Below are 250,060 nucleotides of genomic sequence, written 5' to 3' on the forward strand. Positions count from 1 at the left end.
CAAACGTACCATGTAAAAATATGAATTACAGAAACAATGGCCATCATATATGGCTCATTTCTGGAGCCTCTATCCTACTACATTGAACGGGGGCAATAATGAGCTACATTACAATACAGACATTTGAGTTTTGAGCAAAATCATTCACCATTTTTGCAGCAACATTCATGGTAGGAAGACACAAACTCTGGAGTGAAATACAGATTTTGTATTCAAAAGCCAAGTGCTCTCTGATAAACCCAATCCTTTAGCCTCCATTTTCTCATTCATAAATTGGGGAAAATTTATTATAGTGAGAGATTGCCCTAAACTGCAAATTATACTCTCTTCACTTCTCCAGCCAATTTTCAGGCCACGTTTGAGATCCCTTTCTATTGTTTTCTTTCCTTCTCTTACTGGTATATCATAATGCATGACACATCACATACACGCACACACATACACACACCCAACAGGCATTCTTCTTCCCTTTCCCTTCACCTTTAACTGAATATGTTCTTTCATCCATTTTCTCTTCACCAGGTGTTATGTCCTGACTTTCAGTTAGTGGCTTCTCTTGTTTGGGTTGCTTATCACCGGGCTGCTGGAACTATGGGTGTGTGTGTGCAAATGAAAAGTTTTGTTACTAATACACGTCAACAATATAAATATACAAAATACAAAGATACATTTCATCATAAATAAATCTAAAGACATTTTTCCAATACTATTCAGTACTTTTTTATTTTTCTGGAGCAGAGAAAGTTGTACTGCAAGTCCATGCAAGGAGACGAGGTGGCTCATGCCCTAAAAAGCCTCGAGCTCCCAGCATACTTATTCTTAGTAAAGTTACTCTTCCCACAGAGAGGCTACTCCAGGAAAACAGTTACCCACAAGGACTTTGGAAGCTATTTTCATCTATGTCGGGATGGCTGTGTGCAATCTGTTAATAAGCATGAGATGGAAGTCATCAGTCAAATTCCCCAGGAATGTAACAGCATTCATCCAGGCAACACCAGAATATAGTCCTCCTGGATCAATGTTCCTTATCACATGGAAGACCTTTATCACTGTATCTATATTAGTTCAACAACATTTTCACAAAAACTAATTTCTACTAATAAAAATCATCAAATGTTAAAACACTTACAACCACAGGCCCAACTGCCCTGGGATAGCCTTGACCATCACCTCCTTCTTTAGGTCTGTATGTTGACTTTATTCTCCGACCCATACTTCCCGCTGAAAACAGAACATTGTCATTTGGAAAATGCACTTAAGAGGATAATTATATTTCAACACTTCCGTGGCCAAATGGTGATATATACTATTTTTGTAATATTGAACACATTTTCAAAATAAGTCTCAAGGTAATTTAATTGTGTGCGCTTTCCAATCACACCAGATCTGGCAACTTGCAAAAGCAACTCTATATGTCATGGCCAAGCTGAGAGAAAAATCACCTTAAAACACATGGTAGGGACTTCCCTGGTGGCACAGTGGTTGGGAGTCCGCCTGCCAATGCAGAGGACACGGGTTTGAGCCCTGGTCCGGGAAGATCCCACATGCCGCAGAGCAACTAAGACCATGTGCCACAACTCCTGAGCCTGCGCTCTAGGGCCCGCGAGCCACAACTACTGAAGCCCGCGCGCCTAAAGCCCGTGCTCCACAACAAGAGAAGCCACCGCAATGAGAAGCCCGCGCACTGCAACAATGAGTAGCGCCCGCTCGCCCAAACTAGAGAAAGCCTGGTGGTGCAATGAAGTCCCAAGGCAGCCAAAAAATAAATAAATAAATGTTACAAAAAAAACCCAAAAAACACATGGTAGGGCTTCCCTAGTGGCACAGTGGTTGAGGGTCCGCCTGCCGATGCAGGGGACGCAGGTTCGTGCCCCGGTCCGGAAGGATCGCACGTGCCGCGGAGCACATGGGCCCGTGAGCCATGGCCGCTGAGGCTGCGCGTCCAGAGCCTGTGCTCCACAGAGGGAGAGGGCATGGCGGTGAGAGGCCCGCACACCGCAAAATAAAAATTAAATGAAATAACCAAAATAACAGTAATATTTATGAAGAACAGTCAAATATACAATGAGAATAAAGGAAATGGGGTAGAAAGAAATGAAAGGGCATTGTTGCCAGTCATATTCTACAAACCTTTCATAGTGGCCTGAGTTATGTAAATGTTTTGCTTCAAAATACTATATATATCCAGGAGAAATAATGTCTGTCTCATGTTAATCTTAGAATAATTAACCTTTTGATTTTCCTAACCATACAAGTATGTGACCACCTTTTAAAAACCACTTTAAAAAAATCATACTAAACCAGCTACCTGTATGCCAGTATCCTGAACTATCCAGCTTTTATCAAACGTACCATGTAAAAATATGAATTACAGAAACAATGGCCATCATACATGACTCATTTCTGGAGCCTCTATCCTACTACATTGAACTGGGGCAATAATGAGCTACATTACAATACAGACATTTGAGTTTTGAGCAAAATCATTCACCTTTTTTACAGCAACGTTCATGGTAGGAAGACACAAACTCTGGAGTGAAATACAGATTTTGTATTCAAAAGCCAAGTGCTCTCTGATAAACCCAATCCTTTAGCCTCCATTTTCTCATTCATAAATTGGGGAAAATTTATTATAGTGAGAGATTGCCCTAAACTGCAAATTATACTCTCTTCACTTCTCCAGCCAATTTTCAGGCCACGTTTGAGATCCCTTTCTATTGTTTTCTTTCCTTCTCTTACTGGTATATCACATAATGCATGACACATCACATACACGCACACACATACACACACCCAACAGGCATTCTTCTTCCCTTTCCCTTCACCTTTAACTGAATATGCTCCTTCATCCATTTTCTCTTCACCAGGTGTTATGTCCTGACTTTCAGTTAGTGGCTTCTCTTGTTTGGGTTGCTTATCACCGGGCTGCTGGAACTATGGGTGTGTGTGTGCAAATGAAAATTTTTGTTACTAATACACGTCAACAATATAAATATACAAAATACAAAGATACATTTCATCATAAATAAATCTAAAGACATTTTTCCAATACTATTCAGTACTTTTTTATTTTTCTGGAGCAGAGAAAGTTGTACTGCAAGTCCATGCAAGGAGACGAGGTGGCTCATGCCCTAAAAAGCCTCGAGCTCCCAGCATACTTATTCTTAGTAAAGTTACTCTTCCCACAGAGAGGCTACTCCAGGAAAACAGTTACCCACAAGGACTTTGGAAGCTATTTTCATCTATGTCGGGATGGCTGTGTGCAATCTGTTAATAAGCATGAGAAGGGAGTCATCAGTCAAATTCCCCAGGAACGTAACAGCATTCATCCAGGCAACACCAGAATATAGTCCTCCTGGATCAAAGTTCCTTATCACATGGAAGACCTTTATCACTGTATCTATATTGGTTCAACAACATTTTCACAAAAACTAATTTCTACTAATAAAAATCATCAAATGTTAAAACACTTACAGCCACAGGCCCAACTGCACTGGGATAGCCTTGACCATCACCTCTTTCTTGAGGTCTGTATGTTGACTTTCTTCTCCAACCCATATTTCCCGCTGAAAACAGAACATTGTCATTTGGAAAATGCACTTAAGAGGATAATTATATTTCAACACTCCTGTGGCCAAATGGTGATGTGTACTATTTCTGTAATATTGAACACATTTTCAAAATACGTCTCAAGGTAGTGTAATTGTGTGTGCTTTCCAATCACACCAAATCTGGCAACTTGCAAAAGCAACTGTTTATGTCATGGCCACGCTGACAGAAAAATCACCTTAAAACACATGGTAGGGACTTCCCTGGTGGCACAGTGGTTGGGAGTCCGCCTGCCAATGCAGAGGACACGGGTTCGAGCCCTGGTACGGGAAGATCCCACATGCCGCAGAGCAACTAAGCCCACGTGCCACAACTCCTGAGCCTGCGCTCTAGGGCCGGCGAGCCACAACTACCGAAGCCCGCGCGCCTAGAGGCCGTGCTCCGCAACAAGAGAAGCCACTGTGATGAGAAGCCCGTGCACCGCAACGAAGAGTAGCCCCAACTCGCCACAACTATAGAAAGCTTGGCGGTGCAATGAAGACACAACGCAGCCAAAAATTAAATAAATAAATGGTAAAAAAAAAAAAAAAACACATGGTAGGGCTTCCCTAGTGGCGCAGTGGTTGAGGGTCCGCCTCCCGATGCAGGGGGATACGGGTTTGTGCCCTGGTCCGGAAGAATCGCACGGGCCGGGGAGCAGCTGGGCCCGTGAGCCATGGCCGCTGAGGCTGTGCATCCAGAGCCTGAGCTCCGCAGCGGCATAGGCCACGGCGGTGAGAGGTCCGCATACCGCAAAATAAAAATTAAATGAAATAACCAAAATAACAGTAATATTTATGAAGAACAGTCAAATATACAACGAGAATAAAGGAAATGGGGTAGAAAGAAATGAAAGGGCATTATTGCCAGTCATTTTCTACAAACCTTTAATAGTGGCCTGAGTTATGTAAATGTTTTGCTTCAAAATACTATATATATCCAGGAGAAATAATGTCTGTCTCATGTTAATCTTAGAATAATTAAACATTTGATTTTCCTAACCATAGAAGGATTTACCCACATTTAAAAACCACTTTAAAAATATCATACTAAACCAGCTACCTGTATGCCAGTATCCTGAACTATCCAGCTTTTATCAAATGGACCATGTAAAAATATGAATTACAGAAACAATGGCCATCATATATGGCTCATTTCTGGAGCCTCTATCCTACTACATTGAACGGGGGCAATAATGAGCTACATTACAGTACAGACATTTGAGTTTTGAGCAAAATCATTCACCTTTTTTGCAGCAACATTCATGGTAGGAAGACACAAACTCTGGAGTGAAATACAGATTTTGTATTCAAAAGCCAAGTGCTCTCTGATAAACCCAATCCTTTAGCCTCCATTTTCTCATTCATAAATTGGGGAAAATTTATTATAGTGAGAGATTGCCCTAAACTGCAAATTATACTCTCTTCACTTCTCCAGCCAATTTTCAGGCCACGTTTGAGATCCCTTTCTATTGTTTTCTTTCCTTCTCTTACTGGTATATCACATAATGCATGACACATCACATACACGCACACACATACACACACCCAACAGGCATTCTTCTTCCCTTTCCCTTCACCTTTAACTGAATATGTTCTTTCATCCATTTTCTCTTCACCAGGTGTTATGTCCTGACTTTCAGTTAGTGGATTCTCTTGTTTGGGTTGCTTATCACCGGGCTGCTGGAACTATGGGTGTGTGTGTACAAATGAAAAGTTTTGTTACTAATACAAGTCATCAATATAAATATACAAAATACAAAGATACATTTCATCATAAATAAATCTAAAGACATTTTTCCAATACTATTCAGTACTTTTTTTTTTTTCTGGAGCAGAGAAAGTTGTACTGCAAGTCCATGCAAGGAGACGAGGTGGCTCATGCCCTAAAAAGCCTCGAGCTCCCAGCATACTTATTCTTAGTAAAGTTACTCTTCCCACAGAGAGGCTACTCCAGGAAAACAGTTACCCACAAGGACTTTGGAAGCTATTTTCATCTATGTCGGGATGGCTGTGTGCAATCTGTTAATAAGCATGAGATGGAAGTCATCAGTCAAATTCCCCAGGAACGTAACAGCATTCATCCAGGCAACACCAGAATATAGTCCTCCTGGATCAATGTTCCTTATCACATGGAAGACCTTTATCACTGTATCTATATTAGTTCAACAACATTTTCACAAAAACTAATTTCTACTAATAAAAATCATCAAATGTTAAAACACTTACAACCGCAGGCCCAACTGCACTGGGATAGCCTTGACCATCACCTCTTTCTTGAGGTCTGTATGTTGACTTTCTTCTCCGACCCATATTTCCCGCTGAAAACAGAACATTGTCATTTGGAAAATGCACTTAAGAGGATAATTATATTTCAACACTTCCGTGGCCAAATGGTGATATATACTATTTTTGTAATATTGAACACATTTTCAAAATAAGTCTCAAGGTAGTGTAATTGTGTGTGCTTTCCAATCACACCAAATCTGGCAACTTGCAAAAGCAACTGTTTATGTCATGGCCACGCTGACAGAAAAATCACCTTAAAACACATGGTAGGGACTTCCCTGGTGGCACACTGGTTTGGAGTCCGCCTGCCAATGCAGAGGACACGGGTTCGAGCCCTGGTACGGGAAGATCCCACATGCCGCAGAGCAACTAAGCCCACGTGCCACAACTCCTGAGCCTGCGCTCTAGGGCCGGCGAGCCACAACTACCGAAGCCCGCGCGCCTAGAGGCCGTGTTCCGCAACAAGAGAAGCCACTGTGATGAGAAGCCCGTGCACCGCAACGAAGAGTAGCCCCAGCTCGCCGCAACTATAGAAAGCTTGGCGGTGCAATGAAGACACAACGCAGCCAAAAATTAAATAAATAAATGGTAAAAAAAAAAAAACACATGGTAGGGCTTCCCTAGTGGCGCAGTGGTTGAGGGTCCGCCTCCCGATGCAGGGGGATACGGGTTTGTGCCCTGGTCCGGAAGAATCGCACGGGCCGGGGAGCAGCTGGGCCCGTGAGCCATGGCCGCTGAGGCTGTGCATCCAGAGCCTGTGCTCCGCAGCGGCATAGGCCACGGCGGTGAGAGGTCCGCGTACCGCAAAATAAAAATTAAATGAAATAACCAAAATAACAGTAATATTTATGAAGAACAGTCAAATATACAACGAGAATAAAGGAAATGGGGTAGAAAGAAATGAAAGGGCATTATTGCCAGTCATTTTCTACAAACCTTTAATAGTGGCCTGAGTTATGTAAATGTTTTGCTTCAAAATACTATATATATCCAGGAGAAATAATGTCTGTCTCATGTTAATCTTAGAATAATTAAACATTTGATTTTCCTAACCATAGAAGGATTTACCCACATTTAAAAACCACTTTAAAAATATCATACTAAACCAGCTACCTGTATGCCAGTATCCTGAACTATCCAGCTTTTATCAAACGTACCATGTAAAAATATGAATTACAGAAACAATGGCCATCATATATGGCTCATTTCTGGAGCCTCTATCCTACTACATTGAACTGGGGCAATAATGAGCTACATTACAATACAGACATTTGAGTTTTGAGCAAAATCATTCACCTTTTTTACAGCAACGTTCATGGTAGGAAGACACAAACTCTGGAGTGAAATACAGATTTTGTATTCAAAAGCCAAGTGCTCTCTGATAAACCCAATCCTTTAGCCTCCATTTTCTCATTCATAAATTGGGGAAAATTTATTATAGTGAGAGATTGCCCTAAACTGCAAATTATACTCTCTTCACTTCTCCAGCCAATTTTCAGGCCACGTTTGAGATCCCTTTCTATTGTTTTCTTTCCTTCTCTTACTGGTATATCACATAATGCATGACACATCACATACACGCACACACATACACACACCCAACAGGCATTCTTCTTCCCTTTCCCTTCACCTTTAACTGAATATGCTCCTTCATCCATTTTCTCTTCACCAGGTGTTATGTCCTGACTTTCAGTTAGTGGCTTCTCTTGTTTGGGTTGCTTATCACCGGGCTGCTGGAACTATGGGTGTGTGTGTGCAAATGAAAAGTTTTGTTACTAATACACGTCAACAATATAAATATACAAAATACAAAGATACATTTCATCATAAATAAATCTAAAGACATTTTTCCAATACTATTCAGTACTTTTTTATTTTTCTGGAGCAGAGAAAGTTGTACTGCAAGTCCATGCAAGGAGACGAGGTGGCTCATGCCCTAAAAAGCCTCGAGCTCCCAGCATACTTATTCTTAGTAAAGTTACTCTTCCCACAGAGAGGCTACTCCAGGAAAACAGTTACCCACAAGGACTTTGGAAGCTATTTTTATCTATGTCGGGATGGCTGTGTGCAATCTGTTAATAAGCATGAGAAGGAAGTCATCAGTCAAATTCCCCAGGAATGTAACAGCATTCATCCAGGCAACACCAGAATATAGTCCTCCTGGATCAATGTTCCTTATCACATGGAAGACCTTTATCACTGTATCTATATTGGTTCAACAACATTTTCACAAAAACTAATTTCTACTAATAAAAATCATCAAATGTTAAAACACTTACAGCCACAGGCCCAACTGCACTGGGATAGCCTTGACCATCACCTCTTTCTTGAGGTCTGTATGTTGACTTTCTTCTCCGACCCATATTTCCCGCTGAAAACAGAACACTGTTATTTGGAAAATGCACTTAAGAGGATAATTATATTTCAACACTTCCGTGGCCAAATGGTGATATATACTATTTTTGTAATATTGAACACATTTTCAAAATAAGTCTCAAGGTAATTTAATTGTGTGCGCTTTCCAATCACACCAGATCTGGCAACTTGCAAAAGCAACTCTATATGTCATGGCCAAGCTGAGAGAAAAATCACCTTAAAACACATGGTAGGGACTTCCCTGGTGGCACAGTGGTTGGGAGTCCGCCTGCCAATGCAGAGGACACGGGTTTGAGCCCTGGTCCGGGAAGATCCCACATGCCGCAGAGCAACTAAGACCATGTGCCACAACTCCTGAGCCTGCGCTCTAGGGCCCGCGAGCCACAACTACTGAAGCCCGCGCGCCTAAAGCCCGTGCTCCACAACAAGAGAAGCCACCGCAATGAGAAGCCCGCGCACTGCAACAATGAGTAGCGCCCGCTCGCCCAAACTAGAGAAAGCCTGGTGGTGCAATGAAGTCCCAAGGCAGCCAAAAAATAAATAAATAAATGTTACAAAAAAAACCCAAAAAACACATGGTAGGGCTTCCCTAGTGGCGCAGTGGTTGAGGGTCCGCCTGCCGATGCAGGGGACGCAGGTTCGTGCCCCGGTCCGGAAGGATCGCACGTGCCGCGGAGCACATGGGACCGTGAGCCATGGCCGCTGAGGCTGCGCGTCCAGAGCCTGTGCTCCACAGAGGGAGAGGGCATGGCGGTGAGAGGCCCGCACACCGCGAAATAAAAATTAAATGAAATAACCAAAATAACAGTAATATTTATGAAGAACAGTCAAATATACAATGAGAATAAAGGAAATGGGGTAGAAAGAAATGAAAGGGCATTGTTGCCAGTCATATTCTACAAACCTTTAATAGTGGCCTGAGTTATGTAAATGTTTTGCTTCAAAATACTATATATATCCAGGAGAAATAATGTCTGTCTCATGTTGATCTTAGAATAATTAACCTTTTGATTTTCCTAACCATAGAAGTATGTGACCACCTTTTAAAAACCACTTTAAAAAAAAATCATACTAAACCAGCTACCTGTATGCCAGTATCCTGAACTATCCAGCTTTTATCAAACGTACCATGTAAAAATATGAATTACAGAAACAATGGCCATCATACATGACTCACTTCTGGAGCCTCTATCCTACTACATTGAACTGGGGCAATAATGAGCTACATTACAATACAGACATTTGAGTTTTGAGCAAAATCATTCACCTTTTTTACAGCAACGTTCATGGTAGGAAGACACAAACTCTGGAGTGAAATACAGATTTTGTATTCAAAACCAAGTGCTCTCTGATAAACCCAATCCTTTAGCCTCCATTTTCTCATTCATAAATTGGGGAAAATTTATTATAGTGAGAGATTGCCCTAAACTGCAAATTATACTCTCTTCACTTCTCCAGCCAATTTTCAGGCCACGTTTGAGATCCCTTTCTATTGTTTTCTTTCCTTCTCTTACTGGTATATCACATAATGCATGACACATCACATACACGCACACACATACACACACCCAACAGGCATTCTTCTTCCCTTTCCCTTCACCTTTAACTGAATATGCTCCTTCATCCATTTTCTCTTCACCAGGTGTTATGTCCTGACTTTCAGTTAGTGGCTTCTCTTGTTTGGGTTGCTTATCACCGGGCTGCTGGAACTATGGGTGTGTGTGTGCAAATGAAAAGTTTTGTTACTAATACACGTCAACAATATAAATATACAAAATACAAAGATACATTTCATCATAAATAAATCTAAAGACATTTTTCCAATACTATTCAGTACTTTTTTATTTTTCTGGAGCAGAGAAAGTTGTACTGCAAGTCCATGCAAGGAGACGAGGTGGCTCATGCCCTAAAAAGCCTCGAGCTCCCAGCATACTTATTCTTAGTAAAGTTACTCTTCCCACAGAGAGGCTACTCCAGGAAAACAGTTACCCACAAGGACTTTGGAAGCTATTTTTATCTATGTCGGGATGGCTGTGTGCAATCTGTTAATAAGCATGAGAAGGAAGTCATCAGTCAAATTCCCCAGGAATGTAACAGCATTCATCCAGGCAACACCAGAATATAGTCCTCCTGGATCAATGTTCCTTATCACATGGAAGACCTTTATCACTGTATCTATATTGGTTCAACAACATTTTCACAAAAACTAATTTCTACTAATAAAAATCATCAAATGTTAAAACACTTACAGCCACAGGCCCAACTGCACTGGGATAGCCTTGACCATCACCTCTTTCTTGAGGTCTGTATGTTGACTTTCTTCTCCAACCCATATTTCCCGCTGAAAACAGAACACTGTTATTTGGAAAATGCACTTAAGAGGATAATTATATTTCAACACTTCCGTGGCCAAATGGTGATATATACTATTTTTGTAATATTGAACACATTTTCAAAATAAGTCTCAAGGTAATTTAATTGTGTGCGCTTTCCAATCACACCAGATCTGGCAACTTGCAAAAGCAACTCTATATGTCATGGCCAAGCTGAGAGAAAAATCACCTTAAAACACATGGTAGGGACTTCCCTGGTGGCACAGTGGTTGGGAGTCCGCCTGCCAATGCAGAGGACACGGGTTTGAGCCCTGGTCCGGGAAGATCCCACATGCCGCAGAGCAACTAAGACCATGTGCCACAACTCCTGAGCCTGCGCTCTAGGGCCCGTGAGCCACAACTACTGAATCCCGCGCGCCTAAAGCCCGTGCTCCACAACAAGAGAAGCCACCGCAATGAGAAGCCCGCGCACTGCAACAATGAGTAGCGCCCGCTCGCCCAAACTAGAGAAAGCCTGGTGGTGCAATGAAGTCCCAAGGCAGCCAAAAAATAAATAAATAAATGTTACAAAAAAAACCCAAAAAACACATGGTAGGGCTTCCCTAGTGGCGCAGTGGTTGAGGGTCCGCCTGCCGATGCAGGGGACGCAGGTTCGTGCCCCGATCCGGAAGGATCGCACGTGCCGCGGAGCACATGGGCCCGTGAGCCATGGCCGCTGAGGCTGCGCGTCCAGAGCCTGTGCTCCACAGAGGGAGAGGGCATGGCGGTGAGAGGCCCGCACACCGCGAAATAAAAATTAAATGAAATAACCAAAATAACAGTAATATTTATGAAGAACAGTCAAATATACAATGAGAATAAAGGAAATGGGGTAGAAAGAAATGAAAGGGCATTGTTGCCAGTCATATTCTACAAACCTTTAATAGTGGCCTGAGTTATGTAAATGTTTTGCTTCAAAATACTATATATATCCAGGAGAAATAATGTCTGTCTCATGTTAATCTTAGAATAATTAACCTTTTGATTTTCCTAACCATACAAGTATGTGACCACCTTTTAAAAACCACTTTAAAAAAAAAATCATACTAAACCAGCTACCTGTATGCCAGTATCCTGAACTATCCAGCTTTTATCAAACGTACCATGTAAAAATATGAATTACAGAAACAATGGCCATCATACATGACTCACTTCTGGAGCCTCTATCCTACTACATTGAACTGGGGCAATAATGAGCTACATTACAATACAGACATTTGAGTTTTGAGCAAAATCATTCACCTTTTTTACAGCAACGTTCATGGTAGGAAGACACAAACTCTGGAGTGAAATACAGATTTTGTATTCAAAACCAAGTGCTCTCTGATAAACCCAATCCTTTAGCCTCCATTTTCTCATTCATAAATTGGGGAAAATTTATTATAGTGAGAGATTGCCCTAAACTGCAAATTATACTCTCTTCACTTCTCCAGCCAATTTTCAGGCCACGTTTGAGATCCCTTTCTATTGTTTTCTTTCCTTCTCTTACTGGCATATCATAATGCATGACACATCACATACACACACACACATACACACACCCAACAGGCATTCTTCTTCCCTTTCCCTTCACCTTTAACTGAATATGCTCCTTCATCCATTTTCTCTTCACCAGGTGTTATGTCCTGACTTTCAGTTAGTGGCTTCTCTTGTTTGGGTTGCTTATCACCGGGCTGCTGGAACTATGGGTGTGTGTGTGCAAATGAAAAGTTTTGTTACTAATACACGTCAACAATATAAATATACAAAATACAAAGATACATTTCATCATAAATAAATCTAAAGACATTTTTCCAATACTATTCAGTACTTTTTTATTTTTCTGGAGCAGAGAAAGTTGTACTGCAAGTCCATGCAAGGAGACGAGGTGGCTCATGCCCTAAAAAGCCTCGAGCTCCCAGCATACTTATTCTTAGTAAAGTTACTCTTCCCACAGAGAGGCTACTCCAGGAAAACAGTTACCCACAAGGACTTTGGAAGCTATTTTTATCTATGTCGGGATGGCTGTGTGCAATCTGTTAATAAGCATGAGAAGGAAGTCATCAGTCAAATTCCCCAGGAATGTAACAGCATTCATCCAGGCAACACCAGAATATAGTCCTCCTGGATCAATGTTCCTTATCACATGGAAGACCTTTATCACTGTATCTATATTGGTTCAACAACATTTTCACAAAAACTAATTTCTACTAATAAAAATCATCAAATGTTAAAACACTTACAGCCACAGGCCCAACTGCACTGGGATAGCCTTGACCATCACCTCTTTCTTGAGGTCTGTATGTTGACTTTCTTCTCCAACCCATATTTCCCGCTGAAAACAGAACACTGTTATTTGGAAAATGCACTTAAGAGGATAATTATATTTCAACACTTCCGTGGCCAAATGGTGATATATACTATTTTTGTAATATTGAACACATTTTCAAAATAAGTCTCAAGGTAATTTAATTGTGTGCGCTTTCCAATCACACCAGATCTGGCAACTTGCAAAAGCAACTCTATATGTCATGGCCAAGCTGAGAGAAAAATCACCTTAAAACACATGGTAGGGACTTCCCTGGTGGCACAGTGGTTGGGAGTCCGCCTGCCAATGCAGAGGACACGGGTTTGAGCCCTGGTCCGGGAAGATCCCACATGCCGCAGAGCAACTAAGACCATGTGCCACAACTCCTGAGCCTGCGCTCTAGGGCCCGCGAGCCACAACTACTGAAGCTCGCGCGCCTAAAGCCCGTGCTCCACAACAAGAGAAGCCACCGCAATGAGAAGCCCGCGCACTGCAAAAATGAGTAGCGCCCGCTCGCCCAAACTAGAGAAAGCCTGGTGGTGCAATGAAGTCCCAAGGCAGCCAAAAAATAAATAAATAAATGTTACAAAAAAAAACCAAAAAACACATGGTAGGGCTTCCCTAGTGGCGCAGTGGTTGAGGGTCCGCCTGCCGACGCAGGGGACGCAGGTTCGTGCCCCGGTCCGGAAGGATCGCACGTGCCGCGGAGCACATGGGCCCGTGAGCCATGGCCGCTGAGGCTGCGCGTCCAGAGCCTGTGCTCCACAGAGGGAGAGGGCATGGCGGTGAGAGGCCCGCACACCGCAAAATAAAAATTAAATGAAATAACCAAAATAACAGTAATATTTATGAAGAACAGTCAAATATACAATGAGAATAAAGGAAATGGGGTAGAAAGAAATGAAAGGGCATTGTTGCCAGTCATATTCTACAAACCTTTAATAGTGGCCTGAGTTATGTAAATGTTTTGCTTCAAAATACTATATATATCCAGGAGAAATAATGTCTGTCTCATGTTAATCTTAGAATAATTAACCTTTTGATTTTCCTAACCATACAAGTATGTGACCACCTTTTAAAAACCACTTTAAAAAAATCATACTAAACCAGCTACCTGTATGCCAGTATCCTGAACTATCCAGCTTTTATCAAACGTACCATGTAAAAATATGAATTACAGAAACAATGGCCATCATACATGACTCATTTCTGGAGCCTCTATCCTACTACATTGAACTGGGGCAATAATGAGCTACATTACAATACAGACATTTGAGTTTTGAGCAAAATCATTCACCTTTTTTACAGCAACGTTCATGGTAGGAAGACACAAACTCTGGAGTGAAATACAGATTTTGTATTCAAAAGCCAAGTGCTCTCTGATAAACCCAATCCTTTAGCCTCCATTTTCTCATTCATAAATTGGGGAAAATTTATTATAGTGAGAGATTGCCCTAAACTGCAAATTATACTCTCTTCACTTCTCCAGCCAATTTTCAGGCCACGTTTGAGATCCCTTTCTATTGTTTTCTTTCCTTCTCTTACTGGTATATCACATAATGCATGACACATCACATACACGCACACACATACACACACCCAACAGGCATTCTTCTTCCCTTTCCCTTCACCTTTAACTGAATATGCTCCTTCATCCATTTTCTCTTCACCAGGTGTTATGTCCTGACTTTCAGTTAGTGGCTTCTCTTGTTTGGGTTGCTTATCACCGGGCTGCTGGAACTATGGGTGTGTGTGTGCAAATGAAAATTTTTGTTACTAATACACGTCAACAATATAAATATACAAAATACAAAGATACATTTCATCATAAATAAATCTAAAGACATTTTTCCAATACTATTCAGTACTTTTTTATTTTTCTGGAGCAGAGAAAGTTGTACTGCAAGTCCATGCAAGGAGACGAGGTGGCTCATGCCCTAAAAAGCCTCGAGCTCCCAGCATACTTATTCTTAGTAAAGTTACTCTTCCCACAGAGAGGCTACTCCAGGAAAACAGTTACCCACAAGGACTTTGGAAGCTATTTTTATCTATGTCGGGATGGCTGTGTGCAATCTGTTAATAAGCATGAGAAGGAAGTCATCAGTCAAATTCCCCAGGAATGTAACAGCATTCATCCAGGCAACACCAGAATATAGTCCTCCTGGATCAATGTTCCTTATCACATGGAAGACCTTTATCACTGTATCTATATTGGTTCAACAACATTTTCACAAAAACTAATTTCTACTAATAAAAATCATCAAATGTTAAAACACTTACAGCCACAGGCCCAACTGCACTGGGATAGCCTTGACCATCACCTCTTTCTTGAGGTCTGTATGTTGACTTTCTTCTCCGACCCATATTTCCCGCTGAAAACAGAACACTGTTATTTGGAAAATGCACTTAAGAGGATAATTATATTTCAACACTTCCGTGGCCAAATGGTGATATATACTATTTTTGTAATATTGAACACATTTTCAAAATAAGTCTCAAGGTAATTTAATTGTGTGCGCTTTCCAATCACACCAGATCTGGCAACTTGCAAAAGCAACTCTATATGTCATAGCCAAGCTGAGAGAAAAATCACCTTAAAACACATGGTAGGGACTTCCCTGGTGGCACAGTGGTTGGGAGTCCGCCTGCCAATGCAGAGGACACGGGTTTGAGCCCTGGTCCGGGAAGATCCCACATGCCGCAGAGCAACTAAGACCATGTGCCACAACTCCTGAGCCTGCGCTCTAGGGCCCGCGAGCCACAACTACTGAAGCCCGCGCGCCTAAAGCCCGTGCTCCACAACAAGAGAAGCCACCGCAATGAGAAGCCCGCGCACTGCAACAATGAGTAGCGCCCGCTCGCCCAAACTAGAGAAAGCCTGGTGGTGCAATGATGTCCCAAGGCAGCCAAAAAATAAATAAATAAATGTTACAAAAAAAACCCCCAAAAAACACATGGTAGGGCTTCCCTAGTGGCGCAGTGGTTGAGGGTCCGCCTGCCGACGCAGGGGACGCAGGTTCGTGCCCCGGTCCGGAAGGATCGCACGTGCCGCGGAGCACATGGGCCCGTGAGCCATGGCCGCTGAGGCTGCGCGTCCAGAGCCTGTGCTCCACAGAGGGAGAGGGCATGGCGGTGAGAGGCCCGCACACCGCGAAATAAAAATTAAATGAAATAACCAAAATAACAGTAATATTTATGAAGAACAGTCAAATATACAATGAGAATAAAGGAAATGGGGTAGAAAGAAATGAAAGGGCATTGTTGCCAGTCATATTCTACAAACCTTTAATAGTGGCCTGAGTTATGTAAATGTTTTGCTTCAAAATACTATATATATCCAGGAGAAATAATGTCCGTCTCATGTTAATCTTAGAATAATTAACCTTTTGATTTTCCTAACCATAGAAGTATGTGACCACCTTTTAAAAACCACTTTAAAAAAAAAATCATACTAAACCAGCTACCTGTATGCCAGTATCCTGAACTATCCAGCTTTTATCAAACGTACCATGTAAAAATATGAATTACAGAAACAATGGCCATCATACATGACTCACTTCTGGAGCCTCTATCCTACTACATTGAACTGGGGCAATAATGAGCTACATTACAATACAGACATTTGAGTTTTGAGCAAAATCATTCACCTTTTTTACAGCAACGTTCATGGTAGGAAGACACAAACTCTGGAGTGAAATACAGATTTTGTATTCAAAACCAAGTGCTCTCTGATAAACCCAATCCTTTAGCCTCCATTTTCTCATTCATAAATTGGGGAAAATTTATTATAGTGAGAGATTGCCCTAAACTGCAAATTATACTCTCTTCACTTCTCCAGCCAATTTTCAGGCCACGTTTGAGATCCCTTTCTATTGTTTTCTTTCCTTCTCTTACTGGTATATCATAATGCATGACACATCACATACACACACCCAACAGGCATTCTTCTTCCCTTTCCCTTCACCTTTAACTGAATATGTTCTTTCATCCATTTTCTCTTCACCAGGTGTTATGTCCTGACTTTCAGTTAGTGGCTTCTCTTGTTTGGGTTGCTTATCACCGGGCTGCTGGAACTATGGGTGTGTGTGCGCAAATGAAAAGTTTTGTTACTAATACACGTCAACAATATAAATATACAAAATACAAAGATACATTTCATCATAAATAAATCTAAAGACATTTTTCCAATACTATTCAGTACTTTTTTATTTTTCTGGAGCAGAGAAAGTTGTACTGCAAGTCCATGCAAGGAGACGAGGTGGCTCATGCCCTAAAAAGCCTCGAGCTCCCAGCATACTTATTCTTAGTAAAGTTACTCTTCCCACAGAGAGGCTACTCCAGGAAAACAGTTACCCACAAGGACTTTGGAAGCTATTTTCATCTATGTCGGGATGGCTGTGTGCAATCTGTTAATAAGCATGAGAAGGGAGTCATCAGTCAAATTCCCCAGGAACGTAACAGCATTCATCCAGGCAACACCAGAATATAGTCCTCCTGGATCAAAGTTCCTTATCACATGGAAGACCTTTATCACTGTATCTATATTGGTTCAACAACATTTTCACAAAAACTAATTTCTACTAATAACAATCATCAAATGTTAAAACACTTACAACCACAGGCCCAACTGCCCTGGGATACCCTTGACCATCACCTCTTTCTTGAGGTCTGTATGTTGACTTTCTCCTCCAACCCATATTTCCCGCTGAAAACAGAACATTGTCATTTGGAAAATGCACTTTAGAGGATAATTATATTTCAACACTTCCGTGGCCAAATGGTGATGTATACTATTTTTGTAATATTGAACACATTTTCAAAATAAGTCTCAAGGTAATTTAATTGTGTGCGCTTTCCAATCACACCAGATCTGGTAACTTGCAAAAGCAACTGTTTATGTCATGGCCATGCTGAGAGAAAAATCACCTTAAAACACATGGTAGGGACTTCCCTGGTGGCACAGTGGTTGGGAGTCCGCCTGCCAATGCAGAGGACACGGGTTCGAGCCCTTGTCCGGGAAGATCCCACATGCCGCAGAGCAACTAAGCCCGTGTGCCACAACTCCTGAGCCTGCGCTCTAGGGCCCGCGAGCCACAGCTACTGAAGCCCACGCGCCTAAAGCCCGTGCTCTGCAACAAGAGAAGCCACCGCAATGAGAAGCCCGCGCACTGCAACGATGAGTAGCGCCCTCTCGCCCAAACTAGAGAAAGCCTGCTGGTGCAATGAAGACACAACGCAGCCAAAAAGTAAATAAATAAATGTTAAAACAAAACCCAAAAAACACATGGTAGGGCTTCCCTAGTGGCGCAGTGGTTGAGGGTCCGCCTGCCGATGCAGGGGGATACGGGTTTGTGACCTGGTCCGGAAGAATCGCACGGGCCAAGGAGCAGCTGGGCCCGTGAGCCATGGCCGCTGAGGCTGTGCGTCCAGAGCCTGTGCTCCGCAGCGGGAGAGGCCACGGTTGTGAGAGGCCCGTGTACCGCAAAAAAAATAAAATAAAATAACGAAAATAACAGTAAAATTTATGAAGAACAGTCAAATATACAATGAGAATAAAGGAAATGGGGTAGAAAAAAATGAAAGGGCATTGTTGCCAGTCATATTCTACAAACCTTTAATAGTGGCCTGAGTTATGTAAATGTTTTGCTTCAAAATACTATATATATCCAGGAGAAATAATGTCTGTCTCATGTTAATCTTAGAATAATTAACCTTTTGATTTTCCTAACCATAGAAGGATTTACCCACCTTTTAAAAACCACTTTAAAAATATCATACTAAACCAGCTACCTGTATGCCAGTATCCTGAACTATCCAGCTTTTATCAAACGTACCATGTAAAAATACGAATTACAGAAACAATGGCCATCATACATAACTCATTTCTGGAGCCCCTATCCTACTACATTGAACTGGGGCAATAATGAGCTACATTACAGTACAGACATTTGAGTTTTGAGCAAAATCATTCACCTTTTTTACAGCAACATTCATGGCAGGAAGACACAAACTCTGGAGTGAAATACCGATTTTGTATTCAAAAGCCAAGTGCTCTTTGATAAACCCAATCCTTTAGCCTCCATTTTCTCATTCATAAATTGGGGAAAATTTATTATAGTGAGAGATTGCCCTAAACTGCAAATTATACTCTCTTCACTTCTCCAGCCAATTTTCATGCCACGTTTGAGATCCCTTTCTATTGTTTTCTTTCCTTCTCTTACTGGTGTATCGCAACGAAGAGTAGCGCCCGCTCGCCGCAACTAGAGAAAGCCTGGTGGGGCAATGAAGTCCCTACGCAGCCAAAAAATCAATAAATAAATGTTAAAAAAACAAAAACAAAAAAAAACACATGGTAGGGCTTCCCTAGTGGCGCAGTGGTTGAGTGTCCGCCTGCCGATGCAGGGGACATGGGTTCGTGCCCCAGTCCCGGAGGATGCCACGTGCCGTGGAGTGCCTGGGCCCGTGAGCCACGGCCGCTGAGGCTGCGCATCCAGAGCCTGTGCTCCACAGCGGGAGAGGCCACGGCGGTGAGAGTCCCGCGTACCGCAAAAAAAAATACTAAAATTAAAAAATAAGCACATGGTAAAAGACGAGAACACATTTCTGATGCGTTTTGGACTCACCCCTTGATTCACCATTATGGAGACATTTAGTGAAATACTACTGGAAATTTAAAACTTTAGGGACTATTGCTTTCATCATTCTCTCGTTTATCAAGCCCTTCCCCCACCCCAATAAAATTCTATTGGAACACAAAGCCACGCTCACTCGTTCACATATTGTCTACGGCTATTTTTGCACTTGCAGAGTTGAGCGGCTGCAGTAAAGACTCTTATGTGGCACTCTCCTTCCTTGGCACTACAAATCTCGGGATGCAGTTACCACCCCACAGCGGTCCTAGGTTTTCTAGGCGTTTCCTTTACCTCCCGCCCCACTCCCAAGCCCCGGGCCCCACTGCCGACTCCGGATTCTGTGCTCTGTCTGCTGTTCCCGGGCCTCCAGGACCCAGATACCGCAAATAACGCCGCCATGACTCGCTCTACCTTCATCCGACCCCCCTGGCCTCCACCACCCACCGCCCTCCCTTTCCTGCCACCAGGACGAGTGCTATGGCGGCCATGACACCTGTGGCAAGAAGGACAACGACCTCGAGGGCCTTCCTCCTCAGAGGCCACAGATCGCCCGCCTCACCCGCCCGAAGCCCGCTGGCTCCCCCTCACACGCACACACACTTAAGCTCCAGGCAGGACAGATCTGTGGACCTACCTGGTGAGTTTCACCAGGCAGAAAGAACCGAGACATTAAGACGCAACCTTCAACAACTACGCACGCAAACTGCACAAGGGCCGACGGGAAGGCGCGCAGCCCTGGGCACGCGCACTGCGTCTCACATGCGCCACGTGGGCTGGTTTCCCCACCCCTCCACGGGACCCCACAGAGAACTCCCGGATCTGTACTCGTCTGCAGTTCCGGTCCCTCCAGGGTTCAGATACCTCAAGTAACGCCCCCAAGCCTCTCCCAACTTTCAACTTCCCCTCTCCCCTTTGTGGCCCACCGTTTTCCATTATCCCAGCCCCCACTATGACAAGGGCTGTGGTGGTTGCCTGTGAAATGAGTAGAATGCCTGCTAAAACCGAAATGACAATATACTCCATAGGATTTGCATAAGACCAGGCTTCAGAACCTAATATTCAAAATGTCCAGCATATGATTCAAAATTACTCAGAATACTCAAAACACTAAAAATAGAACTACTGTATGACCCAGCAATTCCACTCCTGGGTATATATCCAAAAGAAACAAAAACACTAACTGGAAAAGATACATGCACACCAGTGTTCATAGCAGCATTGTGTGCAATTGCCAAGACATGGAAGTAACCAAAGTGTCCCCCAACAGATGAATGGATAAAGAAGATGTGAGACATATATACAGTGGAATACTGCTTAGCCATAAAAAAGAATGCAGCAACATGGATGGACTTGGAGAGCATCATGCTAAGTGAAATAAGTCAGACAGAGAAAAATACTGTATGGTATCGCTCATATGTGGAATCTAAAAAATGCAACGAACTAGTGAATACGACAAAAACGGAGCAGACTCACAGATACAGAGAACAAACTAGTGGTTACCAGTGGGGGGAGGGGGCAAAATAGGGGTGGAAGAGTGGGAGGTACAAACTATAGGGTGCAAGATAGGCTCAAGAATGTATTGTAGGGGCTTCCCTGGTGGTGCGTTCGTTGAGAGTCCGCCTGCCGATGCAGGGGACACGGGTTCGTGCCTCGGTCCGGGAAGATCCCACATGCCGCGGAGCGGCTGGGCCCGTGAGCCATGGCCGCTGAGCCTGCGCGTCCAGAGCCTGTACTCCGCAACGGGAGAGGCCACAACAGTGAGAGGCCTGTGTAACGCAAAAAAAAAAAAAAAAAAAAAAAAAAAAAAAAGAATGTATTGTACAACACAGGGAATATGACCAATATTTTGTAATAATTGTAAATGGAAAATAACCTTTAAAATTGTATTAAAACTTTTAAGTGAAAAAATTGCTCAAAATATGAAAAAACAGGAAAATCTGAGCTCACATGGGAAAGACAATCAATAGACACCAATGCAGAAAAGACTAAGATGCCAGGATTATCTGGCAATGTCTTTAAAGCAGCTATTGTTAAAAAAAAAAATACTTAAGCAAATGAGTCATGAACACTTCTGAAATAAACGTAAAGACAGGAAGTCTTGGCAAAGAGAGAGAGAGAGAGGGAATATTTCAAGAAACAAATGGAAATTTTAGAAGTGAAAAGTATGATAACCAAATAAAAATCTCCCTGCATGGATTCAATAGCAGAATGGGGATGAGAAAATAGTGAACTTGAAGATAGATCAATAGAAATTAGTCAAGCTGAACAACTCAGAGAAAAGGAGATCGAAAAAAAACAAACAGACCTGTGGGAAAATACTAAAACATCTATAATTTTTATACAAAACATATATAATTTTTCCTTCAGAAAACCAGAAGTGAAAGAGTTATAGAGATTAAAAATAAGAAGAAGAGGGCTTCCCTGGTGGCACAGTGGTTAAGAATCCTCCTGCCAATTCAGGGGACACGGGTTCGAGCCCTGGCCCAGGAAGATCCCACATGCCGCAGAGCAACTAAGCCCGTGCGTCACAACTATTGAGCCTGCGCGCCTAGAGCCTGTGAGCCCCAACTACTGAAGCCTGTGAGCCCAGAGCCCGTGCTCTGCAACAAGAGAAGCCACCACAATGAGAGGCCTGCACACTGCAACGAAGAGTAGCCCCCACTCGGCGCAACTAGAGAAAGCCCGCACGCAGCAACAAAGACCCAACGCAGCCAAAAATTAATTAATTAATTAATTAAAAATAAGAAGAAAGCTCAAGTGACTCTATTAATATCTGGCAAAGTAAACCACAGAACAAAGAAAATTACCAGGGATAATGAGATGTTACAAACTGATAAAAATTAACCAAGAATACATAATGATCTATAACGTATATGCAATTGTGTTGGGGGCCCCCAAGACCACCCCAGGTTTATTATTCGCAAAGAGGATTCGTAGCATTCAGCATATAGCTGTGCTCATCGCCAAGATTTGTTACAACTTAAGGATACTAAGCAAAATCAGCAAAGGGAAAATGCATAGGGTGACGTCCAGAGGAAAGCTGCAGAAGCTTCTAAGAGTCCTTTCCCAGTGGAGTCACACAATTCATTCCTCCAGCAACGAATTGTGACAACATGTGTGCAGTGTTGTCTACCAGGGCATCTCGTTAGATACTCAATGCTTTCTCCCTAAGATAGGGAATGAGGCAAGAATGTCCATTCTCCCGCTTGTTATCTAACATTGTATTGTAAGTCCTAGCCAGTTCAGTAAAGCAGGAAAAGGATATAAATGGCTTACAGATTGGGAAGGAAGAACTAAAACCATCCCAATGCTCAGGTGACATGATTATCTGCATAGAAAATCCCATGGAATTTATTTTTTAAATATTAGAGCTAGGACTTCCCTGGTGGCACAATGGTTAAGAATCCACCTGCCAATTCAGGGGACACGGGTTCGAGCCCTGGTCCAGGAAGATCCTACATGCTGAGAAGCAACTAAGCCCATGCACCACAACTACTGAGCCTGCACTCTAGAGCCCACATGCCACAACTGCTGAGCCCATGGGCCACAACTACTGAAGCCCACGCACCTAGAGCCTGTGCTCCACAACAAGAGAAGCCACCACAGTGAGAAACCCGCGCACCGCAATGAAGAGTAGCCCCTGCTCGCCACAACTGGGAAAGCCTGCGTGCAGCAACGAAGACCCAACACGGCCAAAAATAAATTAATTAACTAATTAAAAACATATTAGAACTAATAAGTAAATTTAGCAACATTGCAGAATATAAGTTCAACACACAACAATCAAGCTTATTTCTTTACACTAGCAATGGATAATCAAAACCAAAATTTAAAAACACACATGCAATACTATTTTACAACAGCTCCTCAAAAAATCTAACAAAACATGTACAGGATCTGTGGATGTTGAAAACTACAAGAAGCTGATGAAAGAAATGAAAGAAGACCTAAATAAATGAATATAGTGTTCATGGGTTGACAGATTCAATGTAAAGACATCAATTGTCCCCTAATTGATCTTTAGATTTAATGCAATTCCAATCAAAATCCCAGTAGGAATTTTTTTGTAAATACAGAATAATTGATTCTAAAATGTATGTGGAGGACATTCCCTGGTGGTCCAGTGGTTAGGACTCTGCTCTTTCACTGCTGAGGGCCCAGGTTCAATCCTTGATTGGGGAACTAAGATACTGCAAGCCAAGCAGGGCAGCCAAAAAAATTTTTTTAATTAAAAAAAATTAAAAATAAAGAATAAAATGTATGTGAAAAAACAAAGGAACTACAACTGTCAAAATAATTTCGAAAGGAGGAACAAAATTGGAGGACTAACATGGATTTTAAGAATTACTATAAAGCTACGATAATCAAGACAGTGTAGTATTGGCAAAGGGATAGATACACCTTTGTAAAATATCAATTGGTCATATTTGTGTGCGAAGGTGTGACTATGAAGGGAGAGCACAAGGGAGTTCTGTAGGGTGATGGGACAGTCACGTATCCTGAGTGTGGTGGTGGTTACATGAATCCACACATGGGTTAAAACTCACAGAACCCCCAAGGTCAATTTTACTGTATGATTGATTGATTGATGGCTGCGCTGGGTCTTCGTTGCTGTGTGCGGGCTTTCTCTAGTTGCCGCGAGCGGGGGCTACTCTTCGTTGCAGTGCGCGGGCTTCTCACTGTGGTGGCTTCTCTTGTTGCGGAGCATGGGCTCTGGAGTGCAGGCTCAGCAGTTCAGTTGCAGTGCACGGGCTTAGTTGCTCCGTGGCATGTGGGATCTTCCTGGACCAGGGCTCGAACCCGTGTCCCCTGCGTTGGCAGGCGGATTCTTAACCACTGTGCCACCAGGGAAGTCCCTGTATGATTATTTTTTAAATAAATTTTTAAATCTTTGTCAATCAAACAGGTGAGAATCCTTGCTTTCTTTAAGACTTTTAACACAGTTGTACGTATGCCTAAACAGTAGTTCTGTTTTCTTTTGTTCTACATATAAAGGGAATCCTAAGTTATGTCCTCTCGTATCTGACTTCTTTCACTTAACATTTTGTCTGTGTGGTTTAGTTCATTTCATCTCATAATTGTGTAGTATTCCATGGTATCCATATAACAATTTATTTATGCATTTCCTATTGATGTGTAATTGGCTTGTTTCCGGGTTTTTTACTATTAAACATAGTTTTACTACATGAACATCCCTGTATCTCTCCCAGGTTTACATGCATGTGCAAAAACTCTCACCACAGCTAGTATAAGATGGCAAAAAAGTAAATCAAACACTACCTAACCACCCAATAGGGAATGACTGAATACACTCTGGCTATAATAGATGATGGCACATCATCAAAATCACTTCAAAACCTGTGAGCCACTGTTTGGATAAGTTACACAAGTGCTCACCAGGGGCTGTTGTGATGATGACTCATGTCCCTGAGACTGCAGATGGGTCCCAGTAACATTTGGGGCAGGGAGCTCACTGAGCTCATCTTGGGGCTCCCGAGGGCAGAGATGAGGACCAATAGGAAGGAGCCTGTGACACAGGCTGCTGGCCGCCCCAGAGCACTCCGGAGAGCGCCTCAACGGGTCCTGGCCCAGGTTTCTGATCTCAGAGCTTCTGCGCCTGCCTGCCTGCCCCAAGCACTTCCAGGAAGGCAGCCCTGGTCCAGGCCTGGGGCGGCCACTTCAGTCCTGCCCCACCAGTTCTGACCCCCCTCCTCCTCCTCCTCCTGGGCAAATCTGCTCTCTCATCTCTACAGATCACCCTCCATTCATGAGCACCCCCTGCATGCTGGGAGTGTAATAGTGCCCGCTATGTAGGTGAGGAGACAGGCCCAGAGCAGATCAGCAGGCAGGTTGTGGGTTGTGGTCCTCACCCTGCAGCAGCGTATCCCCCCAAGCCGCACGGAGCTTTTCTGCTGCTTCTCACTCCAGGTCTGTGTCTCCGCAGACATGCTGCCCTGGTGCTCCACTCACCCCAGTCAGGGGTTCTAGACCAGCATTCAGGCCCAGGGAGGGGACTGGGTGGAGGCAGAGCTGGCAGCTGGCCAGGATCTGAATGGGGACTTGGGGGGGCCTATTCCTAAACCCCAGGCTCTGTTGGGGCTTCCCCCAGTGCCTTCTGCATCCGTGGCTGTGCCTTCCGGCTATAGCCAAACCTGCCCCAGGATCCAGGCTGCAGACAGTCTGTCTTGGCGGAAAGAAGCATATGATGCAAACTTTCAATGAGAAAAAGAAGATTAAAACGATGACAACTTCCCTTTAGCCCTGGAAATGAGCTTCTGGTCAGAGGCAGTAGAGCAGGAGCGGGAGGAAGGCATCTACAGAAGACCCTGAACTTAGACCAGGGTCCTCCAGGAGGAACAGGCAGAGCTGACCCTAGGTACCCCCAGCTGTCCACACACAGAGAGGGAGCCTCCGAGGGACACCCAGGCCTGGGGCTCACGCACGCAGAGGCCTGTGACCCTCTCAGGTGTGAATGTTAAAGCCTCTGTCGTTCCTCTGTCTTTTTTGAAGCCTTCCCAGACTTGGAGATGAGGCGCCCCTGCTGGCGAAGGCAGGTATCGCTGTAACGTGGACAGTGCGTGGCTGAGCTGTGCCTAGTGACACCAAGACCTCCCATGGGGCCAAGGCTTCAGTCAGGCTTCCATGAATGAAAGGAAGAGGCTGCTTTAACTTAGCAGGCTGCTCAGGTTTGGACCTGGGCTCACCCTGCACCACAGACATCCAGAACGGGAAGTGGGGAGGTTGTAGGATACGGTCCAGTAACAGCCAGGCTGAGGGCTGACAGCTCAGGACAGAGAGCAGAGGCCACTGTGAGATCAAGATACTGGGCCTCGTAATGAGGAGAAGGAGGGAGAGGAAGATCAGGAAGGCCTCTGCAAAGGACTGGGCTCAGGGCTGATGAAAACCTGGACACTCAGGGCCTCAGTTTGCCCACCTGTACACTGGTGATAAAAGTTGAATTTACATGGTGCAGTTGGTGTGAGAAAAGCACGGTTCATGTAAAATGATCAGCCCAGTGTCTGTCACAGAGTAACTGCGAGGTTAATGCTGATGGTATTGTTATGTTTATTATTACAAGAATCACTCAATCTTAATTAACTGTTGACATGCTCTTCTCCCCCGTGGGGTGGGCACCTTGCTCCCTTCAAGGGTAAGCCCCATCTGTCCACCTCTGTGGCTCCAGTATGGGAACACTGGCAGTCACCATAGTGGCCTGGTGAAGGAGGGGGAGTTTGATAGGCAGAATAATGGCCCCCAAATGATGTCCATGTCCTAAACCGCAGGACCTGGAATATGCCACCTTACCTTACGGTAACAGGGACTTTGCAGATATGATTAAATTTAAGCATTTTGGGCTTCCCTGGTGGCGCAGTGGTTGAGAGTCCGCCTGCCGATGCAGGAGACACGGGTTCGTGCCCCCGTCCGGGAAGATCCCACATGCTGCGGAGCGGCTGGGCCCGTGAGCCATGGCCGCTGAGCCTGCGCGTCCGGAGCCTGTGCTCCGCAACGGGAGAGGCCGCAGCAGTGAGAGGCCCGCGTACCGCAAAAAAAAAAAAAAAAAAAAAAAAAAAAAAAAAAATTTAAGCATTTTGACACGGGGAGATTGTCCTGGATTATCTGGTTGGGCCCAGTATAATCACGAGGGTCCTTGTAAGTGAAAGACGAAGGCAGGAAAGAAAGAGAGTGATTTGATGTGAGAAAAGACTCGACTGGCTATTGCTGGGCTTTAAAGATGGAAAAAAGGGGCCACCTCTAGACGGTGGAAGAGGCAAGGGAATGATTTCTCCCCGAGAGCCTCCAGAAGGCCCAGAAGGAACACAGCCCTGAGGACACCTTGTGAGACTTCTGAACTCCAGAACTGAAAGATAATACATTTGTGTTGTTTTAAGCCACTGAGTTTGGTGTAAATTTGTTACATCATTAATAGGAAACTACTAGATAGGGAAACACATGTCCTCCCCAGTCCCTTCCTTCCTCCCTCTCAGGCCCCCATTTCCATCAGAAATGCCCAGTCCTGTGGCCCCTACGAGATGGTGCCCCTGGGATGAGGTGGTGGCCCTGTCCCCTCGGTCAACCTCAGAAACAGGGGGAGAGTGAGGAGGGTACAGGTCCCCTGGGGAGGGTATATTAGGACCCAGTGCTTCTCAAGGGGACAGGCAGGGAAGGGGCCTGGGGTACAAAGGAGGCCCCCACATTGCCCATTATCCACCCACTACAATAATACACACACTTGAGGGTGGGGACAAGGTGTCGTGAGTGACAGTAATTGTGAGATCTAGAGGGGGGCTGATAACAACTGATGTTTACTTGCTCTACCAAGCACTTCCCTAGGTGAATGATGTATTATCTCATTTAACCTTCACCATGACCCTGTGAGGAGGGAAAGTTATTACCCCTGATGACAGAGAAGCAAAGGGAGGCACAGAGAGCTTGAGTAACTTGCCCATCACGTGACATGATGGAAATTTAGTCCTGGACTGTGTCATTCCAGAGCCCCTCCTCTTGCTCACCCTACTCCACTGACTGGATTACTAGATTAATCAAATGTTGTCATGGGGAATTCCCTGGCCGTCCAGTGGTTAGGAGTCAGCGCTTTCACTGCTGTGGCCCAGGTTCAATCCCTGGTCAGGGAACTAAGATCTTACAAGCGTGGTGCAGCCTAAAAAAAAAAACAAAAATGTGGTCATGAGTGAGGGCCATTACACATGTTTTCTCCAAAGCCCAGTGGGCATTAGCCCCCTTTTATGAATGAGGAACTGAAGCTAGGAGAGAATAGATGACTTGCCTAAGGTCACACAAGGAGGACTTGGGGTTCTGGCCTTTAAATGAGATTTGCCAGGCTCTAAAACCACATTTCCTCAGTTATTATGAGTGTGAATGAGGTCCAAGGGGAGATGGACTCCAACATCTGAGGACAAAATGGGCAGACCCTCTCCATCCCCTCAGAGACAGCTGTCCCCACACCACGGCTGGTGTCAGGAGATACAGAATAAACAATTCCCCCAAATATGACTTCCACAGACAGGGCTGAGGGAACCTCAGTAACTTCCAGGGCTGAAGGCAAGAGGACCCTGACCCCAGAGGAGGTTCTTTTTTGTTTTATTTATGTTTTAATTTTACACATTTATTATTTTTTAACGTCTTTATTGGAGTATAATTACTTTACAATGGTGTGTTAGTTTCTGCTGTATAACAAAGTGAATCGGCTATACATAATGCATATATCCCCATATCTCCTCCCTCTTGCGTCTCCCCCCCCACCCTCGCTATCCACCCCCTCTAGGCGGTCACAAAGCACCGAGCTGATCTCCCTGTGCCATGCGGCTGCTTCCCATTAGCTATCTATTTTACATTTGGTAGTATATATAAGTCCATGCCACTCTCTCACTTTGTCCCAGCTTAACCTCCCCCCTCCCCGTGTCAAGTGCATTCTCTACACCAGAGGAGGTTCTGAAGGAAGTAGTCTACACTTTGTGGTCTAGACAAGGAAATTGGGGTGGCTCAGACCCTGTATGGAGGAGTCCCAGAGTGTCACATTACTCCCCATTCTCACTGCATTTTTAGTTGTTTCTTTGGTATTTTTTTTAACCTGAGAAATGTACATCTTAATGAATATTAAGGAATTTCACATCCATGAGCAATCACCCAGATCAAGCAGTATACCATTATCCACATTCCAGAAGTCCCCTGGGTCCCTTCTCAATCATATTCCTCCCTCCGCCAGAAGTAAACACTATTATGACTTGGTCATTATCATTCCCTTGATTTTCTTTATAATTTTACCACTAGCAATGGATTCGTTTTGGCTGTTTTTGTACTTCGTGTAAATGGGTCATACAGTGTGTAATCATTTATGTTTGGCCTCTTTTGCTCGATGTCTTATCTGTGTGGTTCATCCAGACTGTTCCATGTATTCGTGGACCTTTAATTCTCATTGTACAATATTCCATTCTGTGAATATACAACTTATTTATATACTTCGTGTCACTTCTGGTTTTTCTATTTTTAGTTTTTAATATATTCTAGATTTGAGCCTTTCATCAGTTAAATGTGTTTCAATTATCCTCTCCCAATTTGTGTCCCAATTTGTGGTTTTCATTCTCTTTATGGTGTTTTTTGATCAATAGACATTCTTAATTTTAATGTAATTGAATGTTTTATAATTGTCATTTAGTGTTTTTCTGTCTTATTTAAGTAAAACTTTCCTATCTTCTATATTCTACTACTTTAAAGTCTTAAAACTCTTTGTGGGGGGGCTTCCCTGGTGGCGCAGTGGTTGAGAGTCCGCCTGCCGATGCAGGGGACACGGGTTCGTGCCCCATTCCGGGAAGATCCCATATGCTGCGGAGGGGCTAGGCCCATGAGCCATGGCCGCTGAGCCTGCGCGTCCGGAGCCTGTGTTCCACAATGGGAGAGGACACAACAGTGAGGGACCCGCGTACCAAAAAAAAAAAAACCTCTTTGGGGGACTTCCCTGGTGGTCCGGTGGTTAAGAATCCGTCTTGCAATGCAGGGGACGCAGGGGATCTCTGGTCAGGGAGCTGAGATCCCACATGCTGCAGGGCAACTGAGCCCACACGCCACAACTAGAGAGAAGCCTGTGCACCACAGTGAAAGATCCCTCGTGCCACAACTAAGACCCAATGCAGCCCCAAAATAAATAAATAAATAAATAAATATGAAATAAATAATTTTAATTTTAATAAATAAATATTTTGCCTTTCACATTTAGGTTTTCAATCCACCTAGTGTTATTTTTATTTGTGTTGTGAGGTAAGGATCCAATTTCATTTTTTTTCTATATGGATAACTGATTGTTCCGTTTATCAGAAGTCCAACCATTCCCCACTGGTTTCACAGTACCTCCTTGGCCACCTATTCTCTGTCTACGTTATGAATGGGTCTGTTTCTGAGACCACTGGTCTTTCACTATTTGTCTATTTGTCTACCCTTGCAGCAATATCACATCATCTTAATTGCTATACCTTTAAAATAAGTATGGGTGCCCTGGCTATTTGGCACTTCCACATAAATTTAAGAATTAACTTGTTAGGATACACACACGCAAATCTATTGAAATCATGATTGTATTTGTATTGAACCTATAAAACAGTTTAGAGGGAACTGACAGCTTTATGACATTGACTCTTCCGTTGGATGAACATGTATATCTACTTATTTAGTCTTTTTTTAATATAGATCTATCTATCTATCTATCTATCTATTTATTCATTCATTTATTTATGGCTGCGTTGGGTCTTCCGTTGCTGTGCACGGGCTTTTCTCTAGTTGCGGCGAGCGGGGGCTACTCTTCATGGCAGTGCGCAAACTTCTCACTGCGGTGGCTTCTCTTGTTGCGGAGCACAGGCTCTAGGCATGCAGGCTTCAGTAGTTGTGGCTTGTGGGCTCTAGAGAGCAGGCTCAGTAGTTGTGGCGCATGGGCTTAGTTGCTCCACAGCATGCGGGATCTTCCCAGACCAGGGCTCGAACGTGTGTCCCCTGCATTGGTGAGCAGATTCTTAACCACTGCACCACCAGGGAAGCCCTTATTTAGTCTTTTTAAATGTCTTTCGATAAGGTTTTATATTTTTCCCCAAAAAATATTGGCCTGTTTTGTTAATTTCTAAGTAGTTCACACATGGTATCTTTATTAAAATTTTCTGAGTTTGTTGTTAACATATAAGAGCAATAGATTTTTTAAAGGCATTTTTAAACATTTATTTATTTATTTATTTTTGGCTGCATTGGGTCTTCGTTGCTGTGCACAGGCTTTCTCTAGTTGCAGTGAGCGGGGGTGCCTCTTCATTGTGGTGTGCAGGCTTCTCATTGCGGTGGCTTCTCTTGTTGCGGAGCACAGGCTCTAGGCATGCAGCCTTCAGTAGTTGCGGTGCATGGGCTCAGTAGCTGTGGCTCGCGGGCTCTAGAGTGCAGGCTCAGTAGTTGTGGCCCGCGGGCTTATTTGCTCTGCGGCATATAGTATCTTCCCAGACCAGGGCTTGAACCTGTATCCCCTGCATTGGCAGGCGGATTCTTAACCACTGCACCACCAGGGAAGTCCCTAAAAGCAATAGATTTTTAAATATGGATTTTGTGTCAGAAATCTTCTTAAATTCTTAAAAATTCTAATAATTTATCCATGGACTATGTTGGATTTTCTAAATATATGGTGGTATCATCTACAAATAATGACAATTCTGTTCTTCATTTCCAATTTTTAAACATTTTCTTTCTCTTCCTTGCCTTACTGTGCCTGCTAGACCCTCCATTACAATGCTGAGCAGAAATGGTGATAGCAGGCATCCTTGCCACGTTCCAAATGTCAGAGCTCTTAACATTTCACTTCTGTCATTTACTGTAAATCTTTGTAGATATCCTTTAAGAAAATTGATTCAACTAATTTGCTAAGATTTTTAAAATCATGAATAGATGTCAAATTTTATCTAAACCTTTCTCTACATTTATTAAGATGATTGTAGTTTTTCTCCTTTAATCTGCTAATGAGGCAAATTATGCTGATTGAGTTCAAATGCTAAACCACATCACAGATTTACAATAAATCTAACTTGATCATATTATTCTTTTTTAATATATTGGATTTAGGCAGTGCTATAGACTGAATGTTTGTGTCCCCTCAAAATTCATATGTTGAAACCTAATCCCCAGTGTGATGGTATTAGGAGGTAGGGTTTTTGGGAGGTGACTAGGTCATGAGAGTGGAGCCCTCATGAATGGCATTAGTGTCCTTATAAAAGAGACCCTAGAGAGCAACCTTGCCCCTTCACTATGTGAGGACACAGCGAGAAGACAGTCGTCTAGGAACCAGGAAGTTGGTCCTCACCAGAGAGCAAATCTGCCGGCACCTTGATCTTAGACTTCCCAGCCTCCATAACTGTGAGAAGTAGATGTTTGTTGTTTATTAGCCGCCTAGTCTACACTATTTTGTTATAGTAGCCTGAACAGACTAAGACAGGCAGTTATCATGTAGCTTAAAATATTTACATCTATTTTCTTGAGATTGTTCTGTAATATTCTTTTCTTACTCATCAGGTTTTAGTATCAAGGTTATAGCAGCCCCATAAATGCTCCCTCTTTTTCTCCACTCTGGAATTGGTTTTATAAAATGGGAATTATTATTATCATAAATAATTATTATTATTCCTGGAGTATTTCACCAGTGAAGCCATCTGGAGACAGTTTTGGCAAGTTATATGTCTGTAGTGATTTGTCCATTTTATCTAATTTTCAACCCAATTGGCATAAAGTTGCTTTTTTGGACATTGAGCAAATTGTCACATCAGTGGAGGGCCACAGACACATGTCTGGACTTTGATATTTGACAAAGTCAGAATATCCTCATTGAAAGGTGAAATACGGGTGTGTTGAATTTGTTTTCACTAGCTGTTTTCCACTTCCAGACCTCTGCAATGCTATTCCTTCTTACTGGACTGCCCTCTCTTCCCCTTCATCACCTAGTGGATTCCTTCTTGCTTTGTGTGGTGTTTTTGGTGTTGTGGGTGAGGGTGGGGGGAGTTGGTTTGCTTGTTTGTGCACCACGCGGCTTGCAGGATCTTAGTTTCCCGACCAGGGATCTAACCCGGTCCCTGGCAGTGAAAGCACCAGATCCTAACCACTGGACCACCAGGGAATTCCCGCTTCTTGTTTTTTAAAATCCAGTTCAGGTACCACATCCTCCAAGAAGGCTTCCAGAGTTCCCACAGTGGCCTAAGCATCTGTCCTAGGGTCCCCACAGCTCACTGGATCCATCACTGCTAATGTACTAACCACAGTGTACTGAAATTCCTTCTCTGTGTCTGTCCCCCGCCACTAGACTGTGGGCTCCTTCCTCTGTGTCCTCAGAGCAGAGCAGACGTCAACACTTGTGGAACTAACGTGAGCTGTAACCACTGAATGACCAACTAAGTTCTCTAGCCATGTCTGTATATTTTCCCACATATGTTTGTTTGTTCTTTTATTTCATTCAATAGGTATTTATTGAGAACTTACTATGTGCCAGGTAGTGTTCTAGAAGAGTGGCCAGTGAGGAAAGAGGAAAAGTACAAGAGTGTGGTATCCTGGAAACCAAGTGAAGGAAGGATTTCAAGGTTGAGGAGATGGTTAACTGTGTCAAAGGCTGCCAATAGGTCAAGTAAGACGAGGTCTGAGACTTGACTGTTGATAGAACAATGTGAATATCATCAGTGACTTCAGCACTTTTGCTGAAGTGGTTGGGCAAAAAATCCAATCGTGGTTAAGGAAAAGCACTGGAGCCCTGGGGGAGAAGGACTGAAGAAAGCTGGTATAAAGTTTTGCTGTGAAGGGAAGCAAACAAATATATGGTGTTTTATTTTGCTATGCAGAGTTTTTTTTTTTTTTTTCCTTCTTTGCGGTACGCAGGCCTCTCACTGATGGGGCCTCTCCCGTTGCAGAGCACAGGCTCTGGACGCGCAGGCTCAGCGACCATGGCTCACGGGCCCAGCCGCTCCGCGGCATGTGGGATCTTCCCGGACTGGGGCACGAACCCGTGTCCCCTGCATCGACAGGCAGACTCTCAACCACTGCGCCACTAGGGAAGCCCCACTATGCAGAGTTTTTTATTTGCATGCAGTATATACATCTATCCTTTCTTTCAAAGCTTCTGGGTTTCCAGTTTTGAGTTAGAATGCAATGTCTGTGGACAGCAACTCTGAAATGAATTTTTCACAGCACATTAAGTCCTGTGTCCTTTCTGAGGCCTCCTCAATCTTGAGGGCAGAGGGCTCTCCCTGCTAGTGTCAAAGGCTGTGTTTTGGGGGTTTTTTTCCACTAACCTCAAAACCTTGTGGCTGATTCACAACAAATATCCCCTCAACCACAACTGACCACGTCATGCAGTCATGCATGTGACACCAAACACTCATGTGGCCACCATTCTTCCTCCCTCCCTGGCAGAATGTGAAAAAGACCAAAGGACCTGCCCCCAAAAGACCACCAGACCACATGGATTAGTACCATAAGATGAGGTGACACAGATCCTCAAGGACATATTGAAGCAGCAGCAGCAGGCAATGACCACATCCCACCCACCCCTACCCACTCCCCACCGTGGTCCTCCCACAGAACGTGACCACCCTGCACATTCAGACCCAAACAGGAGAACATTGCACAACAAGACACATCGTTTCTCATAGAGCTGTATTGTGGCATATAATAATAGGTACTCTATATAAATTAAATTAAAAATAAAGCTCCAGCAGGTTGCACAGGTTGGCTGTTAATAAATATATCTCTGGGTAATTGTGCCCCAAGACCAGCTCATGACCACTCTCCCTCATCCAGAGAATTATACAAAAATAAATACAGGCTTGGGGGGGGGGGGGGCGGGGTGGGAAGGGAGGACATGCCCAGTTCCATTCTGGAAGTTCTCACTCACACCATCCACCCATGCTGTTTCTCTCCACTGGTATCACCGCAGGGAGCCCCATGCTGACTGGAGAGCTAAGGGACAGGAAGGCCTCTCTCCAGTCAAGCATTCTCAGAAGCAAAGGACTCTTCACTGTACAGGCCACACATCCCATCTGAACCCTCTGGGGGGAGGGGCTGCCCCTCCCCAGAGAGGGGGAAGCCTGTTATTGCTGATCTCACAAGCAGCTCCTACGAGAACCAGGCCAGAGAGAGGCACAGCGCAAGCACCAGGAGGGACATACCACTGTTCAGAGCCACAGGGACCACCACCAGCCCAGCCAGGACTCCCAGAGTCTGGGTCAAGGGCCCCCAGAGCTGGGGAGGCAATACACACACTCTCTCTGCAGGGGCTGCTAGGGTAGGAGACCTCTTTGGGGGCTCAAGGCTTGGGCCTGAACCCTCTTCATCCTGGGAGCTCACATGGGGCCTGGCCAGGCTGGAAGGACAGACTTCAGCCCCCAAGGAACCAAGGAGGGGGAGATCTTGCCCCTGCAGGACTGGAGCAGCTGGCTCCTTGCCGGATATAGAAACCGATCTGTCTGCCAACTCAGTGGTAAACTCCATCTGGACTTCTGTCCCCCCCGGTGACCCAGTCACCCCAGCTATCACCCTATTCAAATGCAAAGAGTCAGAGTCCTTGCCCATCCCCTTCTCTGGAGCCCCAGTGAACTGACCCTCCATACTCAGAACCACAGGGCTGTTACATCCTGAGCCTTCTGCCCACGGGAGCCACACATCTCCCATAGTGGCTACCACAGGATGGGCCCCAGAGAGGATTTCCGGAGGCGATTCCTTGGGGGTGTCCCCTTCTGGGCTGGAGGGTATGATGGAGAGCCCCTCTTCCCCCTCCCCCTCCTCATCAGGGTCCTCGGTGTCCTTGATGAGCTCCACACCACGCCCCAGCCTGGCATAGTGCAGCGTGATCTCCTCAGCCAGGGCACTGTTCAGGGCCCGCTCGGGGCCAGGCCACTTCAAGATCAGGTCGCGGTCCGTGAGTATGCCCAGGGGATGGCTGGGAGATACCCCCCCATCTGTGGGGCCCTCCCCACCACCTCCTGTCCCACCAGCAGCCACGGCAGCCCGCAGGCGGCTCAGGTGGGACAGGTAGAGCTGCTCCAGCTCCTGGTCAATGGTGTCCTCGCCAAGCAGCTCCTCCAACCCACTCACGACCTCCAGACCCCCGGGGGGCTCATCCATGATAGCTCCCACTATGGGGTCCTTTCGGCCCCTTCCATTCTCTCTGGATACTTCCCACGTGGCCTCCACCTGTCGCTGGCTGGGTTCCAGGAGAGGCCCAGCTGCCCCCTCACTTGCATCGGGCCCTGAGGCCTGGTCCCTGGGAGAGCCACCCAGGCCACAGAGGGAGGAAGAGAGGGGAATCCTGATGGCCGGTGCCTGGGGGACCTCTGTGAAAGCCACACGTGGACTGCTTCTGGGAACATCACCTTCCTCTGGGGGTTTGCCAGCCACTGTAACTTCAGAAACCTGGAGCCATAGGGGGAGGGGGGAGGGAGGGGAGAGAAAGGGAAGGGAATGAAGAAGAGGAAGGGATGGGACAAGCAGAGACAGTGAAAACTGGTGAAAGCCCACATCCAGCCCCACAGGTGTTTCCAAGTGAAAACTCCGTAAAGAACTATAATTTTCTTAACTCCAAAGACTATGTCTACATTGAAATAACAAAATTAGGTGGAATAAAAGGGGGTTTCCTGTAGATCATAAAGCTGAGGAATTCAGTGGGCACCAATATCTGGTGAATGACTATCAGTAACTACTGTTGGTTGACCTCCAAAACATATCCAGAATATCCATATGAATTCATGTATTTTCTCTTTTAAAAGAAATTTACTTCCTAGCTCTGTCTTTTGACAAGGCCTAGAAACAATGACCAATCTAGTAGCAACAAGCACATCTAGCACCCAGATCTTGGTTCCTAAATACCATTCTCCCCTGAAAGGAATCAGGGCTTCTGAAATAAATGACTATTCCTAGGTTCGGGGCAGGGAAAGTACAAGATGACGCTGGGACATATTGACATACCAGAATGTGAGAAAGTGCTCGAAGAATGTTGGGGATGTATCAAAAGAACTCTAGAGCCAATGAAAATAAGCTCCCACTGGCCAGAGACAATTCAATTTAAGTGTCAAAATAAATAAATCGGTGCAATGGGTTGAAACTCATCAAATATGTTTAAAATTCATGAGTTATTAATGCCACCTCAAAACTTAAATCCCTTAATTGGTCACCTTTGGAGAAGTTCATTTCTTCTGAAGACTGGTAAATAAAAGGGAAGTTTTTAAGTATTTATCCAGCTTTTTCTATACAAACTATATACCCTCAGGGCTTATATGCTCAAGGTAGCCAAATAGTTGATGTGAGACAGTTTTTCTTTAGAGAAGAATTCCAGCTAATAAATAAAATGGAAATAGAATTAAGTAGAATCAATTTTATTTAAATTAATTTAATAATAACAGGTTATATTTAATAAAAGTAATAGTTAAATAAATTTAATACTAGATGAAATTAATTAAATAGAATAAATTAATAAAAGTGGAGTAGAAATGTGTTTCCACGTGGATGCAATCAGCCAAATCCAGACTGTGGGAAACTCTATAGGACAAACAAGGCTTCTTCAACAAACAAATTGCAAGAAAAGTGAGATAGATTTAAAAATCTAAAAAGACCCATCAACCAAATACAATGTATTGACCTTGTTTGGACCCTAAAACACTTATGAGACAAGGAAATTTGAACACTGGCCAAATATTTGATGATCCTAAGGAGTTATTGTTAATTTTCTGAGGGGTAATGTGGCATTGTGGGTTTTTTTTTAAGAGTGCTTAATTTTCTGAAATACAAACCAAAGTATTCAAGGATAACATAAAGTCTGGATTTTTTCCAAAATAATTCCATAGGGAAGGTGAGAGGAGGGGGTGGGGTATAGAAAAATGTAGGAATGGACGTGTTGAAATTTGTTGAAGCTGGGTGATGAGTATATGTGGGTTCATTATACTAGTTTCTTTACTTTTATTATTTATTTATTATTATTTTTTTTTTTTTGCCACTCGCATGGCATGTGGGATCTTAGTTCCCCGACCAGGGATCAAACCCATGCCCTATACAGTGGAAGCATGGAGTCTTAACCACTGGACTGCCAGGGAATTCCCGGTTTCTTTACTTTTATATGTTTGAAAACCTTTGTAATAAAAAGTTAAAACACACACACACACACACACACACACACACACTTACATCTCTAGAATCTCTCTATCTCCCCTGCCAGCACCAGCATCGCTCACCTGGACCACTGCAATGGCCTCCTCCTCAGGGTCCCCCAGCTGCCACCCTCAACCCTACAGTCTATTTTCCTCACAGCAGCCAGAGGAAGCCTGTTAAATCCTAAGTCAGATCATGGCCCTTCTCTGCTCAAGACCCTCCTGCGGCTCCCCTGTCATTCAGAGTAAAAGCCAGAGTTCTCTCCATGGCCCGTGAGGCCCCACGCGATCTGTGCCTCCACCTCTCCCACCTCACCTCCTGCCGCTCCCCCTCACTCCCTCTGCTCTGCTGCACGGCCTCCTCCTCGCTGTTCCTCACACATATTAGCCACGGCCCCGCCTTGGGGACTTTGCACTTGTCTGAGATGTTCTTCCCTTACCTTAGTTATCCACATGCCTCACTATTCCACCTTCTTCAGATCTTCTCTCAAATCTCACTGACCGCCACGGCCTTCCCTGGCCACCCAATCTGAAGTTGCAAACGTCTTCCCTCCCCCAACCTACCACACACACACACACACACACACACACACACACACACACACACACACACACACATACTCTCTGTCTCCTTATCCCTTTATTTCTTTTTTCCTTAGCACTCATCATCATCTAAAATACCATATATTTTAACTACTATTTTATTTTATCATGTCTCACTCCACTAAAATGTAAGTGAGCCCCATGAAGAGACAGTGTTTGGGTCATTACTGTATTACCAGTGTCCCTAACAGTCCTTGGCACAGAGCAAGCACTCAATAAATATTTGCTAAACTAATAAATGACATTTCTATAAGCCCAGGCGAATAACTGCATTCTACCCTTCTGCCACCAAGTTCTGATTTGGGGGGCCACCCCCCAACCTAGGGGAGACCCAGAGCAAGTCAGCCCTACCACCCAGCCTCCCGTCGGGCTGTCCATCCAGAGGCTTCCAGGCCTGCTTACCTGAAGTGTCATCTGGGGCCACGGACGGAGAGGCGTGGGGGCCACCAAGGGACCCACTGACTCCTGGACATCAGGACGCTCTGCTGGAAAGAAGAGGACAGCGTCGGGGCCAGGCAAGGGTATAGACAAGCCTGGTTTGGTTAAGAAAATATACTCTTCTAGCCAACTGGCAGATTTGCCTCTGAAGCTTTCTGTGACAGTCTAAGGCGGAAGGTGCCTCTTCATTTGTGGAGAAAGAAAAGGGGAGGAAGAAAGAAATGGTAAATATAAGCTAAAAGTCCCCAGCCTGCCAATTGCTTACCCACAGCAGGGGTATTATCGTCTGCACTCTTCATCCTCAGCTTCTCCTCGTTAGGCCTGTGGGGCGGAGGAGAGAATGCATGGATCTGATGCCCTGAAAGGCCGGTTCTGCCACCTACCGGCACCTTCTGAGCCTCTCTGCTGGCCCACCCTCACCTGACAGCTGCTGTTTTCTCTTCTGCTGCCTCTTTCTATCCTCTGGTCATAAAGTCCTACACACTCGCTGTAGAAAATTGACGAAATACAGGAAAGCGTAAGGAAGCAGGAGAAAAGTCACACATCAGCCAGAGGCAACCACCGTTACCATTTTGGAAAATTTCATTCCACACATTCTGTGAATCGTTTAGATTCTGCGGGCATAATTTTGCAGCTGGCTTTGTCCATTTAACAGTAAGAAGCAGCATTACATACGTTTGTAAACATTTGAAATGGCTGCTTACTACCCCTATCACATGGGCTGACCTTAATGTACATAGCCATTCCCTTCCTACTAGGCAGCTAGGTTGTTTCCTTCATCTTGCTCCCACAAAGCAGACTTTGGCAGACATCACTGGGCATAGCTTAATGAACATTTTGGATCATTTCTTTAGAGTATACTTCTGGCTGTGGAGGAAACCATCTTTTCCAAGAAAGGGCAAGCGAGGACTGTGGGGCACAGGAAACAGCAAAGGGAAGGAAAGAAGCAACTGGAGAACGGGAAGGAGGTGAGCAGAAAAGGCAGTAACCCGAGATCACAGAGGCCTAGGTCCCTCCACCAACCCTCCACCCATCGCCATATCAGCCTGGCAGGGCACTTAAACTCCCTGAACCTCACCCTCCTCACCTTAAAACGGAGCACAGGGGAGCCAGGATGTGTACACCAAGCACAGGGCAGTCGAGGGAAATGAGGACATCAAGCCAGACACCAGGGCCTGGCACAGAGCAGGGGCTGAATCAAGCATAGATATTTGTTGGTCTTTCTCCTCATTTGCCAGGCAAGTCAGACCCCAAGGTCTGAGTGGCGGAAACCAAGGGTATTTCAGCCAGTCCCTGCCAGGGGTGAGGGCATGAGGATCGTGGAGAAATCGCTGTTCTCATTCTCATCAATGAGTATCAACTGCTTACAAATTAAGGCAAATGAGGGAACCATTAACTAAAACACATGCGGAGACCTGAGAAGAGCTGAGGTAATAGCTCAAACCTTTTTTCTTCCTCAGAAGTAACAGGATGATGTTGACATTTCTGGAAGTGGTTGCAACTTTTTTGAAAACACTTAATCAGTTACCTTCACAATTACCTACAAAAACAGAATATCACTAGCTGACCTGAATATAGTGCTTACTATGGTACTTCGTAGCACAGCTTCACATATATTCATTTAATTCTCATGAGAACCCTATGAGATAGGTACTTTTACTCTTTTGAAGTAGGCAGTTTTATTATCCTCATCTTACAGATGGTGAAACAGAAGCCAAGTAAATGGCTCAAGGTCATGCAGCAAAGATGGAAACCCAGGTCATTCAGCTCCTAAGTCTGTGCTCTCAACCAACAAACTGCTGCTTCTTGGATGAGGGAGGCTGGGGTCTTACCACAGCCCCATCTCCAATCCTTTCCAGGGCAGATAGAAAGAGGCAGCAATAATGGACAAGATCCCCCCCTCCACCTTCATTCAAGCTTTGCTTTTGATCTGCTTTTTGCCCACACTCTCATTCCCAGTTTCCCTGCCTTCAGGGGACATGTGGCTAGGAGACCACCAGACACAGAAATGGCTGCAAGAACTGGCTTTTATTAACACCCTTGGGGAGGAAGCTTGAACCATGTACATAGATCTAGAGTCTGGAAGATCCGGAAGGGACCATCTGGTTTTCTCCACAGACTAGGGCTCACACATCACACCAGAGGAATTTGAGTCAGAAGACTACAGGGCATGAAGTAAGTGACTGCGTGGGAGCTGTCACCTACTTGGAGCAGGAGCCCAGCCATCAATTCCTGCACGTCATGGATGAGAAAGGGGGATTCGGAGCAAACTGGCTTGGATGGCGCTGCACCACTCCCCTTAGTAGGTCAAAAATCCAGGTCTTTGGATTTGTGGCCCAACACAATTTCTGCTGACTTCTTTTGCTGGTGTAGTCCTTCATTAGAGAAAATGTCATCTTCCTAGGGTCTTCTAAAGCAAGCATCCTCAAGACCAGCAAACAAACAGAGAGGCAGCCCTCCTCCCAGGGCAGGGCTAGGCAAGCCTTCCCCTGCCATCTGGCCCAGTGCAGGTGCATGACAACCAGGCTTCTAAAAGCCACTCCAGAGTCCTAGATGTACATGAGAGAGAAGAGAGGGGAGCTCAGGACGCAGCCAACAAGCAGGAAAAGAACTTCGTGGTCCATTTGAAGGAAAAAGAGAAAGAAAAACAAATACAAAACAAACCCTTCAGCCCCCAGAACATCTCTTCCAAAGCCGGGGAGGGTGAGAAGAGGGGGAACATCCAAAAATCACGTCAAGTAATTCAGCCAATCCCCAAATCCACGAAGTCAGCAGAAGTACACAGGTCACTCTCCCTACTTCCAAAGTCAGAGAGATGAAAGCAGGAGGCACAGCATCTATTGTTCACCTCCTCCACCGTGGGCCCTTTTCATTGATACACCAAGTCATTTGAAAACCCTCACATCTATCCTTCAAAGCAACACCCTTCCCTTTGCAGAAACTGTTCCCAAATGCAGAAACTGAGGCTCAAGAAACAGTACCTACACCCACTGACTACTAACTATACACCACACTGATAACATCCAAAGAGGGTTCCATTTTGAAGACAGTGTGTGAAACTATGGGCTTAAAAAAAAAAAAAGAACACTAAATATCCTTGAACTGTCTTTCACAGTAAATATTCGAAGGCAGCTATGACTTTAATCAAAAGGAGGATAGTGAAAGAAATGGAGTACAAATGTATACTGACTCACTAATCAGTAACAGAGAAGAGGGGTTCTTAGAAAAATGGGGAGGGAGATTAAGAACAAAACTGTACCTCCCGTATGCTTGCTAATTTTCGAGAAGGAAACTTGCTCTTTTGGCACCAACCCCACACACGCCACGTGGTATTGCCTCAAGGGCAGTGGGCAGTCACGAGCTGGAGCACAGACCGGGGGCATCTTGGGCACTCATCCTCTGGGTGCTCTCGCGAGAACTAGTCAAGACCGTGTAGTCTAGGATGGGCCGTGTCAGGCCTGCATGCCTGTCTCCTGGGCGTGAAAAGTCTTCCTGCCATCAGGAGACTCAATGGCCTCTGACCTCAGACGGCACCCAGGGAGACCAGGGGGTGAGATTTCAGAAAGAGGTGCTGTGGGCCCCCGCCTAGGCCAGCCAAGACAGAACAAAAAAGTCAATCGCCACAGTCAGAGAGTGAGTGAGCAAGTGAGGGCTGACAACCTCTGTGGAGAAGAGCAAAGCAGACTTTCAGAGCAGTCACATCACTGCCACCACCACCCAAGTCCTCTGAGAACACCCCCAACACTCGTGTTTTCAAAGAACCTGGCCAGCCCAAAGTGGGTCATGCACTGAAACCCAAAGGGAAACTCAGCAGACCCCAGCTCCCATGCTGTCAGCCTGAAGATAACGCTGACTCTCCGAGGGGACAGGTGGCTTCGGAAATCTGCCCGAGATACTTGGAATCCCAGTTACCCTGAGCCACCTGCTTTCTGAAAACAACAGGGTTTGAAGGAGGCTGTGAAAGCCACCAAGTTATGTGGGGTACTGCTCTGTCTTCCCCAGCTAGTCTGTGTCAGTGTCAGTTCTGGGACTTACGGACAATCCAGTAGGGCGGAGGGAGGAAGCTGAGCAGTTTGTTGTGCTATGAGCTTCTGCTACAGCAATGACTTCATTCATTTGGCCGTGACCCACGGTAAGAAATGCATTTTACATCATAACCCAGCACACACCCATATATACATCTCTCTGAAAACCAGTTGTTCTCTGAATGAGACAACACTTACCTTTACTACATGTTGTGATGCACTCATTACTTTCTATGCTATTTTTTTTAATGTTTGTTGGAATCCAGTAAGTTTACTTCACATCTTAATAAAGGGTCATGACATGTAGCTTTGACTAACCCCAGCTCTGCCACCTACCAGCTGTGTGACCTGGAGCAAGTTACTTAACCTCTCTGTGCCTCCGTTTCCTCATCTGTGAAGAGGGTATAATAGTAATACTTACCTCAGAGAGCTGTTAGGCAGATTGAGGAAATATTTGAAAGTCGCCTTTAAAGTGCTTAACAAACAGTACTCCACTCCAAATTCCCACTGAGAGAAACTGAGGCTCTGAAGAGGAAAGCAACTTGCCCAGCACTGCCCAGCTGGTAAGACACATCACCCAGCCCAGCACAGCAGTTGAGAAGTGGGGCACCAGAGCAGGAGCACCCAGCTCAGATTCTGGCTGTGCTGCTTTCATAACACGTGGCCTCAGGCCCACATCCTCGACCATGATGCCCTATCAGCTTTCCGTGGGATAAAAGAGGATCACTTTCACACTAAAATCCTCACTCCAGACAACTAAGATGACCCCTGGCCCATCCTGTTTCGACTTTGATTGTTCTGATTTCCCAACTGCCAACTCAGATAGCAAGTTGGGTCCCCATCCATTCGGCTACAGGTACACCTAAAAATCATTGAGGGCTTACTGTGCATCAGCCCAGGGACAGACTCTGGAGACACAACGGTGAGCAAACCCGACTAGGAAGCTTACAATTTAGCGTGCAGGAAGACATCAAAAAAAGATACTCACACTCATTCTTTCAACAAACATTTATTGAGCACCTGTTAAGTGCCAGGCACCGTGGCAGGCCCTGTGGGAATACAGTGGTGAACAAAAGCAGACCATGTCCCTACCCCTCACGGAGCTTACAGTCTAGCAGGGCAGAGAGGGTCATCCGATAATCCCCTAATGAAGGTCTAACTACAAATTGAGGTCAGGGCCTTCAGAAAAGGAAAGAATGCCCCAGAACAAGGGGCCTTGGCCCAGACTACAGGGTCAGAGAGGGCTTAAGATGCTTAGAAGGAAAATGAGCAATGGAGGGGTCAGGGAGTGAGGGGCTGCTGAGGACTCTATGGAGGAGGTGATGGAGTCAATCTCGAACAAGGGGAGTTTGAGGCATCTTTGGGACATCAGCCAAGTAGAGATACTGAGTTTGTATGTATGAGGTTGAAGGAAAGAGTAGGGAGAAAGAGAAGAACCAGAGAGTTCAGAGGAAAAGCAGCAGAGGGTGGCCCCAAGGCAAGGGAAGAAAGTGTTTTAAATAGAGGAGTGCCCAACCACTTCAAGAAGAACACCAAAAACCCACCTGTGGAATCTGGCAGATGCGGGGGCAGAAGTGAGTGGAGAAGACAAGTGCAGGCAACTCTTTAGAGGGGGGTCGACAGTGAAGGGGAGAAGGGTGATTGGCTGCTGGCCAGGAGCAGTGGGGACAGAGGTGGGGTCAAAGGACAGATTTCTAAGACAGCAGAGACACTGGCATGTATAAAGGCCAATAGAGAGGCTCAAGCGAGGAGGGCAGTGAAAAGCTGCCAGGAGAGAAAGGGTAACTGATAATGTCAGGTTTGGAGCAAGTGGCAGAAAAATGGAACCCAGAGCACAAATGGGGAGACTGGCCTGAGGGAGGAAAAGGGCCCCCCTCCTCCCCTGTAACACAAAGGAGGGAAATCAGTTTGCAGGCTTGGGGGCTACAAGTTGCGGGGAGTTCCATTCTTATGGTTTCTACTTGTTTTTTTGAAGCAGGAAGTCTGAAGGTAAAGAACATTTGAAAGAGTCACCTCAGGGACGAGACAAGAGTGGATCAGAATAAAACAGTTGGACTGCCAGGCAGGGTGGAAAATGACCCTGGATCTGTGGCAATGCTCATCTCCTCTGCTCTATGACATTCTCTAACAGGGCCTGCCTGCTTGGCTGCTCAGCTGCTATAAAAAGACCCGGGCCTGAGGTGGTTGGGATGGACAGGCTTCCAGGAGGAAGCACTCTTAGAACTGAAGGATCAAAATGAGACTGCCCACTGCAGTGGGCACCGGACCAACATTCCTGATGAGGGAAACAGCATGGACACAGGCCCTGAGGCAGGAAGGGGCAAAGCACCTTGGAAAGACCACAGTGACAGAAGCTCAGAAGGCAGAGGATGGCATGAAGTGAGACTAGCTGCCCTGGAGGCCAGACTGGGGGAGAGGTCATGGGGTGCTCAAAAGCCATGCTGCAGCTTTCTTGGTCTTTATTTTTAAGAGGAATAGGACACCTCCCAAGGGTGTTAAGCCAAGGCAGACCTGGAGGGCTCTCCTCCCCACACCAGCCCTGGGATTTTGGACTCTGGGAGCCTCAGTTTGCTCATCCAGAAAAGAGGGATCGAAGCCATCTACCTCACAGGGAATGTTGAAAGGATCAGATGAGACTGTACACGCAAATACTCCGCAGGGTCTCTGCCAGGTCTTGTACAACAAACCCTCCTCCATCCCTGCCCCTCCCACCCGGTTCCACCACCGGCCCTTTGACATCTTAGCGCCAGTCTGCACCTTTGGCCCTGTTTGAACCTAGCACTGTGCCCAGCACATGGTAGGCCCTCAATAAATGCTTGTTGATGGATCAGCTCTAAGCCTAAGGGTTATCAAAAGCCTGGGCCAGCAACTCGAGGAATGCAGCCATTTCAGTTTCTGAGCTGTATCCCGAGGGCTAGCACAGACTTCTCCCGTGTCCCCACGTGACGTGGCCGTGCTGGTGCACAGTGGACCTGCAGGCAACACCTCCTGAATGGGAAGCCCTCTACAACAGGGCTCGCGCAGGCTGAGGCTATCCCCTAAGATCCTCTACCACCTCCCAGAAGGGCTGGGTCGCAGGGAGCGGCTGTTCTCCAACAGCACTCCAAGTCACCGGCAGCACGCAGGTTTTAAAACAATAATAAGTTGAAATGTACTCGCCAAGAAAGCCACCGACCTACAAAGAAAATCTTATCGCTGATCTTGCAATGAGCACCGACCTCCCCTTTGCAAGAGCTGAGATCAAGATAAAGAAGCTATCAAAAAGCCATCTGCCCACTTAAAATAATATCACAAGTCATGTTAGGAACCACAGACCTGGGGCCAGATACCAAAACAATTGTCTGAACGGGCTGCTTCAATTTCTCCTTAAAACCACCCATGTATTTTAAAAGAAAAACACCCTCTCCACCCACCTTGGCCCTGCAAGCTTTTGATTTCTCTGTTCCCTTCCTTTCGCACTCTAAAATGACCAAACTCTGTTACCCAAACTGTCACGTCTTACAGACAAGGCTCCCACGACAGCCAGCTGGAATGACGACTCGGGGAAAGTGACAGAAATTAAGGCGAGGGGCACTGGAATGGCTGGATATCTTGATCTGGGTGATGGTTTCACAAGGGCATACATATGTAAAAATCTATTGAGCTTCACATTGAAGATCAATAAAGGAAAAAAACAAGCTAGAAGGACAGCAAGACATGCTAGGAACATGGGAACACCTGGAGCGAAATGCAGAATTTGCCCTGAAACCTATCATCAGGCCTTCAAGAGGAACAGTAGTTTTTTAAAAACGTCCCTACCGTCTCCTCGCTGGTCCTATCACTCACTAGCTGAGTGTACTTGAACAAGCTGGCTCACTTCTCTGAGCTACCTCAGTTTCCCCCTCTATTAAATGGGCATAACCATAGCACCTACACCACACAGCATGCACAGCGGGACTCAGGAGAGAACAAACTTGAAGCTGTCAACACAGAGATCAGTAAATGTTGGCCACTGTTAATCTTTCAAAGCTACCACCATGCTTCAGTTAACCTTGCCCATGCTTGCGGCATCCAATCCAAGCACACAACTTGACTGTCATTCCCCTTTAGCAGATGAGAAAACGGAGGCTCACAGATGAAGAAACTGAGGCAAGGCTACACAGCTGGTGATGGACAGAGCAGAGTTTGGGAGGGGAATCCAAGGAACTATCTGTGATTCCCTAAGCATTAATACTGACACCTATATGGCACTACTAAGAGCCAGGCTTGGTTCTGAGCGCTCTCAGTCATCTCCTGTGAAGTAGCTGCAATAATTCTCTCTGCTTTACAGATGAGAGTACTGAGGCACAGTGCGGTTAAATGAGTTGGCCAAGATCATAAGGCTAACAGACGACAGGACTGGGATTTGAACCCAGGCACTGATGTCAGAATCCACACTCTTACGCCTGTAAGGAAAGCCATGCTGCCTACCCTGCTCAGATAGTCTCAGGTTACTGTTACCAACACAGGTTGGTAAGTAGGTACTTGTCTGCTTGCTCACTTACCCAGGCACATCTGCCCATCAACCCCAAGCTAGACCTTTCTGAACCACTCACAGCCTAAGGCCCTTCAAGGATCACAAACATCTTGCTGCAGCCAGAGGCTTCTGATCAAGCATATACAAGGTCCAAACAGCATTTTCCCATTCCCATTTCCAGTCCTCCCAAGAACAGGGAAATGTATGCATTTCCCACATGTGCTTGGAGAATCTACTTATCCCAGGTTAGACTTAGGTGATTCCCTCCAAAATCAGGCCTAGCTGCTACTCTTGAAGAACTCATGGCTTGATAGGGAAAACCTAGGAGGATCTTGTATCAGGGGCTTCTGGGGTTAAGTGGTTCCTTCTCCCAAGCCCTGAATGGTCACAGGTGGTACAGCAAAAACAAAGGTAAAGAACTTCCAGTCCAGGCCCATCTGGTTCTGCCTCTGCCAGAGCCACTGCTTCCTGTGACAGCAGGGACTCAGCCCCTCAACTCCACAGGAGGTATCAGACTAAATTAGAGCAAAACAGTAAAGAGAGTGCACAGGCTTCAAGGTCAGACATGGCCAAACTGAAAAAGCCAAGAGCCATCACTTCCTCAACCAGTTTCTCCCTCTAGAACCCTGGCTTCCTGCTCCATCAAATGGGGATCAGATTCCCTGCCTCCCACTGGTAAGGACCTTGGTCCACACTACCATATCACTGCAGTTCTCTCTGCTCCAGCACACTACCCTTCGTTCACACCAGATTCAGTCCCACCTCAGGACCTTTGCACTTGCTGCTCTCTCTCCCTAGAACACCTCTGCTCCCATTATGTGTGCAAAACTATTCCTCTTTATCATTCAAGGCTCAGTTTACACAGTACCTCCTCAGAAAGTCCTCCTTGTTCCCTTTTCTACAAACTCTCTCCCTCCCCGTATCTGTGCATAACTCTTCTTATCAGCATCCAGGACTCACTTTCTCAAAGGCCTTCCCCTAACACCCCACCTAAAGCAGCTATTCCCTCCCAAACTGTCCCCTTACTCTATTTTGCTTTCCTCTCAGCAGCTAAACTTATTCGTCTGTATCTTATCCACCTGCTGGTTTTTTCAAACTGTCTCTCATAAAAACCTGTATGCTCCTTGAGGGCAGGTAAGATGTCTGTCTTGTTCAGGGCTTTACAGTGCAATTCAATAAATGAATGAAACCCCAGTAATTAAAACACAGCCTAGCACATGTTTGGTCTCCATTACTCTTTGACCGACTGACTGAATGCGCCCTCCTCCCTGTGCTGGAGGGCAGGCCTCAGGGGCTCCGGGGTCGGAATGCTTGTCCTCCATCCTAAACACAGCCCTGCGTTGGCGGAGGTGGCGCTGGCAGACATTACCTGCGCCTCACCGGCTTCATGCAGCTCTTCAGCTGCCTGGCCTCAGCCTCCACGGGACCCTGGCACTCGGGCTGTGGCTCCAGCTGCTGCAGCTGCTGCTGCTGGGGCAGCCCTTCGGCATCACTGGGTGTGGGAGCGGGTGCAATCCGGAGCAGGACTGTGTAGTTGCGGCCGTGGTTGTTGGCCCAGAAAGTGCCCTCGGGGGTCTCATAGCGCACCACGAAGTCCAGGCGCGCCCCATCGCCCGCACCCTCAGCAAAGGGCAGCTGGAAGGCAAAGCGGTCGGTGCGGCCGCCGTCGTCGGGCGAGGAGGCGGGCGCCTGGCCAGGGCCCAAGCCAAGGCCCAGATCCAGGATGGGATCTCCTGCTCCTGGTCCTCCCGCTCCTGCCCCCGGCGGGCTGCGCGGGACGTAGCGCGCTGGGTGGTCGCAGAAGGAAGCCCAGCCGTCGTGTGAGGCCCGCACGTGCACCGCCTTCTCAAAGGAGCGGTTGAGCACGCGGACCAACCCGCGCAGCACCGGCGGGCGCCCCCCAGGCACCCACACCCCGGCACCCCCGGGGACCGCTCCGGGAGGCGGCAGCAGTGCCTCCAGCTCCACCATGACGCGCCCCAAGCGCTCCAGACGGCCCGGCGCGGGCGGCAGCGAAAATGTGGGCACCAGGTAAAACCCCCCGCCAGCGGGAACGGGGCACAGCGGCGAGGGCTCGGGGCAAGCCTCCTCTTCCTCCTCCCCTTCATCCCCATCCTCGCCATCGTCGTCCTCGTCAGCCCCGCCGCTGACGCCATCTTGCCCGGCCGCCACCGCCATCTTGCCCGCCCCGGGCCCGCCCCACGGCCGGTAGCGGCGCAGCTGCGCCAGCGGCAGCCCCAGGGCCTCGTCGGCGAACAGCACCCTCCGCGGGGCCACCGCTGCCTCGACTGAGGTGCGGGGCTCGCCCGCGGCCGGCGAGGGGGGCGCGGGATGCCGCAGCGGGGGCTCCACAGGGGCCGTGCGCGCCATATCGGCGGCGGCACCGGCGGCGGCGGCACCGACGGCACCGGCAGCGGGACCGGCGGGGGCAGGGCCTGAAGGGGCGGGCAGCCAATGGGAAGGCCAGCGCCGGAGGGAGGGGGATACGACTCACGGGGGGGGGCCGTAGGCGCCGAGACGACAGGTATAGCGGAGAGCCAATGGGGAGCCGCGCACGCGTGACGTAGACGGTGACGCTAGTGCAGGGGGAGCACGCAGCCAATGGGGATACCCGAGAGTGGGCGGTGTAGGAGGCGGGATGATCGGGGATCAATGGGGATGCGTGAATGGTGGGGGGTGCGGGGTCCGGGATGAAGAGAGCAGAAGTAGGACAGCTAATGGGGAAGTGTGAGTGGGAGCGGCGTGGGAGCGGCGGGGAAAACAGAATGGCTACAGGCGATGGGGGCAGCAGGGAGCGAACGGAGAAGCCGGAACACTAGGAGATCCGTGGGTTGCGTAGGTAGTGGGACGGAAAGTAGAGACAGCGAACAGCCAATGGGGAGCCGCGCACCAGTGACGTAGAGAGGAGGGATGACGATAATGGCTGCAGCGAGCCAATGGAGAGTCTTGTGAGTGTGCACGACGCCTTCAAGGGGCGGTGCCAGGGCGGAACTAGCCAATACAGAGACCAAAAGGTGACCAAGAGGCGGTATGTGAGCGGCCTCGGAGGCGGGACTGGAGGGGAAGAGTCAATGGAGTGGGTGATGAAGGCGAGAGCGAGGAAGAGAGGTAGCAGATAGCCAATGGGGGAGTCAGAGTGAAGGCAGTTGCGACCTCAAGGGGCAGTGCAAGAACGGGATGAACCAATGCTGAAGCTAGAAAGTGTATCGGGACAGAAAGACCCGGAGGTGGGACGGGAAAGAGCAGAGCCAACGGGGATGTTGTAGCTGGTGTGAAGGAGGGGATGAACAGCCAATAAGGAGGCTAGAGGAGAGGAAGGGTCGTAGGCCGTCTGATCTGTAGAGTGGTCGGGCCTCTGAACCGTAGAGTGCAGGCAGCCCTTAGAAAGAGTATTCCTCTCATGGATGGAGTTACCTTCTCCTTAACCCTCCGTGACTCCCTATTGCCCCAGGGCTATGAATGCCCAGAGCCCCTGAAGACCTAGACTGCATCCTAGTGTGAGATCTGAGAAAGCAAAACGGACTCTCCTGTCGCAGTTAGTGGGTCTGCCCAACCCAGCGCCGAGCCTTTGCTTGAGCGGTGCCACCAGCCAAGAATGCCCCTGATCATCACCCTCGGTGTTCTCCAGGACTTGGCACCATTGTTGAATGAATGGCTAAATGAAAGATTGAGCTTTTGGGGAAGATTAGCTTTTTCTAACTCCAGCTCAGAAAACGCTGAGCGTGACTATGCAGCCAGGAGTTGGTCGGGCATGTTGGCAGATATTGACTAACGTAATCACAAATCAAAGCCCTGTCTTTCTTGCGGGACTCAAGCTCCACACCCCACAGTGGCCTCACCTCCCTTCTTTCTGTCCCCGGTCTCTGCTCCTACTGTTCCCTCTCCCAGGAGTGCTGCTCCTTCTTCCTCATCTAGTGGACTCCTTTCATTCCCCTTTCACTCTTCCTTTGAGATCCCGCCTTCCGTGGGAACAGAATTGTAGCTTGTGTCCACTGAACATGGCCATTCATACATTCCCCCTCCATCCTGGGAGGATTTTCTGAACACCTACTGTATGCAAGGTTCTGACTCACAGCATCCCTAGGAGGGAGGCAGTTCCCCCGGCGGGCTCCCCTCCTCAGGTCTCAGTGTCCAGGATGGGGTTATGGGCCAGGAACCAATCAGTATGTTTAGTTGCGAATAACAGGGAAAACCTCACAAAATAATATGGGCTTAAACAAGATAGAACTTTTTTTTCCTCACCTAAAAGTTCACGCTGTTAAGTAGTCCAGGGACTCCTTCCTGCCCACAGAGTTAGGGTGTTGTCTGTGTCCCGGTCTGGCCCCAAGACTCTCATCCTTCAACAAATCCTGTCAGCTCTCCATTCGATATATTTCCCGACTATACCCTCCCCCCACCCCCTCCACTGCCAGCGCCATTATCTGTCACCTGGACCATTGCAGTAGCCTCCTTCTCACTGATCCCTCTGCTTCCATCCTCACTCCTAAAGTCCTTTCTACACTCAGCAGCCAGAGGGATCCTGTTAAGTCCTAAGACAGTTCACATCTCTCCTCTTCTCTCAACCCTCCCATGGCCTCCTACTCACTCAGAGTAAAAGCCAAAGTCCTTACCATGGGCTACAAGGTCCTGCATGGTCTAACGGCCCCCCTAGTCCCCTCTCTTACCTCACCTCCTACCCCTCTTCCTCTCACTCACACCATTCTAACCACACTCTTACCTCCTTAGTAGACCTTGAGCAAATCGGACACACTCCCACCTCAGGACCTTTGCGCTGGCTGTTTCCTCTGGAATTACTCAGATATCTACATGGCTCCCTCCCTCGCCTCCTTCAAGTCTTTGTCAAAGGCCCACTTCTCTGGGGACTTTCACCAACCTCTCTCTTTAATCCTATCCACTCTCCCCCAGAAGCCTCCCATGTGAGAGGATATAGTCCAGTGCAGAGAGGAGGTGGGGACCTCTGCCCCTCTCTGCCCACCTGACCCCTCGGCCCTCATTCTGCAAGGGTCCTGGCTCTCAGCAGCAGCAGCAGCATCACCCGTCACTCAGCTCTCCTCCTTCTTTTCTGGCACTCCTCTCATGGAGCAAGTGACAGTAAGGGAGAGATGGTTTGGGGGGGGACCCTGAAAGAGAAAACCAGCCCCCTCTCTCAGGAGGGAACAGGTCCTGAGGCAGGGAATGGGGCCTTGGCTTCTAGAACTGACCTGGTTTATAGTTACATGGGACATGTAGGGAATGTTCAGAACCAAGTCCACAGGGAGCAAGGGGTCATTAATTAACCTCAGGGACATCCCTAAAGTTGGACTCCCTCCTGATGAGCACACTCCTCACCCCCTCTCTTGCTCCCAACCACATGCCGTATCTTTTAAGCCCCTGCTGTACGCAGGGTCCCTGCAGGCCTTCAACCTGAGACCTCACCCCACTTGGTGCCTCCCCTGCCTGCCCGGCACACACAGGCCATCTTTGGGTCTCAGACGTGTCCCACCAACTCAGAAGCCTCAACCAGTGAAAGTTTTGTTTTGAACTAATGGTAGGGAGGGTTGGGTTCTTTTTTTTTTTTTTTTTTTTTTTGTTGGCTGATTTTTTTAGGTGTTTTTTTTTTTTCTATTCACCTTTTTTTTTTTTCTTGTCTTCACAAAGCCAGGCCACCAGCCCCCCTCTGGGCTTTTCCAGAAAGGTGAGTCTGAGTTGAGGAAAGAGGTTCTCCTTCTTTTGAGGATTTGGGAGATGGGGGGAGGAAAAGAAGCAAAAGGGGTAAAGGGGTGGGTCTTGGCCAGTAGGTTTATACCATGTGAATAAAAATCTGTTTCCAATTTCTCTTTCCCAGGCCTGAAGCCAGTCTTGCAGACGGGTTGGAGTGGACATTGCATGACAGAACTCTGGGTCATGCAGGGCACTGGAGAGCCAAGGGCAGGGAGTCTCAGCCACGACCTGTCAGAAGAAGCCCCTGGGGGCTGGTCTCCCCTGTTGACCATTGGTTGGAGGGGGTGCCCGCTGAGGTGAGGAAATGCAGCCGCCAAATCTTGGACAACCTGAAACCTTCAAGCCCCCAGAAGAATCTCCAAATCTCAGAACCTCCCTGTCATTGCAGCCTAGAATTTAAAACCTGAGACCGTTGTGCTCAAGGAAACCTGGCGGTTTCAAAGCCCAGCACCAATGGAACGCAGGGCCCCTATCCTCCAGCTCTGTGATATTGGGCAAGTTGCCCGAATACTTCGTGCCTCCGTTTTCCCCATCTGTATAACGGCCATGATGACAAGATGGATCTCCAAGGGCTGTGGTGAGGATTGAACACGATAATTGTGAGAAGTGTTCGGTGCTGCATCTGGCACATGGGAAATCCGAGATAATTGTCAGCTACGGGGATGATGGTGGATATTTAGAATCCTAAATCCTTGGAAACTGGGACTTTTCGAAGTAGAAAATCGCAAAGGCTAAGGGCCTCAGAAGCATCAGGCCATGGTGTCCCTGACCGTGAGAAGGTTGGGGTCCGAACGAGCCTCTCTAGGCTTTGTGAGGATGGATTCATTAATACTGGGGCCTGGTTGGGACCTTCCCTCCGGGTCAGAGCTCTCAGGCCCTAAGATGTAATGAGGCAAGACTTTTCTCCCTTTCCTCACTCAGTTATGTTCAGTGGATTCTGGGAGCCAATGATTCTCAGACTCTTGGATTCTGTGAATTGCCGGGGGTAGGGAGGGACTCCCTGCTTCTTCCTCCATGAAGTAACTTCCATGCCTCTCACCCTCTGTGAGAAGATGGGTTGCAAGAGTATCCAGAGCTCCCCACCCCTGGGCAGTAAGACCGTGATGAGCGTATCAATTCCACTTAAGGGGAAACTGAGGCCTGGACCAGAGCAAGGCCTCTGGAAACGCAGCCCTATTCCATTTCTTTCCCTGATGTCTCCCATCCACATGTAGCATCTCAGTTCCTTTCTTCCTTTCCCCAGAGACCCTCAAATATCCCCTCACTCACAGAATGGCATCTCTCCCTGCCTGGGATGTCCCTGTGATTTGAGTTCTTTTCCCTTTTTTTCTAACTCTACACACTTTTGTTTTAAAAACTGTGGTTTCTCATGAGCCCTGTTATCTCATTGATACCTCTCACCTCTGTAGTGAGGGGAAGAAATCATATTTTCAGATGACTCGTAAAGGGCAAAGAAAAAACCCAAAATTTCAAAATTTCCGTTTAAGTCTCATAATCAAGAAGAGGAGAAACAGAGCGAGCGAGTGAGAGAGAGAGCGAGAGCAAAAACTATGAGAACCCCCCCCACCCCGTGATTATCAGCGTACACACTCATCGAAAAAAAAAATTGGATTATTAGAAGAGAGAGGTCTGTGGCTTCCACACCGTGGTTTTTCTTCTCGGTATAAAAGCAAAGTTGTTTTTGATATGTGACAGTTTCCCACAAGCCAGACTGATCCTTTTCTGTCAGTCCACTTCACCAAGGTGAGTGTCCCCACTCTCCCCCACCAGATGCGGGTCCAGCGGAAGAGACGACAGTGAGGTAGGCACTGGGTTGGAGGGTAGTCAGGGGCCCTCTGGGACCAGCAAGACACACGCAGCAGCTCCTGTGGTCCTGGTCAGGTAAGGTATTTTTTACAGTAATAATAGTAATAACAAACGCCAGAAGACTGATAGATCAAGTACTTAATCAGTGCTCAGGCAGAAGCAAAGATAAATAAATGGATTGATGTGTGGATGGGTAGGATTTTTTAAATATATCAACTGCCAGTCTTTATGAATCTCAGAGCTTTGAACAACTTGAAACACTGTCCAGGTGTAACTGGAAATTTCAGCGACGTCTCTGGCATAGTTGGCTCTTCTCTCTCGATATCTCCTGTCCCTCTCTGTCTCACTCTTTTCGTGTTTCTCTGCCCCTCTCTTTCTCTGTTTCCCTGGCACGCAGACTCTCCACCCCTCTGTCTTTCTCTGGTTCTGACCATCTCCCCTGTCGCTGTCTCCTCCATCTTGACCACACTCCATTTATCCCCTTTCCTCCGTCTCTCCCACCACCTTTCCTGCTCACTCGTCTTGCCTTCCCCCTGCCTGCCTCTCCCCCGCTACCCCCAGCCTCCCTCTCCCCCGCTACCCCCAGCCTCCAGCACAGAGCTTTGTACGGTTGGCGCTTAATAACAGTGTGTTGAATAATGTCGAGGAGGACATTTACATTTTACAAGAATGAGCATCAATTCTGTTTGCCCCGATCGAAAGAGGACTGTGGGCTGTCGGGTTGGGCTGAGCACTTAACTTGAACTTGCGCTTGCACCGCATGAGGAGACCCTCCAGGGGGGCACTTCACGCCATTTTCAACCATGGTTTAGCTGTGGGGTTCTACCCTCAGGACCTGGTGTTGTGGGGGGAGGGCCAGGACCCATGTCCAGGAACAGAGCAGGCCATTCAGGTCTGGGGTGACCTCGTCTCTGCAGGCTTAGCAAGTGCTCACCGAGTGTTAACTGTTAGTATTTTTTAACCAAATTAGAATCATGCTATCTAGCTATCTATTGCTTTTGTTTCTGCTTTGTTCAGTGAATAGGAGCATTTTGGTAGGTCACTGAAAAATGTTTCAACGTATGATCTTTCACAACTGTTCAGACTGTCCTCACATTGGTATGAACCACGACTGGTTCGACCAAGTGCTGATTTTGGGACATTCGGGTTGTTTCTAGTTCTTTCGCATCATCATCCCGGATTAGTTCCTCGGATTCCTACAAATCGAGTGGCTAGGGCAAAGCGTTTGTGCATTTTTAAGGTTTCTGACCCTCTCTGCAAATTGTTCTTCCAAAAGGTTGTCCTGTTTTAGGTTCCCTCTACTCAAGCTAACCGTGGGTGGGTATTATCATTTTTTAATCCCTTCTCAACATAACAGGTAAGAAAAATATCACCATGTTGTTGAAATTTGCATCTTTCGATAACTTATACTGTTCGTTGACCATATGTGCTTTTTCTTTTTTCAGTTGTCTGGTCAAGTCCTTAGTCCTAATAGGGTGTTCATCGTTTTTATTTATTGATTTGTCACAGCTCTTTGTATAAAAGGATATTAACCTTCCATCAGCCATACATATATAGCAAATATTTTCTCTCAATTCATCATTTACTGAAGTTGTTTTTCTATTTGTTTATGCTGTTTTGTGATGCTTATGATGTTCTTATATTGTCAACGAGGTTAGTTTTTTCTTCTGTGGTTACTGTCTCTGGTTTTGTGCTTAGAAAGTCCTTTCCCACTTGAAAATGAGATAAATGTTCACCTGTGTTGGCTTTTATTCTCTTTTATGGCTTCATTTTTTCCACTTACTGTAGAGGTTAAGAGTGTGGGTACTGGAGCCAGACTGTCTGGGACAAACCCAGCCTCAGCTCAAGCAGTTCGTGTGACTTTTAGCCAGGCATTTAACTTCTCGATACCTCCATTTCCTCATAGGTACTGTGATGGTTATAATAGTACCGACCTCAAAGGGTGGTTGTAAGGATTAACTCTCTCAACCTTGTTAGATGCTTAGCCTAGGGCCTGGCATACAGTAAACCCAAGGTCCATATAAGATTATTATTTATCTCTTTAATGGATCTGGAATTTATTTTAGGGTACATGATGAGGGTGACATTTCAAACTGGGCAGGAAGGGGTTGGTGGAAAAATGGACTGGTTAGTCATTAGCTTTATTTTCCCCTTAATTATCCCAGAACCATTTGTTAAACAATCTATTCTCCAGCGTCCCCTGGTTTGAAATGCCATGTTCATCACAAACTCCATTCCCTCTAGACATTGGTCTGTATTTGAGCTTTTCCTTTCTGTTCTGTTCCTCGGTGTCTGTTCTGGTGCCAGGGCCACAGCGCTTTGCTGATTGTTGCTCCGCAATACAGTATAGCGCCCGGCCGAAGGCCCTGGCATCTTGCCCTTTGTTATTCCTCGTTATTTTGGAATAACGAAGGACCAGCTCCTCCAGCCAGAGACCAACAACTGTTCTTATTTGGAGCATCTCTTTCTCTGTCTCTGTCTCTCTCTGTGTCTCTCTCTCTCTCTCTGTCTCTTTGTCTCTCCCCATCTCCCTGCGTTGTTTCTGTCTCTCTTGTTCTCTCTCTCTTTGACTTTCTGCTCCTATGGGTTCCTTCCCCCTCCTCACTGTCTCTCCTTCTCTCGGTGTCTCTCACTATCTCTCTTGTTCTCTTTGTTTCTCTCTCTGTGTGTCTATCTCTGTCCCACCTCATATCTCTCCCATCTCTCTCTGTAGCTCTTCTTCTCTGTGTCTCTCTGTTTGCCTATGTCTGTTTGTCTATCTCTGTTTCTGTCTCTCAGCCAGTCCCCTGGGTAGAACGGCAGTTATCGAATCAAAGCCCTGCAGACACCTAACAGCTCACTCAGACACAGAGCACAAGGCCCCTGGCCCTCATCCGCTCCACACCTCTCCCCTTCCCAGCGTACAGAGGGGCAAATTGAGGCTGGGAGATGGGCGGGAGGGCCTCTCTGAAGGCCTCACAGAGATGCAGTGGTAGAGTTGAGACCCAAGCTCAGATCTCAGGGCTCTCAGTGGGGCCCTGTGGGGCTCTGTGTCTCTCCCCCACCATGGGCCTCAGTTTACCCCTCAGCACCCATGACAGGGGCAGGGGGACCCTGGGCTGTCTCCCAGCTGCTGCCGTTCCCCCTTCTGCCCTCTCACAGGTTGGACCCTCATGGTCACAGTGTGGGGCTAGCCTCACGAGAGCTAGGCTGGGTGGGGTCCCAGGGCCCCATGGGTCAGGAGGCCTCATGGCCAGAGGGTGGTGATACTAGAGGGACATAAGTCAGTCGGTCTATCTGTGGGTCTGGCTGTGGACAGAGCTCAGCCGTGTCCCCAGAGTTGGCACAGGTCCCTGGGATCCTCTATCCCACGGCTCCTCCAGAGAGCCTGGTGGTAGACTCTACCGGCAAAGGCCAGGGCTCTGACTGCTCCCACCATGAGGTCCTAGCTGAAGGTCTGCCAGCCTCAATGTCCCCTTCCTTCCCTCCCCATCTCTGGCAGAATGGCTGTGAGTCTGGGAGCACTGTCCCAGAATGGACAGGGAGATGGTGGCCCTGCAGGGGTCCATGTACTGATCACCAACATTTTGTTAAGCATTTCATGTGAGTTAACTTTGGAAGATGGGTACAATTATTGTCCCGTTTTACGTATGAGCCCGAGGAGAGTTACAGCTAGTTAGTGTCAGAGCCTGGCTCCAGGCTGGGGGAAGCAGAGGGGACGATTCCGACCCTCCGACCTTCACAGAACTTAGGAGGGAGGCTGAGGGGAGGCTTGCTGCAATTCCAGGCCTGGCAGGCGGGAGGCACTATGAACTTCGGGAAGTTCCAGTGATTTTGGACACCAGGGACATAGGCCTTCACCTACTGAGGAGTTAGACCCATGGACCCCACAGAGTCTGTGGGTTTGAGATTCTGGGATCCTTTGAATCTAAGAAATGATGTTCTACGATTCTGAGGTTCTAGCATAGTACCATTTGAAGACCCTGAGGGTCCCAGTCTCTGTGGGGTCTGCATGGCGCTCCCCAAGCATCAAACCTTGGGCCTCTCCGTGGCCCAAAAAGGGCTGGGTCTACAGGGCCCAGGGCTTGTCATGGTGGCCAGACGGACGTCACTCACCACATCCGCCAGCACCCACATCACCCCACCTGGGCCAGGCCGGCTGCAGGACGGGACGGCCAATTCTCGGAACGAAACCCGTGGGGTAGGGTACCTGCCCCCTTCTCTTCCTCCTTGGTGCGATGAAGCCCAGCGCATCCGGCCGCCATGACGTCAATGGCGGAAATAGCTGGGGAAGTCGGGGGCTGTGACAACAGGGCCCAGATGCAGACCCCGATACGAAAACACAAACTGTGTCCCAGAAACATCCTCCATGTGGCTTCTGAGAAATAGTCAGAAAAGGATGCCCCAACAGACAGTGCAGGAAGCCGGCTGCCCAACCTGGCCCTCCAGGTACCCCACCACGAGACAGACCATATCCACGGCCCCTTTCTGAGAATGTATCTATGCTGCCCTGAGTCAGGTTGTTCCAGATGTGTCTGAGGAGGTGATTTCTTATAGGCTCTGGCCAAGGGTCCAGGCAGCTTGGGAAGTGACCACAGGCTAGCCGTGTGGGCCAGGCCAGAGTGGTGGAAAACATCCACTCATTGACCAAAATCAATATTGGTTCGCTCAGGTCTTCTGTGACAAAGTACCACAAACTAGGTGGCTTAAACAACAGAAATGTTTTGTCTCACAGTTCTGGAGGCCAGAAGTCCAAGATCAAGGTGTCAGCAGCGTTGGTTCCTTGTAGGGCTACGAGGGAGCAATCTGTTCTCTCTCCTAGCTTCGGATGGTTTGCTGGCACTCTGACATTCCTTGGCTTATACAAGCAACACTCTGATCTCCGCCTGCCTTCATGCACTCATCCATTCACTCACCTCTTCGGGGTCATCGACACTGTCTCTGGACCTTGTTCTGAGCCTCCGTAGACCCAGGCTCCTGATTCTCACCCAGTAATGTTCTAAGGCCCCGAGAGACTAAGGGTTTAAATACCTGGATTCACACCCCCACCTCCGTCAGCACCATAACTCTGGCAACCCCCATGAGCTGACAGCCAAGAAAGAAAGGAGCAACTGCCCCCTCAGAGCCCTTCTTCCGCTCCCCAGGGCTGCTCTCGGCAGCTGTGTGCCCAACCCAGTGCTATGGGGCGGGGTGGGGAGACACACACATACACGCACACACTTTCCGGAGAAAGAAGTAGAGATCTCAAGTCACCATGGGGCTGTGGGACACTGTACCTGGTTGTCCCCTTCAGTAAAATGGATGTTGGGCTTGGCAGTCCCTTCCAGCTCTGGCTTCCTCTCAGATTGGGCCTCTAGGATTCTGAGAAACCAAGGCCCTGCCCATCGGGGAGTGTAAGGTTCTGGAGCTATTCTGGAGGACTTTCTGGATAGGGCTTGGGGAGGGGAAGAGAGGAGGAGCGGGCATTCCAGGCAGGTCGAATAGCATGAGCAAAGGCTTGGAGGCAGGCCTGAAGAGCAGAGATTGGGATGAACTCTGGTGGGAGCCGAGTCGAGGAGCCCGCACAGGCCCTGGCTCAAGAGAACCTGTCTCTCTTCCTCTCTGGCACCTGCCCTGCCAGCTCCATGCAGGGTGGGAGCCCAGAGATGATCTCAGAGGGAGAGCTCCAGACCCCTGTACTCAGCTTCCACTTGGCCTTGCCACTTGCGTGTCTAACACCAGAGTCGTCGTGTCCCTCCACACCTGGATCACCGCCCCCAACCCTGCTCCCCCATCTCCCCCATCTCAGGTCATGTCAGCTCTGTCCTTCCAGCTGCTCAGCTAATACCCAGAAGTCACCTTGCCCCTCCCTCTCTCACCCTCCACATCCAAGCTGCCAGCAAATTCTCCTGACTCCACCTTCGAAACATTAACTCCAAACCCACCCACTTCTCACCATCTCCACTGCCTTCATCCTGGTCTGGACTGTTGCTTGCCTGGACTATTGCAGTAGCCTCCTCACTACTCCCCCTACTACTGCCCTCACCTTCCTAGAGTCTGCCCCCCTCACAGCAGCCAGAGGGATCTTTGGAGTCCATATGCCCCCCCTTGCACTCCCAGATATGCCCGTCACTGGGGTAACATAATGCTCCCAGGAGAAAATCAGAAAGCAGCCCCCATGGGATCAGCAAAGGTTGTGTGGCCTATACTGGGGTCAGGGAGGACAGGAGGGCTGAGGCTTAAAGAGCACCACTCAAGTGCTGAGACCTATCCTGGCTGAGGCCCCACAAACCACCCCAAATTCCCCACCACCCTCAGGGAGGACACCTCCCCACCAGGCCCCTGCCAGCGTGTACAGGCACACTGTGCGCTGGGTCCATGTACGTCTGCACATGGGGTGTGCTTGGAGACACAGGCACGCCAGTGCTCCTGACACCGAGTATGTGTGTGCACATGCGCACACACGTGGCCAGAGCTGGGACCCCTTTGGGACACACCCCAGCCAACGCCTGCTCTGACCAGAGTGGGTGTCCACGTGGTTCAGATGGTTGAGCATTTCACACACACCCCAGCACATTTGTAACTCCCTCCCCTTGTGTCCCCGCAGCCTGCCCTCGGAAAAGGACCCAATGCCCAACCCCAGGCCAGCCAAGCCCTTGGCCCCTTCCTTGGTACTCAGCCCATCCCCAGGAGCCTCGCCCAGCTGGAGGGCTGCACCCAAGGCCTCAGACCAGCTGGGAGCCAAGGGCCCGGGGACAACCTTCCAGGGCCGGGACCTCCGAGGTGGGGCTCACGCCTCCTCTTCCTCCTTGAACCCCATGCCACCATCGCAGCTGCAGGTGAGGCCTAGGGCCCAGGATGGGGCAGGCAGGGTGGGGTACCTGGGCCTATAGGTGCCGACCTTTACTGTGGCACTGGGCGGGGGGCCCAGCTGGGGCACAGGAAGTGGTTTTCTGGGTCCCAGGCACGTCTGTGACTTATGCAGATGTCACGGGGCCAAGAAAGTCCCCACTTAGCAGGTCTCAGAGATTCGAGGCTCTCCGCAACCTCCCAATCCCTGTCTCAGGATAGGAGACCCTATCGTGGTCCCACAGGCATAGCCATGTGTATCTCCATCCCCCTGTGACAGAGGGCTTGGGGCCCAGGGAGGTGAGGTGACAGGATGGAGGCCAGCTCTGCCACTTATTAGCTGTTTGATCTTGAAAAAGTCACCCAATCTCCGTGAGCCTCAGTTTCCACATATGTAAAATGGGGTTGGTCCTTCTGCCTAGTACGTGGGGTTGTGGTGAGGAGTATATGGGTTAGACGTGTAGAACAGTGAACATGAGGATGGCATCTCACCCGCCTGCCTTCCCCCAGCTGCCCACAGTGCCCCTCGTCATGGTGGCACCCTCTGGAGCACGGCTGGGTCCCTCGCCCCACTTGCAGGCACTCCTCCAGGACAGGCCACACTTTGTGCACCAGGTACCAACCCAGAACAGGCAGGGAGGAGGGAGCAGGCGGGAGAACTGGGGAGAGGACCTGGCTGAAATGGACACCATGTGCCCTTAGCTCTCAACGGTGGATGCCCATGCCCGGACCCCTGTGCTGCAGGTGCGCCCACTGGACAGCCCAGCTATGATCAGCCTCCCGCCACCCACTGCTGCTACGGGGGTCTTCTCCCTCAAGGCCCGGCCTGGCCTGCCACCTGGTAACACTGTACCCCACAGCTCCACAGAAGCCCAGAGCCCCCAATCCTTGAACATCAGTGGTGTGGGCTGCTGACTTGCGGCCCTCAGGAGGCCAGACGTGTCAGGTCTTATCGTCTTGGAAACTCCAACCTCTAAAAAATGTCAGGCTCAGAGCCTTAAAGACACAGAATGTCAAAATCACGGAACCACAGATCTTTGCAAAGTTAGTCGAAATGTCAGCGCAGTCTTTGAGCTGCTCCACCAGTAGCCTTGGAGATTAGGGACCACAGAGCCCCCTGGGAGTCTGGGCCTGCAAAGCTCAGGAGGGTGGGAAGCTCAAAATGAGAGGCTTTGTGGGCCGAGCTCCAGAGCCTGGCCCCCAGCCCCCAGAGGTGCCCTGTCCCCACCTGCAGGGATCAACGTGGCCAGCCTGGAATGGGTGTCCAGGGAGCCAGCTCTGCTCTGCACCTTCCCAAGCCCCGGTGTGCCCAGGAAGGACAGGTCAGTGTGCAGGGCTGGGAAGGACCCTTGCCCTGCCATCCCCTCCTCTGACACGCTTTGTCCCCCCAGCACCCTTTCAACCATGCCCCAGGGCAACTACTCACTGCTAGCAAATGGTGTCTGCAAGTGGCCCGGATGTGAGAAGGTCTTCGAGGAGCCAGAGGACTTCCTCAAGTGAGTGGGTCAGGCCCGTTCCGGTCCGGGGGGCCCCAGTTTGTGGGAGGAGGTCTGGGGTGCAGGTCTCAGCTCAGGCCTCATCCCGATAGGGGGTAACATGAAAGAGGCAAAAGCTGAGACTGCGGGTTCAGATCCTGGCTCCATCGCTCACTGGCTCTGTGACCTTGGGCAAGTTACTTAGTTTCTCGGGGCCTCCATTTCCTCATCTGTATAATGGGGGCATCATAACAGAGGTGTGTGCTATGATTTACCTCCATTTTACAGACAAAGAAACTGAGGCCAAAGAGGTTAAGTGTCTTGATCAAGATCACCCAGTTCCTGAGTGACAGCCAGCCTCCGGAATCCACACTCCTAACTGCTTTGCCCTGCTACACCCCCTCATGCCAACACACCAGCCTTTGATTGATTTTATTGATCCCCAAAGTCCCATATCCTCACAATGGCTATTGCCGCCTCCTCTCAGCCCCATCACACACACACTCTCTCTCTCCCCCCCCCTCACACACACACACACACACACACACATACACATACCTTTTCCAACCATACCCAACTATCAGTGGCAATTCAGTGCATCCCGCCCTCTTCACAAGCAGGCCTTCGCACAAGCTGTACTGTCCACCTGGAATGCCTTTCCCCCTCTCAGCTCACCACCCTTCCGTCATCATCTCCAGCACCCTGGCCATACAGTAGATGCCAAATAGCATGAGTTGAAGGAATGACAGGTGTGAAAGGAAGACTGAGGTAGAAAGAGGGGAGGGAGGCTGAGGCTCTGAGGAGAGACCTTCCTCCCAGAGGGTCTGAGCCCTCCCCATTAGGAATGTTGAGCCGAGAAGCCAGGCTCTCCATGGTCACCCGCATGGACTCTTTCCGCTACCCAGGCACTGCCAGGCAGACCATCTCCTGGATGAGAAGGGCAGGGCGCAGTGTCTCCTCCAGAGGGAGGTGGTGCAGTCTCTGGAGCAACAGGTGACATGGGGGGGGCAGGGGCAGGGGGACGGTGGGTGAACGGTACGTCCACCCTGTGCCAGGAGCCAAGCTCACCCAGGATGGGGGCTGGCATGAAGGAAGGAAGGGGGCAGGGCACTCCCAGGGAAGACCACAGCCTACGCAAAGATGTGGCAGAGAAAGATCAGGTTGAGGCCTCACTCTGTGCCTGTCCTCACAGCTGGTGCTGGAGAAGGAGAAGCTGGGTGCTATGCAAGCCCACCTGGCTGGGAAGATGGCCCCCACCAAGGCTCCATCCACGGTGAGCCACCCCAGGCCCACAGGTTGCACAGACTGCTGGGGAGCAGGGGAGGGGCCCTGCAGGGGCCAGGGTTCCTATCCTTGCACCCAGGCCCCGGGATCTCTGGGCCCCTGTCCCCAGCTCCAAACATGCCCAGACCTAGGAATCTCTCCCTTTCTACCTACAGACTCTCTGAACTTAAGATCCCAAATCATGATCTTGAGTTTGCAAAGCGACAGCAAATTGCCAAACACTGAAAGCAGACCGTGTGCCGCTGGCAAGACCAGCTATATAACTCACAGAGCCCAGTGCAAAATGAAATCGCGGGGCTCAGATTTCAAAATGATGACCGCAGAGCATTAAACAAAGTGCAGGGCCCCAGGACCCTCAGAGATCACACAGAAGCTGGCCCTGGGTGTCAGGCACTGTTTGTGAGCACTTTGGTGATGTTAACTTATTTAATCCCCATGATGCATTGTGAGGTAGGTATTACTATCATCCCCAATTCACAGATGAGGAAAATTGAGGCCAGGGAGGCTTAGGTGACTTTCCCAAGGTCGCAGTTGGGTAGCAGAGGAGCCCAATTCAACCCTAACTCGTGGCCCTGGCACTGGTGTGCTACACACACTAGTGTCCACACCCGCACTTTAATAAATATGTCTCGTGCTGCTTTGTAGGATTCTACATCAGAGTGGAATTGAGAAGAGGGTGCCCTTACTTTTAAAAACACTTATTTAAAAATAAAGTGGCAGGGCTTCCCTGGTGGTGCAGTGGTTAAGAGTCCGCCTGCCGATGCGGGGGACGCAGGTTCGTGCCCCGGTTCGGGAGGATCCCACATGCCGCGGAGCGGCTGGGCCCGTGAGCCATGGCCGCTGAGCCTGCGCGTCCGGAGCCTGTGCTCCACAACGGGAGAGACCACAACAGTGAGAGGCCCGCGTACCACAAAACAAACAAACAAACAAACAAAAACAACCCAAAGTGGCAAGTTTAAGCCTCTGGGTCACCAGCCTCTCCCTCTTCCCCCAGGCATCATCCGACAAGGGCTCCTGCTGTATCGTAGCCACTGGCACCCCGGGCACCACTGTCCCGGCCTGGCCGGGTCCCCAAGAGGCCCCTGAAGGCCTGTTTGCTGTGCGGAGGCACCTCTGGGGCAGCCATGCCAACAGCACGATCCCAGGTAAGCATGGTATGTGCCCTACGTGGTGCCCTCTGAGCCCCTCATCTCCCTGACTGGTACTGGGCGGGGGACTGCTCTTCCCCACCACTGCCACCCAGCCTTTGAAAACCGGCAACTGCTCGTAAAAGCTTCCTCTCTGGATTTCCATGGCCTCCAAGCCCCCATTGTGGTCTCAGATGTCTAGTCCTAGCCCTGTCTCCCCTGGGGATTAGGGCTCACTCACTCTGCGCTTCAGCTACTCCATTTGGTCATCAGAAGGGAGGGAGCTAGATTAGTAATTCCCAGGGACTCTCCCTCTCCCCACCAAGGAAAAGCAGGGTGACTCGCCCAAGCTCACCAATCCCCTACTACCCGCAAGGTCTGGGCTGTGGGCTTAACGGCGATTAGGGCCTTTGAGTGCCATCCTGACTCCGCCATTTAACCAGTTACATCCATTTCGTGTGGAAGTTACTTCACTTCTTTTAAACCTTGGGGAGAATAAGCCCCATTTTGGTGGGAGCGGTGCAAAGGCGAAATGATATCATTTATGTCAAGTGCTTAGCAAACAGTGACTGTGATCCTGGAAAGCGGTGTTCACGGTGGGATTTCAGGCAGGCAGACTCCGACAGCCGGTCGGTCGAGAGCAGAGGGTGGGAGAGGGAGCGAGGAGTTCCCAGACAGGGCCTGATCCCTCCGTACCTCTGACAGAGTTCTTCCACAACATGGACTACTTCAAGTTCCACAACATGCGGCCCCCTTTCACCTATGCCACCCTCATCCGCTGGGTAAGCAGAGTGCCGGGCTGAGGAGAAGGAATAGAGGGTGGGGTGGAGGACCTGCCTCTGTCTGAGCACCCCCAGGCGGGCTCCTGCCTGAACAAACCCACGCCTCAGATGTGATCCCCCATCTTCACCCCAGACCTGCCCCCAAACCAACACCTAAATTGCCATCCAATCCAGTGCAAGCTAAAAGCTGGCCTTCAACACACCCCCTTCCTGATGGCCACATGAACTCCAAACCTAACTGCCTCCTGGGCCTATAAATAGCCCCCAAACTAGCCTGAAGTCTTCCCCTTGCCCTACACCCACCCCAGGTACACCCTAACTCCTTCACCAGCCCAGACGTACCCCAGTCTTCCAACACATTCCCCCCTAGACCCCATCTCTAACCCCTTCCTTGTAACACCTGACCCGTCCCAACCCCTTCATCCTCATCCCCCTAATGCCTTCCCAGAGGCTTCACCAGAGCCTGCCCGGACCTTTATCCTAGGCCCACACCTAACCCTACACAATGCCACCCGTCCACCTACCTAGCCCCATCCCAACCCGGAGCCTCACCGCAGCCATGATCACCGACCCTTGACTCAATTCCATTCCTAAATCCAAGCAGATCAAATTCCCGGACCCTCAGCCTCACTCCACACCTAATCCGAGCCCTGACCCTTAACAACCACACACAATCAACCTCATTCTTGACCCCGAAACTAACCACATCCCTGACACATAAAATAACTACGTAGCTAGGCCCACCTCTGACTCCTGACCTAGTGCCACGCGTCATCCCACCGCTCGCCCCTCGACTCACCCCAGTTCATCCCCAGCCTGGCCTTTAACCAGCCACTTCCCTGACCTTTAACTCTGCCTGGTCCTTTAGCCCTTCCAAATCCTTAACTGGACCCCACTCTCTGGCCCTTACCCTTCCCAAACCCTGAAACCTCACTCTCACAGAGAACTCCAACTCTACCCCAGAAATTTAACTTAACTCTAGCCCTAACCCTGAAGCAGACCTCACTCCCAACCTCAGCCCTGATCCTCTAACCCCATCCCAGCCGTACCCTCACCCCACTTCTAACCCCGTCTCTGACCGGTCACCCCACACCATCTCCCTTCCTTCCCCCGTCCCCACAGTTCCACCCAGGTCTGAAGGCCCAAGGCGGGCCAGTGCCCCTCTCAGTCCGAACTTGGGGGAGCAGCCTCCCTTACCCCCACACCCCCTAACCTCCAGGCCATCCTGGAGGCTCCCGAGAAGCAGCGGACACTCAACGAGATCTATCACTGGTTCACACGCATGTTCGCCTTCTTCAGAAACCACCCTGCCACCTGGAAGGTGAGCACCTCCGGAGGTGGCAGTGGCTGGGAGGGCCTCAAATGCCACTGCGGTGCTGGGTCAAGTTCAGGAACGGGTGGGCCTGGGACTGGGCTTGTAGGCATGTTGAGAAAGGGCAGGAGGTCAATGTTTGGTGGGGACTGCTGGCCTCAGAGGATGACTGCCTGCCTGCTCCCCTCCCCAACGTCCCCGGCCCGGCTGGCTGGTCCTCTTTCCACAGAACGCCATCCGCCACAACCTGAGCCTGCACAAGTGCTTCGTGCGTGTGGAGAGCGAGAAGGGGGCCGTGTGGACCGTGGATGAGTTTGAGTTCCGCAAGAAGAGGAGCCAGAGGCCCAGCAGGTGTTCCAACCCCACACCCGGCTCCTGACCTCAAAGCCAAGGAAAGAAGGAAGGACAGGGGCCAAAACGGGGGAGTAGAAGTGGCTGGAGGCAGGGGTGACCGGCCCTGGACGTGCCTGCAGGGACCAAGGAGTAAGGTGTGCACCATCTTGCTGGCCAGGGACCCTGCTCCCCAGCTGACCGTCCCCCTGGATCACATGCTCTGCACCAAGGCTGCTCAGAGGGACCCCGGCCCCAACCCCACACCCCCGCCCCAGCCCCCTGTGACCGGCTCTCCAGCCAAACTGAGCCTTCACAACCGACCACACACACAGCCTGCCTCAGTCGCTCTCACAGATGACCTTAGGGCTGGAAAGGACACAGAGTCGCAATCCTGTCCCTTGGACTCAATACTAACCCCAAAACGCGAAGAGCCTGCCTCAGTACACTCACACCACCTCAAATCCGCAGTCACACAAACAGTCACACCCGAGCACAGTCCTGTCAACCCACATGCCCCAAAGCACACACCCGTAGCCAGCTTCCAGGCCCACAGGTGCAGTGTCACACGGGGCGTGCCCAGACACCCGCACAGAAGCAGCCTCGGTACCTTCCGGATCTCAGGTCCCAGAAAGCCACACAGACACATGCTGGTCACACACGGTATCACACAGCTCCCGACATAGACGCTCGGTCACACAGACTCTCTGAACTCACCTGCATGTCTCACGCATGCGCACCCACAAAGCACCCCTGTGGGCCTCCTGAGTCCCACGCAGACACCCAGGGCCATGCACACCGACTCACCAAATGTACCCAGTGTCTCACCTGCCACCCGCCCCCTCCCCCATCCTGAGCCCTGTGCCCTGTGCCCCCATCCATGCCTCAGCTTAGACTGCAGAAGAGCCCCTCATTTATTTGAGATCCAAGGCCCCAACCCCCAGTGCCCTCCGCAATAAACTGCAGCTGAGCTCCCACACTCTGGATGATCGCCCCAGATAAGGGTTGGGGTCAGGTGGGCAAGGGTCTGGGGCCAAGGCTACAGCAGGAGGAACTGGACCGCAAGCAGAGGGCATGGCCCAGGCCAGTGCTTGGCCAGTGCCCCCAGCACCCCAAATCCCTGCCTGAGGCCCGGGGGAGACCTCTGCTGGGGGCTGCTCAGGCCTCACGGACCCGGCCCAGGAGGCCAGCGTTCTCCTGGCGAAGGGCTCGGTAGTCCTCACGGATCTTCTCCAGGTTGCTCAGGGTCTTCTTGCCCATCTCCGTCTCAATCTAAGGCAATGCGAACCGCAGCCCTTCAGCGCGCAGGGCCGCTTTCCCAGCTCCTGCTCACCCGCCCCACCCCATCACAGCCACCCAGGGCCCCTCCCATGCTCCTCCCACCCCCTCCAATAGCAGCCTGCTCTGTCCCACCGCCAGGCCTTTGCACACGTCATCCGTCCACCTAAAGCATCCTTTGCTATGCGGCAGGATCGCCCAGCACATACTCGAGCTGAAGCCTCTGCCAACGGCCCCGGGAGGCAGGCGTGAGGACCCTCAGGGGGAAGGAGGGGGTCAGAGCAGGCCACTGGGCTGTTCTAGGTCACACACACAGCGCCTAAGGGGCAGGGCTGAGACTCCAGCCACAAGCTGTGTCTGGTTCCACAGCCTCTCTTGGCATAAACCGAGGAGCTGTCCCCGGGCCTGCCTTGGTTAGCCCTCCCAGCCCCAGGCCTCACCTGCTCCTCAAGGTCTCGAACCTCCCGCATGATTGTGCCCGTGTCCTCGATGGTCTGGATGAGCTGGCTGCAGTTCTGGGGACAGCAGGAGCAGAAGGCTTGCACCCCAACTTGGCCCCACCCCAGCCAGCCCCCAGGCACGCTTCTCCCCTCACCTCATGCAAGGCAGCTAGATACTTGTAGGCCTTCCGAACAGCATCGTCCTTTTTGGCATCCTGATCAGACAGAGGAGATCCTGAAGGTGTCGGTGGGCTGTTCCCGCCTCACCCCGCCCCTACCCCACCCCCCACCTCCAGGCCCCCACAAGGCCACCCTCTCCCCACTCCCTGACTTCATCTCCCCCAGGGCAAAGCCAGGCCCGAGCATCAGTGTACCTACGAGGCTCACACAGGGCCCAGGCCCGCCCCACCCCCACACCCAGCCCGGCCTGCCCCACACCTTGAACACAAGCTCATCGGTCACCGCAAACGTCCGGTCCAGCTTCCCAGACAGGGAGTTGATTTCCTTCTGAAGCTCCTTCGTGTCAGACAAGATCTGGCAAAGACCAGGGTAGCCGTGAGCCCGTCTGGGGCGGGCAGCCAGCCAGCTGAGGGCATTCACGTTTATGCTGTCCCATCCAGACAGGGTCAGGGGTGGCTGAAGTGGACTGTGTGGGGCTCTTCTGTGTCTGGGTATGGCCAGATAGCTCTGACTTTCAGAGGGTGTGAGGTCCCCGTGTAGCCCTGCAACACACATCCGCCCCTTTGGCGTATCTACCCATATGACCCACCCTCCCGGCCACGATGGCGTACCTTAGTGATCTCTTCCTTCTGCTTCCGGATGTTGCCCACGATCTCCAGGATGCGCTGGGTATAGGCCAGCCGAGACACGTCTCTGGGCAGGGTCTCGAGCTCTGACATCTAGACAGATACAGCAGGTGCTCCCTTAGCACCCACACCTCCCCGGCTCTGAGTGGCCCAGGGCCCCCACACAGGCCTTACCAGCTGCTTATAGACGTCCGCCTTCCGGCGGGCCTCTTCAGCAGCTGCCCGAACACTCTGGTGCAGTTCCTGGATCTCTGCCAGCCGTCGAGAAGATTCCAGCTGCCAGGACCCCACGGATAGAGGGCAGTGAGGCAGAGTGCAGGGCTAGCCCCCTAGGGAGGGACCGAACCCACCCCACCCACGGCCCCGGACCCCACCACCTACCTCTCTGCAGTCCTGGAGCTTTCGGAGGTGGCGGTACTCAGCAAGGAGCGGAACACGGTGCTTTTCCCACTGACCTGCCAAGTGGATGACCCGCTGGGCACTGCTCTCTACCACGAGCTGGGGGTGGTGGCAGGGGGACTACATGTCACACAGGCTGGGCCCATCCAACTCCGACCCTCCCAGCCCAGCCTCAGCGCCAGCCCCACCTGCAGCTTGGCAAGGTTGGCAGCCCCGTCGGGCAGCAGCTCCACCGCCCGGCTCTTCAGGCGCAGGGCCTGCTCATGCTCCGCTGTGCTGAGCTTGCTCTGCCGACACTCGGTCTCCACCTGGCACCCAGGATTCCCACTCCCAGTCAGTGGGGGAGCCCCACGCACACCACAACCTCCCAGCCCCCACTGAGCCTGGAGAGCCCTGGCCTAGCCCAAGGCCCTCAGATGACAACACATCCCTCTAGGGGCCCTATGGGCCCCTTGGACCCCTCCTGATAGCAACGGAGACCTATAAGCAGTGACAGGCACCCACAGGCCCCTCTGACCCCTCCACCTCCAGGACCCCTGATGAGCCCCACAAGCCCCTACAGAGGCCCACGGACACTTACAGCCCTCCCGATTCTCACAGACACCAAGGCACCTCTAACCCCTGCAGGTCCAACACCACCCCTACATCGCCCTCTCATTCCCACTGATTCTCCTGAACCCTCAAGAGGCCCACAGGTCCCCAGTGTCTCCCATGAACCCTTCTGACAAGTGCAGACCTCTACAGAGTACCCCCTCAAGTCCCTCTAAGCCGTGTAGGCCGGACTTGTGACCTGACCCCAGTGGGCAGCCCCTCTCCCACACCCACCTGCACAAGGCTGATTCCCAGGGTCTTCATGTTGGCTTCAACCTCTTCAATGTTGCGATTCACTCCCTCCAGCTGCTCCCGAAGAGACTCCAGCTCCTGCTCCTGAGCTGCCCACGTGTCCTGGGAGGCACAGGCAGTCGGGGTGGGGGTGTCAGGCCCAGTAGACAGCCAAGGACCCAAGACACCTCCCCCGCCCCACCATTGCTCTGCTCACCTGTTCAGGCCGCCGGGAGGTGGCCGGCACATCTGACACCTGGGCTGCCTGGGCCTCGGGCTCCTGGGGAGCGAGAAAGGAGCATCCTGGCGGTCGAGGAAAGCCCTGCCCCTCACAGCCCAGCCTCAACACCCCCCAAAAGCACCCTCCCAGCACCATACCCAGGAACAGTACCACTGTACCACTGACGGCTGTCAGAATGTGTGTGAGGATCAATGCGCTCTCTGTGACCTTAGACTGGAGTGTTTGCTCATAAAGAAACCTCCCTGACCCTGACACAGCTCTTGCCCATCTTCCCATGAGAAGGATGAGGGCCCCTCTGGATGACCATCCAATGAGAGAAGATATGTCCAGAGGAAACTGCCCAGGAAAAGCTGGGGTTCACAAAGAGCAGCCCTACACGATTACATAGTTCCCACCCCTCTACCCTTTTTCCACGGAAGTTCCCAAGAAGCCAGGGGATTGTTCTGGGTGCCCACCACCGTGGGGAGAGGGCAGGCCAGGTGGGAACACGTGTCCCTGTATGGATAAAATGTGGTGTGTGGGGCTTCCCTGGTGGCGCAGTGGTTGAGAGTCCGCCTGCCGATGCAGGGGATACGGGTTCGTGCCCCGGTCTGGGAGGATCCCACATGCCGCGGAGAGGCTGGGCCCGTGAGCCGTGGCCGCTGGGCCTGTGCGTCCGGAGCCTGTGCTCCGCAATGGGGGAGGCCACAACAGTGAGAGGCCCGCGTACAGCAAAAAAAAAAAAATGTGGTGTGTGTACATAAAGCAATACCACCTTGGCCCCATCGGCATGCCCCAGGCCCACTCAGGCCCACGCACCAGATGGAAGGTGAACTTCTCTGAATGTGTGAAGCGGGAGCCCTTGGGAGCACCAGTCCTGGCGCCAGCATCCCAGGCCTGCAGCAGCTCTCCCAGGTCTCGGGCTTGTTGGGGGGGCCCTGGCCGGACCCAGGTCTGGCGCAGATGCTCGGCCAGGTGCTTCTGCAGCCGCTGTCGCTGAGCCCGAGTATCCTCCTAGAAACAGTGGAAGAGTGTGGAGGCCTGCTGGGTACCCAAGGCCCTGCCTCCACCAGGGAGCCGCTTGACAAGGTGCTACCCCCAAGTCACACCAGCCATCCAGCATCTCCCACAAGGGGGCCCAGACCCACTCTCCTGGTCCACAGGCCTGCGAGCTCCCTGAGGATGGGGCCTCCTCTTCTTCAGCCCTGCTTCTCTCTACCCACTGGCTCCCTGCAATGGAGGAAGCTGTGGGAAGGGAGAGAAGTAAGCCTGCAGCCCCCAAATTAGAGACCGACACTCAAAAGATATGTGGGGACAGAGCGGAAACCGAGTCAGAGGTGCTGGGCAAAGAAGGCGGCAGAGGTGGAGTGGAATTGAGAGAGAGAGAGAGAGAGAGACATGAGAACAGAGGCAGTTTTGAGACAACTGGAGAAATCTGATTACAAACTCAGTGTTGGATGGTATTAAGAGGTCACTGCTACCAATACAGGGGACATGGGTTTGAGCCCAGGTCCAGGAAGATCCCACATGCCGCGGAGCAACTAAGCCCATGCACCACAACTACTGAGCCTGTGCTCTACAGCCCGCAAGCCACGACTATTGAGCCCGCATGCCACAACTACTGAAGCCCATGAGCCACAACTACTGAGCCCGCGTGCCACAACTACTGAAGCCCACGTGCCTAGAGCCCGTGCTCCACAACAAGAGAAGCCACCGCAATGAGAAGCCTGTGCACTGCAATGAAGAGTAGCCCCCACTCACCAAAACCAGAGAAAGCCCACACGCAGCAATGAAAACCCAACGCAGCCCAAAATAAATAAATAAATAAATTTACGGGAACAAAAGATGTAATAGGTTCTGGTTCAAAAGATAAAATGCATATATAAAGCTTTAAAAAAAAACAAAAGAAAAAGAGGTCACTGTTAATTCTGTTAGGTGTGAAAATGGCCCAGGGGTTGTGTTAAAAAGTGAATGCCCTTATGAGTTAAGAGATGTCTGCTTAAGTATTTAGAGTTAAAATGATATGATGTCTGGGACTTGCTTTAAAACATTACAGAAAAAAAAGTTAAAGAAGGGATGAGGAAAGATTGGCAAAATGCTTATATCTTTTTTTTTTCTTTTTTTGGTTGCGCCTCACAGCTTGCGGGATCTTAGTTCCCCGACCAGGGATTGAACCTGGACCCTCAGCAGCGAAAGCGCTGAGTCCTAACCACTGGACTGCCAGGGAGTTCCCACAAAAGGCTTATAATTGAAGGTGGATGGCAGGGACATAGAGTTTATGAGACTATTCTCTCTACTTCTGTGTTTGAAATGCCTACAAGTTTAAAAAAGAGAGAAAAAGATAAAGACAGAACAAATGGCAGCGGAGGAGGCAGAAAGAGACAGTTCCAGAGGTGGACAAAGTGGGGAGGGGATGGGGACAGATACTGAGGTGGACAGAGGGGAGATGGAGGTGGATAGAGAGGTAGACAGAGGCAGAGACACAGAAACGAGGAGACAGCGGTGGGGAGAGAGAAAGAGGGGCAGCAAAACCACAGAACGAGAAAGCCAGTGATGAGAAGAGACGGTGCAGAGATCTGGAAGCCACACGTCAGTGATGACGGCAGAGGCAGAGAAAGAGGGAGCGAATCAGGGGCAGGAAGAAGGTAGTAGAAACAGGGCGGAAGGGAGCAGATCCTGCCAGCTCTGGCTGCGTGTGCACGTCCTTCGGCGGAACATCGCCCTCAGAAGAGAGCGGTATCACCACCCGTGTCTCACAGCAGGAAGCCGATGCTCCGAGGGGCCGTACTGACTTGTGCGAGGGCCACAATCTTTCTGACTCCAGTGTTCTTTCAGGCAGGGAGCCAGGTAGTTGCACACAGAGAGGAGATGATGGAAGAGAGGGACAAAGTGGGGAAAGGAGAAGGGCAGAGGACTAACGGGAAACAAAATGGGAGCCACAGTGAGCAGGGACCTCGTCAGCGGGGACCAAGCACCGGGCAGTACCTGGACGGGGAGGCGGGATGCCCGGTGGACCCAGTCCTCATCCCTGGGGTGGTCCCGGCCCGTGTGCTGGCAGAGTTGGATGGCGTGGCGTTCAAGGAGCGAGGCCACCCTCGCAGCAGGCTGGGGCACCTGGGCGGGGGCTGGTAGCAGCAGAGGACTCGCCTGGAACTCGCGGGGCTCTGGAGGCAGCAACAGAGTCAGCCAGGCCTCCCGCCTCACCACGCAGTTAGGCCCACCTCTACCGCTCCCCCCGGCCCCTCTCCACAGCCTCATCCTCACCTCCTCTGGAGAGCAAATCAGGCATGAACAGCCTGCTGGCATGGAAAGGCTTCTGGTGGGCCGAGCCCTGGTGAGAGAGCAGAATCAGACCTCTAGGATGAATTGTGACGGGGGCACCAGTGGGAGGGGGCCAAAAACCTGAGCACCCAAATGGGGACAAGGCAGGCAAGGCAGCAACAAGCAATATTGACGTGAGTTGAGGGGTCCCACCTGGAGGTGCTGCAGCTTAGGAGTGCGAAGGAGGGGTGGGACCCAGGGCAGGGCTAGCTGGTCCCGGATTTGGCTCCCGATGGCCCGGAGGAGGATAGCTGAGTCACCTAGGGAAGTGGGGAGGGAGTGTCAATCAGGTGACGGTGCCACAACTCCAAAAATGCGTACCCTGGGAAAGCAGCCAGACTGCACCCCCAGAGATACGTATCTATGTAGCTATCATTCTCAAACTCTGACATTCAACAAACACTTATTAAGCACCTACTTGGTACCAGTCACCATTCTAGACCCTTGGGCTACTTCAGAGAACAAACTGATAAATATCCTCCTGCCCTCCCGCAGAGGCAGGTAGAGGAGAGCATGACCAAGGTTGTAAGTACAATACAGATCACTGTCAGGTGGTCATCAGGAAAGGAAGATAAGGACCGTTGAGAGGAAGACATAATTTTAAACAAGGCAATCCAAGGAAGGCCTCCCTGAGGTGACATGTGAACAGGAACCTCCAAGAGGTAAGGGAGTGAACCATGAGGCTATCTGGGTGAGTAAGCCAGCAGATGCAAAGGCCCTGAGGCCGGAGTGGCCTGGTGTGGTTGGAGTGGAGTGGGTGAAGCCGGGGCAAGGCAGGAGGTGAGGCAGAGAGGCCCCTTCCAGCACCAACTCCCCACCTGGGTCAGCCCAAGCGCAAGTTCCCTTCCCCCTGCCCTGCATCCCCTCTCCCAGCCCCAGTCCTCCCACCTAGTTCTCCTGAAGACATATACCCCAACCCCACCACTCAACCTTTTCACCACTTCCACCTCTCTCAGCCCCCACAACACCCTCTCCCTCACCCCCACCACGCCCCAGGCACCCCATACCAGCAGGCTGGTCTGCGTCCTCAGAGGCATCAGTGGGCAGACGTTCAGCCAAGAAGAGAAGCAGGTCCCGGAGGTCAGGCTCACTGGGGTAGAGGAAGTTCTGATAGCCAAGCTCCAAGGGATATCCCAGGTCCTGGAGGTGGGGGAGGGTGGCCGCTATCAGTCGGGCAGGCAGGATCCTCCTGTTCTGGGAGCCCTGGGCTGAGACCACAAACGCTCCCACTCTCTCACCAACCACCACCCTCTGAACTTCCCTTTGGCTCACCAAGGCCTTCAGAGCTTTAAAAATTAAAGCTCTGGGGACTTCCCTGGTGGTTCAGTGGGTGTGACTCCACGCTCCCAATGCAGGGGGGCCAGGTTCGATCCCTGGTCGGGGAACTAGTTGGGGCATGCGTGCCATAACTGAGAGTCCGCATGCCTCAGCGAAGGTCTTACGTGCCGCAACTAAGACCCGGCGCAACCAAAATAAATAAATAAATAAATAAATAAATATTTGTTAATAAAATAAAATTAAAGCTCTGGCCTTTCTAAATATGACTCAAAATCCAGAGGCCATGAAAGAGAAGATGGGTATTTCTGAATACATGAAAAAAAAAAATTTAAAGAAAAATTACAGTGAGCAAAGTCAAAAGCATAATGACAAGCTGGGAAAAAATATTTGGAGTTCATATCATAGGCAAAGAGTGAATCTTTTTCACTAGTATATAAAGAGTGCCTAAAACTACACAAGCAAAAAGACCAACAGTGCAACAGTAACAGAGGCAAAAGATAGGAGCAGACAATTCCCAGAAATAGAATGAAAAACGGCCCTTAAGCATATGCAAATATGTCCAACCTTGCTTACAAGAGAGACTTGAATTGAAAGCACAAGGAGAGACCCCACACGGGCATCACCAATCTGGGACAACCTGACGTTACGTTCTCCTGAGGTCCACTCGGGCAGGGAGATACTATCACTTGCACAGAGTTCCTGCCCCAGACCTGAATCTAGTCATGAGCGAACAATCAGACCAATTCAGATTGTGGGGCATTCCAGGAAACAACCAGCCTGCACTCTTCAAAAACATGTATCGGGGCTTCCCTGGTGGCGCAGTGGTTGAGAGTCCGCCTGCCAATGCAGGGGACACAGGTTCGCGCCCCAGTCCGGGAAGATCCCACATGCCACGGAGCGGCTTGGGCCAGTGAGCCATAGCCGCTGAGCCTGGGTGTCTGGAGCCTGTGCTCCGCAACGGGAGAGGCCACAATAGTGAGAGGCCCGCGTACCGCAAAAAAAAAAACATGTATCATTGCAAAAAACTAAGGAGGACTGTTGGATACAGAAGATTAGGAATGTAACAGTGATATGAAATGTATGATCCTAGATTGGACTCTCTAGTTGGAAAGAAAAAGAGCTGTAAAGTATATTTTTGTAACTACTGAGGAAATTTGACCATGCACTAAATATTAGATACTATTACTCTATCAATATTCAATTCATGGGTGAGATCATGATATTGTGGTTATACTAGCGAACACCCTTTTACTTCAGAGAGATGTACTGAAAGTTTTAGGTATGAAGTGTCATGATGTCTGCTGCCTTCAAAAGGTTCAGAAAAAAAAGTGTGTGTGTGTGTGTGTGTGTGTGTGTGTGTGTACCCAGACAGAGAGAAAAGAATGGAGGAAAATGTTAACAACACAGAAAGCTAGGAGAAGGGTGTCATTTTTCTGTTTTCATTTTTCCTTAAATTTGAACGTTTTTCAAAGTACAAAGCTAGGAGGAAAACTATACAGAGATACTATTCCTCACCTATTGAATGGGCAAAACTCTGACAATACACTCAGTGGGTGAGGCTGTGGGGAAACAGGCACCCTCTCATACACTGCTGTTGGGAAGGCAGAAATTAAACAATCCCAGTGAAGGCGACTGGGAAAAATCGAACAAAATGGCGTATGCGTTTACCCTTCCACCTAGCAATCCTACTTCTAGGAGTTTACCCTGAAGACAGGCCTCCAACAATTCAAGAATATATATGCACAAGGTTATTCATTACAGCATTATTTGCAAAATATTGGGAACTCCCTAAATGTCCAAGCATAGGAGAGGGGTTGAATAAACTACAGTGCATACATACAATGAACTACTCTGCAGCTGCAAAAAGGAAAAAAAAATGATTGCCTGATATGAAATGATTTCCAGGATATGTGGCAAGGGGAAAAAATAAGGTAAGAAACTAGGTATATGCGCTCTTTTGTGTAAGAAAGGGGGGAAATAAGAATATATATTTATATTTGCTTATATCTTCATTTTTTAAAAACTGGAAAGGCACACAAGAAACGAATCAAAGCAATCCCCCTTACAGCAGATGGGTAAGGGTAACGAGGTGAACGGTTTGGAGTGCCAGTGGGACTTCTCAAGGTATTGTGTTACTTCTTTAACACCTTGGAGATTTCTTTGACTCTTTCAGTAGTTAACCATCTTTTACCTAGTTAACAATTCTTTATATTGAAATTTCCCTATTCAAATTACTGCTGGGGTTTGTGTCTCTGGACTGGACACTGACTGATAAAAATGACCCACACAAAATAGTAAATAATGTTTTTAAAAGAGACTATGGGCTTTGGAGTCAAAAAGATTGGGGTTGAAATCCAGCCTGTGCTACTTAACTGACTATAAGGCCTTGGACCGGTTATTCAACCACCAAGAAGCTCAGTTTCTAGCTGTAAAATGGGGCTGACAGTACTTTCCCGATGTGGATGCTTTAAGGGATAAAAGGGCCCATCAAGGTTCTGGGCCAGAGTTGCATGGATTCTGAAAGCATACTTCGTGGATGCAAATCCAAGCTTTACTTCTTACCAACTGGGTAACCGCAGGCAAATCACTTAAGCTCTCTGAGCTTCACTTTTCTCACCTGAGAAAAGGGATACCAACAGTGCCTACTTCAGAAAGTTGTCACGAGAATTCAGTGAGTTAACACCAGGTTACCACAATGCCCAGCACAGAGCACACACTCAAAAAACATCATTATTATACACACATACGTGTATTTGGTCGCAACGTAAGATATATTTATTTCAGAGGATCACAGTCAAAACAGTGTGAAAACCACTGTCTTTTAAGCTACCTTACTTTGGGTTTTTTCCGACACCTGCAATCAAAGGGCTGTGACTGATACAGAAACTCACTCCAGGAGTGGGGTGTGTGAAATGACAGACACCAAAGTATGGAGGTGGCTGAGTCGCAAAAAGTGGTGCCAGGAGTAGGGCACATGAAGAGGCAGACACCAGAAGGCGGCAGTGCTGAGCCAAGGTGGGCTACATGAGCAGCACCCAGCTGGGTTAAGAGAGACCTCTTCTACCTGCTCAGGGCAAACCGAGGCTCTGGGGCCAGACAATCACGTGAACCTCTCAATCACTGAAAAAGCCATACTCACGCTAAAGTTAGTGTGAGGAAAAGTAGGTCACCACCAAATCCAGTGGGAAACAGCACTGAGAGAAGGGAGGAAGAGAAAACTGGGGGAAGCCTGATCCCCAGCCCCTCCTCAACACGTCCCACTGTGCACCCTCCTAGCCAAACAGGACACAAGTTCCCCCTTATAAAGTGCCATCCTTGAGAAGACAGCCCCAGGCCAGGGGACAGACTGCCTGCCTCGAGGGCCACCAAGAGCCCCTGACAGAAGAACCTGAGAACTCCTGAGAGCTAGGTGAATCAGAGAGCCAAGGGAAGGGTAGAGCTCTGAGGCCTATTTCTAAGAGACAGAAACTGCACAAGCAGGGAACAAATTCAAGAAACCTGACCACCCAGTCCCTTGGGGCTAAGTGGAAGGTTTCGCTGTAGTTACTCTATTGTCCCTCTACCACCATATACTGAGTATGCTGGGCATGTTGACATTCATTATGTAGCCACAAGTTGCTGGAACACAAGCAGCCAGATCAAGCTTATCCAATAATAGTAATACCACTTGCACAAAGCTTACTAGATCCAGCTTTTCACGTATGAACTCATTTTTTTTTTTTTTTTTTTTTTTTTTTGCGGTACGCGGGCCTCTCACTGCTGTGGCCTGTCCCGTTGCGGAGCACAGGCTCCGGACACGCAGGCTCAGCGGCCATGGCTCACGGGCCCAGCCGCTCCGCGGCATGTGGGATCTCCCCGGACCGGGGCACGAACCTGTGTCCCCTGCATCGGCAGGTGGACCCTCAACCACTGTGCCACCAGGGAAGCCCTGAACTCATTTTTAATCCTCATAGCAACCCTATGTGGCAGGTACAATTCTTACCCATTTTACATATGAGAAAACTTAAGCCCAAAGAGGTTAAGAGACTAGCCTAAAATCCCAGAACTAATGAGCCAGGAGAAATGACATTTACTTGGAGCCCTTGGATATAGTAACTGGACACAGGTCTGTACTGGGGAAGCATGAGTGCTTCACCAGAAGGCACTTTATTTACAATAGAGACTATGTAAATTATTCTCACAAGAGGCAAGCTGCAACAGGGTAGAGTAAAGTTTTAGTGCAGACACTTTTAGTTAAGCAGCATATCTTCTTTTGGGTAACCCTCCCTCCCCCAACTCCAAGTGATCCTGAAGGAGCAGCCAATCACAGTGCCCTATAGGGATGACCATGTGATCCAAGCTGGCCCAACCAGAGAACGTGGTGGTTAATTTCAGCCTGAGCATGTGAATCAAAACAGGGTCTTTTCAGGAACTGGTAAATGGATACTATAGGGGGAAAAGTTCTTGGTGCTAAGCTCAAAATATGGGAGCCACGGGCAACTCAGGCACAAACTGAATCAACTCATTTAATCCTCAGGACAACCCTACTTTTATCATCTCGATTTCACAGATAAGGAAACTGATGCCCACATGGGGCATCAGTTAGCAAGGTCACACAGTTAGCAAGTGCTGTAGCCAGGGTCTGAACTACTCAGGCAGTTTGACCACAGAGCCGGCAGCCTTAACCACTAATGAACGCTAAGCCACAACGGGAGGTGGCAGAGAGGAAAGTCAAGAGTCTCAAAGGAGCTTAGTGACTTTGTGAAGGAGGAAGGAAGAGGTTGTGTGTAATTGGGAGGAAGACACTCACCATACAGGCCTGAGCCAGGCTCATGGCCAGACGGAACCGGGCAGACATAGCAAGAGGCAGCAGGGGGCTAAGGCCGGAGCCCACAGCAGGGTTGATCACACGCAGGCAACGGACCACAGCTTCTACAACCAGCTCAGTGGTGAAGGCTCGCAGGGTCTGCACATCTGGAGGAACTGCCCTGAAGAAGAAGGAGGCAGGCTCGATGGGGGGTGGGCGGAAGCAGTCAGGAAACAGGGATGAGGCTGGGCCGTGCTGCCTTCTGGAAGCCCTAGTACTGGGATGGGGTGGGGAGGGTGGCCACAGTTCAGACAGGTCCTGGGTGTTGCTGGCTGACTTCCATTTGGAAAACTAAGAATGGGGGGAGTCCTCGGGTCCTAAGATCTTGGTGTAGAATGGTGGATGGAAGGGATCCGAGTTTAAAAAATCTCAAATTTCCCTATGCCTAAAAGCCCCAAATTTCTGGGGTCTGGGAAGGCCTAGGAGCCCAGGTGGAATAGTCTCTGGGTCTCTGCATCCCCAGATATCATGTTTGCTGCATGTCAGAGGCCCCTAGATACTGACCTGCTAGGATTTTGAGACTAGATGTTGGGAGGCTGGAGTTTTCAGGAGTTCCAAATGTCAGAGTCCCTGGGTATCAGGACCACCCAGTCTCAAGCAATCCAGAAATCAAGCTCCCTAGATGATGTCATCTTGGGTTTTTAGGACCCTCGAATGCAGGAGTCCTTGTGCGTCGGGGGTCACCAAGCATTAAGGCCACCAGATTTTAGAGTCCTGGGGTTTTTAAAGGCTCAGGTATTGGGAAACCAGGTTTGAAGGTTCCCAAATATCCAGTCCCAGGGGATTTTGGAGTCCCTGAGTGCCAGGATCCCAGAGTTTTAAGTTCCCTGGTTCACAGGATAAAGGTGGCTTAGAATCTCCAGATGTCAGAGTCCCAGGGTATTGCTGTCAAGATCCACAGATTTCAGGATCCCGGGTCTTGAGGTTCCAAGGTTTTAAGGTCTCGAGGTGTCTAGGTCCTGGAGTTTGGGGTTTACCAAGTGTAGAGGTCAAAGGGTTTGGGAGGCCCCGTGTGTGTGTGTGCATGCGTGTGTGTGTGTAAGGAGGAGGGAGGGTCTTAGGGTCCTGAAGTTGCAGCCCTAGATGTCAAGGTCCGGAGTTTTGGAGTCCCGGATGTGGGCATTCCGGGGTGGGCGGGGGCTGTGTCCTTACGTGCCGGCCTGTCGCAGGGAATGGATGAGGATTCGGTCCGCCTCCTCCATGGTAGAGCCGTGGTGGAGTCCGAGGTTGGGTCCAGGGCCGGGTCCGAGCAAGAGAGGCGCGGCTGTGGAAAACCCGCTCCCTGCTCTCGGTCCAAGGAGTGTCACGGGCTGTGCGAGGAGAGCCGGGAAGTGTAGTTCCGAGACCTAGTTCGGCGCAAGCCGGATGCCTGTCGTTCTGCTGTGAATGGTCGCGCGCAGGCTTGAGCGTGCAATGGCTGCTGGGAGTTGTAGGTTTTGTTTTGTTTGTTTTCTCTTTCCTGCAGCCCAGTGCGCTCTTCCAAGTGAGCAAAGGATTACACTGCACGCGCAAGTGTGTGTGTGTGTGTGTCAGGAAGGAAGGGGGAAGGAGCGGGACGGAGAGAGGCTTCTATACTCATTCATTTAAGGCAGCATTCATCTTCTAGATTGTAAAAGTGTACAAGTTAAGGCAGGGGCTTTCGCACAAAGCGACTAGGTTTGAGTCTCAGCTCTGCAACTTGCTAAATGTGCAACCGTGGGCAGGTTACATAGCTTCCCTGTGTCTTAGTTTCCTCATCTGTAAAATGGAACTGTTAATGTACCTGCTTCCTAGGATTAAACAGAATTAACTCACGTAAAGCAGCGTTGAAATGTGTGCCTGATACATAATACAGTAAAAAACAAAAACAAACAAAAACCACTATGTAAGTTACAGTCACTAGTATTCATGCATTCAATAAATGCTTTATTTTAATGTGTTATATATGTGTGTGTGTGTGTGTGTGTGTACACTCCAGAGAATAATTACATAGTAAACATCCATATAACCACCATTCATGAAAAAGACCACCCTGCCTCCACTGCTCAGTAGTGCCACGTTTGTCATAAATCACGTGTACCTATATGTGGGACACAGTTTCTGAACTCTATTCTGTTCGTAATTACTCTTGCTTTATAAAAAGCCTTGATACCTGATATGGCAAGTCCTCCCATCTTGTTATTTTTCAAAGGATTTTGGCTTTTCTAGGTCTTTTGTATATCAATATACATTTTAGAATCAGTTTGTCAAATTTCAAGGAAAAATCTCTTGAGATTTTTAAAAATTAATTTATTTACTTTTGGCTGTGTTAGGTCTTTGTTGCTGCGCGTGGTCTTTGCTGCGGCGAGCGGGGGCTACTCTTTGTTGCGGTGTGCGGGCTTCTCACTGCAGTGGCTTCTCTTGTTGCGGAGCACGGGCTCTAGGCACGCGGGCTTCAGTAGCTGTGGCTCGCGGACTCTAGAGCGCAGGCTCAGTAGTTGTGGCACACGAGCTTAGTTGCTCCGCGGCACGTGGACTCTTCCCGGACCAGGACTCGTGTCCCCTGCACTGGCGGGCGGATTCTTAACCACTGCGCCACCAGGGAAGTCCCTTCTGAGATTTTTGTTTGTGACTGCATTGAATCTCTGGATCGCCCTGGGAAGAATTGACATCTTCACAATATTGACTATTTCAATTAGTAAATTTAATGTATCTCTCCATTTATTTAGGTCCCCTTTAATCACTTGATAATATTTGATCATTTTTTTCCATGGAGATCTTGCACATATGTTATGTTAGGTCTATTCCTACCTACTTAGAATTTCAGGTACTGTTGAGAAACAATTATCCTTTTTCTTATTTTAGTTTCTGACTCTGGTGCTGGTATATATTTTGTAAAGATATTTTTTTTAAATCAGTGCCTTTTCTGTTGCCAGACTCTGGCCCAAAAGGGTCCCATCTTCACCCCTCCTCACCTTCCCATCCGACCCTGTTATGGCCCCGCCCTGTGACCTTAATCCCTCCAAAGCTGGGGGAAGAGAGGGGGGCTGTGTGCAGATGGCTCTTCAACCTCGAAAGGAGGATGGCGGCATCTGAAGGCGGGAAAGGTGAGAGCAGGCTTCCACCCCTGCAGACCCTTGGAGCAAGCCTGGGCTCTGCTCCATCCTCAGCCCCTCTGACCCACCCACTGCCCACCAGGACCCCACCCCTGGAGAGCCTTTAGGGGACCAGAATCACATCATCCTGTTCCCATCCCAGCCGGCCCCAAACACAGCCTTAGATCCCAACTGAAACCCAACCGAATCCTGGCCCTGATCTCTATCCTAGCGCCCACCCCAACTTCAACTCCCGTGCCAGCCCCAAGCTTAATCCTAACACAAACTTTACCAACCAGAGGGCAAACCCCCGTTAGAGTCCAAACCCCAACGTGGATACAGACCTTACCATGAGCTCTAAAGTTACCGAAACTCAACCCCAACCCCTGGATATAAGCACTGTTAGTGAGTGGGTCTCTGACTTTCCAGAAAGAGTGCAGACCCATTTTTAAGTACCAGAGAGAGAGAGAGAGAGAGAGAGAGAGAGAAAGAGAGAGAGAATACACACTTGATGGTGGTAGTAAGTTGTGAAGGCTTAGAGTCAGAGACTGCCTGGATTTGGCTCCCAATTCAGCTACTTCATCAAATCACTTAACCTCTCTTTTTGCATCAATTTCTCCACCTGCAAAATGGGGATAATACTATGTGCCAGACATTCTTCTGAATGCTGAACTCATTTAATCCTCACAACAACCCTATATTATAGGTACTCTTACTGTCATCTCATTATACAGGTAAGGAAATTGAGGCTCAGAGAGGTTACATAATTTGCTCAAGGCCACACACACCTACCAAGTGGTAGAGTCAGGATTTAAACTCAGATAGCTTGTTTCCTCCAAAGCTGGGTATCTTAACCAGGCCAACCCACTGTCCCTTGGAGGCTGAAACAAGGCCATGGGACTTGGGAATGGCTTTAGCTGAAAACCCCAGTGCAAAACTCAGATCCCACCCAAACTCAAGTTAAACCCTAACCTTGATCCTAATTCAAATTCCAACTCATTCAAATATCCAGTCCTAACCCTAAATCATACCTCAAGAACACTTTACTCCCACGGTATTTAAACCCAACCCAAAACCTACCACTCAAATTTAATCCTAAATTTGCTTCCAGCTATAAACTTAATCCTACCCCATGCCAATTTAATCTCTACCCCCCAAATCTAACATCAAGCCCTACTTCAATTAGAAACATAATCTCACCCTCACTCCCCTATAAACTCTCACTCTAACGTCAATCAACTCCAGTCCCAACTCTTATCCCCCAATCTTTAACTCAGTTACCCTCAACTTTCCCTAATTTTACATACTCTTCTCTCCTTCCCTCAGACAGAGGGATAGGATCATGTAGGAGGCAGCCGTGATTGCCCCAATACCCTGTCCCCCCCGCCACTCGGTTTCTCCACACAGACTCCACCCCAGAGCCCAGTCCAGCCAACGGGACAGGCCCTGGGCCCGAATGGGGGCTGTGCCCTGGGCCCCCAGCATCAGGTGGTGAAATCGGCGAGGCATCCAGCCTGGGGACCCCTAAGCGAAGGACTCAGCACAGTAAGCACAAGACAGTGGCAGTGGCCAGTGCCCAGCGCTCACCCCGGGCACTCTTCTGCCTCACCCTGGCAAACCCCCTGCGGCGGTCCTGCATCAGCATCGTGGAATGGAAGCATCCTGGAAGGCCAGGGGCAGGGCTCAGGGGTGAAGGTCACCAGGGTACCAAGAGTCAAGGATTAAGCCAGGGCTGGAATGGAAGAGGGCTGAGGTCACCAGGGATCAAGGATTAAGAACTGGATTCAAGGGGGAGTTGAGAAAGGTGAAGGTCACCAGGGGGATCAAGAGTCAAAGACTAAATCTCAGCAAGAGTTGAGGATGGCTAAGGTTTCCAGGGGGGTCAGAGTCAAGGCCTTGGTCAGGGCAGGGGCTGGGAATGTCAGAGCTGGTCACCTTAGGGTCAAGGGTCAGCATTGGGTGGGGAGGGCCCCAAGGGAATGTGGGGCTCTGAGACCACTCTGCCTGGGTCCTTAACTGTGTCCACCTGAGGCCCTTCGACATCCTCATCCTGCTGACCATCTTTGCCAACTGCGTGGCCCTTGGGGTCTACATCCCCTTCCCAGAGGATGACTCCAACACTGCCAACCACAACCTGGTGAGGCTAGCCCCGCCCTGCCCCGCCCCGCCTCCAGCTAGATACAGCCCCAGTAGAGCCACACCTCAAGCCTTCCAGCCAGGCCCCGCCCCTCTCTGACCCAGATGACCCTCTCCTGCCCAGCCCCACCCTCGGTCCCCGCTACTCTCCTCTTCCCCTTCCCCCTGTCAAACAAACCCCACTCCCAAATAACTTCCCGATCTGCCGCCCCCCACCCCCGGCTCCGCCCCCAGGAGCAGGTGGAGTACGTGTTCTTGGTGATTTTCACTGTGGAGACCGTGCTCAAGATCGTGGCCTACGGGCTGGTGCTCCACCCCAGCGCCTACATCCGCAATGGCTGGAACCTGCTCGACTTCATCATCGTCGTGGTCGGGTGCGCCTCTGCAAGGAACACCCCCAACCCTAGCTCAACTTCCCACCACAGGACCGCTAAATTCGGGGCTCGGGGAAGCGACTGCTTCAGACTGCCTCCATTCGGTAGCCAGAATCAGGAATATTAACATATTTTAAACCTATTTGTATTTCCAGTTACAGGGACTTGCACTTTTTCGAGGAGAAGGGTGGGGGGAAGGGGGGATCCGAACGCCTGACCCCCGCCTCCTTGTCCTGTGATCCCTCATCAGGCTGTTCAGCGTGCTGCTGGAGCAGGGGCCCGGACGCCCGGGGGACGCCCCGCATACTGGAGGGAAGCCGGGGGGCTTCGATGTGAAGGCGTTGCGGGCGTTTCGGGTGCTGAGGCCACTGAGGCTGGTGTCCGGGGTCCCGAGTGAGTGGCTCGTCCCCCGGGCTTGGAGGTAGCGGAGGGGAGAGCGGGAGGGGGGCTGAGCTGACCCCGCCCCTACGTTGCCCACCCCTCGCTCCCCACAGGCCTGCACATAGTGCTCAATTCCATCATGAAGGCGCTGGTGCCGCTGCTGCATATCGCACTTCTCGTGCTCTTTGTCATCATCATTTACGCCATCATCGGACTCGAGCTGTTCCTCGGACGCATGCACAAAACATGCTACTTCCTGGGATCTGGTCAGCAAGCCCACCCCAACCCCGGAACAGGATACGCCCCCTCCAATGGCTCCTAAGCCCCACCCTGTTCTCTAGGGGACACACTCAAATTCACAACACTCCGCCCCCAGATAAACAAGTCTTACCCCGCCCCTCCCATATTCAAGACTCCGCCCTCAATTCCAGACTACAACCGCCCCCCTAGCTAATTGCTCCGCCCTATCACAAGTTTCCACTCACAGGTTAAGGCCCTATCCCACACTGAAGACTCCATTCTCCAGAACTGGCCCCAAATAGGCCTTTTTCATCCACACCCAAACCCGTCTTGGCCCCACCCTTCTTTCAAAAGACCCTCCCAAATTCACAAGACTGCTCCTAGGCTCATGCCTCACTGTTATTCACAAGATTCTGCCCCAAGGTTTACAGTCCCACTCCTCAGGTCCCTGTGGTTGGGTTTCACAGCTTCCCAGGGGTTCAGAATCCTGACCCAGCACAGTCAGAGGCTACGGGTTGTCTTTGACTTAGAAAAATCTAGAACCCTGAGGCGAGCCTCCCAGGTAGGCGGGCCTCCAAGGTGGCAACGACTGTGGGTGGGCGTGCTTCAGGTTCCAGAGCTCCAGTCTTCCCACAGACGTAGAGGCGGAGGAGGACCCATCGCCCTGTGCGTCATCGGGATCGGGGCGTGCTTGTACGCTGAACCAGACCGAGTGCCGCGGACGCTGGGCAGGTCCCAACGGAGGCATCACCAACTTCGACAATTTCTTCTTCGCCATGCTGACAGTCTTCCAGTGCATCACCATGGAAGGCTGGACTGACGTGCTCTACTGGGTGAGGTGGACGGCGGGCACACAGTGCAGAAGCTGCACCTGCCTTTCCTCACCGAGCTCGGGTGGGAGTGTCCGCCTACCCTGAGGGATGCATGCCCCTTCTCTCTCCCTAGATGCAGGATGCCATGGGGTATGAACTGCCCTGGGTGTATTTCGTGAGTCTTGTCATCTTTGGATCCTTCTTCGTCCTCAACCTTGTACTTGGTGTCCTGAGTGGGTGAGGAACCTAGACACCTACCCAGGCCTTCCTTCCTGCCCCTCAGCCCCTGTCCCTTTATTTTGTTCCTGGCAAGCTGCTAGGCATCCTTCAAAACCCATTTAAAATACCCCTTCATTCATTCAATCAACATTGAGCATCTACTGTGTGTGAGGCACTGTTTCAGGAATGGAACAAGAGACAAAAATCTCTGCCTTCCTGGATATTACATTCTGGTGGGGAGAGACAGACAATAGCAACATACACAATAAATGTGTGTTTGTACATACATACACACACATATGTGTAGTGTCTTATATGGAATATGTGCTATGGAAAGAAAGGAAGAGTTAAGATAGGAATGCGAGATCTTGTAATTACAAATAAGGACAATCAGGACAGGCCTCCCTGAGATGGTGTTATCTCAGTGAAAGTGTGAAAGAGATTGAGCCCTGTGGGTATCTGAGGAAAGATTGTTCCAAGCAAAGGGAACAGCCAGTGCAAAGGCTCCAAAGCTAAAATGTGCTTAGCATATTCAAAGAACAGCAAAGAGGTCAGTGTGGCTGGGAGGTGACGGCAAGGGGGCCAGGGTTGTTCCCCCACCTAACCCTCTATTCTCCTCCCTCAGAGAGTTCTCCAAGGAGAGGGAGAAGGCAAAAGCGCGAGGGGACTTCCAGAAGCTTCGAGAGAAGCAGCAGCTGGAGGAGGACCTGCGGGGCTACCTGGACTGGATCACACAGGCGGAGGAGCTGGACATGGAGGACCCCTCAGCTGATGGCAACTTTGGTTCTGTGGCTCAAGAGGGCCAGGCCAGCCACCGTAGGCAATCCCAACCTGGCCCACTCCCTGCTCCACGCATCCTCAGATGTGGGCTGCCCTCCTGAGATCCAGCCCCAGCCCGCAGCAACTCTAGGCCCCTGGGTCTTCCCTGGAGGTCCAGTGGTTAAGACTCCGCACTTCCACTGCAGGGAGCACGGGTTCGATCCCTGGTCGGGGAACTAAGATCCCACATGCCATGCTGCGCGGCCAAAAAATAACAACAACAAAAAAAAAACTCTAGGCCCAGCCTCCGGTTAGGACACAGAACCCAGACTCAGATACCCTTCCCAGACTGCACCCAGAACAAAGACTCCAAATAACAACCCCCCACACACACACACAGGGCCCTAACCCCGCCCCAGGCCGTGCTCCACCACTGTCCTCCATGTCCCCACAGGGCCACAACTGGCAGAGCTGACCAATAGGAGACGAGGACGTCTGCACTGGTTCAGTCACTCCACCCACTCCACACACTCCACCAGCAGCCACGGTGGGGGTCCAGCAAGGTTGACAAGGGGGAGGGATGGGTAGGCAGAGGAGAAAGCCAAAGTCAGAACCCTGGGATCTTCATGTGCCAACCTCTTCTTCCACCCTGCCCACAGCCAGCCTCCCAGCCAGTGACACCGGTTCGATGGCAGAGACCCCAGGCGATGAGGAAGAGGAAGAGGGGGCTCTAGCCGGCTGTACACGCTGCCTGTGAGGGCCCCCAGCCCTTGACCCCTGACCCAGCCAGAACCCAGAACAGACCCTGACCCCAATCCTTACTTTAGCCTCCAACCTTGACCTCAGCCCCTGACCTCCAACCCTCGCTACTGACTGCCGCTCAGCCCCTGACGATGCCTACCTCCCATCCCCCTCTTTTCCAGAAACAAGATCATGAAAACCAGTGTCTGGTGAGTTGGAAAAGTTGTGTGACTGCTGGACCCCATGACTTTGTGAGCCCCACCTCCAAGCCCTCCAAGCCCCCCATGACCGCCGGGCTCCCCCACCTGAGCCCCCCAGGGCAGGCTTAGGTAGGTGATCTCAGCCGGTGGGTTCCCCATCCCCACAGCCGCTGCCTCCGCCGAGCCAACCGGGGCCTTCGGGCGCGCTGCCGGCGGGCTGTGAAGTCCAATGCCTGCTACTGGGCCGTGCTGCTGCTCGTCTTCCTCAACACGCTGACCATCGCCTCGGAGCACCACGGGCAGCCCATCTGGCTCACCCAGATCCAGGGTGCACCCCCCAGCCTGCCAGCCCTCTCCCCCAGACCCCAATTCCTTCCACCCCAGAAGCTCCAATCCAGGATCTCTCTGGTGCCCCACACCCCCAGATACTGACCTCCTACCCAAGTAAATGCAGAAACTTTAGCCTGTTCCATCCTACCTTGTAGCTTACACTTGTATAGCACTTGCTGTGTGTGTCAAGCTCTGTTCTCAGCACTTTACCTGTACTCACTCAATTTCTCTTCACTGCAACTTTAGGTGAATTAAGTACTAAGGTGCATTAAGTGACTAATCCCAGGACTCGGCTAGTGAGTGGCGAACCCAGGCAGCCTGGCTCCAAAGTCCAGGCTCTTAATACCACACTGTCTGGACAAGTTAAGCCCTCTGTGCCTCAATTTCCCCATCTACAAAATGGGAATAGTAGTAGTATCCACTTCAGGGGGTGGTGGGGAGGATTAAATGAGTTAAAGTGAAAAATGCTTAGAACATTGCCTGGCCCACATAAAGCTAACACTTTACAAGTGTTAGTTCTTAGTATTATTCATCTTAATCTCAGCCCCCAACCTGAATACTGAGTACACTTCTAATCCCAACCCTCAAACCAGCCCCAGGCCCAACTAAACCCCAGATTCTAACTCTACCCTTGAACTGGAGTTTTTCTGTATTCATAGAGGCTGACCGAGACCCACACCCCAGCTCTGCCCCTTGCCCCAGCTCCAAGCCCCTCAAAAGCTTGCCCACTGTGACCTACAAACTCACCCGATCCCTAGTCCTAACCACGCCACCGGCCTGTGCCTGGACGGATACCAACTACCCCAGATCGCCCCATGGCCCCTACCTCCCCACATTTCACCACAAAAACTGACTAGCCCAGTCACCCCTGCCCCTCTCCCCACAGAGTATGCCAACAAAGTGTTGCTCTGTCTGTTCACGGTGGAGATGCTTCTCAAGTTATATGGTCTGGGGCCCTCTGTCTACGTCTCCTCCTTCTTCAACCGCTTTGACTGCTTCGTGGTTTGTGGGGGCATCCTGGAGACCACCCTGGTGGAGGTGGGCATCATGCAGCCCCTGGGCATCTCGGTGCTCCGCTGTGTGCGCCTCCTCAGGATCTTTAAGGTCACCAGGTGTGTGTGTATGTGTGTGTGTGTGTGTGTGTGTGTGTGTGTCGGGGGAGAGGACGGGGGCCTCAAACACAGCCCCAACAGCCACCACCCCAGCTCCAATGATGACTATATCCTCATCGCCATTCATTTATCAAATATCCATTGAGTGCCTACGGCATACAAGGCGCCCTTCCAGGCCCTAGGGAAACACCAGGAATCAAAGCAGACGCAAGTTCCTGCCTTCCTGGAGATTAAAGTCTGCTGGGGAGGGTGTCTACTCCATTTCCATCCCCTTCCTCAGCCTCAACTTCAGCTAGAACATTATTCCCAACCCCATCTCCAAACTCAACTCCATACTCATCCCCAACCCAAGCCCCATCCCCCACCCCCAACCATAACACCATCTCTAACCCCAACCACCAACCACTCATCATCCACAAGCTCATTTACAGCCCCATAACCCAAGCCCAAGCCCAAGCCCACCTCCAGCCTCATTCCTAGCTCCCAGCCTCATCCCCATCACTAGCCACAACCCCCACATCCCAAACTCATAACCATCAGCCTATCTCCAAACGCAAACCCATCCCCAGTCCCAGCCCCAATCTCATCCCCATCCATCCTCTCCTCTATCCCAACCCTCAGCCACAGACTTATCCCCGACTCAGTCATCTACAACTCCAAATATTCCCCAACCCCATCCCCGGCTACAATCCCTAACCCCAGGCCCAACCTAAAACCCAGCTTTAGCTTCACCAACTTCCATATACCCTCCATACTAACCTCATCTCCCCTAATGCCAACCCCAACCCCGAATACAACCCTCCCCTTACTTCTTATTCTCACCTCACCCCAACTCCAAAATCAATTCCAACAATGACACAAAAGTTCATCTTAACCCAGTCCGCCCCAGTGCATCCCAAGCTGGAGCCCTGCTCCGGCTCCTGACTCACCACTGGACATGTCAACCCTTCCCCCTCCATCTCTGCTGCAGGCACTGGGCATCTCTGAGCAATTTAGTGGCGTCCCTGCTCAATTCAATGAAATCCATTGCATCCTTGCTGCTTCTCCTCTTCCTCTTTATCATCATCTTCTCCCTGCTTGGCATGCAGCTGTTTGGGGGCAAGTTCAACTTTGACCAGACCCACACCAAGCGAAGCACCTTTGACACCTTTCCCCAGGCCCTCCTCACTGTTTTTCAGGTGAGACCTGGAGATCATGGGATGGGTGGGCAAGGCGGGGGCACCCAAGATTGGGGAGAGGGTCCCAAGAGCTTCACGGTGACCTCCCACCCCCAGATCCTGACAGGTGAGGACTGGAATGTGGTCATGTATGATGGTATCATGGCCTATGGCGGCCCCTTCTTCCCAGGGATGCTGGTATGCGTGTACTTCATCATCCTCTTCATCTGCGGCAACTGTATCCTCAGAGCCTTGGGAGGCTGGATCGTGGCAGGGCTGGGGGAGGATAATGGGGACATGGGCACTCCATAGGCAGGCTGCTTCTCCATCCTTGTAGCCTGAGCTCACCCCAGACATCCTGTTGAACGTGTTTCTTGCCATTGCTGTGGACAACCTGGCCAGTGGAGATGCAGGCACTGACAAGGACAAGGGCAGGTGAGGTCTTGCTCTGCCTCCAAGACAGTCTCTCCCTGGGATCCCTGACTGGGACCCTCCCACACACATCCCACACCACCAGAGATGCCTTGGTCACCCTGGCAATCCCCATCTGCAGATCCAACCTTCCAGTCCTCATTCACTGCACATGCATTTATTGAGCACCTACTTTTTGCCAGGCCCTGTTCTAGATGCTAAAGAGACAGCAGGGGTCAAAGAAGACAGAGTCCTTGCTTTCATGGAGCTGACATTCTAGTTGGGGAAGGCAAGCAAAACAAACAAATGAATATATAATAATATAATTTAATTAAATATATGTTAATATGTAATGAAGAAAAAGAAAGCAGAATAAGAGAATAGAGAGAAATGAAGATTGCTATTTTGGTTAGGGTAATCAAGGAAGGCCTCTATGAGAAGGTGACAGTTAAAGAGAGGCCTGAATGAAGTGGGGGAGTGAGCCATGCAAATATCTGGGGAAAGAGTGTTCAAGGCAAGGGGACAGCAAGTGCAAAGGTCTTGAGGTGATAATATTCTTAGCACATTCAAAAAACACCATGGAGGGAATTCCCTGGCAGTCTAGTGGTTAGGACTCGGCTCTTTCGCTGCTTTCACCCAGGGCCCCGGGTTCGATACCTGGTCTGGGAACAAGGAGAGTGGTAAGAGGTGAGCTCAAATGGGGGGAATAGAAAAGCCAGATGAAGGGCATTCTGGGCCATGGTGAGAACTTTGGGTTTTGCTCTGAGTGGTGCGGAGCCATGGGAGGGGTGTGAGCAGAGGAGGAATGTATCAGACGTAGAATTTAACAGCATCCCTCCTGCTGCTGAGAGAATAGACTAAGGGGATGAGGGGGGAAGCAGGGAGGTTGTATGGGACCTGAGAAAGGTCTGTTCTGATTGCAATGACCCCCTCCCTTGGCCTTGCCTATCTGCTTCCATCCTTAACAGTCACCTCCTCCCCAACTTCCTCGCACAGGGAGAAGGACACTGAGGGAACTCCACAGGAGAATGGAGCACTGGTGAGTTAGAGGCCTGGGCACTGTCTACACCTCCCACTACCACCAATATCTGTCTATGCATGTGTGTCTTTATCCCGCATCCTCTGCCTGTTCATTCCTTCTTTACTGTGTCCCTCCCATGCCTCCCCTGTGTCCATCCCCTGGTGTCTACCCCATCATCGATGACCCCCATCTTCCCGTCCCCAGGTGCCTGGTGGGGAGAATGAGGAAGAGGAAGGTGCAAAAAATGAAGGAGCAGGCAAGTGGGCAAGGCCAGGTGGAAGAGGTATGGGACCTTGGGGACAGCACCCAGGTGGAGCTCGTGACCCCTGAGACCCTCCTCTCTGGAGAGCAGCCTTCTCCAACAACATCTTAAAAATAATGGGCTTGGTGTGTGGCCAGGAACATTTGAGACGCTGAGATTAAAGAAGAGAAACAGACATTTTGTTTCACTGCAGAACTTCTCAGAGCCTTTATGATAAAATAGTATGTATACGACTGAAGATGCCAATGTGCATTCAACACACATTTACTGAGCCCCTCCTGTGTCCCATGCACTGTTCTAAGTGCTGAGGACACAACAGTGAACAAAACAGTCTGAAATCCCTTCTCTGAGGAGCTGACATTCTAGCAGGGAGATGAGAATTTACCACATGACAAGCACTGTTCTAGGTGCTTTACATACATTTTCTCAATTCATTCTCTCTCCTTTGATCTGCTGCTGCTGCCAGGCATGGAGGAAGAGGAGGAGGAGGAGGAGGAGGAAGAGGAGGAGGAGGAAGGGGGTGCAGGGCATGTGGAACTCCTGCAGGAAGTTGTACCTAAGGAGAAAGTGGTACCCATCCCTGAGGGCAGCGCCTTCTTCTGCCTCAGCCAAACCAACCCGTGAGTGTTGAGAATGTACAGGGAGTTGGGGCAGGAGGGGCTGGGGCAGGGGGAGGACCAGGGAGCAGCCAAGGCTTGGGTGGGGTGCACGGCCTTATGCAACAGGGCCCATGCTGTATCTCTCGGGCTCCCCCAGTCAACTCTGCGGTCCTGTGTTCTGACTATGGACCATTCCCCACTCCCCAGGCTGAGGAAGGCCTGCCACACCCTCATCCACCATCACGTCTTCACCAATCTTATCCTGGTGTTCATCATCCTCAGCAGTGTGTCCCTGGCAGCTGAGGACCCCATCCGAGCCCACTCCTTCCGCAACCACGTGAGCCTTGGGCTGGGGACTCAGGAGACACTCCCAAGGGTGTCCTACTGGGCACAAGCTGGGGCCAGGGTGGAGGCAGGGAGAAGACCCCTAGTTGGGCAGAGAGAGAGGAGCAATAATGGCAGCTGCAGCAGTGCCAGCCTTTATTATGAGTGCAACACACTTGGGGAAGCACCGGGGAGGTGATCAGTGTTTGGCAGAGGAGGAAGCTGTGCTCAGAGGTTGAGCAGACCAAGGGCGCCCATGTAGCTGAGTAGAGGCAGAGGAACCCAAATCTGAACCCTTGTCTTTCTGGTGGCCAAGGCTTTTGCCTTGTAGAAAAGTCCTGATGATGATGATGATGGGAGAGAGAGAGATAGAGGGAGGGAAGGAGAGAGGGAGGGAGGGACAGCCAAACTTACTGAGAGATACACACAGCTAGGGTCCCCCTCAGCCATGACTCGGTGGCTCCCCCTCTTTCTTGCCCCCCAGATTCTGGGGTATTTCGATTATGCCTTCACCTCCATTTTCACTGTGGAGATTCTACTAAAGGTGACTAATGGACCGCCCATCATACCCCCAGTTACCCCAACCTACTCCCCACCCACCCCTGCAGCCCACCTCTCCTGTTTCCATCCCCAACTCCCTTCTCTATCCCCGGATCTGGGGTCTAACTAGCCTGATGTCCCCCTACTCCCCAGATGACGGTGTTCGGGGCTTTCCTGCACCGTGGCTCCTTCTGCCGTAGCTGGTTCAATCTGTTGGATCTGCTGGTGGTCAGCGTGTCCCTCATCTCCTTTGGCATCCAGTGAGTGACACCTGCCTACCCCATTCCTCCAAGAGCCAAGGCCAGGCCCGGGCCATGGCCTGAGGACTGCCCCCTCCTCAGCTCCAGTGCCATCTCGGTGGTGAAGATTCTTCGAGTACTCCGAGTACTACGGCCCCTCCGAGCCATCAACAGGGCCAAAGGACTCAAGGTAATCCCATCCCACCCAAATCCATGGGACCCAGACCCTGCCCCGCCCCTGGGGCCAGGATCACTGATCCGACTGACCATTTGCAGTGATGCATGACCACATAGCCTGGCCGCAATATGTAACCACACGGCCCTGACCACTGGCCATGTGGCCTCATCCATGTTCCTTACAAGTGACCATCCATTCCTTACCAAAGGCCACATTTCTGTGATCCAAGTTCCTGACATGTGGCCACATACCCCTGTCTGGCAAACACATTTCCCGTTGGTACCCACACATCCTTCACCCAAGACCACATGTTCCTGACCCAAGTCCCTGAGCTCCATCCATGCCCAGAGTCCTTGCCCTGTGGCCACCGTGGCCTGCGGTGTCCATGAGCCATATTTCTGGGTGTTTGCAGCACGTGGTGCAGTGTGTGTTCGTGGCCATCCGGACCATCGGGAATATCATGATTGTGACCACGCTCCTGCAATTCATGTTCGCCTGCATTGGCGTGCAGCTCTTCAAGGTGGGAGGAAACACTGGAGGGAGGCCCAGGCATGAATCAAGGCACGGGGCCGGGGGATGAAGGGTGAATCTGCTTGACAAATATCCTCTCTTCAGGGGAAATTCTACAGTTGCACTGATGAGGCCAAACACACACCCCAAGAATGCAAGTGAGTGCCTGAAATCCTGCCCTCCATGGAGCCCAGGACCCTCCCAAAGTCCAAAGAGGCCCCTAGATCTCACCCAGGCCTCTAAAACCCCTAGATCTTCCTCCAAGGACCTGCAGAGACCCCTCCAGATTTTATCAAGGCCCCCAAGACCCCAGAAATCCTCAAGGCCCCAAGATACATCCCGAGAATTCTCCCAAGAACGGCAAAAGCCCTCAGACATCAGTCCTTAAGAGGCCCCCCCCAATAACTGCCCAAAACCCCTCTCCACATTCCCCAGAGTTACCTACATTCCACTCCAGAATCCCAACCGTCCTCAAACACCCGACCCCCACCACCAAGTCCCCAGCTTCCGTCTTGAGACTCCTACAGAGGGTAATAGTTCGCTGAAATTAGACATTCCTGGTTCAAATTCGTCTTATGAGACTTGGATACATTTCATAACCTTGCTGAGTCCCATTTTCCTCAACTGAAAAATGGGGATAAAAAGAGTGTGGATTTCACAAGGTTGTTGTGAGGAGCAAATGAGTTACTACACAGAGAGTGTACTACAATGTAAAGTGTACTACATGTAAAGCCTAGCACAGTGCCTGGCATATACTTAGTGCTGATAAATGTTGGCTGTTATTCGTATTGCTTTTTCCTGGATGGCAACGATGGTGACAATAATGCTGATGATAGCTAATGTATACGGCCCCAACAATGTGCCAGACACTGTTCTCATTGATTAACAAAATGAATCCTTGTAACAAGACAGGAAATACATTCTGTTATTATCCTTATGTCATAAATGGGGAAAACTGAAGCACAGAGGTTAAGTGCCCAAGGTCACCCAGCCAGTAAATGGAAGGGCAGGATTGGAACCCAGGCTATCCAGCTCCACCACTATGCCCTGCTGCCTCCGTGCTGCAGACACCAGTCCCCATTCCACAGCTCCCTACCCCTCCTCACCCACCCAGCATGTCTGCAACATCCACAGGGGCTCCTTCCTGGTCTACCCCGATGGAGATGTGTCAAGGCCCCTGGTCCGGGAGCGGCTCTGGGTCAACAGTGATTTCAACTTTGACAATGTCCTTTCAGCCATGATGGCCCTGTTCACTGTCTCCACCTTCGAAGGCTGGCCTGCGTGAGGGGCAGGGGCCCAGGGATGGGCAGGGGACTGGGCAAGAGGCTTTAGGGGATTGGCTTTGGATATCCTGGGGATGGGTGGAAGGGTATCTTGGGATGTGAAGAAGGTCTCTGGAGAGTGGATAGGGTTTTCTGGGGACTGGTGGGTGTATCAGATGACTAGGTGGGGATCTCCCAGAAGTTGGCTGGGGGTGCTTTGGGGACCTGGTTGAGGGGGCCTCCAAGAATTGGGTAGAGAGGTCTCTGAGGCATTAGGTGGAAGTCTAGAGAGGACTGCGTGGGATTTAGCGGGGGTACCAAGTAGAGGTCTGGGGGGACTGGGTGGAGGTCTTGGAGGAGATGGAGCTGGAGATTCAGGGGTTTCCAGATAGCTGCACAGTCTTTGGGAGTACTAGGTGGGGGGCGATGGAGCAAGGAATTCAAGTTGATAGGACAGGGGATTTAGAGATCTTTGGGGGCTTGTTGGGGAGTTCTGGGGAGCTGGATGGGGATCCTCAGATGGCTGGAGGAGAACTGGGAGTCTGTGGGAACTTAAGGGATTTGGGAGTCTTGGAGGGCCTGGATGGGGATTCTCAGGAAGGTTGGATGGGGATCTCTGGATCTCTGGAGGGCTGGGCTTTGGGAGTCTTTGAGGGCCGGGTGTGTAGGTCTCAGATAGTTAGGGGATTTGGGGATCTTTGGGGATATTCTGGGGTGCCTAAGGTGTCTGGGGACAGGTCTGAGGGGTCTGGGGTATCCCTTCACTTGCTCCCACTGGCTCCCCAGGCTGCTATATAAGGCCATCGATGCAAACGCAGAGAACAAGGGCCCCATCTATAATTACCACGTGGAGATCTCAGTGTTCTTCATTGTCTACATCATCATCATTGCATTCTTCATGATGAACATCTTTGTGGGCTTCGTCATCATCACCTTCCGTGCCCAGGGTGAGCAGGAGTACCAAGACTGTGAGCTGGACAAGAACCAGGTGACCTCCGACCCCTGATCCACCAACCCCCACCCCCACCCCAGCTCCTTGCCTCGGGACCCCACTGCTCACTCATGCCTTGCACCTATATGCAGCGCCAGTGTGTGGAGTATGCCCTCAAGGCCCAGCCACTCCGCCGCTATATCCCCAAGAACCCGCATCAGTATCGGGTGTGGGCCACTGTGAACTCTGCTGCCTTCGAGTATCTCATGTTCCTGCTCATCCTGCTCAACACGGTTGCTCTAGCCATGCAGGTCTGAGCTCCCCACCCTGATCCCGCCAGACACCTGACCCTATTCTGTCTGCACAAATCCTTAAGAACTGTCAGGAATGCTTTAGCCTGCAAGTAACAAAACCCCCAACTGACAGAGACTTAAGCTTTAAAGATATGTGCCACGTATATTCAAATCAAAGGCCAAGAATCATAAGTTGTATCCTGATTTCAGAGATGTGAGAATGTGGAAAAAATGACAGATGGCAAATGTAAGTTGTCATTGGCTGTGAAATGCACCCCAATTTCAGAGATTCTAAACTGTGAAAAGATGTGTATCCTGGAGTCAATGAATTATGATAGTTACCTCACATAGCAAGCAGTGCAGAGGTAGGCTGTTTGCTCATTGCTCATCAGGGACCCAGGCTCTATATTTCTGCTCCTCTATTCTTAGTAAGTTGGGTTTCGTTCTCATGACTGTTGCTTCATGGTCACAAGATGGCTGCCACAGTTCCAGGCATCAAAACCACATTCAAAGAAGGAAAAAGGAAGGAAGGTTGCACCAAGGGACTCTCCTCACTTGACCCTTTTATTGGAAATCAAAAATAATTTTCACAGAAGCTGCCCAAGCAGCAGCAAGCTTACGTTTCTGTCTCATTAGTCAGAACTAGCTGCAAGGAAAGCTAGGAAATCAAGGGCTGGGCTTTCCAATATCCATAATGAGAGGTGGACAGTGTGAGAGGTTTGGCCAACCCATAGTGCTACCACATCCCCAGACTTACCTCAGTCCAAGACAGAGAATATTTGGTTGGGGTTGGGGGGGGAATCTCTGCCTCAGGCTATGTCCCCACGTCTGATTTTCTCCCCAGCACTATGAGCAGACTGCTCCCTTCAACTATGTCATGGACATCCTCAACATGGTTTTCACTGGCCTCTTCACTGTTGAGATGGTGCTCAAAATCATCGCCTTCAAACCCAAGGTACCCCCCAAGGCCTAGACCCATTCCTTAGGGTGGAACTCACTGCATAGCTCTCGGGGGGCAGCAACCAGGCAGTCATGAGACTAGGGAGGAAGAGGGATCTAGATGCAGCCTTATCATGTGATCCAACCTAGACCCTGCCTCCCCAATGCCCCCAACCACTACTAGCCCCATACCCTAGCTTGCTAGCTCTGAGAAGACAGGGCACTGCTTTCCTCCTGTCTACAGCATTACTTTACCGATGCCTGGAACACGTTTGATGCTCTTATTGTGGTGGGCAGCGTAGTGGACATTGCCGTCACTGAAGTCAACGTGAGGACTGGCTCTCCACTAACCCACTCACCCCCTACCAACCTTCCCTCACCTCAACCCCAGGGCTTTCTTTCACATGGGGAGGTGGTTCCCACTCACATCCGCCCCACTCCTGGCGACTCAGAGCTCCTCCCTCTAGCTCTATCCCTTGAGTCCCTATTGGGTTCAGCCAAAGCCCCCTTCTACCAGCTCCCGCTCGTTCATTTGCAAGCTATCCTCTGGCTCCAGCATCTCCTAACATGACTCTCCGGTTATTTCTATTATTTTCTTCATTGCTTCTACATCCCCCTCCATTGGTCCCATCATCTCCACCAACTCCTGCTTTGACTCCATCATCTCCTCTGATTCCTTCATTGGCTCCATTTCCTCCACCGACACCATCGTCTCTGACACTGGGTCTTTCACGGTTCTGTCATCACCACTGACTGCACGGTTGGCTCCATCATCTCTTTCACTGGGTACTACATGGTCCTCCATTGACAATGCTTCTGGGTCCATACCTCCATCACTGGCTTCTCCATTGGATCCTCCATCGGTTCTCTCATCTCCGTGAAACCACCGGCTTCATCATTTCCTCGATTGGCTCCAATATCTCTCCTCCACCATCTCCTGTGCCCTCTCCTCTACCTTTCACCCTCATTACCAACTTTTCCTTCAACCATCCTGATCCATTACCACATAACCTTCCTTATCATCCCTTGGATAATAACTCTACCATCCATTATCCCCCGTATCTGCTCCATCATTTCTCTCCTTGTTCATTGGCCCTGTGACCTCATCATCTCCTCCATCACCTCTATTTTGGCAATATCTCCGTGCAGAATGGTGGCCATCTTGGCGAGGTAGCCCCCCCACCTCACAACAGGGACTCTCTGCCTCTCTCTTCACCTACCCTCCTTTCCTTTCTTCCCAAAAGTCCTTAGAAATGCTCCCTGACCACCCTGGGGCCTGGGTTCTGAGGGATTTGGAGGCTGGGAGGGCCAAAGCATGAGACAGGGAGGTGGCTGGGGCAAACGTGGACTGAGCATACCCACCACACGCCCAACCCCAGAGCTCTGAGGACAGTTCCCGCATTTCGATCACTTTCTTTCGCCTCTTCCGAGTCATGCGGCTGGTCAAGCTCCTCAGTAAGGGTGAAGGGATTCGCACATTACTCTGGACATTCATCAAGTCCTTCCAGGTAACTCCCCCACTCCTTTGTTCGCCCCTCATCCCCACTTCACACCCTCAGCTTGTCCTTTTACCGCCCCCAGAACTACACCTTCCAGCATGCCATACCCATGTGCAGCTTACCATTTCCAGTTTTCTCTCTTTTGTGGGCTCTCAATTCCCAACATGTCTTGGCCTCACTGACCTTACTGTATTGTATTTAATACTGTGTCCATATTTGGGAGACCCTGGCAGGCATGGGCACTTTGGGGATGGACCACATCTCTCAGCAGGCCCCGGCTTGAGTGCATTCTGGGGCTTAACAGTTCTCTGCCTGGACCTGAGTATCTATCCTCCTCTCCACCCCCATAGGCCTTGCCCTATGTGGCTCTTCTCATCGCAATGATATTCTTCATTTACGCAGTCATTGGGATGCAGGCAAGTGAGAACCCTGGGGAGCATCCCTCAGGCACTCCTCTGTTGAGGGGGGTTAGATAGGAATGAGCCCAAAGTGGGGGTAGAAAGACAGACAAGCTGCACCACCCTGAGTCAGTCCATACATCTGTGAAATGGGATCAGCAGTGCCTGCTTGTCAGAGTTGTAAGGATCCTTTGGGTATTAGGTGTTGTGAAATGGATGGGAACCTGTAGGGGCACGGAGTCACCCCTCTGACACAGCCCCTGTATGCCCCCAGATTTTCGGCAAGGTGGCTCTTCAGGATGGCACACAGATCAACCGAAACAACAACTTCCAGACCTTTCCACAGGCTGTGCTGCTTTTGTTCAGGTGACACACACACACACCCTCTCCCCTGCTGCTTTGATCTCGAGCATGCTTTTGGGTGCCCACACATACTCTCTGGGCCCCTGACTGCCTGAGATATGGAAGTAACAGGGCAGCATGGGGCTCCATATTGCCTGAGACCTTTTCTGGCTGTGTTCTAAAGAATCTTTTAGAATATTCTAGCCTCAGCCATCCTTTTTCTGGCTGCCAGACGTATACCTTTCATAGGCCTCAGCACCCCCTCTGTAAAATGCAAACATGATTGTCATCAACATGGCCACACCAGCTTTTAAAATATTGAAACGCTGTTTTTACCAGATGTAGCCCCTGGTAAGAAATAGGTCATCTCCTCACCCCTCTGGCCCCCACAGTGGCCCTTGTCATGACTTCATAGCCTCCCCGCCAAGATGGCACCACTGTGTGACCCCCAGGTGTGCTACTGGTGAGGCATGGCAGGAGATAATGCTTGCCAGCCTTCCTGGGAGCCGGTGTGACCCTGAGTCTGACTTCGGCCCTGGTGAGGAGTTTAGCTGTGGTAGCAATTTTGCCATAGCCTATTTTATCAGCTTCTTCATGCTCTGTGCATTCCTGGTAAGGACCAATCCCCACAACCACCACTACTGCCCCGGGGGCTGGTCCTGTTGGGGATGAGGTGGGGAGCCCAGATCTTCAGAACGGGTAAAAGGGCTGGCCTGATGACAAGATCAACCCGGGGACTCATGACCCAGTGACCATAGAAGCTTACCTCCGCCTCCCACCAAGCCCCCCATACTCTTCTCTGCCCTTCACCTAACCTCTCCTACTCACTGGCCCACAGATCATAAATCTCTTTGTGGCTGTGATCATGGACAACTTTGATTATCTAACCAGAGATTGGTCCATCCTGGGCCCCCATCACCTCGATGAATTCAAGAGGATCTGGTCTGAATATGACCCTGGGGCCAAGTATGCCCTCTGACCCCATACCCGGGATACCAGAGGACAGTGCACTGCCTCACAGTCCTCCAACTCTGGAACCTCTGACCTATGCCTCCCATTACCCAGGCAGTAGATGCCCCAAGTTTCCCACTGCCCCTGTTCTCTGCCTTTTCCTCTCCCCCACTGACTGCCCTCCAGTTCTTCCCTGGAAAACTATGGGGTGTTGGTGGGGCGAGGGAGTGATGAGCTGGTAGGGCCTTGAGTAAGGACCAGAAGTGGTATCTCCAACCCAGTAGTGCCTCTCTTCCACCCCCACCTTCCCCAGAGGCCGCATCAAGCACCTGGATGTGGTTGCCCTGCTGAGACGCATCCAGCCACCCCTGGGATTCGGGAAGCTGTGCCCACACCGAGTGGCCTGCAAGGTCTGTGCACCTGCCCACCACTGCCTCTGAGAGGACTGTCACCACACAGCAGGGGTGGGCAGGGACCCTGCCTTGGGTGGGGAGGGGGTGTTTGGTGGCATCCTCAAAGGTTTCTGCCCTTGGGCATCACATGCCTGCATCCCTGGCATTTGCCCAAAATGGGTTCCATGTCCCTGGTGTGCACAGAGACTTGTGGCGATGAACATGCCTCTCAACTCAGATGGGACAGTGACATTCAATGCCACACTCTTTGCCCTTGTTCGGACATCCCTGAAGATCAAGACAGAAGGTGTGTGGGGAGGAGGGGGAGGGGTAGGAGGGGGAGGGTCCCCGGGGAAGGCGCAAGGAGCAAACTAATTGAGGGATGGGCCCCACTCTTAGCTCTGAACCTCAAAATAGGTGACTCTGCCTTCTCCAGGCCTGTTTTCCCACCTGTCCAACGGGGGCGGTGTTTGGATGCGGTAGAAGTTTGTGACGCGCCCTCCAACAGTGAAGGAGTGGCTGTGAAAGGCTCTTCCTATTGGCTCATGCCCCACATCCTCTCCCCATGCAGGGAACCTGGAGCAAGCCAATCAGGAGCTGCGGATTGTCATCAAAAAGATCTGGAAGCGGATGAAGCAGAAGCTGCTAGATGAGGTCATCCCCCCAGCTGACGGTGAGCTAGCTCCACCGCAGTTCCTTAAGCCTGCCTCTGAGTGTCAACGATTGCTCACCACCACCAAATCATCACTGGCTGGAGAGGGAGGGGTGCAGGGGGAGAGTCCGGGCTTTGATGTGGGGGTGTGGGGAGCAGAGGACTCCTGTGTGATCTTGCCTCCTCTCCCTTGCTCCCAGAGGAAGAAGTTACCGTGGGCAAATTCTACGCCACATTTCTGATCCAGGACTATTTCCGCAAATTCCGGCGGAGGAAAGAAAAGGGGCTACTAGGGGCCGAGGCCCCCCCAAGCACCTCCTCTGCCCTTCAGGTCTTGGGAGCAGGGCCTGAGCTGGGTGGGGGTATGTGGGAGCTCTGTGGCTGAGGCTGACTGCCTTCTTGATCTCATGGAACCCATGTCACAGATGAGGAAACTGAGACCCCAGGACGCACAGAGGGTCAGGGGTGACTGACTGTGGGGCTCCTTCCCCCACCCCACACTCCTACTCAGGGACAGGGAAGTTTAGACCCTGAGCTACCCGCTTCCCTATTTTCCCACCCCCACAGGCTGGTCTGAGGAGCCTGCAAGACTTGGGTCCTGAGATGCGGCAGGCCCTCACCTGTGACACAGATGAGGAGGAGGAGGAAGAGGGGCAGGAGGGAGAGGAGAAGGAAGATGAGAAGGACCCGGAAACGTACAAAGTAAGGACAATAAGCTTTCACTCCCCCAGGAACTCTTGATTGTAAAATACACCCTCAACCCCCTGAGTGATTTCCATACTGTGTCTGGGAGGAAGCCCCCCAGAGAAGACCCCCTGCAATAGACAAATGTTTATTTGGTACCTACCACCCACTGTTGGAGGGCAAGGCCCAGATTTGGCCCCTGGGGAGCTCATTGGAGACACACTATTTGACCAAGTGACTTTTAGTTATAACCTGTATGCAACGCTCAGTCCTGTGATTTCCACAGGCCCCAGTGGGCTCCCAGCCCCCATCTCGCCGGAGCTCTGTGATTTCTGTGTCTCTGCCTGCCTGGGACAAACCGCCAGATTCACTTTCCCTTGGGCCCAGTGATGACGATGGGGGTGCTCTCAACTCCAGACAGTCCAGTGTGCCCCAGGCTGGGTCCCACGCCCACAGGTATGGCCAAAGGTCTGCAGGAGGACTGTGAGGGAAGGCAGGGACTAGCCACTTTATGGGGTACTTCAGGGGGCAGAGGGTGTTTCCAGTGAGACAAACGTCTATTAAAAGAAAGCCCATGTCTCCTTTAAAATGATGACAGGTTAGGGCTTCCCTGGTGGCGCAGTGGTTGAGAGTCCACCTGCCGATGCAGGGGACGCGGGTTTTGCCCCGGTCCAGGAAGATTCCACATGCCGCGGAGCGGCTGGGCCCGTGAGCCATGGCCGCTGAGCCTGCGCGTCCGGAGCCTGTGCTCCGCAGCGGGAGAGGCCACAGCAGTGAGAGGCCCGCGTACCACAAAAAAAAAAAAAAAAAAAAAAAAAAAAAAATGATGACAGGTTAATTTTATGTTATGTGAATTTTCCCAGTTAAAAAAAGTCTAGTGTTTCTGTAGAAGGTAGGACATGAAATGAAAGGGGACCAGGGGCCCAGGACCACACTGAGGGGATCTGGTCTGCCTAACTTGCCTCACTTTCCCCCAGGAGAAGCTCTGGGGTTCTCATTTTCACCATTCCGGAAGAAGGAAGTTCTCAGTCCAAGGCAACCAAAGGGCAAGAGAAGCAGGATGAACAAGAGGAAGTCCCCAGCCAGCACTCTGGCCACGACACGTAGGATGAGCCCATGAGCCACGTGCGAGAGGGATGGCACCCCATCGCGCATGCCCAGGCCTGAGCTCACCCCAGCCCTCCCTCCCAAACAGGCTCTCCTACCTAGATGAGCAGGCAGGGACTCCCCCACGCCCCATCCTTTTGCCACCTCACAGACCCCAGAGATATGTGGATGGCCACCAAGCACCACGCCGCCGTCTGCTGCCCCCAACGCCTGCAGGTGAGCGTGGACATGGGTCCTGGGGGGCCCCTTGGGCCATAAGGGCAGAGGGCTGAGGAGGCACTGACATTCCTCTTTGCCCCTGGTGCCCCCCACACCCCCAGGCCGGAAGCCTTCCTTCACCATCCAGTGTCTGCGGCGCCAGGGCAGTTGTGAAGATTTACCCATCCCAGGCACCTATCATCGTGGGCGCAACTCAGGGCCCAGCAGGGCACAGGTGAGGTGGGGGAGGGGGGCTGAGGCCCGGAGGGGTGGGGGGCAGCCTAGGCTGAATTTATCAAATACACTACATATCGGACCCTTCTGAAGAAGGGGGCACGTGTGAATTCACACAGTCCTCACTGTGCCTGTGAGGTGGGTACTGTCACTAGCCCCAGTGTACAGATAAGGAAACTGAGGCCCAGAGAGGCTTACTCAAGATCGCACAGCTAGTAAGTGGCAAAGCTGAGATTTAAATCCAGGCCTTCTATGCTCTGAAATAAACCCACGGTTGATTTATACCCATTCAGTTTGACTCCAGTTGTGTTTGGTGGGTAAGAAGTAGGCACAGGAGTGGATTCCTAGATCCTCATACCCTCCCCATCAATCACTATGCCCCTGATGTTCATTCTGGTCCAGGGTTCCTGGGCAACCCCTCCTCAGCGGGGCCGGCTCCTATACGCCCCACTGTTTTTGGTGGAGGAGGGTGCAGCAGGGGACGGATACCTCGGCAACTCCAGCAGTCCACTGCGCACCTTCACCTGTCTGCACGTGCCTGGAACCCACTCAGACCCCAGCCATGGCAAAAGGGGCAGTGCTGACAGCCTGGTGGAGGCTGTGAGTCCAGAAGGGGAGGGGGCCGGAGGGATGGGAGAGAAGGGGGGAAGGTGGGAGCTTGGGAAGGACGGTCCCCAGTCTCTGTGTTGTGTATGTAGCTATCCCTTTGCTCTGTGACTTCTGCTCAGCAAGATGTGTGTCCCACTGTCCCCCACTGACTTCCCTGCGTGCCCTCATGGGTTCATCACTCGTCCACACCAACCCCTCTGTGCACACTGCTTCGACTCCATGCTCTGCCCTCTGTCAACACTGGTCCCATCTGTGCCCCCAGGTGCTCATCTCCGAGGGCCTGGGCCTGTTTGCCCGAGACCCACGCTTCGTGGCCCTGGCCAAGAGGGAGATTGCAGACGCATGTCGCCTGACACTGGACGAGATGGACAGTGCTGCCAGTGACCTGCTGGCACAGAGGACCAGCTCACTTTATAGTGACGAGGAGTCCATCCTCTCCCGCTTTGATGAGGAGGACCTGGGAGACGAGATGGCCTGTGTCCATGCCCTCTGAATTCCCATCCCTCCCCCACTGCTCAATAAACCTCCTGCCCTCCCTTCCTCAGAAGGAGACCGGCATGGACCACACCCCTGGATTTTGGTGTCTTTGCACTGGAGGCCTGGGGCTGCCCAGCGGTCCTCATCTATCCATCCCCTGTTTCAGCCCTGAGCCACTGCCCACACGCGGGTATTTCCAGAAACCAGGACAGCCGGGCCTGATTATTCAGCGTCAGGGAAGGAAGGAGGAGGAGGGGAGGCGGAAGAGGCAGCAGCCAAAAAAAGCTGGAGACAGAGTGGAGGTGGTGGGGGAAGGGAGGTTTCTGGACAGATGGAGGAAAGTGGAGAGAGTGAGGATGTGTGAGGGCTCGGATGAGGGGTGGGGGAAAGTCAGAGATTCCACAAGGGGTCAGGCAGATCAGACTGAGGCGGGACAGACGGACGGAAAGGAAAGGATAAGGAAACCTCCAGGAGAGTCCTGCCAGTAGAAAGGCCTGGAGGTTAGAACTAGCTTGGCATGTGACGTATCTCAGGCAGAGGGGTCCTCTGACGGCATCAGGAAGGGAGGCTAAATTGGGATCACCCCCACCTCCCCGCTTCTGCTTGTGAAAAAAGAAATCTAGGACTTCCCTGGTGGTCCAGTGGCTAAGACTCCAGGCATCCACTGCAGGTGGCACCGTTCTATCCCTGGTCCGGGAACTAAGATCCCGCATGCCTCCAGGTGTGGCCAAAAAAATAAATAAATAAATAAAGAGAAAAAGGAAATTCAAATTCATTTGTAAAAGACATGGGTGACAGCAAAGGCTCTCCTGAGACCAGCTAGCAGTACCCCACTCCCAGATCCCAGAGCTCCTCTCTGTTTCTTGCCCTACTTTTAGTCATTGCCCAACCTTTGGGGTCTCAATCATTCAGTGAAGGTTTATCGGGCATTGATTTTGTGCCAGGCACTGTTCTGGGTTTCCCTCAGCACAAACTGAGCTGGCTTAGACACGTGGCGGCGGTTGTCCAAAGTGGTAGTCATCCCCACTCCAAAGGAATTGGAGGTGGTGTTAGAAGTGACACCGGATGCGGCCACCCCTGGGGAGGGTCTGACCTAGGGTCTCCTCCCAGCTCTCAGCGCAGGGGTTTCTCATTTGTCTAATTTGTGTCAATGGAACCAGGACTGAAATTTGAGGGAAGCCAAAATTGGAGGCTAGGACTCAGAATATAGAATTGCACTAGGTCTGGAAACAAAGGCTTGGAGTGGTTGGGCCGGTGTATTGTGGGAAAGTAAGTCATGGGCAGGGTAAAGAGAGTGAAGGGCGATTGCTGAGGGAGGAGGTGGGATAAGCCACCCGAGGGCAGATGATGCAGACCCTTGAATGCCAGGCCCCAACCCCTGGGATTTTTCCTGAAAGCAGTGGGGAGCCATGGGAGGGATTTGAGCAGGGGAGTGACATAGTTAACTTTGCATTTTAAATAGATGCTCTGACGGGTGTGCTGAAAACAGATGGGAGGAGGAAGAGACTGGAGATGCTAAATTTGGCAGGAACTATGGTCGCCTTAGCCAGGGGAGGTGGCAGAGGAGATGGTGAGAAGTGAGTAGATTCCAGAGATGTGTGGAAGGTAAAACGAACCATTTATTGGGCCCTGTGCTAAGTGCATTACAGTGATTATCTTGTTTAATCAGTGCAACAATCCTCTAAGTACCATTTTAAATTATTTTACCTGTCCAAAGTCATACAGGAACAAATATCAGAGGTGAGATTCAAATTCAAGCAATCGAATGCCAAAATCCATGCTCTTCCCCCGAAAAGACAATAACTGTGAAGTATCCATTACATATTCCACATTTGTGTGAATTTGAGTGTGAGTGTGTTTGTTTAAAAAACAAAAAAACATAGGTATACGTTCAGATGGTTCAAAGTTCAAAAGTACAAAGGGGTATAAAGTGAAAGTTTCCCTTCCCTCTGGAGGCAACCCGTGTTATCAGATATCTTTTATATAGTTATAGGATGCTGTACTGATAAGTTAGCACAGTGGCTAAGAGTAACAGGTGCTGGAGCCAAACTTCCTGGGTTCAAATCCTAGTTCCACCACTTACCACCTGTTCAAATCTTAGTTCTACCACCTACCAACTGTGTGACCTTAGGAAAACTCCTTCAGCTCTCTGCACCTTAGTGTAGTCAGCTATAAAATGAGGACAGTAGTAGCACCTGACTCATAGGGCTGTTGTGAGGATTGATTGATTGATTGATTGATGGCTGCATTGGGTCTCCGTTGCTGCACACAGGCTTTCTCTAGTTGTGGAGAGCGGGGGCTACTCTTCATTGCAGTGCACAGGCTTTTCATTGTGGTGGCTTCTCTTGTTGAGGAGCACAGGCTCTAGGCGCACGGGCTTCAGTAGTTGTGGCACATGGGCTCAGTAGTTGTGGCTCATGGGCTTACCTGCTCCGTGGCATGTGGGATCTTCCCAGACCAGGGATCGAACCCGTGTCCCGTGCTTTGGCAGGTGGATTCTTAACCACTCTGCCACCAGGGAAGTCCCTGTTGTGAGGATTTAAATGAGTGATATATGGGAAGCTCACAGAACAGCCACAATTTAAAATGTTAGTTATTCTCTCTATAACTGATATAATGCTTCCCTTCTCTTTGTACACAACTCCCACATAATTTGGCATCTTGCGTTTCTTACTTAACTAAGTGTCTTGGCTATCATTACACAGCTCCATATTATTAGTAATGACAGCTACATAGTACTCCATTTTGTGGCTCTACCTGAGTTTTTTTAAACAGGCCACCAGTAATGAGCATTTGGGGAGTGTCCACACTTTATAAACGGTGCTTCAGTGTATTATCTTATACGTACCTCTTTTAGCACATGTTTGAATCTCTCTGTAAGACAAATTCCTAGAAGTGTAAATGCTGAGCCACATACATGGACTTATTAGTTTGCTACATTTTGCCAAATTACCCTCTACAGAAGTTATACCAATTTAACTTCCACTGGCAATTTATGAGAATGCTTGTTTCTGGCCAACTGCTAATACTGAGCATTATCAAACTTTTTTATATTCACCACCCTCAAAGATGAAAAACAGTGTCTTAGTAGCTCTTATAGGCATTTCGTTTAGTATGAGTGAGGTTGAGCATCTTAAATTCCAGCTGTATTTATCCATTGGATTTTGCAACATGGCAATTGCCATTGACCTTGGTGGGCCTAGTTTTAGTAGCATGAAGGAGGCGTAGTCCAATTAAGAGAGGACTAAGGAATAAACAGGATGTTAAAAGTTGAGAGTTGGAGTAGGCAACACTTTGACTAAGGAAGAGCGAAATAGGGGAAATGGTTGGAGGGGGAGGGTTTGGTTTTGTTTATTTTTAAGTGCTTAAAATGCAGATGAGAAGAAACCCTCAGGACCCTGAACCATGTTTAAATTGCAGGGACTTTGGGCACCGCCAATAACTCGCTGGGCGACCTTGTATAAGTCGCTTAACCTCTCTGGGGACTAATTTTCCTCACCGGTAAAAACGGGGCCAATAGTCCCTACCACGTAGGGAGGTTCTAAGGCTTAAATAAGTGAACACATTCAACAGTTCAGCAAATGGCCTGGCAAATTGTCCTACTGTAGCACCCAACGGCCCACCTCTCCAGACCTCTAGCTGTGTTTTCAGAGATAACGATCTTCTGAGAGCATTTTCAGGGTTCCAGCCTCCGGACTGCAATGGCCGCCTGCGAGGTTTTCACACGGCTGCTGTGCGCAGGCGCGCGTGGCGAGCGAGGCGGGGGCGCGAGGGGCGGAGCTGCGGCCCCCTGGGCTGTTCCGACGATTGCGCACCGCCCCCGCCGCGCCCCGCGCCCGCCCTTGCTAGCAGGCGCCTCCCGCCCCCCGCATTGCTGATGCTGCTGCTGGCCGACATGGACGTGGTGAATCAGGTACGCGTTCCAGCACCGCGGACAGAGCCTGCTGCTGGCCGGCCTCCTCGCCAGGGTCGCAGCGAATCCGCCGACTCTAAGAGGTGGTGGCCAGAATCCTAGCAACGGACACCCGGTCCCCGGCGCTGGGGCTGGGGTCTGCGGCAGGCGAGGGGAGGAAAGGGGAGGTGGAGAAAAGAAGGAGTGCGCCCTTTGCCGCAGCGAGGGCCGTCCAAACTGCCGCAGCGGGGGCCGCCAGAAGCCAATTCCTTACGGGCGACCGGGAAGGAAGAGGGGTCTTGGAGCCAGGGTATAGGCAAGGAGGGAGGAGAGGGGAGAGTGGAAGGAAGATGGGGGTGCTGCAGATGAGCTAGGAAATAGAGCGACAGAAGGCGTGGGGGCGGGGGTGAAGGGGAGGGCTGACACCTGCCCCTTCCAAACAGGGATGGTACCCTGGTAGACGACCACCTCTTCCCCCAGAGCAGACCAAGGGGGACGATCAGTTGCTCTTCTCCCAAACCCCTAGTCCCCCTTCCCCCAGCACATATGCAGTGAAGCCACGTCCTAGCCCTCCTCCACCTTAATCAAATCAGTCCAGACCCTCTCTGCCATCGAACTCTTCTTCACCACCTCAGAACCTCGCCCATCTCTAACCAGGACTAACCACTCCCCATCCTCATCACCTCAGGCACCCCACCACCGTCATCTGACTCACCTTTACCGCTGCAGACCCCTCCCCCACCCTAGCAAACCCGACTCCCTCCCTGTTATGACTCACCTTCACCATCCAAGACCCCTTCCCCCACCCTAGTGAACCCCAACTCCTTCCTCACTCTCTCCACCCGATCCCCTTCACCATCTGACTCACCTTTACCGTTTCAGACCTTCTCCCCTTCCCTAACTAGTCCTGACCCCATCCCCATCTTGCTCACCCCTGACCCCGTCTGCCATCTATCTCACCATCTCCCCAGACGTCCCCATCAGCCCTGAACCCCGGGGGCCTTTTCTCAGAGACCCCGAGCTCACACCTTCCCCAAAGTGTCACTTTCTCCTTTTCACCGCCTCTCCAAACGTCACTCCCTCCCGGAGATCACATGCCTTATCCCCAGGGGTCATTGCCTGGTGGCCTTGTCCCCCACCTCCCTCTCCATCCCCAACAACCCCACCCCTCCCCACCGTTTCTCTCCTCAGCTGGTGGCCGGGGGTCAGTTCCGGGTGGTCAAGGAGCCCCTGGGCTTTGTGAAGGTGCTGCAATGGGTGAGTGTGGTCTGGGCTGTGGGGAGAAAGAGGGAGGTAGTGGGGTCCGGAAGAGCAGGGATGGAGTAGGGATAAGGAGGGAGGGATGGATGGGTGGGGGGTGGCAGAAGGGGGTGGGGGAATTGGGCTCCTGGGTGAAGCCCCAGGGGGTTGGGGCCAGAGAACAGATGGGCTGTGATGTGACGCCACATAAGGCCAAGGGTACCCCCATTCTGAAGTGGAAGACTGCGATGTCCTACTTCCTCTCCTGAGGTGAGAGAAGGGCAGGGGAGGTGGAGACTGAAGCTGGTTGCTGCAGGGAGAGACGAAAAGCCAGAGAAACCCAGAGACAGTGAAGGAGACAGAGAGAATGGGAGATCGGGAATGATGGAGACAGAGATGGAAATACCAGGAAAAAAGTGATGGAGATGGGAGAGAAACAAACAGAGACAAAGAAAAGGGAGACAGAGAAAGATGCACAGAGAACAGAGATGCAAAGAGAAACAGACACACAGGAAGAGAGGAAGAGAAATGCGGTGGGGGAGAGAAAGAGACAGAGGGAGAAGAGACCCTCTGGGGAAAAGAGAAAAGGAGAAACCGATAAGCAGAAAGAGAGGCAGGAGGGAGACAGAGAGAGCACCGTAGAGATAATGTCAGAGACAGAGCAGGGAGATAGAGACAGACAGACCAAGAAACAGAAAGACACACACACACACACACACACACACACACAAACAGAGAGAGAGAGAGAAGAGGCAGAAAGAGACACACATAGATACTAGAGAGGCAGAGAGAGAAACAGAGAGACAGAGAGACAGAGACATCTGAGAAAGACAAAGACACATTGAGAAGCAGAGACAGAGAGATACCGAGGGAAACAGAGACACAGAGAACAACAGAGACAGGCAGAATACAGAGAGAGACAAAGACAGAGACAGAGAAATAGACTGAGACAGAATAAGGGGAATCAGAGCATTATTGAGAGGTAGAGACCAAGAGAGACACTGGGAGAAAGACTGGAAGAGATAGCCACACCCCTCTAATCAGCTTGTCCTTGGGCCTCGCTGAGCCCTGATTAGGGGGTGGGGGTGGGGACCAGTCCATCTGCTGCTGCCTATGCTGGGCCCCATCTGTCCAGAGGAGGGCAGCCCCATCCCACGTGCACACAGGCTCACCGTGGCCATCCCCATCCCTGCTGCCCAAGGTCTTTGCCATCTTCGCCTTTGCCACATGCGGCAGTTACAGTGGGGAGCTCCAGCTGAGTGTGGACTGTGCCAACAAGACCAAGAGTGACCTCAACATCGAGGTCGAATTCGAGTACCCCTTCAGGTGTGCCCCCACACTAGCCCACCCCTGGGATCCTGACAGACCTGGGATGGGGGTGGGGGGTGGGACCGGCCAACACCTCCTCCCCATCGGCTCCTGCCCAGCCCCCACCTCGGGAGACCACACCCACTCAGGTCACTGCGCATGCACTGAGCACCTACCTTGTGCCTGGCACTCCTCTGGACATCGAGGACACGTGGTGAGCAAGACAGGCCTAGGCTGTTGCCCTCTGGCTGTGTTCTAGTGAAGACGAGGGGCAGGAGACTGGCAATAAACAAGATTCAAAATTTTATATATATATATGTGCACACATATATATATCCTTAAGGCAGTAGGTGCTCAATTAATGTTAGCCAATATTATTATTTAACTCCCATTCGTTCATCCCATACACAGTTTTTTTTTTTTCTTTTTTTTTTTTTTTCTTTTTGCGGTATGCGGGCCTCTCACTGTTGTGGCCTCTCCCGTTGCGGAGCACAGGCTCCGGATGCGCAGGCCCAGCGGCCATGGCTCACGGGCCCAGCCGCTCCGCGGCATATGGGATCCTCCCAGACCGGGGCATGAACCCGTATCCCCTGCATCGGCAGGCGGACTCTTAACCACTGCGCCACCAGGGAGGCCCCCATACACAGTTTTTGAGAACCTACTGTATGTCATGTACTGTTGAAAGTGCTGGGGATATAACAGTGAACAAAACAGACCAAGCTCCGTACCCTCATGGAGCCAACATTATAACAAATAAAACAAATGAATAAAGAGGATAATTGCAGATTGGGAGAAATCCAAGGAGGGCATCTTCATGCAGGGTTTTAGGATAGAGAATAATGAGGGGGTGCTGCTTAGCCGTGGGGAAGGATTAAGCCCAATTAAACAGTTCTGAGAGTTATTGAGCTCATACCGTGTGCCGGGTGCTAGGTACACAAGAGTGAGCACAAGCAGGAAAGGTTGCTGCCCTCATGGAGAGGCTTACCTCCTAGGAATGGGAAGACAGAGACCCACAGACACAATTTCAATAGAGGCTCCTGAGGCTCCTCCACTACTAGGACAAATCACATAACTGCTCTGGGTCTCCATTTCTTCATCTGTAAAAGGGGATAATAATACCCACCTTACAGAGTTATGATAAATATTAAATGAATTAATACTTGTAAAATGCTTAGCACAGTGTCAGGCACACAATAAGCGCTCCATAAGTGTTTGTTAAAATAAGGAAAATAAATAAGTTTAAAGAACTCAGGAAAGAGATCAGGGATTGAGTTGGAAATTAGGGATTTTTGAGCTCTAAGGGTAAATGTAGGCTCAGGGGATCACCCAGAGTGAGAGGCAAGACTGAAGAGAAGATAGCCCAGCGCAGGGCCTGAGCAATAATCAAAAGAAAAGGGGGCACCAGGGAGGCGTGGTCTGAGAGGCTGGGGAAGGCGGGGATGACAACCAGGGATCCACCAGTTCACAGAAGCCAAGAGAGTTTGGGGAAGGAGTGGGAGTTGGAGCATGGGATACTGCTGAGAGAAGGCCCTTTGGGGATCTAGAAGACCAGAAAAATCTGTGGACCCCCCCGACTCCTCCCATGTCTAGGACGTCGGGTCCTGAGGGTCTGCCCTTCACCCCCAAGCCTCCCAGGGGAAAAAAATATTTGCCCTGTGTCCCCCTGACCAACCCTGCCACTGCCCCAATAATCCCCCCCAAAGACCCCTCATTCCCCCTAGAAACCCAGAAACTTAAACCCAGATCCAACTCCTAGCTTCATCATTTAGCAGCCATGCAGCCCTGTGCAACTTAGCCTTGCAGAGCTTCGGTTTGTTCATCTGTAAAACAGGTATAATAATGCCTGCTTTAGAGAAGTGTGGGGGAGGGTCATTAAGTGAAGCAATTATGTAAAATGCTTAGAGGTGATCAATAAGTGTAAGCCCTTCCCTTAGGGCCTTTGCTATACAAGGGCACTGGCACCATTTGGATCCTGCCCCCCAACCTGAGGCCAGAGCTCTGGGGCTTCACCCTGCTCTTTCTCTCCACACACGTTCCTCCTTATGACCCCTCTTCCATCACACCATAGGAAAGGCCTTAGCCTCACACGCCTTTCCCAGTCTCCAACTCCCCCCCCACACACACACCTCACATACACGAATCCTGTTCGAGCACCCCTTCTACCCTCCTGTCTTTCTGTCTGTCTCCTCCTATTTTGTAGTCCCTGGGCTCTCCTCTGCTATGTACACATTTGCTTTTCTCTTGGGGACCTGAAGTGAGGTGGGGAGAAGAGTCAACATGACGTAGGGGGAAAAACACAAGGTTCAGATTCCAACTCTGTCATTCCTATACCAGCTGTGTGACTTTAGGCAAGTTAATGCGTTTCTCGGAGCCTCTGTTTCTGCCTCCATATACTTCACTTAATAAACATTTATTGAGCGCCTACTATGTGGCAGCACTGTTCCAGGCCTTAAGGGTACAACACTGAACAAAACAGAGGAAAAAGCCCTGCCCTCTTGTAGTTACAACAAAAATCAAGGAAAAAAGTAAAATACACGGTATGTCAGATGGGGTATCACAGCTACAGAGAAAATGGAGCAAAGAAGGGGGCTAAGGAGTGCTGGGAGGGAATGGTTAGATTTAACTAAATAGATAGGGAAGACCTCACTGAGAAGGTGACCAGTGGAGCAAAGCTTGAAGAAGAGCATTCCAGTGCAAAAATCCTAGGGTGGGAGGGTGCCTGGTATGTTCTATGAATAACCAAGGGGCCAAAGTACCTAGGTTGGAGTGAGGGCTGAGTAATACCTATTTCACCAGCATGCTCTCAGCAATCAATGACATGTGACTGGTACACAGTAGGTGCTCGTGAATGGTTATTTCCTCCTCTTCCTGGGACCTTGTCAGAATCTGGGGGAGACCCATGACTGGGCAGGGGGGAGGGGAGGGAGTTCTTAGGGCCTGGGCCACACCTGCCCACCTCTCTCCACAGGCTGTACCAAGTGTACTTTGAGGCACCCACCTGCCAAGGGGACCCTAAAAATATCTTCCTCGTGGGGGACTACTCCTCATCGGCTGAGTTCTTTGTCACCGTGGCCGTATTTGCCTTTCTCTACTCCATGGGGGCTCTGGCTACCTACATCTTCCTGCAGAACAAGTACCGAGAGAACAACAAAGGGCCCATGCTGGTGAGCTCCCACAGCCATCCGTATGCATACAGGGGCCAGGGGACATGGAGCCTTGGGGACACAGCCATGTTCAGAGGCCACGTCAAATCCCAGACAGGCCCACATGCAAGCGACCCTGATAACAGCCACACACATTACTGCTGCTGCTGCTATGAGCATCGGAGACACCGAATCAGAGTGACAGGGACACACCCACAGCCCACACAGAATCCCAGACACCTGGAAACTTGCCACCTCTCACAAAACCCTACAGTCTAGATGAAAGAAAGAAGCACACAGAGGTTCATTGTGACACTCATGCTTGTCATCACACCACACAGACACACTGATTCCTACACAGCTGTACTCGTACAACCTCATCCCAGACACAAAATGACACAAATTCCCACATTCAGATAAAAGTGGAAAGACACACTACTTTCCACAGATTTGGCAACCATCTCACAGAATCCCCCCCACACACACCCACACCACATACCACAATCACACTCCCACACCCTCTGTCACATACACACACGTGCACAGACAAGCCCAAGCTAGGAGGGCCACCTTCAAGTGAGTGTCGGGGGCTTCAAGAGCTGGAAAGGCAGGGGAGAGACAAGCCTCTTCTGGGAGACCCCCCTCCCAAGAAAGCCTGTGATCTGAGGAGGCCCCACAGCCCAGCATGAAGCAGCCCACTCACAGTGCCATCTCCCTCCCCTCCGCCCGGCCTAGGACTTTCTGGCCACAGCAGTGTTCGCCTTCATGTGGCTGGTTAGCTCGTCGGCCTGGGCCAAGGGGCTGTCAGATGTGAAGATGGCCACGGACCCAGAGAACATTATCAAGGGGATGCCTGTCTGCCACCAGACGGGGAATACATGCAAGGAGCTGAGGGACCCTGTGACCTCTGGCCTCAACACCTCGGTGGTAAGCCCTGGGAAGCTGGCTGGGCCAGCTGGGGAGGGTGGCTGGGAAACTTAGTCTGGCATGGGGAGTGGTGGAGAGAGAGAATGAGAGGAGGATTCAGAGGAAATCCAAGAGGGCTCCCTGGAGGAGGCATGCCAACAACAGAGCCTTGTAGGATGAGATAGCAGTTGTAACCACTGTGACACCACAGACTGTCCCCAAAAGGGGAACGTGAGATCTTCTGTCCAGTTAGGTTTGGGAGACCTGGATCACAGGCTCAGCCTAGTCATGTAGAATCTCTGGCAACTCAGTAAGTACCCTCTTGGGACCTGTTTCCTTATATGCAAAATGAAAGAATAACTTGAAATGTTTCCCCGTATGGACGCCCCCTACTGGCCAGAGTCAGACTGAGCTCAAGTCCGAGCTCTGCCACTTGCAAGCTCTAGGACCTGAAACTAGTTACTCAGCCTCTCAGGCCTCAGTTGGAGCATATAAATTGAAAATAAGAGGTCCTGCTCCAAAGTTAAGTAGTGAACTAATAACATTCAAAGTGCTTAGAAAAGGGCCTGGCACATGGTAAGTCGTATACCAGTGTTACAGATCCTCAGATTCTAACTCTTCTTTTGCCAGTTGCTGCCTAGGACAGATCTAAGGTCTAAGCCACTTAGCCTCTCTGCACCTCAGTTTCCTCGGCCCTAAAGTGGAAATATTGCTTCCCGTCCCCAAATTGAATTACACTGTATATATTTATACAAATGTATATATTTGTTTTAATATAAAGGCATATATTTATATACTTTATACATGGGTATTTATACATGTTTGTATTTACATATGTATGTGTATATATGCATCCATTAGCGGTATATCTACATATTTAATAAAAATTTATGCTTAACATTTTACTATATATTACAAATTTAGGTTTACTATATTTTGTACATTATATATTCAAATACATAAACACATATATGTAATACTGATATATCTCAACATCCCCGGGAATCTGAATTCTAACACGCCCCACGTCCCCCTTCCCACCAAGGTGATTTTTGTGCACATTGACATTCATGCGCTGGGACTCGGAGGGTCGGGGTCTCAGAAACCACCACCCTCCGGGCGCCCGCGAATCCAAGCCCAACGCAAGCGGCCTCGATGTTCCCCGGGGCCGCCAGGGCAATGGGCGCAGGACGACAGCCGAGCTTTGTCTCCCCGCAGGTGTTTGGCTTCCTGAACCTGGTGCTCTGGGTCGGCAACCTGTGGTTCGTGTTCAAGGAGACAGGCTGGGCCGCCCCATTCCTGCGCGCTCCTCCCGGCGCCCCCGAGAAGCAACCGGCGCCCGGGGATGCCTACGGCGAGGCAGGCTACGGGCAGGGCCCCGGCGGGTACGGGCCCCAGGACTCCTACGGGCCCCAGGGCGGCTATCAGCCTGACTACGGGCAGCCCGCCGGTGGCGGTGGCGGTGGCTACGGGCCTCAGGGCGACTACGGGCAGCAAGGATATGGCCCTCAGGGTGCACCCACCTCCTTCTCCAATCAGATGTAGTCTGGTGAGTGACAGACAGGCGGGGCGGCCAAGGAGGGTTCATGATCCTTTCATGGGCGGGTTAGTGAGCCAATAGGAGTAGGACACTGGCCGGACAGGTAAGGATGGGAATTTGAAGGAGCCAATAGGAAGGCAGAGCTACGTGCTAGGGGCGAAAAACTAGCCAATGGTGGAGAGCAAAAGAGTGGTGTTTGAAAATGGGCAGAATGAAGAGCCAATGGGAGAGAGGCAGAAGTGCTGCTCTGAGGGAAGGGAGGGGAGAGAGAAGTGGGCAGAGCAACCAATGAAAGGAGGGAATAACAGGAGGACTTGCGTAGCGGGAAATCTGCCGGGCGCAGGAGCCATGGAGGGAAGAAGAGGTGGGTCTTATCCAATACGTTATGATAAGGCCAATAGATGATGAGGGTAAACGGGCTTGGATCATGAAGGTCAGACAAGATCACTAATCCGGAGGAGGTGACAGATCCGCCACCTCTCCGAAACCCTGGAGGCGAGGGAGGTGGTGTGGAATTTCAAAGAGGGAAAGGGCCGGGGCGGAGCGGGGCGGGGTGGGGTGGGGGGGGGCGCATTGGAAAGTCTTGCCGGCCTTCTTGTTGGGCCTCAAAAGAGAAGCGAGATTTCCCTCAAATGTGAGGGGGGAAGATGGGGAGTAGAGGCAGGCTGATGGCGTTAGAGGGGAAAGGCAAGGAGGTGGCAACACATGGGTGGAGGTAGCTTCTGGCACTTGGCCAGGATGGAAAGGGCAGGGAGGAGTTTATCAGGCATCCCATATCTAATTCATTAAAAATTCCTGTTGGCTCTACCTTCAAAATATATCCATAATCTTCCCACTGTCCCCCTGGACCTCTTCACTGGTTTCCACCCCCATTCCCATTACATTCTGCTCATGGCGTGGGGAACGATCCTGTTAAATCCTAAATCACGCCACGACCCTCCTGTGCTCAGAGCTCAGAGCTCTGCCGGGGCTCCCATCTCACTCAGATTAAAAGCCAAAGCCAAAGCTATGGCCCACGAGGCCCTACACAATCTAGCCCCACCCCTCACTTCTCTGACCTCTCACCTCCAACCACTCCCCCACACTCTGTTCCAGCCACACGGGCCACCTCGATGTACCAGGCACAGTCCAACTTCACAGTCTTGGTACTTGCTTTCCCCCTGGAGTTTCACACCCCCACACACTGATAACCTTACCTGGCCAACTCCTTACAAGTCCCTTTTCTTACCTCTCCCTGTGCTTTTCTTTATCACAGTCTGTAATTATTAGTTTATATGTTTATTGACTGTCTCTTCTACTAGACTAGTGGATGTGACCATGACTAATTCATGCTATAGACACATCACCTAGAGCACTACTAATGGTAAGAAACATTTATTGAGGAAATAAAAGAAACAACATAGCATGAGACATTTTACTATCATTTTACTCTTCTTCTCTGCTTAAAATCTCCACTTGATTTATACCTTATCCAGAGTCAAAGCTGAAGTCCTCACAACCTTGTCTACAAACTCCTATGGGACCCCATTACCTACCTCTCAGACATCACCTCCTACCACTCTCACTTGCTCACTCCACTGAAGCCCCACTGATCTCCTTGCTGTTCCTCAAACACACTAGATGTGGTCCCACCCCAGGGCCTTTGCACTGGCTGTGCTCCCTACCCAGAATGCTCTTCTTTCCAGTTATCTGCATTGGCTCATTCCCTCACCTCCTTAAGTCTTTATTCCAATGTCACTTCTTCAATGAGGTCTTCTCTGACTACCTAAGAACTACAGCAACCTTTCTTCCCCTACTGTCACTCGTAATCCCCCTCGCCCCAGTCTACTTTTTGTTTTTCCATTTCACTTATTATCACCTTATGTCATACTAGATAACTTATTTATACATCATGGTAATTGTTTAAGTCTTTCTCCCCTGCTACAGTGTAAGCTCCACAAAGATAAGGATCTTTGCTCTGCTCAATATAGTTTACCACCAATGAGGAGAACAGTACCTGTTAACAGACTTTTTTGGGTTGGGGGAAGGGGAAACCATAATTTCTTTGGTACCTAATCTAGTGAAGGCAAGGTATATCTTCCCAGCAGGGGCAGCTGGGATGAAGCTGACCCCAAGACTATAAGTGAAGGAAGAAGGAAGGAAGAAAGGTCATGGCAGATAGAGGGTGAAGCCAGGGCAGAGGCATAGCAGCCCAGCCCTTCCCTAAAGGCACCACCTGTGTCTGGACCCCCTCTCCTTTTGTATCTTTTGTCTCCACAGGTCAGTGCAGCCCGGGAGGACCCCGTTGGTAGGCAAGAGCTCAGGAGAAGGACTGCCCCCCGTTCCCATCCCTACACCCCGGGTCTCCACCCCTCAAACCAGGAGACACTTACCTGTCTTTGCTGTTTATATATATATATATTATATATAAATATCTATTTATCTGTCTGAGCCCTGCCCCCACTCCACTCCCCTTATGCATTAGGGACCCGATCTTGCATGGGCCCCTCTCTTACCCCCACCCCTTCCCCTTCATCCTTTGGCCCCTCTCTGTTCCCTGGCCCTGTGCCCTGAGGTTGGGGGGCTCTGTAAGGGGGACAGGGAGGAGCCAGAAGGCTGTGTGGGGAGGGTGGGTGTGAGTTCAGACTCTCCCCTCTCTCCCTCCCCTCCTCCCAACTCGGGCCGTGATTCCTCTAGCAATGCCTGAACAGGGGCCATTAGGGAAAATTCAACTCTGAAGAGAGGAGAAAGGCAGAGACTGGGGGAGCTTGGGACACAAGGTGGTCTTGGAGAGGACCTCTGGAGTGGACGGGGCTAGTAGGCAGAGGGGTTGGGTTCCAGACATACTGGATCTGGAGTCTGAAGAAGAAGGGTGCCCTATAGCATTCTAAAATGGGGCTTAGAAGGAAGCTGATGGTGTGGTCCTAGAAGGGGTGGAGCTTTGAGTGAGGCAGCGGGTGGGCCCACAGTGGGCAGGGGTTGGAGTAGGACAGGGTTCTACGGAAGGAGTGTGACTTGGGACCTGGACACTGGGTTTGGAAAAACGCTAAAGGCGTGGTTCTAGAAGGGGTGTGGCTTGAAGCAGGCAGTGGGTGAGGCCCCAGAGTGGGCGGGCCTTGGATTGGGACCAAAATCTATGGAAGGGGTGTGGCTTTGGACACTCCGAGAGACTGAGTTTGATTCTAAAGGGGGCCGACCTTGGGCAAGGCAAGAAGTGGAGTTCAGGAATGGGCCAAACTTGGAGTGAGGTCGTGGTCCGTGTTCCAGACAGTTCGGGGCTTAGAGTGGGGCGTGCATGGTGGTTTCTGAAGGAGCAACCCCGCCCCCGCAAAGGAACAGTGAAGAAAATATGTTTTAAAGTGGGTGGGCTTGGCAGTGGGGAGGGCGAGGTGAGAGGCTTGGTTAGGAGCTGAGGGATGGGTTTTGTTAGGGGTAGCGGGGAATATCCTTGGCCAAGGCTGGGGACTGAGGTGGCCTGGGAAGAGCTGAGAGATAAGAATTGGAGGGTAAGGGGTGGGATCCAGAGAGAGGCAACCCCACACCCTTGCCTACCCCGAGATGGGACAGCTAGGCAATCAGAGGACAGAGCCAAAGGGTCTGTGGGGCCGACCTACCCTTCTCCCCGCCCCCCACCCCGGCCTCCTCCCTCCCTCCACACCCCCATCCGTCCCGGAGTGGTTGGAGGCCCGGTCTGGAGCCCCTATCCTGCACCCTCTGCTGTGTCTGTGACGTCGGTAGTGCCTGTGCTTGTGTGTTGCCATTTTGTCTGGCTGTGGACCCTCCCCCTCCCCTCCAGACCCCCACCCTTTCCCGTGCCCTTCGGTATTGTTTGAAGACTTCATCCCCGAGGAAGGAAAAATATGATGAATTCTTCTCCCCTAAATAAACTCCTCAACCACCTAGTTCACACGGCTCTTACTTCTCAGTGTGTCTTTTTGGAAGGGGGAGAGAAAGATGGGGAAGAGGAGGCGAGAGGAAGCTCCGCCTCCGACCTGCTGGACACCGTTCGAGTCACCCCACCATTTTCGGCCCCTCCAACAGTGTTTTGCCGAGCCCTATCCTCTGTGAAGCCTCGCCTGCCGATCATTCTAAGTCACTCTGAGTAGCCCTGCCAACTGCCCCACTACTGGCCACCGAATGCCCAGTCTTTCTAGGGTACGGTTCTAATTCTGGTCCCTTAGCCATGCCCCTTCCCAGCCCCTGTGGAGCCCTGTCCTTGAATCCCCAAACGGTTCAAAGGGAGAATTCCCTCTAGCCATCCGCCTCGCATTCTTTAGACCCCGATGTCTCTCTATTTCCTTGTCTCTGCTCCAGCTGGAGAACCGGGAAACCGACTAGGCTGCAAGGCCGGGAGGCGGGGCGCCAAGGTGACTCGTTAGTTCTTTCATTCACTCCCTATAACCTGTCTCAGGCTCCTCCCTGGGGCAGGGAGGGGCGGGAAGTGACCAGGATGTGCGTAATGGGGCGCGGTGGGGATGGGAGGTGAGGTCCCCAGCGCCCACAATGAAGGGCCTGGCTGACCGCCGCCACAGCGGTGCCTAATTAGAGACCCTGGCCGGGCACCGGAGTTCTGGCTGTGTGCCGGGGACCCCCTCCTCCCAGCCCCGAGGCATAGTGAAGCCTGAGAGCGCGGAGAGACTCCTAGCTCAGGGAATGAGCTCAGGGAAAGAATCACTGGAGAGAGAAAAGTGGGAGCAGGGGAGGGAAGGCTTGAAAATCTATTTCTCAGGACTTAGGGGACATCGCAGCTGGGCCTGTAAAGATGGGGAGCGAACAAGGAAGAGGGCCTCGGAACCTGGCCAGTAACTTTAACCACCACCCCCCCCCCCCCGGCTCTGAAAACGGATGAGAGTGGGGACGTGGGGCGGGGGCATAAGATCGAGCTCTGTGATGGGGTGAGGGAGCACCAGCTGGGGCTGCGATGGGGCTGGGGACCGTTCTTGCAGCATTCATCCGGGGGAAAGAGACCCTCAGGACATCACCAGTGGGGAGGGGGCCAAGAGGTGGCTTTAACCCATCCCCCAAATAAACATCCAAGATAAATCACACGAAGCGTCGATACAAGTACTGTAGCGCACACTCCTTGCAGTCAGGTCGCCACTTCCAAGTTCCCACTCCTCCACTACAGAGCCCTCAAGCCCTAGAATGTCCTGTGAGAGACCATGTGGAACCCTGGGGGCTCTGGGGGCCGTGTTTTCTGAGGCCCAGCTCCCGCCCAGGCAGGAGTGCAAGGAAGCTTTCACGCACGGCGTTCCTGGGCTGCGCGCCCCTCACCTCTAGGCAGGGGGCGCCTTGGCCCGGGAGAGACAACAGGCCCAGGGGCGGATCCCGCTGGGCGCGCTCCTCCTACGCCGGTGTCAGGTTTACGGAACCGAGAGCTCCCCTGCCGGACGCGCGGTGGCCAGACGGCCACAAGGATTCCATTCGCCTGACCCGGCCCAGCTTGACCCTGCCCGGGCGCGCCATGTTCGCGCGTGGGTCCCGGAGGCGCCGCTCCGGGCGCGCGGTGAGCGAGACTCAGGGCAGCGGTGGGGGTCGGGGTAAACTGAGGCCCGGGAGAGGGAGCAGGGGATAGGGATAGCGAGGAGGCGCTCCCAGAGGATCTGGGAATCCCCATCCTCAGGGCTCCCAAACCGGAGGGCCTGGGGCTGCTGGAAGTATGTGGATGAAGGAACGTGGAGATCTGGTGGCCCTTGCTCCCTAATCACCTTTCCGCACACCTTTATCAGCACCCCGGGGACCTGGTGCACTCCCCTCTCGGGTGAATTATGGGAGGGGATTCTGAGAGCCAAAAGGTTGGGTCCTGGAGTCTTAGATTGAGCAGGGGCCTCCTGAGCTTATGAGAAAAGGGACCTCCCCCTGTACCTTGGCGGAAGGTGAACTGAGGAGTGAGGCCCTACACTCCTGGGGTGCCCTAATACTGAGAGTCGAGTGGTTGGGATTTGTGAGGAGAGGGCTTCCAGGCTTCCACTTGAGCCAGGAAGCTTTTGACTTCCTAGATGGGAGGGTCTCTCTCTTCCTTTGGAGGGGCTGTCTGGGTGGGGTCTGCGTTTGGTGGTCCAGAAGAGTGAATAGCCCTAGGATATGAGGGGTAAGGGCCAAGGCTTCTTGGGGTGTGGGTTTCTGAATGGCTCAAGGGCCTCCTGCGATCCTGGAGGAGGGTCTCAGTTCCTTGGGTATGAAAAGGTGAAGCCAGGGTTTCGGGGATGGGTTCTTGTGCTTCTGAAAAGAGGAGCAGGGCTCACATGGGGATCCCAAGTAAGGATGGGGTCTCAGATTCCTACCCTGTGGAACTGGAGTGCTGTTGGCTTCCTGAGTGGAGAAGGGGCCGAGATGAGCCCTGAGAGGAGACACCCAGATTAGGGGCTCTGCTCTGGTGGGGAGAGTACTCTGAGTTCAGGGGGAGGTGTTTTGAGGCCTGGAGGAGTCAGAGGCTGGTGGGAGGTGTCGGGGCTGGGTGAGGGGAGTCCGATGCTGGCCCAGGGAGGGGAATTCCCTGAAAGGGGCGGCATATAGGGAGGTGGCCTCAGCTCCCCCGCCTCTACCTCGGTTGTGTCCCCCTCCCCCGCGCTCTGGGCTCTGTCCCAGCCTGCCCGGCGTTGCCCTGGTGGGACAGGCCCCGGCGTGTGGTTGCCGGCCTCAGAGTGGAGAGGCGGGCGTTGACTTCTCTCTCCCTCCCCGCCCGCGCGCACCTCGCCGGGTCCCGCGTCTGCCCCCTCCCACTACAGCCTCAAGAGGCAGAGGACCCAGACCGCGGCCAGCCCTGCAACTCCTGCAGGGAGCAGTGCCCCGGCTTCCTGCTGCATGGCTGGAGGTAGGTGACCATCGCAGGACCTTGTCTTCGTCAGGGTCCTGCCCTTATGGGAACCTGCCCTTAGGGGAAGCCCCCCCCCCCGACTTAGGCCACGCCCCTAGGCTTGAGCCAGGTCTTAGAGAAAGCTCAAGTCCAGAGCCCCTCCCCTGACTCATTCCCAATTGTCCAGTTCCCAGGAGAGCTCCGCCTACTACACAGCCCCGCCCCAAGAAGTGTGCTCCAAGTTTCTGAGTCCCATCTCTAGGGAGATCCTCCGTCCCAGGCTCTAAGCACCGCCCACTGACCTCCAGCCCCCTTCTGGGGCTCAGAACTCCTCTCCCAGACCAAGGTCCTATCCTCCTAGTGGAGCTCTGTACCCAAAACGTCCCGTAAAATACCACAGACAGAGCCCTACTCACCCAGGCTCAGAGCCTCAGCACAAGCTAGAGCCCGCCCCTAGGGAAAGTTCCCCCACCACGTCCAAAGTCATGAGAGGAAACCCCTAGATTTATAACTCCAATCTCAGACTCAGAGCCCCACCCCTACTCAGGCTCGTTGCCGGGAGAGTGTGACCCAAGTCCCAGTGCTGAAAGTCAGGGGATGGCCTTGAGACCTCCCACAGCCCCACCACCACTTCACATCCTCAGCCCAGGCCCCACAGCCCTGCTCCCAGCTCCCAGCCCTGCCCCCAGCTGGCCGCTCTGCCCCTCACAGCCCCCGCCAACTCCCCACAGTAGTCTGGCTCACAGCCCCACCTCCGCTCAGCACTGCCCCCAGGCCCCTGTCTGGCTCGGAGTCTTTTGCTGGTGATAATCTGAATGTCTCTGGCCCTCAGTTGGACTTCCTTGGGCTGCCAGGGGGTCCAAGTGGGCCATCCCTTAGGAACTGACCCCCCCATCCTGGTCCCCTCAGAAAGATCTGCCGGCACTGCAAATGCCCACGGGAGGAGCACGCCGTGCACGCAGTGCCTGTGGACCTGGAACGCATCATGTGTCGGCTAATCTCAGACTTCCAGCGCCACTCCATCTCTGACGATGACTCCGGCTGTGCCTCGGAGGAGTATGCCTGGGTGCCCCCTGGTCTCAAGCCCGAGCAGGTGACCAAACGCCACCACCCACTCTTGCTCACCAGTGGGCACACACACATGCACACTCAAGTGGGAACCCATTTCCAGGGAAACTCTAGGGTGCGTGGTCAGACTGTGCATGTCCTTCTGACCCCTCTGTGGTCTAGCAGGGAACCCTGATTGATCACTGGGCCAGCTCCTCAGGACCTGTTCACCCCTCTCCTGTCCTCCCCTTACCTCAGGTCTTATCCCAGCACTTCATTCACTACATTTCCATTGATTGATTCATTCAACAAACAGTCACTGAGCACTTACTGCATGTCAGACAATGTTCTAGGCACTGAGAACACAGCAATGAACAAAACACAAAAAAATACATCTGCCCACATGGAGGCTGTATTCCCAAAGGGAGCAAGAGCCAATAAGCAAACCTGTAAATATATGTCAGATGGTGTAAGGGCTATGGAACAAATAGAGCAGGGAAGTGGAAGCGGGGCGGGGGGGGGGGAGAGAGAGAGAGAGAGAGGTTAGAATTGTAAGTAGGGTGCCCAGGTCAACCTCTGTGAGAGTATGATGTTTGAGCTTCTTGAAGGAGGTGAGGATATGAGCCATGCAGATATCTGAGGTTAGAGCAATCCAGGCAAGGGAAACAGCTAATGCAAAGGCCTTGAGGCAGGAGTGTGCTTGGCGTGTATGAGAAACAGCGAGGAGACCAGTGTATCTGGAGCACAGTGAGCAATGGGGCGAGTGGTTGGAGGCGAGGTCAGAGATGGCAGAGGCCATGGACAGAACTTTGACTTCCACTCTGAATGAGGGAGAGGACACAAGAGGCTTGTGAGCAGAGAAGGGATGTGATTTGTCTTAGGACTTAACAGAATCCCTCTGGCTGCTGAGTGTAGAATGGACTGTAAGAGTGAGGATGGAAGCAGAGGGATCAGTGAAGGGGAGGCTACTGCAATGGTCCAAGTGACTGATGATGGCGCTGGCAGTGGAAGTAGTGAGTGGTGGTCAGATTCTAGTTATATTTTGAAAGTAGAGCTGAGAGAATTTGCTTGTGGGTGTGACAGAGGAGTCAAAGATGACCCCAAGGATGGATGGATTGACTGATATGGGGCAGGCCAAGGCAGGAGCAAGTTTGAGGGCTAAGAGCATAAGTTTGGTTTTGGCTATCTGGAGTATGAGATGCCTGTTGGACATCTGAGTGGTCACGTTGTCTGGAACTCAAGTGAGAGGTCACAGGGCTGGAGGTATGCATTTGTGAGGCATTAGCCATGAGATGGTATTTATAGCCATGAGGGTGGATTCGATTGCCAAGGGACTGAAGGTAGACAGAGGCAAGAGGGCCAAGGACTGAGCCTGAGGACCCTCCCACATTTAGGGGTTGGCCAGTTGAGGAGGAACCAAAACAGGGACAGAGAAGGAGCAGCCAATAAGGTAGGAGGAAACAAACCCACGGCTGTGTGGTGTTCTGGAAGCTAAGGGAACAGAGTGTTTCCAGGAAGAGGGAGTGATCAGCTGTGTCCAGTGCTACTGATGGGTCAAGTTGGATGAAGACTGAGACCTGAACAATGAGTTCAGCGATGTGGATATCATCAATGACTATGACAGGAATAGCTTTGGAGGAGAGGCAGGGACAGAGGGGGGTGGGGAAGCCTGACTGGGCTGGGGTCTAGAGAGAATGGGAGGAGAGGAAGTGGAGACAGCCAATGCACACAACTCCTTCAAGTAACTTTGCTATAAAGGGGAAAGAAAAGTGGAGCAGCAGATGAAGGGAAAAGTGGGGTCAAGACATGAGGGAACTCTCAGTATGCTTAGGAAGTGGCAGAAATGATCTGGCCTGTAGGGAGGAGGGGGTCAATAGAAGTTCCCTCATGATGACTTTAATTTTCTCAGAAAAGTAGGGACCCACCATCCCACTGCATCACCCCTAGTCTCAATTGTTTTCTCCCATCCCCCATGTCCTCCCAGGTATACCAGTTTTTCAGCTGCCTTCCAGAGGACAAGGTCCCCTACGTCAACAGTCCCGGGGAGAAATACAGGATCAAACAGCTGCTGCACCAGCTGCCCCCACATGACAGTGAGGTGAGGAGACAGAAGACAGGAAGGGCATGCCAGGTAGGGGACACAGCCTGGACAAATGCTAGGCAGCTGGAAAGAAGTGGGCAGGGTCAGAGGAGGAAAGGTGAGCTGATCTGAGGTGACAGGTCTGGACAGGCAAAACCACAGCTGTGCCTTGGGAGAAGAGGTAAGGGGTGGGTATTTCAGGCAGGAAGCACCATCTATATAAAGGCCTAGAAGTAAATTTTTTGAGCGTGGATGAAATTTGGAAGAAGGCTGGGGGCAGGCATCAGGGGAGGAGCCTGGAAGATCCCCACTACTCCAGGCACAGTACTGCACAGCACTGGAAGAGGAAGAGAAGAAAGAGCTCAGAGTCTTCAGCCAGCAGCGGAAGTGGGAGAATCTGGGGCGTGGCACCGTGCGCATCTTCCCCGTGACCATCACTGGGGCCATCTGTGAGGAGGTGAGCCATGGAGGGCCTCAGTGAGTAATGGTGCCTTTGCTCCAAGCCCTGGGGTACAGGGCCCATCTGCCAGGCTCTGGAGAGTTTTCTCCCCTCCATGCAGTCAGTGTACATGGGGCGTGGGCTACCTCTTTGGTCCTCTTATGATTGAGACTTGTCTTTAAGAACCAACCCATGGTGGCAGGGCCTGTCTCTAGAGCTGGGTGATGGGTGGGATTTGTCTCTAAGCGCCCCCTGGTGGGTGGAGCCTAACCTTAGATCTTACTGTTAGGTGAGGTCTGTTGCTAAGATCCCCCAACTGGGCCTGGCCTGTCTCTATGGTTTCCCCAACCCCCTGAAGGGGAGACTTGCCTTTAAGGCCACCCACGAGAAATAGAGCCTGTCTCTGTGGTCTCCCCCAGGAGCAGCGTCCAGGGCCTATCTCAAAGTTACCCCCTGAATGGGGCCGGTCACAAAGGCCACGGGGAAGGCCCACGTGTGACACGCCTTGGCTGACCCCCATCCATCCTACCATCTTGATGATGGTGACGGCGTCCACCTGTCATTTGGCAGTGCGGGAAGCAGATTGGAGGTGGGGACATCGCCGTGTTTGCCAGCCGTGCAGGCCTGGGTGCCTGCTGGCACCCACAGTGCTTTGTGTGCTCCACGTGCCGGGAGCTGCTGGTGGACCTCATCTACTTCTACCATGCTGGCAAGGTCTACTGTGGTCGCCACCATGCTGAACGCCTGCGCCCGCGCTGCCAAGCCTGTGACGAGGTTCGTGTCTCTCTGCCCAGGGGTGTGAACGGAGGGGTGGGCAGGGGCAGGCCCTTCTGATGGCCATGGATGGCCTTTGCCCCCCAGATCATCTTCTCCCCTGAGTGCACAGAGGCCGAGGGCCGGCACTGGCACATGGGTCACTTCTGCTGCTTTGAGTGTGAAGCATCACTGGGAGGGCAGCGCTATGTCATGCATCAGAGCCGCCCCCACTGCTGCGCCTGCTACGAGGCCCGCCACGCGGAGTATTGTGATGGCTGTGGGGAGCACATTGGTGGGTGAACATGGGACTGGATGGGGGATGGATGGACAGCTGGGTCACAGCCCCACCCCCAGGATTCCTCCTGGGGGCATCTTTCAGGCCCCATCTTCCGTTATACACCATACTTTAAGTCTAGCTCCAGCACTGTAGCCCTATACCCTTCCCTGCAATTCCATTACCAATGTCCCCCATCACGCCATACTTTCTAAACCCGACCTATACTAGGCACCACTACACATCTAGGTCCACCTCCAGAGTGCCCTCTAATTCCTAGCCCTGCCCCCCACCAGAGCTACCCTCCTACCCTCTCAGCCTGGCCCCTACTCCAAGCTATGCCCTATTCTCTAAGACTCTCCTCCATCAGCCTAGGTAAACCCTACCTTCTAAGCCAGACCCTACTCTCTAAGACCCACTCCCTTCCCACCAAGGCCATGCCCTACCTTCTATGTCCTGCCGCCACCACCCAGGCCTCTTCTTCAGGTCCACCTTCACTCTCCTTCCACCTGAAGCCACTTCTTAATGTCTAAGCCTGACCCACATCTTGGAGCCCAATGTCTACCCCCACCCTGGGAAAGAAAGGGAGGCAGAGGAGACATTTATCAGCCAGTTTCCAGGAGAGAAGGATGAGGAAGGGCCCTATTCTGGAGAGGTGGGGGGAGAGGGCATCTCCGGGTACCCTGCCTCAGATTCCCTGCCTCTTCCCAAGAAGGGCCCCTATTCAGGAGGGTTGGGAATATGCCTGGGGCCTCTGCCTCAGTTTTCCCCCTCGTGTCCATCCCCGCAGGCCTGGACCAGGGCCAGATGGCTTATGAGGGCCAGCACTGGCACGCCTCAGACCGCTGCTTCTGTTGTAGTCGCTGTGGGCGAGCGCTCTTGGGCCGCCCCTTCCTGCCACGCCGTGGCCTCATCTTCTGCTCGCGAGCCTGCAGCCTGGGGTCCGAGCTCACGGCTCCGGGGCCCGGCCGCCGCAGCTGGAGCGCAGGCACGGTCTCCACACCTCTCACAGCCTCTACAGCCTCTTTCTCTGCTGTGGAGGGGGCGTCTGAGACCTCCACCAAAGGCACCAGCACCGAGCCAGCGCCTGGTGAGCCAACCTTCCAGCCACACCCAGCCACACCCAGCCACTCCGGTGCCCCCGCCTCAACCCTGTCCCCGCCCCTTGATTCGCCCTTCACCTGTGGCATCCCTGTGCCATCCCTGTGCCCTTCAATTGTGGCATCCCTGGCCCTGCCCCCATCACAGCCCTGGCTCCGTCCCCAAACCATTCCAGGCCTAGTCTCCATCCCCAACGACACCCCAACGTGAACCCTGGTTCCACCCCACTTCTGTACAGGGCCCTTCCCCTACCTCAACTTGTCCCAGCTTGAGCCCAAGTTCCTCCTATCCTCCATACCCTCTACCCCTCACCCTCCGCCCCCAGGCCCCGCCCCCATCCTATCCCAGACCCTGTCTGCTCCAGCCTATGCCACCCCGCTTTCACCAGAAGCCACGCCCCCACCCCGGCCACACCCCATACACCAATCCATCTGGTCCTGTTCCTCCTGCTTTCAACCTTCCCTCCACCCAGAACCTGCCCCAGGCCTCACATTTCCCGGACTTCCCACCTCGCTGCGCCGCCCCATGCCTGCCTCCACTTTTCCAGTCCTGATGGGGGAGAGAGAAGGCCCTTTCCAAAGGCCTCCCCTGGGCTGGGGTAGGGGTGGGGCGAGAGATACAGGGAGTCGCTCCATCTCTGTCTTTCCAGCTGCAGGCCCCGAGGAGCCTGCCCGCTTTCTGAGAGGGGCCCCTCACCGCCACTCCATGCCCGAGCTGGGGCTCCGCAGTGTCCCCGAACCACCCTCAGGGCCTCCCGGCCAGCCGGACCCGCGCCCAGAAGATGGTGCCTTTGGTCGCCAGAGCACCCCACGCGTCAGCTTCCGCGACCCTTTGGTGTCTGAGGGAGGCCCGCGGCGGTCCCTGAGTGTGCCCCCAGCCCAGCGCCGCAGGCCACGCAGCCCCCCGCCCAGGGGCCCCACACATCGCCGCCACCATCACCACCACCACCATCACCGCCGCCGCTCTGGCAGACGTCGCCACCATCAATGTGACCTGGGATCAGGGTCGGACTCGGGATCTTGCTCCAGCTCGCCTTCCAGTCCCAGTTCCGAATCCTCAGAGGACGACGGCTTCTTCCTAGGGGAACGCATCCCACTGCCCCCGCACCTGTGCAGGCCAATGCCTGCTCAGGACACTGCAACTGAGACCCTCAATTCCCCATCTCCACAGCTCCCCGGGAACTCTCGCCCAGGGATGCCTCGCCAGGCCAGAGACAAGAACTGCATCGTGGCTTGAAGGAGTGACAGTTCTGGAGGGCTGCATTCTCAAGTCAGTGTAGATGATGACCCAGCCCCGCAACTTAAGTCATAAATCCCCTGCCTTCCTCCCTCCTTCGTCTGTTTGTATTCCTGAAGTAATTTAATATTTGCTTTAAAACAGGCCTGGCTTCTTTACCTCCTTGCTCCAGCTGCTCCAGCTCCCCCCAGTTTTTCCCCTCCTGATGCTTGAGATTTAGCTAAATTTGATCAAAGGATTAATTTATTCACTATCATATGTTCTAATAATCTGCTTATTATTTATTTATTCCTCCACAGAACCCCTCTCCTCCCACACACACATGCACACTGAGAAGGTTATTAGGAGTGGGTTACAACCTGGGGCCTGGAGTCTGAAATCTGAGGCACCCTCTTCCGTCATTTTGCGGCTTAGGTGGGGGCACTGTCCAGGCAGGACTGGTGTCTCCGTTTGGATACTGCAGAAGGAAGGGGAACCTAGGCACACCCATAAAGGTGGCCATACCCAGAGGAGTTGATTGGCAGCCTGGAAGACAAATTCTCGCGATAAAGGCACTTTTACCTCAGTAGGGGGCTGGGAGTTGACTGGGAGTGTTGTAGTAGGGGCGGGGAGGAGTTATTTCGATGGAGGTGTTATTTGCAGGTTGCTGAGAGAAATGAAGGGAGTTCACCTACACCGGGCCATCTGCAGGGTCTGCAAGAGGAAAAGAGAGAACACATTGGCTGGATCCATATGTCCATTTTGCAGATAAGAATACTGAAGCTTGGGCTTCCCTGGTGGCGCAGTGGTTGAGAGTCCGCCTGCCGATGCAGGGGACGTGGGTTTGTGCCCCAGTCTGGGAGGATCCCACATGCCGCGGAGCGGCTGGGCCCGTGAGCCATGGCCGCTGGGCCTGCGCGTCTGGAGCCTGTGCTCCGCAACGGGAGAGGCCACAGCAGTGGGAGGCCCGCGTACAGAAAAAAAAAAAAAAAAAAAAAAGAATACTGAAGTTTATGGTACTTATTGGCACTAAAGCCTTAAGTATCAATAAGAGACAGAGTTGGCATTCATGCCCCTTGGGAGACCCATTTTCTTTTCACCCCCTTAGCAACACCCCCCCCAACACACCCACACACTTACCAGTAGGGGCTGCTGTATGTCTTTGCTGCCGCAAGGGGAAGGTAATGTAGGCATCATAGCCAAAGAGGCATGCAGCGATTAGGCCCAGCACCTGGGGATGGGAATGGGAGTGAGGTGGGAGTGGATTAGGCTGGTCAGCCTACTCGGCCTCCTACCTCCTTGTATCCACCACCTCCAGTGACTACCCTATGATGGTAGCTAAAGCCCCAGGTTGGCAAGCCAGAGAGCCCCAGGGAAAGGCCAGAGACTGGACTCTAACCCACCCTCCCTCTTCCTAGTACCTTTCAACACAGTGCAGCCACACAGTGGCCCCACCTATAGGGGACGCCATTCATACTGTACATTGAGACAAAGCTCTAGCAGATGGTATAGTCTAGTGTATCGACAAAGGGGCCACCTCTCTGTGCTTCCCACAAAAGTCCCTGTGTCGGACAAGGGATGGCCCTTTACAGCAAATGATTTAGGGAGTAAAACCAGGGCCTGGGTCAGACTTTCCTACAGGCCCTGAGGACAAGTGTGACCTACTGTGGGTGACACACTTTCTGGCAGAAGCAGAGGCAGAAATGACCCCAGGATCCTCAAACCCCTCTCTCTGTGCTTTGGAGCTGACTCCACAGCCTTTACCCCTGCAACGATTTTGGAGTGGTTTCCTCTCTCAACAAGCACAACAATGGAGGTGATCAGGTAGAGGATGACCGCTACAAGGGTTCGGAAGAAATCCTGTGAGGTGTAGGGAGAAGAGGGAAGTCAGTGTCCAGAATTCCCCCCACAATCCCAACTTCCCGAGCCCCTCCCTAGCCTTGCCATTGTGGCCCCTTTCTCACACTCCAAGGCCAGTTGATGATCTGTATCTTGGTGTGCAGGTCACACATGTAGACGACAAAGAAGATAGCAGCAAAGACCATCTCTATCACTGACAAGAAGGAGTATCCTGATGTCGAGGCACCGAAGCAGATCAGAATCACCAGGCACAATATCTGGAAGGATATGTAAAAGGGGGCCTCGATCAACTCCCAGGGCCGAGGGGACTGGTTTAAATTGGGGGTCTCAAACTCAGATGCATACCAGGACTGGGAAAATGACAAATAATAATAGCTAAACATTTACTGTGTGCACACTGTGTTGCAAATGTTGTTCTAAGAGCGGTACAAGTATTAATTCACTCAATCGTCACATCACCCTAATGAGCCGGGTACTATCATTAGTATCTTTATTTTATAGATGAGAAAAGTGAGGCACAGAGACATGAAGTGACTTATCCAGGATCACCCAGCTAGTAAGGAGTAGATTTAGGTGCCTCAGTTTCCCCTCTTTTCCCTTCTAGGATGGCCTGCCGGGAGTGGTGCCTCCAGGTGTTTTTTTGTGAGCACTCGCGGCGCCAGCTTCAGGGCTTTGACAGGGCGGGACATGCGGTTCTCCCAGCAACCTCTTTGGGAAACGGTGAGAGCGATACCAGAGGGGCAGGGCTCCATTAAAGGCGCCGCACCCCTTTTACAAGTGACTCAAAGGAGGCGCCCACTTTGAGAGGGACGGGAAACCGAGGCTCCCAAATAGCTGAGGACCTCCCACCCCACCACAGAGAGGCGAGGAAGAGCTGGGGGAGGGCTGGTCACCCTACCCCGCGGGACTAGTGCGCGGGGGCCCCACCCCAACAGGTCCCGCCCCTGGGCGCTCTGCCAACCCTTCCGCCAGTGCTCAGGCCGCGCCACGCCCTGCCACGGGATGCACCCCAACACCCAGCCCCTGGGGACCCCTTCGATGAGTCCACCGATAAGTCTATGGGGTCTCTCTCCATGGGGGCCCCCATATGCCCCTATGGGCCTCTTGCCTGACCCCGTGAGCCAGCAGCTCCCGACCACCTTCTCCAAACTTCACTGACTCGTCCTGCGTGCGCCCCTGGTTTCGGGCCTGCGCCACCAACCCACGCACCCCTCGCTCCACTGCCAAGAGGCCCGGGCCACGCGCCTGTCTCCCCCGGAGCTGCCCCGCTCCGCGTAGTCGAGCCACCCCACCCCGCCTTTGCCCACCCGCCAGTTCCGGGACGCTCACAATCTCAGCAAACAGGAGAATTCCCTTTCGGGTGCGTGAGAAGTTGGTGCAGGCGGCCCAGCAACCGGGGGCCGAGAGGCGCTCGGAATCCGCCATGGCGTGGACCGGAGTCCCGAGAGGCGCGGAGGATCTGCTCGCTTGCTCGTGGGTTCGAGGACGGTGCACACCCAGCCGTCTTGCCCGCCGTCTGGCCGGGAAGGGGGCCCCGGGGAGAAGGAGGGAGTGAATCACCGCGCGGAGCAGAAGCGGGCGGGGCCGGAGCGGGCCGGGCCAGGTGGCCGCCGCCCCGGAAGCCCCCTTGCCCCTCCCGCCAAGGATTCTCCCCGCCCGGCGCACAGCCCCCAGGGCGTCCCATCTACAGGGGCGCCAGCCTCTGAGGCTTGGCAGTTCTGTGAACCATGTGTTGCAGTGGAGAGACCCTTCACGCTTTTAGCAGCCTAGGGCCGCCCCAACTCAGAACCATGGGGATTTGGCTTTGGAAGGGAATGCCTCAGTTTCCTTAGCTGTAAAAACGGCCGAGGCCAGGATTAAACTCAGGTATGTTTCCAGAATTCGGAATATCTTGGATTTTAGAAAGTTTTCTCAATACATATAAGGTATATTATTTAACACTCTCGGCGGGGTCTGAGACTGCCCCGTTAAAAAAACAAACAAACAAACAAAAACACGTTAATATTTCCTCAAGGAATGGTGTGGACGTTCACAGTAAGTGGGATAGGCCAGGACCAAAAATTTTTCCTGGTTAAGTCAGGTCAAGTTTTGTAACCAAATTGTGCCCAACCTGTGGGAAAACTGTTGGTTTCCAAAGCTTTTTGGATTTCGGAATTGTGGATAAAATATCGTGGACCGTGGAATAAACCTCTTAGCAGTGATGGAATGAGATGTCGCCAGTGCACAGGCTGAGAGAAAACAAAGGCTGTTGAGCATCAAACTGCTTGGTAAATGAAGGGTGGACGTTATTTTTTTTTTATTTTTTATTTTTTTGTGGTATGCAGGCCTCTCACTGTTGTTGTGGCCTCTCCCGTTGCAGAGCACAGGCTCCGGATGCGCAGGTCCAGCGTCCATGGCCCACGGGCCCAGCTGCTCCGCGGCATGTGGGATCCTCCCGGAAGGGGGCACGAATCCATGTCCCCTGCATCGGCAGGTGGACTCTCAACCACTGCGCCACCAGGGAAGCCCCGGACGTTATTAATAGTGTCAGAGCTCAGGGTCTGTTTCTCTGTTCTGCAATTCTAGGGAGGTCCTGGCCCCAAGTGTTGGGCTTCCATTTCCTGGTTCTAAGTAGAGGGGCTGTCAGCCCAGTCTTAGATGAAGAATGGGGAAGGAGCACAGCTTTATTTATTGCCGTGAGCTTGGCAAGATGAGAGGAAGGCTGTTGGGTGCCAGACTGGGTGAAAAGGCTGATGACATTTGAAGAGTGTTATCCTGAGCGAGTCATTTCTCCTGACTCAGCCTCAATTTCTGCGTCTGAGACATGCACCTGGTCACGGAATCAGGATCTCCCCCAAGATGTGCTGAGGGGCACACTCTCTCCAGAGTGAGTGTTGGTTTCATTCTCATCTCATCTGAGGAGAGGAGAGCCATGGCTGGAAGGCCAGGATGGTTCAACCCAAGGGCCTGCCTGCTTCCCCCCCACCCCTGAACCTAGGGTCCCACAAAATAAGTAAGGGGCTCCCCTCTTTCAGCCCAGGTTGCTGAAAGAGGGATTGGATAGTGGAAGGCATGAAGCATACCTTTCCCAAGGCTGAGTGTTTGCTTTCCAACTCTGTGAGGCCATGCCAGAGTTTCTAGAACAGAACAAACTCTGCTCTGTATCAGGGCCTTTGAACTTGCTGTTCTCACTGCTGTCAATGCCCTTCCCCCAGTTCTACAAATATCTAGCTTCTGGTCACTCAGGTCCCAGATCAAATATTATGTCTTCAAAGAGGCCAGCAGCCCACCATCATTACCTCCCCCACCATAACCTTTTGCTATCTTCCTAACTCTCACTTCTCTCTGAAATTATCTTTTATTTATTCATTTTCTTGTGTCTTTTCTGACATCTGTCTACACCCCCCCAACTACCTCAGCTACACAAGGTTAGAAATCCTTATATTTCATTCCTTCAGCATCTCACCAGTGTCTATCACAGTGCAAGGTAAACAGTTGGGGCTTAATTAATACTTGTCAAATGCAGGTGAGATTAAGAGGACAGGCTTGCGAATCGGGCAATATTAAATATTGCCTCCATCCCCAACTTCCTCAAGCTATTTATACTCACCGGGCCTCATTTCTCTCCTCTGTGAAATGGTCACATCGGGATTGTTGAGTCGATGTGTAACTAGATGGAAATAGATAGTGCCAGTAAAGCCGGTAGCCAGGATAAGACCAAGTAAATGGTGGCTGGCAGTACTATCGATATTATTAGTCTCCTGGGTGTGACTGTTTTTATAGGACTGGGGCTCTGGAGCCCTTTCCTGACTTCCCTAGAGCCACACTTCTACCAGGCTCTGAGTTAGGGTCAACTAGAAGCCCCAGTGCACTCCCCCACAATGCCTACAGCGCTAATCATTCAAGGGTTCACCTCTTCACCTCTTTATACCCCAACTCCCAGCCTAGCTTTACAGTCGTCTCTCCTCCCCAGTGCCACCTTGGACACTCACACTCGGGCCCTTTCCCTCCCTCACCTCTCCAGCCCCTCCCCGTAGGGAGTAAAGTTGCCCATTCCCCCCAGATCACAGCTTCCTTCGTTGGGGGGATGGGACGAAGCGTTCAGGATGTGGTGACAGCGGAGGTGACTGGACATTTCTGGCCTCGGTCAGCGCCCGCACTGGGGCTACACCGGAATCCGGCTGGCCATATAAGCCCTGGCTTTGGGGCTCTGTTCCCGGGACGGAGGAAACTCGGGCCTCTCCCAGGACCGGGAACGCCCAGCGTGTAGCGTGTGCACACAAGCACAGCTGCAGTTCGTCACCATCTATGGAAGAGGGGGGCGCGGCCCAGGGTTCTAAAAGCCTTTTTTAGCGCGGTCCGCTGACTCACACCTTCCTGGCTCCGCCCCGAAGGGGGCTACGGGGCCCCAGCCATCGCCGTGAGGGTGGCAGTCTACAGCCAGCCAAAGCTGGCAGACCAGGCTGGAAGTGAGAGACCGCAGGTTCTTGGCGAAGGAAGCCGCCCCGGTTCTAGCCTTGCTATCCAGCCCAGCTGAGGGTCTGGACGGTTCCTGGCCGGGGTTGTGGGTACACTGGTGCACTCCCCGCCACAACAGGCCCACCGCTCCATTCCCCACGCCACGCGCAATAATTAACTTTGAGCCCTGCACACGTCCAAAAAAGTGAAATGAATGGGGAGAGAAGCAGGAGTTGGCGAAGGGGAACGGCGTGGGGCTATGCCGGCAGAAGCGAAGACCTCTCTAGAGGCATGAAAGAAACAGCAGGAAGTAAGCTCTCCAGTGGTTGCTAGAAGAGGCCCTCCTCGCAACCAGGTCGACCCACCCGCTGCTTTACGGGTTGGTCTCTGGCGCCCCACCCGGCCTAGAGCACCTGGCACGTTAAGACTGGATTGAACCATTTTATTACCTCCCCCGCCCGAAGCAAGAAGCGCAGGGCTGGCCAGCCCGGGAGGGCCGTACCACTGACGCCTCGAGGGGAGCGAGGGCTGGTCGACTGCGAAGCAGGAGGGGGGAGAAGACGAAGGAAGCTCTCCCCAAGATGCTAGTGAGCGGCGGGCGGAGCACGCCAGATCCAGGTTGGGCAGTACCAAGTGACCCATCTGCTACAGGCTCAGTGCCTCCGCCTTCCGGCTGCCATCTCCAGGGCTAACTGCGCGCCCCCCGGGACCCCTAGGGCTCGCGAGAGCCGTTCCTCGCTCGGCACCAGCCAGGGTCCAGGGGAATCCGGGATGTGGTCGTTGGGGTCCTCTGTGCGGCCCTCAGGAGGAGGAACCGCGGGGTCGTCCGCCACTCCTGGGCTAGACTCCGGGCTGCCCCGGGTTTGGGGCGTCGTACGGGGTCGAGGGTGCTGAAGTGCACAAGTGCTGGAGCTGCGAGACCTCGTCACCTCTGGTCCCCCAGGATCTGCACTGCGATCTGGGGATGGCAAGACTGCAGATTAGATTGGGCGATAGGGTGGGGAACGGAGATGGGGCCCCTTGGCTGAGGGTGGCCGGCAGACTCGAAGGGCTGCGGGAGACAGAGACCCCAGTACTTAGAGAAACCTCCCTCAATGAATGGACACGCCCTTCAGGAACCGGACCCACTCCTCAAGACCTGACACCTCCTTTCCCGAGTCCCCTCCCTCCCTGGATGCAGAACACTCCCCTCAGGAATCAATTCCCACAACTCCCAAAGGAAGTCAAACCCCCCCATACAGGATCCCAGACTCTCTCCCTTGCTCATCCCACCTTCCTCAACTCCCAACCCTTTCCCTAATGGATCCCTCGTCTTCTGGGACCAGACCCCCTACCCTCTGGATCCCCATCCCATCCCCTCTCCACTGAGACCCACTCTGCTTTCCCATCTGAGGACCACGACCCTTCTTTCTGAACAACCACTTTTGCCCCAACCCCCTCTTTTCTCTTCCCTCCCAGTACCTCAAAAGCCTCCCCTCTGAAATCCACCCTTATTCCTATCCTGGGACCCCGGTCTTCCCATCCCCACTTTTGAAAATATCATGACCCTCACAAGCACCAAGCCCTGATCCTCCCCAGTGAGACCACCAAACCCTTCTCACCCAGGTCCCCAGCCTCTCCACTCTGTGACCCTCTTCCTCTCCCAGATCCCTGACCCCAATCCTCTGAGAAACCCACCATCTTCTTTCCAGGGCCCTCCCACCCCCTCAGGCTTGCCGGGGTGGGTCTCAGGAGGAGGCCTGCTTAGCACAAGGCAGAGCCGGGGACCGCCTGCGCGAATCCGATCCATGACCTCGGCATGGGTGAGGCCCTGAGTTGACTCTCCATTGATGTGGAGCACGAGGTCGCCAGGCTGCAAGAGTGCAAGGCAAGGGGTGTTGTAGAAAGGTCAAAATGGAGAGCACATCGACAACAGGATAGGACAGGGCTGGCACCGTCGAATGGAGGGTGCCTTATGCTTCACCTGCAAGCGACCGCAGCGCTGTGCCGGCCCGTCCTTCAGCAGCCCGCGCACTGCCAGCGGAGCGTCCCCGCCTGCATCTCGGCCTCCACTTAATGTGAAGCCAAAGCCCACGGAACTGCGAACGAGTTCCACACAGAACTGATCAGAGGCCTGGGGCGGCTTCGAAGCACGACGTGCCTTACCCTCGGTCACTTGGGGTGGCGTGGTACGTGTAACCAAGGTCTCTGACCGACGATGCTGGAGTAAGGACACAAGTATACATACACTGCCGGTCTCGAGGCAGGTGGCCTCGAAGGAGGACAAGGTGGTACCTGGGGCCGGTGTTCCACGAAAGCGGCATGAGGAAGGCGACTGTCTGTGACCTCTATGTCCGCAGAATCCAGCACGCTAATGGCTGGGGGATGAAAAAGGCAGACGAAAGGGTACTATAAAGAAACTATCTAGGACCAGCCTAATGAGTTAATATTTCTAGCCTCATCTCATTCCCTTGCCTCTGGGATGCAGAGACAGACATGCTCATCCATTTAACTAGGCTCCGCCCACAAAATAAATATCCTGATCCCGCCTTCTTAGCTAATAACCCTGGGACCAGCTCTTTGAATAATCCTAAAGATCTTCCTACCTCCCTCTAATAACACGCAGATCCCGCCCCTCATATTAAACCCTTAGGCTCACCCTGCAGAGTGCTACTCCAGGAATCCGCTGCTGAAGATTCCAGGCCCCGCCCTCCAATCAGCCTATAAACTTCAACCTTTTCCTGACCTTTCGAGCCGCTACCCCAGTGCGCTTATAGACTCCACCTCCATGACTAACATTCCAGGCCCGCCCCTTAGCCAAATGCCCGCCCCCAACCCTCTCCAGGCCCCGCCTCCTCAGAAATGCCACTCGAAACCCCGCTGACAAAACTAAAGATCAAGCTCCGCACCCACAACTAACCTTGCAACGTTCACCTACTGCAGTAACCCTCTCTGTGTCACCTCCTAGAGGAATAGTCTAGGCTAACCCCAGCACCCTCGAATCACCGCCGAGGCCCGTCCTCCCAACTCACACCCACTGGCCCCACCCAGGGGAGTAACTAACACTCCTGGGCCCGCCCCCCACAGAACCCCGCTCCACTCCGACCGCGCCCCCTGGAGGCCCCGCCCCCATCACGCACCCTCCTTGGGGCGCAGGCGCAATGTGGCGCCGGCCCGGCGTACCAGCGCCGCCACGTCGGCCGCAGCTCGGGCCGCCAGGGGGCGTGCGTCCAGCCGCGCCAGGAACTGCCGGGCTCTGGGGCCCGCGGGCGGGGGAAGGCCACGGCCTGCGCGAGTGAAAAAAACAGATCAGGGCCCACCCTGAGTCTCAGCGACCCCCTACACACCCCCCACGACCGAAGACCTAGAATGCCCCTCAAGATCCCGAGACCACTCCCTCGATAGTTCTGAAAGTCACCGACTGCCCCTCTCATCTCCCGCGACCCCCGACCATCACGGGTATGCCCGTGGACCCCCAACTGCACCCACGATATCCCTGGACAGCTATTTAACCCCAATATTCCTGGACACCTCCGAACACCCTGTGAATAACTCTGGAGGTCTCTCACTGCCCCCCTATAACTCCAGATTCCAGACTCTTTCCCCGAACATCGAGAAGGATCCCGATTCCCCCACATGTCCCAACAGAACACGGTCTGCCCCCTGTGGCCCAGGCACCCCCGATTCCCCTCCAGTCATCCTAGGCAGCCCTGCCGGCCCACATATCCCCAGAGCCCCCAGCCTAACCCCCCACAATTCACCAAAGACCCCGAGTGCCCAGGTGTCCCCAGTGACCCCGGGCAGAGCCCCTCCGGCACACCTCCCCGGAGACTCCGGAGAGACCCCCGGGTCTGGTGCGCCGCCCCGCAGCGCGGGTGTGTGTAGGGCGCCTCGAGCCCAGCCCGGGTCGCTGGGCCCCAGCCCTCCACCGCCGCCGCCCACAGCCGCTAGGGCGCCAGGGCTGCTTTGTTTACCACCTGTCAGAAGGAAAAGGTGAGGAGCAGACAGGCGGGGCGAGGGCTGGCAAGGACGCGCCAACTACCCTCCCACCCCGCGCCCCGTACCTCCTCTGCTCCCCTTAGGGTCCGTGGCGCCCCCCGCGCGCGGCTCCATGACCCGTACTTGGCCTGGTGGACGCACTGCCGCCAGCGACGCGTTTGGAGCGCCCTGGAGCGCTCACCTGGCGGCCCGCCCGGGCTTGGACGCGGCTGAGGCCGGCCGGTCCCGTGCTTGGCGCCCCAACCAGCGCGGTGACCTACCTGGCGGCCGCCAAGGAGGCCTGGCCCTGGGAGCCAGCGCGAGCTCTTGGCTTCGCTCTGCCTCAGGCGCTGACTCTCTTTCCCAGCATCATGGGAAAACTCTTTCCGCCCTGGGGATGGTGTTATTCCACCTGTGAGAGGGGGAAGTCGAGGCCCAGAGAAGTTAAGGGCCCCACCTGAGCTCTGACGACTAAAAACGGGGTGCAGAACCGGAACCCAAGTTTACCAGGGTATTCTGCAGCCTCCACCAGAGCTCTGCACATCGTAGGCACTCAGTAAATTTGCAGTGAATGTTTCCCTACTGGGGGACTGGAAGAGTACGGGGGGCTGGGGAGGAGGGTGCCCTTGGAGCCTTTGGGAGCTCCGGGAGGCTTCAGGGGCCTGAGGATGATCGGGTTGGGGGACTCAAAAAGTAGGGAAGGGCAGGTCTCCTGGAGAGTGGAGAGGCAGTAGGAGCCTGGACTTGAGGAGCCTTTGAAGGCACGTGGTGGGGGAGGGGACACTAGCCAATGAGAGGGGAGAAATGAGGCCCTTCCTAGGTTTGAAAAGGGGTGGGGCGTGTCTGGAGACAAAGCCCCCAAGGGTGGAGCACTTGGGCAGAGTGCTACTGAAGTGGAAGGAGGAATGGGGAGCTGTGAGAGAAGGCCTGTGGCCACCACTTTGTGGAGAAAGAAAGATGCAAAAGATTTGAACACAAACTTTACCAAGAAACATATACACATGGCAAATAAGCGTGTAAACAATGCTTAATATTATTAGTCTTTTTGGTAATGCAAGTTAAAATCATGATGAAATACCACTACACACATTAGAATGGCTAAAGTTAATTAAAAATCTGACCATACCAACTGTTTGTGAACGTGTGGAGGAAATGGAACTCTCATATACTGTTTAGTTTTTTTTTTTGGTCGTGCCGTGGGACTTGTGGGATCTTATTTCCCCAACGAGTGATTGAACCCAGGCCCCAGACAGTGAAAGCACCGAGTCCCTAACCAATGGACCCCCGGGGAATTCCCTCATATACTGTGGATGGAAATGGAAAATGGTATATAGCATTTTAAAAAACAGTTTGGCAGTATCGGTTTTTTGTTTTTTTTTTTGGCTGCACCTCGCAGCATACGGGATCTTAGTTACCAAACCAGGGATCAAACCCACATCTCCAGCATTGGAAGCACTGAGTCTTAACCGCTGGACCACCAGGGAAGTCCAGCAGTATCTTTGAAAAGTTAAACTTACATGTATGATCCAGCCATTCCACTCCTAGGTATTTACCTAAAAGAAATGAAAGCATATGTCTACACAAATATTTGTTAAATGAATGTTCATAGAAGCTTTATTTGTTGTCTTAGTCATCTCAGGCTGCCATAACAAAATACCATGTGACTTAACAGAAATTTATCTCTCACGGTTCTGGAGGCTGGAACGTCAAAGACCAAGGTGCTAGCCAGTTTGGTTCCTGGTAAGGCTCTCTTCCCAGCTTGCAAATGGCCACCTTCACTCTGTATCCCCACATGGAAGAGAGAGAGAGAGAGAGAGAGATCTTCCTCTCCTTATCAGGTCACATCCTATCAGATTAGGACCCCACTCTTATGACATTTTTTTAAAATTTTGGCCACGTCCTGTGGCTTGCAGTATCTCAGTTCCTTGACCAGAAGTTGAACTCGGGCCACAGCAGTGAAAGCGCCAAATCCTAACCACTAGACCACCAGGGAACTTCTGTCTTATGACATCATTTAACCTTATTTTCCTCCTAAAGACTCTATCTCCAGATACAATCACATTGGGGGTTAGAGATTTAATACATGAATTTGGGGGAGACACAAGTCCATAGCATATGTTAATAGCCCCAAAATGAAAACAACCCAAATGTCCATCAACAGGTGAATGGATCAACAAACTGGAATTTTCATGCAATGGAATACTACACTGCAATAAAAATGGATGTAAAATTTGGATGGATCTCAAAATAATTATGTTAAGTGAAAGAAGCAAGACCTACCTCCCCACGCAAAGGGTACATTCTGTATGATTCTGTTTATATAAAAATCTAGTAAAATGCAAACTAATGTACAGTGAAAGAAAGTAGATTGGTGACGGGGGGGGGGGGCAGCAGGCAGGAAAGAGGAATCACACAGGGGCAGGAGAAAACTTTTGGCAGTGAGGATTGTGTTCCCTATCTTGATTGTAGTGATGGTTTCACAGTTGTAAACAGTTTGAAACCATGCCCCATAGGGTTAGTGTTTCTGTTCAGGTGCCTGACAGAAATTCTTGAGCTTGTCTTACAGAACAGCAGGTAAGGGAACAGCTTGTTAAAAACCCCTCTGCTTGTAACCTGCCTTCACTGACCAAACTCGCCTTAATTGTTCTTGACTCCTTTACCACCCCCTACAGATAACACCTCTGACATATGGGTTGCTATAGTAATGGGGCTTACCACTGTTTTCCAGGAACTTGGAGTCATCTCTTGTCCCATTCGAGCCAGCTAAGACTGGTTGGGACCACCGAACCCAAAACTGGGCCTGCACAGGTGTTTGATGAATGACCTTTTGACATCAGAGGGCCGAAAACTCCACCCTCCGATCATGCTAAGCACCTCCATTTTTGAACATGCATTCCATGAAGAAGCATGTAACTCATATACACCTGTGCAGAACATCGATTGCCTCACTTTTTCCCTGCCTCCAAACACTTTACCCTGGGCCTAAGACCACCCTGCTTCTTTATCCCATAAGTATCTCAAGCCCTGTGCCTCTGGGGAGGTGGTGAATAAACCCTTTCTCTGCTGCAGACCTTGCTGTCTCAGCGTTTGGCTTGCTGAGTGTTGAACAAATGAATCTCGTTCAGTAACAAGTTCAAAACCTATCAAATTTTATGTCAATTAAACTCAATCCCTTTAAAAAGGATCTATTTCTTAAAAAGAAGAAATATTTGATTAAATTAATAAGAACTGGTGGGGTTGTGAGAGGGACTGACTTAAATCCATGAATTAGGTGATGCTAAAAGGGGCAAAAGGCTTATTTTCATGAATGGATAAGGCTAAGAATGCATTGGTTTAAACCCACAATGGTGCATGACTAAGAGGGGGTTTGGCCTGTCCAGCCTGATTGTAATCAATATTGATTAAAGATAAGCACCAGAGCTGCTACCACAGGTTGGCTGGGCACAAGGCAGGTGGTATGGAAGGTTTATTCCTAATCCTTTGGCAATTTTACCATGCACACTTCATTACCACCACTTCCCAGAGGGGTACACTGAGGGTCCAGACAAAGCAGTAGCTAGGGTTCCACATTCTGTAGCTAGGGTTTGCCTTTTGTCTGCCCCCCCAACCCTGCCAGCTGCCTTGGTGACCTGAGCATGGCTCCCTCAACCCCAATCCTTGCCCCTATCCCCAGATTTGTGGCCCTGCTGGTATCAGCTCTCAGAAAACTCTCACCCAGGGTCCCGTCCCTACCATTCATCCCTGAGGCCATCCTTGGACACCCCATTCCTTTTCAAACTCCCCTAAGATTGAGCATCTCCCAGTCTCAAACAATCCCCCATCTCCAAACCTTCGAGACCCCATCCAGTTGGTAAGCTCCTTGCCCCATTTCTGAAACATCCAGGCTGCCAGATACTTGGAAAACTCCCTTCACCATCCACCATCCTGAACTTTCGACAATGCTCCCCTGCAAGGCCCTCCCATCAAGCAATCTATAGAAGCTCAGGCACCCATTCCTCAATCTTTAAGCACCCCTCTACCACAATCACTGGTTCCCCAAGCCTCAAACCCCAGATTGGAAGCTGCCATCTCCATCTTCAGTGCTTGAAGTCTCAGTAAGAACAGGGCCAGACGACGGTAAGTTGCTTTCACTCTCTGGGCCTCCTTCTCCTAATTTATAAAACTGGGGTAATAATTGTGCCTTGTGTTGCCTTATTTCTCATTCCACAAGCCATACATAAGAGGTTTACACAGCATTATGCAAAGAAAGCATCTTGTCTTCTCTGAAGAGAAGGTGGGCAGATGTAGCCATCTTATGCTGGGGACTGCTGGGGACCCCTGGGAGTGCACACATCAGCTGGACTCCCGGGGGTGGCCAAGAGGGACAAAGCGGATCCCCATTCAGGCAGGCAGATGCCCAGAGAGGCCAGTGATCCTGGTGACCAGCACTGCCCTGCAGGATTGGGGAGGTCCCTGGGGGAGGGAAAGGGGACTGGGCCCTGGAGGAGAGAGTGGCAAGGCTTCCCAGTGGAGGAGAGGATATGGATGCCTAGGGCTCAGCCTTGGTTTTGCTCCTCAACCCAGTTGTCTTGGGAAGACTCAGGAAGAGAAAGCAGCTTGGACTCATCCCCACAGACAGAAGCACTTTGGTTTACAATTCTGCAGGGACAACCATCCATCGTCTGCATATAAATATGTGTTCTTTCTTTTCAGAAATGGAAGAATGCAGGGTTGAAGACTTTGAATTGGGCCTTGATAACATGAAGTCCCCTTACAGGTGGACAAAAGGCTGGGAAAGGCCTCCTAGAAAGAGGGAACAGCATAGGCAAAAGCAGGGAGATGGGAATAACAGTGGGCATATTTAGGGAGCTGTGAAAGCCCCATTCGGTCACAACAAGAACAGGGCAGAGCAGTGAAGGAGGTCCAGTGAGTTCCACCACAGACAAGGTCAGGTCAGAGATGGGAGGGGCATGGGACTACAGGAGGAAGGAAAGCAGGGACCATTCAGCCCTTTCAACTACAACAAAACCAGGACCCTGAAAGGTGGATGAGAGAGGCTGCACAGCCTGGCAGAATGGACATCAGGAAACAGTGTGTTCACATCCCATAATGAAACAGTCATGGACCAGATGACTGCTGGGGGTAAGCTGCCTGAGACCCCAGCTGTTGTTGGCTGACTGTGCGACCCTGGGGCCCTCCCATCCTCAGTTTCTTCTTCCACAAAGTGGTGGCCACAGGCCTTCTCTCACAGCTCCCCATTCCTCCTTCCACTTCAGTAGCACTCTGCCCAAGTGCTCCACCCTTGGGGGCTTTGTCTCCAGACACGCCCCACCCCTTTTCAAACCTAGGAAGGGCCTCATTTCTCCCCTCTCATTGGCTAGTGTCCCCTCCCCCACCACGTGCCTTCAAAGGCTCCTCAAGTCCAGGCTCCTACTGCCTCTCCACTCTCCAGGAGACCTGCCCTTCCCTACTTTTTGAGTCCCCCAACCCGATCATCCTCAGGCCCCTGAAGCCTCCCGGAGCTCCCAAAGGCTCCAAGGGCACCCTCCTCCCCAGCCCCCCGTACTCTTCCAGTCCCCCAGTAGGGAAACATTCACTGCAAATTTACTGAGTGCCTACGATGTGCAGAGCTCTGGTGGAGGCTGCAGAATACCCTGGTAAACTTGGGTTCCGGTTCTGCACCCCGTTTTTAGTCGTCAGAGCTCAGGTGGGGCCCTTAACTTCTCTGGGCCTCGACTTCCCCCTCTCACAGGTGGAATAACACCATCCCCAGGGCGGAAAGAGTTTTCCCATGATGCTGGGAAAGAGAGTCAGCGCCTGAGGCAGAGCGAAGCCAAGAGCTCGCGCTGGCTCCCAGGGCCAGGCCTCCTTGGCGGCCGCCAGGTAGGTCACCGCGCTGGTTGGGGCGCCAAGCACGGGACCGGCCGGCCTCAGCCGCGTCCAAGCCCGGGCGGGCCGCCAGGTGAGCGCTCCAGGGCGCTCCAAACGCGTCGCTGGCGGCAGTGCGTCCACCAGGCCAAGTACGGGTCATGGAGCCGCGCGCGGGGGGCGCCACGGACCCTAAGGGGAGCAGAGGAGGTACGGGGCGCGGGGTGGGAGGGTAGTTGGCGCGTCCTTGCCAGCCCTCGCCCCGCCTGTCTGCTCCTCACCTTTTCCTTCTGACAGGTGGTAAACAAAGCAGCCCTGGCGCCCTAGCGGCTGTGGGCGGCGGCGGTGGAGGGCTGGGGCCCAGCGACCCGGGCTGGGCTCGAGGCGCCCTACACACACCCGCGCTGCGGGGCGGCGCACCAGACCCGGGGGTCTCTCCGGAGTCTCCGGGGAGGTGTGCCGGAGGGGCTCTGCCCGGGGTCACTGGGGACACCTGGGCACTCGGGGTCTTTGGTGAATTGTGGGGGGTTAGGCTGGGGGCTCTGGGGATATGTGGGCCGGCAGGGCTGCCTAGGATGACTGGAGGGGAATCGGGGGTGCCTGGGCCACAGGGGGCAGACCGTGTTCTGTTGGGACATGTGGGGGAATCGGGATCCTTCTCGATGTTCGGGGAAAGAGTCTGGAATCTGGAGTTATAGGGGGGCAGTGAGAGACCTCCAGAGTTATTCACAGGGTGTTCGGAGGTGTCCAGGAATATTGGGGTTAAATAGCTGTCCAGGGATATCGTGGGTGCAGTTGGGGGTCCACGGGCATACCCGTGATGGTCGGGGGTCGCGGGAGATGAGAGGGGCAGTCGGTGACTTTCAGAACTATCGAGGGAGTGGTCTCGGGATCTTGAGGGGCATTCTAGGTCTTCGGTCGTGGGGGGTGTGTAGGGGGTCGCTGAGACTCAGGGTGGGCCCTGATCTGTTTTTTTCACTCGCGCAGGCCGTGGCCTTCCCCCGCCCGCGGGCCCCAGAGCCCGGCAGTTCCTGGCGCGGCTGGACGCACGCCCCCTGGCGGCCCGAGCTGCGGCCGACGTGGCGGCGCTGGTACGCCGGGCCGGCGCCACATTGCGCCTGCGCCCCAAGGAGGGTGCGTGATGGGGGCGGGGCCTCCAGGGGGCGCGGTCGGAGTGGAGCGGGGTTCTGTGGGGGGCGGGCCCAGGAGTGTTAGTTACTCCCCTGGGTGGGGCCAGTGGGTGTGAGTTGGGAGGACGGGCCTCGGCGGTGATTCGAGGGTGCTGGGGTTAGCCTAGACTATTCCTCTAGGAGGTGACACAGAGAGGGTTACTGCAGTAGGTGAACGTTGCAAGGTTAGTTGTGGGTGCGGAGCTTGATCTTTAGTTTTGTCAGCGGGGTTTCGAGTGGCATTTCTGAGGAGGCGGGGCCTGGAGAGGGTTGGGGGCGGGCATTTGGCTAAGGGGCGGGCCTGGAATGTTAGTCATGGAGGTGGAGTCTATAAGCGCACTGGGGTAGCGGCTCGAAAGGTCAGGAAAAGGTTGAAGTTTATAGGCTGATTGGAGGGCGGGGCCTGGAATCTTCAGCAGCGGATTCCTGGAGTAGCACCCTGCAGGGTGAGCCTAAGGGTTTAATATGAGGGGCGGGATCTGCGTGTTATTAGAGGGAGGTAGGAAGATCTTTAGGATTATTCAAAGAGCTGGTCCCAGGGTTATTAGCTAAGAAGGCGGGATCACGATGGTCATTCGGGTGGCCGGAGCCTGAATGATTACTTGAGGGTCACTGCCTAAGTAGTAAATGGGGAGCGAGGACCGGATGAGTTCAAGGAGATGAGGCTAGAATGTTTATATAGGGGGGATAGGCCTATGCTGTTTCATTGGAGGGTTATTAACGGTTTTCTTAGCCTCTTTCATCCTTCAGCCCTTCAGTGTTGGAATGTAAGGACAATAACATCATGGATAGTCACTTGTCCCAACATCCCCTTGCCTCCCAGCCAGGGTTCCTAGCATGGCAAATGAAGTCAGGTTTTAAAACCTTGTGTACTTTTGGGAAGGTTGAACAGTCCATCCTTCCAAGACTTCCTTAATGAATCTTGGGCTCCTGGATGGGGAGAGAGGGTGGCAGAGAAGGATGGGTGCTGCAGGAGAGCAATGGACACGGCCAGCTGAGAATCCAGCACAAGCCTTGAGTCAATATTGGATGTCTCTCCATTTATTTAGGTCGTCTTTAATTTCTTTCAACAGTGTTTTGTAGTTTCCAGAGTACAGTTTTTATGCTTCTTTTGTTAAATTTGTTCCAAAGTATTTTATTGTTTCGAGGCTGTTGTAAATGGAATTACTTTCTTAATTTCATTTTTTTTTTTTTTTTTTGCGGTGTTCGGGCCTCTCACTGTTGTGGCCTCTCCCGCTGCGGAGCACAGGCTCCGGACGCGCAGGCTCAGCGGCCATGGCTCACGGGCCCAGCCGCTCCGCAGCATGTGGGATCCTCCCAGGCGGGGGAACGAACCCATGTCCCTTGCATCGGCAGGCATACTCTCAACCACTGCGCCACCAGGGAAACCCCTTAATTTCATTTTTGTCTATAGAAATACAATTTATTTTTTTATATTGATCTTATATCCTGTAACCTTGCCAAACTTGTTTATTAGTTCTAATTGTTTTTTTAGTGGATCCCTTAGGATTAATTTGCAAATAGAGATGGTTTTACATCTTCCTTTTGTTAAAAAGAAACAACCAGGGCTTCCCTGGTGGCACAGTGGTTGAGAGTCCGCCTGCCGATGCAGGGGACGCCGGTTTGTGCCAGGGTCCGGGAATATCCCACATGCCGCGGAGCGGCTGGGCCCGTGAGCCATGGCTGCTGGACCTGCGCGTCCGGAGCCTGTGCTCCGCAACGGGAGAGGCCACAGCAGTGAGAGGCCCCCGTACCGCAAAAAAAAAACCAAAACCAAAACAAAACAACCAGCCCAAAATGGAGTGACTTGTGCTAAGCCCCACTGATACTTAATAACTAACCTAACTGTAGTTTCAGGCTATCCTACATTTGAATTTTAATCCAATCAGTCTGTGATTTTTTTTCCTGGTCTGTACTAGTGAGGTAATCTGCCTAAAACACCCTCCCCTGTCTTCCCCCTAAGTGAGGGTGACCTTGCCAGAAATAATTCACTCTTTTAACGTCCTTGTCCTTTCTTAACACTTTCCAATCTGGACACCTTTTCTTTCTTTTTCTTGCCTACTTTTCTTGGCTAGATCTTCAAGTACAATAATGAATAGAAGTAGCAAGAGCAGACATTGTTTTTCTCCAGATCGTGGGTGCAGAGTATACAGACTGTCACTATTAAATAGGATCTTAGCTGTTTTCTGGACCCACTGTTTCTGATAAGAAGCCTGCTTGTAATCTTATTGGGGTTACCTTGTATAATAGATGATCAGTCATTTTTCTCTTTGTTCTTTCAAGTTTTATCTTGGGGTTTTAACATTTTTGACTATGATGTGCCTAGGTATCTATCTCTTTGTATTTTATCCTGCTTGGAGTCGGTTAAGCTTCTTGGACATGTAGATTAAAGTTTTTTTCATGAAATTTAGAATGTTTTTAGCTGTTACTTCCTTGGATTTTTTCTCTGCTCCTCTCTCTGTCTCTACTTCTTCTGCTACCCCCGTTACACATATGTTGGTGCACCTAATGGTGTCCCATATTTGTCTGATGCTCTGTTCATTTTTTCTTGATTCCTTTTACTGTCTGTTCTGCAAATTGCATAATCTGTATTGCCCTCTCTCCTAGTTCACTGCTTCTTTCTTCTGCTAGCCCATATCTACTTTTAGCCCCTCTGGTTAATTTTTCATTTTGGTTATTGTACTGTGGATGAAAAACTAATCAATCAATCTAAGAAAGAAATGGAAATTTTTATTCAAGCCAAATTTGAGGATTATAACCCAAGAAGAGCATCTCAGAAAGCTCTGAGAACTGTTCCACCCCTTAGAAGTCAAGGCACAGTTATATGTTTTTTGAGAAAGAGGGCTGTACATCAAATGGTGTATTATTGATGGTTTACATAATCCATATCTAAGCATCATCATGGTAGGTCATGTTACAAGATCAAGAAGGAATATTATCTTTTAAGGAGTTGTCTTGTTGATGCTGAAATCTGCACACCTGGTCTGATCAGATTAGAACACAATCACACCTCAGATGGGATTCAAACCCAGCCAAAACTCAGATTCAGACTTGAACCCATGGGCTGGGACTCAAACCCACTGTCTTTTAATTAAAGTCACTCACCTCGTGTCAAGACTTACTGAAGCTCAGGTTCTTTATGTCTCAGCACAGAAGGAATTCAGCAAGAGTCAAAGCAATAGGCAAGAAATAGACTTATTAATATAGGACTCTTGTGAGGGATACAAGTGAGCAGGCGAGGGGGCTCTGCCCCAAGAAGGAAAGTAGTTTTATTTAGGGAGATAGATACACACTCCATAGAGAGAGTGTGGTCCCAAAACATGGGGTGGTTAGTTTTAATGGGCTTGGTAATTTCATAGGCTAACAAGTGGGAGGATTATTCCAACTCTTTGGGGAAGGAGTGGAATTTTCCAGGAATTGGGCCACCGCTCACTTTTTGCCCGTTTATAGTCAGCCTCAGAACTGTCATGGTGCCTGTGGGTGTGTCATTTAGCATGCTAATATATTACAATGAGCATATAATGAGGCTCAAGGTCTACTGGAAGTCAAATCTTCTGCCATCTTGGGCCTAATTGGTTCTAACTACTTTTTGTCCTATCCACAATGGCTATATCATTCTTTTTTTTTTTTTTTTTTTTGGTTGTGTTGGGTCTTTGTTGCTGCGTGCGGGCTTTCTCTACTGGAGTCGAGTGGGGGCTACTCTTCATTGCGGTGCATGCAGGCTTCTCATTGTGGTGGTTTCTCTTGTTGCGGAGCACGGGCTCTAGGCACGTGGGCCACAGTAGTCTCAGCACGCAGGCTCAGTAGTTGTGGCTCGCAGGCTCTAGAGTGCAGCCTCAGCAGCTGTGGCACCCAGGCCTAAATTGCTCCGTGGCATGTGGGATCTTCCCGGACCAGGGATTGAACCAGTGTCCCCAGCATTGACAGGGGAATTCCCAACAACTGCGCCACCAGGGAAGTCCCTGTTGTCCTTTTAAAGTTTGTGCCCTGCCCGCTTCCCTCCTGTTTCAATGCTAGGAGAATGCTGCTCTTTATGGCTGAGCAGGTATTCCTGCTGCTGGGGGAGGTTTGGTCAATGTATAACACACATACACAATGCACAGTGCAGGGAGAGAGGAGGCCAAAGGACAGAGAAGAATATTTATGTTTAAATTTTTCTTGTCTTGCCATGAAATATGAATTTTATTTATCTTCAGCTCCTGGATTTCCAATTGGTTGTTTTGTAACTTTACTTCTTTATGGATGTCCTCTATTTTTGAGATACTCTTAGCATACTTTCCTTTCGTCTATTCTTTTTTGAACTTTATATTATTTATTTTTTTATACAGGAGGTCTTTATTAGTCATCAATTTTATACACATCAGTATATACATGTCAATCCCAATCACCCAAATCATCACACCACCACCACCACCCCAGCAATTTCCCCCCTTGGTGTCCAGACATTTGTTCTCTACATCTGTGCCTCAATTTCTGCCCTGCAAACCAGTTCATCTGTACCATTTTTCTAGATTCCACATATATGCATTCATATACGATATTTGTTTTTCTCTTTCTGACTTACTTCACTCTGTATGACAGTCTCTAGATCCATCCACGTCTCAACAAATGACCCAATTTCGTTCCTTTTTATGGCTGAGTAATATACCATTGTATATATGTACCACATCTTCTTTATCATTCATTTGTCGATGGGCATTTAGGTTGCTTCCATGACCTGGCTATTGTAAATAGTGCTGCAATGAACATTGGGGTGCATGTGTCTTTTTGAATTATGGTTTTCTCTGGGTATATGCCCAATAGTGGGATTGCTGGGTCATATGGTAATTCTCTTTTGAGTTTTTTAAGGAACCTCCATACTGTTCTCCATAGTGGCTGTATCAATTTACATTCCCACCAACAGTGCAAGAGGGTTCCCTTTTCTCCACACCCTCTCCAGCATTTGTTGTTTGTAGATTTTCTGATGATGCCCATTCTAGCTGGTGTGAGGTGATACCTCACTGTAGTTTTGATTTGCATTTCTCTAATAATTAGTGATGTTGAGCAGCTTTTCATATGCTTCTTGGCCATCCGTATGTCTTATTTGGAGAAATGTCTATTTAGGTCTTCTGCCCATTTTTGGACTGGGTTGTTTGTTTCTTTAATATTGAGCTGCATGAGCTGTTTATATATTTTGGAGATTAATCCTTTGTCCCTTGATTCGTTTGCAAATATTTTCTCCCATTCTGAGGGTTGTCTTTTCCTCTTGTTTATGATTTCCTTTGCTGTGCAAAAGCTTTTAAGTTTCATTAGGTCCCATTTGTTTATTTTTGTTTTTATTTCCATTACTCTAGGAGGTGGATCAAAAAAGATCTTGCTGTGATTTATGTCAAAGACTGTTCTTCCTAAGTTTTCCTCTAAGAATTTTATAGTGTCCGGTCTTACATTTAGGTCTTGAAACCATTTTGAGTTTATTTTTGTGTATGGTGTTATGGAGTGTTCTAATTTCATTCTTTTACATGTAGCTGTCCAGTTTTCCCAGCCCCACTTATTGAAGAGACTGTCTTTTCTCCATTGTATATCCTTGCCTCCTTTGTCATAGATTACTTGAGCATAGGTGCGTGGGTTTTACCTCTGGGTTTTCTATATTCCTCCCTTGATCTATGTTTCTGTTTTTGTGCCAGTACCATATTGTCTTGATTACTGTAGCTTTGTAGTATAGTCTGAAGTCAGGGAGTCTGATTCCTCCAGCTCCGTTTTTTTCCCTCAAGACTGCTTTGGGTATTCAGGGTCTTTTGTGTCTCCATACAAATTTTAAGATTTTTTGTTCTAGTTCCATAAAAAACGCCATTGGTAGTTTCATAGGGATTGCACTGAATCTGTAGATTGCTTTGGGTAGTATAGTCATTTTCACAATATTGATTCTTCCAATCCAAGAACATGGTATATCTCTCCATCTGTTGGTATCATCTTTAACTTCTTTCATCAGTGTCTTATAGTTTTCTGCATACAGGTCTTTTGTCTCCCTAGGTAGGTTTATTCCTAGGTAATTTATTCTTTTTGTTGCAATGGTAAATGAGAGAATTTCCTTAATTTCTCTTTCAGATTTTTCATCATTAGTGTATAGGAATGCAAGAGATTTCTGTGCATTAATTTTGTATCCTGCAACTTTACCAAATTCATTGATTAGCTCTAGTAGTTTTCTCATGGCATTTTTAGGATTCTCTATGTATAGTATCATGTCATCTGCAAACAGTGACAGTTTTACTTCTTCTTTTCCAATTTGTATGCCTTTTATTTCTTTTTCTTCTCTGATTGCCATGGCTAGGACTTCCAAAACTACGTTGAATAATACTGGTGAGAGTGGACATCCTTGTCTTGTTCCTGATCTTAGAGGAAATGCTTTCAGTTTTTCACCATTGAGAATGATGTTTGCTGTGAGTTTGTCGTATATGGCCTTCATTATGTTGAGGTAGGTTCCCTCTATGCCCAGTTTCTGGAGAGTTTTTCTCATAAATGGGTGTTGGATTTTGTCAAAAGCTTTTTCTGCATCTATGGAGATGATCATATGGTTTTTATTCTTCAGTTTGTTAATACGGTGTATCACATTGATTGATTTGTGTATATTGAAGAATCCTTGCATCCCTGGGATAAACCCCACTGGATCATGGTGTATGATCCTTTTAATGTGTTGTTGGATTCTGTTTGCTAGTATTTTGTTGAGGACTTTTGCATCTATATTCATCAGTGATATTGGTCTGTAATTTTCTTTTCTTGTAGTATCTTTGTCTGGTTTTGGTATCAGGGTGATGGTGGCATCATAGAATAAGTTTGGGAGTGTTCCTTCCTATGCAATTATTTGGAAGAGTTTGAGAAGGATGGGTGTTAGCTCTTCTCTAAATATTTGATAGAATTCACCTGTGAAGCCATCTGGTCCTGGACTTTTGTTTGTTGGAAGATTTTTAATCACAGTTTCAATTTCATTACTTGTGATTGGTCTGTTCATATTTTCTATTTCTTCCTGGTTCAGACTTGGAAGGTTATACTTTTCTAAGAATTTGTCCATTTCTTCCAGGTTGTTCATTTTATTGGTGTAGAGTTGCTTGTAGTAGTCTCTTAGGATGCTTTGTATTTCTGCGGTGTCTGTTGTAACTTCTCCTTTTTCATTTCTAATTTTATTGATTTGAGTCCTCTCCCTCTTTTTCTTGATGAGTCTGGCTAATGGTTTATCAATTTAGTTTACCTTCTCAAAGAACCAGCTTTTAGTTTTATTGATCTTTGCTATGGTTTTCTTTGGCTCTATTTCATTTATTTCTGCTCTGATCTTTATGATTTCTTTCCTTCTGCTAACTTTGGGTTTTGTTTGTTCTTCTTTCTCTGGTTCCTTTAGGTGTAAGGTTAGATTGTTCATTTGTGATTTTTCTTGTTTCTTGAGGTAGGCTTGTATAGCTATAAACTTCCCTCTTAGAACAGCTTCTGCTTCATCCCATAGGTTTTGGATCATCATGTTTTCATTGTCATTTGTCTCTAGGTATTTTTTGATTTCCTCTTTGATTTCTTCAGTGATCTCTTGGTTATTTAGTAACATATTGTTTAGCCTCCATGTGTTTGTGTTTTTTACGTTTTTTTCCCTGTAATTCATTTCTAATCTCATAGTGTTGTGGTCAGAGAAGATGTTTGATATGATTTCAATTTTCTTAAATTTACTGAGGCTTGATTTGTGACCCAAGTTGTAATGTATCCTGGAGAATGTTCCATGTGCACTTGAGAAGAAATTGTAATCTGCTGTTTTTAGATGGAATGTCCTAAAAATATCAATTAAATGTATCTGGTCTATTGTGTCATTTAAAGCTTCTGTTTCCTTATTTATTTTCATTTTGGATGATCTGTCTATTGGTGTAAGTGAGGTGTTAAAATCCCCCACTATTATTGTGTTACTGTCGATTTCCTCTTTTATAGCTCTTAGCAGTTGCCTTATGTATTGAGGTGCTCCTATGTTGGGTGCATATATATTTATAATCGTTATATCTTCTTCTTGGATTGATCCCTTGGTCATTATGTAGTGTCCTTCCTTGTCTCTTTTAACATTCTTTACTTTAAAGTCTATTTTGTCTGATATGAGTATTGCTACTCCAGCTTTCTTTTGGTTTCCATTTGCATGGAATATCTTTTTCCATCCCCTCACTTTCAGTCTGTATGTGTCCCTAGGTCTGAAGTGGGTCTCTTATAGACAGCACATAGATGGGTCTTGTTTTTGTATCCATTTAGCAAGCCGGTGTCTTTTGGTTGGAGCATTTAATCCATTCACATTTAAGGTAATTATAGATATGTATGTTCCTATTACCATTTTCTTAATTGTTATGGGTTTGTTTTTGTATGTCCTTTTCTTCTTTTGTGTTTCCCACTTAGAGAAGTTCCTTTAGCATTTGTTGTAGGGCTGGTTTGCTGGTGCTGAATTCTGTTAGCTTTTGCTTGTCTGTAAAGCTTTTGATTTCTCCATCGAATCTGAATGAGATCCTTGCCAGGTAGAGTAATCTTGGTTGTAGGTTCTTCCCTTTCATCACTTTAAGTATATCCTGCCACTCCCTTCTGGCTTGTAGAGTTTCTGCTGAGAAATCAGCTGTTAACCTTATGGGAGTTCCGTTGTATATTATTTGTCATTTTTCCCTTGCTGCTTTCAATAATTTTTCCTTGTGTTTAATTTTTGCCAGTTTGATTACTGTGTGTCTCAGTGTGTTTGCCTTTGGGTTTATCCTGTATGGGACTCTCTGCGCTTCCTGGACTTGGAAAGGAAGACAGTCCTAGGCTGTCTTCATTTCTTTTCATTGTTTTTTCTTTATTCTGTTCCATGGCAGTGAATTCCACCATTCTGTTTTCCAGGTCACTTACCCGTTCTTCTGCCTCAATTATTCTGCTATTGATTCCTTCTAGTGTAGTTTCCATATCAGTTATTGTATTGTTCATCTTTGTTTGTTTGTTCTTTAATTCTTCTAGGTCTTCGTTAAACATTTCTTGCCTTTTCTCCATCTTTGCCTCCATTCTTTTTCCGAGGTCCTGTATCATCTTCACTATCATTATTCTGAATTCTTTTTCTGGAAGTTTGCCTATCTCCACTTCATTTAGTTGTTTTTCTGGGGTTTTATCTTGTTCCTTCATCTGGTACATAGCCCTCTGCCTTTTCATGTTGTCTATCTTTCTGTGAATGTGGTTTTTGTTCCACAGGCTGTAGGATTGTAGTCTTCTTGCTTCTGCTGTCTGCCCTCTGGTGAATGAGGCTATGTAAGAGGCTTGTGCAAGTTTCCTGATGGGAGGGACTGGTAATGGGTAGAGCTGACTGTTGCTTTGGTGGGCAGAGCTCAGTAAAACTTTAATCCACTGACTTCTGATGGGTGGGGCTGAGTTCCCTCCCTGTTGGTTGTTTGGCCTGAGGCAACCCAACACTGAAGCCCACCTGGGCTCCTTGGTGGGGCCAATGGCAGACTCTGGGAGGGCTCACCCCACAGAGCACTTCCCAGAACTTCTGCTGCCAGTGTCCCCAACCCCACAGTGAGCCACAGCCACTGCCAGCCTCTGCAGGAGACCCTCCAACACTAGCAGGTAGGTCTGGTTCAGTCTCCCCTGGGGTCACTGCTCCTTCCCCTGGGTCCCAATGCACACACTAGTTTGTGTGTGCCCTCCAAGAGTGGAGTCTCTGTTTCCCCCAGTCCTGTCAAAGTCCTACAGTCAATTCCCACTAGGCTTCAATGTCTGATTCTCTAGGAATTCCTCCTCCCGTTGCCAGACCCCCAGTTTGGGAAGCCTGACGTGGGGCTCAGAGCCTTCACTCCAGTGGGTGGACTTCTGGGTATAAGTGTTCTCCAGTCTGTGAGTCACCTACCCAGCAGTTATGGGATTTGATTTTACTGTGATTGCGCCCCTCCTACCATCTCATTTTGGCTTCTCCTTCGTCTTTGGATGTGGGGTGTCTTTTCTGGTGAGTTCCAGTGTCTTCCTGTCAATGATTGTCCAGCAGCTAGTTGTGATTCTGGTGTTCTCGCCAGAGGGAGTGAGAGCACGTCCTTCTACTCCGCCATCTTGATTCAGTTCTGGAGGTCAGAGTTCCTAAATTCGAGGTGTTGTTAGGGCTACATTCCTCCCAGAGGCTCTAGGGGAGAATCAGTTTCCTTGCTTTTTCTGGTTTCTAGTGGCCACTTATATGCCTTGGCTTGTGGCCCCTTCTTCTATCTTCAAAGCCAGAAGCATAGCATCTTCCAATCTCTTTCTCTTTGCTCCTGTCATCACATCACTTTTTCCTCTCTTACGTCTTTATACATGATTTCTTACTTCTTTGAACAAATATAATAGCTGTTTTTGAAACCATACACCTCAGACTGGAACTCAAGTCCAGCTGAAACCCAGATTGGGACTTAAACCCACTGTCTTTTAATTGAAATCACACACCTGGTCTCAGGACTTAATGAAGCTCCGGTTCTTTGTGTCTCATCATAGAAAGAATTCAGTGAGAGACAAAGGGATAGGTAAAAAGTGGATTTATTTAGAGAGATACACATTCCACAGACAGAATGCAGTCTGTCTCAAAAGATGATAGTGGCCCTGGGAGAAATACACTCCACAGACAGAGTGTGGACCAGCTCAGAAGGCGAGAGGCCCTGAAATATAGGGTGTTTAGTTTTTATGGGCTGGGTAATTTTGTAGACTAATGAGTGGGAGGATTATTCCAACTATTTTGGAGAAGGGGCAAGGATTTCCAGGATTTGGCTACCACCTACTTTTTGGCCTTCTATGTTTAGCCTCGGAACTGTCATGGTGCCTATGGGTGTGTCATTTAGCTTATGCTAATATATTAAAATGAGCATATAATGAGGCTCAAGGTCTCTTGGAAGTTGAATCTTCTGCCATCTTGGACCTAGTTGGTTCTAACTAGTTTATATCTTATCCTCAACTGGTATGTCATTCTTTTAAAGACTGTACCCTGCCCCCTTCCTTCCTGTTTCACTTTGAAGTCTTTATCTGTTAGGTCCACATTTGGGCCCTCTAACAGTTTCTGTTTCCTGTTCCGCCTGCTCCTGCCATGTATGGGTCACATTTTCTTGTTTTTTTGCATATTTCACTGAACATTTTAGATAATATATTATAGCAACTCTGGATACTGATCTGCCCATTTTTGTTTTCATTTGCTTGTTTATTTGTTTAGTGACTTGATTGGACTAATTTAGTCAAATCTATTTCCACCTGATGTCCTTCTTCAAAGGGTTCAGGCTTGGGCATGAGCACAGCCACACTGGAATGACCTTGCTTTTATCCAGGCTCTCTTTGTTTCTTTCCCTGATCTCCTAGTTTAATTTCTGGCTGGTCTGCCTGTATTGATACCACACCTAGCTTAACCAGTACTAATTTTTTACAGTACCCTGGTGCATAATTTTTTCCAGTTAACCAATTAAAGTCTTATTCAAATAAAGTCAGGTCCCTTATTCAATTAAAATATGGGGTAGTCTTTTATTTTAATCATTTTTTAAATTGAAGAATAGTTGATTTACCATGTTTCAGGTATAAGTATGGTGTAGTCTTTGAGAGCAGTCTTTGTGGCTTGCTCTGACCCTAGAAGGATTCTTCTTAGCTGTTTCTCTCTGTTTTGCTTGTTGCTATCTTGGAGATACCAGCCACCACTTAATTGCTCAAAAAGCCCTTATTCTTTAACTTCTTGACTTTCTGTCCAAGTAAATCCGTCCCCTTAAGGAGAGCTATTAAACACTCTGTTCTTTGTACTCCCCCTCAAGAGCTGGGGGTGGATCAGAAGCCCACTTCTCTTGGAGTGACTGACACTCCTCTTCTATGAGCAGGGTGCTGGGGAGGTATTATCTGCTTGTCTTTCCCAGTGTGGAACCCCCACTCTAACAGTAAGCTGTGGAGTGGGCAATTGGGGCCCATTATGCTTGGTCTGCCACACTGGGGTAAAGCTTCCACCCGAAGAATGGGGTCTGGGTGGTAGAAGAGAGCCCCAGACCTCTTAGTCATGCGTTCCCAGAATAGAGCTTCTGTAACATGGGGCGATGAGACATGCTGGTAGCCTATGCCTCATGAGGAAAAACCACTGCCCTAGACTGGGAGCTGGAGGGAGAGAGAGCCCCATGTTCTTGGCCACACTGTCCTGGAGTAGAGCTTCTTTCTATCACACTGAGCTGGGGTGCAGGGAGGGAGCAGGTCATGGCTCAAGTGCCAGACTCTTGCTGTTCTTACAGTGATTTATTGGAGTTTCTTTAACAAATGCTTCTCCATTCCTGTATGCCCTTACGCAATTCCCAGAGACTTTAAAGTGTTGTTTTTAAAAATAATTTTCAGTAGTTAGGGTTGCTTTGTTGAGGATAAGGTCTACCAAGCTCCTAGTGCTACTATTCTGGAAGTGCTTCTCTATTTTTTAAAAAAGTGAAATATACCTAATAGAGAAGAACATGCATACAACATACATGAACAGTTTGACAAATTGTAAAATCAGTACCGTACCTGTGTGACTCTCACCAGGTTAAATAAGAGAATGTTATTAATTTCCCAGAAATCCCCTACATATTCCTCAAATTGCTTTTTCCATTTAACGAAATATTGTAGCTATTGTTCCTTGTCAAGCCATGAAGAATTTTTAAACCTTTTTAGTAAAAGTATGACATACATTCACTCATTAGCATACAGAACATCCTACCCCAATTTTCCATTCTTTCCTTCAGATCTAGTCTTAGAAATAGAGTCACTGGGTCAGGAAAGGCATATATATTATTATACTGCCCCTGATAAATGTTGAATCAATTTGTGCCCCTATCAGCAGTGTATGAACGTGCCCATTTTCTTCCATCTTTAGTAACTCTGGACATCATCCATAGTACTTACTATTTTGTGATCTTGGCCAACTCAGTTACCCTCTCTGTGCTGCAGTTCTCTTATATGTAAAATGGAATTTTAAAATAGTTCCTACCTCACAGAATCCTTTGGAGGACTAAATGAGCGCTTAGTTGGGCAATTGGCATAGAGAACTTACCACAGAAGTAATTGTCATTTTTACTTTTGGTCTTTACCAATGAGTTAAATGAAGAACAACATTTTATTATTTATTTATTTGTATTGCTTTGAGTATTAGTGAGGTTGAGAATCTTTACATGTGCTTCATGGCTATTTGTATTTCCCATTTCGTGAACCACCTAATTATGTCCACTGTCCATTTTTCAGTTGGGGGTTGCTTGTCTTTTATAGTTATTGAACTACAGGAGTTCTTTGTGTATTGAGTACATTGTCCCTATACCTTTGATATACATTACTTTTTAATTTTTATTTATTTATTTAAATTTTTGGCCACACTGCATGGCATGCAGGATCTCCTCGACCAGGGATCGAACCCACGCCCCCTGCTGTGGAAGCCAGAGTCTTAACCACTGGACTACCAGGGAAGTCCCTATATTACTTTATTTTTTTTTAATTTATTTTAGCTGCACTGAGTCTTTGTTGCTGCACGTGGGCTTTCTCTAGTTGTGGCGAGCGGGGCCTACTCTTCATTGCGGTGCATGAGCTTCTCACTGCGGTGGCTTCTCTTGTTGTGGAGCATGGGCTCTAGGCACACGGGCTTCAGTAGTTGTGGCACGTGGGCTCAGTAGTTGTGGCTCGCGTGCTCTAGAGCACAGGATCAGTAGTTGTGGTGCACGGGCTTAGTTGCTCCGTGGCATGTGGGATCTTCCCAAACCAGGGCTCGAACCCGTGTCCCCTTCACTGGCAGGCGGATTCTTAACCACTGTGCCACCAGGAAAGTCCCCCTACATTACTTTTTTAAAACACAAATTTTGTCATGTCACATAACCTTCTCATGACTCTCTCATCACATGCAGCAGTAAGTCCTAAGCCTCGAATTCCTCGCTACCCATGAGCAAGCCACTGCACATCACTCCAGCTTCACTTCCTGCCATCTTTTAGAAAGCTTTTCAAATCTCCAGCCCCTCTTAGAAGTGGTATCATGTACAACTAATCCCCTTCTGTCTTCTCAGCCACCCCTTCCCACAGCCCTGTTTGTCTGCAGCCATAACCACACTCGTAACCATGAGTTTTTCCCATAATCCCATATGAGTACCTTGAAGGAAGGGCATGTAACAGAGTAGGTGCTCAATTAATGTTTATTCAATGAACAAAAGAATAAATGGTTGAATTTGCAAAACTTTCATATTCTTTCTTCATTGCATGGCAAGCAAATACTTTTCTCAATGCTTGTATAGAAAAAAATTCCTGATTTTGTTTTCAGAATGAAGGAAAGATAGGAAAAAAGTGTCTTTTCTCCCATTACATTTTCACCCCGAAGTTTTGCATCAGGACTTGGCATGAGCTCTGTGGCACATGTCAGGGGTGAGTCAGAGACCAGTGGTGAACCAACCCAGAAGGCAAGACCCTCAGGGACCTCTGGCCCTAGCCTGTGTAAGCCTGTATTGTGCACACTATCTCAGATGGCTGCTTCAGGAAATGGGTATCACTTCAGCCATGGACAGTTCACCTCCCAGGCAATGTTCACATCATTAGTAATAAGATATAATATTGTGAACCCTCTGATATGATGTGATGAGAAGGGCACATCACCTTTGTGTCATTCTTTCCAGGAACCCATAACCTCAGCCTAATTGTGAGAACTCATCAGAGAAGCCCAAACTGAGGGACATTCTACAAAATAACTGAACTGTACTTTTCAAAAATGTTAAGGTCATGAAAGACAAGGAAAGAACAGGAATTTTCACAGATTGGAGGAGACTTAAAAAGGCATTACCAGGGCTTCCCTGGTGGTGCAGTGGTTAAGAGTCCTCCTGCCAATGCAGGGGACACGGGTTTGATCCCTGGCCCGGGAAGATCCCACATGCCGTGGAGCAACTAAGCCCGTGTACCACAACTACTGAGCCTGCGTTCCAGAGCCCACGAGCCACAACTACTGAGCCCGCGTGCCACAACTACTGAAGCCCACACACCAAGAGCCCGTGCTGCACAACAAGAGAAGCCTGCGCACCTCAATGAAGAGTAGCCCCCACTCACCACAACCAGAGAAAAACCCGTGCGTAGCAACAAAGACCCAACGCAGCCAAAAATAAATAAAATAAAATAAAATAATTTTTTTAAAAAAAGGCATTACCATTATATGCAAAGTATGATCCCAGATTGAATCCTGGAACAGAAAATTGTCATTTAGTTAATTGTATTGCATCAATGATAATTTCCTGATTATGATAATTATACTATTGTTATATAAAATGTTTAGGGGAGATCTAGATATACAGGGACTCTCTGTACTATTTTTTCAACATTTCTTTTAGTCTAAAAGTATTTCAAAATAAAAATTTAAAGTTTTGTTGTTGTTGTTGTATATTTTGAAAACCAAAATGGCTTCTCCCTTGAGATACCAGGGCCCATCCCAAGGTGCCCACGGCTTGTAAGCCTCAAAACATGGCCACGAAATTGATTGAATATTGGGCTTCCTGTTTTCAAGAGCAACCTCTGACCCACCATACTATTCTACTTTCCAAACATTGTGACTATGTCCCTATTTCATTTAATTATATGTATATATATATATATATATATATAATTGAATTTCATTTAATTATATGTATAGCTTCACATTTAAAGGCTCTAGTATATTCATTCCACCCAAACCATGTGCTATAATTCATTTAGCCCATCCCCTTTTGTTGTTCATTTAAGTGGTCTTCAAGCTTTTGTTACAATAAATAATACACTGATGAATCTCATATAAAAATACTTTTGCACATCTTGAATGATTTCCTTGGGATGAATTTTTAGCAGATTTGTAGTATTCTTTCTTGTGACTATTTGTTTAAGTATCACTCTTCTACTTCACAAACTCTTAAGGTATCCTACTCAGAGGCATCTGTCTCATTAATCTTCTGAGGGCTTAGGACCTGGCTCTCACAACATATTTAAAGTTGGTAGGAACTATTTTTTTAAAAATCCGTTTTGAGTGTCATTGTTCCCCACTAGACTTGGAGCCTCTAGAGAGGAGACCAGACTATTTTATTAATACAGTTGACCCTTGAATAATGTAGGCATTAGGGGCACCGACCCAGCACAGTCTAAAATCCCTATATAACTTTTTTTTTTTTTTTGGCTGTGTTGGATCTTCGTTGCTGTGCACGGGCTTTCTCTAGTTGCGGCCAGTGGGGGCTACTCTTCGTTGCAGTGTGCGTGCTTCTCATTACGGTGGCTTCTCTTGTTGGGAGCATGGGCTCTAGGTGAGGGCTCTAGGTGAGCGGGCTCAGTAGTTGTGTCTCGCGGGCTCTAGAGCGCAGGCTCAGTAGCTGTGGCGCACAGGCTTAGTTGCTCCACAGCATGTGGAATCTTCCCGGACCAGGGCTCGAACCCGTGTCTCTTGCGTTAGCAGGCGGATTCTTAACCACTGCGCCACCAGGGAAGCCCAGGTTTTTTTCTTAATGATTTATTTTACCTACAGTTCCCACACCAGTAGGGCACAGTAACGTGCACACAGTAGGCGACCAATAAACGCCTACACGAAGAAGTGACGACTTAGCAAGAAGGAAGCCACCTTCTACCACGCCTACCTTCCCCAAGAACTACATTTCCCTGTACGCTTGGCGCCACGCGCTCTTGTGAAGTAAAAAGAGCGGCAGTTACTTCCTACTGCCCCTATCCGCCTTCGCCTGGCGGTGCCGCAGTGTTTCCTGGGAAAGGTAGTTGTAGCGCTGGTGGTCAAGCCCCAGCAAAGCAAGCGCAAACTAAACTTCCCAGCAAGCAGCGCGCCGGCCTGGGAAGAGGGGAAGATGGCGGACGCCAAAGATGGTGTTTTGAGGCCTGCGGGAGCCTCCAGTGCCCCAATTTCATTCAGCTTCAGTCGCACGTCCGCCCGGAGATGGCTGACGGGAGACGCGGCTCCGGAGAAGGATTTCTTGAAGACCGAGAAACGGAGGGAGCTGCAGAGGTAAAGCGCTGGGTGTTTCATCCCTTGGAAAGCGGTGCGGTGGGTGCCTGCGGGAGGGTGGAATCTTGAGTTGATTTTCTTGGTGACAGTGGCCTGGGAAGTGTGAAGCCCAACCGGAGAAAATCCGTGGAGGTCAGAAGGCGGGAGTTAGTAGGGGAGGTGGGGAAATTGGACCTGTTGGCCGAGGGGATTGAGAGGAGAGGATGTATTCCTGAGAGGGAGTGTCTTTAGGACTTGGGGACCCTGAGGAGCGTGCGTTCTGAAAGAAGGAAAGGAGGGGAGAATGACAGGACTCCTAGTGTCTCAGGTGAAGCGTTGGGGCTTCTCCCATACGGGGAGCAGGATGGAGTGGCAGATTCAGGTTGGGGGAGGTGATCGTCAGCTTAATTCGGAAAGGACAGTCTGAGGGAGGGACTTCCAGAAGATAATCAACAATCCAGGAGGCTGGTGTGGAGCCTGGAGCTGGGGAGAGAGTCTGGGCTGAAGATGGTGATTTTTAGGTCATAGTGGAAACCACGGAAGTGGGTCTTGGGATGAACAGAGGGTCCAGAACTGAGGACTGATTCCTCGAAGGCACTGACATTTAAGAGTTGGGGGTGGGGGAGAGAATCCAAAGAAAGCACCACCAGAGATATAACAGGAGAGCCAGACAGGAGAAGGGAGGGTGTAGTCAATGGGGCTGGGGGTGTGTTTGGCTCTTGTGTTCCTTCTGAATGAAGGGTTGTGGCTCAGAACTCACTGATTGTGCTACTCCCCCAACTTCACTCCTCTGTGTCCACATCAGTGTGCAGCCCTCAGAAGCCCCCAAGGAACTTGTCATCCCTTTGATCCAGAGTGGCCCTCTCAGGCAGCCACCGACCCAGGCCCCTGGGCCATCCACACATACTGAGGTCTTGGTGGATGGGATGCTGTCCCAGGCTGTGAAGGAGCTCATTGAGGGTGAGTGATCCCTCCTTTGCCTTGCCCTAGTGAAGGAAGAAGGGGAGCAAAATGGAAGGATAGGGTGGAACCTCATTGCTCCCTCCCATTCTTCTTTAGAATCCACGAAGTCTCTGGAGGAGAGAGAGAATGCGGGTGTCGACCCCACGCTCGCTATCCCCATGATCCAGAAAGGATGCACCCCCAACAGGGAAGGGGCAGACAGCGAACCCCGGGCTGAGACAGTGAGCTGGCCACTGGCCTCCCTCCTTCCCCAGTCTCTCACTGCCCTGTCTGCCAGGACTTGCGTCCCTGCACAAAGCAGGCAAAATCTGTGTGTGTACTAAAGGCCTGCTGCCTTGCCCTGCCTCCTTCCATCCTTTTTGGAAGCATTAACAACTGAATCCAGATATTGAAGTGTGAAAAGATACTTGGATTTTGGGATTATCTGAAGGAGATGAGCAAAGGGAACAGGAACTGTAAAGATCCTGAGGGTAGACTCTGCCTGGAGTGTTTGAGGAACATCAAGGAGACCAACGTAGCTGCAGTGGAATGAGTGACAGGGAAGGGTAGTAGGTGAGGTCAGGAGTGGGCCGTGGTGAGGACTTTGGCTTTTACTCTGGGTGGGATGAGAGCCATGGGAGGGCTCTGAGCAGAGAAGGGACAAGACTTATGATTTGACAGGCTCTCTCTGGCTGCTACGAGCAGAACAGACTAGTAAGCAGAGCTGGAGGCAAGGAGAGCAGCAGTCCAGGCTAGAGGTGATGGTGACTCAGATCAGAGTGGTAGGAGTGAGGCCGGGAAGACAAGTAGGGTTTAGTGAGAGGGAAGAGGAGGGTGAGTGCTCCTGATGGCAGCAACCACCCAGACGATGGCATGGTGGCAGAAAATCGGTGTGGTGTGTGTCCATCCGTGACAATCTGTGGTGTGTCTAGAGCGAATATAAAGAATTGAGGGAGTGATGATGGGAGGTGATAACAGGAGAGGTGAGGGGTGTGTCCACAGAAGTAACCAAGTCTGTCTTTCATACCCATGGACCCTACTTTTCACCTCTTCATTCACAATTTTTTGGCAATGCTTGTTTGGGTCCTAGTTCTCCTATAGCCCCAAAGCAGAGAGACTCTTTCGACCGAACTGTTCTCATCAGCCTTCAGACATCCTCTGGTATCTTTCATCTTAAAAAGACCTTCACTTCACTCTCCATCCTGTTCCAGCTTGGGCCTCCTTTCTCTAATTTTCCCTCCTCTCAGAGCCTTCCGCATCTCAGCTGATCACAGTTCCATCCATCCTTCCTCTTCACAATACATCCAGAATCTGACCACTTCTCACCATCACCACTACCACTTCTCTGGTCTGAGCCATCAGCATTTCTCACCTGGACTATTGCAGTAACTTCCTCACTGGTCCCCTTGTGGCTGCCACCCTATCGTGGCTCCTGCCCAGCTCTCCTGATGAATCCCTTACCACCCCTCTTTGCCTCCACATCTGTTTCAGTCAGATCGACTTTCACAGTGCTCTCCACACATAGCAGATCTTGTCCTGCCTTAGGGCCTTTGCTCTTACTTTTCTCTCTGGAGGACTCTTATCTTCAGGGTTCCCTCTGTCTCTCCTTCTGGTCTCTGCTCAAATATCAACTCACTGACACTCCTTTCTTCAGCCCTGTGCATCCCCTTAACCTGCTTTATTTTTCTTCATGTGACTTATCACTACCTGGCCTACCATGTTTTATGAATTTTATTTATTCTGTCTCCACAACTAGAATGTAAGCCACACAAAGGGCAAGAGTTTTTGTCTGTTTTGTTCACTGTTTTATCCCCAGCACCTAGAACAATAGCTGGCACAGAATAGGTGCTTCATAAAGGTTTGTCCACGGACTGAACATGGAGGAAGAAAGTGAGGGATGGCAAGAGGAAATAAAAATTCACCCTTGAGCTGACTGGAAAAGAAGTCTCGAGGGTCACCCAGTGGGTGATAGAAAGTACACTTCAGAGGGCCCACTGTAAGCCAAGCCTGACCGTCCTTCTTCTGCCTAAACCCATAGGTGCCGGAGGAGGCTGATTATGAAGCAGTCCCTGTAGAGGCCTATGGGCTGGCCATGCTGCGGGGCATGGGCTGGAAACCTGGCGAGGGCATCGGCCGTACCTTCAATCAGTGAGTTTCTAGGGTAGGGGTGGGGGACAGCAGACGGGCCAGGGAAAAGACCCCCATGGTTACCGCCCACCTAAGAACCATCCAGGCAGGGAGAAGGGTACATTACCACCCTATGTATTTCAGTAGCCCCTTCCACTACTCTTTAAGCCTCCTATTTGCCCTTTGAAACTCCATTAAGAGATCCTATTATGTAAAGATTGCCTCTCTGGGCATCAGCTTCCTCGTCTGAAAAATGGGGATAATAACAGTACTGACTTCCCAGGGCTGTTGTGAGAGTTAAGTGAAATGATACACATAAAGCACTTACAGTAGGCCCTGGCCCCAGATAAGCATAGGCTAAACACTTGCTATTATCATGATCATACAGATTACAATCCGTTCTCCACAGTTCCAAGCTCGTAAAGAATTCTGAAAACCAAACATTTATTTTTTCATAAACTCTTTGGCAGCCAAATGTGAACTGAATTGACATTGAGCTTTTTACAATCTGTTTCTCTTGCTTGGTGTGAATAGTCATGGTTTCCCCTGTAGAAAAATTAATATATTTGGTTATTGGGATCTGCCTCATAGCCCACTGTAAATACTGTGTCATAGATGTTATACACCGTAGGTTATTAGGTTGAACCAAATAAAATTGCCATTTCTGAAGGTCAGAAATAGTCCCTAATATGAGATTGGGAAGGATATTCTCAAACATATTGATAGGTTGGGATTTCGGTGGTGGTTGGGGGTAGGGGTGGGGAACGGAGCACTGAAGACCAATGCATCCCCCCAACAAGCCCATATTCTGTGTTCCCTGCAGAGTGGTGAAGCCCCGTGTCAACTCACTGAGGCCCAGGGGGCTAGGGCTGGGCGCCAACCTGACTGAGGTCCAGGCCCTGGCCCCCAACGGCCCCCACCACCTGCTGAGGCCAGATGAGGAGCAAGAGAAGGATAAGGAAGACCAGCCTCAAGGACTGGTGCCCGGAGGAGCTGTGGTGGTTCTTTCTGGCCCTCACCGAGGCCTCTATGGGAAGGTAAGGAACCAAGATGTGCCTGGAGCCCAAGACAGGCAGCAGGAAAAACTGACATGAGGGTCAGAGGGAGGCAGAATTGGGTTTGGGGTATAAAGGCTGGAAGTCCTTGTCCTTCAGGACTGCCTGGCCTGCCGCCGCATTCAGTAACTCAGGGCTACTTGCTGGACCTTTCTGAGCCTCAGTTTTCAACTAAAAGGGAGAGAATGCCATATGGCACAAGTCCCTGAGGATTACATACTTAAAGTGTACCCAAGCCCCACAGTCTGCTGGGAGAGGCACAGGGGTCGGGCCTATTAGAGGTAAGGGTGGACAGCGTGGTCCTAGGAACGTGGGTCAGGTCCACTCACTTCTTCCCCCCAACACTTTAGGTGGAAGGCCTCGACCCTGACAATGCTCGGGCCATGGTCCGTCTGGCTGTGGGGAGCCGCATGGTGACTGTGAGTGAGTACTGCCTGCGGCCTGTCTCCCAGCAGCAGTTTGACAAGAACTCCTTGGATCTGAGTGAGTGAGCCTCTTAACCTAGCTGGGGGAGTTGGGGAAGTATTCCTGGTGCGGGAGGTTAAATCTGCAGAAGGGCAGGACTGTGGTCTGCCTGGCAAGAGTGACTTCTGGTCAGAGTTAAGAGGTGAGAATGAACATAGTGGTTTATTCAGTTTGATTGAAGAGAGGTTGATCTAGTACCCTTGGGTCTTTAGCCTCTTTCTGAGGAAGAAGGAACGAGTGTGGAAACCAGTTCCTACCCTTGGGATGTCTTTGTCTCTTTGGGGTGGTGAACCTCTCTTTTGCTAGGGACTGACAGTAGCTAGGACTAGGGCATGATGGGGAGAAAGGCATTCTAGGCACGTCAGTAGGATGGATCCATTTGGCACGTAGGCGGTGGAAGCGGACAGCCCTCCAGGAGTCCCTAGCCCGCCCTAGGCCGCTGACTCAAGTAAGCACTGACAGGACGGGCTAAGGTGGTTGAGCAAGGCTTCCTGAAGGAGGCCGAGGCAGTTGAAAGGAAGGGGAGAGCATTCTAATAGCCCAGACAGAGGCTTGATGGTGAGACGGGCACTTTGGCGGATGGGAGGTGGCCTGAGGCTGAGGTGTGGCCTGGAAGGGAAGAGAGGGAGACATTGAGGTTGTTTCCTGGTTCTCCCCACACCCCCTTGAACAGGCCAGGTGAGCAAAACTTCCCCAAGGCAACAGAATGGAACAACCTCGTCATGGAAGGCCCTTCAGGATCAGGACCTCCACGTCCGGCAGGAGGACTCAGCGAGGAAGCGGAAACACCATCCAGACCAGTGGGACCCTGAGCATCTCAGATGGAGGTAGGGGACAGGGCTGTGGGGAGGCTCCAGCAGTCAGAGAAGGCTTCTAGGGCAAGGCATGTGCCTAGAAGGAACTAGGAATGGCATTATGAGTGGGTTTTAAGACATCGGCAAAGGTGGGATGACCAGAATGTGCCTCTGATAAAGAACTAAGCCTGGTGTTGGCCCCGCTCCACAGACAGGATGAGCCTGCTGCCAAGAGTGAGAAAGCAGCTCCCAGGAGTCAGCACTGGCTGCACAGGGACCTGCGTGTGCGGTTTGTGGACAAGCTGCACAAGGGTGGCCAGTACTACAACACCAAGGTGGGAGCCCCGCACCTGGGTCCGCTTTCTCCCCAGGGACTGGGCCCTCTTAGCTCTCTAACGTTCTCATATCCCCTGGCCCTTTCCCCAGATGACAATCGAAGATGTCCTGAGCCCAGATACCTGTGTGTGTCGGACAGATGAAGGCCAGGTCCTGGAAGGTGAGTCTGAGGGATGGCCATTGGGGCGTTATCATCCTGGAGGCTGATTGAGAGGGCTGTCTTGGGCCAAGAGCCTGGCCCAGGCAAAGGCGGGAGGTTGGACAGAGTTAGGTTTTTTGTAAGGCCCAGCATCCTCTAACAGATCATTAGACGCTTCCATGATGGTGAATATCTGAGCCCCACTTTCCTCTTCTGCAAAATTAGCATGGAGATAACCGATTTCTCCCTCTTATAACTGGTGCCTTGTAGGGATGTGTGTAAGCTCCCCGTGCAGGGCAGGGCATACAACGTGCCCACAGTAAATGGTGTCTGTTATCACCCCCACCCATCATCATCATACATAAATGCTCCCTTTATTACAACTATTGCCAGGAACCGCTCCTTAGGTTTCCTCCTCTGTGAAATGGATGTGGGGGCCTCGCATCTGTCAACAGGCACAGAGTGGCACCAGGGAATACAGGAAAGGCCCTTCTGACATGACCCTGACCGGGCTGACCCTTGCTGCGGGCCTCACTCCCCTCTCCTTGTCCACAGGCCTGAGGGAAGACATGCTGGAGACCCTGGTCCCCAAGGTCCAGGGCAACCGGGTGATGGTGGTGCTGGGGCCATGGGCTGGAACGGTGAGTCCAAGACCTGAGAATGGGCGCGGGAGCACTCAGGGAATGTCCCTGAGTCTGGGTTGGCCTTGCTGACTCCACCCGTCCCTACTCTAGGTGGGCCATCTGCTGGACCGGGACAGAGAGCAGAGCCGGGCTCTTGTGCAGCTGCAGAGAGAGAATCGGGTGGTGGAGCTTCACTATGATGCCATCTGCCAGTATGTGGGCCCCAGCGACTCGGAGGACTGACCTGTGGACACACTCCCATCCCCCAGGTTGTTACCAATCCCATACAGTGTGAAAAGCCTGCCTCCACGAAGGTGGGGGTCTCATGGTTCCGCCCTCCACTTGCAGTGCAGCCCTGGGACAGGATGGACCAGAAGGGAGGCTAGAAACAAACCCAGTATTTACCAGAACTTAGTATATAATAAAAACCAGTTCAAATGCTTTGTAACACGAAGAGATCATAAATGGTGTGCTGACACCAGTCAGAATGGCCATCATCAAAAAATCTAGAAACAATAAACGCTGGAGAGGGTGTGGAGAAAAGGGAGCACTCTTGCACTGCTGGTGGGAATGTGAATTGGTACAGCCGCTATGGAGAACAGTATGGAGGTTCCTTAAAAAACTAAAAATAGAACTACCATATGACCCAGCAATCCCACTACTAGGCATATACCCTGAGAAAACCATAATTCAAAAAGAGTCATGTACCAAAATGTTCATTGCAGCTCTATTCACAATAGCCCGGAGATGGAAACAACCTAAGTGTCCATCATCGGATGAATGGATAAAGAAGATGTGGCACATATATACAATGGAATATTACTCAGACATAAAAAGAGACGAAACTGAGCTATTTGTAATGAGGTGGATAGACCTAGAGGCTGTCATACAGAGTGAAGTAAGTCAAAGAGAAAGACAAATACCGTATGCTAACACATATATATGGAATTTAAGAAAAAAAATGTCATGAAGAACCTAGGGGTAAAACAGGAATAAAGACACAGACCTACTTGAGAATGGACTTGAGGATATGGGGAGGGAGAAGGGTAAGCTGTGACGAAGCGAGAGAGAGGCATGGACACATATACACTACCAAACGTAAGGTAGATAGATAGTGGGAAGCAGCCACATAGCACAGGGAGATCAGCTCGGTGCTTTGTGACCGCCTGGAGGGGTGGGATAGGGAGGGTGGGAGGGAGGGAGACGCAAGAGGGAAGGGATGTGGGAACAGATGTATATGTATGACTGATTCACTTTGTTATAAAGCAGAAACTAATAATAATTTTAAAAAATGGTGTGCTGAGCTGTGAGTGGAGATGGGAGCTGCACTGACTGAGGTGGGAACCAGTCCTTTTTTCAGCCCCACCGCCCAGCTTGGGCTGCTCACCAAGTGGAAGGATCCATCCGCTCCCGAGCTCACTATCGGAGTCCAGAAGCTATGAACACTGTCCCCGAGCAGAGACTAGGGATTCTGGAACACCATATCTCTGGACAACTTTCTGAGCAAGAATCTAGCAGGCTCTGCTTTTACTTTTGGTCCAGAGTAGATGCCCAGAGGATATCTTGAGCCTGTGACAGGAGTCAAGTGGAAGGGAGGCTTCTCCCCACCAATGGGACGTGTTAGCACTACTTTCCACAGGAGCCAGTTAATCTCGGGGCCCACGTTTTAGTCCCAAAACTTTGAAGGTGAAAAAGTTTTGTCTATCTCGAGTAGAATTTCTCTGGTTGCTCCAGGTAACTGGGTTCTCAGAAAGGTTATCCTTTTTCCATTAAAGGGTTCCAGAGAATCCTTCTTCCTGTTTAATGGCCTAAGATACAAAATCAACAAGGGAAGAAAAAAAAAATCAGGGGAAGTCAGAACTTCAGGCACAAGTCTTTCTAAATCATCCCCAGTCACTAAGTCATTGATGTAACTAATGGTATTTGAGTTAGATCTAGGCTTCTGGTATAAACTCCTGATGCTTCAGAACACGGCACAGCTGTGGAGAATTTAAACACTTCCCCCTCAAGCACAATCATAAAGGTGAGCTTCTGTCCTTGCCAAGCAGAGGCAGACTACCCTTTTGAGCCAAAATGAGCAGGTATAGAAAGACAGTGAGTTGGCCAGATCAGTGTGCCCAGTAAGGCAAGGGATGATTAGAAAACCTTCCAGTATAGTAACCCCAATATGAGGGACACTTACACAGACCGATTTACTTTTTTTTTTAATCGTCCCTGCTTAATTCCAGAACTCTGTTTTCAAGATTAGCCAGACAGGGTTGTTAAGGCAGATACCAGAGAACAAACCCCCACCCCCAGTTGCTCGTTCTTGAGTCGTCATCGTGATTGCACACGCTGCCCTGGAATTCCAGGCTGAGTTGTATTTTTAATATTGGGAAGGGTTAGGGGACTTCCCTGGTGGTCCAGTGGGTAGGACTCCACGCTCCCAGTTTAGGGGGCCCGCGTTGGATCCCTGGTTGGGGAACTAGATCCCACGTGAGTGCCGCAACTAAGAAGCCCGCATGCCACAACTAAAAGATCCCACGTGGGGCTTCCCTGGTAGTGCAGTGGTTAAGAATCCGCTTGCCAATGCAGGGGACACGGGTTCAAGGCCTGCTCCGGGAAGATCCCACATGCTGCAGAGCAACTAAGCCCGTGCACCACAACTACTGAGCCCACGCTCTAGAGCCCGTGAGCCACAACTACTGAAGCCCGCGCGCCTAGAGCCCGTGGTCTGCAACAAGAGAAGCCACCCAACGAGAAGCCCACACACTGCAACGAAGAGTAGCCCCCGCTCGCTGCAACTGGAGAAAAGCCCGCACGCAGCAACAAAGAACGTGGCCAAAAATTAACATAAATCAATAACTTTATTTTAAAAGATCCCACGTGCTGCAACTAAAGACCTGGCGCGAGCCAAAAATAAATAAATATTTTTAAAAATTCTTGGGAAGGTTTGGGAGTTCTAGAGGTTCGCAATTTGGCACGCCCAGAAATCAGTTTCCTGTGCTGTTATGTGCTTCACCCAGTCGAGAAGGCCGCCTCCTTTCTCCAAATCATAATAAATCCATCTTGGTAATGCCCTTGAGAAGGACAGAAAGCTCCTCGGGGAATGGCCCTGGTCCCATGTGTCTGCCCTGCAACGTGGCATAACCTGGCAGTTTCAGCCAAATCCCTCCATCTCCTCTGTGCGCCATGACACTTAAAACAGATCTTTCATCAGATCTGATTTCCTGGAGTTAATGTTTCTCCCGAGCCTGCCTTTGGAAATGGGGCCTGAAGTTCTTGAATACGGCCCTGTGTCCAGAAAGCCTAGCCCTCGGCAGAGCGCCTGGTCCCCCCGGGGCAGATCATCAGGGCTTTACATGCTTCCCCTGAGAGGATCCCTCCTGATCCCTCAGTTTGAGGACAGGGCTGCTTACATTCTGGGAAGCGTAGACGATATCAGGAAGCTTTCCCAATCTGCCCCTTGTTCATTGTGTACAAATACCCTTTGAGTCTGTGCAGTTTTCTCGGCTGCTGTGCTTGCTGCCAGTGTTGCCCCTTAGGCAGTGGTTACTGCAACGACAGCTTCTGTGAGCCCATGAACTCTCCACAGACCACTCACAAGCTGGGGACCGTGACCCGTACAATTTGTCCAGACTGGCTTCTTCCACGTCACAGGGTCTGAGCAAGATGTGGGTGAAAAAGCATCTGCCTCTTCTGCCAAGTCTCCAGAAGTTTCCCTGGCAGGGTGCAACCTCTGTTAAAAAAAACTGTCCAGACACTGAACCAGGAATGTGTGGCAGCAGACTCAAGAAGCAGCTTCTCTGCCTTTTGAGAGAGAAGTGAATTATTTGGGTGATTGGGACTACTGCGCGGGGCTGAGCTTGGTGGCAGAAATATACAGGTAGGCCCTTCGTTTCTGACGTTGCTTCCTCAGCCCGGGGATGCTCCCCTCCACTCCCGCACTGGGGCCCCTTAATCTCCATGTTTGTAGCATCAAGCAGAGAGAGAAAGTATCCAACAACTTGGAAAGCTACGTCCTCACCAGGTTACCCCTATTTCTCCAATTCATTCATCAGGCATCTGTTGAACCCCTACTGTATGCCAGATACTATTCTGCATGCTAGGGATACAGTAAAGGGTAAATCATTCATTCAACAGGTATTGAGTCTCCATTCTACGCCAGACATGATTCTAGCTACTGAAGATTTAAAAAGCACCCTGAACAAAACAAAGATCCTTGCCCCTGTGGAGCTGACATTCCAGTGGGGCTGAGGCAATAAGCATAAGAAGTAAATTATCCAGTATGTTAGAAGATGCTAACAGCCACGGGGCGGGGTGGGGGGGAGCGGGGAGAAAGTACAGCAGGGTAAAGGGGATCCAGAGTGGGCAGTATTCATAGGATGGCCAGGGAAGGCTTAACTACAAAGGTGACATTTGAGCAAATATATGAAGAAGTGAGGGAGACTCATGCAGCTATCTGGAGAGTGGTCTGAGTCAGGAAACAGAAAGTGCAAAGGCCCTGTGGTGGCACCATTGCTGGTGTGTTTGAGGAATAGTGAGGCCAGTGTGGCTGCAGGGGAGTAAATGAGGGAGAGGGGACGTAGGAGGTCAGGTCCGAGAGGTACTATGGCGCTTTGAGGGCCACATGCAATGTTCTCACTGAGGTGACAATCATAAGTCTCCATGCAGCCACTGCCAGAGACTGCCTGTTGATGCCACCCCCACCCCTACAGCCACATTAAATACAGCTGCCCGTCAAGTGCTTTGGTCAGTCTGGCTGATTTCCACTGTCGGGAACTGACTCTCCCACTGGCTGCCCAGTGGGGCTGCTGGAAGTTCCTGGAAGGCTTACTTCTCTGTCAGTGCCAGTGGGGTACTTTGAGGCACTGCCTCAAACTTGGGAAGCAACTTCCTTCCCAGGCCTCGGAGGAATCCTCAGCACCTGACTTCCACACCCCACCCAACCCCCATCTTTAACCGCTTCTCTGGAAGAGTTATTGTCTGAAAACAGACACCACCAGCTAAAGAGGAGAGGCACTAAATGTATCCTGTTTCTCCACAGCATCTCAAAAGAGGACTAAATGCCACAACATTGCTCACTAATCTTTTGGTAGTACTGATTTTCCTTATAACCTCATCCCATCCTTGTCTTCAAAAGTGCTTTAAGTCCTTGGGGAATTGCAAATTAAAAACAACAATGAAAAAAAAACCCAACAATGAGCTACCACTACATGCCTATGAGAATGGCAAACATCCAACACACTGACAATACCAAATACTGGTGAGGATGTAGAACAACAGGAATTTTCATTCATTACTGGTAGGAATGCAAAATGGTACAGCCACTCTGCAAGACCGTCTGGCCATTTCTTAAAAAACTAAACATACTCTTACCATATGATCCAGCAATCACACTCCTTGATATTTACCCAAAGGAGCTGAAAACATATCCACACAAAAAAACGTGCACATGGATACTTAATAGCAGCTTTATTCATCGTGGAAGTAACCACGATCGTCCTTCAGTAGGTGAATGGATAAATGAACTGTGGTACATCCGGACAATAGAATATCATTCAGTGCTAAAAAGAAATGAGCTATATAGCCATGAAAGGAAACTTAAATGCATATTACTAAGTGAAAGAAATCAATCTGAAAACGCTACATACTGAATGTTTCCAACAATATGACATTCTGGAAAGGTCAATACTATGGAGACAGTAAAAAGTGGTTGCCAGGAGTTAGAGATTAAGGGAGGGATGAACAGGCAGAGCACAGAGGATTTTACAGCAATGAAACTACTTTGTATGCTACTCTAATGGTCGATATGTGTCATACGTTTGTGAAAACCCACAGAATGTGCAACACAAAGCGTGAACCCTAATGTAAACTAGGGACTTTTGGTGACAATGATGTACTATTGTCAATAAATGTAGGTTCATTGATTGTAATAAATGTACCACCGTGCTGTGAGATGTCAATAGTGGGGGAAGATGTGCATGGAGGTAGGGGCAGGGGTGCATTTTCTACTCAGTTTTGCTATGAATCTAAAACTGCTCTAAAAATATAAAGCTGATTCTTTTTAAAAAGTGCTTTAAGAATCTTTATGAAAATTAGAGATATACCACCCCTTTTGTCTTTGCCATATCCTATTAATAAACTGTTTTCAAAAAGCAGTTCTTCTTCTTCTTATTTTTTTTTTTGCGGTACGCGGGCCTCTCACTGTTGTGGCCTCTCCCGTTGCGGAGCGCAGGCTCCAGATGCACACGCTCAGCAGCCACTGCTCACGGGCCTAGCCGCTCTGTGGCATGTGGGATCTTCCCGGACCAGGGCACGAACCCGTGTCCCCTGCATCAGCAGGCAGACGCTCAACCACTGCGCCACCAGGGAAGCCGCACTGATTGATTTTTTGAATGTTAAAGCAACCCTGCATTCTAGGGATAAACTCCACATGGTCATGATGTATTATCCTTATAATATATTGTTGGAATCAATTTGCTAAAATTATGTTTAGAATTTTTGTACCTGTATTCATAAGGGATATTAGTTTTCTTTTTTTGTAATGTCTATCTGGTTTTGGTATCAGAGTAATGCTGGTCCCATAGAATGGGCTGGGAAATATTCAAATTTTTGCAAGAATTTATGTAGAGTTGATATTATTTCTTCCTTAAATGCATGATAGAATTCACCAGTGAAAAATTTTTTTAATTAAAAAAAAAGAATTCACCAGTGATACCATTTGGGCCTGGAGTCTTCTTTGTAGGAAGGGTTTTTAGTTTTTTGTTGTTGTTGTTTTGTTTTGTTTTTTATAAATTTATTTATTTTTTGGCTGTGTTGGGTCTTTGTTGCTGCATGGGCTTTCTCTAGTTGCGGCGAGCGGGGGCTACTCTTCGTTGCGGTGCGCAAGCTTCTCACTGTGGTGGCTTATGTTGTTGCAGAACACAGGCTCTAGGCACGCAGGCTTCAGTAGTTGTGGCTCGTGGACTCTATAGAGTACAGACTCAGTAGTTGTGGCACACGGGCTTAGTTACTCCACAGCATGTGGGATCTTCCCGGGCCAGGGCTCAAACCCATGTCCCCTGCATTGGCAGGCAGATTCTTAACCACTGTGCCACCAGGCAAGTCCCAGGAAGGGTTTTAAGTATAAAGTTAATTTATTTATTTAATATATATAAGGCTATTCCGTTTTCTATTTCTTTTTTTTAATTGTGGTAAATACATATAACATACGTTTACCATCTTAACCATTTTTTTGTGTGTGTGTGGTACGCGGGCCCGTCACTGTTGTGGCCTCTCCCGTTGCGGAGCACAGGCTCCAGACGCATAGGCTCAGTGGCCATGGCTCATGGGCCTAGCCACTCCGTGGCATGTGGGATCTTCCCGGACCGGGGCACAAACCCGTGTCCCCTGCAACCAGCTTAACCATTTTAAAGTGTACGGTTAAGTGGCATTAAGTACATTCACACTGTTGTATAACCCTCACCACCATCCATCTCCAGACCTTTTCATCTTGCAAAATTGAAATTCTGTACCCATTAAACAATTACTCCCCATTCTTTCCTCTCCCCAACCCCTGGCAACTATCTGTGTCTTCTTGAGTGAGCTCTGGTAATTTGTGTCTTTCAAGGAATTTGTACATTTCAATGAAGTTGTGGAATTTATTGGCATAAAGTTGTTTATAATATTCCTTTAACCTTTTTAGTATCTGTAGAATCTGTAGTGATGTCACCTCTCATTTCTGGTATTGGTAAGTTGTGTCTTCTCCCTTCTTTTTTTTCTTGTAAGTCTTCATGTTTATCAGTTTTGTTGATCTCAATCAACCAGCTTTTGGTTTCACTGATTTTCTCCATTGTTTTTCTATTTTCATTGATTTCCACTTTGATCTTTATTATTTCCTTTCTTCTGCTTACCTTAGGTTTACTTTGCTCTTCTTTCTCTAGTTTCTTATGGTGGAAGCTGAGATAATAGATTTTAGACCTTCCTTATTTAGTTCTTTCTTCTTTTCTAATATAGGCAGGCATTTAATGCAATAAATTCACCCCCGAATACTGCTTTAGTGGCATTGACAAATACTAATATGTTGAGTTTTCATTTTCATTCAGTTCCAAATGTTTTCTAATTTCCATTTTGACTTCTTTGATCCATGAATTATTTTGAAGTGTGTTACTTAGTTTCCAAATATTTGGAGATTTTCCAGAGATCTTCCTGTTATTAATTTCTAATTCAGTTCCACTGTGGCCAGAGAAAACAATTTGTATAACCTGAATCCTTTTGCATTTACTGAGATTAATTTTATGGCCCAGAAAATGGTCTATCTTGGTAATATAGGGAAACTGCTTCATGCTGGTGCCTTGACCTTGCATAGATCCTCATAGTTCCTGTAGGTAATGCTTAACCACAGCTGATCTATCTAGGTCTTGGCAGAAGCCTTGTGATCCTCCCAGAACATGAGAGCATGGGAAGCTTGTGAAGAACTGCTACAAGGCCATTTCCCACTCACTTTTTTATCTTCATGGGAAGCTGTCATGAGAGATTCTTATCACCTCCCAAATTCTGATGAGATACGAGGCTTTCTGTCTCACCCTTAGGGTACAGCTGCAGGGTATAAAAATGCTTACCTGCAGCATGAAATCAGCTCCGCAGCAACAGGGTGTTCCACCACTTGTGTTGCAGCCATCTGGACCCTTTTGTTTCAGTATCATCCTGTGGGACAAAGGATATGGGGAACTGCTGTTGAGCCCCTCTAGTGAATTTTCATTTCAGTTATTTCATATTTATTTTCTTTACATTATTTTCACATTCTATTATTTTTTATTTACTTTTATCATATTCAACTATTTTAACTCCTGAATTTTTTTTAAATTTCTATCTTTTTGTTGATATTCTCTATTTGGTGAGACATTGTTATTATACTTCCCTTTAGTTCTTTAGATATGGTTTCCTTTAGTTTTTTGAGCATATTTATGCTAGTGATTTAAAATCTTTGTCTAAGCTGCATGTAAATCAGTGAAGTCAGAACACTCCCTCACATGATACACAAACATGAACTCAACACAGCTTAAGGGCTTAAATATAAGACATGACACCATAAGACTCCTAGAAGAACACAGGCAAAAGATTCTCTGACATAAATCATAGCAATGTTTTCTTAGGTCAGTCTCCCAAGGCAATAGAAACAAAATCAAAAATAAACAAATGAGGCCTAATCAACCTTAAACACTTTTACACAGCAAAGGAAACCATAAACAAAACAAAAACACAACCTAGGGACTGGGAGAAAATATTTGCAAATGATGCTGAAACTGTGCAACTCAGATTGGGACTTGAACCCACATGCCAGGACTCAAACCTAGCCAAAACCCAGACTGGGACTTGAACCCATGTGTTTTTTTTGGGGGTTTTTTTTTTGCGGAAAAGACATTTATTACCGAGCTATAAATTAGAGGTGGGCGGGCGGGGTGTGAGGCACCGAGTGGTCACGTTTTGGGCGGCTGCTCTCGCTCTCTGTCCTCCTGGGCCTGGATTCTGAGTTCCTCCTCAAGGCGCTCCTTCGCTCGCACCACCTTTGACTGCAGGTAGAAGGAGCCACCCACGGATTTGTCGTTCACCTTGAATAGGTGTTCGTAGTTCTTCTGGATCTCCTCAGGGCTCAGCTTAGAGGCGTTGAGAATCTGCTGTGCCTCCTGGAGGCTGAGGCCGGAGAGGTTGGAGGCGGCTGCAGACTGGTGTCCCACGCGCCCCCGGGCGTCAGCTGCTGCCCGGCTGGCTGCAAGCTCCTGCTGCAGGGCCCGGGCAAAGGCCCTGCCCACCACCTGCACGCCCATCACAATGATCTGGGCCAGGTACTTGGCCATGGCAGCCACTGTGCTTCTGGGGCACGGGCTCCGGCTTCCCGGCCCCTAGGCCCCGGCTCACGGGCGGCCGGCCGAACCCATGTTTTTTTTAACTGAGATCACACACCTGGTCTCAGGACATAATGAAGCTCAGGTTCTTGATGTCTCATCACAGAAAGAATTCAGTGAGAGACAAAGTAGGTAAGAAGTGGATTTATTTAGAGAGAAACACACTCCACAGAATGTGGGCCATCTGAGAAGGCGAGAGCAGCACCAGGGTATGGGGTTGTCAGTTTTTATAGGGGTGGGTAATTTCATAGGCTAATGAGTGGGAAGAGTATTCCAGCTATTTTGGAGAAGGGGTGGGGATTTCCAGAAATAGGGCCACCGCCCACTTTTTGACCTTTATGGTCGGCCTTGGAACTGTCATGTCACCTGTGGGTGTGTCATTTAGCTTGCTGGTGTGTTACAATGAGCATAAACTGAGGTTCAAGGTCTAGTGGAAGCCATCTTGGACCTATTTGGTTCTAATAAGTTTATGTTGTGTCCTTGGGCTATACCATTCTCTTAAAGGTTGTGCCCTGCCCCCTTCCCTCCTGTTTCATTCTCCTCTCAGAGACTTTACTCCCATATTCTTATGGGAAGCAGAGGGGCAATGGTCCATCTTCTGTAACTGCTTCGAGGCTGAGTAGGGGTGTCGACCCTACCTGTCAGGGAGTAAAAACATCTCTGGATGCCTGATCTAGGGGCCCCGGGGGAAGACAGCTACTTGTTTTAAGTCAGTATGAGCTGGAATCCTCACATAGTTATCATCTTGATGTGGAACTGTTGTAACTGCTTCCATAGCCTTTCTATGAATCTCCTTGATGATGAAGCCCGTTTTGTAACAGCATCAGAGTACAAAAATAACTATAAATGACAAAAGACTTAGAAGGCATGGTTAAACATGTGACTACAGTGTAATTGGTAAAGAAACTTGGTTACAATAACCAGAGTTACGAATGATTGCATTTAACTCAACATACCAAATAACCCTAGTTAAATATTTCTCTTTGAGATACTTCAGGGGCCCTCTACAGAATCCCAAAATTAGCTGGAAATCAAAAGAACTTTAATTAAAATTTGATATTTGGGAAGTTTGTCAAAAAGTTTTAAAACACTTGGCAAAATAAGATCATAGGTCACTGTGAAACAATACTTATTCTGTAATCAAAGTGACAATAAAAGATTTCAAAGACAAATACAGAACAGATCATTTAAAAGGTAAAGAAACTTAATATCTGTTATCAAAGGCAGTTCAGCATTTTAAGAAAACCTGTCCTCTTGGGACTTCACTGGTGGTGCAGTGGTATCTGCCTGCCAATGCAGGGGACACGGGTTTGATCCCTGGTCCAGGAAGATCCCACATGCCGTGGAGCAACTAAGCCCGTGCACCCCAAATACTGAGCCTGTGCTCTAGAGCCCACGAGCCACAACTACTGAGCCTGTGTGCCACAGCTACCGAAGCCTGCATCCCTAGAGCCCGTGCTCCACAACAAAGAGAAGCCACCACAATGAGAAGCCCATGCACCACATCCAAGGGCAGCCCTTGCTTGCCACAACTAGAGAAAGCTCGCACACAGCAGTGAAGACCCAACACAGCCAAAAATAAATAAATAAATAAGCAAATTTATTTAAAAAAGAAAAGAAAAAGAAAACCTGTCCTCTTAAAAGAGAGAAAAGCCACATTCAAGTTTTGCACCAGCTTACTTTTAAAATTAATTTACTCAATTAAATTTATTCTAAACTTAGTCAATCCTGACCATGCACAAAACACTTTTCTCACAGTCCACTTTCCACAAAACTTTCATTACTTTCTGTAACCATCACTTTATTTTTTTGCATCCAGAACCAACCATCTGGGTTCAAGTCGCAATCTGAGTTGCATGGTTTCGATGCAACCAACAAAGGCTTAATTTCCAAAATATACAAACAGCTCATACAACTCAATAACAACAAAAAAAACTGATCAAAAAATGGGCAGAAGACCTAAATAGACATTTCTCCAAAGAAGACATACAGATGGCCAATAGGCATATGAAAAGATGCTCAATGTTGCTAATTATTAGAGAAATGCAAACCAAAACTACAGTGAGGTATCACCTCACACCAGTCAAAATGGCCATGATTAAAAAGTCTACAAATAATATATACTGGAGAGGGTGTGGAGAAAAGGGAACCCTCCAACACTGTTGGTGGGAATGTAAATTGGTGCAGCCAGTATGGAAAACAGTATGGAGGTTCCTTTAAAAATTAAAAATAGAGTTACTATATGATTCAGCAATACCACTCCTAGGCATATATCTGGAGAAAACTCTAATTCAAAAAGATACAGGACTTCCCTGGTGGTGCAGTGGTTAAGAATCCGCCCGCTAATGCAGGGGACATGGGTTCGATCCCTGGTCCGGGAAGATCCCACATGCCATGGAGCAACTAAGCCCATGCACCACAACTACTCAGCCTGCGCTCTAGAGCCTGTGAGCCACAACTACTGAGCCCGCATGACACAACTACTGAAGCCCATGTGCCCTAGAGCCCGCATGCCGCAACTACTGAGCCCACGCGCCGCAACTACTGAAGCCCACACGCCTAGAGCCCGTGCTCCGCAACAAGAGAAGCCACTGCAATGAGAAGCCCGCGCACAGCAACTCAGAATAGCCCTCGCTCGCTGCAGCTAGAGAAAGCCTGCGTGCAGCAATGAAGACCCAATGCAGCCAAAAAAGAAAAAAAAGATACATGCACCCCAATGTTCATGCAGCACTATTGGAAACAAGTTAAATGTCCATCGACAGATGAATGGATAAAGAAAATGTGGTATATATATAATGGAATATTACTCAGCCATAAAAAGGAGTGAAATAATGCCATTTACAGCAACATGGATGGACCTAGAGATTATCATACTAAGTGAAGGAAGTCAGACAGAGAAAGGCAAATACCATATGATATCACTCGTATGTGAAATCCAAAATATGATATAAATGAACTTATTTACGAAACAGTAACAGACTCACAGACAGAGAAAACAAATTTATGGTTAAGAAAGAGGAAAGGGGATGGGGGAGGGATAAATTAGGAGTTTGGGATTAGCAGATATATATACATATATATATATGAATATATATATTCAGGAATTCCCTGGTGGTCCAGTGGTTGGGACTCTGTGCATCCACCGCAGGGGGTGCGGGTTTGATACCTGGTCAGGGAACTAAGATCCTGCATGCCACAAGGCATGGCCAAGAAAAAAAAAAAAGAGAGAGAGAATATGTATATTTTTAATCACTTATACTGTACATCAGAAACTAACACAACATTGTAAATCAACTATACTTCAAAAAAAACCTAAAATCTTTGTCTAGTACATCCAATGTTTGGGATTCCTTAGGGACAGTTTCTATTTAGTGCTTTTTTTTGCCCTGTGTATGGCTCATACTTTCTATTTTCATTGCAATTTTAAAATCTGGATATTTTAAATAATACAGCAGCTCTGGAATTCAGATTCTCTCCACCCCAGGCTTTATTGTTGCTGCTGTCTGTTTAGTGACTTTTCTGAACTAGTTTTGTAAAGTCTGTATTCTTTGATACGTGTGGTCACCAAAGTCTCTGCTTCATTAACTTAGTGGTCAGCTAATGGTTAGAGAGATTTCTTCAAATCCTTTGAACCAATAAGTCTTCAACCTTTGCCTAGGGTTTTCTCTGTGTGTGTTGGAGCATGCTTGAACACTCCAGCAAGGTAGTTTACAACTCTGCCTTAGCAGAGCTCTCCACAGAGCTTCAAGATCACCCAGAGGTGGAAATAATGCCATCTGCAGCAACATGGATGGACCTAGAGATTATCATACTAAGCGAAGTAAGTCAGACAGAGAAAGACAAATATACAATATCACTTATATGTGGAATCTAATTTAAAAATTATACAAATGAACTTATTTACAAAACAGCAACAGACTCACAGATCTTGAAATCAAACTTATGGTGACCAAAGGGAAAACGTGGGGGGAAATGATAAATTAGGAGACTGGGATTAACATATACACACTACTATATATAAAATACATAACAAATAAGGACCTACTGTAGGGCTTCCCTGGTGGCACAGTGGTTAAGAATCTGCCTGCCAATGCAGGGGACACGGGTTTGAGCCCTGGTCCGGGAAGATTCCACATGACACGGAGCAACTAAGCTGGTGCACAACAACTACTGAGCCTGTGCTCTAGAGCCCGCACGCTGCAACTACTGAAGCCCGTGAGCCACAACTACTGAGCCCACGAGCCACAAATACTGAAGCCCACGCACCTAGAGCCTGTGCTCTGCAACAAGAGAAGCCACTGCAATGAGAAGCCTGTGCACTGCAACAAAGAGTAGCCCCTGCTCCCCGCAACTAGAGAAAGCCCACGCGCAGCGATGAAGACCCAACGCAGCCAAAACTAAATTTTAAAAAAGACCTACTGTATAGCACAGGGAACTCTACTCAGTACTCTGTAATGGCCTATATGGGAAAAGAATCTAAAAAAGAGTGGATATATGTGTATGTATAACTGATTCACTCTGCTGTACACCTGAAACTAACACAACACTGTAAATCAACTATACTCCGATAAAAAAAAAATCACCCAGAGTTGAAAGCTTAGGGCCTTCTCAGTTCTTTCCTTGGCATGCTTGCAGCCCTGCACTTGCACATGCATATGGCCTTCCAGATTCCCAGAAATATGTCAGAGATTTTCAAGGTCCCTCTGGATATCTTATTCCCAATTTTTCATGATTTTTGGTCAACTTGTTTGCTCCAGGTGTTGTCACCACCTTGGGCAGCTATGATGTTAAACAGCTGTCACCAGTTATTTTTTAAAAGGCTATTTGACCTGAAAGAGCTCTGAATCAGGTCAAATAAAGACAAGCCCTATAAGTTAGGGTTTCCAGGGAACTGCTATACAGGTCAAGAATGACAATTTTCTGGGCCTCACACCCATTAGAATGGTTACTATAAAAAAAAAAGAAAGAAAAGAAGTGTTGGTTGGGATGTGGAGAAAATTAGAACCTTTGTGCACTACTGGTAGGAATATAAAATGGTGCAGCTGCTATGGAAAACAGTTCCCCCCAAAATTTAAAAAAAAAACCAATTACCATATGATCCAGCAATTCCACTTCTGGACAAATATCCAAATTAATTGAAAGCACAGTATCAAAGAGACTTTGTACACCCATGTTCATAGAAGCATTATTCCCAATAGCCAAAAGGTGGAAACAATCCAAGTGTCCATCGATAAATGAATTGATAAGCAAAATGTGGTATATTCATGCAATAGAATATTATTCAGCCTTTAAAGGGAAGGGAATTCTGACACATGCTTCAACACGGATGAACCTTGAGGATGTTATGCTAAGTGAAATAAGCCAGTCATAAGAAAACAAATACTGTATGACTCCACTTAAATGATGTATCTAAAGGAGTCAAATTGGGACTTTGCTGGTGGTCCAGTGGTTAAGAATCGGTCTTGCAATGCAGGGGACACCAGTTCGATCCCTGGTCAGGGAACTAAGATCCCACATGCCACGGGGCAACTAAGCCCGTGCACCACAACTAGAGAGCCCGCGTGCTGCAACTACAGAGCCCACATGCTCTGGAGCCCACGTGCCATAACTAGAGAGAAGCCTGTGCGCTGCAACAAAAGATCCCATGTGCCTCAACTAAGACCCAATACAGCCAATAAATAAATAAATACATAAATAAAATAAAGGAGTCAAATTCATAGAAACATAAAGTAGAAAGGTGGTTGCCAGGGGCTGGGGGAGGGGGAAATGGGGAGATGTTTAATGGGTCTAGAGTTTCAGTTTTTTTTTCAAGTTTCAGACTGTTTATTAACCAGTGTAAACCCCAACACAATACACCAACATGATTTCGTGCGTTTATTTATTTTTTACTTTTTGGCCGCACCACGCAGCATGTGAGATCTTAGTTCCCTGATCAGGGATCGAACCGGCGCCCCCTGCAGTGGAAGTGCCAAGTCTTAACCTCTGGACCACTAGGGAAGTCCCTGATTTCGTGCATTTAGAGGGGAAATGTTTGCTGGTTAAGTGGAAAATTGTGCGGATGGCTTCTGGAAGACCTTCATTCTAAGCAGCTTTATAATGAAACATTTCATTTAGAAACCTGGACCTTCTTTCTTCAATTTGCTGCAATCTACAGTCACTGAGTAGAACTTGTACTGATCATTGGGACCCAGTTTGTTCCAGGGTTCTGGGTTACTCCTTCTGTCCCAACTGACATCTGGATTGAACAATGCCAGGCGCAAGACATACGGTGTTGCTCCAGTACCTCCCGCTTCAATAAATATGAAGAGGGGAATCAAGCTAAGATGCTTCTTGGCCTGACCGATGATTAGGCAGAGCATGGTTGTGACAGAAGCCTTGAGTCCAGATGGAGAGAACAATAAACTTGCAAGGCCCAGGACTAAACAGTCTCCGCGCTGAGTAGAGTGTCAGTTTGCAAGATGAAAAAGTTCTGGAGATCTGTTTCACAACAATGTGAATATTCTTAACATTCCTGAACTGAATGGTTAAGGTGGTAAATTTTATGTCATGTATATTTTGTTACAATTAAAGGTACATGGAGGGCCTCCCTGGTGGCGCAAGTGGTTGAGAGTCCGCCTGCCGATGCAGGGGATACGGGTTCGTGCCCCGGTCTGGGAGGATCCCACATGCCGCGGGGCGGCTGGGCCCGTGAGCCATGGCCGCTGAGCCTGTGCGTCCGGAGCCTGCGCGTCCGGAGCCTGTGCTCCGCAACGGGGGAGGCCACAACAGTGAGAGGCCTGCATACCACAAAAAAAATAAAAATAAAAAAAAATTTAAAAAGTACATGGAGGGCTTCCCTGGTGGCGCAGTGGTTGAGAGTCTGCCTGCCAATGCAGGGCACACGGGTTCGTGCCCCGGTCGGGGAGGATCCCACATGCCGCGGAGCGGCTGGGCCCGTGAGCCATGGCCGCTGAGCCTGCGCGTCCGGAGCCTGTGCTCCACAACGGGAGAGGCCACAGCAGTGAGAAGCCCGTGTACCGCAAAAAAAAAAAAAAAAAAAGTACATGGACACCTACTATGTGCCTGGCATTCTGGTTCATCTTTGTACACCCAGTGCCTGCAGATCATGAACGCTCCTCATCTTCCCTCTCAGCAACATTTTAAATTAATTCATTCATTTATTTATTTTTGGCTGCGTTGGGTCTTCGTTGCAGCGGGTGGAGGCTGCTCTTTGTTGTGGTGCGCAGGCTTCTCATTGCGGTGGCTTCTCTTGTTGAGGAGCACGGGCTCTAGGCACGCGGGCTTCAGTAGTTGTGGCTCGCGGGCTCTAGAGCACAGGCTCCATAGTTATGGCACACGAGCTTAGTTGCTCCGCGGCATGTGGAATCTTCCTGGACCAGGGCTCGAACCTGTGTCCCCTGCATCGGCAGGCAGGTTCTTAACCACTGCACCACCAGGGGATTCCTCCCTCTCAGCAATATTTGACTCCCTTCTTGAAATGCCTTTTCTCTTGACTTCCAGAAATCCTTTCTTGGTTCTGTTCCTGCCTCACTGGCTGCTCCTACTCAATCTTTTGCCAGTTCCTCCTCTTTCCCCTGATCTTTGTACCTTGGAAATGCTTCAGGGCTTAGGCTTCTAACCTCCCCACCTACTTTCACTTCCTAGGTGACCTCTGTCTCCTGACTTTAAACGACTTTGATATACTGATGTCTCCTAAATTTGTTCTCTCCAGCCTGTACCTCACTCCTGACCTTCAGTTATATCCAATCACCTACCCAACATCTCTATATGATATTTCATAAGCATTTCAGAGTTCACAAAAAATAATACAAAACTCCCAATTCCCCCTCTTAATCTGTTCCTCCAGCTGACTCTCAGCTTAACTAAAACCTTCTGAGTCATTCTTAACTCCTATCATCCACACACCCTATATCTAACCCATCAACATATCCCTGCAGCCCTACCTTCAAAATAATTCCAGAATACATCTTATCTCCTCCACTGCCCAGTGTCCAAACCACCAAAAATCATTGCCTGATTTACTGAAATAGCCTCCTAACTGCCCTCCTTGCTTTACCTTCTCCTGCTCCCTGCCTTGGTCCACACACAGAAGCCAATGCTATTTTGAAAAGGCAAGTCTGGTTGTGTCTCTCTCCTGTGCTCCAAACCCTCCAAATGGCTCCCTATCCCACTCAGAATAGTAGCTGAAGCATTTTTTTAATGAATTGTACATTTATTTGGTTCAACAAACATTTTCTTGAGCATCTACTAAGTATTAGATTTGATGAGGGGCACTGGGGATATATAACATCTGCCCTTGGAGAAGTCTCAAGCATAGCAAGTCAACTCTGTAGCTTGTAACATTGTGGGGGGTGCGGAGCACCATGGGGGAGGAATTTTTAATCCAACTTTTATATTAGTAAAGGCTCTCAAGCAAGTATAATGCAAAAACTAAGCCTTCAGGAATTGGTACAAGTTATCCAGAGGATGTGGCCAAGGGATAGTAGGGAACAACAGAGGGATGTGAGAAGGTTACTCAGGTTTGGGAAACCACATGTTCACAATTAGCCAAAGCATTTTAAATGGCCTACAAGGCCCTGCATATTCTGCCCCCACTCCACCCCTCTGTGACTCATCTGCTCAAGCTGCACTGATATCCTTGTTGTTCCTTCTGCCCAGAATGCTCTTCCCCCAAATTTCCACAGGGTTCATTCCCTCACTCCCTTCAGGTTTCTGCTCCAATGTCATCTTATCACAGAAGTTTCTTTGATCATCCCAAATAAGATAGCAACTTCCTACCCTTACCTCAACCCTTCCTGTCTCCTAATCCATCTTATCTCTAATTTATATATAAATATAAATAGATGTATATTCATTCATTCATCACCTTTCTCCTCCAAGGACATTGCTCTGTTTACTGTTTGATTCCCGAAATTTAGTACAGTGTGCCTGGTATGTTGGAGGCACTCAATATATATTGGATAAATGAATGAATGAATGTTCAATAATTAGTTGTTAAATGAAGGAGATTAGTATGCTACTTTTCAAGACATCAGAGCAAAACTTAAACAATTTCTCAATCTACAAACAATCCATTTTCCAGGATGCATTAGAGAAAATTAATTCATTGAGCCACATCCACAAAAGAAGGTGAAATGCTCCAAGGAGCAATTCTAATATTAACGTTGACCCAACCGGATCTCAGCAGAGCCATGCTTAACTTCAAGATTTATGTTTTGAGAAAGATTTTTACAGAGACATAGATACTTACAACTCATTCCCACAAATCTGGAATGCCTAAACGTTCATCCAAGTTTGGATTTCTTCCACAGGTTACTCAGTCATTAGATCTTGGTCCTTTTCAATCCTGACACCCTTCCTCATGACAACTTTGTATGACAGGCATGTGCATCATTCTTCATTCTCTGGTGACTGTCCTATTAATATACAGCATTAAGTAAATAACCAGACCACTGGTTTGAAAAGCAAACTAAAAAGGATTTAAAGACTTAGGAACCCATCTTAATTCAAATAAGATGTTAAGTCCTAGGGATTTCCCTGGCGGTCCAGTGGTTAAGACTCCGCACTTCCAATGTAGGGGGTGCGGGTTCGACCCCTGGTCAGGGAACTGAGATCCTGCATGCTGCGCAGCCTGGCCAAAAATTAAAAAAAAAAAAAAAAAAAAAAAAAAGATGTTAAGTCCTATTTGCTCCAGGAGAAAAGGTGAGGTAAAACACTCATTGTGGAGGTGAAGGTGGGGTGATACTTCTATAACCAGAAGTTATAACAGCACCAGGAAGGTTGAAGGTCAATTATATTTCAAAAAAAAAACTAATAGAAAAAGAGATCAGATTTGTGTTTACCAGAGGTGGGGGTGGAGGAGGGGGAATTGGATGAAGGCAGTCAGAAGGTACAAATTTCCAGGTATAAGATAAGTAAGTACTAGGAATGTAATGTACAACATGATAAATATAATTAACACTGCTGTATGTTATATATAAAAGAGGGTAAATCCTAAGAGGATCACAAGGAAATTTTTTTTTCTATTTCCTTAATTTTGTATCTACATGGAATGATGGATGTTCACTAAACTTATTGTGATAATCATTTCATGATGTATGTAAGTTAAGTCATTACGCTGTACACTTCAAACTTATACAGTGCTGTAAGTTGATTATATCTCAATAAAATTGGAAGAAAAAATAAACAAAAAAGATTTTCTCTGTATCATTGGTTTGGAGCAGTTTTATAACAATGGGCCTTTGTTTGTTTGTTTTTAGGCATGTGCCTTTGTGTAATATTTTTCATCTACCTTTTGCTGGTGTTCACTGAACTTCTTGGATCTGTGAGTTTATATTTTTTATTAATTTTGGAAAGTTTTAGGACTTTACTTCTTCACGTACTTTTTCTGTCCCCCTTCCTTTCCTTTGGGGATTCTATTTCCTGCATATTAGGCCACATGAAATTGTCCCACAGCTCATTTATGCTTTTTTCTATTTTCATTTTTTGGGGATTCTTTTTTCCTCTGTTCCATTTTCTTAGTTTCTACTGCTATGATTTAAACTACTGATGTTTTTCTTCTGCAATGTCTAGTCATTAATCCCATCTGGTGTATTTTTCATCTTTAGAATTTCATTTTGGGTACTTATATATCTTCCATGTCTCTGCTCAACTTTTTTAACATATGGAGTGTAGCTTTAATAACTTTTTTAGCATCATTGTCTCCTAATTCTAACATCTGTGTCCATTCTGTGTTAGTTTCCATTGATTGATCATTATGGTTCGTGTTTTCCTGCTTTAAAAAAAAAAACACTCTTGGGCTTCCCTGGTGGTGCAGTGGTTGAGAATCTGCCTGCCAATGCAGGGGACATGGGTTCGAGCCCTGGTCTGGGAAGATCCCACATGCCGCGGAGCGGCTGGCCCCGTGAGCCACAATTACTGAGCCTGTGCGTCTGGAGCCTGTGCTCTGCAACAAGAGAGGCCGCGATAATGAGAGGCCCGCACACCGCAATGAGGAGTGGCCCCCACTTGCCGCAACTAGAGAAAGCCCTCGCACAGAAACGAAGACCCAACACAGACATAAATAAATAAATAAAATTAAAAAAAAACACTCTTTTATTGAGATATAATTCACATACCACACAATACACCATTTAAAGTGTACAGTTAGGACTTCCCTCGTGGCGCAGTGGTTAAGAATCTGCCTGCCAATGCAGGGGACATGGGTTTGATCCCTGGTCCAGGAAGATCCCACGTGCCGTGGAGCAACTAAGCCCATGTGCCACAACTACTGAGCCCGCACTCTAGAGCCCACGAGCCACAACTACTGAGCCCGCGTGCCACAACTACTGAAGCCCACGCACTTAGAGCCCATGCTCCACAAAAAGAGAAGCCACCACAATGAGAAGCCCACACACCGCGACGAAAAGCAGCCCTCGCTCGCTGCAGCTAGAGAAAACCTGCGCACATCAACAAAGACCCAATGCAGCCAAAAATAAAATAAATTCATAAAAAATAAAGTGTACAGTTAAATGTTTTTTTTAGTATACTTATAGAGTTCTACAACCATTACCACAATCAGTTTTAGAACATTTTCAACACCCCAAAAAGCAATCCCATACCCCTTAGCAGTCATTGCCTTTTTTTCCCCAGTCACCTTCCTCCCCCACCCCACCAGACCTAGGCAACCACTAATCTACTTTGTCTCTATGGACTTGCCTATTCTGGACATTGCCTATAAATGGGATCATACAATATGCGGTCCTTTGTGACTGGCTCCTTTCACTTGACATACGTTTTTCAAGGTTCTTCCATATTGTGGTATGTACCTCTTGCTTCTTTTTATGCCTAATCATCTTTGTTTGGATAACAGACACTGTGAATTTTACCTTAGGTGCTAGGGTTTTATTATTAGTATTCCTATAAATCTTCCTGATCTTTGTACTGAGATAGTTAAGTTACTTGGAAACAATTTGATCTTTCAGGGTCTTCCTTTTATGACTTGTTAATTGGGTCTGCACTGGTACTAAGTCCAGGGCTAATTATTCCCCACAACCTTCCTGTGTATTCTATGCCCTGTGAATTATGTTTTTCCAATTGACCTATGTGCCAGGCCTTGTTCTAAGCCAGTTGGATGGTTCTTTCCCTGGACTTGCGTAGTTTCTTCATATGCATGCACTTATCAGTACTCTGCTGAATATTCAAGGGGGACTCTTTGCAGACCTCTTTGGTTCTCTCTCTGTGAAATTCTCTCCTGATATTCTGTCCTTCGAACTCTAGCTGCCCTTGTCTCTCTGGATTATTTTAATTTAGGGAGGCCACCAGGCTCTGCCTTCTCCCCTTTCTGTGCCACAGCATGAAAACTTTCCAAGTGGTAACTTGGGGCACTTTGGGGCTCATCTTCTTTCCCATTTCTCAGGGATCACTGTCCTTCACTGTCTGATTTGTATGTCTTAAAAACCATTGTTTCATGTATTCTGCCTTTGGGGGGGGCAGTTGTTGGTTGTTTCATGTGAGAGGACAAATTTGGTCCCTGTTACTCCATCTTGACTAAAAGTGCATGAGCCAGGGGTTGTATTTGTGACACCACTTGGACAGTGGGATCAACAGAATTTGCCAGTGACAAAGAAGGAGAATCAAGCATGGTATATCTGCTCTTTGGCTCGAGTAAAAAACTGGGTGTTATGGTGCCATTGGTTGAGATGAGGGAGACAGGAGGGTGGTTGAGCCAGGGAAATTCAAGAGGTCTGTTTGCATGCGTTAAATTTGAGATGCCTTATGAGACATCCACGTGAACATGTCAAACAGGCCATAGCATATGAGTCTGGTATTCAGGAAAGAGGTCTAGGCTAGAGGCCTAAATTAGTGGATCTTCCAAATATTTGCAATAATTAAGGCTATGAGACAACATGAAGTCACCTAGGGAGAGAATACTGACTACAAAAGTAAGGCGGCCAGGATCATACCCAAGGATACCACAGTATTTGGAAATTGGATAAAGATGGAGGAGTAGCCAGAGATATAGGAGAAAACAAAGAGAGTGAGAGCAAGAAACTGTGGAATATGCTGGGTGGTTACAGGAAGGGGTAGAGAAGTGACTGCTGCTTTGGGAAGATTGTTACTCATCAGTGATCTAGTTAAGAGCAGTCTCTGACATGGAAGTGGCAAAAGCCAAACTGAATTAAGTTAAGTATGCTCTGGGAATTCCCTGGTGGTCCAGTGGTTAGGACTTGGCCCTCTCACTGCCGAGGGTCCAGGTTCAATCCCGGGTCGGGTAACTAAGATCCCATGCCGTGGCCAAAAAAAAAAAAAAAAAGTTAAATGTGCTCTGGGATGTGAGGAAGTAGAGACCGAAGAAAGCCAGAAGACTGGCTTTGCTGAGGAGCACAGCAATGGAGTCACGCCTAGGGTAGTACAGGGGACCAAAATTCCCAAGTAAATATGTCTGTGGATGTTGACAACACAGTACATCAAACAACCTAGATGGCCATAAGTAGGGGAACAGATGAACAGTTATACATTTATTCCACGGAATACCATGAATCAATTAAAAAGGATGAATAAAACAGATGTCCATTATATGTTAATACTTTTTTAAAGCATCAAAACAATATTTGAAAAAGAGTAAAGGATGGGTGTCAATATCACAACTGTGTGATACTTGTGTCACAACTGTGTCAACATTCTGAGTGTAGTATTTTACTATACAACATGTTACCTTCAGGGGTAAGTGTTAAAGCACATGGGATTTCTCTGTATTATTTCTTAAAACTACACGTGAGTCCACATCTCAAAATGTATAAGTTGAATACAGAAATATTTCCAGTATGTACATAATTGGGGGTATTTTCCTCCCACACTGAACACTTATACCTCTTGCCATCAAAAATACTTTTTCACTTTGTAAATAAAACGAAGCATGGGTGAGGTGGGGAATTCCATCCTGGCTTCCCCTGGCTATGGGGATAGATTCAGCTTTGAAGGTCTCCAGGCCCACCCCCGCCTCGAGGCTCCCCGGTCGCCTCCCTAGAAGTCTGGGAGAACTACAAATAGCTAACAGGGGCGACCCCTTTAGCCCACCTCAGAGGTCCAAGTCTTGTTAGCCCAGAAGGTAACGCCGCTAGCTCTCGGAGCAGGACCGAGTTACGGAATTCTCGCCCTTTTCCGCTCAGCGAGGGGAAGGCTCTCTCTCTCCCACCCGTCTTCGGTTCCTTCAGACAGTCATGCCCTAGCGGAGCGTCCTCTGCTCCCCGCGCTCCCCTGGGAGAACGCCGCGCTCCCTCTCTTTGCTCCAAAGACCCAGAAGCTGGTTTAGGAAAAACTGCAGCCGCGTTTCCCAGCGAGGGTGAGTCATTTCCGGTCACAGACTCCCTCCCCCGGAAGTAAGGCCTGATGTAAACAAGGGAGTGGGACGTAAAGGCCCGGGAGGTCAGAAAGCCGGGCCTCGGGCTGCACCGAGAGCTTGGGCCAGGATCGGGAACGTGCAGAGGTCAGTTCAGTGCAGGCGGCAGGGAGCTGGGGCATGGTCCAAGAATTGGTTGCGGTCTGGGGGACGGAGGGGTCTTTTGAGCAAGGGTCTTGGTGGATGGGGGGGTATCTAGGACAGGGATCTTGAATAGGTGCTGGCACTGGAAGGAGTATGAGGGTGGTCTTGGACATCAGTGGTGTTAGCGATGTGTGAGGCATCCCTGGGCAGGGTTCCTGGGTGGCAAGTGTCTTTTAATGGGGGTCCCAAAAAAGGGATCTTGGAAGGTGGGGCTGTCTAAAGAATGGGTCTTTGGGGGTGAGGCGGTCTGGTGGAGGTGGTACAGGGGGTAAGGGAGGACATTTGGAGAGTGGGAAGGGGTGTGCCTGGGCAAAGGTTTTGGGGAATATTAGGGGGGGTCCAGGGCAGGTGTCTTGCGGGGGAGGGATTGAGTTGTCCCAGGTAGGGGTTTTGGGAAGTGTGTGTCCTGGGCAAGGGTTTTGAGGGGTTGGGGTGCCCTGGAGCAGGGTCTTGGGGAGACGATAGGGGGTCTGTAGGAGGAACCTTAGGGGGATGCAATTCCCGGGGGTACGTCCAAGCCAACCCATGTCAGAGTCAGGGACAGCAGAACACATGGAAGTGTATGTCCCAGGGGTGGGGGATTTGGAGTGACAAGGGAATCCTGAGGTAGGGTCTTTAGGGCATACAGGGGTCTGGGGGAAGGTCCAGGTTGTCCATGGTTGGACAGAAGTTAGCATGTCATGAGAAGGGGTTGTGTGGAGGTGGGAGTGGGATCCTGAAGGGATTTCGGGAAGCCTGTGAGGAAGGAAGGTGTGAGAGAGCTCTGGAGTGGTAGAATAGGTTGGAGTAGAAGGACGTGGCGGGGGAGTTCCTGTGAGCAGTGGACCAACTGTAGCAGGTCTCAGGGCCAGGTCAGGGAGGTGCAGGAAGAAGTGGATGTTTGAGCCCCCTTTCCCCATTTATTGACAGGCAGACTTAGGTGCTGGGTCCAGGTGTAAAGGTGAGAAGTGGGTAGGGGGTGGTTCCAGGCCATGTTGGGCACTGGGGCCAGGATTGGCTGAGGGTAGAGAGGAGATATCATTAGGATACCCCATACCCCATTATCTCTTGATAAGCAGTCAGCCAGGGAGGGAGTAAGGAGGAGGTGAGGATGTCCAGGTCAGGGTAGGCCAAGAGAGCTGGAGTCAACCAAGTGTAAGAAGATGTGAATGTTCCTGTCCGTGCTCTTTGGGGCCTTGGGAGCTTAGAGTGGAGACCCTAGGATTCTCCCCCTGATTTTGTCTTCTTTGCAGTCCTGCTGGGGTTAGGTAGCAGAGTGGGAGGAGGAAGAAGAAATCAGTTGGGGACAGGAGTTCTAGGACTCAGAGAACAGACCCCAGGACTCTTCCCAACCCTACCCCCATTTTTGTCCAGGGAAGCAATCCTGGACCATGACTCAGCAGCCACTTCGAGGAGTGACCAGTCTGCGTTTCAACCAAGACCAAAGTGAGAGAGGCTTGTGCCTGTGCCCTTTTGGGAGGGAGGGAGGGAGAGAATGGCCAGAGGTGGGTGTTAAGCCCCTAGCTTCCCACCTGGACATCCTTTGAGGCAGCCCGGGTTCCTCCCATCCCCAGGCTGCTTTTGCTGCGCTATGGAGACAGGTGTGCGCATCTACAACGTGGAGCCATTGATGGAGAAGGGGCATCTGGGTGAGCTGTTGGTGGGGGAGAGGCAATGGGCAGAAGGGATGGGCTGGGCATTGGCACCCACCCCTACTGACACCCTGGTCCTTGTCCAGACCATGAGCAGGTGGGCAGCATGGGCCTGGTGGAAATGCTGCACCGCTCCAACCTGCTGGCCCTGGTGGGCGGTGGTAGCAGCCCCAAGTTCTCAGAGATCTCAGGTAAGTGTCCTCATCCGGTCCCACCCTTGGCCCAGATTCCCCGGAATCCTGGCCTCCCAGAGGCTCTGGCAAATGAAGGTGTCAGAGTAACTCAGAGTCACACAGTGAGGCCTACAGCTTACAAGTCCTGGATCTTATCGCTTGAGAAGCTTGGTGTTTTGTCTTCATTTAACAAACACTTGTTGAATGCCTCCTGTATGCCATGTCCTTACCTATGGAGCGCTTGCTGTGAGCCTGGTGCTGTTGTTACCACTTTACATGTATTAACTCATTTAATCCTCACAGTAACTCTGTGTGGTAGGAAGTATCATCATCCCCATTTTTGCAGATGAAGAAACTGAGGCCCAAAGAGGTTAAGTGATTTATCCAAGGTCACACAACTAATAGGTTTTAAAATCTTGGGGCTGCCTCCCTGGTCCTGGCTGGATAGTAAACCCCTTCGAGCCTCAGCTTCCTCATCTGTAAATGAGTATAACGGTTCTAGAACGTGTCTTCTCAGGAATCACATCTACAAGTGCTCGTGCTGTGTGAGGTCATATTGGGTGTTAGCAAAAGGTTAAGCAAGTGGGTTGAGGTCCCATGGGGAGTAGGGGTAGGTCTTGTGTCACCAGGGCTGCCCCTCACCCTAAACCTTGGCCCCGACAACACACCCACCTGCCCAGCAGTGCTGATCTGGGACGATGCCCGGGAGGGCAAGGACTCCAAGGACAAGCTGGTGCTGGAGTTCACCTTCACCAAGCCAGTGCTGGCTGTGCGCATGCGCCATGACAAGTGAGCCTGAGGTGGGCTGGGGGTGGGGGAGGTCGGAGGTGCCCACAGCAGGCTAGAGGGTTAGTCCTGCATGGGCACCCTGCCCTCCCCTCACGACCATCCTGTGTTGTGTGATGCCCACAGAATCGTGATCGTGCTGAAGAACCGCATCTATGTGTACTCCTTCCCCGACAATCCCCGAAAGCTGTTTGAGTTTGACACCCGGGACAACCCCAAGGGTGAGAGGACCCAGAGATGCAGGTGTAGTGGCAGGAGGCAGTGGATGGGGCAGAGGGGCAGAAATGAAGAGACAGAAAGGGGCACACAGAGGGTAACTGGGAAAGAGAGGCAGGGAGAGAGTCTATGCATAGAGACGCTCCAATGGGCTGAGATGCCCATACTCCCAGTCTATCCATTTTCCCATCCTTAGCCAGTTCTCTCTCTCTACTCTCGGCCCCGCCTCACCCCTGGCTACCTCAGATAGCAGAGCAGAAAGGCTCATTAAGGGCATTAGTGGGTATGCCAGGGATTCCTGGGTCTCCTGGGGCTGCCACAGCTGCATAGGGAGGCAGGGAATCTGCCTTGATGGTGGGGAGCACACCTGAGGGCAAGTCCCCTGTGGGTTCTGTGGGTAACATGTATCATGGAAGGTTGAAGTCCGGCCCTTATCCAGCTCTGTCCATCCTGGCCCCGACATCCTCTTTACCAGCCCCCCACCCCACCCTAGGGCTCTGTGACCTCTGCCCCAGCCTGGAGAAACAACTGCTAGTGTTCCCAGGACACAAGTGCGGGAGCCTGCAACTCGTGGTGAGCTGTCCAGTGGGCAGGGGTGGGTAGGTGGGCTGGCTCTCCCTGTGGACTCTTGGCAACTTACCCCCTTACCACCTACCCCAAGCCCAAACTGCTCCTTCTACCGTAGGACCTGGCAAGCACAAAGCCCGGCACCTCATCTGCTCCGTTTACCATCAATGCACATCAGAGCGACGTGGCCTGCGTGTCTCTGAACCAGCCAGGCACGGTAGTGGCCTCGGCCTCTCAGAAGGGCACCCTTATTCGCCTTTTTGACACGCAGTCCAAGGAGAAGCTGGTGGAGCTGCGCCGAGGCACTGACCCCGCCACCCTCTACTGGTGAGCACAGGGTATGCCTGGTGGGCTCCTGACCCCACACCACATGACACGTGGGCGTCACCGCTGGTCTGTCTTTCAGCATCAACTTCAGCCATGATTCTTCCTTCCTGTGTGCATCCAGTGATAAGGGCACAGTCCATATCTTTGCTCTCAAGGATACCCGCCTCAACCGCCGCTCAGCGTGAGTGCCTCCTGCCCCACCCTGCCTCACCCCCATCCCCCTGCCCATATATCACACCTGGGCTTAGCCAGTGTTGCCTGCAGGCTGGCTCGCGTGGGCAAGGTGGGGCCTATGATTGGGCAGTATGTGGACTCTCAGTGGAGCCTGGCGAGCTTCACCGTGCCTGCTGAGTCAGCCTGCATCTGTGCTTTCGGTCGCAACACTTCCAAGAATGTCAACTCTGTCATTGGTGAGTAGGAATAGCCATTGACTGGGGGGTACTACATGGGCGAAGGCCTACAAATTGGACCTGAAAGAATTTTAGGGCATGGGAGGCCTGAGGGAGCCAAACGGGTGGTTCACTTCCACCATCACTAAGGGAGATGGCACGTGGCAAAGACCTGGCGATAGACCCTGGGCCACGGGACACCTGAGAGGACTGGAGTGTGTGGCTTTGGCAGCAGCTAACCTTTTCCAATCCTCCCCCCTCCTCCAGCCATCTGTGTAGATGGGACCTTCCACAAATATGTCTTCACTCCCGATGGAAACTGCAACAGAGAGGCTTTCGATGTGTACCTTGACATCTGTGATGACGATGACTTTTAAGGACCCTGTGGGTTGTGCTAGGGACCTGCAGTGGCAGACTGCAAAGCCTGTGCGGGGGTGGGAGTGCTGTGGAAGTCACCAGCCAGCAAACATTAATGGAGCAGGTGCCCACTTTCCACTCTTAAGAGCAATGCCTAAACAGCTCAGTCGCCCCAAGCACTTCTTGATGACTATGTGCCCGCAGAGCCAGGCCAGGGACTCAGAGAGAGAGAGCAGCCCTCCTGGGGCTCCCAGCCTGGAGAAGACTGCTAGGGACCCAGAGTAGGTGCCCTAATCCAACCTGTGGGGATTTTTAAAAGACTTACCAGAAAGAGACGATCTCTGATATGATGAATATGAATAAAAGGCCCTTAATAGTATTTATGGCTGGACCTCGGGAGTGGGGCCTGGAGGAGATGAGGCTGAAAAAGCCCTGCGGGAGTTTCCCGGAAAGGTGTGAACCTCTTGGACCCTGACAGGAAGGAAGTGGGATCCTGCTCGGGTCCTTCTGACAGTCTCTGCGTGTCCTCTAATGTCTGGCCACTGTGTGCCAGAGCCGCCAACACCGCCCAGAACTGTCCCCGTGGCGCCACCTCCTGTGGGTGGACGGGAGTGACTCGCCCCGCGGCGGAGACTTAATTTCCCAGCGGCCCCTGCTACCTTACAGTTCCGGCGTGTTGTTGGTATTTTCGGTCACGTGTGCTGCTGCGCCTGCGCAGTCCACTAGGTCGTCAGGGTAGGGGTTGCAGGGCCCAGACTCCGTTTCCCGGTGTGCTCCACGGTGGCGCGGTGTAGAACGGGTGTTGTAGTCCGGCCGCTCCTCTGACTGGTCCAGCTACATCGACCGGCAGGATGTCGGAGGTGCGGCTGCCACCGTTACGCACCCTGGACGACTTCGTTCTGGGGTCGGCGCGTCTGGCGGCCCCGGATCCACGCGACCCGCAGCGATGGTGCCACCGCGTCATCAACAACCTTCTCTACTATCAAACCAACTACCTTATCTGCTTCGGCCTCGGTCTCGCTCTGGCCGGGTGAGGGAGGGAGGGAGGCGCAGGTTGGCCGGGGGCGCCCGCTGGGCATGGAGGGTGGACCCGCGGGATTTTTAGGGGGCTGCAAGACCTTGAAGGACGAATTCAGTAGGGTGTGAAACTGAAGGGGAAACTGGGAGACAGAAGGCCTGGAAGAGGAATCTGAAAGGGTTGGCCTTTGCAAAGGGTGGGTTTAGGGGCAGGTTGGGATGGGGGGGGGCGGCTGGAGTGGGTCCTGCGAGGGTAGGGGGAAGTGTGGACCTGAAGATAAGGAGGGCCCGAAAGTGGGACACGACTGTGCCTGAGGGGTGATGGGGCCAGATTAAGATGGCCTTGGAGGACTTACGACAAGGACAGGACGTGGTCAAGTTGAAGGGTGGACTTGTGCAGGATCTGGGCTTGGAGAGGGGCCTGGCTATAACTGGAATGCTCCAGGAGCAGGTACCTGTTGGGGAACTTGAGTCTAGAGGGAGGACCCGGGGATGGAAGGCCTGAGACCAGGGAGGGATGGAGAACCTGGAAGAGAGACTTGGTCAGGACTGGAAGTTAAGTGGCACTGAAAGCCTGGAAGGGGTTCTAGTAATGATGGAGGGAGGAATCTATAGGAAATGGGAATCTGGAGGGGGAATTTGAAGGGAAGTCTGGAAGGGACTCTGGGCCTGGGGAGAGGGAAATGTATGGAAACTGAAGCACTGGAAGAGGAATTTGCAAGGGCTGGGCCTTTGCAAAGAGTGGGTTTGGGGGCACGTTGGGATGGGGGGCCCGGCTGGAATGGGTCCTGCAGGGGTAAGGTCGGAAGGAAAGAGCAGGGAAAGGCTGTGAGCCCTCGGGCCTAGCGGGATGGGAGGGCCTGAAGCAGGAGATCTCAGGAAGATGGGACTGTAGGATTGACAAGAAAGAAATGAGGGTTCACAGGGGAGCCCAGGGCTCCTGGGAGTTGGAATCCCTGAAGGGTGGACCTGTTGGAGACAGGGCTGACGTTGAGTATTTGCCGGGCTGGAGAGACCGGAGCGGGGGCGGGGGGTGGGGGTGGGGGTGGGAACCAAAGCTCTTGGGGCACGGACTCTGGTGGACGGTGGTCTGGGAGGCACGGGGGCCAGGCGGCCCTCTCCCCGCCTGCCCGGCTATCTTAGTTCCATTGTCCCCGCAGGTACGTGCGCCCGCTGCACACCCTCCTAAGCGCGCTGGTAGTGGCGGTGGCCCTTGGCATGTTGGTGTGGGCGGCTGAGACTCGAGCAGTCGTGCGCCGCTGCCGTCGCAGCCACCCAGCCGCCTGCCTGGCTGCAGTGCTTGCCGTCGGCCTCCTCGTTCTCTGGGCCACGGGCGGCGCTTGCACCTTCCTGCTCAGCATCGCCGGGCCCATGCTTCGTGAGTCTCCACTACCCTGAGATGGCCGGGAAGACGGCCACCGCTCGCAAACGGCGCCAGGCCCGCCCTACCCTGGTTCCTGGGCTGAGAGGGGGCTGGGACACCCGGCGGGCAAGGCCACACCTCCTTTACAAAGCGCCTTCCCTGGCTTTGCTCCCCTCCCTGGGAACGCCCCTCTTACAACCGCCCTTCTGGGCGTCACTGCTAGTATGAAGTGCCTTCCACCGGCCACGTCCCCATTACTGGGCAGCCTCCCTGGCCACGCCCCTGTTGCGAAGCTTATTACTCCGCCACACTAGCAGGGTTCAGAGGCGTCCTGGCTACTGACCACGCCATTGGTCTGCCTGTGCTCCAGTTCCCTTCTCTGGGCCCCCATTAGCTAAAGGCTGATGTCCCATCCCACTGACCCCGCTCCTCTCGGTATTGCCCACAGTGATCCTGGTGCACGCGTCACTGCGCCTGCGCAACCTCAAGAACAAGATTGAGAACCAGATTGAGAGCATTGGTCTCAAGCGGACGCCAATGGGGTTGCTGCTGGAGGCGCTGGGACAAGAACAGGAGGCTGGATCCTAGGGCCCTGGGATCTGTACCCAAGACATGGAGAATGCCATCCCCACCCTGGCCCAGACCCAGAGCCCTTTCCTAGTCCTTAAAATAGGAGCACCTGCCCAGTTCAAAAAAAGGACAACTGCAACCCTTCCCCCAGGTCCCAAACGGATATTCCCTCATACCCAGCCCCCCAATTTAGGAAACCAGAGTCTCCCAGCCCTGAACTTGAGAACCAGAGACACCCACATCCAGCCCAAAACTGGGGCTTGGAGACCAGAGCATCCATGGCCAACCTCAAACTCTGGGCCCAGAGACACTACCCCCAAGCCTCAATCTGGGACCCACCTATCTCCCACGCTCAGCCCCAAAACTGGGGACTGGGACCAAGGCATTCTCAGATCTTGAACCCTGGACCAAGGCTTTTCCAGACCCCACCCCAGCTTTGAACCCAGGATCCAAGTGTTCTCAGCCCCCATCTGGGTGGAGGATTCAGGTATCCTGACCCAGTTGAACCCTTGGTCCCAGGTGACCCCAACACTCACCAGTCCCACTTGCCTCCCTCCAGCTCTGCTTAGGGATTCTGCCACTCCCCAGCCCACCCCCACAAAGTTCCACAGTGACAAGGACCAAGGGGTGGGATGGAGTGGGGTGGGGGTAGCCCTGACCAGGAATGGGGCATATATATCAGTGTTGCTACAACAATAAAGGCTGTTGCATTGCTCAAGCCAATTTGGGCCTCCTGGGTAAAGTCTGTGTGTTCCAACGGCCAGAAGTGACCTGCTTTTCAATTCTACTAGAGACTTTCTGAGTGGGTCCCTGTCAAATATGTGGGCTGAAGGAGGAGCTCTCAGTTCCTTTCCTGAACCTATTACCTCTAGGGTGGCATTAACACACAAGGGAGTTAAGGGCACGGAGTGTTTGCTGCCAGCATTTGTATTACTAAGGGCTCTTGGCTAGGAATCTGAGCACGGACAGGCCAAGAAGTTGCCCCACATCACAAAGCAAGTAAAACCAAAGCAGATGACATTATCACAGGCTGTTTCCATGGTGCTGTATTTTTTTTCTTGTAAAAATACATTATCTAGTCTTAGCTAAAGATGTGGGCCCCCAAGGCAAGGCAGACAGGGAAGCAATGCATGGGTTCAGTTTACACATTTATTATAGAAATCCCCTTCCAGTGTGGGTAGCGTCTTGGGCCCAGATCCATTAGTACAAAAAGAAAAGCTTTAACACTAGGTAAAGGGGGTAGGGGAACCCCCAGCTCCAGAAAGCCACAGACAGGTATCATAGAAAACACAGCTTGTGTGGATTTGTTTAAAAACTGGTGGATGGAAGGAAAGCCAAGGAAGGTGTGACATAACCCGTGGCGAGATGTCACTTGAGGATTTCATTGGCATCTACCAGACGCCAGGTTCCACCACCGCCACATCCCAGGACACAACACACCCAATGGTTCTGCCCTTTGGTCTTCCTGCGGGGCCTCCTGATTGGGGATAGTCAGGGCAGAGGAGGCTGCCGCCAAAGGCTGGGCCGTCTCACTGTGGGCAGAGGCAGCGGGCACAGACAGGCAGACAGGGACTGGGGCGCCTTCAGGCACCCTGGGGGAGGGAAAATGAACACAAGCCCCCCACCCAGACTTCATTCCTTCCAAATGTGGGCACCTCCCCAAGAAAAACTGCCCCAGTGGGGGGTGGCAGAGAGTTCTGTTCACACCGGAGTCCCCTGGCTGCCCCAAACTGGGCCCTGAGACCCTATATGGTCCGTTTTGTGGAGGGGGCTGCTGAATGGAACAGGCTGGTCATGGGGACAGGAATGAACCCAACCAGGACGAGATCACAGTTTCCTTTTTTATAAAACGTCTAGTGTTGAGGGAAGACAGTGAATACCTAGCTCACAACTGTAAACAGAAATGGAGGAAGGGGCTTGGAGTCCCCATTACATCATCCCCTCTCCTCTCTTTTAAGCTGGCGGAGGGGCCCCAGTCCCCAGCACAGCGTGAGAGGAGACACAGGGTGTCAGACACCTTCGTGGGCCCACAGGGAGCCAGGGGCCTTGGAAGATCACATTGGTGCCCCCCCAGGACCGAGAGCAGCCACACCCCAGGGCTCAGCGAGGTCAGCTGTGTGCTCCCCAGACTGAAGTCATACCCAGGCCAACAAGGGGCATATGAGAAGGGGTCAGACCAGTGTCCCCGGGGTCTGGGGGTCAGAACCGGAGGACTGCTCCCCCTCTAGCGTCAGGTCACTTAAACGAGCGCTCAGCTCCGGGGGGTACAGGAAGTCCGCGTAGTATCTTTAGAAGGGGTAGCAGGAATCCGGAGGACAGGGTGGGAAGACAGAGGAGAGAGGAAAAGACGGACAAGACACAGAAAGAGAGAGGAAAAGAGGCTCGTTAAAGAGGTGGAGGCAGGCACAGGACAGCACCCTTAGGCTCGCAAGCGTGGGGCGTGGTGAAAAGAGGAAGAAAAAGGCAAGGGGCGCAGGACGTCCCTTCCTCCCAGCACCCTAGTTTCAAGGCTCATTTTCAGCTGACATGCACTGGTTGTTCAGATATTAAAATTCTTGTATTAGCTTGGTGAAGAACTGCTGCTACCAGGACCCAAGATACCCCTCCACCGAGACCCCACGGACTAATGCGAGTCAGACAGGGCCCAGTGACCCCGGGCCAAGGCTGCAGCTACTTCTCTCGTGGTCCATGTCATTAGCTACCATGACTAGCTGGCTCCCTGGCCTGGACACCTTTGCCATCTGCCTCAAGAGACCCCTACCCATCAGTAAAAGCACCCCCCATACCTGCCGGAGACAGGGGGCGCCGTGAAACTCCTTGAGTGCGGGAGTGGCGCCTGGCTGGGGGCCCCATACAGCGCCTGGCCCACCTCATAGCAGCGGGCATGGAGGAAGGGCGGGTGCTGCGGGCCCATGTTGGGGAGCCCAGGCCGGCGCTGGGGCCCTGTGGCCAGTCCCGAGTTCCGGATGTACCAGTCCCGCAGCCCCTCCAGGGCAAGGTTCTTGTGGCCGCTGCGCTCACCAGCTGCGGGAATACGGGCGGGTGGGGGCATCCACAGCAGAGGGTTGGGATGCACCTCTGGGCCCTCAGCGGCCTCCAGGGGCAGGCCACAGGGCTTGGTGCGGGTGGCACGGCTGTGGGGGTCCTTGCTGCGGAGCAGGGGGCTGCTGCCGTCAGCTGCATACACAGGTGGTGGGCCTGGGAGCATGGCGAGGAGCCCATCCCGGCGGGAGAGGGGTCCTGGGACCTCAGCTGCGGGCAGCAGCTCCCCCCAGCCTGTCCCGCCGCCACCGCGGGGCAGGCCCCGGTCCAGAGAGTAGTCCAAGAGGAAGTCCCCACACACAGGCGGGAGCCGGGGGACCCCGCGGGAGGCAGGGGCGGCTGAGCTGGGCCGGGCAGCCCGGGGAGGGTCTGGGGGGCCAGCCGTGCGGGAGGAGAAGGCAGGAGTTGGTTGGGGGCGCTCATATAGCACCTCACTGCTCTTGCAGACTGGGGGACCAGCGGCAGGGGGAACCAGAGGCGCAGGCGGGGAGCCAGCTCCCCCACTAGCTGCCCGGTCCACCAGCAGGGCCTCGGAGCTATTGCTGCGGCGGGTGCGAGCTGCGAAGAGGGAGGCACGGTCGGAGACAGGGTCCGCCCGGGGGAAGCCCATCTGGGAGTCCTGGCTGCCGGACCACTGGCGAGAATGGAGGCCTTCAGGTCTGGGGGCGCAGAGGTGGGGGTGATGGGAGAAGGGTCAGAAATATCAGGGAGATGGGATGAGTGCCCTCCCTATCCTGCCTCTCTCTGAGCCTTCACTTCCACACCTCCAAAATGGGCCCAGGATTAGAAGCTGTGTGTATAAAGGTGAAAGGTAGTGGCATGTAAAGAGCAGCAGAGCTTCTGCCACGGACTGGGGATCAGAGGGGTTAAAAATGTACGGGGGTGCCTGGGACTGTTAGCTCCCAGGGAGATGTACGTGTGTGTAGGGCTCAAGAGGAAATGCTAGCAGGGGAGGGCGGAGGGCTCTTCCTAACACATCTGACCCCTCATCCCCTGCTAAGGTGCTTCTCAGGGCTCCCCGCCTCCTCTAACATGAGGTCTTAAACCTTAGGCCAGGAATTCGAGACCCTTCCTGAATTCTCTGTCCCATCATGTGTATGAACCACCCAAAACTATCATCCCAACAGCCACTATTCATAGAATGCAAGTGTCACAAGGATGGGGACTTTGCTTTGTTCACAGCCCGGAAAAAGTAGGCACTTAGTAAGTACATATTTGTTTAAGAAGTAGTAGAGTACCGTGGTTAAAAGCATGGACTCTTGAGTCAAACTTGCCTGGGTTCAAATACCAGGTCTTCAGTTTACTAGCAAGTTACTTAACCTCTCTGTGTCTCAGTTTCCTCATCTCTAAAATGGGAATAATAAGAGCACCTACCTCACAGGGATGTTGTGACAATTAAATGAGTTTGATACCAAGTAAAGCACTGATTCCTAGCAGATGGTAGGTACGCAGTACAAGTTAACCAGAACTCATTTATGCCTACAGTATCTTCCACAGGCAGATATTATTATCCCCATTTCACAAATGAGGAGACAAAGATTCAGAGAAGGGAAATGACTTGCCCAAAATGCACAGAAAAGCCCATTCTCAAACTTTGGTGCTTCTGCCCCAAATCCCCACCCCCTTCTCCACCAAGATAGCTCCTATTCACCTTTCAAGACCCAGCCTTTCTTTTCTGCTCTTTTTTTTGTCAATTAAAAAATTTTTATTTATAATGTGATATTACACATATACACACATGGCATATTCCAAAAGATATTTTACCTATATTTCTTTATCATGCAATAGGGTGCATTATGAACAAAAGTTCTGAAACAAAAATAAAATTCTTGCATTTTCATACAACCTACATAGACGATCAGAATAAAACTGATAGATTCAAAGCCCAGTCTTTCATGTCCCACACCCTTTGATAATGCTCTCCCCAACACGCCCAGTTATAACTACCGGTTCCCTCCTCTGGTCTTCAATCTCACCCTCAGAGTCCACTTACTTGCAGAGCTGGGGGCCAGCGCCCCGGGTGAGGACAGGGGTGGCAGGCACACTTCGCCCCTCAAAACTGGAGGCACTCCTGGGCAGCGAGCGTGTGGGGCTAGACAGAGACGAGCAGGCCCAGGTGGGGGTCCAGGTTAGAGACCGTACCTAGCAGCAGGCCCTCCTGCCAGCCCAGGCTCAGCTCCCACTCCTGGCTCCTGGGGAAGGAGGGGAGGGGCTCACCCTCACCTGGTGGGGCTGGCCACAGAGTTCCGCCGGCTCTTCAGATCCCCATAAAGATCCGACGGGGGTGGTTTCCACGGGGTTCGCCGCTCAGGGCTGCCCCCAGATACTGCCCGCAGCTGGTCCCAGGCCTTCGGTGGTGAAGGGCGCTCAGCCAGAGGGAAGCAGCCACGGGGCTCCTCTGGGTGGAAGGGAGGAAGTGGGGGAGAATTCAATGGGAGGGTGCCTGAAGGGTTGTGGGCTAAGGGCAGGGGCTAGGGAGGTAGGGAGGGGCAGACGGCTAAGCAGGTAGGACAGGCTGAGGAAGAGCTAAGGGATGAGGCAGGAACTGGGGCTGATGGGGTGGGGCGGGGGGACTGAAGCAAAGCAAAAGTGGGGGCTCCACAGGAGGATGGGTCATGGCTAAAGAGGAGCTGAAGAGGGAGGGTGGGGGCTATGCATCAAAAGATGGGCGGATTTGGGGGACAGGGGTCCTCACCATTATCATGGCTGGCCCCAGACTCTGAGAGGGAGCTGCTCTCCGAGTGCAGGACTACGTCCTCTACAGGTAAGAAGGGGACACCCCGGCCTATCAATGCAAGGTCTGGGCGCCATCCCCTTACACCACTGGGCCGTCTCCCCACAATCCCATACCCCTTCCAAGCATCCACCTGAACCTAAATCCAAGACCACCAGAGGCTTGGTCCCTCACTTTCCTGATGCCTATTCCCAAGGGCCCCACCCTTGCCCAGGAGCCAGTTTACACAATTCGTCTTACTGGTAGGGCCCCTTAAGTCCTGCCTACCTCCCACTTTTCACTGGCTGCTCACCCACTCCACCTCTACCATGTCCCTTAGCCAATGCCCACCTTCCCGCTTTCATCGGTGGGGTGACAGGGCCTGGCTCACCTTGGCTGAGCTGAGCGAGGCGCGTGCCCAGGCAGACTCCCTGGGCAGTGATAACTGCCCCAGTGGACAGCGGCAGGGGCTGGGGCATAGGGATCCCCGGGAGACCCAGGTGGGCCCGGACGTCCCCAAGCTGCTCCTCCAGCTCATGCAGCCTCCGCAAAGCATCTGCCTGGACCTGGCGCCGACGTCGGCGCTGCTCGGCGCTGAGCTCAGGGGCCAAGGCCAGGCGGCGGGCAGCTGCCGCAATCTGCTGTTGCACCGACACTTCGCGCTCCAGGGCCTCGAGCGCCAGCTCCTGCGGGGCCTACCCGGGAGGGTGGGACAGGACCAAATGTTGGAAAGGGAAATGGCCAAGCACCAGGACCAACTGGTGGCAGAGCCCAGCTACGCTGGAGGCGGGGCCTGCCCCTCCTGGGGGTGGCCTATTCTCCCTCTGGGGGCAGGGCCTGTGTGGATTAGGGCTGGGCCTCTTCGTCTTCCTGCGGCTGAGAGGCTTATCCTGACAGGGACCAGCATCCTCTCTCAGACCTGGAACCCACCTCCCTCAAGCTCCTTCCCTCCTCACCTTAGCCTCTCCTTCCCCTGGCTGCAACCCGCTCTCGGCTTCCTCCGGGCTCCTGTGCCACCCCCATGTTGCTCTGCACGCCCATCTGCTCACCTTGGCAGGGCACAAGGAGTGGTGTGCTGGATTGGGGTGCGGTGGAAGGTAGGTGCGGGCTGCAGGCGGCCGCCGGCGGACCAACTGGGGCCGTTCACCAGGCTCCAGTGGGCACTCGGGGGGCAGCTGGCCAGTCAGCTCCTGGGCGGGGGCAGGGGTCAGAGACTACCAAGGGTTAGTTGGGGAGATGTGGCAAAGCAGTAACGACCCCCGAAGGTACAGAAGTCTTACTGGGAGCCCAGCCCTGCTCAGCACCCATGCCTGTTATTTCTCTTCCTCCTCCCAATTCTCCACAAGGTGGGTGTGCAGCAGAGACTCTCAGCCCCTCGATGGCCCAAGTCCCCAGGGCAGTGGGCACGGGAGGCAGGGAGACCTGCTTTGGAATCCACATTTCATAGTTTTTATAAAGGTGACACCATCTGTACACCGCATATTATATGACATTCCATTCAGGGCCTGGGCTGCATGCTCTGAACTACATTATTATTTCTGGCAAACTGTGTGGACATTCACAGCAAGGGGGGGTCAATTGAAACTATAAATCACCCCATGTCAGTTCAGGTCAGGTTTCACTGCCAAGTTTTGGAACTAACTTGTTTTGTTTTGTTTCTGAGGTTTTTTGGATTCCAAATTGTTGATAGGGGATGGTGGCAAAATATCACCATATTTTATTGATTCTCAGACATGCAAGCTGAGCTTTGGGGAATCTACAGCTTGGACAAGTGGCTCAGCCATCACCACCGCAGTCTGCCTACCTCGTGCCTGCTCCTCACCCCCCACCGACACCCTTAGGGTCCGGCCCTCACCGCCTCCTGGAGACACACTTTTCGTAGCTCCTGAAGTTTCAGGCTCAGGGCCTCCTGCAGGGTCCGCTGACGGTCGAGCAGCCCCCGCAGACGCTCTGACTTCACCTGGGGGGCAGCCTCTCCAAACAGGGCAGCTGGACACAGAGGGAGCAAAGATCGGGGGGCAATCAGGGCAGCCTGCAGCAGCTGTGGGACCAGGGACCAACCCTTCCCCGGTGGGCAGGTGGTGACTCAGAGCAGGGGAGGGGAACCAGATACTAACCTGAGGCACTGAAGGTGGGAGAGCTGATCAGCTGACCTTTGACTTCCATCCTGGTGCTGTCAAGAGGCTGTGGCTGATGGCTGGACAAGGCCTAGCAGTGACGCACGGGAGCCACTGAGGAAGCACAGCCGGTGTGCACCGCCAACCTCCCCCTCTACCCAGGTTCCCACACCCCAGCTGGGAATAAGGGGTACCCTGACCCCGCCCACCTGCTTGGCCTGCCCTCTCAGAATCTGTGTCAATGTCAAGGCCCTGGTACCTTGGTTCCCTTCCCATTGAGTGGGAGCACAGCAAGTGGGGAGCTGGGCGGACTTACAATGCCTCCTCAGAGGCCCATGGGCCACAGTCAGGAGTCTTGCCTGGGAAGGGAGAATTAATGGTACAGATTCAACCAACTACAAGAACAGTGGGCATTTATTTAGCACCTGGGTGCCTGGAACAGTTACCTTCTATGCCACATTTAATCTTCACAACCACCCTGTGATGGCAGTTCTGTGATTATTATTACCCCCATTTTAGAGATGAGGAGAGTAGGACACAAAGAGATGAAATAACCTGCCCTTGGCTACAGATGTAGCCAGGCCCACCCCTCCGGTCCAACACTCCCCCTTACTAGAGGTGCTGAACCCCACCAATCCCTCGTAAGCTCACAGCCCATCAGGCCTCCAGGCCTTTGTGCAGGCTGCCGCTGCTGTCCGGAGCGCACTTTTCACCTCTCGCCACTCCAGCCCCTGGTTCTCTCTAACATTCTGGGGCTTCAGTGTCACTTCCAGAGGTGGACCCCCACATTATGTCCCCTCACAACTGCTGTGAAACAAGACTGTGTCTCCCTTGTATATTCAGGAGGACAGAAAATGTATCAGTATCTCTGGCACTCAGAACACTTCTGTGCACACATCAAGTGCTCAATGAAAATCTGCTGGGTGAATAAAAGAACGACTGTGGTCTGTGGGTCACTACTTGTCCCAACTCTATCCCGCGGCCCTGGTGCGGCAGGGAGAGCATTCACTTGGCCTCAGGACCCCTCTGGCCCCTCCCCGCACGCCAGCCTGTCCTTCACCTGGCACAGGGAAGTCAGCCTGCTGGGACTGGGAGTGGCAGAGCCCACAGATGCAGATAACAAGCTGACTGCCTCCTGCCTCCTCGTCTGCCCCCAGACACCCTGGCTGACCATGGAGCCGGCCTTGGCTGGCTGCCAGCCCTGCCCTCATCCCTTCCTCTGGAGTTTGCTCCCTCTGTCCCACAGCCTGCTCAGTCCCCAGCTGGGTAACCAGGTGACATCACCTCCCACCACCTGGCCTGACCTCGGTGGCAGGCGACTGGGAGGACCATGAGGCCAGAGAGGTCCCATCCCCACCTACCTCGCACTTTGTCACGACATGGTGGCCAGGTGTGAAGACCCAGGCAGCCATGGAGGAGTGGGTTCAAGCCCCTTCCCCATCTATGCATTGGGGGTGTGGCCAAGCTGCTAATAGGGTGCCACCAGCTTCTCGGCAGTCCTCCCACCCACCCCATGGGGTCTGTGCCCCTCCCACAAAGCAGGGGTTCCTTGTCCTCAACATCAGGGGCGGGGTCAGTCCCTAAAGCCTTTTGGCACATCCAGGCAGCAGCATGCGCTCTTCAGAGGTGCTCACATGCCCTCACCACCCCCCTCCAAGGTCTGACATTGCCCGGCATGGCAGGCTTTCCTTGAGGTCCCAGCTTAGCCTCCTCTGCCCCTCGGCTCCTGGGGTTCCTTCTTCCCCAGCCCCCATTTGGGTTTGAGGAACTCTAAACCTTCCTCCACCTCAACAGGAACCTCAACTCCTCCCCAGTGGGCCCGTTCACCAGGATTGGTCCCACATCCCACACTGGGATGCCTCGAGCCTTCCTTCCCTGGGAGCTCGTGGCATCCTGGAAGTCCACATGGGGTACAGGCAGGAACCTCGACTCCACCCTGTCAGCCTGACCTCGGGGACATAGCTAGGGCCTGAGTCATGGGGTCATCGGGCAGGGTCCACGCTCCACACCCCCAACACGCTCACACCCGTTCCCAAGTCTCTGCCTCTGCTCACCTACCCTCTGCGTATTGGCCTGGGGTCGTGGAACTGCCTGGTTCCCACCCAAAGATGGTGAGAAGGGGGAATCCCAGCAGTCCCCTCCCCAACACACGCCCACACCAGCCCCTGGGTCTCCCCACTGGTGACCCTGTGTCCCCGTCCCATCCCAGGATGGGCTACAGCAAGAGAGCTGCAGAGGGCACCCCCCCACACCCAGAGGCGGGCCCAGCAGGTTTTTCAGGTCTGCCCTTCTGACACCACAGCCGAGAAAGAAATTCCTGGCTGTGATGACTGTTTACAAGCAAGACACCTCACCTGGATGGCACCCCAACACCTCAGTGGGACCCCCATTTCCACATCCCGCCACCTTCGGAGCAAATACAAACTCCCAATGTCTGGGACTGTTCCCCACACCGCCCCAGAGGTCCTCCCCCACTGCCCTCACTCTAGGGGAACAGTGTGGAGGACCAGGCAGGTGCTGGGAAGTAGTTTCTCAACAGCCCAGTCTGGGCTTTCCTAGGGGGCTGGGCCCCAGGTTGAAGGAGGGCAGAGGCTACCCCTGCACGGGAGAAAGGGGGAGAGGAAGTAGCCGGGAGTAGAGAAGGGGGACGCTGGCTTCTCTTCTCCCCCATCCCTTCCCCTCGTCCACTTCCGGCAAGGAATCGGCTTCATGCCAGGAAAGGAAACTGGACATTTTAGGCTTCGCCCCTCTAGCCAGGCCCTCCTTCCTCGCTGTGCCTCTCACATAGACCTGGCTCTCTCCCACAGGGAACTCCAGCACACCCTGTGCCCTTCTCCCCCCACCCCTCGCCCCTGGGCCCATTGTTCCCAGGTGCTCACCAATGCCAGAGCAGAGAGGTGCTGTGGGGTGGCCTCAGGTATCTCAAAAAAATACAGTTGTCTCGACCAGGCCCTGCTCCGGCTGGTAGTGGCAATAAGTGGGTGAGCGCAGTGGCGGATGCCTAGGCCACCTCCCACTAGGCAATGGCCCAGCCTACCTGGCCAGGGACTGGGCTGGCCCATACCTTTTAACCCTTACCTGCCTGACACCAGGGCTCCGGCCACCCTTAGGAGCTGTCTTGGAGCCAAGTCCCCTCAGGGTGTCCAGCACGGCCAAGTAGAGAGCCTGGACCTCCCCCCTCACCCCATACACCTAACAGAGGACTGAGGAAGAAGGGCTAAGGGTCGTGGGAGCGGCGACTGCCTCTGGTGCTGTCCAAGTATCCAGATCAGACCCTGCCCACCCTCGGGTACTACCTGGGAGCCAAGGGATGGAGGTCTGGGGAGTTGTAAGCACAGGAGAGGACTTGGGGTACCTCGGGTGTGTGTCTCTTGGCAGCACTCCACGTTCCTGACACCCCTGCCCTTTCCTCCCAGGGCAAGGCAGAGGTGGGAGAAGGTCTTAGGGCAATTCCCACCCTCACTGGGGTGATAGTTTCCCAAGTTGGGACAGACAAGGTCCACTATTCTAAGGAGAGACCATGTCTCAGGACCCTACCACCTTCTGCAGCTTCAGAAGAAATCATCCTAGCAAACGGAAGAGACACACTGGTGGTTTAACCCCTCCTGACCCCTACAAACCTGGGAGGATGGCACAGACCCAGCTCCTCATAGCCAGCTTGGAGAGATGAAAGCTGGGGCTCGCAGAAGTGAAGAGGCCCGATTCTGATCACAGAGGCATGACAGCAGGTAGAATCAGAACTCAGGGGGCTGGGTCCTGGGTTGCAAGTTGACAGAGGCAACTCCTGCATGGGAGGAGGAGTGGGAAACGGGGCTCATGCTTCTTCACATCCAGGCTGGGTCTCCCCAGTTCCTCCCCCCAACCTCCTGGGGCATTTCTGGCCAGGAGTCAAGGAAATGGAGGGCTCTGAGTCTCTGCGATGTACTGTTAACCCCACACCACCACCTGGGCTTTGGGCCTGCCCCGGCACACACCACACATCTTGAGCTCCATTTGGGACCATCTGCTCTGTGACCTCAGGGCCCAAGCCCAACCCAGGCCCCGACAGCAGCCCACGCCAAGATGTGAAAGAGCAGAGTGAGGAAAGCTCCCTCTCCACTTGGCAGGTGGGCCAAGCCTGGAGAGGAACTTGCTCTGTATCAGCAACACCCAGTGTACCCCAGTGTACGTGTTACTGAGGCTTCCCGCCACCCTGCCCACCTTTCTTCCTGGGTGTGAGATTTCCGGCACGGGACCCAAAGGCCCCTTTCATCAGCCCCTTCTCCCTCCCTTCACTGCAGCAGCCACAAGGTGGGCAGCTGGGTGTTGGTGGGGAGTGTCCTCTCAGCCATGGTCTCTCCCACCTCTTGTGGGACACCAAGGAGGCTGGGAAGGGGGATGTTTATAAAATCAGAGCTGAATTCCCTGGTGGTCCAGTGGTTAGAACTCTGCACTTCCACTGCAGGGGGCACGGGTTCGATCCCTGGTCGGGGGACTAAGATCCTGCAAGCCGTGTGGCACGGCCAAAAAAAAAAAAAAAATCAGAGCCGAGAGGGACAAGTGTATCTGGCCAGCAATGCAGATTGAGTCTCAAGGCTTAGATTTCTGCATTTGGAAAATGGGTAAACAGTGCTAACAGAGCCAATGGAGGCCAAAGTAACTTTGGAAGACATTTCAAAGTGCAAGAAAACTCATACCACATCATTAACAACTGTTAATAACTACAATAATAAACTCAGGCAGAGGTGGGCTGGGGCGAGAGTAAGGAGGGAAGAGCAGGTAACTGGGTCTCTTGGGCCAGGCAAGGCGGAGTCACCCACACACATCATTGCCCTGGTCCACAGCTTTTAACAGTCTGGAAGACAGCCACCTCTAAGCCCCACCCCAGTGGGGACCTGAGCCTCCTGTGGCCTCCCATAGGGCTAGCAAGTGGTGGGTCTGAGATTCAACCCAGCTCTACCACTTCCAGGCTGTGTGACTGCTTGGACAAGTCACTCAACTTCTCTGTGCCTCAGTGCCTTCATCTGTAAAATGGGGGTGCTGACAGCAGTATAAAACTTACAGGGGGGTTGGGAGCATGACAGGAGCTAAGACATTCAAAGATTGTTTAGGACAGTGCCTGGCCCACGGTAAGTGCTCAATATATATATGTAATATGTCATACATAATTACAAGTATTCCTCCCAGTCCAAACTCAGGAATCAAATACACACACACACACACACACACACACACACACACACACTTTGAGACACAGCTGGTATCCCTCAGCCTCGAAACCCTCCCCACTTGCCGCCCAGATATAGAACCCTCCTTACTTGCCAAACCAGACATATTTGAAACAGAGCTGTTTTCCCTCATTATCCAACCTCTCCCTCCTCAACATCAAAAATGCAGGAACCAAATATATTCAGAAAAATTGTCTGAACTCTCACTATCCAAATACAGGAACTGAATGGATTTGGATACTTTTTTGAGATAGGACTGGTATCCCTCACTCTCTGAGCTTTCCTTACTCACCAGGCAAAATAGAGGAACCAAATACATTTATATAATGCGGTACCCTTACTATCCCAACTCTTGCCACTGGAGCACAGGAAAATGGATAGATTTGAATACATTTCTGAGTTAGAGCCATTATCCCTCGTTCTCTGAATTCTCCCTACTCACTCTGCAAAATGCAAAAACCAAATAACTTCAGATAACTTAATATCTTTCACTGTCTGAACTATCCAAACTCTCCCTCTCAGAACTTGTGTACCAAATATACTGGGACAGTGAGGGATGTGTGTGTTGTTATTAATAGGTTTGGATACCTGTTTGGGATAAATGAAACAGGTCTGATATTTCATTATTCAAACTCTCACTATTCTCTATGAGAAATACAGTAATAAAACATAATTGAATGACATGTTACTTCCTCACTATTCAAATTCTCCCTGTCTGTCCTCAAAATCAAGGTGATTCAGACAGTAAGAGAACTTCTTATTTTTCTTGTTGTTGTTATTGTCACTACTGGATGAGCCTGATTCTAACAGAGGCCCCCCAATACACAGACCTCCCCACAGAGGTAGGATGGACTCAGCATCAAGATGGACTCAGCATCAAGATTTGTACTGCTTACTGCTGACAGGAGGAGGATAAACTCCTGCCCCCATCCTACCCCTACCAAGCCCTGAAGCCTCTGGCCTAGGATGGACTTTTTTCCAGGCCAGGAAAGCAGGGATCACTGCACCTGGGACCAAGACCAGGAGATGGGGGTAACATGACCTAGAAGACTCACACATACCCCTGAGTCCCCCACCCCTACATGGGGCAGCCCCCAACCTAGCAAGGCTGGAAACATGACCCAGACCTCACAGACTCCCAGAGAGTCACTGAATAATTTAGGGTGTTCTTTCACACTTGGAGAGGGTAGGGGGCACAGGAAGAGTTCCATGCCCTCCTGGGGCAGGGAGAGAAATGCAAGCTCTGTGTGAGATCACTGGGTGGGGGAAATCACATGTGAAAACTCCCTCAGCCTCACGGGGCCCACAAGGCTGCTTGCTCTTGCTCATGCTAAGAGAAGCATTTGGGATGAATTTCAGAGATAATAGGTACAGTGGAACCTCCAAGTTCATGGTCACGGTATAATGGAACCCCTGTCCTTCTGGGCTCAGAGGAGATGGAAAGTGGGTGTTACAAAGGAGGGAGACCTGAACAGCGTGGAGGGGCATGGAAGGGGCAAAACAGGGGCCTGGGGTTGGGATAGAATGAAGACACAGGACAGGAAGGGGTATAAGGGACAAAACAGAATCAGAGTTGTAGGATGGAGGTCAAAAGATAAGACAGAGAAGAATCCAGGACACTGGCCAGGGGATAGGATGGACAAAGGCCAGAGAAAAAGTAGGGGACAGTAGGGGACAAAAGAGGAGGGCAGGGATCAGGATCTGTATAAAACGGTAGTCAGAAGACATGATGGGGGACAGGCCAAGACAGCGGTTCAAAGAAGAGGATAGGGAAAAGAGCAGGTTCAGGGTGGAGGTAAGGAACAGGAAAAGACCAGCACAGAATGAGGATAGGAACGAGGACAGTGATGGGCCAAGAGAAGACAAGGGAAAACGGCATAGGTTTGGGGGCAGGGACATGGCAGGAGGCAAGAGGGACAGTCTAAAGGTGGTGGGCCAGGATGGAGTTCAGGAGACAGGAGGGGGACCCGGGGGATAGTACTGGGTGGGGAGAAAGTACATAAGTCAGAGGTCAGGAATTGGGACAGACCTGGATCAGACCGGGGTTAGGGGTACAGGACATGACTGGAAGGGGTTCAGGGACTGGACAAGAGAATAGGCAGGTCAAGCATCAGGACAGAAACTGGGGAGATCAAGACAAGGCACGATGAGCTTCAGAGATGGAACAGGGTCAGGCAAGGATCTGGGGTCAGGTCAAGGATCCTGAGAACATAACTGGATGGGGTTTGGGGTCAGGACTGGATTTAGAGGTACAAAACAGGGGTTGAGGATCACACCAGGCCAAAACATGGTTAGGTCAGGGGTCAGACCAGAGCTCCTGGGGCCAAGACTGGCCGGGGTTCGAGGTTAAAAGAAGATGTAGCCAGGTAAGGCAGGGGTCGAGGGGGAGACCACGGGGTCAGAGGTCGGGGGTGCGCGAGCAGGTACATCGCCGGTCAGCGTTTCCGGGCCTTCACCCCGCCGTCTCCTCCCTTCCAACCCCAAGCGGGCGTTACTCACCGAGGGTCCTCGCCCCGCGGCATAGGCGGGGTCGGTGCAGGCCTGAAAGAGTGGTGGGAGCGCCCCTCCCTCGCTGCCCCCAGCTCGTTCCCGGGCTCTTGCCTACTCCCCTTCCGCGCCCTGCCCGTGGGCCGCGTTCGGCCGTGCGACTATTAACCCTGGGGGCCAGACGGGGGGCGCGGGGAGGGTGGGAGGGTAGCAGCTGCTCGGCCGAGGGCAGTGGACCCCGGCCCCCCACCTTCAACTCAGGTCTGTCCGTTCCCAGTGGCACCGCCACCTCCGCCGCTGAGCGCGAGCCTGGAGGGGCGGGGTGGGGGGGGGGGAAGAGACAGGGGGCGGGGCGCGAGACCACAGCAGCGGCGGAGACCAAGTGCGCAGGCGCCAGTTCGGGTCTTCGTGGGTTTTTTTTTTTTTTCTTTTCTTTTCTTTTCTTTTCTTTTTTTTTTTTTTTTTCTTTTTCCCCTGCCCTGGGAGCGCCAGGAGCGAACCAGTTCGGAGCGCTTGCGCACACGCTTTCTCGAGGGCCGTGGAGCTGTCCCCTACCGAGGCCACGCCCCCTCAGTGATCAGACAAGCGCCCCTCACCCCAATTCACCCCGCAACAAGCACCCAAGAATTACCCACAGACTGCCTTCTATCAGCCACCACCACACTTCTAAATTCCCCCAACTACCCTCCCGTGCCCCAAATGCACTCCAAACCACACTCCATCATCTCCCAAATTGTATCCCCAAACTATTGTCCATTGATCCCAAAGCAGTACCCCCAATCTGCCTTCCTTGGTCACCCAAGCTGTACAAATAAGCTACCCTCCAATACTCCCAAGTTGTTCCCCCAAACTATCTACAATCAGCCCTGAAACTGTTAACCTCCGAAGAGCACTTCCAAATCACCCTCCCTCTACCCCCAATATGCACCCAAAACACCCTCCATGACCCTAAACCGCTCTCCATGTACCGTCCTAATCATACTCTATTGATCCCCAAATGGCACTAAAGAGCCCTCAACACCACCCCAAACATTCTCAACTACCTTTGGAGTGGCCCCCACCTGCACACCAGATCAATTCCAACAGTCACCTGCTCTAACTCCAAACCATGGTCCATGAACTCCCACCACCACCACCACCACCACCACCACCACCACCACCACCAAACCTTCCACTGACCAACCCCACTCCTGGCAAAACTCCCATGTACTCCTAACTACTAAAGGTGGATCCCCCCACTTCAAACTACCCTCCAACACCCTCTCCACCTCCAAACTACATTCCACTGATCCAAACTCCGACTCTCCAACAGTCCTCAACAAACCTCCATAACCACAAACTTTCTGTAGTTACCCCAGTTGAACCTCCAAATCATACTCCAGTGACCCCAAATGTGTCCCTCAAGCCCTCCAATGACTGGTTTTTTTTTTTTTTTTGCGGTACGCTGTGGCCTCTTCCGTTGAGGAGCACAGGCTCCAGGCACGCAGGCTCAGTGGCCATGGCTCACGGGCCCAGCCGCTCCGCCACATGTGGGATCCTCCCGGACCAGGGCACGAACCCATGTCCCCTGCATCGGCAGGCGGACTCTCAACCACTGCGTCACCAGGGAAGCCCCTTCCAATGACTCTTATCCACACCCTAAATCATTCTTCAGTGACTCTAATATATTACAAAGCATCCTCCAACAATCTTTTCTCTTTTTTTTTGCAGTTATTACATTTTTCTTTATTGTGGTAAAATATCTATAACATAAAATTTACTGTTTTAACCATTCTTTTTTTTTTTTTTTTTTTTTTTTTTTTTTTTGCGGTATGCGGGCCTCTCACTGTTGTGGCCTCCCCCGTTGCGGAGCACAGGCTCCGGACGCGCAGGCTCCGGACGCGCAGGCTCAGCGGCCATGGCTCACGGGCCCAGCCGCTCCGCGGCATATGGGATCCTCCCAGACCGGGGCACGAACCCGTATCCCCTGCATCGGCAGGCGGACTCTCAACCACTTGCGCCACCAGGGAGGTCCTGTTTTAACCATTCTTAAGTGTACAGTTCAGTGGCATTAAGTACATTCACATTGTTGTGACAATGATCTTTTCTTAAAACAACTTAATTGAGGTATAATTTGCATATCATAAATGTCACTCATTTTAAGCATGCAATTCAATTCAATTATTTTAGTAAAGTTACCAAAGTGTGCAACAATCACCACAATCCAGTTTTAGAGCATTTTCATAATCCCTATAAGATCCCTCATGCCCAAATACCTTTTTTAATTAATTAATTAATTAATTAATTAATTAATTTGGTTGCATCGGGTCTTAGTTGTGGCACCAAATACATTTAATCTCTGTTCCCATTCCCACTCCCAGGCAACTGCTAATCTACTTTCTGTCTCTATAGATTTGCCTTTTAAATCCAATATGTGGATTTTTGGTATTTGGCTTCTTTCACTTAGCATAATGTTTTTGAGGTTCAGTCATGTTGTATCATGTACCAGCAGTTTGTTCCTTTTATTGCTGAGAATAGTATTCCGTCCAATGATCTTTCACTGCCCCCCAAATCACCCGCTAATAGCTCCTCAACTATAATGCATAAAATCCCTCTGACATCCAGACCTCAAAACAGGCCGCTAAAAAAACCAAAAAAACAACAAAAAAAAACAGGCCGCTAAACTCCATCCCAGACTGTACCCGCCAGCCTTCAACTATATCCCCAAACAACACTATTGATCCTCAAACTTCCTCACTAAACTACCCAACCAGGTCCTCACCTTCACCCCCAAACCTTCCAACTGACCCTACTTTACCCTCAAACTGTCCTCTAGATCCCAAGAATATCCCCAAAGTGCCCTTTCAGTGATACCCAACGCTAATCCCAAACTACTCTCCAACAATTATAAACCTCGCCCCCCAAATTTCACTTCCGAGAGCCCCCAACTCTGCTTCTAAATACCCCTTAACTACCTTCCCTTGGTCCCACAGCTACAGCCCCAAACTATACCTCCAAACCACTCTTCAATGACAGCTATAGCTGTCTTAAATTACAGTTGGCCTCGATATCCACTGGTCCCACATCCAGGGATAGGGAGGGCTAACCGTACTATGCTATTTTATATAAGGGACTTGCACATCCTTGGATTTTGGTATTCACACATGGGGGTGTCCTGGAACCAATCTCCCTATGGATTCTAAGGGACATGCAACTACACCCACAAAACATCTTCCAATTTTCTCCAACTGTACCACCCAAACCACCCTTCAAGAACCACACCTCCAAACCACCCTCTGGTGACTCCCCCAACCCCACCTCAGTCTTCCCTTTGATGGCTCCAACTGTACCCAAACACTTTCAAACGCCCCAATTATACCCTCAGACTTCCCTCAATCACCTCCAAGCATACCCCTAAGTCCTTCCAACAACCCCAAATCTACCCCTAAGCCATCTGTATTAGCTTCCTGTGGCTGCTGTGATGAATTACCACAAATTTGGTGGTTTAAAACATAAGAAAAATTTTAAAACAACATAAGAAATTTATTCTCTCAGTTCTGGGGGCCAAAAGACCAAAATCAAGGTGTCAGCCAGGTCATGCTCCCTTCAGAGGCTCTAAGGGAGAATCTGCTTGTTGCCTCTTCCTCTTTTGGTGGCTATCAGCATTCTTTGGCTTGTGGCCACATCACTACAATCTCTGCTTGATTGTCACATTGCCTTCTTTTCTGTCAAACCTGCCTCTGCCTCCCTCTTACGAGGACACTATGGTTATGATTAGAGTCACCTGGATAATCCAAGATAATCTCCCCATCTCAAAATTCTTACCTTAATCACATCTACAAACTGCAAAGTCCCTTTTCTTTTTCTTTTCTTCTCTTTCTTCCATCTAAGTTACATTCAAAGGTTCCAGCAATCAGGATGTGCATATCTTTGGTGGTGGCATCATTCAGCCTACAACAGTACACCATTTGGTCTCCAAAGATGCACATCCACTCTATGTGAAAAACACATGTACCTTATCCCAATACTCCCAAAATTTCAACCCATTACAGCATCAACTCAAGTTCAAAATCTGACTTTAATATCATCAGCTCAGAAGTTTCAAATCTCATTATCTAAATAATCTAAATCAGGTATGAGTGAGCCTCTGGGTATGATCCACCCTGAGTCAAAATTCCTCTCCATCTCTGGACTTGTGGAACTAGAAAACAAGTTATCTGTTCCCAAAACACAGTGGTGGGACAGGCATAGGATGCGAGTTATAGACATTCCTATTCCAAAAGGGAGAAAACGGAAGGAAAAAAAGGTGTCACTGGTCCCAGGAAACGGTGAAATCCAGCAGGGCAAGTTTCATTCAGTTTCAAGGCCTGGGAATAATAAATCCTCTGCGGCTTGATGCTCTACCTCTGGGCTCAAGGCTGTGTCCTCAGAGTCATTCTTTCTTTCCCTTGAAGGGTAGCACATGTTTGCTGCTGAGTAGTTTTAGCCTGTATCCTTCCAGTAAAATTTTGGGAGTCCAAAATCCTTCCTTCATTTCATCGTGTCTCTGTTTGTTTGTTTTTTTTCAAGCCAATCAGGCAGTGTTTCCGTTAGTATAACATTCTGAAAAATATTTTGGATCTCCCATGGAAGGCACAAGGATTCACATCATTAGACAAGAGGGTCCTCCTCAAATTTTTCATGGATAATCCCATCTCTATTCCTGACCTCTACTGAGATGGTTGAGAGGATCCATGAGTCACACACAAAATCTCTTTAGTACTAGCAAAAGGCTGTCCAGCCACACCCTTGGCTTTCTCTCCAGAGCATACTTTCCTGACAGTGAATCTCCTAAATTTTATGTCTTTTGCAATCTGGACAGCCTGAGAATTTTCCAAATCATCAAATCCTGGATCCATTTTGCTTAACAGTTCTTCCCTCAATTTATCTCTTTCCTTTCACATTTTACTATAAGCAGCAAGAAGAAACCAGGCAGTACCTCAAAATTTTCGTTGGAAATCTCCTCAGCTAAATATTCAAGTCCGTCACTTACAAGCTCTGCTTTCCACACAACTGTAGGACACAATTCAGCTAAGTTTTCTGCCTTATATAATAAGGATTTTCTTTTCTCCAGTTTCCAATAACATGTTCCTCATTTCCTTGAGCCCTGTTAACAGCAGCACCTGTAACATTAATATTTCTACCAATATTCTGTTTATGATGATATACGTATTCCCTGAGACAATGTATGCTTTCTCTACTGTGCTCATTTACTTCTGAGCCTTCACCAGCAGTGCTTTTAACGTTCATATTTCTACTAGCAGTTTATTCAAGGCAACCTAGGCTTTTTCTATCATGTGCCTCAAAATTCTTCCAGCCTCTACCCACTATCCAATTCCAAAGCCACTTCAATTTTTTTAGGTATTTGTTGCAACACGTTATGGAATTAATTGTGTTCAACACCCCCCAATTATTTGTTGAAGCCCTAACCCCCCAATATAATTGTATTTGGAAATAGGGCTTTTAAGCAGATGATTAAGGTTAAATGGGGTCATAAGGGTGGAGCCCTTATCCAATAGGAATGGTGTCATTATGAGAAGAGGAAGAGACACCAGGAGTGCACACGCACAAAGGAAAGACCACGTGAGGACACAGAAAATATCAGTCATCTGCAAGTCAGGAAGACTGCTCTCATCAGAAATCAACCCAGATGGCACCTTGATCTTGGACTTCTAGCCTCCAGAACTGTGAGAAAATAAATTTCTGTTGTTTAATACCACAGTCTGTGGTATTCTGTTATGACAGCCCAAGCAGACTAAGACACAGCAGCATCACATATCCAGGTACCAAAATCTATATTAGTTTCCTGTGGCTGCTGTAACTAATTACCACAAATTTGGAAGATTAAAAATATAAGAAATCGGGCCTCCCTGGTGGCGCAGTGGTTGAGAGTCCGCCTGCCGATGCAGGGGACACGGGTTCGTGCCCCGATCTGGGAGGATCCCATATGCCGCGGAGCGGCTGGGCCCGTGAGCCATGGCCGCTGAGCCTGCGCGTCCGGAGCCTGTGCTCCACAACGGGAGAGGCCACAACAGTGAGAGGCCCGCATACCGCAAAAAGAAAAAATATATATATAAGAAATCTATGGGACTTCCCTGGTGGTCCAGTGGTTAAGACTCCACACTTTCAATGCAGGGGGAGTGCATTCGATCCCTGGCCAGGGAACTAAGATCCCACATGCTGCGTGGCATGGCCAAAAATTAAAAAAAAAAAAAAAGAAATCTACTCTTTCATGGTTCTGGGGGCCAGAAGTCCAAAATCAATTCCACTGGACAAAATCAAGGAGTCAGAAGGGCCATACTCTCCCTGGAGACTCTAGGGGAGAATCTGTTGTCTCTTCCAGCTTCTGGTGGCTGCTGGCATTCCTTGGCTTGTGGCCATATCACTACAATCTCTGCTTCTGTGGTCACAATGCCTTCTCCTTTATGGTTTGTCAAATCTGTCTCTCTTCTTTCTTCTTATAAGGGCTTACAATTAGGGGTTACAATTAGGTTCCATTCAGATAATCCAGGATAATCTCTCTACCTGAAAATCCTTAATTTAATCACATCTGCAAACCTTTTTTTTTTTTTGACATATAAGGTAACATTTACAGGTTCCAGGGATTAGGACATGGATATCTTTTGGGGGGGCCATTAGGCTAACACACTATCCTATGACAGTTAACAGTTCTATTAACAACTCCTTAAACTACAAAAGACCACGCACTAACCTTCCATAGTCCCTCCAACTGCATCTCAAACCATCTTCCAACTCCCCGGAGAGTATTCCCAATTTACCCTCCAATAGCTGCCACCTGCACTCTTAAACTGTCCTCTAGCAGCCCCATTCCTCCTGAAGACGTGGTCCTTTAGTTGTGTGCCAACTGTCCTGTAATAGACCCCAACCTCACCCCAAACCACCCTCAATCACCCCTCACATCTCTCTATAAACATCCCCAATTTCACCATCCAACTGCCCTCTCTTCTCCCTACATATCTCCCATTCACCCCGCCCCTCAGTTGCGTTGCAATGAAACCCCAGCTTCCAGAGAGAGAGAGAGAGAGAGACAGAGACAGAGACAGAGACAGAGAGCACGCAGCAATGAAGACCTAATGCAGCCCAAAATAAATAAATAAAATAAATAAATAAATGGGAAAAAAGATGGCAGCCTCGGGCTTCCCTGGTGGCACAGTGGTTGAGAGTCCGCCTGCAGATACAGGGGACCCGGGTTTGTGCCCCGGTCTGGGAAGATTCCACATGCCACGGAGCCACTGGGCCCGTGAGCCATGGCCGCTGAGGCTGCGCGTCCAGAGCCTGTGCTCTGCAACGGGAGAGGCCACAACAGTGAGAGGCTTGTGTACCGCAGAATGGCAGCCTCATTCAAACTAAGAAAAATACAAAAATTTTTTTTTAAAAGAAGTGTGCTTGGGTTCCAATCCCAGGTTCTATAAACTGGTGTGACCTAGGGCAAGTGACTTAACTTTGCTGTACCTTGGTTTCCTAATCTGTAGGTTGGGAAAATAAATGGAACCCTCCTCAGAGGTCTGTTGTGAGGATTAAAATGAATGAATACAGATAAAGTGCCAAGAAGGACCGATAAATGTTGCTTATTGTTAGTTTTCTTTATAGCTTTCGCTTTTTTGTATCCTGTTCAAGAAGGCCTTGTTTGTTGCCAAAGACTTAAAGATAGTCTCCAAACATATTTTGTTCTGATATTTTTTATAGGTTCTTTTTTAATGGTTAGGTCTTTAGCCAATCTGGAATTAATTTTTCTGAATTGAGTAAATTAGGAATCTAATCCCTCCCCCCAAAAGACAGTCATTTCTCCCCAAACTATTTTAGTAAATAGTCCATCTCTCTCCCAGTGACTTGAAATATCACTTTTGTCATTTATGAATTCCCACAATACCTAGGTCGATTTTTGGATTTTTTTTCTGTACCATTGATCTAGTTTTCTATTCCTACTCCCATATCACAATGTTTCTTTTTATGTTTGTATTTCCCTGTGCTTATTTTATTTTATTATTTTTGGCTGTGCAGCACGCGGGATCTTAGTTCCCCGACCAGAGATCCACCCGCTCCCCCTGCAGTGGAAGTGCGGAGTCCTAACCACTGGACCTCCAGGGAAGTACCACAATGTTTTAATAACTAGAGCTTTGTCAGATATTTTGAATCTGGTAAGATGACGCCCTCCTCTTTCTTTTTCTTTTATAAAATTAGATATTCTCGTGTATTTAAGGCACCGTAGGAATTTTAACATCAGGTCTACAAGTTCCATTTTGCAGTTTTTATTGGTAATGTATTGATTTTTTAAAGATTAATTTGGGGAAGAATTGTCTTTATTATGTGGGTAATGTTTGTGTGTGAGCGTGTGGGGATGTGTGTGTTTACCAAGCCAACTTGGGAAATAAGGGTGCCAATACAGGAAGGTGCAAGACAAATGGGCGCTCAGAGAAGTTCCCAGTGGTCCAACTGATGGGCATGGTCTCGGGATGTTGGGAGGGATAAAGGGAAGGTTGTAGGTCTGGGTATTTTGTGAGCTGACTGTGCATCTGAAGGTATGGGTGGGACCCTCTGCTGTGTGCAAGCCGGCTTGCATGTATCTAGCACACAGAGGAGCTCAATAAATGTTTGTTAAATCAGTGCACAAATGAGTGAATCAATTTTTGGAGAGATTATTGTATGCCAAACAACCTGCTAGCACTATTCGAAAATTACCTCCAATCCTCATAACAACCCTGTCAAACAGGTATTATGACCCCCATTTGACAGGCCAGTAAAGCTGAGGCTCAGAGAGGGGAAGTCCCTTGCCCATATTCAAACCTTGGTCTTTATAATTCCAGAAGTCAACCACAGAAGGGGCCAGATCTAATTTCCATCCTTCCACTCATTCATCCATCTGCCAAGGATTCACTAAACACCTACAGTGCAGCGCAACGACCTAGTACAACAACCGCTCTAAATGACATAGAGTAGGCGGACCGCTTCCAGGAAGACCAGCTGGGCGGCTGGACTGTAGGTACTGAAAGGGTGGGGTTTCTGGTGCGCACCTTCCGGGAATGTAGCTGCCTAGGCCTCAAGGCTATGGCTTTGGCTGAGGAGGCACCGCTAGATCAAGGTTGGAGCGCGGTTTAGGGAGTGGATACTATGAATATTGGCCTATAGAGGGCGCGTTTCCGCAGCTAGAAGCGTGTCCTGGAGATCCTCCGCGCGCAGACTGGCCATCAGGACGCAGGCGCAGAGGACCCAAGGAGCGGCTTAATATCTTGCGGAGGGATAATTTGAGAAGAGGAGGCGTGGTTCAATCTAATTACCTCTCATTGATTTGCCTCTGTCTCTGAGGGCGTGGCCTCGGTGCCCCCTTCTCGGAATAAGGGCCTGCGGAATCTAGTTCTCTCTCGGCTTCGGAGGCGTAGCTTAGGGCGGGCCCTTGAGCCACCCCTCAACGATTGGCCACCTCACCCAGAGGGCGTGGCCCAGCGAGCTGTCTATCCTCAGTGTGGTCACTTCCTGTGGAGTTTCCCCAGCCCAGGGAGGAGGGGGAAGAGGACGAGGGGGAGGAGGGCGGTCGTCCGGGGTTAGGTTGGGGGGGGGTGTTGGTCCGTTCTGGGCGGGGGATGACTCACAGCCCATCCCATCTCCCCGACGCCGCCCGCCCACGCAGAGCTCGCTCCATGGCTTAGCGGAGGAGGCGGTGGCGAGCGGGGGAGGGGGACTCTTATTTTGTTAGGGGGACCGGGCCGAGGCCCGACCGGCCTGGCAGGGCTCGCCCGGGGCCGGGCGTCATGTCTCATGCAGCCGAGCCAGCTCGGGACGGCGTAGAGGCCAGCGCGGAGGGCCCTCGAGCCGTGTTCGTGCTGTTGGAGGAGCGCAGGCCGGCCGACTCGGCCCAGCTGCTCAGGTGCGGGACCGCCTGGGACCGGTAGTGCTAACTGGGGTTCCCGGGGGCCTGATCTGGGGGCAGCGGGGGCCCAGGACTGTGATTGGAGGCCCTCGGCCTAGTCTTGGAGGACGTATGGGCGCCTGACTTGGGGGGGCACCTAAGGAATCTGGCGGTGGCTTGCTTGGACTGAGGCTTCAAGGAGTCGTGGAAGTGCAGTAAGGGAGGCCTAGTTCAGATTTGGCGGGGGCCCTTGACTGGGTCTCGAGGGGCTGATTCTGTTGTGTCCAAAAACTAGTCTAGGGTAGCTGAACTTCAGGGACTGAGACTCTGACTAGAGGCTGAATTTGGGGTCTTTGAGTCAGATATGAGGGGAATGAATTTGAGGGGGCACTCTGTAGGTGAGGCACTGATTTTTAAGGGACTTTTTCCCTCAGAGAAGGCGTCCTGGGAGATAGAGGTGCTGTCTTGGGAGCTTGGTGACTCCCAGTGGCTGGTTGCTGGAGGCTGTGTTTGGGGATAAAATGACTCTGGAGGGATTTGGGGGTATCTCGGATATACTGCGTGGGACCAGCCTTGTGAGCGTGTGTGAGTGAACAAGAAAAGCAACATTCATCAAGACTTGATCAGAATAAGCCCTTCACCTGCCCACCCATCCAGCCGGGTAGTGGAAAAGCCCTCTTCCCACACCCCATAGGGGCTTGAATGGGAAACAGTCAGACAGACAGGCAATGGAGATGGTGCTACCTCTTAGCCCAGAGAAGGCCTCAGACCTTATTTGGGAACCCAGAGGAGGGTCTTGTTCCTGTTGCCACCTGCCCTAGCCTCTCAGCCAGCTCTTTTCACCCCCTACACACACACAGACACAGAGGTTTTTTTTTTTTTTTTTTTAATCTCACCTTCCCAGTCTGTCTCTCAGGCCCTGGAGGCAATCTTGAATCTGACCCTAGAGCTGGAATGAGCACCAATTGCACCATCCCTGCCTGGGTGGGTCCTCTATGACCTCTTAGCCTCACTTCCATCAGCGGGCCTGGAAGCCCCAGCCCTCTCTGTCCATACCCTGCCCATTCCAGTGCCCACCTCTTCCAACTTCTGTGCAATGGAAGTGTGAGCATGGGAGGGGGCTTTGCCTACTTTCTGCCTGGGATTGTGCTGAGCTCAGCGGCTCCCCAGCTTCCTCTTCCCGACTTCCTGGGGTGGTTTTAGGGCCCCGTCTGTGAGTGAGGAAAGGGAGGAAGACAGATTCTTGGGGAGGGGCGGAAGACAGATTCTTGGGGAGGGGCAAGTCACCGACAATCTCAGGATTCTAAATCTTTGACTAAATTCAAGGATGCATAGCTATCTGCCTGCATGTTAATGTCCCCTACACACTAGGATCTTGCAGCCAGCATGGAGGGTTAAGCAGGAGCCTTTCAATATATGAATTTACCATCTCCTGATGCCTTTATAGCAACCTAGGTCATCACAGTAGTGGCGATAGTTGAAAGGGACGGGTGTACATGGCTTCTTAGTTTGTGTGTCAGTGGGTGTTGGTATTGGAGGTGTGTTTGTGTTTTGATCTATCGAAAAAACTGGAGAGTGCTGGGCAAGCTCCTCTAACCAAGAAAAGAATGTTCCTATAAAGCAGATCATCCACCCAAATTCTCCCTCTTGTCAATCCAGATTGTTGGACTGAGGGGAGCCTTTGTTATTTCCATCTTGTTTTTGGATGCGTGTTCGCATCCCACAAACTCTGGCTGGGGCAGGGTTGGTGTCTGGGAGCTCTTTTGGGAAGTAGTGGATCCTTCAGTAAAGTGAATCAGCTACCCCAGTTCTCATTGTGATGCATTCAGTTTGTGTTACAATGGACTGTTCTGCCGAGGGAAGCCCCTACCGTGCAGTATGCCTGTGGACCTATGTGGGCTCACATTCAGCAGCCAGGAAAACAATGGGGGGTGTGGGGGCTGGGAGAACTCTGAATGCAAAGTCAGGAATCCCACAAAGTGAATTGTCATTCCTCAATTCTTCGTTTCTGTTCTTCTGAAACCCAGGTTGTACACCCAGGTGATTGTTAGATCGAGGATCTGGGGTTCAGGCTTATTATTTTTAATCTTAAGGAACTATGGGTAACACGGAGCAAAAGAGAGTGGAGAGGGGAGAAGACATGGGAATTCATGGTGGTGGTTTCAGCAAAGTGGCCGAATGTGAGTGATACCCTCTATTCTCCTCTCTCCTGGTGTATGCTTCTCTTCTTTTCTCTTCTGTCTCTGTCTCTGTCTCTCTCAGGGGAATGACGTCTCCATACAATCACTGACCATCACCCCTGCCTTCCCCCCACCCTCAGCCTGAACTCTTTGCTTCCGGAATCCGGGATTGTTGCTGACATCGAATTAGAAAACGTCCTTGATCCTGACAGCTTCTACGAGCTCAAAAGCCAACCCCTATCGCTACGCTCAAGGTATGTCTCCTCTCTCTGACTCCCCTCCCGATTCCTCAGGCCCCTCCATCCCTTCTTGATGGGCAGAGGCCCTCAGTGCCAGCCCAACCCATTCTCTCACCAGCCTGAATTTTTCAGATAGTAAAATTAAGAGCCAGAAAGAGCATGTGGAAAGCAGGAGGCCAAGCTAGGATTCTAGTATCTCAGACAAAATCTCCCCTGCTTCCTCCCCCACCTGCACATCCATTCATAGACAAAAATTGCAGCGTGCCTGGAGTTCCCAGACACAGGGCGTGGCCTGCTCAAGCCCAGCCCCCAAGTAGGCAGAGCCGTTCCCATAACCCCTGGTCACCCTCCCCTCAACTCAACAAATTCACCCACTCCCAGCCCTTGAAGAACCCCTGCTGGTCTCTTCTTTCCCCCAAGCTTGAAAGTCTAAATGTGCTGAGTCATGGGCCTGGGCTCTAAGAGAGGGGAGGGGACCTGGAAGAGGGGCAGGAAGAGAGGATTGTGAAATCTCTGAGATTTTCAAGACTGACTAGCTCCTGGGACCAGAGGCCCAGGCAGGGGAGGAAGAAGGGCCTGCGGTTGCCCATATAGCCTGATGCTCACCCCCAGGAGCTCAGGGAGCATCTCCAGCCCCGAATTGAGCTTAATGAGCCCTCTGTGTCCGTATCTACTCCCACAGCCTCAATCCTGTTTCCTTCTGCTCTCCTTTAAATAGCTCGCAGAGCTGAACAATGGTGTCTCCGCTTGATATATGAACAGGCCCAAATCCAGTCTTCACCATAAGGACTGAGGGCTAAAGTTCCCCCAGTAGACTGTGACCCCTGAGGGTTGTGACCAGGTCTGGTTCCTTTATCTCCCCTCCACATTGTGGCTTCTGAAGGCAGAGAACAGGCCAGGTTCCTACGTCTGCTCCATCGCACTGTGACTCCTTAGGCTTGGGCCGAGACTTTTAGCTTACCTGTGGCCCCGTATTTCCCATTCCACAGCCTCCCAATATCACTGCAGGCCACACCAGCCACCCCAGCTACACTCTCTGCATCATCTTCTGCAGGGGGCTCCAGGACCCCTGCCATGTCGTCATCTTCTTCATCGCGGGTCTTGCTGCGGCAGCAGCTAATGCGGGCCCAGGCCCAGGAGCAGGAGAGGCGTGAGCGTCGGGAACAGGCTGCAGCCTCTCCCTTCCCTAATCCTGCACCTGCCTCTCCTGCCATCTCTGTGGTCGGCGTCTCTGCTGGGGGCCACACATTGGGTCGTCCTCCCCCTGCTCAGGTGCCCAGGGAGGTGCTCAAGGTAAGGTGACATCCAGAGGCCCTGGGAGGGGCTCCTGGTGACTGAGGATTGGTCCTGGTGGCTTCGGGACGAGGTCCTAGGGGCTCTAAGGAAGGTCTCAGGTACTGTTAAAAGGGGGCTGTGCTAGTATCCCATTGTGTTTAGGGTTTCCAAGGCGTTCTTGTGGAGTTGTGAGGGGTTCTTGGGGGCCATAGGATGTCTTGGTGGATCATGGAGGCTCATGAGTGCCCTGAGTGGGCCCTGGAGTCTGTGAAGTGGCTTTGTAGGAAGCACTTCACATATGGTTATGCATCAGGAATTCTTTGGCCATTGGAGTGTCTTGGGAAGCCATGTATAGTTCCCACGTCTGTTAGGTGGGGTCACAGGCTTTGAGGGGGGCCTCTTGGGGACTGTGACAGGGTGCTCCAGAAAGTGTGAAGGATTCTGCCACCCATGGGTAGGTAGATCTTGAGGGCTGTGAAGGATCTCTGAGAAGGGGAGTTTGGGTCCTAGGGGAGACTTTAATCAGTATTTGGGGGCGGGAGAGGGTTCTCAGATTCTGGGCCTGGTTTGCCATCCTGAGCCTAGGAACAGATGACTTCTGAGGGGCAAGCTGGGGCTCAGAGTCACCCCTCTGAGCCCTGTTCTACCTTGTTCCCTCCCATCCTGTCTCCCCCGCATTCCACAGGTACAGACCCATCTGGAGAACCCGACGCGCTACCACCTGCAGCAGGCGCGCCGGCAGCAGGTGAAGCAGTACCTGTCCACCACACTTGGGCCCAAGCTGGCGTCCCAGGCCCTCACCCCACCACCGGGGGCTGCTAGTGCCCAGCCGCTTCCTGCCCCTGAGGCTGCCCATGCTACTGGCCCCACTGGCAGTGCTCCCAACAGCCCCATGGCACTGCTCACCATCGGGTCTAGCTCAGAGAAGGAGGTGAGTGGCTGCAGACGACCCTCCCATGCTCCCCCGGCCCCAACTTCTTCTAAGGCTCTTCCATATTTCTTCTCCCAGATTGATGATGTCATCGATGAGATCATCAGCCTGGAGTCCAGTTACAACGATGAGATGCTCAGCTATCTGCCCGGAGGCACCACGGGGCTGCAGCTCCCCAGCACGGTGAGGCCCTGAGATGGGGGGTTGGTCTAAAAATTAGCGCATCCCTCTATCACTGAGGGATATCTTATATACACCCGGCCTAGCTGTGTACATAAGAGACTGTCACCTTGGATTGTACTGAGATAGAGATAGAGGCTGTATGTTGAGAATGGGGCACACCAGTGCCCTGGGGCCATGTTGCACTGCATGGAGAGGTGAACCTTGTAGATTTTGATATCTACACGGTGGGGACTTCATGGAGCTATTAGGGCATACCGAAGCACTCAGGCTTCACTGCTACTCTTGTAGCATTTTGTTTGTTTGTTTGTTTTGAGTGTAAGACAGGTTTTTTTTATTAAGTTTTCCTAGACTTGTCTCATGTTTACTGAATGTTTTGCTTTGTGTAAGAAAGTAACCTGGAGCTTTTTTTTTTTTTTTTTTTTTTGCGGTACACGGGCCTCTCACCGTTGTGGCCTCACCTATCGCGGAGCACAGGCTCCAGACGCGCAGGCTCAGCGGCCACGGCTCACAGGCCCAGCCGCCCCACGGCACGTGGGGTCCTCCCGGACCGGGGCACGAACCCGCGTCCCCTGCATCGGCAGGCGGACCCCCCAACCACCGCGCCACCAGGGAAGCCCTAACCTGGAGCTTTAACAAACCAATTTGGACAATGCAACCTGGATAAATGCTTGTCCGCACACAAGTCATCGATTGCCATTCTCTGGCCTGGCCTCCATGTAAATCCAATTGGTCTTAAAGTCTATCTAAACAGAGAGCAAGCAGACCACATCATCTTATTTCTAGTTTAAACTTTCAACCTCAAATTAACCCCCATCCCAAGACCCACACCCTCCCCCACACACAAAAGAAAATTTTTAGAAGAAATGGCCATTAAGAACTGAGTCAGGGGCTTCCCTGGTGGCGCAGTGGTTGAGAGTCCGCCTGCCGATGCAGGGGACATGGGTTCGTGCCCCGGTCCGGGAAGATCCCACATGCTGCGAAGCGGCTGGGCCCGTGAGCCGTGGCTGCTGAGCCTGCGTGTCCGGAGCCTGTGCTCCGCAGGGGAGAGGCCACAACAGTGAGAGGCCCGTGTACCGCAAAAAACAAAAAAACAAACAAAAAAAGAACTGAGTCAGTTGCATAAGAATTGGCTTAATCCTGCAGCCAGCACTCCAAAGTAGCTCTTGGCTTCACAACAGGCCAGCTGGAACTCTTGAAGCAGGACAGGTAGAGAATGGATAGAGGATGCTCTAAGAACAGGGCCAAGTCCTGGTGCTGTGAGGCTTCCACACATGCTTACACTCCAACATAAATACACTTTCACCTTCCTCCCTTAAGTGATGTTTCTCTATAGCACTTTAGAGCTTGTAACTCTCTAAATTTTTTAGTGCAGAGATGGACAGAAACTTTTTCTAAACATGCAAGGTATTATCTTATTTCTAACAACATAGGCCAAAATTAACAGAGAAGCTCTTTGTTATACAGATTATCTTGTAGCGTTTTGTTTGTTTGTTTGTTTCTTTTTGTTTGCGGTATGCGGGCCTCCCACTGTTGTGTTCTCTCCTGTTGTGGAGCACAGGCTCCGGCTGCGCAGGCTCCGGCCATGCAGGCTCAGCGGCCATGGCTCACGGGCCCAGTCGCTCCGCGGCATGTGGGATCTTCCCGGACCGGGGCACGAACCCGTGTTCCCTGCATCGGCAGGTGGACTCTCAACTACTGTGCCACCAGGGAAGCCCTCTTGTAGCATTTTGAGTGTACCAGGACATTCAGGTCATGAAGACACACCCAGACCATGAAGTGATTGGAACATAATATGCCAAAGGCGTCCAGATTTGATGTGGTTGGACCTTGAAGTGACTAGAACATACCACATCTCTTAAAGTGAACTGTGCCGAGAGGCTGGGTCCTTGTAAAGACTGGATAAAACTTTCTAGAGCAGGAGATGCACCAATGAATTTTAACATTCTGGTTCTGAACATTCCAGGAGTCTCATAACTAGTTTTGGGACATACCAAGTGCCTATAGCTCTACTTCTTTCCAACTTATCAAGAGGATAGAAGCACATGTAAAAATGGTACCAATTTATCAGAATCTTTCATTGATTTGGGCACAGCTAGAGATTGGATGGATCCAGCAGTCTAGTGGGGGTTTCAAGAGATGAAAACTCATCAAGAGGTGGGACTAATTACTTATGGATTAGTTCTTTGCCCTAGGGTGTATCCAAGAGAGTGTGAAGGAGAAAAAAAAAAACTAGGCTGACATAGAAACAGTGCTTGTTGAGTAGCTGGACAAGAAATCCTGAGAGATCAGAATGTGCAAGAGGGTGCCAGATCAGAACCTCGGTGCATGGCAGCCGGAGACTGTATGCAACGCAGTCACAGCAAAAGACTGGAGATTGGGCTGGAACTCTCCAAAAGGCCAGATTTTGGGTGGAATGTTGCCATGACAATTTCCCAAGGTCTGAGAAGACTGGGTTGGAGTGTTCCAAGAATGCTGAGTTGGAATGTAGCTCTAGGAGGGGCTGAAATGTTGCACTGGAGCTGATAAAGACCTGAGAAGGGTGGTTTTCTGGCACTTCTTAGAGCCAGTGTGGGGGTTTGGGAGAGGGGCTTCAGAAGTCACTGGGGGATTCAAGGGGCTGTGGGGACACTATGAGCAGGCCAGGCAGGCTCCAGTCCCCCAGCAAAGCAGGGTAGGTCCCCGTGACCCTGTCTTCCCTGTTGAGTGGCTGTGTGAAATTCCCTTGAAGGAGAAGGAAGGGTTCCCATGCTGAGCCAGCCAATCCTTGCACGAGGGGGCCCATCTCTGGGGTGTGTGGAGGGTCAGGAACCTGGTCGAAGAAGGGGCCGAGCCTGGGGTCTGTTTCCAACCATCATTTTTCCGCTCTCCCTGCCTGCAGCTGCCTGTGTCAGGGAATCTGCTTGATGTGTACAGTAGCCAGGGCGTGGCCACACCAGCCATCACTGTCAGCAACTCCTGTCCAGCTGAGCTGCCGAATATCAAACGGGAGATCTCTGGTAAGGGCCAGGGTCTTGGGCCCCGTGCAATTATCATATACCCCAGGGTGAGCCCCATATCTACCACGTCTGGGGATCAGGCCTGATTCTAAGGGAAGAGGGTTTAAACAGACAGAAATGGGGGCTGTTTGCCATCTTTGTCCACATGGCCCGTGGTCCTGCTTTCACTCCACTCCCTCTCCTCTTGGGTTTAACAAGTGGCCTGTCACCATGGCTTCTTTAAAAATTGTAAAAATGGTGGCACTTCCCTTGCCTGCGCCCACCAAAGCCTACCCCAGCGACTGCACATGCTGCCTACCGTCGTCTGTCATCTTTCCCAGACCCAGAGGCCCTGACCACCTCCCGCACTCTCTTCCAGAGACAGAGGCCAAGGCCCTTTTGAAGGAACGGCAGAAGAAAGACAATCACAACCTGAGTGAGTGAGAGCGCGGGCTCCTGCCCGCGTGCTGTGCAGCCCTGCCTCACTCTGCCCCCGGCCTTCCTTGGGGGCCTCTCCCTGCAGCAGCCTCCCAATGCCCCAGTTTCTCCTCTTCGCTTCTCAGCCTATTGATGACTCTTTCCCACTTTCTCTTTCTCTCCCCCGCCTTCAAAGTTGAACGTCGCAGGCGATTCAACATTAACGACAGGATCAAGGAGTTGGGCACCCTCATCCCCAAGTCCAGTGACCCGTGAGTCTGGGCCAGGAGCCCCAGGCCGGTGGAAGGTGGGGTGGGGGCCCCACCCCCTGAAAGTCATTCCCGGGTGGGCCCGCCCTAAGTGGGAACCACCCGGGCAGTCCTGCTCCTTTGCCCCTTTCTCACCCAGCTTTCCTCACCCTGAGCAGGGTGGCAGCCCCTCACCGTGTTCCCATCTAAAATTTTAGGTGCATGACATTATGGTCCATGACATTATGGTCCACGTCATTATGGTCCACGTCGTCTGCCCCCCTGTATGACATAGACAGTTTTCCGCTTATTTAGTACCTCCTTTATTTACTCAAAAAATGTATTGAGCTGCTTCTGCTTTGTGCCAGGTACCATGCTAGGCCCTGAGGATACCAGAGGGAACAAAATGCACAAAAATCCCTGACCTCATGGAACTGATGTTTTAGTGGGGGCAGACAGACAGCAAAGAAGATAAATATGTAAACTCCGATGGTTATGATGAGTGTTGTGGAGAGGAATCAAGAACAGAGGGAAGATGGGATATTGGGGAGGGTCACAGTTTGGGGTGAGGAGGGTGGGGACAGAGCAGGCCTCAACTGATGAGGAAATACTTGAATAAAGAGCCTAAAGAGGTGAGGCAGGAGCCATCTGGGTGTCTGAGGGAAGAGTGTTCAAGGTGGAGGGCAGAGCTGGGCTGGAGGCCCTGAGGTGGGAATGATTTTCCATGTTCTAGGAGCACTGAGAAGCCAGTGTGGCTGCAGTGAGATGAAACAGGGGGGCATGGGTAAGAGGAGCAGTATGGGATCAGGTCAGAGAGGGCTTCCTGGGTTCGGGGTGTGATGGGGCATCATTGGAAGGTTCCAGGCAGGTGGTTTACATCCGAGCATTCCATACCCTTGATGTCCCTCTGCCTCAAGTTCTAGGCATGTGGTGGGGTGCTCCATCTACCTGGTGCAATCGCCCCCTTCAGCTCCCGAGAGACTCCGTGTGCAGCATTCCCTTCTTTCCTCCCCCTCGGGCCCCACAGGGAGATGCGCTGGAACAAGGGCACCATCCTGAAAGCCTCTGTGGATTACATCCGCAAGTTGCAGAAGGAGCAACAGCGCTCCAAAGACCTGGAGAGCCGGCAGCGATCCCTGGAGCAAGCCAACCGCAGCCTGCAGCTCCGAATTCAGGTCTGGAAGGAGAAGGCGGTGGCAGGGGTGAGGGGGGCTTCCTGGAGGCAGAGGCAGAGGGAGAACAGGCTAGGATTTCTCCTCCTGGCATATTTGGGGGATCCCCGGGCTTCCTGACTCATATGATGATGATGATGATGATGATGATAAGTAGTAATCATAACATTAGCAAGAAGAATAATGAATATTGGTTAACGGACACAGTGTTTTATCTTGTGCCATGCACTATGACAAGAGCCTTATCTCCATTTACTAAGTTAATCCTCACAACAATCCTGTGAGACAGGGACCATTATTATACCCACTTTCTAGGTTGGGACTCTGAGGCTCAGAGACGGTAAGCAACTTGCCTGAAGTTACGCAACTAGTGAGTGGCAGAGGCTGAATTCGAACCCAGGCAGCCTACCCTTTTAACTGTTATATCCTCTGCCTCTGAGGGACTCTGAACCCCATCTTATCCCACCCCCACCCCCCACCCCCCTACATTTTGCAGGAGCTAGAACTGCAGGCCCAGATCCATGGTCTGCCAGTGCCTCCCACCCCAGGGCTGCTCTCACTGGCCACAACTTCAGCCTCTGACAGTCTCAAGCCAGAGCAGCTGGATGTTGAAGAGGAGGGCAGGCCAGGCACAGCAACATTTCATGCAGCGGGGGGACCTTCCCAGAGTACTCCCCATCAGCAGCCCCCAGCGCCACCCTCAGATGCCCTTCTGGACCTGCACTTTCCCAGCGACCACCTGGGGGATCTGGGGGACCCCTTCCACCTGGGGCTGGAGGACATTCTGATGGAGGAGGAGGAGGGGGTGGTGGGGGGACTATCAGGGGGCGCCCTGTCCCCACTGCGGGCTGCCTCCGATCCCCTGCTTTCTTCAGTATCCCCCGCAGTCTCCAAGGCCAGCAGTCGCCGCAGCAGCTTCAGCATGGAGGAGGAGTCCTGATCAGGCCTCACCCCTCCCCTGGGACTTACCCACCCAGGAAAGGAGGACATGTCAGGATGAGGCCCCGCCTTTTCCCCCACTTTTCATGAGACTGCCCTGCCCAGGTGTACTGGGGGGAGAGGAGACTGATGAGGCCCCAACCCTATAACCAGGCAAGGAGGAGGAGTCAGATGAGGCCCCACCCCTTCCCCATAGGACAGGCCAATGCAGGTATTTCAGACATGGAGAAGGTAGGGACATCAGGGCCTGTCTCTTGCAGAACGCAGCCTCACCCCTGCCCCATGGGACCCGCCCTTACCCAAGTGAGGGAAGGAGACAGGATGAGGTCAGCCCCTGGCCCCTAGGGACTGTCCTAGCCATGTTTCCTGGGATAAAGGGTGTCAGGATACTGCTCCATCTCCTCTCTTGGAACCAACAGTCTAGTCTATCCTGGCAAGGAAGAGGAGTCAAAATGGAGGTCCCACCTTGGGGGTTTAAGCGCTGCCCCTTCCCCGTGAACCCTGCCCTGCGCAGGCAAGGAACAGAAGTGAGGATGAGAGCCAACTCCTTTACCTGGGAACTCAGTCCTGGCCTTCTAGCAATGGAGGAGTCAGGCCCCGCCCTTTCCCTATAGGAACAGCCCGGCGCAGGTATTTCAGTCGTGGAGGAGTCAGTAAGATCAGGCAACTTTGTGGAGATCACAGCCCTCGTCTCTTAGCAACATCCCATCCAGTCATTCCACACTGCAGGGAGGCGTGGTACTTAAGCTCCCCTGCCTTAACCTGGGACCATCGTGACTTAACCTAGGAGGGCTCTAAGCCGACCTGGCCCTTGAAGGGGGCAGATCTTGAAATCTTGTGGGTTGACATTCCAGACCTAGATCAGGAGTGAGTGAGAGTTAGACCCCCACACTTGGGCAGAGTTTTACCTCCTTCCTTGAAGGGTAGATTGGGGAGGTGATGGAGATAAGGGGGTACTGGGTCCATGTTCCCAGAACCAGCACCCCAGTACTCTTTTTCAACATGTAGAGGAATAAGATAAAGGAAGGGGCCTTTCCAGGGAGTTCCCCAGCCCAGGAACAAGTAGAAGCCTGTCTCACCAAGGCAGAGGCTTAGGGGGAGGATTGAAAAAACATATATACCCCCTCTTTATCTGAATTTTTTACTGACCCCCTACTCAGAAGCTAGGTCACCCCTAACCTCTGGCCTCCACCTAGTTCTCCATTTGGAGAAATCTTCCCCATTTCAGAGTTATCAAGAGACACTCCCTGCCCATCCCCATCCCTCCTACCCCATACACCCAAGGTTGTCAGCTTTGGATTGTTGGGGCCGAGCCCCGAGGAGGGTGTACTAAGGGGTCTGTAGGTTTGTGATTAAAATAATAAATGCTAGGCGTGTTTGATGCGCTTTTAACTTTGGCAAAGAGTCTCCTGTCCTTGCTTTTTATCTGTGCAATGAGCATGGCTCATGATGTTCTTGGAAGAAACAGATTTGAGTGGGATGGGTACAAGAATTTAGATACAGGGGCTGGAGAAAACAATGCACAAACAAACGCAATCAGTCCTTAACTATCTGCTAGGCAGCCTCCTAACTGTTGCAAGCGTTTTACCCAATTTATTCTAAGGAATATTCATCAAGAAAGTACTGATTCTTACTCCTATTTCACGTTTGAAGAAACACGAATAGAACAGGGTTTAAGTAACTATCTGACGATATACAGCTGGTAAATGGATGAAGCGCTAAATGGTAAAGTGAGGTAAGTGAGGGCTCTGGTTTGAACAATGTCATTGAGGACAGACGGGCCAATGAAGATTTTCTTGCAAGTTCACTTTTGAAGCTGATAAGGAAGTATATGAGGATATCTCCAGGCAGACAGTAGAGGTATTTCAGATGGTGGAAATGGCAAAGACAAAAACCGTAAAGGTAGAGGAACAAGCAAACAACTCGGTTTTGGAACAGGTGTTGACATTTGTGGGGAATTTAAACGGAAGTGAACAGACACAAGTATCTTAGGCTGGGGAAAAAATATTCCTGGAATTTCTCAACCGAACTGACTCCCAGGACAGGTATCAGGCCTGGTCCTGTGTCACCCCCATCAGGCTGTGACCACCACACTTGCTGCCTGCCCATTTCTAGCCTAACATACTGTGAGCCCTAGGGCCTGGTTGCTGAACCTCTACCACCAGACTGGTGGCTCCCTGATAGCTTTATTTTTTTTCTCCTCAAATTGGGTATATTCTCTTTATTTTACAAAGATAACATGTAATACCCAGAAGTGGGTTTTTTTTTAACTTTGTATTCTGAAATAATTTTAGATTTACAGAAGTGTGGCAAAGACAGTAGAGAGAGTTCTCATACCTGTTATCCAGCTCCCCCTAATGTTAACAGCTTGAATAACCATGGCACATTTATTAAGGCTAAGAAAATCACATTGGCACAGTACTAGGAACTCCAGACTTTATTTGGATTTCACTGGTGTTTCCACGAATGTCTTTTTTTCTGTTCTAGGATCCAAATAAGGATACTCTTGTTTGTTATCTCTTTCTGTGTAACAAATTACCACAATCTCAGTGGCTAAAAACTCATGCATTCATTATCTCCCAATTTTTGCAGGTCAGGCAGCCAGGCTGGCTTAGCTGGCCCCTCTACTCCAGTGGCTCTCAAGAAGGTACAATCAGGGGAGGTGTGGGCAGGGCTGAGGACTTATCTGAAAGCCGGACTGGGGAAGAATCTGCTCCACACTTGCACTCACATGCAACTGTTTGGGGCACTTCTCAGTTCTCTGCAGCCTGTTAAACAGAGGGCCTCAGTTCCTTGCTGGCTGTCAGCTGGAGGTGCACTCAGTCCTTACCATGTGTGCCTTTCCTTCCATGAGGCAGCTCACAGCCTATGTACTTTGCTTCATCAAAGTCAGCAATAGAAGAGTCTGCTAGCAAAACAGAAGTTACTATCTCTTGTAATCTAATCATGGAAGTGACATACCCTCACCATTGAGGCATTCTGTTGGTTATAAGCAAGTTACTCGTGGCAGAGGATTACACAAGATCATGAATAGCAGTAGGACCACTGGGGGGACATCTTAGAAGCTCCCTACCACATTGGGTTGAGCTGTCATATCTTCTTGGTCTCCTTGGACAGTTTCTGTCTGCCCGTTGAGAAGCCTAGACATTGTGCTATTCCAGAAGCAACAAGCACATCTAGTACCCACATCTTGGTTTCTAAATGCCATTCTCCAATGAAAGGAACCAGGGCTCCTTGGAGAAATGGCTGATTTTAAGGCCGGGGAAGGGAAACACATGATGAGCCTGGAGCATTCTGTTTGGTACCAGAAAGTAAGGAAGAACCTAAACAAAAAAAGATGGGAGTGTGTCATAAAGATGCAGGAGCCAACCTGAAAGAACTCCCAATAACCAAATATGGAGCAATTTGAGCAACAAAAAAATAATGATAGTGCTGTATTGTAGTCCAAAAACTAAATATCCACGATTCCATACTTATATATATCAGTGATATAATTGGGTGAGTAAATAAATGCTGGAGATGGGACAACTCTTCCTTGCATTAGAATTCCAAATAATAAATATAGAAGGAATGAGATAAATAGAAAATTACCATTAGAATACCACAGTAATGCTTACTGGGGAGTGGATCCACAGCTAAACGCTAAATGTTAAAATTAGTGGGCAGAAGAGATAAACCCACGCACATATGATCACCTTATTTTTGATAAAGGAGGCAAGAATATACAATGGAGAAAAGACAGCCTCTTCAATAAGTGGTGCTGGGAAAACTGGGCAGCTACATGTAAAAGAATGAAATTAGAACACTCCCTAACACCATACACAAAAATAAACTCAAAATGGATTAAAGACCTAAGTGTAAGGCCAGACACTATAAACATCTTAGAGGAAAACATAGGCAGAACGCTCTATGACGTAAATCACAGCAAGATCCTTTCTGACCCACCGCCTAGAGAAATGAAAACAAAAACAAAAATAAACAAATGGGACCTAACGAAACTTAAAAGCTTTTGCACAGCAAAGGAAACCATAAACAAGACAAAAATGCAACCCTCAGAATGGGAGAAAATATTTGCAAATGAAGCAACTGACAAAGGATTAGTCTCCAAAATTTACAAGCAGCTCATACAGCTCAATAACAAAAAAACAAACAACCCAATCCAAAAATGGGCAGAAGACCTAAATAGACATTTCTCCAAAGAAGATATACAGATTGCCAACAAACACATGAAAGAATGCTCAACATCATTAATCATTAGAGAAATGCAAATCAAAACTACAATGAGATATCATCTCACACCAGTCAGAATGGCCATCATCAAAAAATCTAGAAACAATAAATGCTGGAGGGGGTGTGGAGAAAAGGGAACACTCTTGCACTGTTGGTGGGGATGTAAATTGATACAGCCACTATGGAGAACAGTATGGAGGTTCCTTAAAAAACTACACATAGAACTACCATACGACCCAGCAATCCCACTACTGGGCATATACCCTGAGAAAACCATAATTCAAAAAGAGTCATGTACCAAAATGTTCATTGCAGCTCTATTTACAATAGGCAGGACGTGGAAGCAACCTAAGTGTCCATCAACAGATGAATGGATAAAGAGGACGTGGCACATATATACAATGGAATATTACTCAGCCATAAAAGAAATGAAATTGAGTTATTTGTAGTGAGGTGGATAGACCTAGAGTCTGTCACACAGAGTGAAGTAAGTCAGAAGGTGAAAAACAAATACCGTATGCTAACACACATATATGGAATCTAAGAAAAAAAAATGTCATGAAGAACCTCGGGGTAAGACGGGAATAAAGACACAGACCTACTAGAGCACGGACTTGAGGATATGGGGAGGGGGAAGGGTAAGCTGTGACAAAGTGAGAGAGTGGCATGGACATATATACACTACCAAACGTAAAATAGATAGCTAGTGGGAAGCAGCTGCATAGCACAGGGAGATCCGCTTTGTGACCACCTAGAGGGGTGGGATAGGGAGGGTGGGAAGGAGGGAGACGCAAGAGGAAAGAGATATGAGAACATATGTATATGTATAACCGATTCACTTTGTTATAAAGCAGGAACTAACACACCATTGTAAAGCAATTATACTCCAATAAAGATGTTAAAAAAATTTTTTAAAAAGGGCTTCCCTGGTGGCGCAGTGGTTGAGGGTCCGCCTGCCGATGCGGGGGGCGCGGGTTCGCGCCCCGGTCCTGGACGATCCCACGTGCCGTGGAGCGGCTGGGCCCGTGGGCCGTGTCCGCTGAGCCTGCGCTTCCGGAGCCTGTGCTCCGCGGCGGGAGAGGCCACAGCAGTGAGAAGCCCGCGTACCGCAGAGACAAACAAACAAAAAGGTAAAAAATTAAAATTAAAAAACCCCATAGATCTTTACAGCACACACACAAAAAACTGCATCTTAATGTATGAAAAAATTTAAAAATCAACCAGGAGGCCAGGGAATCCCAGTATGGAATGGAGGCTTTGACAATATAATCTAACTTTATTATAAACGTATGACATAATGTCGCCGAAGTGCATGGGGAGAAGGTATGCTGATCTAAGTAACCTTGAAAAACGGTATTTTGACTGGAAACTCCAAGGCTAAAGGCAAAGGGAACCATAGAAAAGCACTTAACTCAACTTTGGTAAAGTTGTTTCCCACAGGAGTACAGGTTAACAATTCTGATATTGCTATACATATACACTGGGATCAAACAATTAAGTAAATGGGTGGTGGATGACTGGAGCTGGGTTTCTCACTGTTGGAATGGAAGGCTACAGATGAGCAAGAAGTGGAGGCTAGAATGAACTATGTGATACTGGAATATCAGTATGAATTTGTATGTATCTTAAAATATATAGATGGGGGCTTCCCTACTGGCACAGTGGTTAAGAATCTGACTGCCAATGCAAGGGACATGGGTCCGAGCCCTGGCCCAGAAAGATCCCACATGCTGCAGAGCAGCTAAGCCTGTGTGCCACAACTACTGAGCCTGCGCTCCAGAGCCTGCAGGCCACAACTACTGAGCCCACGTGCCACAACTACTGAAGCCTGCATGCCTAGAGCCTGTGCTCCGCGACAAGTGAAGCCACCGTGATGAGAAGCCCACACACCGCAACAAAGAGTAGCCCCTGCTCGCAGCAACTAGAGAAAGCCCGCGCGCAGCAATGAAGACCCAACCCAGCCAAAAATAAAAATAAACAAATAAATAAATAAATTTATTTTTAAAAAATAGAGAGAGATGAATAGATACAGAAATACTTATAGATATATGTGTATACATGGGTTAGCATGCATACATCGATTTTCTAGCTCCTAGGATCATAAACATGGTCAAAAGACAACTGAAAAACTGGGACAATATATATGCAACATATATTGCAATATAGTGTTAATATCTCCAATATACAAAGAACTCTTGAAAATTAAGGGGAAATAAGTCCAAAAAGCCGCTAGAAAAAAATGGGCAAAAGATGTGGGCGACTCACAGATTAAAAAAGGATATTAAAATGGCCTTAAATTATATGAAAAGCGTAATTTCACTCATAATTAGAGAAAAACAAATTAAAACTACACCAAGAGAATGGATAAACAAATTGTGGTATATCCACAGTATGGAATTCTACTTATCAATAAAAAGGAAAAATACTGGTACACACAACTTGGATGAATCGCAGAAGCATTATGCTGAGTGAAAGATGCCAGACACAAAAGAGTATATATTGTCTAATTCCATTTGTATGAAACCCTACAAAAACACATATAATCTACAGTGACAGAAAGCCAATCAGTGGTTGCCTAAGATGGAGTGGAGGGTTGGGATGGGTCACTAAGGAACCTTTTGGGGGTAATGGAAATTTTCCATATATTGATTGTGGTGGTGGTTACAACTTTGTATGTGTTTGTCAAAACTCATTGAATTGTACCCTCAAAATAGGTAGAGGGGTATACAGATAGAGAATATATCTCAATAAATTTCATACGTTGAAAAAGGAAAAAAAAAAAAAAAAAGAGCCCTGGCTGAAACCATTTTCCCACAGCAGGGAGATCATTTAGTCTGACGAAAATGAGAGGGGAAAAAAAACCTACAATGAGATACCATTTCTTTGTTCTGAGATTGGAGAAAATTTAAAAATACAACAACACAGGCTACTGGCTAGTCTGTGGGGAAACGGGCACTCAAACACGTCGATAGTGGGAATGAACTTGGAACAGCCCTTTTGGGAGGGAATTTGGGAGTATCAACTAAATCCAGATATTCACTTTTTGATGCAGCAATCCCAGTTCTATGAATTTACCCTGACGATACACCTCAGATAATAAAAAAAATACTTATATGTACAAGGTTATTCTTTTTGGCATTGTTTATAATTGCAAAATATTGGAAACCACCTACATGGGCAAACATAGAAGAGTGGCTAAATTATGATACATCTACAAAATGGGGTACTATGTACCTGAGACCGAGAGAGAGAGAAAGAAGATATTATCAAATGAAAAATGCAAAGTGTAAAAG

At 50.3% G+C, this 250,060-nt stretch overlaps 15 protein-coding genes across 25 annotated transcripts; 8 read left to right on the plus strand and 7 right to left on the minus strand.

The window, feature by feature from the left end:
- Window positions 1-34,730: 34,730 nt before the first annotated feature.
- Window positions 34,731-50,127, minus strand: PPP1R3F (protein phosphatase 1 regulatory subunit 3F). 3 transcript variants are annotated; one of them, XM_060087923.1, is made up of 4 exons: window positions 49,127-50,127; window positions 39,503-39,558; window positions 39,202-39,284; window positions 34,731-36,469 (listed from the first exon to the last, which is right to left on the minus strand). In XM_060087923.1, exons 1-4 carry the CDS (start codon window positions 50,125-50,127, stop codon window positions 35,174-35,176), a joined length of 2,436 nt encoding a protein of 811 aa, XP_059943906.1. In that variant the 3' UTR covers window positions 34,731-35,173. The 3 variants fall into 3 exon arrangements, with proteins under 3 accessions (XP_059943906.1, XP_059943907.1, XP_059943908.1); XM_060087924.1 differs by having other exon boundaries at window positions 39,202-39,281; window positions 49,127-50,023; XM_060087925.1 differs by lacking the exon at window positions 49,127-50,127 and adding an exon at window positions 39,658-39,727.
- An 11,723-nt stretch (window positions 50,128-61,850) lies between these two features.
- Window positions 61,851-68,429, plus strand: FOXP3 (forkhead box P3). Its single transcript, XM_060086521.1, has 11 exons — window positions 61,851-62,060; window positions 62,581-62,685; window positions 62,773-62,911; window positions 63,305-63,392; window positions 63,462-63,566; window positions 64,451-64,538; window positions 64,738-64,818; window positions 65,824-65,974; window positions 66,662-66,738; window positions 67,958-68,059; window positions 68,280-68,429. Exons 1-11 carry the CDS (start codon window positions 61,851-61,853, stop codon window positions 68,427-68,429), a joined length of 1,296 nt encoding a protein of 431 aa, XP_059942504.1.
- An 841-nt stretch (window positions 68,430-69,270) lies between these two features.
- On the minus strand, window positions 69,271-83,178 carry CCDC22 (coiled-coil domain containing 22). Of its 2 annotated transcripts, none has more exons than XM_060086899.1 (17): window positions 82,943-83,178; window positions 81,734-81,911; window positions 76,674-76,806; window positions 75,820-75,926; window positions 75,610-75,676; window positions 75,331-75,509; window positions 73,165-73,359; window positions 72,343-72,405; window positions 72,129-72,248; window positions 71,492-71,611; window positions 71,286-71,402; window positions 71,079-71,180; window positions 70,890-70,997; window positions 70,537-70,632; window positions 70,254-70,313; window positions 70,099-70,173; window positions 69,271-69,652 (listed from the first exon to the last, which is right to left on the minus strand). In XM_060086899.1, the coding sequence occupies exons 1-17, from the start codon at window positions 82,990-82,992 to the stop codon at window positions 69,539-69,541; spliced, it is 1,884 nt and encodes a 627-aa protein (XP_059942882.1). In that variant the 5' UTR covers window positions 82,993-83,178; the 3' UTR covers window positions 69,271-69,538. The 2 variants fall into 2 exon arrangements, with proteins under 2 accessions (XP_059942882.1, XP_059942883.1); XM_060086900.1 differs by lacking the exon at window positions 82,943-83,178 and adding an exon at window positions 82,295-82,936.
- Window positions 83,179-84,830: 1,652 nt separating this feature from the next.
- CACNA1F (calcium voltage-gated channel subunit alpha1 F) lies at window positions 84,831-108,372 on the plus strand. The gene is made up of 48 exons (XM_060086522.1): window positions 84,831-84,855; window positions 86,251-86,500; window positions 86,875-86,980; window positions 87,214-87,353; window positions 87,604-87,746; window positions 87,848-88,000; window positions 88,611-88,807; window positions 88,920-89,023; window positions 89,631-89,821; window positions 90,219-90,311; window positions 90,424-90,517; window positions 90,688-90,714; window positions 90,873-91,033; window positions 91,922-92,147; window positions 93,118-93,325; window positions 93,422-93,542; window positions 93,658-93,739; window positions 94,712-94,754; window positions 94,941-94,992; window positions 95,465-95,618; window positions 95,805-95,934; window positions 96,406-96,465; window positions 96,615-96,721; window positions 96,803-96,890; window positions 97,291-97,398; window positions 97,494-97,546; window positions 98,523-98,669; window positions 99,437-99,638; window positions 99,734-99,892; window positions 100,719-100,829; window positions 101,058-101,141; window positions 101,963-101,983; window positions 102,193-102,321; window positions 102,663-102,728; window positions 102,985-103,076; window positions 103,505-103,664; window positions 103,891-104,018; window positions 104,317-104,413; window positions 104,600-104,702; window positions 104,967-105,068; window positions 105,248-105,378; window positions 105,615-105,749; window positions 106,018-106,187; window positions 106,709-106,816; window positions 106,927-107,054; window positions 107,159-107,271; window positions 107,673-107,870; window positions 108,142-108,372. Exons 1-48 carry the CDS (start codon window positions 84,831-84,833, stop codon window positions 108,370-108,372), a joined length of 5,931 nt encoding a protein of 1,976 aa, XP_059942505.1.
- A 3,155-nt stretch (window positions 108,373-111,527) lies between these two features.
- Window positions 111,528-124,236, plus strand: SYP (synaptophysin). Its single transcript, XM_060086524.1, has 8 exons — window positions 111,528-111,549; window positions 112,037-112,269; window positions 113,440-113,505; window positions 114,689-114,813; window positions 117,764-117,959; window positions 118,674-118,865; window positions 120,063-120,393; window positions 122,644-124,236. Exons 1-7 carry the CDS (start codon window positions 111,528-111,530, stop codon window positions 120,387-120,389), a joined length of 1,161 nt encoding a protein of 386 aa, XP_059942507.1. The 3' UTR covers window positions 120,390-120,393; window positions 122,644-124,236.
- A 1,526-nt stretch (window positions 124,237-125,762) lies between these two features.
- PRICKLE3 (prickle planar cell polarity protein 3) lies at window positions 125,763-134,909 on the plus strand. 3 transcript variants are annotated; one of them, XM_060086986.1, is made up of 9 exons: window positions 125,763-125,869; window positions 127,092-127,177; window positions 128,069-128,252; window positions 130,191-130,304; window positions 130,606-130,743; window positions 131,296-131,499; window positions 131,587-131,773; window positions 132,546-132,845; window positions 133,506-134,869. In XM_060086986.1, the coding sequence occupies exons 1-9, from the start codon at window positions 125,828-125,830 to the stop codon at window positions 134,090-134,092; spliced, it is 1,842 nt and encodes a 613-aa protein (XP_059942969.1). In that variant the 5' UTR covers window positions 125,763-125,827; the 3' UTR covers window positions 134,093-134,869. The 3 variants fall into 3 exon arrangements, with proteins under 3 accessions (XP_059942969.1, XP_059942971.1, XP_059942970.1); XM_060086988.1 differs by having other exon boundaries at window positions 132,616-132,845; window positions 133,506-133,631; XM_060086987.1 differs by lacking the exon at window positions 130,606-130,743 and having other exon boundaries at window positions 133,506-134,909.
- Window positions 134,351-137,482, minus strand: PLP2 (proteolipid protein 2). Its single transcript, XM_060086989.1, has 5 exons — window positions 137,261-137,482; window positions 136,036-136,188; window positions 135,836-135,931; window positions 135,212-135,302; window positions 134,351-134,785 (listed from the first exon to the last, which is right to left on the minus strand). The coding sequence occupies exons 1-5, from the start codon at window positions 137,354-137,356 to the stop codon at window positions 134,763-134,765; spliced, it is 459 nt and encodes a 152-aa protein (XP_059942972.1). The 5' UTR covers window positions 137,357-137,482; the 3' UTR covers window positions 134,351-134,762.
- Window positions 137,483-140,767: 3,285 nt separating this feature from the next.
- On the minus strand, window positions 140,768-144,460 carry MAGIX (MAGI family member, X-linked). Of its 2 annotated transcripts, none has more exons than XM_060087090.1 (5): window positions 144,412-144,460; window positions 143,488-143,634; window positions 142,643-142,725; window positions 142,046-142,220; window positions 140,768-141,326 (listed from the first exon to the last, which is right to left on the minus strand). In XM_060087090.1, exons 1-5 carry the CDS (start codon window positions 144,458-144,460, stop codon window positions 141,022-141,024), a joined length of 759 nt encoding a protein of 252 aa, XP_059943073.1. In that variant the 3' UTR covers window positions 140,768-141,021. The 2 variants fall into 2 exon arrangements, with proteins under 2 accessions (XP_059943073.1, XP_059943074.1); XM_060087091.1 differs by having other exon boundaries at window positions 140,768-141,341.
- A 23,545-nt stretch (window positions 144,461-168,005) lies between these two features.
- Window positions 168,006-175,183, plus strand: GPKOW (G-patch domain and KOW motifs). Its single transcript, XM_060086862.1, has 11 exons — window positions 168,006-168,283; window positions 169,068-169,222; window positions 169,322-169,446; window positions 171,243-171,352; window positions 172,155-172,368; window positions 172,737-172,869; window positions 173,525-173,678; window positions 173,857-173,980; window positions 174,072-174,141; window positions 174,676-174,761; window positions 174,855-175,183. Exons 1-11 carry the CDS (start codon window positions 168,126-168,128, stop codon window positions 174,984-174,986), a joined length of 1,461 nt encoding a protein of 486 aa, XP_059942845.1. The 5' UTR covers window positions 168,006-168,125; the 3' UTR covers window positions 174,987-175,183.
- An 8,922-nt stretch (window positions 175,184-184,105) lies between these two features.
- On the minus strand, window positions 184,106-184,625 carry LOC132482481 (mitochondrial import inner membrane translocase subunit TIM16-like). Its single transcript, XM_060087805.1, has one exon. It carries the CDS (start codon window positions 184,559-184,561, stop codon window positions 184,184-184,186), a length of 378 nt encoding a protein of 125 aa, XP_059943788.1. The 5' UTR covers window positions 184,562-184,625; the 3' UTR covers window positions 184,106-184,183.
- Window positions 184,626-190,583: 5,958 nt separating this feature from the next.
- Window positions 190,584-190,968, minus strand: LOC132482442 (cytochrome c oxidase subunit NDUFA4-like). The gene has a single exon (XM_060087757.1). It carries the CDS (start codon window positions 190,966-190,968, stop codon window positions 190,720-190,722), a length of 249 nt encoding a protein of 82 aa, XP_059943740.1. The 3' UTR covers window positions 190,584-190,719.
- An 8,012-nt stretch (window positions 190,969-198,980) lies between these two features.
- Window positions 198,981-204,207, plus strand: WDR45 (WD repeat domain 45). 2 transcript variants are annotated; one of them, XM_060087600.1, is made up of 11 exons: window positions 198,981-199,076; window positions 200,487-200,558; window positions 200,687-200,761; window positions 200,851-200,955; window positions 201,618-201,726; window positions 201,850-201,944; window positions 202,433-202,512; window positions 202,625-202,833; window positions 202,913-203,014; window positions 203,098-203,243; window positions 203,490-204,207. In XM_060087600.1, exons 2-11 carry the CDS (start codon window positions 200,504-200,506, stop codon window positions 203,597-203,599), a joined length of 1,086 nt encoding a protein of 361 aa, XP_059943583.1. In that variant the 5' UTR covers window positions 198,981-199,076; window positions 200,487-200,503; the 3' UTR covers window positions 203,600-204,207. The 2 variants fall into 2 exon arrangements, with proteins under 2 accessions (XP_059943583.1, XP_059943584.1); XM_060087601.1 differs by having other exon boundaries at window positions 201,621-201,726.
- A 121-nt stretch (window positions 204,208-204,328) lies between these two features.
- On the plus strand, window positions 204,329-207,244 carry PRAF2 (PRA1 domain family member 2). The gene is made up of 3 exons (XM_060087603.1): window positions 204,329-204,609; window positions 205,757-205,974; window positions 206,408-207,244. The coding sequence occupies exons 1-3, from the start codon at window positions 204,431-204,433 to the stop codon at window positions 206,545-206,547; spliced, it is 537 nt and encodes a 178-aa protein (XP_059943586.1). The 5' UTR covers window positions 204,329-204,430; the 3' UTR covers window positions 206,548-207,244.
- Window positions 207,245-207,666: 422 nt separating this feature from the next.
- CCDC120 (coiled-coil domain containing 120) lies at window positions 207,667-222,389 on the minus strand. 3 transcript variants are annotated; one of them, XM_060086880.1, is made up of 11 exons: window positions 222,108-222,389; window positions 218,022-218,185; window positions 214,718-214,760; window positions 214,402-214,492; window positions 214,140-214,273; window positions 213,334-213,474; window positions 212,676-212,979; window positions 212,267-212,329; window positions 211,795-211,969; window positions 211,565-211,663; window positions 207,667-210,230 (listed from the first exon to the last, which is right to left on the minus strand). In XM_060086880.1, the coding sequence occupies exons 4-11, from the start codon at window positions 214,448-214,450 to the stop codon at window positions 209,294-209,296; spliced, it is 1,902 nt and encodes a 633-aa protein (XP_059942863.1). In that variant the 5' UTR covers window positions 214,451-214,492; window positions 214,718-214,760; window positions 218,022-218,185; window positions 222,108-222,389; the 3' UTR covers window positions 207,667-209,293. The 3 variants fall into 3 exon arrangements, with proteins under 3 accessions (XP_059942863.1, XP_059942862.1, XP_059942864.1); XM_060086879.1 differs by having other exon boundaries at window positions 214,661-214,760; XM_060086881.1 differs by lacking the exons at window positions 214,718-214,760; window positions 218,022-218,185; window positions 222,108-222,389 and having other exon boundaries at window positions 207,667-208,815; window positions 209,316-210,230; window positions 214,402-214,488.
- Window positions 222,390-231,736: 9,347 nt separating this feature from the next.
- On the plus strand, window positions 231,737-243,939 carry TFE3 (transcription factor binding to IGHM enhancer 3). 2 transcript variants are annotated; one of them, XM_060086795.1, is made up of 10 exons: window positions 231,737-231,996; window positions 234,299-234,412; window positions 235,387-235,690; window positions 236,358-236,603; window positions 236,682-236,786; window positions 239,665-239,782; window positions 240,141-240,197; window positions 240,375-240,450; window positions 241,454-241,601; window positions 242,095-243,939. In XM_060086795.1, exons 1-10 carry the CDS (start codon window positions 231,881-231,883, stop codon window positions 242,536-242,538), a joined length of 1,728 nt encoding a protein of 575 aa, XP_059942778.1. In that variant the 5' UTR covers window positions 231,737-231,880; the 3' UTR covers window positions 242,539-243,939. The 2 variants fall into 2 exon arrangements, with proteins under 2 accessions (XP_059942778.1, XP_059942777.1); XM_060086794.1 differs by having other exon boundaries at window positions 236,358-236,786.
- The last annotated feature ends 6,121 nt before the right edge of the window (window positions 243,940-250,060 follow it).

This window comes from Mesoplodon densirostris, chromosome X, assembly GCF_025265405.1.
Source record: "Mesoplodon densirostris isolate mMesDen1 chromosome X, mMesDen1 primary haplotype, whole genome shotgun sequence".
Taxonomy (NCBI): Eukaryota; Metazoa; Chordata; class Mammalia; order Artiodactyla; family Ziphiidae; genus Mesoplodon; species Mesoplodon densirostris.

Coding starts and splice junctions, on each gene's coding strand:
- PPP1R3F (XM_060087923.1), bottom strand. CDS start 50,127: ATGGCGCGCACGGCCCCTGTGGAGCCCCCGCTGCGGCATCCCGCGCCC. Junction 39,559..49,126: donor ATGAAGCCGGTGAGGCGCAG/GTAATGTCTGCC, acceptor TCCGCCCCACAG/GCCTAACGAGGAGAAGCTGA. Junction 39,285..39,502: donor CGATAATACCCCTGCTGTGG/GTAAGCAATTGG, acceptor TCTTCTTTCCAG/CAGAGCGTCCTGATGTCCAG.
- FOXP3 (XM_060086521.1), top strand. CDS start 61,851: ATGCCCAACCCCAGGCCAGCCAAGCCCTTGGCCCCTTCCTTGGTACTC. Junction 62,686..62,772: donor GGCCACACTTTGTGCACCAG/GTACCAACCCAG, acceptor ATGTGCCCTTAG/CTCTCAACGGTGGATGCCCA. Junction 68,060..68,279: donor ACCACCCTGCCACCTGGAAG/GTGAGCACCTCC, acceptor CTCTTTCCACAG/AACGCCATCCGCCACAACCT.
- CCDC22 (XM_060086899.1), bottom strand. CDS start 82,992: ATGGAGGAGGCGGACCGAATCCTCATCCATTCCCTGCGACAGGCCGGC. Junction 72,406..73,164: donor AGAAGTTCACCTTCCATCTG/GTGCGTGGGCCT, acceptor CTCGCTCCCCAG/GAGCCCGAGGCCCAGGCAGC. Junction 70,998..71,078: donor CGGACGTCTATAAGCAGCTG/GTAAGGCCTGTG, acceptor GTATCTGTCTAG/ATGTCAGAGCTCGAGACCCT.
- CACNA1F (XM_060086522.1), top strand. CDS start 84,831: ATGGCGGCATCTGAAGGCGGGAAAG. Junction 90,518..90,687: donor GCCGGCTGTACACGCTGCCT/GTGAGGGCCCCC, acceptor CCTCTTTTCCAG/AAACAAGATCATGAAAACCA. Junction 93,543..93,657: donor CCTCTTCATCTGCGGCAACT/GTATCCTCAGAG, acceptor AGCTCACCCCAG/ACATCCTGTTGAACGTGTTT.
- SYP (XM_060086524.1), top strand. CDS start 111,528: ATGGCAATTGCCATTGACCTTG. Junction 111,550..112,036: donor GGCAATTGCCATTGACCTTG/GTGGGCCTAGTT, acceptor GAGCATTTTCAG/GGTTCCAGCCTCCGGACTGC. Junction 118,866..120,062: donor CTGGCCTCAACACCTCGGTG/GTAAGCCCTGGG, acceptor GTCTCCCCGCAG/GTGTTTGGCTTCCTGAACCT.
- PRICKLE3 (XM_060086986.1), top strand. CDS start 125,828: ATGTTCGCGCGTGGGTCCCGGAGGCGCCGCTCCGGGCGCGCG. Junction 130,744..131,295: donor CTGGGGCCATCTGTGAGGAG/GTGAGCCATGGA, acceptor GTCATTTGGCAG/TGCGGGAAGCAGATTGGAGG. Junction 131,500..131,586: donor GCTGCCAAGCCTGTGACGAG/GTTCGTGTCTCT, acceptor TTTGCCCCCCAG/ATCATCTTCTCCCCTGAGTG.
- PLP2 (XM_060086989.1), bottom strand. CDS start 137,356: ATGGCGGATTCCGAGCGCCTCTCGGCCCCCGGTTGCTGGGCCGCCTGC. Junction 136,189..137,260: donor TTCTCCTGTTTGCTGAGATT/GTGAGCGTCCCG, acceptor ATATCCTTCCAG/ATATTGTGCCTGGTGATTCT. Junction 135,303..135,835: donor ACTCCAAAATCGTTGCAGGG/GTAAAGGCTGTG, acceptor TCCCATCCCCAG/GTGCTGGGCCTAATCGCTGC.
- MAGIX (XM_060087091.1), bottom strand. CDS start 144,460: ATGGAGCCGCGCGCGGGGGGCGCCACGGACCCTAAGGGGAGCAGAGGA. Junction 142,726..143,487: donor GCGCCTGCGCCCCAAGGAGG/GTGCGTGATGGG, acceptor TTCATCCCCCAG/CCATTAGCGTGCTGGATTCT. Junction 142,221..142,642: donor TCGTGGAACACCGGCCCCAG/GTACCACCTTGT, acceptor GCACTCTTGCAG/CCTGGCGACCTCGTGCTCCA.
- GPKOW (XM_060086862.1), top strand. CDS start 168,126: ATGGCGGACGCCAAAGATGGTGTTTTGAGGCCTGCGGGAGCCTCCAGT. Junction 168,284..169,067: donor AAACGGAGGGAGCTGCAGAG/GTAAAGCGCTGG, acceptor TGTCCACATCAG/TGTGCAGCCCTCAGAAGCCC. Junction 174,142..174,675: donor TGAAGGCCAGGTCCTGGAAG/GTGAGTCTGAGG, acceptor CCTTGTCCACAG/GCCTGAGGGAAGACATGCTG.
- LOC132482481 (XM_060087805.1), bottom strand. CDS start 184,561: ATGGCCAAGTACCTGGCCCAGATCATTGTGATGGGCGTGCAGGTGGTG.
- LOC132482442 (XM_060087757.1), bottom strand. CDS start 190,968: ATGCTCTGCCTAATCATCGGTCAGGCCAAGAAGCATCTTAGCTTGATT.
- WDR45 (XM_060087600.1), top strand. CDS start 200,504: ATGACTCAGCAGCCACTTCGAGGAGTGACCAGTCTGCGTTTCAACCAA. Junction 201,727..201,849: donor GTGCGCATGCGCCATGACAA/GTGAGCCTGAGG, acceptor TGATGCCCACAG/AATCGTGATCGTGCTGAAGA. Junction 203,244..203,489: donor GAATGTCAACTCTGTCATTG/GTGAGTAGGAAT, acceptor CCCCTCCTCCAG/CCATCTGTGTAGATGGGACC.
- PRAF2 (XM_060087603.1), top strand. CDS start 204,431: ATGTCGGAGGTGCGGCTGCCACCGTTACGCACCCTGGACGACTTCGTT. Junction 204,610..205,756: donor CTCGGTCTCGCTCTGGCCGG/GTGAGGGAGGGA, acceptor TTGTCCCCGCAG/GTACGTGCGCCCGCTGCACA. Junction 205,975..206,407: donor CATCGCCGGGCCCATGCTTC/GTGAGTCTCCAC, acceptor TATTGCCCACAG/TGATCCTGGTGCACGCGTCA.
- CCDC120 (XM_060086881.1), bottom strand. CDS start 214,450: ATGGAAGTCAAAGGTCAGCTGATCAGCTCTCCCACCTTCAGTGCCTCA. Junction 211,664..211,794: donor TCTGTGGCCAGCCCCACCAG/GTGAGGGTGAGC, acceptor GTCTCTGTCTAG/CCCCACACGCTCGCTGCCCA. Junction 208,816..209,315: donor GCGCCCCCTGTCTCCGGCAG/GTATGGGGGGTG, acceptor CCCCTTCTAAAG/ATACTACGCGGACTTCCTGT.
- TFE3 (XM_060086794.1), top strand. CDS start 231,881: ATGTCTCATGCAGCCGAGCCAGCTCGGGACGGCGTAGAGGCCAGCGCG. Junction 235,691..236,357: donor TGCCCAGGGAGGTGCTCAAG/GTAAGGTGACAT, acceptor CGCATTCCACAG/GTACAGACCCATCTGGAGAA. Junction 241,602..242,094: donor GCCTGCAGCTCCGAATTCAG/GTCTGGAAGGAG, acceptor TACATTTTGCAG/GAGCTAGAACTGCAGGCCCA.